Below are 227,175 nucleotides of genomic sequence, written 5' to 3'. Positions count from 1 at the left end.
GTCAAATATTCCAAATGATCATATGTAATGTAAAAATTTCATCAAATAAAGTTATTTTTTCAGTCATTTTGTGATCTTATGAAATCTTCGTTTCCTTTGTTTTCTATTTACCGATATATAAATTCAGTTTTGCGTGTTGTCTCTTACTAAGAAGCATTACTACTTAGCCAATAAAAAATTTGACATAGTTTTTTCTCTTTAGAATAGCTTTCATTCTGATACAAACTTATGTTAGGTTCAGTAAGAAGATTATTTGACTATTGAGTTAATGCAAAAGTTATTCTAGACATCTCTAGAATATTCAAAATTGTTCTCCAACGGATGGCATCTAGAAGTTTCTTGTGAGGTATGGAAATGCCATTCTATCTGGTAATACATTTTAAATATATCAAGTTTGCCAGCGCTTTCTCGGATCAAATTTGCAAATGTGCACTTTTACGATTATTAAAATAGCTGAATCTCATCGCCGTATGGTGGAATTGTTTGGCAAGAAGACCATCTCCAAGTCTATAATCTACGATTAGTTCAGTAAATTTAAAGGTGGATAATATGAAGTCGAAGATAAGCCATGATCAGGAAGGCTTTCAGTCTTATTGGATGACGAGCTGCAGCAGCAGCTGGTGGAAGCCAACCATACTTGACCACACGAAAAATGAACAAGACATTTGGTTGTGACCAGTCCACCGCAGTTGATCCACAGATGAACATTGTGTATTTTCTTCGTGACAACACGTGTCAATTCTAACATGGAAGAAGCTGTTGATTTCGGCTTGGAGGTTCTTCTTTACCCTCGTATTGTCCCAGACATTGCACCGTCCGACTATCATCTCCCGCTCCGTGCAATACTTGCAGCATTTTGCTGATGATGAGAAGAAAATCGCATTTACAGAGTTCTTTGAGTCAAAATAACCTGAGTTTTATTCAGCAGATGTATGACCTGCCCAATCAATGGAAAAAAGTGCTTGAATGTAATGGCAATTATTTTCATGAATAAACTATTTTTGTTTTTGAAATAAATGTTGTAGTATAAAAATCTAGAAAATTCCAGAAACTTTTACATCAACTCATATTTAATAAAACATATTTTTACATATGTTTTATTAAATTATTCTAGTCTAATATTAATTGAAATATATTAAACAACAAGACCTTAAATAAATTAAAATTTATACATAAACCTAACATAGCCCAATTATGAAATGAAATTAATAAATAAATAAATAATCATTAAGTTAACATTATAAGTCAAAATTATTAACATTAATAGTCAGTAAATAGTTTCATACATTCAATAATTTAATATGTATGCAATATTTTTACATTCGAATATAATACGTATGTATGTAATATCCTTTATTCGCGTGATGACTATCACCGGCATACACTTAGAAATCTGTTATATCTATATTTATATTCATATAACTAACGTGTATTCAAATAACATTGTCGAAAATTGGATAAAATTTGTTTTTCTTTCATAATAAAATCGGAAGTAACACTGTTCTTTTAAGCATATTTTTTTCTGAAAAACATGAAAATTTTATAGCATAGTTACGTGAGTATACTGTTAAGATCTTTGTGAGTGACTGTCACTGTGTCGCCACCCATCACGAACCTTTAACATTTGTTGATTCATCGTGAAACAGCCACAGAAAACGCAATACCTTATTTCCTATTGAAATTCCTATAATTACTTTCTATGTCAATGAAACGTATTCATTTCAAGAAACGAATTTTCAAGTAATAATAAGAGTGATAATTTCAGTTATTTAAAAATTCTTTGAATGTAAAAATATTTTAAATAACGTTTTGCATAAAATTTCTTTGTATCTAAATTCAGTTTGTTTTAAAATTTCTTAATAAATTATAATTTTCTGATTTATCATTAATAATTTTAAATAAAATTAACACATTTAGTGATGATGATTTCTCATAAGAATTTTTCATCTGCAAGAACGTAAATATTTATTTTAAAACATTCAAGGGCGGATGATCTTGTGTCTTACTAAATTACAGTAGTTTTAACATCCGGATTCAAATCCTGGCAATCGAAAAATCCCAGGAATTTTTTAGTGGTTTTTCAGGATCATGCTCCGTCTTTCACCACTCGGCTACTCCATTTGTGAGCATGGCCAAACTTACAATGGGTACAATTTTTTTTTAAACTTACTGCCCTGTGGGCACTAAGTGGACCTTTTTACCAAGCCTATTATAAGTTTGGCTAAACCCGCAATGAGGCGACCGGTGGTGAGAGATACTCGTAGTTCGACAGAGTTCAAAATTATAATTTTGAATTGCGTATTAAAATATAAAATGCAACAATAAACCTAATAGTGACAACAGTAACATATATATCTTCTTATATATTAGGAATATATATATTTTCCTGTACAAATATTCTTAATATTAATAAGTTTATACTTATCGGTATAAGGATATTCATATAAAGAAGTTATTTTCTGGTGTTTATTCGATTTATGTTTATCTTTCGGATCAGACCTTGCAAGTAAATTATGAGAACAGTCAATGATGATAACGATAATAATAGTCGTCATGAACCAATCCAGATTTAGGTCGAACATATCACTCAATTTTGAAGAGCTTTCAGATCACTCCATCTACTTCCTGGTCGTCTTCTATCCTGTTTAACTTAGTCTGTAAATAACAAATAATTATTGTTATTAGTTGTTGTTATTATTTGTTAAAGGTAAATAGGATAGAAGGTGACCAAGAATTGGATGGAGCCATCAGAAGCATCTTCAAAATTTAGTAATGCAAGACGAAACGTGAGGTACTAAATTTGGATTGGTTCATCATGATGATGATGATTAATGTAATTCACTAAATACAAAACGTAAGGCATTCTAACGTTAGAGGTAATTAAAATTAGGTATCATTTTAAATATCATTTTTAGTCAAATATATCCGTAGTTAACCGACTTGATAATGTTTAGTTTAAATATGAAATAATTTATTACGATCAAAATTTATGATCATAAAGAAGCATTTTGAATCTGAAATATATTCAATATTTGACATTTTCAGATAGAAAAGTCATTTTCAAAGTAATGTTGCCAGGAAATTGAAAGTCTTTCTTTTGCCATTGGTTATTCATTCTTTCATCATCACGATTTGAAGTATTCTTACAAAACCTTTTAAATTGTCAAAAATCAAAAGAACAACTCGAAGAATGGCATTGTAATGTCAATTGCTACAGAATATTTGTTTCTTGTATATTATTTATTTCCCTGACATGTAATTTACGATATCATTTGCACTGGCATCACTAAATAATTTACGTTTACAAAAACTTTATTTTATTTCTTGTAACTGAAAACTTCAAATGAAATAGAATAATAAACACGTATACAATAGCAAATTTCATCTTTCCATCATAACTTTTAGCCTATTTATTATTATTATTATTATTATTATTATTTCTTTTCACAGATTGAATACTAAATAATATTTTGTTTATTACGTTTTTAAGCTGCTATTATTAATTAATAAAGAATAATAAAAGGTTAAATTCGGTCAGTTCGACACCCTCCTTAATGAAATTCAATCTGAAAAGCTTATTCAATTTGATTTACGCTTCAAAAAACACTAACTAGAAATTGCATAAACAGATGTCGGCATTGGACCATTGGTTATCGAGAATAATATTTAATGTCGCCCTTGATGGGTTAATAAAAGGAGCAAGTTTCAATTGATCAATAGATGCGAACTTCTGATAAAATTAATCTTAAATGAAAATTTACTTTTAATCTATTCTAAAAGTTAAATAGATTTTTAACTTGTATTTGTAATGAAATGAAGCATTAAAATTTTAAAATTATCCTAAAACCTCAAGAAAAACTTTAAGAAGACAAATACTGTATTAATTGTTGTTTTTGTTTTTATTTATACGTAATTAATATAAAACTACATAATATCTTTAAAAAGTTCCAGGAATGAGTCAGGATATCAAAACGTTAGGATGTTTGTTTAATCTTTTTAAAAGTAATCACTCTCAGCTTCAATACACACTTTCTCCAATCCAAGAAACGATTAAAAAAATCAGCTTCTTTCAAGAATCGCAAATTTCCTTCCATTCGTCTTGTGAATTCTGTTTGTTCAAACAGTTTTCCTCTTAAAGTTACATCTGTTTTTCTTTCTCAACTATTCTATTCCCCGATTGTAAGTACATTTTAGTAAAAGTTGAAAAAAATATCTTTACATTGTAAACGATTTAACTTAATAGAATATTTGGCTCATACAGGATGAATGGAAGAAAATTTTACGATAAATATTAAATAAATCTTTATATGCGAACGTACAGTACTTTGATTTTTCGACCCATTCCTGAAAATTTTTAAACACACTTTGTATATTTCGATAAGTTTCGTATTATAAATTAAATAATAAATTTATATAATTGTCTATAAGATATTAATTTTATTGATAAAAAAATTAAAATTTTGACATTTTAGACTTATCGTTTAAAATTTTTAATAGGCATATATTAAAATTGAAATGTGTTAAAACAAGTTCCGAATGATTCTCGATTTTGTTTTCTGTGTCGCATTTTTGACAGATCTATAACAGAGAATGCCTGAAAAATATTTGGAAATATAAATGAAATCGAAAAATATTTTTACATATTAAAAATAGATACAAAATAAATGTCCACCACACATTCTCAAAATGACAAAAATGATAGCGAGAAAAAGCTCATACATTCCAGGATGCTTTTTTCATTTTTCTTTCAAAAAACTTGTCAATGTTTATAAATCCAAATCCTTCTCGCTCTTTTTTTTTTATCTATTTGTACTAGAGAAAAAGAAACTCCGCTTTTTCCGGAGCTTTCTATGTCACTTTGAATATTTAACTTCAAATTCTGTCAAGAAAAATCGCTTTTCTTACACCACTCTTTGCCTATTCTCTTCCTATTTACTTCAATTTTTTTTATTTATTTATTTAGACAATGTGAATGTGCAAATAAATTTTCAACACGGTGATTGTATTGAATTACACTTCATTGAAAATCTTAGATGAAGTTATTCATAACTTATTTCTATTTATTGTAAATATATTGATTCGATATTTCAATAATTCTCTCATTCACAAAACACACAAGTGCGTGTTATTCAATACAATTGACACAATATTTCAAATTTAAACATAATGTCAAAAAATTATTTTTTAAAATAATATATTTATTTACTTTAATTTCTTTATAACGTCTCTATCATAATATAAAAACAACGTTTTACGTGATTAGAAACGAAGAAAGGGAACGTAAAGATATAATAAATAATACAGAGAAATTATTTGAATATATAAAAAATAGTTTTTAAATAAACTTAGTAAAACAGAAATTTCATTAAATATAAGAACATTTTAATTTTCTCGTTATTTTAAAATTAGTAACATTTTAAACAAATTATTCTTTCACTTTTCAACTGATTCTCTGTAGAATTGATTGTGTTTCCGATTTCTCAACGACATCAGTTTATCAATCATTTACTATTCATTGCGTTACTAATTGAAGCTTTTAACTAATCCTTGTAAAGTGAAACAGTAAACGAGTTGTTCAATATTAACAGATATAATTAATATCACTATTAATGTGCCATTTGCTAAATTATCTACATTCAGTTTTGTAAAATTATTAAATAACAATTTTAAACTTGATTTTTCATAATTCCTAAATTGATCTTTAAATAGAATATTTTCAATAATGTACAATACATTAATATGTAGCGATTGTTGACATTAATTTGTGTTTAATTAAATTTTTAAGACGGTGACCTACGTAAAAAAACTAATAAATAGAGTGAATACACGCATACATAAAACATGAATACTTAAAAATTATCTTGATCAATTAACTTTCTTTTGATATATTCTATTTTAGAAATTTTAATCGGAAAATTACCAATAAATCGGTGAATTTGTTTGAGTGTAGAAGTATTTTTATTTACACAATTGTAATTTTTTTACATAATTATGATTTAGGTTACAAATAAGCTTATAATAGTTATTCATTCATCATCGATAGACAAATTTATGTTCATACATTTCGTTAAGTCCTCTAAAATATTGACACTACAAGGTGAATTAAAACTCTTCATCCATGGATAAAAGAAGAAATCACTTTATTATGAATAAGATAGAATATAAGTGAGTTCCATTAATCATTTATTAGGCATGTTAACACGTAAGATATGACGTGCACACTCACGACGTGTGTGTACTGTACATCACATACAGATCCGAATTCATCACGTCAGACTCACAATACCCGTTTTCTACAGAAACTTTTAAATCACTAAATAATACAAGTTGAGAATTTCAAAATAAAAAATATAATTTTTAATTGCTCGTAGCCATATTTTATAACAATAAAGTCTGTGTTTTTCGTAAAACTTCTGTGGCATCTATTATACAAGATTTGCTTTCAAAAGCAAACGGATGTATTAATTTGAAAAGTATACGAGTATATTGAAAAAGAATAATGTGGAAACAAAATGTTTTTAACTGAATTTCTTTACTTGAAAGAAACTTGAGTTATTACGAAAAAGATAATTGAATTTAAATAATACATAATTTACTTTAAAAATACATTTTTATATATTAGGTTTTTCTTTTTTTTATTAGAAAAAGTGCACCACTTCTATGGGAGTATAACACTAAGGATACATAAACCAAAATAAATGATACAAAGTAAACATAAAATTAGTATTCGACTTTTAGTGAAAACTAAAATGTAAAAAACTAGAAATTAGACATTATAAATAGTCTTTTCTTCCATATTTTTCGAACATAATTGTAGAAAGCATCAAATAGTGGCTTTCTGAACAAGCTTATCCAATGGACATGGCCACCTGAAACCAAGCGTAAAGATTTCTAATTTCAGAATAAGTCTATGTTGATCGTAAATTGGACAATGATAGATCATATGGTCGACGGTGTCAAGGTTTTCTGTAGAGCAAAAGCAAGAGGCAGTTTCTGCCCGGTTATACATGCTCAGTAAGTAGTTGAGCAGTAGCAAACGTTAGATCTCTAAGTGGTGATGAGAATCTGCTTTCAACACGAGGAAAATAAAGTCTTGTTATTCTTCCAGTTTTACTGTTCAACTATTGTTGATTTCACTTTTGCATAGCGTTGTCTTAAATATAATTTTTAAGGCTGCTGCGTGAGAGTTGAATGTGAGTGTAGTCCAAGTCAGTGTCCTTTGCAGCTGACATAGCCTCAAAGTCGGCTTTTTCATTTCCAAGTATGCCAGTATGGCCAGGAACAAAAATAAAAGTTATCTTATTAACAAGATTTTTAATATGATGCTGGATATATGTGATTTTGTTGCTAATGCGATTGGGTTTATTTAAATTAAACTAAATTATAATTAACTGAATGGAATTAAATCTTCATTAGATTAAATTAAATTAGATAAAAAAAATTTTGTTTTATTCGAGAATATTTTAATTTCTTGGAAAATACGAATAGACGTTATATGTTATAGGCCTATTAATTATAGGTAAAATTAATCAAAAATTAATTTTAAAATTAATTTTTGATTAATTTTAAGATTCGAAACGGTCAAGACTAATCGTTAAAAATTTATTATTATTATTATTATGTTGGGTTAAGCTAGATATACTCGGTTAACACCGGTGGCTAAGTACTATGCCGGACCAAAGTCAAGGCATAGTAACCAAAACAGAAATTAAAGAAGTGTATCAGTGTGTGTGTCTGTATTCAGGAATTTTCTCACAATATGACATGTATTCAATATAGTGGCCTTCTGTAGAGTGATATATGTGTTTCTATTCAATTCTAATGTGCCCAGGCTTTTGTGTAGTGTGTGTGGTATGACACCTGTAGAGGAGAGAACAACAGGTACAATAAGCACCCTATCCATCCTCCACAGATGCCTTATTTCCTGGGCGAGTTCTGTGTACTTGCTAATTTTTTCAGTGCATGCGTTTTGTATATTGTGAGTGTTTGGAATGGATATGTCTATAATGTATGTGATTTTATTGTGTTTGTCAATGAGTGTGATGTCTGGTCTGTTGTGGTAAATTGTTTTATCTGTGATTATGGCTCTGTCGTAGTACATTTTGTGCGTGTCGTTTTCCAATACTGTCTGTGGAATGTATTTGTAATATGGTTCTTGGATGTCTACTAATTTGTGTTTCCTTGCAAGCTCTTGGTGTATTATATTTGCTACTTGATTATGTCTGTGTAAATAATCTGTTTGTGCCAAGAGCTTGCAACCAGAGGTGATGTGTTGTATAGTTTCTGGCATGATGTGACATTTTCTGCATGTGTCATTTGTGAGTGTTGCATCTTTGAGTATGTGTTTTCTGTAGTTTTTAGTATTTATGACCTGATCCTGTATGGCAATCATGAATCCTTCCGTCTCCCCAAAGAGGCATCCCCGAGCTAACCAGCTGTTTGACGCAGTTTTGTCAACAAAATCCTGGGCCAGATCGTAAGGATGCCTGCCATGGAGTGCCTTTCGAGCCCACGATTGCTTAATGGTGTCTATGCTTTTTATATGTTGTGTTGTGTCCATATGATGTGAGTGTAAGTTTAATGGTGTGTTATTCGAGTCTGCTAGAGTTACTGCTTTATGTAATTGTGATGTTTCTTGTTTTTTGTAGAAAAACTCTCGCAGTGACTGTATTTGTTTGTAGTGAAGGTTAACTATGTCAATCAGGCCACGTCCGCCATCTTTACGTGGAAGGGTTAATCTTTCTGTGGCGGATTTAGGATGATGTTGTTTATGCTTAGTAAGTGTTGTTCTTGTTTTCCTTTGGAGTTGCTCAAGATCTGTGTGAGTCCAATGTATAACTCCAAAAGAATATGTGAAATTATTATTATTATTATTATTATGTTGGGTTAAGTTAGATATACTCGGTTAACACCGGTGGCTAAGTACTATGCCGGACCAAAGTCAAGGCATAGTAACCAAAACAGAAATTAAAGAAGTGTATCAGTGTGTGTGTCTGTATTCAGGAATTTTTTCACAATATGACATGTATTCAATACAGTGGCCTTCTGTAGAGTGATGTATGTGTTTCTATTCAATTCTAATGTGCCCAGGCTTTTGTGTAGTGTGTGTGGTATGACACCTGTAGAGGAGAGAACTACAGGTACAATAAGCACCCCATCCATCCTCCACAGATGCCTTATTTCCTGGGCGAGTTCTGTGTACTTGCTAATTTTTTCAGTGCATGCGTTTTGTATATTGTGAGTGTTTGGAATGGATATGTCTATAATGTATGTGATTTTATTGTGTTTGTCAATGAGTGTGATGTCTGGTCTGTTGTGGTAAATTGTTTTATCTGTGATTATGGCTCTGTCGTAGTACATTTTGTGCGTGTCGTTTTCCAATACTGTCTGTGGAATGTATTTGTAGTATGGTTCGTGGATGTCTGCTAATTTGTGTTTCTTTGCAAGCTCTTGGTGTATTATATTTGCTACTTGGTTATGTCTGTGTAAATAATCTGTCTGTGCCAAGAGCTTGCAACCAGAAGTGATGTGTTGTATAGTTTCTGGCATGATGTGACATTTTCTGCATGTGTCATTTGTGAGTGTTGCATCTTTGAGTATGTGTTTTCTGTAGTTTTTAGTATTTATGACCTGATCCTGTATGGCAATCATGAATCCTTCCGTCTCCCCAAAGAGGCATCCCCGAGCTAACCAGCTGTTTGACGCAGTTTTGTCAACAAAATCCTGGGCCAGATCGTAAGGATGCCTGCCATGGAGTGCCTTTCGAGCCCACGATTGCTTAATGGTGTCTATGCTTTTTATATGTTGTGTTGTGTCCATATGATGTGAGTGTAAGTTTAATGGTGTGTTATTCGAGTCTGCTAGAGTTACTGCTTTATGTAATTGTGATGTTTCTTGTTTTTTGTAGAAAAACTCTCGCAGTGACTGTATTTGTTTGTAGTGAAGGTTAACTATGTCAATCAGGCCACGTCCGCCATCTTTACGTGGAAGGGTTAATCTTTCTGTGGCGGATTTAGGATGACGTTGTTTATGCTTAGTAAGTGTTGTTCTTGTTTTCCTTTGGAGTTGCTCAAGATCTGTGTGAGTCCAATGTATAACTCCAAAATAATATGTGAGTACTGGGATGACATATGTGTTTATTGCTTTAACTGTGTGTTTTGCATTTAATTGTGTTCTGAGAATAGCATTTAACCTACTTTGGTATTCTTTAATTAATCTTTGCTTTATTTGTGTATGTTCTGTTAGTTTGGCCTGTTGGAATCCTAAATACTTGTAGAACTCGCCTTCTTCCATGGATTCAATAATGTCTCCATTTCCAAGTGCAAAATCTTCTTTCTTCAGGATTCCTTTTTCTATGTGAACTGTTTTGCATTTATCTAGGCCAAATTCCATTTGTATGTCCTTGGTGTATGAATGTGTGATTTGTAGGAGTTGATGAAGTTGTTTTTGTGTGGATGCATAAAGTTTTATGTCATCCATGTACATGAGATGTGACAGTGTAAACTGTGTTGTTTTTTTGTGTCTTATATTGTAACCATATTGCGTGTTGTTTAACATGTTGGATAATGGGTTCAGGGCTAAGCAGAACCAGAGAGGACTCAAGGAATCTCCTTGAAAAATTCCTCGCCTAATAAAAATTTGGTTTGTTTGTATGGAAGTGTTATTAACCCTGAGATGTAGTGTTGTTCTCCAGTGCTGCATAGTGTTTTGAAAGAATGCAATGAGTGATGGATGTATTTTGTACATGTGTAGAATATGTAGCAGCCAACTGTGTGGAACACTGTCGAATGCTTTTCTGTAGTCTATTTATTATTATTATGTTGGGTTAAGTTAGATATACTCGGTTAACACCGGTGGCTAAGTACTATGCCGGACCAAAGTCAAGGCATAGTAACCAATACAGAAATTAAAGAAGTGTATCAGTGTGTGTGTCTGTATTCAGGAATTTTCTCACAATATGACATGTATTCAATATAGTGGCCTTCTGTAGAGTGATATATGTGTTTCTATTCAATTCTAATGTGCCCAGGCTTTTGTGTAGTGTGTGTGAGTATGACACCTGTAGAGGAGAGAACAACAGGTACAATAAGCACCCTATCCATCCTCCACAGATGCCTTATTTCTTGGGCGAGTTCTGTGTACTTGCTAATTTTTTCAGTGCATGCGTTTTGTATATTGTGAGTGTTTGGAATGGATATGTCTATAACGTATGTGATTTTATTGTGTTTGTCAATGAGTGTGATGTCTGGTCTGTTGTGGTAAATTGTTTTATCTGTGATTATGGCTCTGTCATAGTACATTTTGTGCGTGTTGTTTTCCAATACTGTCTGTGGAATGTATTTGTAGTATGGTTCGTGGATGTCTACTAATTTGTGTTTCTTTGCAAGCTCTTGGTGTATTATATTTGCTACTTGGTTATGTCTGTGTAAATAATCTGTCTGTGCCAAGAGCTTGCAACCAGAGGTGATGTGTTGTATAGTTTCTGGCATGATGTGACATTTTCTGCATGTGTCATTTGTGAGTGTTGCATCTTTGAGTATGTGTTTTCTGTAGTTTTTAGTATTTATGACCTGATCCTGTATGGCAATCATGAATCCTTCCGTCTCCCCAAAGAGGCATCCCCGAGCTAACCAGCTGTTTGACGCAGTTTTGTCAACAAAATCCTGGGCCAGATCGTAAGGATGCCTGCCATGGAGTGCCTTTCGAGCCCACGATTGCTTAATGGTGTCTATGCTTTTTATGTGTTGTGTTGTGTCCATATGATGTGAGTGTAAGTTTAATGGTGTGTTATTCGAGTCTGCTAGAGTTACTGCTTTATGTAATTGTGATGTTTCTTGTTTTTTGTAGAAAAACTCTCGCAGTGACTGTATTTGTTTGTAGTGAAGGTTAACTATGTCAATCAGGCCACGTCCGCCATCTTTACGTGGAAGGGTTAATCTTTCTGTGGCGGATTTAGGATGACGTTGTTTATGCTTAGTAAGTGTTGTTCTTGTTTTCCTTTGGAGTTGCTCAAGATCTGTGTGAGTCCAATGTATAACTCCAAAAGAATATGTGAGTACTGGGATGACATATGTGTTTATTGCTTTAACTGTGTGTTTTGCATTTAATTGTGTTCTGAGAATAGCATTTAACCTACTTTGGTATTCTTTAATTAATCTTTGCTTTATTTGTGTATGTTCTGTTAGTTTGGCCTGTTGGAATCCTAAATACTTGTAGAACTCGCCCTCTTCCATGGATTCAATAATGTCTCCATTTCCAAGTGCAAAATCTTCTTTCTTCAGGATTCCTTTTTCTATGTGAACTGTTTTGCATTTATCTAGGCCAAATTCCATTTGTATGTCCTTGGTGTATGAATGTGTGATTTGTAGGAGTTGATGAAGTTGTTTTTGTGTGGATGCATAAAGTTTTATGTCATCCATGTACATGAGATGTGACAGTGTATACTGTGTTGTTTTTTTGTGTCTGATATTGTAACCATATTGCGTGTTGTTTAACATGTTGGATAATGGGTTCAGGGCTAAGCAGAACCAGAGAGGACTCAAGGAATCTCCTTGAAAAATTCCTCGCCTAATAAAAATTTGGTTTGTTTGTATGGAAGTGTTATGGGCCCTGAGATGTAGTGTTGTTCTCCAATGCTGCATAGTGTTTTGAAAGAATGCAATGAGTGATGGATGTATTTTGTACATGTGTAGGATATGTAGCAGCCAACTGTGTGGAACACTGTCGAATGCTTTTCTGTAGTCTATATATGCCATGTGTATGTTTCTGTGTTGTCTGTGTGCTTGCCGTAGAATGACTGAATCTATGAGTAACTGTTCTTTGCATCCCCTGTGGTTTCTACGACAACCTTTTTGTTGTTCTGTAAGAATGTCGTGTTCTTCAACATGTTTGTATATTTTGTTTGCAATACAGGATGTCAATAATTTGTAGAGTGTTGGAAGACATGTAATTGGTCTGTATTGTGTGGGGTCTGTGGTATTGTTGTTTTTAGGTTTCATGTAGGTGATGCCCTGGGTAAGAAAATTTGGCATGTCTTGTGGATTGATGATGATGTGTGTTAGATGTTTAGCTAGTTCCTGGTGCAGTGATGTAAACTTTTTGTACCAGAAATTGTGAATGTTGTCTACACCAGGTGTCTTCCAGTTGTGTGTTCTGTTAACAGTGTATTGGAAATCATGTATGTTTATTTCAACACAGGGCATAGTTGGTATGTTGTGCAAGTTTCTGTTCTCCTCCTCGATCCAGCCTGCATCAGCATTGTGCGTGACAGCACTGGACCAAAGAGAAGACCAATATGTTGTGAGTTCTTCTTCTGTTGGTGTGCCACTGTGCTGTGTATCAGTGTTTGCTTTGTTATTAATTTGTCTGTAAAAGAGTTTTTCATTGTTTGTAAATAATTTATTTTGTTGTTTTCGTAGTGTACATGTTTTGTATCGTTTGAGTCTACGTGCTTTGGCAGCAAGTTTTTGTTTTAGTGTATCAATGTATTCTGTAATGCATGTGTTGTGATGTTCGTGTTTTGTGTGTGTTTTTATTTTCTTGAAAATGTTTTTGAGCTGTTTCCTTAATTTGGGTGTTATGTTGTTTTTAGTGTATTGTGTCAGCCTGCCTAATTGCTGTCTAATGTCATTTATTTGTGTTTCTATTCTTCTCTGCCAGGCAGGCTTGTGATAGAATTGTGTTTTCTGTGTATCTGTCTGTGATTGTACTTTCAGACCATGGTGTGTCACTACTGTGACTGCCCCAGCATAAACTAATGTATGAATGTCTGCGAGTGTAGAAATTGAATGAATGTAGTGTGGTAGTAAGTGAGTGTTTACATAATTTAGTGTTTTTCCTACTTCCTTTGACGTGTTGATTTTTGGTATTCGTGGTCGTTGTGTGGGATCTGTACCTGTATATTTAGTGAGTGTTTCCTGAAATATAAGTGAGAGCGTATTAACTAAATTCATGTCTATGTTATCAGTGATGGATGAAGAAGTGTCTGTAGTATCATTAGTGGTAATTGTTGTATGTGTGTTATTATCAATGCTTGTTTCTGGATTATCCTGACAGGTTACATGATCTTCATTAATGTTAGATGTTTCTGTCTGTTGATGTATTTGATCAGCAACCTGTTGTTTGATAAGTTCAAGTGTTGTTTGTGGAATAAGGTTGTTGTGTATAATTGTTCTTTTTTGATCAACAACCCTTTGTTCGGTGACAATGAGATGAGGATACTGTTGTGTGAATCTATGGTGTAGTTGTTGTCTGTATGCTGTCATGTTTGTTTCGAGTTTTGTGATGGTGTAATAAGTACGGATGATAAACTCGTTCATTTCTACTGTCCATTTCATCCGTTGGCGTGGTTTTCCAGCCTTTGTGGTCTGTGGATGCATTGCCACAGAAACACCAAGGCTGGGTTGGTTCCTCACATCTGTTGAGGGCATTGCAGTAGCCATGCTTGGGCCGGTGCTGCTTTCGCCACCGGTAACCAAGGGAGACTGTGACCTATTTTTCGAACGTGAGCCTCTGCCTAACCCACGAACGCGGACCTTGTTAACCCGGGCGACGTCCGAGCCGGTATCACACTTTGATCTAGTTATTACCATGATGAATATCTCCACAGAATGTGGGCGTGGTCACTCTTAGCTTCATTTCTCCCCATAGACCTTACTGGCATGGGTGTCCCTACCAGGAGCTTGTGCTCCAGCCTGCATTGCCCTATGGATCAGTAAAATTACTGGGTTCTCCCACCACGACCAGGTGGAGACCACGAGAGAGTTATTATTATTATTATTATTATTATTATTATTGTTGTTGTTGTTGTTGTGTTAAGTTAGATATACTCGGTTAACACCGGTGGCTAAGTACTATGCCGGACCAAAGTCAAGGCATAGTAACCAAAACAGAAATTAAAGAAGTGTATCAGTGTGTGTGTCTGTATTCAGGAATTTTCTCACAATATGACATGTATTCAATATAGTGGCCTTCTGTAGTGTGATGTATGTGTTTCTATTCAATTGTAATGTGCCCAGGCTTTTGTGTAGTGTGTGTGGTATGACACCTGTAGAGGAGAGAACTACAGGTACAATAAGCACCTTATCCATCCTCCACAGATGCCTTATTTCCTGGGCGAGTTCTGTGTACTTGCTAATTTTTTCAGTGCATGCGTTTTGTATATTGTGAGTGTTTGGAATGGATATGTCTATAATGTATGTGATTTTATTGTGTTTGTCAATGAGTGTGATGTCTGGTCTGTTGTGGTAAATTGTTTTATCTGTGATTATGGCTCTGTCGTAGTACATTTTGTGCGTGTTGTTTTCCAATACTGTCTGTGGAATGTATTTGTAGTACGGTTCGTGAATGTCTACTAATTTGTGTTTCTTTGCAAGCTCTTGGTGTATTATATTTGCTACTTGATTATGTCTGTGTAAATAATCTGTCTGTGCCAAGAGCTTGCAACCAGAGGTGATGTGATGTATAGTTTCTGGCATAATGTGACATTTTCTGCATGTGTCATTTGTGAGTGTTGCATCTTTGAGTATGTGTTTTCTGTAGTTTTTAGTATTTATGACCTGATCCTGTATGGCAATCATGAATCCTTCCGTCTCCCCAAAGAGGCATCCCTGAGCTAACCAGCTGTTTGACGCAGTATTGTCAACAAAATCCTGGGCCAGATCGTAAGGATGCCTGCCATGGAGTGCCTTTCGAGCCCACGATTGCTTAATGGTGTCTATGCTTTTTATATGTTGTGTTGTGTCCATATGATGTGAGTGTAAGTTTAATGGTGTGTTATTCGAGTCTGCTAGAGTTACTGCTTTATGTAATTGTGATGTTTCTTGTTTTTTGTAGAAAAACTCTCGCAGTGACTGTATTTGTTTGTAGTGAAGGTTAACTATGTCAATCAGGCCACGTCCGCCATCTTTACGTGGAAGGGTTAATCTTTCTGTGGCGGATTTAGGATGATGTTGTTTATGCTTAGTAAGTGTTGTTCTTGTTTTCCTTTGGAGTTGCTCAAGATCAGTGTGAGTCCAATGTATAACTCCAAAAGAATATGTGAGTACTGGGATGACATATGTGTTTATTGCTTTAACTGTGTGTTTTGCATTTAATTGTGTTCTGAGAATAGCATTTAACCTACTTTGGTATTCTTTAATTAATCTTTGCTTTATTTGTGTATGTTCTGTTAGTTTGGCCTGTTGGAATCCTAAATACTTGTAGAACTCGCCCTCTTTCATGGATTCAATAACGTCTCCATTTCCAAGTGCAAAATCTTCTTTCTTCAGGATTCCTTTTTCTATGTGAAGTGTTTTGCATTTATCTAGGCCAAATTCCATTTGTATGTCCTTGGTGTATGAATGTGTGATTTGTAGGAGTTGATGAAGTTGTTTTTGTGTGGATGCATAAAGTTTTATGTCATCCATGTACATGAGATGTGACAGTGTAAACTGTGTTGTTTTTTCGTGTCTGATCTTGTAACCATATTGCGTGTTGTTTAACATGTTGGATAATGGGTTCAGGGCTAGGCAGAACCAGAGAGGACTCAAGGAATCTCCTTGAAAAATTCCTCGCCTAATAAAAATTTGGTTTGTTTGTATGGAAGTGTTACTAACCCTGAGATGTAGTGTTGTTCTCCAGTGCTGCATAGTGTTTTGAAAGAATGCAATGAGTGATGGATGTATTTTGTACATGTGTAGAATATGTAGCAGCCAACTGTGTGGAACACTGTCGAATGCTTTTCTGTAGTCTATATATGCCATGTGTATGTTTCTGTGTTGTCTGTGTGCTTGCCGTAGAATGACTGAATCTATGAGTAACTGTTCTTTGCATCCCCTGTGGTTTCTACGACAACCTTTTTGTATTATTATTATTATTATTATTATTATTATTTTATTTTATTTTTTCGAGAATAACAAGATTTGGATAAGAATCATAATATACAGTAATATTATACTTAATCCCTTTTCTCTAAACAAAATATCCAAACAAAAGCGTTTTATTTTCTGACATAATTTATTTAATAGATACAAAATAGTTTTAGATTTAAATATTTTCCTCAAAACTCTTGGAATTTTTTATGATTTCATGACATTTTACATGATTGTAAATAAAATATAAAAATAATATTTGAAAATTTTAGTTTTACGAAATACTCGATACTTTTATTATAATACTCGATAATTTAAAAATATAAAATAAATTTTACATAATCCAGTTAGTAAAGAAATAAAAGGAAACATATTCATATACTGTACGTGCATGCACGCACGCACGCACATACGCATATAGGTGTATATATATATATATATATATATATTATTTATATATATATATTTATTTATTATTTGAAAATAGATATATATTGCGACAGTTTGCTTTTAACGGATTGGAATAGAAATGTCTCCTTTAATACAATGAAAATCTGTTTACGGGAAGAGAAAATCCTATATTTATTTCACCTGTTTACAGGGGGAAAAAAGTATATTTAAACAATTTATTTTTTAAATATTTCTGAAAAATAAACTTTATTTAAAAGATATTTCTTCAGTTACTTTAGCATTATTATTAAAGAATTAACATATCAATGTGTTTCCATTGCTTGAATTAATATTCAGAAGAAAAATGTAACAAAATAACTTATTAACGCAATTTCACATAAAAGTTCAACCAAATCATTATTACGCAGTACTCATTGTTTTCGAGTTTTTAATTAAGATTGATACAGAAAAATTCCATTTGAAAAATTCAAATAAATTCCATATAAAGAGATTTTTAAAAAAATGAAAACTACCTTAATTGTATAATTATTTATTAAAAATAGCACAATATTTCTCATTATCTTATTCCTTACATAAACTAAATAATAACTGAATGTTAAGTTAATTATAGTATGACCAGCATCCGCTTTTTCCAGGGCTTTTCCTGCATTTTAGTCTCCTGTTCGATGTTTGCCCTAAATTTTCAAATTATCGCCTTCGTATATTTTAAGAATTTCTAAGTGTTTTAAGATAAACATTTAAATAATTACAAGGAATTTGTTGATCGACAGTGTAAATTACACCAGATTTACTAACAAGTTTTTAAAATTTAAAGAAAAACGTGTCCTAAATTTTCTCCTGTCTTGCATTTCGGAGAAAGTGTCCCGTGTTATTTGACAAATAGTCTATTCATGTTTTAATAAAATTGCGAAAAATTACAACACAATTTCCCACAATCATTGTATTTCTTCAAATTAAATTCAATCACTATAGGCTAAAATTTATTTATTTATTTTATTCAAATTTTTAATATGTCAATCTGAAATATCTTTAACACTAAGTTAATTTCATTTCTTTAAAATCCTTTATTTTTAAAATAAACATAAATGATAAACGATTAGAAAATCGTTAAAGATAATTAAAAATAAATAAATTTTTATGCCTAATTCGTATTATTAATGTATAGTTTAATTATAGAATTGTTTTTAACCCTCAGAAGTAGATTTAGTTGTAATAAATTAAAACTTCTTAAAGTACTGTAGTAGTAGAAAGAAACAAGTTTGTAATATTGTAATATAATTAAGTCTGTAATTTGATTATTTAGAAATAGATTTTTCTAAATGATGCAAATTTTACTAATTAAAAGTTGAATGGATAAATAATTTCATCGTCAATGAATAAATATGTCATTAACGAAAAAGCGTCATGTTTTTAATAGTTATGCAACGAATATTCGGTTACTATTCGGTATTCGGCCTATTCGGCCTATTTTTCGCCATTCGGCCGAATACCGAATACCTAAAAACAGGAGTAAGAAATAACAAAAACACAGTAAATTAATCATTTTGGTAACTTTTATTAATGCTGAACATACATTTCAAGTTCGAGAAAGCGCAATTTTTTGCTTATTTATCTAAAAGATCAAAGGAAAAGTAATATAACTAAGTTATCTTTTTAAGAGATCAGAAAAAGGGAACTACCTACTTATTATGTAGTTTAATCATCTATATCACTGGTTCTCAAACTTATTTCGACCACCGCCCACTTTGAGATTAAAAAAACTAGTGCCCCCAATAGTGTTACCACTCGTCCGGTTTTCACCCGGACAGTCTGAGAATTGACTCACTGTCCAGCTGAACTATTAATTTTGTCCGGGAATTTCCTAGACATTCTCGACCTTTTTTTTTTTGCTCGTACGTCCGTAAACGTCTTCTGTAGATCTAGATTATCTGTTCTCTCTTTCTTAATTTAGGTTACATACGTTACTCCTACGCATGTCCCTAGTCCTTAACTGTAACTGATTTAGAACCGGCATGATTTCAAGTTCATTCATGCTATAATAAGTGTATTCAGCTATAAGTCAACGTGTTAAAAATATTCAAGTTGTGACCTTCAATAAAAAATATATAAAATGTCAGCATTTTATATATAATCCATCAAATTTTTATAGATAAAATTTGTCTGCCATCGCTCCTCTAGATTTTCTTAACACCCCCTAATTTACTTTGAGCCTTCTATTGCCCCCCTGAAAGCCTCCAACGCCCATAAAGGGGCGTTATCGCCCACTTTGAGATACTCGTAGCCTATATAAAAGAACAAGTCCTGATAGGATAATTAACGCAGAGCTAAAAACTACTGGTGCTAGAAACTTAAAAATTTGAGGGTGTTTTCCTTTTGTGAAGTTTAGGCGTGCTAAGAAAAGATTTCCCATTTTACAATTACGTGACTCATAGCTGATAACGGAGAAAAGAGACAGATAGAACGTCGGTATAAGTCACAGTTATGATTTCACAGATTCGAGACAGCTTGATAGCCCGAACGGCCCCAGGCTTTCGCCCGTGCACGCTAAGTGACTTTCATTACAAGCATTTAGCTTTCCGAAATCTATGAGAACAATTATTTGGCATTGACGCCACGAATTTCGCGCCAATAAGCTACCTCGACTTGTTCAATTATGTCATCAACTCAATTTCATATTTATTTTCACATTTTTACTTTGCGGTCCTTCTCTGTTCTTTTTCCGTTATTTACAGGGTATTTTGTTTATTAACAATGAAATGACCAACACGGTCATTTCATTGTTATCCACTTTTGATATCATCACTTATCACATACTACCACGACGCTCATGTCTGTCCGCTACAACTGTCAAGAATTAACGCGATTGGCGAAGCGTAGTGACAGCGGGCCAATAGACAGCAGGGTCCTTGCCATAATGCGGTTTGCGCGTCAATTTTCGTACGTGCGTTAATCAAGCCGAATAGTTAGGCCGAACATACTATTCGTTGCAACATTAATTTTTAAATATTAAAACGCTGCTTTTCTGACGTGTTTCTTCTCGACTCACATCTCCGCATCTTCTAAATAAATAACTTTTGAGCGGACGATTTCATGAAAATATAACAATTGGGACGCTAATTTCCCTAAAATAAAAAGAATAAAATAACAACGTAATATCTGGAAGAAACGTCACACATTTCCATTTAGGCAGGGGCGAACTCTCTGGGCTTACTTAGCATGGCCGCATGCTTAAGAGAAAGTTTTGACTGTCAACATATTTTTTATATGAGAACAAATATGCCAATAATAATTTATTCTAACGTGTAAACTCTTTTATCATTTGTGTTTCCTTTTACATTGGCAGCTAGCAGCTAGCCGTTTTAAGTCAGTGCGGGAACTCGATCGCTTGCTCGTGTGGAGGTTTTTCACACGCGCAAGCGATCAGCAAACAAGTGCACTCGCATGACGTCATTCGAAGCATTTAATACGGCCAGATTGTATCGAAACCCAGTCAGCATACATGTTTTGTGTACAGGGGCGGATCTATATAGAGACTAATAGGGCTTAAGCCCTGGGTCTTCAGTGTCAAGGGCCCACATAAATTGAATTATCATAAATTTTTAATACTTTTTCAGTATAATATATTTCATGTGTAGATATAATGGGCTTTATAATAGTCCATACTTTTTTATTCACGTTTCTGCCTACTGTTTAGTGCGAGAGATATGCCTATTATTCTTATTATAAGTTTCAGCATGCCCAAAAATTTTGGTCAGGATTCGACCCTGCTTTAGATTAGTCAAATGATTGAAACGTCATTTTTTTGTGTTTTTTTTAGGTTTTTGGATTTGGACTCGTTCCGCCTGTGATTACTTAGAGGATTTTTCAAGGTCCATCGTAGATTCGGTTAAGGCCCACAGTGGAGGCAGTGAATAGGGAGAACGGGGCTCGATGTGTGCGGGACCATTCATGAAAATTTTCAAAATCTTCAATGTGGTTGCGATTCTCCAATTCCTTCGGTGACAGAATGACTTTACTGCCTCGGCCATCGCTCGTTAACGCAAAGCACCAGTATATTAAAGCCCTTGTGGTCGGCCACAGTCTCATCTATTATGAATGGCCCGACCTACAGTAGAGTCAGTCAGAATAGATGAAAAATGTGGAAAAAATTCTGACTCGTATATTCGTGATAGATTATGCAAATTTGGGCCCGGATCTTCCATAACGACAAGCTAAATCTGTATCGTATGTTACTTGTGCAGTATTTTCATCTTTCCATATCATCTCATCGCGAAATTAAGAACAAAGAAAAAATACTGTAAATTTTCATTGCAGAACAAATTGCAATACATTGCGGTTACTTTTTACTTTATACAACGTTATCATAATTTAATTTGTATAACAGTATAAGATACAGGTGATAATAATTAAATTATCTCCTACTCAACACTACAGCAGTGCAAACGCAACCATATTTTATACGCTGACGTTTCCGGACATGTGAAGGAGATTCCTGAGGGAAAAAAGTTTGTTTCAAAACTTATCTCTAAGGGACATACGGCGCTGCTAACGGCAGAAAAGTCGGTATAATTTCTTAAGGTATCGTAACTCTCGAAGAAACTCGCATTATTGTCATTGTTTTAATTAGAATAGTTCAAAATTACATTTTTATACATACTTGAACTATTTTAATCAGGGCCGTTCCGACCCGGGGGTGCAGAGGGTGCGGGGCACCCGGGCGGCAAGCCTAGGGGGCGGCGCGAGCCGCCTTAAAAAAAAGGGAAAAATTAATTTATCATTAAATTAATATAATACATAAATATTATTCTAAATATTATCATTAAAATACTACTATTCTAATATTATTTGAATATATGTACTATTCTAAATATTATTAATTATATTTCAAATTCAAATTTTATATACACAACTTATTCAGGCCACAACAAGTGGCAAGTATAACAGTTTCTTGTTTTAACTCGTCTTAAGCTATTTTTCACGTCGGTCGCGAGGAAGATTTTACAGGAAAATACTCGTCTGTGGTCAAAGCATAGAAATGCACGCACCGGGATAATTTCTTTTATTTTAATTTTAATCGTGTAATCGTGTAAATCGCAACAGCTTAAAAAGTTTTTGTTTGATATCGTGGTTAGAGAGACAGTAAAAATTAAAGGTGAGTACATACATTAATTTGATTATATTTTGCTTTTGCGCGGTTAAATAAAATTTAAATAATATTTTGTTAAATTAAATTTATATTGTGTAACAAATTTATAACTTAAATAATAATACCAACATAATAACAATAGTAAAACATTTTTCTTTTTTTTTTATTAGTAAAATATAGTTTAATTAAAGATTAGCATAATCTTAATATTTTTTTGTTTTGATTAAAAATGTTGAAATTTTCAGACAAAATAAAAAATTTAAAATTTAAATTTACTTTATCTTTTTTATTTGTAAATTTTTAACAACTTTGGGGGAAGGGGCGGCAAAATTATTCTCGCACCCGGGCGGCAGATACCCTAGGAACGGCCCTGATTTTAATCATATACCTAAATGTTTGTAACGAAAAACCCCTTGTATTTTTGTAGACGTCTGTAAATCCAACAAATTATAATAAATATGGCTGAAAAATAGGATCAATTTTGTCTCCAGTATAAAAGTTTTCTGTAACAAAAATGAGTAGCTAATTTAAAAATAAAATGAAACTTTAGAGCTCCTATGGGAATTAGGAAAAGGGCATCCCGGCGACAAAGGGTAACACATACTCCAAGTGCTCCTGCTACCCACCGATTTTGATCAGCTTGGACTTGGTAAAATTACCTGAAAAATGTGTTTCAATATGCACATGAAAATTAATAAAATACTTGGATAAATAATCGGACAGAAAATTCATATAAAGACATAATTTTATTCGACAATTATAAAAAAGTTGGGATAATTCGAACCCGGATAAGTCATGTTTTTTTTTATTTTTATTTTTTGCTTCCTTGAGTTTCGAAAGTTTTATTGTATCGAGAGGGGACGGACTTAATTAGTGAAGATTTTCTTCGTTAATAGCATTTACAAACTCATCCCTACCCTCGAAATTAGACTTTTTACTATTGTATAATAATTAAAAATATATAAAAATAAATTGTAATAAAATCTCATAACACAATTTAATTTATTATGATTAATGATATAAAAGTTATTTTTTAAATAAAATCTTTTAACGGGTGGGAATAATACGGAACGCGTTGCTGGATGAAAATTATCTTACAAAATATATATAAATACAGTATATATTTATTTATTGGTTAAAATTGATTCAGTATTTCATGACTTTTGTAGTAATGTGGTCCTCAAACTTATAGTCGTGTACCCAATACGAATCCCTGCGTACCCTTGTGTAGACCGTCGTCTTCTTTCTACACGTTCTGTGTGTCTTGTCGAATTATCAATGAACAGCAATGACAATGCGAAGCGATCGTGTTGAAAAGCCTTAAAAATTCATTTCCATAATTTATTGACACGTACTGTACATAAACCAAGTACAACACTATTACATCGTCATGGTTGTTAAATGTAGAGTACATTCGGTGGGAACAACGCGCTTAATGTGGTAAACAATTTTCCGATATTAATTTAATAAATCGACTGTTAAAATATTAATAATCTATCAAATATCTGCAGTAATTATAATTGTCTATACAACCACAACACTATAATTAGTTAGAAAGAATTCGTTCTACAAGTATTTATTTTATGCTGCAAATCTATACCCATACAAATAAATTATGTAGTAACTATCTATCTAACTATCTCCTTCTCAGCACTGTTTAAATCAATTAATAAATAAACACACCTGTTTTATATTCGCTGAGCTTATTGTTTTATTCCGAACGTTTTCAGCCTACTATAATAGGCCATCTTCAGGCTTAATATTAACAAGTTTTTTGTTGCCACAAAGCATAATGGAGTAGATTCCAAATCAATAATCGTGATTTAAATATACGTATAAATTCCCTCTGGCGTCCGTCTGTGTGTCCTTCTTTAACTTGTAGAATTAGATACATGAAAGTCGAAAGCAGATATGAAAAGCTTTGGGGGAGGAGGCCGCATTAACTATATACGAACTTTTGAAATCAGGTTATTTCGATTCAAATATTTTCCACTAAATGCCAGTCATTTATTTAGATAGATGACCGGCATTCAATTTTACAATTGTACAATTGTACAATTAATTCTATTGTTAACAGAAAAAACTACGATGTACAGGGACAAGATTGTGACGTTGTCACAATAAATGACTGCTTCTTACTTTTGTTATTTCTACGTGTATTGGTTTATTTTCATACCTTCTTATAATAATAAAATAAACAAAAACACGCAGCTCTTCGCTTGCCCTTCGTTATTTCCAAACGAATGGCAACCCAGAACTCACCATGGGGAGGTGGCTGCGTCAGAGTTCCACTGAGAGTTGGAAAAAATGCAACTCCACACTTGTGCAGTTCATTTGTCCTAACTCATGCTTGAATAACATCTTTCTAACGTTAACGATTCTTCGTCTTCTCTTTGCTGTTCCCTATTTTCTCCTCCAACAAAACGGCGCCAACAATGAAATCATCCAACAATGCATTCTAACAATTGATTACTTTCGACAAATACGTGACGCGTTACGTCATAACATTAATCGAGTTGAATTATTTCACTTTAAAAATTAAAATTCTTCTATTTTCTAATAAATAGAATTATAAAAATGAAATTTACAGATGTCGTGTGAATTCATTTATTCTATTACCTTGTGTTTTGGAAAGTTCAAACAGGAATTCGTATTACCCAACCACACATGGATTTTTTCCTTTTTTTGTGGAAATTCGCAAATAACTCAAAAAGTCAAATTTGACAAGATTCTAATACTTTGCCGTTTTATTTTCACTGTTGGTGAAAATAAAACGCATTTTCAATCCACGAGTATTTTCACCATTAGAAAAGAAACAACATGCAAAAATTAAAAATATAATCGTAGATTTTAATGCTATTCCGATCATTTCATTATTTTAAAATAAAATTTGGCCTCAGTAAGACACCACGTAACCCAATTCCTATGTTTTAGACACCCTCGGATGGTCAACATAGACATTGGCGCATCAAAGCTATGGTTGTCAAGTGAAATTTTGTTTTTTTCTTACATTTTTCTGTTAATTTTTCTACCGATTGTATAATAGTAGAGGCTTATACAAATTGCATTAGAACGAACCATTTGTATAAACGTAGTACTTAAGGACACCTACCGCTGCAGAAGATCCAAGAACGAGTCCAGATGGGTCGTAAACCCTAAGAATTTTCGAGTGGTTGTCCGTTTGAATTTGTTGGATCCTACGGGGACTAAGAGAGGCTAAAAAGCCCCTCTTATCCCCACAGGGCTGAAAGAGTTTAAAAAGAATTATATGTAGCTTTAATCATTATCATTATTCATAAGCAAAAGAATAATTAATATTAGTTTAAATATAATAGTAACTGATAGAATACAATAATCTGTATGTGATGCAATAATTAACGGAGTTTTAATGTTATCAATATTAATGGTTATCAAAGAGAGCACACACTAAGAAAACTATAAAATATTTTAATAGAAGACACAAAGAATTGTATGAGATACATCTCTTTTAAAATTCCCCTAAATTTCCCCAAAATCTACACAACTAAAATTCCCTAAATCTAGGGCAAATCTGTAGATTTTCATGTCAGATCTTGATTCCAGACATGGAAGTTGTAAGAGAAAGAGAACCAGATTAACTATATATAAACTTCCGATTTGTACCTCGAGTCATGTTATTTCAATACAAAAATTTTTTCCCGAACGGAGTTAGATACATAACCAGCACGACTCCATTGCTAACAGGAAAAGTGTGATGTACAGTACAGGGACAAAACACTACTACACCACGCAGGCAAGTGTTATATGCTACTTGTTACAGTAATAGCATAATGACGCATCTATTTCGCGCTATATCATTATCGCAGTAATTCAGTGTATATAATATATATTTTTTAAAATTATATTTTTTTTGTAAGAACTTTTTAGTTGTTTTGTTAACATTTATGCCAAGAGATGGCACTACTTTTAACTCAAAATATCGAATATAAATAGAAATTAATTGATTTATAGAAATGCAATGATATTTTGAGGTGGAACGTAAGACATGATCCAAGTTAGCAGTATTTAAACGTAATTATCGAGTTATATAGCAATTGGTCAAACGGCCTAGGAGTGTATAGCAAACAAACAAATCAAACAAACAACTACACAAACATCCTCATTTATATATATATCGATTATTACATAAATCTATTTGTAAATGTAGCTGGTCAATAATTTGCGTGCCTAATTTCCATTAAAAGTAGAGATATTCAAAAATGATCCTTTAATAGGACATACTACATACAGGCCATTTTTTCTTCTAGTATGGACAATACTAGACAATACATTTCACCATTTTTTTTCTAGTATGAACAATAGATACGTATTTCTCGTTGGATTTTACAGTTTAAAATGTGATTACAAAATTAAACATGTTGCTTAATAACAATCATTAGTTTTACAAGTGAAAACCTTATAATTTGAAAAATTTACTCACTATATCAATTATATTCAATTACCGTATTTTACGGACTATAAGACGCTACGGACTATAAGACGCACCTGAATTTTGGAGGCAATTTTTCGAAGAAAAAAGTGCGTCTTATAGTCCGTAAAATACGGTATATTCAATTATTTTATTTTTCCGATAGTTTTTTAATCATTAATGTGCAAATTATTCAACAAATTTTCAAATATGTAACACTTATTCGTCTGTAACTACGTAGTATGTCGTATTAAAGGATCATTTTTGAATATCTCTACTTTTAATGCAAATTAGGCACGCAAATTATTATTTATAGTCGTCTACGTGGACGTTATTTATTAATAGGACTTTATACTGGTGTTTAAAGATTGGCACAGTAATGAGAGTTAATTCAGGATCTTCAAAATTTCTTTATTATATCACTTGTAGCAATATCCGTTGTTGTATTCACAATCAGGTTTTTCTCCCATTCTTCTCTTTCTTTAAGTGAAGGGTAACCTATTTTTTTGATTAGTTTTTTATATTTATCTTCGAAAAACTTACCGGTGTACTTTATCTCTATTTTTTCTTTCTTCTTTTTTCTCAATAATTTCTTTAGTTTGTAATTCTTAAATTTAATATTAGATGACAAAATTATCTTATTTATCCTTATTACATCGTGCTTTTGTAGGTTCCTGCTTATACTTACAGGTAAACTCAGTGTTAGTAATCTGATTTGCTCCCTTTTACAAGTTCTTAAATACCAGATTTCCGTTTTTATCTTCTCTATTTCCTCTGATAACTTTTCATCCTGCATTTTCTCGAACACCAGAATTTCCTGTAAGTATAAGCAGGAACCTACAAAAGCACGATGTAATAAGGATAAATAAGATAATTTTGTCATCTAATATTAAATTTAAGAATTACAAACTAAAGAAATTATTGAGAAAAAAGAAGAAAGAAAAAATAGAGATAAAGTACACCGGTAAGTTTTTCGAAGATAAATACAAAAAACTAATCAAAAAAATAGGTTACCCTTCACTTAAAGAAAGAGAAGAATGGGAGAAAAACCTGATTGTGAATACAACAACGGATATTGCTACAAGTGATATAATAAAGAAATTTTGAAGATCCTGAATTAACTCTCATTACTGTGCCAATCTTTAAACACCAGTATAAAGTCCTATTAATAAATAACGTCCACGTAGACGACTATAAATAATAATAGAATTTTAAGGACAGTAAGGCTTTTCTAATTATTATTTAGAAACTTCAATCTAATTCTGTTGCCTGTTTATATGTTGCATTCATAAATAATATTTCTATAAATTTATCAATAACAACAATTTACGTAATTTCTTGAGGAAAATTTCGTCAACATCACTGAGTACCTGTCAATATGCAAATCGTTATGCTTTATAACTGAACTTCGAGCAGTATCCTTTATCACAGATTTCCTGTCACGACGTTGTAAGATTTAACAACCTTGAGAGATTAAGGTGAGCAGTTTTCGTGAAATAGTAGGATGTTTATACGAAATATACTCAAAATATATTTTATTTCAGAACATGGCTGAAGCGAGTAACGCTAAACATGTGCAAATTGGTGAAGGAAAGGATATATGGCAACGTCCAGAAAAGTTGATCTTAAATTTAGTAATGAAATAGAAGATGAACGAGCAATCAGAACTTCTGAAACATCAGTACATCTTTCACGAAGAGAGAGAAAATAAATTTCATCGAAATGATGATGATGCTGCTGAAACATCATCCTGCAGAGAATTTGTTAAGAGAGGAGTTCAGACTGCTGATTAATCAGGATCTTATAGAAGTCCTCGATGACTTTAAACTAGTGTATCTTTGTCTTTGGGGGAATTTTAATAGTAAAATTTTATTAACAGTTAAATTCAGCATTCATATATAAAATTTAATGTCTAGATGATTTTTTTTTTTTTTTACAAAATTGTTACACAAACACTTAAATTGTTGATGAAAACCATAAACCAAGAATTATGCAGTTTTACCCTCTGTTATTGAAGGAAAGTTCTTTAAAATGGTCTTGTTTTGCAATCCTTTTTTGAAAGGAAATATACTTTAAAAACAAGCTTTTGTTTATGGAATATCTATTTTAAAATGTACAGTTATTATTGTTTTTTTTTTTAATATTTCCACAGCATACACTCAAGCGTCCTATCTTTTATAGCGATGTGTGGAATATCTTCGCGGGCTTAACATGTACCGCCGGTCGTAGTTTGGGTTCTAAATATTATTATTAGGGTCTACATATTTTAATTTTAATGAAAAGATACACAAAATCCGTTTGTATGTTTGTTTGTTAGCAGAATATTTTGTTTAAATATTAATACGAGTTGTCCAGTGCTTTCAAACATTAAAGACCCATTTACAAGTAACGCTTTATTGTAAGTCTCGCTTGATAATGACAGAAGGATTCGAAACAGATTTGAAACGAAATTGGCTTGGCAGATTCTATCATACTGTAAGACACACACACCTTTATGCTGAGAACTATAAATTTAAATTTAATCATAAAAAACAAACGTTTTCGGCCACTCCACTGGCCATCATCAGGTTAACGATATTCGAATACTATTTCGAACAACCCGTTCAAAATTGAAATAGATTACAATAGAACTCACGCGCTCAACTACGTAAACCAAATGTAATGTAAATAACATAGAAAAATAAATAAAACAAAATAAATAAAATAAAACATGCCAATGGTACATGTAAACATAGCAATATCTATATATTTATAGGCAATCATTTGCGCCTAGTTAATGTGTTCTTGTGACTTTTTTAATTAGAAACTTCCAAGCTGATGGTAAAATGGTCGAAAACGTTTGTTTTTATGATTAAATTTAAATTTATAGTTCTCAGCATAAAGGTGTGTGTGTCTTACAGTTAAATAGAGTCTGAGTGAGAGTAGGAAAAGATTCTATCATATGCATTTGCTATCTCTCGATTGTAGAGATCGACTTGTGCTACGCACAAATTTTTTTTCCAATTTACACGCACTGAATGAAATAATTATTACGGTCGTTTTTCATTCATTGTATTGCCAGAAAAGACTAATCAAAACACCTAGCGAACAACTGAACTGTCGTCGTGTATTTTAAGTCAGACTTACTTGTCAATGCAAAACTGGCGATAAAATGTTACTCTTGAGTCAGACATTAATAGAAAATTTTGTTAATTTAATGAAGTGAAGTATAACAGAATTTTACGTAATGACTCTACAGTTTTATTGATTAATTGATTTTTAATTAATATACATAAAATTGTAGTCAGATAATTTTTAATACATATAAATATTTAAAAAGAACAATAGAAATAAACGAAACACATCGATTTAATTATGAATTAGTTTTTAACATTATCAAATCAAAATAAATTTTACAATTATCAGAATTTATCGACGTAATTCTAATTATTTTGATTACTTTCAATAGGAAGTTCCAGTAAATTTAATAAACTATAAACTGCGAATGGGATAAAGTACGTTTTTATATTAATTTCAACGATAACTTTCAGTACAACTGGTTCTTCTTAGCACAAAAACCCAAAAGTCCGTCGAATTCTCTATATACAGTATGGATGACAAAACTGAAGATTTTCGTAATCGTCACTTACAGAGTTACTACACAGAAATACGTGGTAAGTATTTGTGTATTTCGTATTCTTGTCACTTAATGTAGTAATATCTATCACGTGTTTAATTAACGGCACAGATGACGAAGTCAGCTCGAAGGCCTGCACAGATAACGTACAGATATAGAAAGATAAGATAGATATAGAAAGGTGTACAATATTTCACAGGGAAAAGGTAAATGCTATTTCTCTTTGCATCGGATACGAGAATTCCTATTATAAGATTGTGAAAGAGAAATTCCAGAAGTTGAAGCGTTTGAAACCCAGAATGATACAGAAGAAATGTTTTGTGTATATTTTCCATCGTATGTGCGATTACATGTTTTCATCCTTTAATTCGAGCTTTTAGAGAATCTTTTCCTGTTGTCAACTGTGTTACTTTCGAGCGATTGCTCATGCATTTATCAATTAACCCACCTGAAAACAAGACGTTTACGGAACACTCGTGTATAGCTTTATTTGTTTTTGTATGGTGGGATTGAATTCATTGTATTTAAATAAATATTTAATTTTGCTGGAATTGGAAGTAATAGTAATCACTGAGTCTCATTTGGATGGGGCCATGTCCTGCAATATTAGTACTATTGAAACAAGTAACCGATGATTTAAATCGAAGCGTAACTTTAAAGGAGTTATTCCGAGCTGAAGCATATATTTGCGCAATCTGTAAAATGTGATTTGGTGAATGGAGTTTTCTAATGCTAAATGCAAAAGTCGATTAATTGCATGTAAAACGTAAATTTATAATTACAAAGTTTTCCTTTTTTTTGAAACATTACAATTAGTCGATCTTTTCCAGAAGAAAAATTTTTATTACAAAATTAAAGATTAAAATAATGAACTTCAGATTGATATTATAAAAAGATATAACCTATAAGTATTATTTTGAAAAAGTTCATACTCTGAATATTCTGATGCGAAGACCTTCTTTTACACTCCGTTTCAGCATTTAGTGAAAAATTTCACGAAAGACGTGCAATAATGAACTGAAAGTTTACGAGGTATATTGAAACCTGTTGACAAAACACTCGACATAATGCAGAATACTTCAATTTCGCCTGTTTTCTGAGAGGCGATAGATTTTAAAAATTTAAGAAAAATTTTCGATAAATTGAATACGAACTATTATCTCGATTTCAATATTATTTCTAATTTTAGTTCGAGTGTTTCGTTCCTGTGACACCATTGGATTTCCTTGAGGTATGTTCTAACACTACGATGTATAAAATTACACAATACGAATTTGTAATTTATTATGCCGTACATACATACTATTTTATTTTCCCTCGTTGTGTTAGATATGACAGGGAAAATATGACAATCGGGTAAAATATGACTCCGAAGACTTTTACATTTTTGGACTCTGGACTGAAACATCCAGAAATGCCAAAAAATTCGAGAGTGTTTCTACACGTTTCTACACTGTTTGTGGGAGGGGCACGATTTGGTTCACCTACTTTGAAGCTTAATAATTCCTATTCTTTTTGTCGAAAATTTTTAAAATTTTGCAGGGAAGTTTGTGTATTAGGAGGATTGATTCTATTAAATTATGGTGGTTATAATTCTATGGGATGGGAAGTAAAAGAGGCCGTGTGTCATATCTTGAGTAGGGTCAGACTTAATGACGATTTTACTCGTCATTAGCATTTACAATTTTATTATTAAACCCATTCCTACTCTGAAAATTAAGCTTTTCCCACTTTATAACTAAAAATAAAAAAGTTTTTAAATAAAATATTATGAGAGATGGCGCCACAAAATTTTTATGTCGCCGGGAAGGTTAAGCAACGTATTGATGGATTTTTTTACATGATATGTAAGCAGAGTTTAAAATCTGCTACTCATTAGCACCCCTCCGCATTAACTCCACATCTGCGATTGTCGAGAATTCGGAGAACTGAACGGTTACGATGGGAAAGGAAGAGCTTGGTCAGGGGATAGATAAGAGAAAGGTCACCACCTTTCAGACTGGACATATCTGGAACGGACGTCGAATTCATCTGTGCTTGTGATCGCCTTTCTTTTTAGTTCAATTGTTGTATTATTAAAATTTGTAATATTACAAATTGGCGCAGCCGACAAGATTTCAGTACATAGTTGTATTTATATAGTCTTGAAGTAGTATCATGCTTTTCAAATTCTTGGTTCAGAAGATCGAAGACTCCTACCCGATATCAATTAGAAGAGGAAGACGAATGGACGGAAGTCGACCAAGAATTTCAAGGAATCGAAAATCATCCCGCAATTTCGACCTCGACGGTTTTTCAAACTGCTGTCCGGGCGATGACGAATTATCGAACACTATCTATTTCATTATCGGAGACAGAAGGTGAACTCTATCTTAATAAAACTTTAATACGACCGGTCGCCTCGGATAGTTCTCCCCCTACGGACAGTTCATCTGACCCGAAGTCGGATGTGTTGGCGCAAACGGTTCAGTTGCAAAAGCTGTACATGAACCAATAAGGCGAGACGTTGACGATTATGAACTCTTTTCGGCAAACCATCGAAAAAATGTCACTAAACTCATCACGCGATACGATCAACATAGAAAAATACGATGGAAAATCGGAGGAAGCGCGTGTTTGAATAATTTCATACGAACACGAGTGTGCATCTCATAATTGGATTACAGACGAACAAAAGATCTGTAACCTTCGAAATTATTTAGAAGGAATTGCCGTGAAATGGTACAATCCTCGAGTATTAGATAGGGTTGGTGATAATTGAGAGGAATGGAAAAACTCCTTTCTTGGTGCGTTCGGACAGAATCGGATCCAACTTTCCATATTAGCAGATATGTGGGAATATCGTGGTGGTTCACTATTAGAATACTATTTTGAAAAACAACGGCGTATCCAACTTGCATATCCGGATATTGGGGAACAAACCTTTATCACCATGCTAATGCGTGGACACCGGCGGATATGCAAGCTATTCTTCTACAACACAATTTAAATGACAAAGAAAACTTACGTGTCGGATTGAGCAAATTGGTACCTACCAAAAAATCGGTACCGAAGAAAATTGAAAAAGGAATAATAATATTCATGGTAACCGAAGTTTCACCTCCGTGAATGAAATTGATAATGGTCCCCCTTCCGGTAGTAACCATTTGGATGAGAATCTGGAAAATAGGGAAGATGCAAAAAACGAGTAAGGAAGGGCTTACCGATCCCTCTGACAAAATCGGATCATTGTTTAGGCACGGGTCATAATGATCCCCGAATTTTCTCAATGGAAGTGAATAACGTGCATTGCTCGGTTTTTCTAGATCCAGGATCCGCAGTCAACCTAATTAGTCCTAAACTGGTAGATAAATGCAAACTAGAATCCCATCCTATACATACATACAGCCTTAAAATCATTTAATGGAGCACTTACTGTATATAGGGAAGGTGTTTTGGCTACTATAAGGTTTAGAGACCGAACCCAACACAGAAGCAATTATCGGTTAAGGAAATGGACTACGATCTTTTGCTATGGATTCACACATTGGGAACACTTGATATCTGCTGGAAGTTTGGTAAGCGGGAAGTTTTATTAGTTAAAACAGATAGAATTATATTACAAAAAAAAGACGTTTCGCGGCATTTTCCGGGCATCGATCAACCCGATTATACCAGACCCCCTAAGTTCACTGTCGATTTTAATATAACAGATACGAAGGTGCTTAAATGTAAACCCTATCGGTTGTCTCGTGACAAATATCAGTGGTTAAAATATTATTCTTAAAAATAGAATTATAAAGTAGAAAAAATATGTATAACTTATATTCATAAACAAATTTACATAAAATTCAGTGGCGTGCCGTCATTGGAAGCGATGGAAGCGCCGATTCCACTTTCCAACGACCTTCCCTTGTATTTTATAAAATATAAATTTTCATATTTTAACGTACAGCATTAATTAAAATTAATTTTTTATTATAACTGCATTATGTATCTTTTACAAATTTCTATACTACATGTGAAAAAAACGATAAGATTGCTATTGTATATTCAAATAATTCAGTGGCGGAAGAAATGTCGAAACCGGGTCAGTTTCCAATCAGCCAGATTATATAGGCATTGGCACATGCGGTTTACAGAGCACCAACGTCACGGTTTAGCTGATAGAAGAACACACGCGTAAAGCGTCCAATTTTATATCCCGGACCGGTTGTGGGCTGTTAGCCGCCTGCCTGCTAGATATTCGGCCGCCCTCGCCCGATTATGTGAATCATGAGTATGCTAGATCAACGGTGGGCAACCCCCGGCCTGCGGGCCAGCTACGGCTCGCGAAAAGTTTCTATCCGGCCCGCGAGATCTTTAATAGATTATTAAATTGGAAAAATAACTAATTAATAGTTATTTTTCCAATTCTTTGTAATTTTCGAAAACGATAAGAGAAATAAATGTAGTAATTACCTTTTTATTTATTTATTTCGTATTTGCAGACTAAAAAAATTACAAGTCACAAAAAGGCGTCAATTAACTACTACGGCCCGCGGAAATAACGTAAAATTTATTCTCGCCCATGTTATAAAAAAGGTTGCCCACCCTAGACTAGATTTATAACTTAACCCAACCGATAGGAATTTACTGGCATATTTTTACGATAGTTCCGTATAGTTGACAGGAGTTTAAAAAAATCCATTAAAATATTTGATATATTTATTCCGCGTTTATTCCGCTCTCCCATCTTATATTATTGGAATAGATATCGATACAACTGAAACCGAACAATCGCCTACCCGAATTATATACAGGTTTCTAATTATCTCTATTATAATAGTCTGTGCAACATTCGTCCAACTATGTAGATTTTCCTCCGAACTGATTTGTTCGCCGAGTCCAATCAGAAAGTCTACTTCGTGGATACCAATACCGTCAGAATCGGCGAAAACAACTTTAATATCACAGAACACCCGAAAAGAAAGTATCTTAAGAAGTTTGTCGTCACTTCATTCACGGGATGGTTCGTCGTTCGTAAAAGTTCAACGAATGATCGAAGATTTAGACCAAGAAGAAATCGAACTGTTGACCACCTTCCTTACCTTGACCATAAACCGGAACCACGAATAATTTTTAATAATCGATAAGGATTCATCAAAAATTTGGAGACTCGTAAGAAAACTAATTTTGAAGACTTATTCCAAAATCCTTTGTGAGAATATTCTCCTCAACTCGATATTAAGGAAGACTAAATGACCCGCAATTGGTTGTTTGCCCTTCTTTCCATTCTGCAATAACGTCGTTAGTGGACCGAGTTTTTATTCAGTTGTATTGAATTTTTTCAATATATGTACCGTAACATATCTGTGAATATAATACACTGCAATTTATTCTAAATTAATATATCTGTATAAAATAATATAAAAATCATTTAAATTGGAATACAAACAATAATTTTAGCAATAAAATAATGATTAGAATAATACGGTATATAAAGATTTTATTCATAAATAACACAATTGTTTATTAAAATTTTTTAAAATTCATAAAAATTAGCCGTTTTGTATAATTTGAATAAAGGGCCGAGAAAAAAACAAACAAAATATTTACAAAAAGTCACTTCTGATAAACACGTAAATGTTCGAATGGAAGAAGTTTAACTGTTAATTTGTCTTACGCATTCGCAGCGATAAACTTTCAAAAATTTCACGTAAACAATTCATTTCTTGGTTTTGATAATTTCACACGCAAAACGACCGCAAGAAGAAGGAAGTCGAAATAAAATTTGCCTCCTATTAGCATCTTCAATTAACCCGTCCCAAAAATGGTACTTGCTCATAACACTAAGATATCCACACAAAATCAACGAAGACTTTGCTAGTGTCAGTAATGTATTTAGAATTTTATAATTCTCTTCTTCGTGCGGAGCAGAATACAAAACGATAGCAACATCAAATATCGGACAGTCGCGTAAGCCTTCGCAAGAACACAATGAAACGACGTGACTATATTTACATTTATCCATTAGGATATCGATGGCATCTCTCTGATATCTGTACTTCGTAATCACGCCTACAGTTTTGCCTTCGGGAATTATTTTTGAAAGACCATCCCATAATTCGGCAATAAATTTCGTCTCCGGAGTCGAACTCTCTTGGCTTTTGACGTCGATAAGATCCAAGACGCAATAAGGAAGAATCGCCAGTTCGTCGGAAACATTGGCAGATTTCAAATTATTACAGTAAAAATAGGAAGAAGGAAAACGAATTATATCTGGATGAATGCGGTATTGCAACCGTAACATTAACACCGGGCTTTTGTCGGTCGATGTCTCGAAATAATTAAAAAATCTTTCGAATAACGACACGTGAAAACCGTATTGGTACGCGGGTTTCGACAATAACGGAGCCGAAAATCTCCGAGGATCTCCTACCAGCAATAACTTTTCTACCCCAAATTGCAACGGAATTAAATTCTGTAGTTCGGTAAGTTGTGTCGAATCGTACGCAATACAATAAGTAAATTCCTTTTTGAAATTCATAAATTCGCAATTTAAATTATCGATTGTTGTCAATATTATGTTTGCATTAATTATAATTTCATTTTTCAGATTCTCCGCTAATCCCGAATAATTATCAATAGTAGGAAACATCTTTAAATTTCTTTCGATTGTTTCTTCCAAGAAAAACGGCTTTGAGTTAACCGAGTTTTTCTGGTGTCTGCCAATACAAACAAAGCGTATGTTTTCGTTATTCGAGTCGTATAACTTCTGTCCCATTTCTGCCATACTTCTTTCCGATAGACACGTAACCAAAATTTTGGATTCATCGTCGTGCTGCAATAAAATCTGCTGTATAATACTGACAACAGTATGACACTTGCCCGTACCCGGTGGTGTCTGTAGCATGAGAATGCAACGCTTATTTGATTCGACTAACGTGTGTGATATATTTATAACAGCATTTCTTTGACAGGAAGTGTATTGATTGCGTGCCGCGAGTGCATTTTCGGTGGCAGATTGAATTTTGCAACATTCGGAATCCGGTTTGAGTACCTGCTGGAGGAATGACGATTGTCTTAACCACACTAATGCTTCGCACTGCTGTATAAAGTGGGTTATGTTACAAACAAAAGATATTCTGATACCAACTCCCGGTGATAAAACCAGACCGTATGGTTTAAGGATTTTAATTAAATATCCGTTGTTGCTATTATTTTCGGTGTTATTGCACGGAAAATCTTCTCGAAAACGTTCGGCAATAATACCAAATTTATAGGTTTTTTCCATATTGTCCGAAACCAAAATCACTCGAAAGCCAATCAAATCGTTTACATTAAAATTCTGACTACGAGCATTTTGCATCTAACACACCAAAGTTCTGTTACCGAAGTTTCCAAAATAATTGCATCGAATCGATCATTGTTGTATTCATCGGGTGATTGATTTATAAATTCGAATAAATCGAGCACGAGTAATTGGAAATATGTATTGAAATATTGTTCGTACGAGTCGTAATGAAGAGAAACTTTCATCAAGTAATCGAGATTAACTTTTGAAGTTTCTTTCCTTCTCATCCATTCTAAGACAACTGCTATAATTCTGTCCACGATTATTTCAGTGAAATGTTTAGAACACTCCAAATTATTTACAATATTTGGGTAGCATCTAGGAGTTTCGAAACTTTTCAGAAATGGTATATAAAAGTTACTGGGCGTGATGTTTTCACATTTGCTATTGTTTGAAAACTTTTCCTTTGCTGTAGTTTGTGTTTTATTGTGGGGAGAAATAAATTTAGTACTTTCCGAATTAAGTGTTTTCGAGGACGAATGATTAATTTGCAATTTACCTAAATTTTGCAACGGAGTAATCGTTGTTTCCTTTTCACTTTTAACTAAATCAGTAGTACTTCCTCTTGTATCCATCCAATTTTCTTCCCTGTTACCGAGTAATGATACTTCTGTAACATTTCCCGAAGCATAAACGATCGGTAATGGCGATTCTCTTTTACTATCGTGTGAATTTTTAACATTGTTTCTTTCGTTGCTTGGCGTAATTATATGTAAATCTTCATCTATTATAAACTGTTTACAATCGTTAATCTCTTTTTGAACTGCTCGAATCGTTGCTTCGGGATGCATTTCTGACTTGTATAGATTGGACATAACTGTATTTTCGCCATTTTGAAATTTTGGATTCGCTGTTTGAGATATTCTTGACCTCTTTGATTGACTCGTCCACCTGGATTTAATTTTCGAAGATAGTTTTCGAATGTAGTTATGTTCTAATTCAATTATTTTCTTTTTTACCGTTAGACCTTCTTTGTGTCTTGTACCTCGATTCTCTTCCTTATTATTTTGGTAGACATTTTTTATATTTTCTTCCACATCGAGTTTAATTTTCGTTCGAAAAGTCATTTGTTTATTTTCTGTTTCCTTTCCGAATGTTGTCGATTCTTCTTTTGATTCGACCGAAAACGATACAGAGGAACCATTAATAGATTCGTCAGAATCGGAATTACATAATTTGATTCTCTTGTATTTAGGTTTGGCCACTTTGTGTTTTTTCGTTTGTAATGCCAATTTATAATACGGATCAGGAATCAAAATCGGTCTCGTTTTAACCCGTCTCGTGTTATAACGTTTCCTGCATAATATAAACTCGAAATCGGTTTCATTCTTTACACGTGGCACACCAAATCCGATAACGTCACCGTCGTTCACTTCAAAATATATACGCGGTTTTACTTTTTCTTTATTTAAGTAAAGTCCGTTGCTGCTGTTTAAATCTTTTATGTACCAGACACCATTTTTGGTTTTGCGAATTTCGGCGTGTCTTCTGGATACGTGAGGACTTAATTTTAAATGCAAATTGGTACATCTACCGATAACGACTTCGTCTCTCGTAAGTGGTATAACGACTGATAACTGCACATTACCTGTACGAAGAAGATACCATTCGGATGGAATAATTCCTTCATGTATATTTTGCATTCTGCCAAAGGAAATAAAAAAAAATCAAAAAAAACATTATTACGAAAATTTGTAATAATGAAAAGTTTCATTAAACACAATAGTAATTATGGAAGAGGAGGGTAAGGAAATCTTTTTGTGACTTATGGCATGTTGATAAAAATAGATGAGGTGCTTACACCACTTCAATGGCAATGGAAAATCGTTTCTTGTCTTCAATTGCATAACTATAGAAAGAAACTGTTTATCATTTTATTCAAGAAACTAGCAGATGAGCCCGGCGTTGCTCGGACAAAAAGTAACGATAGCAAAGATTAATTAAGATTATTAGATTATTGCCGATCTTACCCGTTTTCACCGGGTGTAAGAAGTAGGTTCACCCTCTTCCGATGCTAATTAGATAGGTCTAAGAATATGTTCGATTTTCCACAAAGACGCAAAAAAAAACTGCACTTAAGATAGTACAGTAAAAGCCGAGTTCTTCAGCGTAATCCTTAATTTTCTTCCTCTCTCGTGCGGGGGAGAGGAAGAAAAATCCCTTCTTAATGTACTGTACATTCTCGTGACGCAGTGGCGTAGCGAGGGGGTTGCAAGGGGGTCTATGATGCACCGAGCGCCACTCGCAGAGGGGCGCCCAAATGGTCTCCAAGACAAACTACGCATTTCTGGAGGAGGAGGGGGCGACAATAGTGTCGTGCCCCGGGCGCCAGTTATGTTCGCGGGTGTACTATAGATTACTCCCTATGGAATTTCAGGACTTTGATTATATATGTGAACTCAGGGGACCGAGACTAGTTCAACGGTACCCTACTTTTGGACCGGAGACGAAAAATAAAACAGTTATCATACTTTTTAAGTTACCATACTTTTTTAATGCTCTCATGCAGACGGCACCGTAGTTGCTAGTATTGCCATCTTGCGGTAAAGTCTGCAAACCGCGACGTCTGACTACGGTCATCTCCCGGAGCGTTAAACACGCGATACGAGAGCAGAGAGAGCGACGCGACTTCCGATCATCGCGCGATCGCCATTTCGGTTAATGTTACTTATGGCAGCGAACATGGCGGCCCGACTGACCTCTCGTATGGGCGCCACCACACGCCGCCATGTGCTAAACTAGTGATCGATTCACGGTAGTTCTTGAACAAAGTAAAAAAAGGGGGAAACGTCTACTAAAGGCAATTTTAACGGCAAGTGACGGGACTCCCGATCGCGATAGCGAGGCCGACTGAGCGGAGAGCGACGCGACTCCCTATCATCGCGCGATCGCCGGAAAAAAGTATGATAACTTTTTTATTTTTCGTCTCCGGTCCAAAAGTAGAGTATCGTTGAACTCGTCTCGGTCCCCTGAGTTCAGATATATACCCAAACTCACGAAATTCCATAGGGAGTAATCTATAGTATACCCATGTTCGCTACGCCACTGTCGTGACGTACAGTACCCTAACTGTGTACCAAATTTCAACTTTCAACTCCTAAACGTTTGGTCTCTGCGCTTATTACAGTAGAGAGTCGAAAATCGGAATCAATTGGGAACTGGGGTTGTTCAGATTAGTGATTTGTTCCGATTACCGATTATGTACGAAAAAATATATTAACCTGTCCGATGTTCAAATTTTTCTCCGTTGCGTGTCGCTTCGTGTTGAATTTTTCTCCGTTGCGTGTCGCTTCGTGTTGAATTTTCGTCGATTTTAAGCCTAACGAAAATTTTTATAATAATCATCGAGGCTATCGTATCGTTAAAAATTATTTCTTCATTTTGTACAAACAAAATAAATATATTGAAGAATATAAAAACATGAAAATTATACTTTAGAAGTAAATCTAGTATCAAAAACGTTCGATTCAGCACGACACAGTCTGACTGAAAATCGTTCCGATTACCGGCGATTCCGATTACTGGGGTTCCGATTAACGACTCTCTACTGTATTATTATTCTTATTAGGTTAATGTTATGTTAGGTAGCCAAGATGGCGGCTCATCTCCAATTCCAGCAAGGAAACAGCGGGACGCACGTTCTAACCTAACCTGTTCTAATAATTTGGTTGCTAATAATTATGGTAATTCATTAGAATAGGTTAGGTTAGGTTAGAACGTGCGTCCCGCTGTTTCCTTGCTGGAATTGGAGATGAGCCGCCATCTTGGCAACCTAAGGTAACATTAACCTATTATTATTATGAACACATCTCGATTATACATATAGATAACAGTTATTTATTTCAAGTGTTACTGCTTTCATTTAATGTAAGTATCGAATACATTTTATGTTAATATAATGTTTAAACTAAAAGAATAATGAATGAATAATACCAGATTTGCATATTTCCCAGAAATAAGAAGAACAAAATGCAATATTGTTCCTTTTGTTTTTGAGACTGCAGCAGAATGCAACGTACCTGAACAAAAAGAAAAAATGAGGATTTCTTATTTATAATTCACAGATGAAAAAAAAAAAAATACTATTCGTATCTCTGGAAGATTATGTAAATTTTTAAAGAGAATATAGAACAAAACCGTTCGGATTTTTAAGTGTGTTCGACTGAATTTTATTTTTAAATGCAAAAGATCATTTCCAAAATTAATCGTTGTAATTTTAAATTTAATTTAATGTTTTTTTTTTAAAGTTAAAATCAATTTATGATTAACTCCTTTTTGTCCTTTTTTTAAAAAATCATAATTAATAATTAAATTATAATTAAAAATAATCAAAACTAAAAAAAAACGAAAGAAATGTGAAGAAAAAGCTTCAAAGTACAATTTCCTTTTTCTCGCCTTAGCGCGAAACTTGACACAGGAATCATTGTTTACACAGCTGGATGACCTTGAGAACAGCTGGTGTCGTGTTTCGCGGGACATTCTCATGAAACTCTCGGGAGGAGAAGGGTAAAAAGTAGGGTGAATACTAGATGGCGGGATATTTCAAAATATTTTTTAAATTACGATTTTAATTGAAATTTCCGACCCCCCGACTTAATTAAACGTAATTATAAAAAATCTATTAATTAAAAAAATTAAAAAACTATTGGATGTTGTTTTTTACATCAGAAAATAGCTTTAAATAACTTTACCGAAGTAAAATCGGCGCGCTAGAACTTTAGAAGGATGAATAAAGTTCCATAAAAAAATCCCATAAAAAAACAATTAAGCGTTAATCGCGCATCATTAAGGGTTAATTAAAATCGCAGTAAAATTTTTTCGCGCGGGAAAAAATTTTTCAAAAAATTTGGGGAGTGAAAAAACATCCAAAAAAAAATTTTTTTGCCGATTTTTTTACTCCGAGGGTCTAAAACACCGTTTTCTGTGTAACGCTATGTAAACCGATCGAACTGAGTTCGATTGCGGGTACGAAAAAATATGAATTATTCTTAAGGAAAGCAAATTAAAACACTGAAATATATATACAGCAGAAGATCTTCTCTGTTTAAAGCCAAACCATAGAATCAAGGAGTGGAAACTGTATGAAATCTGCAATAAAAAGCACAACAGATCGATCTGCTTTCAGCTTGGAAATAAATGATCGTGTAGTTTCGTATTGCCGTAGTAATTCTATGAATAATAATAAACAAGGAATAGCTGCACATCAAGTATTTTGTTGCAAACATGCACCGCAATGATTTAATCATTCGTCGATGGTAAACTCGAGCCGGTGCGTGTTTTGCTGGGCAACTGGAGCATTAGGTCTTTTATTACGTGGGAGGTTTCTTGAAAATGCAAGTTGCTGGTTAAAAAAAAAAAAAAAAAAAAAAAAAAACTCTCGTTACCTCGACCCGAACCCACGGGAGCCGATTGGGTAATAAAATTTCGAAAGCTCTTCAATTTCCAATTACTCGAGTTTTAGGACCGATTTTTCCATTACATTTTATTGGATTACAGTACAGTTCGAACGTGCTCAGCAGAGAATGAATTACAAATTTACCACCACCTATGCATTTGCTGAAAGAAAAACGTTATTAACCTACTCCTATAACAGGAGGCCATGATGGGCGGGATTTTTGGGACGGGTTAATTGAAGATGCTAAAAGGTGGCAAATTTTATTTCGACTTCCTTCTTCTTGCGGTCGTTTTGCGTGTGAAATTATCAAAACCAAGAAATGAATTGTTTACGTGAAATTTTTGAAAGTTTATCGTTGCGAATGCGTAAGACAAATTAACAGTTAAACTTCTTCCATTCGAACATTTACGTGTTTATCAGAAATCAGTGTTTTGTAAATATTTTGTTTGTTTTTTCTCGGCCCTTTATTCAAATTATACAAAACGGCTAATTTTTATGAATTTTAAAAAATTTTAATAAACAATTGTGTTATTTATGAATAAAATCTTTATATACCGTATTATTCTAATCATTATTTTATTGCTAAAATTATTGTTTGTATTCCAATTTAAATGATTTTTATATTATTTTATACAGATATATTAATTTAGAATAAATTGCAGTGTATTATATTCACAGATATGTTACGGTACATATATTGAAAAAATTCAATACAACTGAATAAAAACTCGGTCCACTAACGACGTTATTGCAGAATGGAAAGAAGGGCAAACAACCAATTGCGGGTCATTTAGTCTTCCTTAATATCGAGTTGAGGAGAATATTCTCACAAAGGATTTTGGAATAAGTCTTCAAAATTAGTTTTCTTACGAGTCTCCAAATTTTTAATGAATCCTTATCGATTATTAAAAATTATTCGTGGTTCCGGTTTATGGTCAAGGTAAGGAAGGTGGTCAACAGTTCGATTTCTTCTTGGTCTAAATCTTCGATCATTCGTTGAACTTTTACGAACGACGAACCATCCCGTGAATGAAGTGACGACAAACTTCTTAAGATACTTTCTTTTCGGGTGTTCTGTGATATTAAATTTGTTTTCGCCGATTCTGACGGTATTGGTATCCACGAAGTAGACTTTCTGATTGGACTCGGCGAACAAATCAGTTCGGAGGAAAATCTACATAGTTGGACGAATGTTGCACAGACTATTACAATAGAGATAATTAGAAACCTGTATATAATTCGGGTAGGCAATTGTTCGGTTTCAGTTGTATCGATATCTATTCCAACATTAGATTTAGTTGACACCGACTCGTCTGTGCTTTATTTCTTGAGTTCTTGTAATTCTTTCCATTTTTTATCTCTCATTCTTTCCAGTTCAAGTTTCAGCCAATCTGTGTCTTTGATGGATGATTGGCTGCCGTCGTTATTTCCGTCACTCTTTCGGGTGTTACATTGCCGACATCGCGTTTGGTTGTTGGACGTGATAATAGTCGATACAAATACGTTAAGTAGTTGTAATATTTGGAAGACTTTTGAAATTCTTCGGGACTTCGTCTCGCACGGAACATACTAGCATAATTTTTGTCTTCTCTTCCGTGTTCCACTGGATCCAAGTGTCTATGCCGAATGGGCAAAACCTTTGACAAAGTTTGTCCAGAAGATAAGATGAAAGTAAAAATAAAAATGCCAAAGACAGCCATCGAAAGTTTTCTTCGTAAAGAATATATTTTAACAATGAATCTCTATTGTTATTTTTCGTTTATTATTGAATTTCATTCTTATGAATTTTAGAAAAATTTACATTCATAAACTTTTATTTTGCGTAATGTGAGACTGTTTTTAGTACTATGGAGCCCTCCATAAAGTACGTAAGGCCGATTTTGGCCATTCACCCACCCAGGGCCGGCCATCGGGGGGGTGCGGCGGATGCTATGCACCGGGGCCCCGCGATTGAGGGGGCCCCAACATTATCAAGAATGCAGTATTTTTAGTAATTTTTCTGAAGTAATTAATGTATTAGCAAGAACAAAATCACGCTTTAAATAAACATGCATTAATATATGTTCGTGTTTGTAAATTTTTTTATTTTAGAAAAACATTTGGGCCCAAATAGTTTCTTGCACCCGGGCCCCTTTATTGAGAAGGCCGGCCCTGCACCCACCCCTGTGTAAGAAACCGTAATATTTTCTTTGATTTCCCCTCCCCTTCCCTACCCTATCTTACGTAATATTTAGACATGATTTTATAGAAAGATTTTAACAAAAAACATTTTTTTACGAAACCTTAAAAACCTTAGGTCCAAAATATATAATTAAAATGTTTGTATTCACCTAGTTATTATTAGTATAATTTTATAGCAATTCTTGATAATAAAAAAAAACAAGAAAATTCATAATGGTAGTGTAATAAGATTCGGAATGATTTCAATCTATTAAGGTTCTCGTTAACTTGAATATATTATCATAGCATGCCAAGCCAGTGTTGTACAAAGTACAAAACAGCAGAGATCTGCTTAATTAAAGAGAGATAATTGAGAGGCTTTGATCGTAATTCACGTAAAGTAAAGGTATTGACCACACGTTCCAAGAAATAATTCTTGCTACACCTCAATTTTTCTGCCTTACTTTTTACTGTTTTTACCTATCTCCTGATCAGTGATATAATGATGAATAATTGATTCTTTCCTTAGAAAGGTTTCTAAGGAAAGAACAAATTATTCATGATTATATCAAAGTGTTTCTATTTACTAAAGCATTGCACTGCAGTTAAATAATTAATTGTATATAAATAACTAAAAAAAAAGAAAAAAAACCAATATTAATCTTAAATTATCTACTCAAAGATGTACAGTTTATCATAGGTTTTTAATTTACATGAATATGTTTGTATATATAGAAACTTTTCAAGTTTTCTCAACCTGATTAGATATTTTATTTGGTTTATGAAAGTCTCTTTGTTAAGCAAGCTCCTTTTTATTTTTTTAAATACTAAAACTTTACACTGTTGTGTTTTTTGCTAATGTTCATTGGTGTTTTTGCTCCACATTCAATGGCTGACCATAAAAAATCCTTTATGATGCAAAACAACTCTCAAACTTACAACATGTCCTGGATAAACTATACTTTTCTTAAGTATCTCTGCAACCAAAAATCAGATTAAGATCCAAAGCACCAAAACTACCACAATGATAAGTTTTGGTAAAAAAATTTTTGTTTGGAAATGTCTTCTTCCTATCTTGAAATGTCACTACACCAAATATTGCATTTGTACTACTAACTATCTCTAAACAGTATTGAAGAGGGGAACCTTAATTATGATCATTCAGTACTCAAAGATAAACCTCTGTTTAGTGCCACCATTTGCCTCTGCAATTAGTCAATGAAGATGAATGTGCCACTAAAACAACATCAAACAATAAGAATTATTATATACATCAAGTAAGGTGCTCTACTCACATGTTTGAGAGTTTAAGTCACATCATTCAGTGATGATAATGCTTGTAATACAAAACTGTGCATTTAATAATTTACAGATATCTGTATTCTCTAACCAATATTTATGGGGAAGGTATATTTTTCAATATTCATTGGCACTTTAAGGGGGGTGGCATTATAAAAGATGATGTTCTGTTGAGGTTAAATTAATATCTACAATAAATGAAACTAAATGAGAAATTATTAATTTTTAACAAAAGACTGATGAAGTCCAAACTTATTTCTTTATATCAATTTTTTTTACTGATGAATAACTTTTACTTTGATAAATACCAAGTTTTTTTGAACCTTATAAAATTTCTGAAATTAAACTCTATAAAAATAAGCAGATGCTGAATTACAATTTTCTTGTTGATATAAATTTTAGAGTATTCCACGAATGATAAACATTCAGTAACACTTCAAAAAAAGCATTTTTAAAATTTTATAAAATGAAATATGAATGGTATAAATACTGAGTATTGTTTTAATTAACTTACCTAGAAAATGACAACTTATTACACAGTAGTTTCCAATCTATACATCTAAATTTTTAAAAGAGTGAAAACTGATCCTTGTTGTCACATGCTTTTTGAAAATAATTTACAGATAATTTCTAAATATTGGAATATAAAAATATAACTATTATAAATTCATACTTGTAAAATTTTTGAACTGATGAAATATTATATTTAAAAAATAAATTTTGTTTAATAACAAATAACATATTAGAACATACTGTACATATTTATACTTTATTTCAATTTCCAATAAAAATTGAATAAATTTTATCTACTAATAAAAATTTTAAATTTTTTTTACAAAGACTAAATTTACTTTTCTATATCAGGTTTTAATTTTTCAGAATTTGTCATTTTATAAGGCATGTTATCTTCCAATTCAATTTCTTCTCTCATCTTCATTTCTGAAAATCAAAAATAAATTATAAATAACATAAAAAATTATGTAGTTGAATTATTGTTTATTATTATGCCTGTAAATTATTACAGAATATAATTAATACAGCTCATTTCAAAAAGATTTTTACTTAGAAATTATTAATCCATTTTCACATTAGTATTCTATGCTATATATTAATTTTATTGAATAACTAATTATTTGGAATATCTACATTTTACTTCATTCAATCAATACTTCAAGAAGAGTAAGTTCTTTTAAGGTTTTAGAAAGATTTTAATGCAAGCTAAAAATCTTTCTAAATCTGAAATGATTTCTTTATCTTCAGACATATTTAAGCAAAACTAATAATATCCTTTTTGAATTTGCATGTGATGAAGAAATAATTCAAAAATATTATTGTGAAATGTGTTAATGTTTATTGTTGTTTATCATTAAGAAATTGAAATACAGATATCCCCCATACAACACAATTTCACTTTAATTTAGTTCAAGAATTGGAGATATCCCCATACAAAATGACACAATTTTTAAGTGCAAATACTATCATTCAATATTTTTTTTATTCAAGCAGCATGCATGTTCTCTCATATTTGCCTATGGATTTTAGAATATTGAAATTTTCAGTATTGTTTTGTGCATTTGGCCTAGTTTCCTTAAATGAGAACTGATTGTACAATTTTTTCCCCCCTTCCTTGACCTTTGCTTTCTATTAACCAGGTGTTGCACTGTCATGGTGAGAGTGCTCTAAATGAACCCAAAAGACTGTCACCGTGTTTTGTTTTTATAGATTAAATTAAAAGTTACTACATAAAAAGATTTAATTTTTTAAAGATCTGAAATAATATTAATATATTGCTTTTAGCCCTTAATACTATTTAACAATTACTCTAAATCAACAAGACACATGTATACACATACAGGCTTACCACATTATCACACCAGTGAATGAGATTAATTAATAAATTCTTTAATAATTATTAACACATTAATAATCATTAAAGAATTTGTTAATTAATCTCATTCACAGGTGTGACAAACTTGTATGTATTTGTATGTATGTATGTGTATATATATATGTCTTGTTGACCTAGACCAGTGGTGGCAAACCTATGACCCACACATTGATTTTTATAAACTTAATTTTTATATTATAAAAGAGAGAACAGACAATCAAAAATACTAAAAAGATAAAGTATATATATATGTAATGTCGAATTTATAAAAAAAAAAAAATATATTTCCAAGTGGACATTGGCTAGCTGATTTTCTATTGTATCACTGCACCTGTGTATGACTCATGACAGTTAGTCATAAACTTGACGTGCATACACATTCATTGCATTGTAGAACAGGGAGACGTACGGTACCAGTGCTGAACTAAATGGCAGCCTTGTCATAAGCATCTAGAAGTGTTTAATAATTCAACATTATTATTATTTTTTATGATTAAATTTTCTCATCTACATATGCATGTATATCAAGTACATTAATAAGAAATTTCTTTTCAAATTATTGTATTCTAAATATAAATATTTTTAGTTGTAGCCCTGTACTATGTTGGCAGTTAGAAAAATAAAAACAAACAATACAAGTTCCAGACCATATCAAACAGAATGGTTTGATAAATATGATGTGATTGAAAAGAATAAAACAACTGTGTGTGTAATTTGTAACAAAAAGTCACTTCACATATATACAATGTAAAAAGACATTTTGAAAAGTTGCATTCTAATCTCAGCCTTTCAACAGATGAAGAAAGAAGAACATATTTTTTACAAAAGAAAAAAGAATCATTCACAAACCAGTGTTTTAAAAACTTTCTTGATTCCAAAAAACAACATTACAGCTGCTAGTTTTCAAGTTGCCCATTGCATTGCTCACCACGGAAAACCTCTTTCAGAAGGAGAGTTTGTAAAACAAGCGTTTTTAGAATGTAGTGCTACTTTGTTTGCAGATTTTAAAGAAAAAGTCAAAGTTGGCTCTGCGCCTGGGGTTGATGGTATACCTCCTGAATTTTGGAGGATGGATTCTGTTTTTCTGATATTGCTTAAAGGTTTTGATAGAATCTTGAGATCTGGGGTAGTCCCAAAGGATTGGGGTAGTGCTAATCTATGTCCGGTATATAAAAATGGCTCTAAATCAATTCCTAGTAATTATAGAGGAATCTCTCTGCTGAACTGTGTTTCAAAGATTTTTTGTAGTATATTGTATTGTAGGTTGGTTACTTGGTTAAATTTAAACGATATTTTAGAATCAGGCTGATTTTTGTGAAAAATATTCCACGCTAGACAATGTTTTTATTTTACATACTCTTATTACTAAGACGTTAATAAGAAAAAGGCGAAAGGTATATGCATTCTTTGCTGATTTGTCCTCAGCTTTTGATACTATACATAGGAATTTAATGTGGAAAAAAACTCTTGAAATATGGTATTAGTTTTAAATTTGTTTCTTTGCTTACAGAATTATATAAAGAGTCTAATGTTAAGATTAAATGGGGCCGTCTTTGTTCTAGGTCTTTTTTTCACTGCTACTGGGGTTAGACAGGACTGTGTTTTAAGTCCTGTGTTGTTTAGTGTATATTTAAATGATTTAATTGAACAAATAACTAATTCTGACTATGAAGGTATTGAAGTGAATGGCATTAGTATTAAAATTTTGGCTTATGCAGATGATATAGTTTTGACTGCCGACTCTGTTAGAGGTTTACAAGGATTTATTAACATTTTGGATAAATATTTATTAGAAAATAATATGAACTTGAATCTTATGAAATCTAAAGTCATTAATCTTGTCTTCCGTAATGGTGGTAAACTTGCAAAGTTGGATAAAAGTGTGTTCATGGCTAAGAATCTTCGGGAGACTATCCATTGTTTGACATGATAACTTAATCCTTTTTTGTCTTATATAAAGAAATTAATTAAACCCACCTATAATGTTGCTTTTTATTGTTTGGATAGTTCTCCCCACAATTTTTTATTTTTTGTTTTATATATGGATATTTGATTTAAATATTTCTTAGTATTGCTTTGTATAATTTGTTTGTTTTTATTTATGTATATTTTATTCTTTTCTCTGTAATAACTTATGAATTGTAATATTACATTAGTTTGCAATGTATATGTAATGATTTTGTTGTATGTATTCCCCACATCATAGGTTCTTCCCGGTATGTCTAAATAAATAAATAAATTAATTAATTAATTAAATATTTACAATCACAATTTTTAATTCATCATTATGAAAATATTCACAGAGAAAATTAAAAAAAAGCTCCTGAAGATAAACTGGATAAGGTCAAAAGTACTTACGAGTTAAGAATCAAAGTTTTATGAATATAATTAAAATTTCTTTAATCTTTTTTAAATATGTATTGTTTTAAAGAGTCACCTCAGTAAATTCTTTTTAAACCTTTCAGAATTCTTTTCAAAGTACTAATCTTCACCTAAATCAAGATTCATAAAATTTATTGTACTGGTACCATTCTCATCTTTGTTGACAAAGTATTCTTTCACAATTCACATTGAATAATGTGGAACTTTGGTTAAATGGGTAGCTTTATATATATATATATGGTATACAGTAATTATGGTATATATACCATAATTACTGTATTTATTTATTTATTCAAAATATCATTTCTAACTATAAATTTAATACTAAATAACTGGTGATTTTTTGACTTTCATTTAATTGAAAAATAATAAATTTTGGTTTTTCATTACATGTAAAACTAATATAAGCACAACCTTAATAGATTTTTTAATTTTATACACAAATGTTTAAAAAATACTGTTATGTAATTTTGTAAACTTAAAGATAATTCATGGTTTATATTTTTTCTTTTTTTATTTGCTGTCTTTGTTTGCCAAAATTAAATCTGTTTCAAAATGTTCTGACATTCAATCAAATGTGAGAAAAGAATACACAAAATGTAAATGAACTTTTATGTTACTTTATAACTTATATTGTTCTCAGTTTCACTTATAACCAAGATATTTTAATTGTAGAGAATAGTAATTTAGAAATATAAATTACCATGATAAAAATGAATATTAAACTTATAAATCTGATAAATTATGCAATATTAATTAAGCAGAACAACAAGCAATTATAAATTTAAAAAATTATATGACCAAATAAATTAAAAGTATAATTATCTGTTATTCATTTTATATATAAAACAATATATACAACAGAAAAATTATATATTTAGAGCATTTTTCTTACCATAATTTCCTTTATCATTCAAACGTAATTGCACAACATGCTTTTTCAACAAACTTTCAACATTCTGCCCAACCTCAAGCAACTAAGAAATAAATAAATTAATAAAGTAATAATTAAAATAATTAGATAATATATCATTCAATAGCATAAAATATTATTGAATAATACTGAGCTTTAAAATACAAAAGCATTCTGAAATATCAGAAATAAAAAAAATATAAAAAACACTAAGCCATTTTACATATATTATGTGTAAAATTAACAAATACATTAAAATACATTGTCTTGAATAACATTGATACAAATAAACCAAACCTGAAACAAAGAATTTCTGTAAAAAAATATATCTCAATATTCCAGAAAATTGACTTTATTTCATAGAACATATGTTTTTGACCATCATTTAATAATCCTCAGGTCACATATTCACATATCCAAGATATAGAATAGAATAAAATTTCAAAACAAATTTAAAAATATAACTGTCTTTAGAACATATTTTATTATTTTATTCTCATGTCATGATAATAAAATAATAAAATATCACATTATAATTCTAACACACACATATTAAAAGTATTTGTTTTATACATATGTACAGTACTTTACATTAAGAAATTTTAAAAAGATTAATGCACCAAGAATTTAAAATAAATAAGCAATTTTTGAAATCTTGACTTAATGGATATGTTAAATACATATTGGATAAATAATTTATATTTGAATAATCAAGGTTCTACTGTATGTTAGTGTTACCACTCATCCGGTTTTCACCCAGACAGTCCGGGAATTGACTCACTATCCAGGTGAACTATTAATTTTGTCCGGGAATTTCGTAGAAATTGTAAAATTACGATGAAACAAAGTTCTTGCAAATATTGTTATAAATTTACACCATTTAAATAATGAAAGACCTCACACTCACTGAAACTCATCTGCCATTCCGCCATGTTACTCTATGCTGATGTGTAAAGCGCAACCTGCCTCTCAACCTTTTTTTTTTCCTAGTCCCTAACTGTAACTGATTAGAACCAGCATGCATGTTATTCTTTGCATTGTAAAATGGCATTGGCATGCATCAGGAACTTCTGTTCAAACAAACCTGACCTGCTGTACAGGTCAGCGATTTTGTAAAGGTGGCAACACTAGCCGTAATAATAACACATTGTAATGTTAACAAAGATGAATTAATAGCAAAATACAAATACAATAGAACCTGGTTAACTCAAACTAGAATAACTCAAAGTCATTTTCTTATCCCAATCATCTAGAATAACATGTTAAATCAAACTGGTTAACTTGAATTCCTTGAAACTTTCTAACTCAAAGTTCGAATTTTTTCCCTCAACCAATTTGAATTAACCAGGTTCCACTGTATAGTAGTTGTTATATTGTGAAAATATAAAAAGAAATATTTGTCTTTGTTATACATGTATATGCCAAATAAAATTAAAGTTTATGTGAAACATTATATTTTCAATAATAATATATATAAATGAATGTTTAACATTGAAAAAAGAGTTGAAGAAAAGTTATTGGCAACTGTGATGAATTTTGCTTAGTAAAATTTTGCATATCACAAAAATACAAGAAAAAAAAATGTGAAACATGGATATTAGAAAAAAATTAACACTAGAAAATATAGTTGTAAAGAGAATACAGAAAATGATAATGTGCTGATGTGAACATCAGTGGCATGCCGTGACATTTGATGATAGGGAAGCTATGTTTCTGTAAGAAGCCGACTTCTAGGGGCAATTGGTTAATTGAGCATCAGTGATGGTTTAGAGTCCATTCGTATTGGTTTGTTCAATAAGCCAGTAAAAACCATAGACTTCTCTAAATGTATTTTTAATAGATTATCTGACATACTTAATAAATAAACACGTTCAATATAATTACCTGTTATTAGATTCAATAGATTCCCTATGAGATTCCCTATGCCTTCTAAATGTCAATTCTTGCTTTGATAAAAAACATATATTATATCTATATTAATAGATGTTATATCTATTAGCCATAACTATATTATTATAATTTTCAATATTTATTTTATATTATTTACTAATATTAAATTCTATTCTGCTTTGATTTCCAAATTGCTTCAATTTTACAAAAGAATCGATGTGACATTTACGATTTTTGTGTCTTTTGCCAACTTTACTCAAATTATTTAAATCATCAATGCCATTCTTATTCCACACACTAATTTCATTTGAAAGTAGTAGGCAAGGCCAGGTAAACAATTTTTGCATTTTTATGCATCCACAAAGCCATTTTCTGTCTTCATAAATTTAATTGTGAAAATGTCAAACAAATTTTTTTGTTGAAGTATTTATATTTAATTTAGGCATTGGTCTTTCTCTTTTAATAATGTTTTCTTTTTCATTATATGTTGCCAAAACTTTTTTAAAAAAATTTTCAATATTGCAATTATATTCTGAATTGCTATCCATGATGATATAAGGGCTAAAATTAAAAATAAAATTATAAAAACTTACTTGGTGAAATAAAAAAATGTGTGGTGGATATACATACATGGTACAAAATATTCTTTAATTGTATGAATATACTTTTAAAGAAAATTATAATTAAATATTGCTTTGTAAAGAAATGTACATAAAATCTTCTTTACTTTTTAAATTGTAAAACAATCCACTTAGTCAAATAGCTCCCTACCAGTGGCTAATGGTCCTGGTAGGTGTGCAGTGCGTGCATGCATGCAGGCTGTCAAATCCCTAGGATGCCAATACAGAACTTATGAACTATATATATATAACTAAAATATGGCTGACAGCATGATTTACACTGTGGCTGTCAGCCATATTTTAGTTATATATATATAGTTCATAAGTTCTGTATTTCGTTTCTATGGTCATGGTCAATGTCAAATGCTTCTTTTGTTGCATCACTGGTATACCTCAAAGGACGCCTCTGGGATGCCACAGGGTTGTTGTAAACCCTGTGGCATCCCAGAGGCGGCATAAGACGTGGGCGACGTGGGCCACCACCTATGGCCTCGCAGTCCGAGGGGCCTCGCGCCTCGAAGGTTTATGCATTACTTAAAAGCTGTGAACGCAACAAAAAATGTTTACTCGTCATAAAATGATAAATATATTGACATATCAAATTTGTTTTTATTTAGATTAGCAACATTTGCTGGCGTTGCATTGCTATCGTGGGGAATCCCCGCCAGCCGGAGCTGGGGATTTCCCATTCTGTTTGTTTACGTTACTTTCACACTGGATTCAAAAAATGCTTGTCTGACGCTCGTCAATTTATTGAGAATAGAAGTTATGAACTGCCAAAAGACTATAAAAATGAAGGGTAGCCTAAAAGAAAAGGATGTTCAATTATGAAGGCAGCGATCAACCTATACAGTCTCCCAAAAGCCGGTATGAAACAGATTTTTTAACACCGTGATTGATTCTATAATAAGCAATATGGATTCGAGATTTATGTCTTTAAATCAACATTTTGAAAATTTTGGTTTGTTATTATGATCTAAGCAAGTTAAAAAATATTCCAAGAGAGCAAATATTAAAAAACTGTCAAGATTTACACTGTGGCTGTCAGCCATATTTTAGTTATATATATATATAGTTCATAAGTTCTGTATTTCGTTTCTATTTTCTTCTCTCATTCCTACTTTTGTACGTCCTTCCCATTGTCTCAAAGCAACTCATACGTGAACCGTTACCGCTCGAGGGGAAGGGTTGCCCTTTCCAAGAACCAAGTGTCGAACAAAGGAGGAGATTAAGACTTCCCCGAAATTGGGGATATGGACAAAGAAAGTGTAGGCCCAAGGCAGCATAGGAAAAAGAAAGGAGACACTTTTCTGGCTGGACATCGGAGGATACAGACATAGTAAGTAGTGCTCCAGTCTGAGAAAGAAAGGAGACTACGAATTGAGAGAGAACCTACCGAGACCAGAGAGGAAAGGAGGCTACGAAGATCTCTAAGGCATCGAGAGAGCCGAAGAATCTAGGCATAGAGCTACTGGAGGAGTAAAAGCGAGACTACTATGATTTGTGTGAGCGTGAAAATCATCAAGGACGTTAACTACACGACTTGGGCCCAGGTACTTCCTATCCGCCTTTTCTCTACTTTTCTTAGTCTATCCATTCCTTTTCCTTGTTAGTTCTAAGATAGTTATAAGATATAAGATATAAGATAGCTATAAGATAGTATAAGGTTAGTTGTAAATTAGTTATTAAGTCCCCCTTTTTAGCTTCATGTTCGTTTGTGTTATGCACGCGTTGTATATATGTGAAGTAACAGGAAGTGACCTGCCTTCTCCCCTGTAAAGTTATAGAAGTAACTATATCAAGTTGGGATTCGTGTATTAAAAGAACCGCGTTCGGAAGAAATAAAAGGAGTATTCATTGTGTAATTTTTCTCTCCGTGTCGTTAATTGAAACTGTTACTCGCGGACTTGCAAATATTTCCTTCCGAACCACCACAACACAGTCCTGCAAGTGGGTGAGAGCAGTGGCTTCCAACCTTATGAATCATATGAAGAATTACAAACAATGATCCCAAATATACCCAACTTCATTAAAGATGTGAAACATCTGCTCCAATACACAACAGAAAATAACTTGAAAGAAATTTACCCAAATATTTACATTGTCGTTTGAATTTTGTTAATAATACCGGTAAGTACTGCCTACGCTGAAAGGATCTTTTCAAAATTAAAACTAATAAAAAATTATTTAAGAAATACAATGGGTCAGGAAAGACTTTCAGCTTTGGCAGTTTTATCTATTTAAACATATATAGCATCTAAGCTGAATTACGATACAATTATTAAGGAGTTCAGTAAAGCCAAAAGCAGGAAATTTCTGTTTCTTTAATTCTTTTTTTTTTTAAACTTTTCTTTAATGTTAGTCAAAGAATATAGTTTGCATTTTTATGAATAAATATTTGACAGTTTCAACTGCTTTTTATTATATAAAATCCGTCTTCTCGCGCCACCAGAGGGCCTCACAAAATGTACCTTGCCCACATCAAATTTAGGTCTTGCCCTGCCACTGGTTGTAAATTTTAAATGTTTCTCATCATAGCTGTAAAAATCTAAATATGTTAAACTTAATAGATTTCCATCATTTCTTTACTAACTAATTCGTTTTAGGGTGGGATGTCCTGGGAAAATTCCAAAATTTACAACTTTTCAGTAACTCTCATTGAATTGGAAAAATTTCTGTCTTTATTACATCTAATATTACGAAGAAATCAGTACCCACTGTACTCAGCTAGAGATTAGTTCAGTTAAGCTATTAAGTGAAATTCCAGCTCTTTCAGCAGGGTTTTATTTATGTCCCTAATTCCCTAATCTCTTAATTATTTAACTACTTCTTAAGTAGAATAAGTTGAAACTAGTTACTTTGTACTTGAATATTTGTAATCTCGGGTAAAAGTGGAAAGACAAATTTTTATGACAACAGATACATAAATTGATAAATTTAAGGAATATAAATTTCTAGAGCATTTTTTGTGTGTCTCATTCATTAAATTTAGTTGTAAATGATGCTACCAAAGTAACAGTTAATTTTTTAACATTACACAAGAATTTTACACGTTTTTTTCCTGCATCCCCTTATAGATGGGACATACTAAATAGTAATATCACTGGTTTAACATTGAAATCTGTAAGTAATACAAGATGGGAGAGCAGAATAAAAGCAGAATAAATATATCAAATATTTTAATGAATTTTTTTAAAACTCCTATCAACTATACAGAACTATCATAAAAACATACCAGTAAACTCCTATCGGTTGGGTTAAGTTATAAATCTACTCGTGATTTACATAATGGGGGAGGGCAGCCAAATATCTAGCATGCAGGTGGCTAACAGCCCAAAACCAGTCCTGGATAGAGTCATTGGAAACGTTATACAATATTTTGGTGTGTAGCTCCCCCCAGTTAAACTGTGTGAGGTTGGTGCTCTGTAAAGCACATGCACAAATGCCTATAATCTGGCTGTTTTACACCATTTGCTGTGGAAGCTGTTCTGTATTTGACAATACAGTGCTTCCATTGGGAATATCCATATACAAATTTATATTCAAATATACAATAGCAATCTTATCGTTTTTTTCACATTTAGTATAGAAATTTGTAATAAGATACATAATGTGCTTATAATAAAGTATAAATTTTAATTAATTCAAAGTATGTTCAAATATGAAAATAATCATGCAATATATACAGTCAAACCTGTTTTTATGCGCTCTTTTTATGTGCGATTTTTATCTGTGCGATTTTTTTATGCGAATTTTTAATTTGTGCGGTATAGTTGGCGACTAGTCTCGTACGATTCGTCATGTCTTACGTTGACTTATTATAGCTAAATAAACTTATTATAGCATAAATGCACTTATTATAGTAATATTATTGCATGAATATGCGAAAAATGAAATAATTTACTTTTTAAGTCTACAAAACACCACCTGGACAAAAATATGTAAAACAGACGATAGACCAGACGATGCAGTCAAGTGCTGACATCTGTTGTCAATAAATTCTATTTCGTATGGTTTTGAGTTATTTTCTATGTGAGACTTTTTTTATGCGGTCCCTGTTGACCGCATAAAAAAATATTTTTTAATTGTGTTGCGAAAACTATTATTTACAGCCATTCGTGAAGTTTCGTGAGATTTTTTTTATGCGTTTTTTTTAATGCGGTCCCTATCCCCCGCATAAAAACAGGTTTGACTGTATTTCTATTTTAGAAAATACAAGGGAAGTGGCTTCCAAGGACGGCACACCACTAGTGGACATGTCATGTGAACAAACCAGTAGCTTGGAGGGGATCCTGGACCTCTGTAAGGCTCCAGAAATGGCCAGGATCATTCATACAGAAAAATTAAATTTTGTTTTCTTGTGTAAAAGAAAAAAAATTATAATAATAATATATTGTAAAAACTGACAAAAAAAATAAATAAATAAAGGATATAAACTTCATTCCCATATAAGGACATGTTTGATGGAATTGTTAGAAAAGAGAGAGAGTCTCAGGTTAAAACAATAGATGAATGTAAGTCCTAAGATCGAACATCTTCAATAGGGATCAAATTGTCAGTCAGTGTGGACTCATCCCATGATCTGGGTTCTGATCTCATTATGTTTTGAAACGAGTGAAGACCAATTAGAAAGCAGAGGTGAGTCAGAAACAACCTATTGGAATGTTCGGTCTGGGACCCAAAGAAACATAAAACGGGCATTTTCAAGGATATGGAGAGCTTCTTCCTGTCTTTCTATTGTGGGGCACCATACGCTGGAAAAGAAATCACCTCTGCAACTCGGCATTGACCTCAACCTCACGACAAACTTTCTCCTTCTAATGCCCCAGGACCTGTGACCTGTGAAAGGGATCCGAAAAAATAGTTTCAGTGGCATTAAATCTTTGAGGGAAGAAACAAATTAGAAGACTTGACTTCACCTACTGTTGACTGTTATAGCTGTAAGCTTATTCTTTTGGTTATAATAAACCAGGTAACTATTTGTAACTGTGGAGTTTGTCTGTGCAAAATGCTTCCACTCACACTTCGGAGTGACTCAGACATTCTGATGTCACATGCGGTTTGGCGACCTCACACCTCCCTTACCTCGGTAAACAAATAAATTTAAAAAAGTCCAAATTAGCACAGAAAAAAGATTCAAATGTGACAAATGTACTTATACACTTATATATAAAATATCTAAGAGCTTATTCATTATCCATAGCACTAGTGGTTACATCCACGTTGGTACAGGGCTGAATATAGGTTTTCAAGTTCTAAGTCAGATCCCTAATATTGCTTATACTGTATGTGAATGTTGGAAAAAACAAATATCAGATAAAGCTTAATAAAAGAGCAGATTGTCCAAAATTATGTTGAGAATAAAAGTTATATTCACAATTTGTAAGTTGGCTAATATGAATTAATCAGACAAGGAACAAGGTTTATTTACTGTTTTAAAAATACTTTATTGCTGATTTTATTTCAAAGATGCATTTCAGTCAATGTTCCTCATCACTTGACCTATTGATACATTACAATATAGGTATTATAATTATTACATAATAACATTAAAAACCTGTTTTTAATAATATCAATGATAAAGCACTTCCAAAACAGTAAATAAACCTTGTGCCTTATGTGATTAGTTCATATAGCTAACTCACAAATTGTGAATATAGCTTTTATTCTCATCAAAAAAAGCATTACATATGATTGTATGGGAAAGAGATTGTAATTAGACTTTAAAAATATTGGGTAAATAAGAATAAAAAGAATATAATACAAAAGTTTCAAGTCACCTTCTTGAGTTTTGATGCTACACATCAAAACTCAAGAAGGTGACTTGGAACATGCTATCCATGGAAGCTGTGGAAGCACAACTTCCCTTGTATTTTCTAAAATATAAATACATATTGTGCAATTATTTTCATATTTTAACATACTTTGAATTAATTTAAAATTAATATTTTATTATAACCACATTATGTATCTTATTACAAATTTATATGCTACACGCAGTGCCGGATTAAGCCTCTAGCGGGCCCTAGACAAAATTTAAATTGGGGCCCCATTTAAATAAGTTGCTTCTAAACAAATCTTATATAATGTGACATTAGCGTAGCTAGCATGGGTGACACCCAGTGCGGATATCGTGGTGTCACCCCAAGTCACACCGTAGTGTCACCCTTTATAACTCTTTTATAAAACACTATTGAATTGTAATATATTTGCACTCGAGCAACTTGAACGCTACATCGAATATGCGATGTCGCAACATATAAGTTTAGATTTAAAAAATAAATCATAACCACACATCAGTACCACGAGAGGCGGCCCTAGGAATATTTCTAGATGGTGCGAGAGATCTCGTGGCGCGCACTGCTTCTGACACACAGGTGGCTGTTGACCTTTTTTTTTTTTCTTTTAGATAATGGCTAGTCGAGTGAAGCTTAGTAGGAATTGTTAAATACAGCCCTTTCTGTCCTATCTAATTTCTTAAATAATTTTTAACTCGTTTTGAAACAGAGAAATCTTCTGCACTGAGGCCGGGCCCTAGACATTTGTCTACTTTGCCTATTCGATAATCCGGCACTGGCTACACGTGAAAAAAATGATAAGAGTGCTATTGTATATTCAAATATAAATTTGTATATTCCCAATGGAAGAGCTGTATTGTTGAATACAGAACAGCTTCCATGGCAAAAATATTTGAATTATGTAAAAGCAGACAGATTACAGGCATTTGTGCATGCACTTTATAGAGTACCAACTTCTCGTGGTTTAGCTCGTGGATGCTACACATCAAAATATTGTATAATGCTTCCAATGATTCTATCCAGGGCCGGCACAGCTTCCCTATCATCAAATGTCACTGCATGTCACTGCTTGGAACTGAAAAAAATGCAATAAATAAAACATGGAATAAGATAGAATAAAATAAGTTTATTTGGTCCTACTGTCAAAAATAAGTAACAAAGGAAAAAAGATCTTTATTATATTAGCAATTTTCAGAAAAACAGATGGCTTATGGGTTAAAACTGTTAAATATATATTTCAATTGCATCATGAGATTATTACATGCAATTTTTATGTATGCTTATTCCTTTTTATTTGTTCTGTTATAATAAAGAAATACTGTACTTTTTAAGAACTGAATAAAAATTTTATAAATTTGACAAGTAATTAGTTCTACAGAGCATTAATTAATAATTAATTAAAACAAATTTGAAATTTCCTGGTATCTATATATACTGAATGATATCTGTGATATATGTAAATTAGTATATCCCAACTCCCCATCTCTCTAGGCTTTATCTGGAAGCCAAAAGAAAAGTTCTGTTAAATAAAATTGACCCAGCTTTAAAAAGTAGAATTTTACAACTTTTAATATGAAATGGCCAACTTCTACAAAAATATGAGAATTAAAGTAATCTAACCAAGTCATAAGTGCTAGATGATCCAAAAGAGAGTAAAGACATGGAGAGGGATATCAAAAATAGGATGTCTAAGAAAGGTAATCTATGTGGCCTTACAAAAATTCTTGAAAATACTGAAAAACCCTTCAAGTCAGCATGCTATGGCCTATATGTAGATCAACAATATTATGTATCATATTCAAAATACATTTAAAACGATTCTTCAAAAGGACCATAAAATCTACTCGGTCATAGCAACAAATATTGAAAAGAAGAATCAGAGATCTTGGTTCTTTTTTGTTTTTTTTTTTTCTAAAATGCTGGCTGAAAATTAATACTTCTAATGGCTGCAGATAAGCTTATTATGACAGCAGGACCAAGATAAACACAGAAACTTTGCTAAAGGAAGCAAATACATTCCAAAGATATCATGGCCTAGGCAGGAATAACAGCAATGAAAAACATCTCTTCATTCCATATGGCCAGGTGACAAAATAGACTTGAAATACTGTATATGAGAGGTCATTTACCCATTTTTAAAACACAAGTTCAAGAAAAAGCATCCAAAAGGAGACTTCGTATTCCATCAGGACTCAGTACTTTTTCATGTAACAAAAACATCATCCAATTTCTGGAAAAACATCATAAGAATGGATGTCACCTATGGACTTGACATCTATGGGTTATTTCACTATTACTTTAAGCAGCAACTATGGAAACAAAGAATAAGAACAGTAAATAGACTTAAAAAGATTTTGAAAGAGAACTAATAAACAAAACACTCACTCTATGGCAAAATAAATGTAAACTAATCTACAAAAACAAGATAAACAAATAAAAGCTTACTGGAATTATTTATCTGATAAAACAACATGATGGCTGCTTAAAGCAGTTGAAAATGTTTTTACGTGATTAAAAATAGTGCTGGAACATAAAAAAAGGTTGTTGTTTTATCGTACAAAAACAAGAAATATCAAATTGAAAATGATTTCTGTAGAATTATTTTCTTGACATAAAATATGAAATTTGTTTAAATTAATTATTGCCCACCCTGTACGTTTATAAGATAAACAAAACATTAATAACTTTTATAATTTAAAATAAGATAAGCTTAACAAAAATATAATAAATGGTATGGCTATCATAATATGCATGAAATGATATGATGTATACAAAAAGTATATTAAAAAGATAATGGTAGTTGTCATTATTATTATGATCATAAAATATATTTTGATACATATCAAATTCTTCGATAAGTATATAATATAATGCACAACATAAACAGTAATTAATATTCTGAGTTTAGTATAAAAATATCTAACACTACACTAAGTTTTGAGTTGTATAATACCATGTTTATGTTAAACTAAAATTTGGACTGTATAAATTGAAGGAGAGAATATTTTAAATTACAATCTAAATTAATGATACAATAAAAAATAATTCAGTTTTCAATTGATTAGATATTAACCTACTATTAGTCAAATTGGCAAAAGTTGATAATATTTAAAATTTGGCAGGAAGTTTCTCAGACTGTTTTGCCACAAAAAACAATTATCTATTTCTCAAGGATTAAACATTCCAGCATTCAGAGCTGGCTCAGAGATTGAGGCGACAAAGCAATTGCTTCAAGTGGCATAGTAGGAGGGAGTAGTCAAAATAAAAAGTCAAAAACTTTCAAAAAGTGAAAAAAATAAAAATAATAAGCTGAATACAGTAAATGTACATCAAAGTTATTTATAAATAGTTCATATAAGACTGCAAGTACTATTGGCAATGGTTCTGGAAGCAGAAGCAGTAAAAATCAGTTTTGCCTCAGATGCAAGTTACTGTTGAGCCATTGCTGCCAGTATTGTAACTTTGTAGCACTCTCATTTTCCTATAGTTCCAATTTGGCAACAAAATAATAATCCATGCCAATTCAATATGCAATATTCAATATTGTCATTGCTCAACAGAGATGTCAGTTATGATATAATTATAAATTTTAACATAATTTCAAATGACATCTAATGGAATAAATATATTTTCTATAATGCATAATTTTAGCAGAAATTGGCATAATTTAGTTTTTAATATAAATTTTGCACATAAAATTAAGTAATGTATGCATGTTTTCAGTGGTAGTGACAATCTAATAATGAGATTATTTAGATGTTAATTTATTTTAAGCTGAAAGTTGTACTACAAAGATTTCCTAACATTTGTTCCATCCTCAATAATTTTTCAATATTTTCATTTTTTGAACTGAAATCCCTATTATTCTCCTGACTATGTGATGTACTTCTGATGTCAAAACTGCAGGGGAAAAGTGTTTTCAGCAAACTGATCTTACAAGGAATTCCCATCAACAACTCTTTGTAGAAATTAAATTAGGTGAAATTAGGTGCTGGTGATTCATGCAAGTAGTAGTCATGCAGGATAAAGTAACTTTCTTAATTTGGCTAGAATTCTTTTATCTGAATTAGCCAAAAGTCTAGAAATTCTAAGCTTCTAGATTATACACTAATGATGATATAAGCTCCCTGCCCATAAGTTTGCACTACTGATGGAGACCTCTTGTGGTAAAATAGTGAACTTTGTAGTTACAAACAACAGAGTTACAACTGAGCTAATATGGCAAATTTGGCAAATTTTTCCTCTGAAATAAAGAAATGAGATATTTGTAGTGTGGTAGGATGTAATAATTCATACAGTAATACCACAAGGGTAGTATTTTTTTCAAAATGAAAAATGAGCCAGTTAGAAGAAAGGCATGGATTAATGCTGTACAGAGGCTTTACTTTTATTTGTTCATCTTCATTAATTATAAAAACATTCCTAAGTTTTGATGAACATTTTATTTCCAATAAACAATAACTGTCATAGTCTCTGATAATTCCATCTGGAGAACAGCATAGCCATGGCATTTCTGGTAATACACTCTTCATTGAGCAGATAATATCTGAAGAGTTTTTTATCAATATACTCTATTTGGATCACCTGGGGATATGTGTTGGTTTGTTTTCTTATACGTGTGAGGACCCGAACGGGGTTCGACTAAAAAGGGACGAAATTGGAGCTTTCCATTGTTTAATGGAAGTTTTTTCTGTGTATTTAAAACAAAGGAAAAGAACGAATTCGAGAAACACGCGACGAGAGAGGAATCAAGTTCTGTCGCGACGATGACCTCTCCCGCGCCCTCCATCGGGTTTCGAATTGGCACCAGGTGACAATGAGAGACCAATGAAGAGGCGATTTGGGGGAGAAAGATTATAAAATCGTCGTTTCAAGGACATTCGGAGTTCTTGGTCTTCGGTGCAGGATGCTCCGCTACTGGGTTCCGGTTAAAGTTTAACAACGAAGTCTGGATCGTCGCTTCGACCTGATCTCCGACCTCCGCTCCCGACGAGTTGCGACCAGGTACATCCCGCCGCCGAAAGCGTCACAACAAGTCGTGCAGTGTGCCCCGGGGCCGACACCACCCTCCTCACCTTCATCGGAAGTTTAAACGATCGACGGGACTATTGAACTGTTACACGGACTGATCCGCCCGTTGGATTGGTGTTACGCCGAATAAAAAGCATTTTTGTAAGCTCCATTTTTATGTTTATTAAACGGTTTTAGATGGTAACCTGTCTCAGTGAAGTCAGTCCATTCCCACAAGTCAGTCTGACCGCTCGACCGCCGTAACTTTCTTTCTCTCCCATCGGCTGGCCTTTACATACGTTTTTCTTGTTCCAAAAATGTGGCTAAGCCTTGTTGCTTGTTTGTATTTCCTTTTTTTTTAAAGTTGCTGGTTTATTCTAAGCTTGTAGTAAACTTGTTCTTGATTCTATTTTTCTTCTTCGCTAATAAAAAGTAAAACATTGCAGCATGCTTGCATCTACCTAGAAGTCCTGCCCTGTTTGAGCAAAAGGCATTAATTATTTTCCATTAAGCTGAAAAAATAACATACTGCCATTAAGTTAATATGTTTATGTTGATTCTTTTATCAGTTCTCTTACATCCTATGTTGATGACAACAAATCTTGCATGTATTTTGTTTTTGTTTTCTTTAATGTTTTTGCTTTTGTAATAAACATTAAAGAGATTTTAAAAATTTTTGCATTAATATTTTTATTTTTGAAAATAAACATACATTTTTATAAAAATGTATCAGTACAAATACATTTTTATAAAAATTAAATTTTAATTATATTTTTAAAAAATGATCAAAAGAGATGTAATATAAATGATTAATTTTCCTTTGGGCAACTTACTTGTAATTGAATTTGTTAGCTAGATTTATATACAGTAATACCCCGAACTTACGCGATAGGTGGGACCGAGCGATAACTGCGTAAGTCGAATTCGCGTAAGACGGGGTATAATTTCACATATAAATACATACAAATTATTTTTAATTGGAGCTGGAGACTAAAGAAAATAATTTAGAAAAAAATGTTTAATAAAATCTTAGATAATACATATGTATAACAAATTATATTATTAAAATCGTAAACTGAAGTTATTTTGATGTAGAAGGCTTCATAAAATCTAACAAATTCGTCTGATGGCTCAAAGATTTTTTTTCTCCCGCAAAATTTTCCTTGTAGCATGCTAATAATTTTTTATTTCTCGTTTTGTAGAAGAAATGCGCTCTTCATTGGAGTCTATTTTCTAAAATTTGTAACCCCTTTTCAATTGAACTGAGGCCTTCTTTCAAGTTTTCACAACTTCGAGAATTTTTTCTTTATCTTTTATAATTGTTCTGTCCATCGATTCCGGTAGATCAAACTTCTTTGCCAATCCACAAATTTTCATTTTTGTATTGAACTCTTTAACAATGTTAACTTTACATTCCAAAGATAAAGTTTTTCTTTTCTTGTTTGATGCAGAAGAATCAGTTCTACTTCATCTGGATGACATAGTAGAGTCTCTCATGTCTCCATAGATATAACAAACACAGAAATAAATAACACAAAATAAATTGTAGCTATGCGTTGATTTTGCACGACACGTCCGAACATGTAAGCTGAACAATAGTGTGGGGGGAGTGAGTAATCAAGAGTTGTGTGGCGCTCAAACAAAAGATGAATCAATGAGATTTGAAAATCACATAACTCCGGGTTCGCATAAGTCGGGGTATTACTGTATATGCATTTGTGGAATACATTTACCAAAAGCTGCATATTTTTGAATATTTTGAGTAACATTATGAAAATAGCTTGTTTATTTATTTTCCTTCTCTAATGGATTTTCTACAAAAAACATCCTCAAAAGTGACAGGAAATAAAATTATTTCTTAAAACTATGTTCATTGCACCTGTTAAGTACACAAGCTTGTAATACATATGTTTTTCAAATTTCCACAAAAGAACATTTCACCATAGCACATCTGATTTTGGCAGGAAGCAAATTACTTTATATTAATTGTATCAATATAAATTAACTAATCCTTCATAATGCAAATATTTCAAATCATATATAAAAATAGCTTTTATCTTATTACAAAATATATCTTGAATATTGAATAAAATTATACCTCTTCAATTCTTTTAGGATCATTTACTGAAATATTTTTTCTAAATTCATCTCGTAATTTCTTTGCTGATACTATAAAATTAAACAATAATATTAGAAAATTGACTTATTAATACAGTTATTGACATTAATATTAAATCATATATATAATAAATATTAATATTGACATTTTAAAATATTTTAATAATATTTTAAAAATAAACAAGAGACTTTTTTGGACATCATCACTAAAAATAGATTTTTATATACAAATTGATGGCAACTATTTGTTATCTCAAAATGTAAAAGATGTAAGTGAATGATATATTTATATTAATCTTTTTTATATTGCAAGCAATTTGACATTTATAGTTAAACCTTATACACTCATAAAGGTAACTGATGAAGATGCTATAAACTTCTGTCCTGTAAACAGTTTAAACTATCTTATCACTGTGACTGAATGATAAGAAAGAGCATTTGTATCTTCAGCTTTTACCAATTCTTTGTAACATTGATATGCTCCTATTCCACACTTAGAAGCAATTTTCACATAACACCTTTGCTCCAAACATGATAACAGGTTATGGAGGATATGTCAGATGGCTCTGCACTGTTGCTGACGTCATTGCACCAGATGAGTTACATGTACAATTATGGAAATAGCATCAAATTGTTTATAATTTAATTAGGATTAAAAAGGCCATTAACTATTCCAGACACATCTTGTAGTTTGAGGTAAACAAACTTTTACCATCATATATCAATCAACCCTCAGATTAATAATAAATTTCGTAAAATATTTTTATAAAGATCATTTTTATTGATTAATTTAAGGAATTCTTATTTATTTATAAAATAATTCAACTATTATAATTATTCTTTGAGCACAAACAAAAATTATAAACAGAAAAATCAAAATAGAAACATAATTTTATAATAAAATTTTTCCCTAAATTAAAAGATGAATATAAAAATAAAATATGAATTTTTAATGCATATTATTAATAAAATAAATATTTTTAATTTATGGTGATTAATATTTAAATTATCATTTAATAAATAATAAATAAATGGAGTATTAAATTTTAAAATTTACTCATTTACTTGCTCATTAAGATTTCTTTTTAAATTTTTGAATGGAAACTAAAAATAATTATTTAAAATTATACTTTATTTTTTCTGAAATAGTATATTGCAAAACAAAAGACCAATGAAATACGAATACAGATGGTTATTGGTTTCTATTAAATTTTTGAAGTTATTCAAGTATTATTGCCCAACTGCCAATATAATTTTATCAAGAACTAACAAAATTCAAATGATTATACCTAATAAGCATTTTCAATCAAAATAATATGAAACAAATGTATTAAAAATACTTAATTTGTAAACCATTTCTTAAAATTGTGACATTTTCTAATTTAGATTAAATGAAGAAGTTAGTGGGTAATCTACATGATTTTAATCTGCAAAGGATGATTTTAAATCTATGCTATGCTGATATTTGGATATCTTCATCTTATCATCTGCTACATCCCCAAGTATCACTAGAGCTACACTAGTTACATTGAAAACTGAGGTATTAGAGGAAATAAAACTTTTCATTGTAATTTGGTAAGACATAATACAAAGATAAACATAAACTTGATTAAAATTGGACTAATGTTTACCATTACTGCATTAAACAAAATTACTTAATTTTTTATTTTTGTTTGATATTTAAAGAAAACATAGCAATTACTTTTTATTATTCAAAATATTTTTTAAGTTATTTGCAATTTTTCAAATATGATGATGAAAATTATGCACCAATTAGAAAATCTTTTGTTAACAAGTATCTTAAAAATTAGGCTAAAGAAATTATAATGGGTGCTTCTACTTGAATGTCAAACACACTATAAAAAGATGATTACATTTACTCTTTTTATGACAACTGATTATTATTGAACACTATAAACACCTAAGATACCAGAAAGAAAATTAAACACGAAATGCGAACGTTTTTGCCCATGTTAAATGGACATAGTCAGGCAAGCAAACTGCTGTGAAAAGCACCAGGGATAGCTGAACACTTGTGAAGGGGTGGGGATGTGTGTGACATAAGGAGAGGGGAGGGAGGTTTACAGTTCATAGAACGATTCCCATGCAGAGGGGAAGGAGTCAACATCTCAAAAATTTATAGCTGCCTTATGGCAGGTTGTCTTGTAAATTTCCACTTGTTCTAGATGTTTCAGCACATGTGGTTTAGATTCATAGTGTAGGAGGTGTGTTTCTTGAAAGTTTACTTGGATGCCAGGAATGGATGCATATGTGGCCAAAGTCATATTGTTTTATTCTTTTTTGACAGATGCTTGATGTTCCTTGAGACGAACATGTAATGAGTGAGATTAGCACCTATGTATTGCAGGTAGCAGTTGTATCAATGGTCAATGATGGGAATGCAGTAGATGTCTGGGAGATGGTCCTTGTTGGGATGGTCTTTGGTATTACAGAGTAGAGAGGAGATAGCTGGACTTCTGCAGAAAACCAAATAATAACATCATTCCTCTAGACATATAAAACAAGCCACTAAATTTGGTCCATCCTTCGCTCCTCCATCTTGTAAGACAATACCTGAGAGCATCATTTCAGAAATTGAACATCTCCTAGGAAGCATAGATGATCTATAGAAAGAATTGTAAGATTTGGACTGGTGTAGACTGGGCTTAAATATCTCACTTCACTGACACCAGTGTAAGGTAGCCGACCCAGTGGAGATAGGGGACTTGGAAACCCCTCCTTGGCACCCGTGTTAGGTTGCCATCTTTTAGATGGGATCAGTTAATCCCGCGTCAGGATGAACCTTGGGGAGGTCGTATGTGAGTTGTGACAGAAGAGGCAAATGATGACAAGTGTTTTTCACACGAAAACCGTTTATTTGTTAACATTAGTGCTTACATCGTCAATCGACAGTCCTTCACTAATCCAGATGAGAACTTTGGCATCGGTCGCAGCCCTGGGGCGGACGAGAAGGATCGCTGGGTGTTAGGGATGATCGGAGAGACACAGAGACATCTCGGCAATGGCACAATCCACTATGAAGCACACGGTGAGCTTAATCCAGAGGAGACTGTCTTTTGACCTTGATAGTCCCAGTTTTTATATGTTTTCTCGTCCACCGTCCATTTTCAGATTGGTCCCTCATCCCTTTTCTCGCTTCCCGATTGGTCTCCCCTTTGTTTCCAAGTGAAAAACGAGACCATCTTGGGTCGCGGGAAAGGTCCGATTCGAGGTGTACATCTGATACCTCTTTGTTGACTCTGCTCGGGATTGTTTATAATACTATAACACCTGCACTCATAATTCAGTCCATTGTTTGTAATTTCTTTGATGTCTAAAACTTTAATGATCTTTTTCATCTGTCAAAAATTTCCCCTTTTTTGAGAAAGTTTATCCCGTCAAAAATTTATAAATACTTGAGTCAAAGATCTACCTGTTTATGAGCGCCCATGCTAGAGTTTACAGATTATTTGACACGTGTTTGACTAGTTCCGAGTCTCGTTGTTTACATTTTTGTGTCGCATTGTTTAGATCAAAGGTTTTTTCTCTTTCGCAACACAATTTATCGCTATCATTTTTTTAACACAAGAATTTTGCGATTTATTTGCTTTCAAACTCGTCTGGAGACTCACAGAATTTTACTGTTGGAAAATGGTCTCCACCCTCAGGAATAAATGGGTTTATAGGCACAAGACAACTTTGTGGAAATCCATTCAGGATACCAAAGCATGGATGAAAATGCATGGTATTGTCACCCTGAAGGCCAACAAATCCAAAAGCATTGTTCTTATGCACTGATCGATGTACCGCAAGGGAATACAGGACTAGATGTTCGGTGGCCCCCGACAACTATCTATGTAAATTACAGACTAGAGTCATTTGACTCAACACCTTCCTAGCAGGTATACTTCCCACCGTACTTCCTGCCTTCACCAGCCAGATATATTGACAATATCCTCATAATTTGGTGGAATAAATCCGTCATTCTGGATTTCCTACAAACGATAAATCACAACTCATTCAGACTATTACTACATCTTGAACAGGATAATGCCCACTCCATTCATTTCCTGGACCTCCAGATCACCTACAAATCGGGACGCCTCTCTACTCAGGTACACAGGAAACCCACCCACCACCCCACCTTCATCCCAGCCGCATCCCACGATCCATTCATGTTCAAATTGGCAGTGTTTGGGTCATTAATATGGAAAGCCTTTTCCCATTCTTCGAGCAAACAGGCAAGAGAGAAGGAGTTATGCACTATCATCCAGTATGCTGACCCAGCATGGCTACCCCCCACACATTATTAAAAGTCTGATCTGCAATCTTTCCAGCACCACTTCCATCCAGCTGAATAAACCCTCGCAAAAAGAAACCAACTTCAAGACCATCACCTACAATAAGTCACTAGCCACACTTTACAAAGAAATAGCACGAGGAAACAATTATCATTTGGTTTACCGCAGAAGTCCGACTATCTCTTCTCTACTCTGTAATGCCAAAGACTGTCCCAACAAGGACCATCTCCCAGACATCTACCGCATTCCCATCATCAACCGTCAATACAACTGCCACCTGCAATACATAGTTGGTACATCTCGCTCATTACATGTCTGTCTCAAGGAACATCAAGCATCTTTCAAAAAAGGATTAAACAATACTGCTTTGGCCACAGACACATCTGTTCCCAGCATTCAAGTGAACTTCCAAGAGACACACCTCCTACACTATGAATCTGAACCACATGTACTGAAACATCTAGAACAGGTGGAAATTTACAAGGCCACCTGCCATAAGGCAGCTGGCCTTGTAAATTTTCGAGATGTTGATAGCTGCCAGAAATTTTCAAAATTTTCAAAATGTTGACTCCTTCCCCTCTGCATGGAAGTCATTCTACAAACTGTAAACCCCTCTCTCCTCTCCTTACGTCTCACTCTCCCACCCCTTCACATGTGTTTGGCAACCTCTGGTGCTTTTCGCAACAGTTTGTTGCCTGATGATGTCCGTTTAGCACAGGCAAAAACATTTGCACTTTGTGTTTAATTTTCTCACTGGTATCTTAGGTGTTTGTAGTGTTCGTTTTTATTCTTTTTCCTTTATTTTGGTTTAAGTAAAATATTAAAATTAACAAAAGTTTACTCCTATCAAACTTTTACTGAAAACTGAAAAAATATATTCACAGTTAAAATATGATGAGATAAAATCATCATAATTTAATATTATGATACAGTTTTTAAAATAAATCACATAAATTAAAATTACAAATCTAAAAGCAATATTTTAAATCAGTTAAAATAAGTATAAATTAACTGATTACTTTGAAGTGCATGTACATCTCCTTCAAAAACTGTTCTTCTTGTTCTATATAGAGAGCGATAACATGCAAGAACCTGTTTTAAAAATATTTAAGAATTATTATTATTATAATTATAATTATAATTATAATTATAATATTATATTCAAACTATATATATAATACATTAAATTACAAATTTTAATTTTTCTTTATTTTAATAATTTTGATTACTTAAAACTCTATCCTAATAAAAATATCAATTGATACTATTAATTTATTATTTGATGTCTACAAATATTGATTAAAACCAACTGAACTAATCTGAGATCAATTAAAAACAATTAATACACATAATAATTCAAAATAATTATATTTTTGATAGCACTTTTATCTCCATACAAAAAAGTTACATTTTATGTTAGAATGATTGCCTAGTCTAAAATACTGCATTTATTTAAAATAATTCACATTATATGATATCATAAAGTCAAACTAACCATTGTAATTGGCTTAATAAATTAACCCATAGTAGTGGGAAAGGTTGAGAAATACTAACATTTTTGACTCAATTAACAGGCTGTTTTCAGATATAAACAACTTAAAATGAGTAATATCATCTTACAATATTTCAAATGGTAATGACCAATTTCATTTAACATCAATCAATACAATTTCAATTCAATTTGAATAATTTCAATTTAAATGATTTTAATTGCTCTATTTCATAATTATCAATTGATAATTTTATTAGATTATTAGTATCTCAGAAAATAGATAAACAGACTTAAAATAACAGTTCCAGAATAATTGATATAGCAAGGCTAATGAAGATTTTAAAGAAAACTTGAAAAACATTTATTATTCATTAATTTTGCTTCTTGTTAAGAAAAAGAAAATTCTTGTATTTATTTTACATAAATCAATAATTTTATTCGATTTTCTACTGAATTTCTATATGAAATCCAAATAAGTCACTTTTCTTCAAGGAATCCATGCTAAAATCACAAAGCAGATACAGTGACTCACAAGTCATCAGACACTTTTCTTATTAAACTAATTTATACTAGTAATTTTGAAATAATAGTTGTACTGTATCAAATAAAACTTTCTTGATACTTTCTTTATTGCAATTAAATTATCTGTATATCATTATATTGTATCAATTTTCTGATTATGCAATCAATAAAAGCAAAAAGTACAGTCAAACCTGTTTTTATGCGGGGGATAGGGACCGCATTAAAAAAGACGCATTAAAAAAAATCGCACGAAACTTCACGAATGGCTGTAAAAAATAGTTTTCGCAACACAATTAAAAAATATTTTTTTTTGTGCGGTCAACAGGGACCGCATAAAAAAAGTCTCACATAGAAAATAACTCAAAACCGTACGAAATAGAATTTATTGACAACAGATGTCAGCACTTGACTGCATTGTCTGGTCTATCGTCTGTTTTACATATTTTTGTCTAGGTGGTGTTTTGTTGACTTAAAAAGTAAATTATTTCATTTTTTGCATATTCATGCAATAATATTACTATAATAAGTGCATTTATGCTATAATAAGTTTATTTAGCTATAATAAGTCAACGTGAGACATGACGAATCGCACGAAACTAGTCGCCAACTATACCGCACAAATAAAAAATCGCACAAAAAAAACCGCATAAATTAAAAATTCACATTAAAAAAATCGCACAAATAAAAATCGCACATAAAAAGAGCGCATAAAAACAGGTTTGACTGTATTTATCTTATAAAATTCATGTCATAAAATACATTGACAATTTAAATAAAGCATTACTACCGAATTTACTCATAATTCTATAGAAATCTTTAACAGTAATAAATATTTATAACAGCTTTGAATTTTATTTCTCACATTCTGCTTGCATTTAGCAAAAATCAAGAAAGTTTGTGGGAAAACTGCATTAGATATTAGAAAATTATCAATAGACCACTGGAAGTGGAATATATCACAGATATTAGTAATATTGTAAGTAGAAGCAGCTCAACAAGACATGATATTATAAAAAGATACAGGGATAAACATAGAATTGTAAATAAACAAAGACCTGGATGCCCTGCATTGTTAACAGTACAAAATAGGCTCAGTATAATCCAAAAAATAAAAAATAATCCTAAAACAAGCATATGGAAACTTGCAGTAGCTTTGGTAAATTACAGTAGAGTTCAAGTTCACCCAGAAACAGTAAGGAGAGTCCTTTAGGAAAGTGGATATAATGGTAGAGTGGCTGGAAGAAAATTTTTTTGATGAAAGAAACAGAAAAACTCACTACCAGTTTGAAAAAATATGGTGGATAAAGATTATGAATACTGAAAGCATGTAATTGCAAATAAATGTAAATTTATCATCTTTGATTCCAACAGTTGAGCCATAATTTAGAAGGATCCAAACTGTGAACAGAATAAGGAAAACCTTGTGTCAACGTAAAACATTAATATTTATTTTTATTTTTAATGTTAATATTAATACACAGTTGTGACTTTTATGTGTTAGAATATTTAACCCTTAATGCATAGATGGGAATTTTTGTATTTGTTTGAATATTTAACCATTAGCAATTTTTAAAATTTGAAATTGCTCTTTAAGCATTCAAAATTTTTGTATAGAACATTTTGCCCGAAACAGATCCCAATTAGGATCGAAAGCACTTGTCAAGGTATGTTAAAAACTTTATTTGCTGACTTGATTATGAAGGTTTATTGGTGTTATGTTATAAAACATGAAAGATGGTTTTAGCCTGTATGACAGCCTCTGGAGTTGGATGACTTGTGTTTGTTGATGGAAATATGAATGGAGAAGGATATTTAAATATTTTAAAACAAAATCTAAAGACTTCCTCAAAAAAACTAGAAAAACTGGTTTTTCAGTAGACTTTAGATTTTGAATACCTTTAGATTTCTTTTAGTCTGTAGATTTCAGATACCTTCCATTTTTATCAGGATAATGATCCGAAACACTAGCCTTATAAAGTTTGACAGTGGCTGCTATACAGTTGCCAAAAAGTGATTGAGACGCCAATTCAGCTTCTCATCTAAATGTAATCAAACATTTATGGAATAAATTAGATAAAAACGTTTAGAAACATAATATCAGTAACAGAAATGAACTGAAAAGCATTCTCAGACATGAATAGTCAAAAATTGAGGTAAACATCACAGAAAATCTAGTAAAATCAATGCCCAAACAGATTGAAAGCTGCATTGAAAAGAAAAGGCAATCCTATATAGAACACTTCACATCAGGTGTTAAATAGTTCTCACCCAAAACTTAAAGTCCAGTGTTGGAAAAAATTCACTTCACTAATGTTTTCAGCAACCCAACAAGTTATTGAAATATTTACTGCTACGTAAAACTAATTTTTAATTTTCAATGAAAATTATCTATCCAATAACTTTTGTTAGCAAGGTTTTGTTTCTCATTTTGTTTCTCTATTTTTTTCTAAATTGGAATCCTTAACTGAAATATATATATGATATGATATAATTTTTCTTGTTCTTATAAACCAAATAATAAGCAGATTTTTATAAATATAACCTTAAGTTAAAAGTTATAATTCTTCACTATGTTAGACTGACCATAACATTTACAATCCAACCAGGGACACATTTCAGAATCAATGAAATTGGGTCTAAAACCAATTGAACTTTGGTTATATTTTTAAATTTATTTATTTATTGATCTATAAATTGGTGATAAAATTAACGTAGTAATAAAATTGCTATATTCAAAGATTGATTCTACAATCAAATATTAAAAACCAGGGACAGTTTCTAGAAATTGGGACATCTAGTTACTGTACTATGTTCATCTGTCTGATAGCTTTTGTAAATCTCTTTTTATGGAGCGTTTCAATTCTAAATACTATATTTATTTATACATGTATATAGGATTCACATTCATGGAATTTTAAATCAGTATCTTTCTGTCTACTAGTAATTACTGATCAAATAATATTTAATAATAAATATACTAATTTAGTCACTAAAACTTTCTATTCACAACTTTACGTGTATCTACATCGTATCAAACTTTTACTTGTAACTTGCACCATTTCTATAACAATTGCATATTATTATTTGCTTGAAAATAAATGATGCTTTACAGAAGTTAAATAAGCTTAAATAATCAGTAAGTATTAATCATGATAAAATAATGTTAAAAAATATTTTAAAATAATTTATTTTTGTTCTTATAATACATTTTCAAATATATAATGAATAAACTCCAATTTTTCTAATAAACTCTATATTCTGCTTTATTAGAATACACATTTAAATCAATCATCCCTTCCCTAGTCCATTATCAGGAGAACATCTACAATAGAACTATCAATGATTTTGACAAAAAGTTTTATCATAAATAAATTCTTTTAATGGGTTTGTTTGACCAAAAAGTTTGAGTAAGTGATGATTACTCCAATAGTGTAAAATTTATATTTATTTTCAAATTATCATTTTGAAGTTACAACCGTTCATATATTTCTAGAATTTAATCTTTGTATCCAATTAAATGCATATTAGCTCTCCATAAATTAACATGTATGGAGAGAATATTTATTGGAACAGCATTACTAAATATGTGTAAAAAAGACATTCATAGCCATTGAATTTTCACCAGTAACAGCTTTGCAATAGAATGTCTATAGAATTATATTACAGGATAAAATCTATAGATTTTTAACTGTTTTTTAGAAAGAATTGTTTATTTTACATAGATCTTTACAATGGCATAATATTGCAATTTTAAAATAAAATTTAAACAAAACTTTTGCTTGTTTGAATATTTTGTATTTTTTTTTTTTTTATAATAGTTTATCTTTTCCTCTAAAAATAGATTTAGAGAATGCTGTATTTGTTTGAAAATATTTACTTTTCAGTTACTTTTTGTTTATTATTTTTAATGTACAGATTAATTATTGATTATTGAAATTATATATGAATGAGATGTAAATTTAAAATTGTAAATTATTATAAATTGAAAATAATAAAATGTTTTTAATAAAAAATTATTTGAATATATTTAAATTTTCATCAACCAATCATCATCATCATCAACTGTGGGCGATGATGATGATGAAATTTTAAAAAGTGTACAATTAACTATAAAATTAATTTTAACATTTGTTTATTTCCATAATTTATTATTATAGAAAGAAAAAAGTTTTTATTTTATTTTATTTTACGAAAATTTATAATCTTAAACTTTGGACTGAATGATTAACATCCACTTAGAAATCATTACGTAATAATAAAATAAATATAACGTCTTTTCGATATTTTTCTCTTTAAGTTTAATACGTAATATGACTTTAAATTATTAAATTTCGATAAAATTTTGGAAGTTAATCTTACCTTCTCTCTCAAAACGCCATTCATAATTAGAAACGGTAGATGGCGTCCTTCTGCTCGTATGTAAAGCACGACGGGAAGACACGTTTCTTGGAGGTGTTTGTAAGAGAAAGATTAGGATTTGTTTGAATTTTTGAAAAAATGATGACTACAATGATTGGACGTCGTTCTGTGCTTTCGTGTTATAAATACGGATCATCCGCAAACGTACAAAAAACTTTATTTTTGCGGACTAAACGACGCTTATCAGACTTGAAAAGGACTACTACTGTAAGCGATTTACTTGTCCCATCTGGACCTTGGAAGGAAGGATATTCTCAATTACAGAAAAAATTTAATCGTCATCTTATTGCAGGAATTGCCTTTTTTGCAGGAACAGTGGCCTATGCATATTCTTATGGATTTTTAGAATTCCACCTAACGCCTCCTCTGAAAGATGCATTTCCAGATTTAGCTGCAACCAGTGAGGATAAAGAGAAATCGTCGACGTCTAAAGAAGGCCCGTTGCAAGCCGTGCCCGTGAAAGCTGGATCCACGCCCGCTAGTGTTCCGTACTTGCTCGTCGGCGCCGGCACTGCTGCCTTTGCCGCCTTCAGGGCTATAAGAGCTAAAGATCCGAAAGCAAAAATATTAGTTATTGGCGAAGAAAATTATTATCCTTATATGCGTCCGCCACTGTCAAAAGAGCTGTGGTTCACTGAAGAACGCGAAAAGGCTAAAAAGCTAATCTTTAAACAGTGGAATGGAAAGGAAAGAAGCATATATTATGAACATGAAGACTTTTATTGTCCATCTGATGAATTATTAACAAGAGAAAATGGTGGAGTAGCAGTTGTTACAGGTGTTAAAGTAACAAAAATAGATCCAGATAATCATAGGGTTTATTTAGATAATGGAGATGAAGTTACATATGAAAAATGTCTTATAGCAACGGAGGAAAGCCAAAAAGTCTTCCTGTATTTGAAAAATGCAGCAGAAAACATAAAATCAAAAGTTTCATTATTTAGAGATGTTTGTGACTTTCATGCATTAGAGGAAATAATAAATAAGGTGAAATCAATTACAATTGTTGGTGGTGGTTTTCTTGGAAGTGAATTAGCGTGTGCACTTGGTAAAAAAAGTGCACTCAAGAAAACTTTAACAGTAAATCAAGTGTTCCCAGAAACAGGAAATATGGGAAAAGTGCTACCAGAGTATCTGAGTCAGTGGACAACAGAAAAAATTCGTGCAGAGGGAGTAAATGTTATTCCTAAAAGTTCAATTCAGAAAGTATCTTCTGAAGGTAATTCTGTTGTTTTAGGTTTAAATAATGGAGAAAAAATTGTTACAGATCATGTTGTTGTTGCTGTTGGTATTGAACCTAATGTTGAATTAGCTAAAACATCAGATTTAGAAATAGACGATAAACATGGTGGGTTTAGAGTGAATACTGAATTAGAAGCAAGAAATAATTTGTGGGTAGCAGGAGATGCAAGTTGCTTTTACGATACTAAATTGGGAAGACGTCGAGTAGAACATCATGATCATGCTGTTGTGAGTGGAAGATTAGCAGGAGAAAATATGACAGGTGCAGGAAAACGTTATTGGCATCAGTCCATGTTTTGGTCAGATTTAGGACCAGATGTAGGTTATGAAGCCATAGGAATTGTAGACTCTTCTTTACCAACAGTAGGTGTATTTGCTAAAGCAACTGAAAGAGATACTCCTAAAGCTGTAGTGGAGGGAACTGGTGAAGGACTTCGATCAGAGACTGAAAAACATGCTATTCCACCAATTCCAGCAACAGACAGTCAAATACCAAGACCTCCAGAAGCAGGAGATGATTATGGAAAAGGTGTTGTATTCTATCTAAGAGATAACATAGTAGTTGGAATCATTTTATGGAATGTTTTTAATCGTATGCCTATTGCAAGGAAGGTAATTAATGAAGGAAAAGCATTTGAAGATCTTAGTGAACTTGCTAAACTATTCAATATACATTCAGAAGAGTAAATATTGCAACTGGTGTAAGTATAGTATATATAAAAACAGAATATAATGACATCAGAATTTCTTACATCTGTATATTAGAATTTCTAAGGCAAAAATACATTGGCTATGGTTATATATTTGAGTATTAATACAAATGCACTTTGAAACTTTAATCATTCAAATATTTAGTTTTCATAATGAAAGTTTCAAAAAACTGTTTTAAATACATTGTTAGATGAATTTGTTAAATTTTTTAAACAGTAATTTAATAAATACTAATTGAATACTTTGGTTAATCCAGTTTAATTTTATTGTAAAAATTTATACAAAATTTATTTGGAAATGAATAAACTGGAATTTAATACTAATGCAATAAGCTTATGTATTTCTTTAACATTGTTTCCTATTTTAAGAATTATTAAATTAAATTTAAAAAATTATTCAACAGGATATCATTTTATTTTTAGAACACACAAGTTCAAAAACAAGATAATTCATAAGTATTTTTGATATATATATATGTATGTATATATATAATACTATTCTGCTCAAATATATATGAATAAAGAATAATCCATTTTAAATTGTTCTACATAGAACAATTTATAACCTATAAATTATTTCTTAATGAATAAATAACCCATGGATACTAAGTCGCACATTAGAAATGAATGAATAATTCATTTTTGTTCTCTTCTAGAAATAAATGGCAATGTTAGCTTTAGCTATGCATTGTTATGTACAGAAACTTGTATATATCATTACAGTATTCTGTTGTTTTTCTACAGCATTTTTATTAAGACACTAATTCTGTTTCTAGTGTTTCAATAAAATACATTGAAAAAGACAAATGGTCAATGCTAATGTATATAAATATATCTTTATAATAATTTACTTATGTCATGTATAATTTATATATATATAGTTTGCATTATTCTTATCAGATGGTGTTAGTATCCAAAGTACAAATATATATTTTATGCATATACATCAATAAGTAGGTACAAGAAAAATATTACTTGATTTACTCTAAATTAATACAACAATATTGATATAATCATCTGCAAGGTATTCTAGATAAAATTAATTTAATTTGTAATGTCAATGTCAATAAAAAGGTTATATTAGATTTTTCAAATGTAAAAGGACTACAAATTCAAGTCACAACTGATAAATGGTTTGCATAAACTAAGCAAAATTTAACTATCAATTATAAAATAAAAGTAATATACAATGAATATTAAGGTCAATATAACTTTCATTTATAATATAAATTTTTTTTTTATTAGTTTATCATATTTCAACACTGCTATTTGATGATTAGTTTTTTTTCATAATAATTATCAAATCATTGTTGTATTTATGAATTAAGTAATTCTGTTCAAACAATAATTTCTTAAAATTGCCTAATGTTAGTCACATGCAAACTTATAAATTGTTAAATTATATTCAAAATAAATGTGAAAAGCTAAAAGGATGTAAATATCCTGTTTGTTTAAAAAAATATATTAAAAAAACTGAATGAAATGAGGTATCAAAGATCACTTCTGACTCTATAATGATGATGTAATTTTAATTCAATGTTTAAATAATTTGTTACACTTGTTTTTCTAATTATCAAATATCTGAAAAATTTTAACAGTAATTAATCTGTAAAGTTTGGTCCTTATGTGAAAACCAGATCTGATATAAAGTTTGGCCAGGGATCTTCTTTTTGCTTGAAGACAACTTTACAAATTTTAAACATGAATTTATGTATTCTAAAAATATTTTAGTAAGTATTTAAATAAAAATGCTAACAATTAAAGTATATTCAATGTTAATTTTTTAGAATGATCAAATCAATAGATTTGAAATTGTAAAAAAATTTGTAAATTTTAAAACTTTTTTAAACCAATCTTAGTACTGTATTAATTAATATAAAGCTAATTTGGTTTTTAAATAAACGTTTCAAAGTCGCAAAAAATATTCCAGGGGGAAAAAAAAGCTTGGAGACAACTACATCAAAAAATTTTTATTTAATCCTTTTGTGTTCTTTTCACAAGTATATTATAGAATACAATATTGTTTCAATACAAAAAGACAAACAAAGCGCCCCATTGTCAAGAGTGTATGTTCTCAGCCACTTTTACGATTATAATTTGTAGAATTTTTTATTCGATCCCGGGGAAGCAAGTGCCCTGTTTGCCCTCCTGCGGACACCATGCAGGGGTTGTTCACTGTCGACCCCTTCAAGAATCTGGTGAGCCAGTATCAATCCATACATCGTTTTCATAGAAAATATCTTAGTTCAAAATTTAAATTTTGAACACTCGTGTAATTAATCCATTGGTTTAGTGGCTGAGACTCTTATTATACGTGACTCCCGTATAATAAGAGAGGCTTGGTCTACAGTAATAATGATAGAGCTTGGTTACATAACGGGACCGTTTCGTATTTTGATTCCCAGTCTCATTGTCCCGATGGCTTTTGTCGGAACGAGGAAATGTTCCGTGTATTCCAGGATTTTCCGAAAAAATGTCCTGTATTTCGAAGAATTTCAGGGAATTTTCTGTTTAGAATTTTTTAAAATCATACATATCTGTAAACAAAATTCGACTTCCAGCTATTTTTCGCTTTCCATTATCGTGATACCATGAAGCGAGGTATCATGTAAAAATTGATCTGCTTCGACAGGGCCATTTTAACCATTCGGCACAGTAGGCATATGCCTAGGACCCGGAAAGATGTATAAAAAGTTGTCTAGTACTGTACCTATCGCGCCAATCAGACTGCCTTCTGTGATGGGGTGAAATTTTTAAGTATCGGAGGGGACCCGAAATATCTGAAAGCCTATGGGCCCGGCATGGGTTAATATGACCCTGCACCTCAAACTGTTTCTATTAGCTTCTATGTTCAAGTTTGACAGATGTCACAGGATTTTATTCTAGTTTCTGAATGTTTAGAGGATGTGTAATTTGCAAACACCTTGCAGGCAAGGCATTTTTAATATATGGATTTTTTTCAATTGGCATACTTATGTAAATTTTAATCAGCTACAATATTGAAAAAGTATTTTCGCAATGGTCATTAACACATCATTAATACCCTAGAGCAGGTCGTCCAACCTTTTTTCCTAATGGGTCAAATTAGCAATTTAGGTATATTCAGCGGACCACAAAGGTACTTTATATAAATTTATACTTTAAAACCACGAAAACATCATAACTAAAAAAAGTAACAAACATATTATTTACGAATTATTAAATACAATTTTTGTGAAGCTTATTCAGTCGCAGGACAAGTTCTCCATTACCGTTGGACATACTATGTTAATTAAGAAGCTAAAGTCCTAAATCTGCAATGTTTAAAATTTTTTCGCATAAGTTTTCAGAAAGTAAAACTTCTTTAATAATGAGTTGACATATCAACGAAGAAATACTTCGATCTTGTTACTCATCTCGATCTAATACATTAAAATTTTCTCAGATTATTTTAAAGTTCTATTTTTCATCTAGTCAACAATATATTGTTGACTAGATGTCGCTGCTTGTTCATATACTTCCAGCGGTACTTACGAGATAAGAGAGGCTATCGCATTTCGAGAATGCGCAGGGGACAAAACAGTTTCTCGTGGTGGTCGGCAGGGGCGCTGTTACACCCCTAAAGCCTGAGCGTTGCAACGGGTAGAAAAAGCTTCTTAGTCCCTCGTATATGTTGTTGCTTACGAATAACTCTCGCATATGTTTATTCTGATTTATGCGAGAGAAAATGTGCAACGGGATTACGTACTAAATGCATTTGCAACCCACTCGTTTATGGATAACACAAGTGAAAGGAAATATTACTCCCTTGAGAAAGTTACTTTATGAAACAATATTGTACCTGTCATCTGGTGCTCCCGTTTTTTATACTTAATCTCTGTAAAGTGAAATGTCTTGTCTACAAGGACTATATTAATTATGTAGTATATAGTCCTTGGTCGCTAGGAGCGTGTTCTGAATCACGTGACGGAACGCAATCGGTGTAAATATACCACGGTTGGAAAGTGAATAGGGGCGTGGTACTTTGTCTTCTTTTTGTTTTATTATTGCCGAATTACAAAAATATAAGTGAAACAGAAGACACAGAGTTAATTTATTTCAAACAAATGGATGATATCACGTATATAGACTTATCCTTGACATTCTTTCTTCTTTAATAAGTTCAGGATATAAATTTTAGAGATTATTCCTTCATTCCTTCCCACATAAATCAGCTTATTTAAATCATTTTGTTAAAGAAGCGATTTCTCATACTCAGAATAACTTAAAAGGATACGGATAAGCGGGATATATCCTCCTTTCGCCTGGTTTATTTGTTCTGTATAATATTTATTTAATTTTTAAAATATTATTCTAAGAATCATATGATATATTATCATAATATTGTGACATGATTAAATTGAAAAAGCAGAAGGCATAGCACTAATTAGTTTTAAATCACAAATGCTTTCTTATAAATGATTGATTGATAAAATCATATTTTTTTTTTTTTTTTTTTTTTTTTTTTAAATATTGCTGACATAAAGATAGAAAAGAGGAGTATTATAAACATGTTTTTGTGTATTGATTTGAAAGACGCATTGCCTATGATTTTATAATCTAATCTTTCTAAAAACAAAATTTATAAATTTCTGTAACTGTATTTGTCATATTTTTGTTTTATATTTTTTTTTTTAAATTTATAAAAATTTTCAAGTGTCTTACATTTGATTTTAAATAGAAAAAAAATCTTATTACATGATGTAATACTTGGTTTCAATCAGCGCCGGATTAAGCCTTTAGCGGGCCCTAGACAAAATTTAAATTGGGGCCCCATTTAAATAAGTTGCTTCTAAACAAATCTTATATAATGTGACATTAGCGTAGCTAGCATGGGTGACACCCGGTGCGGATATCGTGGTGTCACCCAAAGTCACACCGTAGTGTCACCCTTTTTAACTCTTTTATAAAACACTATTGAATTGTAATATCTTCGCACTCGAGCAACTTGAACGCTACATCGAATATGCGATGTCGCGACGTATAAGTTTAGAAAATAAATCATAACCATACATCAGTACTACCACGAGAGGCGGCCATAGGAATATTTCTAGATGGTGCGAGAGATCTCGTGGCGCACATTACTTCTGACGCACGGATGGCTGTTGATCCTTTTTTTTTTGTTTTTTTTTTGTTTAGATAATGGCTAGTCGAGCGGACCTTAGTAGGAATTGTTAAATGCAGCCTTTTCTGACCTATCTAATTTCTTAAATAATTTTTCACTCCTTTTGAAACAGAGAAATCTTAATCTTCTGCACTGAAGCCGGGCCCCTCCAAATTACGGGCCCTAGACATTTGTCTACTTTGCCTATTCGATAATCCGGCCCTGGTTTCAATTACATGTCATATCACATAAAAGCTTATGATTTGTAGAATAATAAGAGTAACTATGAATTTCTTCAGTAATGAAATAATTTTAAAAATTTATCTCAATTAAAAATCAATAATTAAGAAATCATATCTCAGGATTTAGAATGCATGAAAAAAGAATAACTACTAATAAACAATAATTTTATAAATATTTATGGAAAGAGATTTTCACACAAATTATTATTATTTTTTTAATAGACTTTTACTAAATTCTCATAACATCCCATGTAAGTGCATAAAAGATAAACATATAGACTATATCATATATATATATATTCATTAGATTCAGTCTGCGTTAATAAATATAATGTGATTAAAAAGTTTACATAAAGTTTTAAAGCCAATAAAACAACTGGGTATGCGTTCGTCTCTCTGAATAGGGGTGTAAAGACGCCATCTAGCGACAAAATTTAGCAACACTAAACGACCCCCTTATCGAAGCGAAAAGTTTGGAATGCGATAGCCTTTCTTATCTCGTAAGCAACGCTTCCGGAAAACGTTTACTTTCCATATGTTTTAAGGAATATTTTAAATGTATGGAAAAGTTATGAAAATTGAGTGGAATAAGAAGCAAGAATGGAATGTTGACAAATATTTTAAACAGTTAATTAAATTTCTCTAGCAGTCTTAAACGAGCATTCATGTCTCAAACCGAAGGAAAAAGCAAACTTCGTCGTGGTAGCCGCAAAGGTTTCGTCTTGTTACGTCAAAATCGACGAGAGTTAACGATTGTAATGTGAATTTTGGTTTCATTTTCTATATCCGCTTACATATTTATAATTTTCGATTAATATTGAAGTCTGAAGACAAGGACATTCTATAGAACTATGCGAAAAATATGGAAAACTGACATTTGCAACAGTACAGAACAATGTGGTACTATGAAATAAATTACAATAAAACTTAAGTTTCGACTTCGAGTTACGCGTTTAATGCTCAATTTTTTCAAAAATTTTTGTGGGCGTAAATTTCCCGTTATCAAGCCGTTTCTTAAGAATCGGTTCATAGAATGATTACAAAATTGTTTACAATTTATGGTCTTTTAAGTGCGTTTTCAAGGTACCGGTACCTCCTTGTATCCCAATCAGAATACCGGTAACATGCCGTATCAATAAAGGATATTGATATGAATTTGTAATTGCATGGTTTGTAGACTATTTGTTGGCATATGTATATTATTGTTACGTTTCATGTCGTAATGACAAAGTTTTGAGGTTTATTTTATTTATTGGTTTAATTTATCCGCCGATTGACAACACAAAGGAAAAAAAGGGTGAAAAGATTAATCCTTCTACCCTTTTTTTCCGTTTTTTAACGAAGCGGTACGTTGTAACGGTTGTTATCATAATAAAAGTTCTATCTCAATATCTTTTTTGTGTTTGCTTCACGAGTGCGAGCTTCTTATCACTTATCTAATAGTGTTCGGCATGAAATCATGATGTTTGTTTATCTTAATTGTCTGTATTCATACACAAAATATAAGAGAAAACGAAGATCACAGTCCTCAAAATGTGGAGGGTACACAGGAGAATAGGTTCGAGTTAAAAATACTGGCAATTTCGACTTACAAGTTAGAAACCATATTATACTGCAACTCCGTGCCCACCGTGCACACCGTGCCCAGAACTGTAGATAGCTTCGAGTTAACGCATTTCGACATAGATTTTACTGTTTAACTTCATTTTTCAATTCGTAACATTTGATTTTGAAGAATATTACGAACTCGAATGAAGTTAAACAGTAACATACTGTTTTTAGTATATTTCCGCTGTTATTTTTTCTTCTTCCTAATCTTCCATCGTCCTATTCCTCTCGGTTTTATACGATTAAAGCATTCATCTTAATTTCAAAAATCTGCGGATGATTCTTTGATTGAGCGGAGCTTTGCATAAGTCAGAAAGTGTTTTGTTTGTGATCGAAGTTTAAAGCACGACCATTAAACATGATTTTTGTAAATACAGTACCTACAACTCGGCAAGGTCGATGTCGTGACAAAGCCGGAATTTTGAAATTCGATTGATGAGCTGAGGTCAAAGTTCGCCATATAAAATCTATGGGCTGACTGCCGGTTGTAAACTGGTTGCACTTTACATGTCAATCGATAATTTATAGTGTAAGGAATTCGTTTAAAGTTCCTTAATAATAATAATAATAATAATAATAACTCTCCCGTGGTCACCACATGGGCGTGGTGGGAGAGCCCAGTAATTTTACTGATCCATAGGGCAATGCAGGCTGGAGCACAAGCTCCTGGTAGGGACACCCATGCCAGTAAGGCCTATGGGGAGAAATGAAGCTAAGAGTGACCACACCCACATTCTGTGGAGATATTTATTATGGTGATAACTAGATCAAAGTGTGATACCGGCTCGGACGTCGCCCGGGTTAACAAGGTCCGCGTTCGTGAGTTAGGCAGAGGCTCACGTTCGAAAAATAGGCCACAGTCTCCCCTGGTTACCGGTGGCGAAAGCAGCACCGGCCCAAGCATGGCTACTGCAATGCCCTCAACAGATGTGAGGAACCAACCCAGCCTTGGTGTTTCTGTGGCAATGCATCCACAGACCACAAAGGCTGGAAAACCACGCCAACGGATGAAATGGACAGTAGAAATGAACGAGTTTATCATCCGTACTTATTACACGATCACAAAACTTGAAACAAACATGACAGCATACAGACAACAACTACACCATAAATTCACACAACAATATCCTCACCTCACTGTCACTGAACAAAGGGTTGTTGATCAAAAAAGAACAATTATACACAACAACCTTATTCCACAAACAACACTTGAACTTATCAAACAACAGGTTGCTGATCAAATACATCAACAGACAGAAACATCTAACATTAATGAAGATCATGTAACCTGTCAGGATAATCCAGGAACAAGCATTGATAATAACACACATACAACAATTACCACTAATGATACTACAGACACTTCCTCGTCCATCACTGATAACATAGACATGGATTTAGTTAATACGCTCTCACTTATATTTCAGGAAACACTCACTAAATATACAGGCACAGATCCCACACAACGACCACGAATACCAAAAACCAACACGTCAAAGGAAGTAGGAAAAACACTAAATTATGTAAACACTCACTTACTACCACACTACATTCATTCAATTTCTACACTCGCAGACATTCATACATTAGTTTATGCTGGGGCAGTCACAGTAGTGACACACCATGGACTGAAAATACAGTCACAGACAAATACACAGAAAACACAATTCTATCACAAGCCTGCCTGGCAGAGAAGAATAGAAATACAAATAAATGACATTAGACAGCAATTAGGCAGGCTGACACAATACACTAAAAGCAACATAACACCCAAATTAAGGAAACAGCTCAAAAACATTTTCAAGAAAATAAAAACACATACAAAACATGAACATCACAACACACACATTACAGAATACATTGATACACTAAAACAAAAACTTGCTGCCAAAGCACATAGACTCAAACGATACAAAACATGTACACTACGAAAACAACAAAATAAATTATTTACAAACAATGAAAAACTCTTTTACAGACAAATTAATAACAAAGCAAACACTGATACACAGCACAGTGGCACACCAACAGAAGAAGAACTCACAACATATTGGTCTTCTCTTTGGTCCAGTGCTGTCACGCATAATGCTGATGCAGGCTGGATCGAGGAGGAGAACAGAAACTTGCACAACATACCAACTATGCCCTGTGTTGAAATAAACATACATGATTTCCAATACACTGTTAACAGAACACACAACTGGAAGACACCTGGTGTAGACAACATTCACAATTTCTGGTACAAAAAGTTTACATCACTGCACCAGGAACTAGCTAAACATCTAACACACATCATCATCAATCCACAAGACATGCCAAATTTTCTTACTCAGGGCATCACCTACATGAAACCTAAAAACAACAATACCACAGACCCCACACAATACAGACCAATTACATGTCTTCCAACACTCTACAAATTATTGACATCCTGTATTGCAAACAAAATATACAAACATGTTGAAGAACACGACATTCTAACAGAACAACAAAAAGGTTGCCGTAGAAACCACAGGGGATGCAAAGAACAGTTACTCATAGATTCAGTCATTCTACGGCAAGCACACAAACAACACAGAAACATACACATGGCATATATAGACTACAGAAAAGCATTCGACAGTGTTCCACACAGTTGGCTGCTACATATTCTACACATGTACAAAATACATCCATCACTCATTGCATTCTTTCAAAACACTATGCAGCACTGGAGAACAACACTACATCTCAGGGTTAGTAACACTTCCATACAAACAAACCAAATTTTTATTAGGCGAGGAATTTTTCAAGGAGATTCCTTGAGTTCTCTCTGGTTCTGCCTAGCCTTGAATCCATTATCCAACATGTTAAACAACACGCAATATGGCTACAATATCAGACATGAAAAAACAACACAGTATACACTGTCACATCTCATGTACATGGATGACATAAAACTTTATGCATCCACACAAAAACAACTTCATCAACTCCTACAAATCACACATTCATACACCAAGGACATACAAATGGAATTTGGCCTAGATAAATGCAAAACAGTTCACATAGAAAAAGGAATCCTGAAGAAAGAAGATTTTGCACTTGGAAATGGAGACATTATTGAATCCATGGAAGAGGGCGAGTTCTACAAGTATTTAGGATTCCAACAGGCCAAACTAACAGAACATACACAAATAAAGCAAAGATTAATTAAAGAATACCAAAGTAGACTAAATGCTATTCTCAGAACACAGTTAAATGCAAAACACACAGTTAAAGCAATAAACACATATGTCATCCCAGTACTCACATATTCTTTTGGAGTTATACATTGGACTCACACAGATCTTGAGCAACTCCAAAGGAAAACAAGAACAACACTTACTAAGCATAAACAACATCATCCTAAATCCGCCACAGAAAGATTAACCCTTCCACGTAAAGATGGCGGACGTGGCCTGATTGACATAGTTAACCTTCACTACAAACAAATACAGTCACTGCGAGAGTTTTTCTACGAAAAACAAGAAACATCACAATTACATAAAGCAGTAACTCTAGCAGACTCGAATAACAGACCATTAAACTTACACTCACATCATATGGACACAACAACAACATATAAAAAGCATAGACACCATTAAGCAATCGTGGGCTCGAAAGGCACTCCATGGCAGGCATCCTTATGATCTGGCCCATGATTTTGTTGACAAAACTGCGTCAAACAGCTGGTTAGCTCGGGGATGCCTCTTTGGGGAGACGGAAGGATTCATGATTGTCATACAGGATCAGGTCATAAATACTAAAAACTACAGAAAACACATACTCAAAGATGCAACACTCACAAATGACACATGCAGAAAATGTCACATCATGCCAGAAACTATACAACACATCACCTCTGGTTGCAAGCTCTTGGCACAAACAGATTATTTACACAGACATAATCAAGTAGCAAATATAATACACCAAGAGCTTGCAAGGAAACACAAATTAGTAGACATCCACGAACCATATTACAAATACATTCCACAGACAGTATTGGAAAACAACACGCACAAAATGTACTACGACAGAGCCATAATCACAGATAAAACAATTTACCACAACAGACCAGACATCACACTCATTGACAAACACAATAAAATCACATACATTATAGACATATCCATTCCAAACACTCACAATATACAAAACGCATGCACTGAAAAAATTAGCAAGTACACAGAACTCGCCCAGGAAATAAGGCATCTGTGGAGGATGGATAGGGTGCTTATTGTACCTGTTGTTCTCTCCTCTACAGGTGTCATACCACACACACTACACAAAAGCCTGGGCACATTAGAATTGAATAGAAACACATACATCACACTACAGAAGGCCACTATATTGAATACATGTCATATTGTGAGAAAATTCCTGAATACAGACACACACACTGATACACTTCTTTAATTTCTGTTTTGGTTACTATGCCTTGACTTTGGTCCGGCATAGTACTTAGCCACCGGTGTTAACCGAGTATATCTAACTTAACCCAACATAATAATAATAACTCTCCATGGTCACCACCTGGTCGTGGTGGGAGAGCCCAGTAATTTTACTGATCCATAGGGCAATGCAGGCTGGAGCACAAGCTCCTGGTAGGGACACCCATGCCAGTAAGGTCTATGGGGAGAAATGAAGCTAAGAGTGACCACACACCCACATTCTGTGGAGATACGTATTATGGTAGTAACCAGATCCAAATGTGATACCGGCTCGGACGTCGCCCGGGTTAACAAGGTCCGCGTTCGTGAGTTAGGCAGAGGCTCACGTTCGAAAAATAGGCCACAGTCTCCCCTGGTTACCGGTGGCGAAAGCAGCACCGGCCCAAGCATGGCTACTGCAATGCCCTCAACAGATGTGAGTAACCAACCCAGCCTTCGTGTTTCTGTGGCAATGCATCCACAGACCACAAAGGCTGGAAAACCACGCCAACGGATGAAATGGACGGTAGAAATAAATGAGTTTATCATCCGTACTTACTACACGATCACAAAACTCGAAACAAACATGACAGCATACAGACAACAAATATACCATAGATTCACACAACAGTATCCTCATCTCACTGTCACCGAACAAAGGGTTGTTGATCAAAAAAGAACAATTATACACAACAACCTTATTCCACAAACAACACTTGAACTTATCAAACAACAGGTTGCTGATCAAATACATCAACAGACAGAAACATATAACATTAATGAAGATCATGTAACCTGTCAGGATAATCCAGTAACAAGCGTTGATAATAACACACATACAACAATTAGCACTAATGATACTACAGACACTTCCTCATCCATCACTGATAACATAGACATGGATTTAGTTAATACGCTCTCACTTATATTTCAGGAAACACTCACTAAATATACAGGCACAGATCCCACACAAAGACCACGAATACCAAAAATCAACACGTCGAAGGAAGTAGGAAAAACACTAAATTATGTAAACACTCACTTACTACCACACTACATTCATTCAATTTCTACACTCGCAGACATTCATACATTAGTTTATGCTGGGGCAGTCACAGTAGTGACACACCATGGACTGAAAGTACAATCACAGACAAATACACAGAAAACACAATTCTATCACAAGCCTGCCTGGCAGAGAAGAATAGAAACACAAATAAATGACATTAGACAGCAATTAGGCAGGCTGACACAATACACTAAAAACAACATAACACCCAAATTAAGGAAACAGCTCAAAAACATTTTCAAGAAAATAAAAACACACACAAAACATGAACATCACAACACACGCATTACAGAATACATTGATACACTAAAACAAAAACTTGCTGCCAAAGCACATAGACTCAAACGATACAAAACATGTACACTACGAAAACAACAAAATAAATTATTTACAAACAATGAAAAACTCTTTTACAGACAAATTAATAACAAAGCAAACACTGATACACAGCACAGTGGCACACCAACAGAAGAAGAACTCACAACATATTGGTCTTCTCTTTGGTCCAGTGCTGTCACGCACAATGCTGAAGCAGGCTGGATCGAGGAGGAGAACAAAAACTTACACAACATACCAACTATGCCCTGTGTTGAAATAAGCATACGTGATTTCCAATACACTGTTAACAGAACACACAACTGGAAGACACCTGGTGTAGACAACATTCACAATTTCTGGTACAAAAAGTTTACATCACTGCACCAGGAACTAGCTAAACACCTAACACACATCATCATCAATCCACAAGACATGCCAAATTTTCTTACCCAGGGCATCACCTACATGAAACCTAAAAACAACAATACCACAGACCCCACACAATACAGACCAATTACATGTCTTCCAACACTGTACAAATTATTGACATCCTGTATTGCAAACAAAATATACAAACATGTTGAAGAACACGACATTCTAACAGAACAACAAAAAGGTTGCCGTAGAAACCACAGGGGATGCAAAGAACAGTTACTCATAGATTCAGTCATTCTACGGCAAGCACACAAACAACACAGAAACATACACATGGCATATATAGACTACAGAAAAGCATTCGACAGTGTTCCACACAGTTGGCTGCTACATATTCTACACATGTACAAAATACATCCATCACTCATTGCATTCTTTCAAAACACTTTGCAGCACTGGAGAACAACACTACATCTCAGGGTTAGTAACACTTCCATACAAACAAACCAAATTTTTATTAGGCGAGGAATTTTTCAAGGAGATTCCTTGAGTTTTCTCTGGTTCTGCCTAGCCTTGAATCCATTATCCAACATGTTAAACAACACGCAATATGGCTACAATATCAGGCATGAAAAAACAACACAGTATACACTGTCACATCTTATGTACATGGATGACATAAAACTTTATGCATCCACACAAAAACAACTTCATCAACTCCTACAAATCACACATTCATACACCAAGGACATACAAATGGAATTTGGCCTAGATAAATGCAAAACATTTCACATAGAAAAAGGAATCCTGAAGAAAGAAGATTTTGCGCTTGGAAATGGAGACATTATTGAATCCATGGAAGAGGGCGAGTTCTACAAGTATTTAGGATTCCAACAGGCCAAACTAACAGAACATACACAAATAAAGCAAAGATTAATTAAAGAATACCAAAGTAGACTAAATGCTATTCTCAGAACACAGTTAAATGCAAAACACACAGTTAAAGCAATAAACACATATGTCATCCCAGTACTCACATATTCTTTTGGAGTTATACATTGGACTCACACAGATCTTGAGCAACTCCAAAGGAAAACAAGAACAACACTTACTAAGCATAAACAACATCATCCTAAATCCGCCACAGAAAGATTAATCCTTCCACGTAAAGATGGCGGGCGTGGCCTGATTGACATAGTTAACCTTCACTACAAACAAATACAGTCACTGCGAGAGTTTTTTTATGAAAAACAAGAAATATCACAATTACATAAAGCAGTAACTCTAGCAGACTCGAATAACAGACCATTAAACTTACACTCACATAATATGGACACAACAAAACATATAAAAAGCATAGACACCATTAAGCAATCGTGGGCTCGAAAGGCACTCCATGGCAGGCATCCTTATGATCTGGCCCATGATTTTGTTGACAAAACTGCGTCAAACAGCTGGTTAGCTCGGGGATGCCTCTTTGGGGAGACGGAAGAATTCATGATTGTCATACAGGATCAGGTCATAAATACTAAAAACTACAGAAAACACATACTCAAAGATGCAACACTCACAAATGACACATGCAGAAAATGTCACATCATGCCAGAAACTATACAACACATCACCTCTGGTTGCAAGCTCTTGGCACAAACAGATTATTTACACAGACATAATCAAGTAGCAAATATAATACACCAAGAGCTTGCAAGGAAACACAAATTAGTAGACATCCACGAACCATATTACAAATACATTCCACAGACAGTATTGGAAAACAACACGCACAAAATGTACTACGACAGAGCCATAATCACAGATAAAACAATTTACCACAACAGACCAGACATCACACTCATTGACAAACACAATAAAATCACATACATTATAGACATATCCATTCCAAACACTCACAATATACAAAACGCATGCACTGAAAAAATTAGCAAGTACACAGAACTCGCCCAGGAAATAAGGCATCTGTGGAGGATGGATAGGGTGCTTATTGTACCTGTTGTTCTCTCTTCTACAGGCGTCATACCACACACACTACACAAAAGCCTGGGCACATTACAATTGAATAGAAACACATACATCACACTACAGAAGGCCACTATATTGAATACATGTCATATTGTGAGAAAATTCCTGAATACAGACACACACTGATACACTTCTTTAATTTCTGTTTTGGTTACTTGCCTTGACTTTGGTCCGGCATAGTACACAGCCACCGGTGTTAACCGAGTATCTCTCACTTAACCCAACATAATAATAATAATAGCTTTTTTAAAATGATAAATAAAACTAAAAGTAATGAAATATTTTTGCTTTGTAAAATTAAATTGTAATTTTTAATTGAAAAGCTGAAGATTGATAAAAATTGATAATTGATTAGTCATTTGAATTTACTACAATAATGAAATAAATTAATATATAAAATAAAAATTAACTTGCGATTAATTTTTATTTATTCATTTTTTACAAGTGGGTTTGTGAATGTAAAATGCTAAAAAATATGTTATCTGCCAAGCGAATTCCAACAATTTCGTGACGCAAACTCCTGCATTTCCCAGGGCGACTCTGAACCATGTCACCATGCCAAAATGGAGAATAAAGTATAATGTATCTTTTCTCTACAGTTTGAATGAAATGCGCTTAAATTGTCACATAAGTTGTTATTTAGACTCTTTTAAAAAATGCTTACAAGACGCTCAGTTGACCAGGTGACAGTCTTGATTTCAGCCTTTTATGAACTGCTGGCATATTATAGTCACGAAAATTGCAGAAAAGTCTGAAAATAAACATCCACTGCAGGAGTCTATTAAAACAATTTGATATTACGAGCTAGCTATAAAATACTTGAAGAAACTCATATAATTGTATTCCAAGCCGAAGCGCTGCAGAGGCTCGAGGAAGCCCTACAAAGTATTAGGATCCTATTCAACGATAAATATTCGTGTTACGCCAATTCAGTCTTACGTACGCTGTGAACAGAACCAGCGTTATAGTTTAATAAATAAAAATATAAAATATATACGCCTGATAATTTTGTTTAAATTTATGAAAATTTGCCGCCCTGGACAAATGCCGTTTGCCAATACCGTAGCGCCGGTCCTGGCTGTGAATCCTCTTTTGCTTCCGTAAGTTTTTGTCATTTTTGACTGGTTCCGGCCCTGTTCTCACTGGCCGGACGACCGACTCAGAAACGAATCCTTACGGGTTGAAAAACACTATGAATTTTACGGGGTAATCCATTCCTGATACAGTAAAACCTTGTTATTTCAAAACTCAAGAGAAAAAAAAAAAAAAAAAAAAAATGACTTCGAATTATACGGGTTTAAATTATCCGAACTTTTTTCGAATCGAATTTTCTTTTAATTCTCGGATAAAATTATTACATTATCTCATATACTTTCACCCGTTTGGTTATAAATGCCGTAACATGGACGCCGTAATATTACGAGTTATTACTCTGTAATTTAGCCTTTTACGGAAAAATTGTCAGTCCGCATGCACTTAATGAAAGCGTGTTGTATTGAATTTATATGGGAGAACTTCGAATATCATGCTTTTATGCACTAATAATAATAAATTAAAATTTCATTTTAAAAGAGAATTAACGATGCAACTTAAATTAAAGTGATTTATTGCGTTCGAGATTGCTTAAGTGATTCGATAAGAATTACCCGCAAATTTCGATCCATTTTAATTAAATTTAATAAGATTTCTGTGACAGACCATAATTTTTAAAATAAAAATGTTTAAAATTTAAAATTAATTACGGTTCATTAAAAAAACTGATAACAGAGTTTTTAAACTTATCAAGACAAAACTCAGTTTTATAAATATAGGTAAAAAAGTAGTAAAAAGCTGGTAAACTGTAAACTTTTATACTGCAGATTATACTGCAGAGTTAGTACGCCGGCATACGCATAGATGTTCACAACTTTTATGAGGAGAATATGCCGATACAGCAAATTTTTCAACAATCGACATTTTGGTGAATAACTCTTTCTCCCTTTGGTAGGCAGTCCAAAAAGATAAATAAAATTTAAAAAAAAGAGCTTATTCAAAATTCTAAAAAACATTTAATATTTCTGCAACATACCTGAGGCACTCTCAGGATACACGGATTGATTTGGTTTGATGGAATAAGGCATCAAACTTATCCCATCAAACCAAACCAATTAGATAAACATAATTTTTAATCTTTATTTCTTTACTAGAATGATAATTATTAACTTAAAAGTTTATTTATTATTTTACTTTCATTTATATTATATGAATAAAATCGTGCAAAATAAGAACACATAATCACAATCGCACCGTATCGAGCTTTGTACTTAGTCTGCTGAAGGTCGAACATATGTCATCAGTATTAGGCCAGGAACACGCATGTGTAAAATTGTGTGGCTGATTCTGAATCAGAAATCAACTTTCAGTTCAGTTTCTGTTTTACGCTTTTATGCCAGAACACACATACGTAAAAATTCTGGCAGAATAGAAAACACCACTGCCACTAACAGTGCTAATTTTATTAATTTTTTCCTCTCATATATCTATCCCTTTGTACCTTCCATTTTTTCTCCGCTTCTTCTGCTGTAATATAAAAAATTTAAATTAATAGACTTGTATTCCGAATTCAAATAAAAAACGTGTGATCTAAATACTAGGCCTATATATAGATTCTACTAGACCTACCTGTTGTTTGAAATTTTGCACCAGTAGCCATCCATAAACGTTGTTTAAACACAGACCACATTTCTTTACGCAGCGAGTGTAACGAAAATGACGTCACAAGCAGCTATCGCTACACGTCGCTGCATCATAGTTTAGAAACGCTTTCCGCTCGAGCGAAACATGGACGCCGTAATCTATCTTTTAATTGCAGTTACAGCCAAAAGTAGTGCTTTAGTTAAAGAACTACAATATTTAAATAAAGAGATATAAAGAATCGAGCATTTCTCTTTCCGAAAATGTGAACGAGGTAGAGAGATAGGAGATGTATAATTATATTTAAAATATAGTATTTTCTTATTCTTTAGATAACTTTCAGAGTCATTTTATAAAATTTAATTCTTCTTAATCTTTACATAATATTTTTATTAACAGTCACTTCGACTTTTTTATTTTTACAGCATAAGATCGTATTATACACACAAGCGTCCATTTTGCTTTACACGTGTAGCGGACGTAAAAACTGCTATATCTTTGCTGCAGCGATCTCTTGCAGCAAACATTTAGAAACAGTTCGTTACATTGCAGCACTGCATTTAGAAACGGGTTTCAGTGTTCGCTGTAAAGCTCTTCTCTAGCGCTGCATAAAGAAACGCGGCCACAGTGTCTTTATACATGACACTGATGTGGTGGAACGAATTCGATAAACTCCTCTATTTCATTTATTTTTCGTTTTTTCGAGACCGTCACAATTGTAGGGTTAACCATCATTGCTACCATTGTTAGAATAAAAACCACGCGTCTACTTTGACGTCACAGAAAAGACTTCTCTTTATTGGAGGAATTTTGGTGTAAAAAGTAGAGACATGCTCTACTCATTTTTCAGTTCTGTTTCAGCCAAAATTTCAGAAAAATTTTTACGTTTTCTGTTTTATGCTAGATTTTACGCCGAATTTTACACATGTGTGTTCCTGGCCTTAGAGTATTTCTTTGTGATGAGATTAAAGTGTTTTAAGATATTAAAAAAGTTGAAAAATAATCGATTTTTTATTCGGATATTTCCATTATGCGTGTGTATGCATGCTTAAATGTGCTATCAAAGTAAAAATTATTCAATTTGCATATTCAAAATTCTTTTTTACACTATTGATTCGGAACGAAGAAAAGTATCAGAAAAAACTATTATTTTGACATTTTTAACTATCAATTTTGTTATTATTAGATACAATATAAAAGATTTACATTGCAGTCATAATTTCACAGATTTTAATCTTATCTTTTAAGAACATGAATTGTTAATTTTAGGAAAAAATTCGATTGATTTCAAGAAAAATTATTTTATTCGAGATAATTTGATTCAAAAAAGATATTAATACATACTAGGCTAGATAGACTTTGTGATAATAATTACTTAGTTTAGTTTGGACGATAAATATTATATTTAATTTTTTATGTGCTTGAAAATTTGAAATTGCATTGAAACGCATTGAAAATTGTTTTAATGCAATTTTCAAAGAAAAATATTTCAAAAATATGTACTTGTGCTTCTCTTTAAAGCATGAAAGGCTGATTGACAAATTTTAAATTCTTCGGATTTGTTTACAGGATGAAAATTATAATTTCTGTAACTTAATATTCCGACGTCATCCTCGATAAACGAATGGGATTTGGCAATATGACATTGTAGAAATCTGTTCTCTTCTTCAATTTCAGAATCTTCACTACATATAAAATCAAAATTATTTATTGTATTAGAAAAATGTTTATTTTCTTTGCTTAATTCTGTGAAAGATATTTCTTCTTTCGTTTCTTCAGATGATATATTTGTAGACGACGATTCCTCGTTAAATACTGGTTCAACTATTTTTGATTGTAAATCTCGTAGAATTGAATATGCTGTTGATATTCTATTTTTTGAAATATTTGGATCAATTTTGATCGAACTTATTTCGTTTGGCAATGTAAATTTTGGTCTAATTTTAGACACGGGACTGCATTTTAGTCTTACATCAAAATTCATTGAATACAGCAAATTCTTCAATTCAACACGTTGTTTTGGATTACTAATTAAAGCAGTTCTGTCAACGTTATTTTTCTGTCGTGCATTTTCAGAAACTTCAAATTTTTCCAGCTTAAAAGGCAAAGTTGTAATTTTAAACTTGGAAACACCAAAATTTTCACTTTCCTCGATTTCGTTATTTGTCCTGCCTATCGATTCAATTTGTGATCTATATATCGATGGAGAAAAAATATTTTCATCTGAATCAGACTGATCGTCTATTGTTTCATTTTGCTGTACTAATTTGGTACGAAGATAAATTTCGTCTTCGCTATCTTCGGAGAGTAATGAGTAAAAACAAGAATTGTCAACTTTTTTAACACTTTTTTCTTTTCTATCTTTTTTTATCTGTTTTCTTTTCCAATAATACATAATTATTGGAATTAATACTAAAATTCCAGTTAAAATTATTAAAAATATTGTTATTACAAAACTGTATAACGGTGCGCTAATAATAAGTAACTTCATGTTGCGATTTAAGTCGTTCCATTTTGAAGAATCCGCATCTCTTTTCTTTTTTTCATTTTCAAGTATATAGCCAACAGATGGATCTTGATAAATTATTGAATTTTCGGTAGAAATTTGTTGTGTATGCCGAGAAATTGAAGTTCGTGATAATTTTTTAAGTTTTCGATATACTATCCAATTTTTATTCTTGAATATATTAGTTTTAACATTAGAAACAGCCAAATATGCTTCTTTATCATTCGATAAATCAAGTGTGTTTTTGTTCACGTCTTTGTTAGAAACAAATAAATTATTATAATAATTTACCTTGTTATCGGAATTTTCATTCAGTCTAAACTGATGAAATTTATTAGCTAGCGACGCTTTTGCTACAAAATAAAATATAATTAAAATCTTCATTCTTTTTTTGAAGATAGTTCAAATGAATAAGAATTATATTTGAAAATACAACTAATGAAAAAACATTTTATAATTTATAATTGTACTACTGTAAGTCAACATAATAAAAGAATGCTTCAAAACACTGTTCGATTTAAAATATTCTAGACTTTTGAATTTTGAACGATTAGAATTCTAAAATTTAAAAATTATTTATTTTGTGAAATGTATAATAAAATATACGTATACTGTATATAGATATTTCTTGTATATATGAATATAATTAATAGTAATTTGCGAATTAGCTGAGAAAGTTAACTTAAGACGTCAGCCTACTACTCTGGAAGACAGGATCAAATCCAAAAATTTTTCATAAGCGATCTATCCCGGATATGTCGGTCCCGCCCATCGTCACCCGGCGACCCTGTTGTGGGTCTAGTTTTAAAGTCAAATCAAACAGTTTAGTTTAACGTTAAAAGATAAAGATTTTTACTTACCTTTTCTTCTATAAGAGGCGCCAGATGTTGTATATTTTCAGTTATTAATCAATATATCTCAGCATCTTCACTCATCTCCCCGAAAAGTTTAAGCTTAGTTTCTGTGTAATCAACAGGCCTTCAACACTCGACAACGAGCCTTAAGACTCAACATCACGCTTATATATAACATGAGGCACTAAAATTAATAAAAATATTTCTAGAATAATTGAATTTTAACTTTCAAATGTATAATTGGAAAAATCGTTTATTACAAAATTTATATTTGCATATAAATTAATACATACTGTATTCTATTTACAGTTTATTAGTATTAAAGTAATACACAGTATAGGCTACTTGAATTTCAAGAGGCATTTATATTTACAAAATAAGTGTTAATATTGCTATTGTAATATTTAAATCAGATCCAATTGCATTATATTCGAATAATGTGATTAATATTACTAAATAATAATATATTCATGCTATTTTTAATGGTGCTTGTTTAGTAGGAATGTCATTAAATATTAGGGGACTTCTTCCTCCGCTCACTTTACCTTCTTGTTCAAAAATTTTGTGAGACGATTTATCTATTTCCAATGCTGCCGCTCTATTATTTTTTTCGTGTTTTAAACTGTTATATATATATATATATAAGCACATGCAGACAATGCAATACAAAGGCGTAAAGTCCTTACATAATGGCGCACATCAGTGGCTTTATCCACCAGCAAAATGAATCAAGGCCGCCGGCAACAAGGCGATATCAAAACAAATTTGTTCGATCATCGCCCGCTTGGTGGCCATCGATTGCTCGCCATTGACTCAACGTCACTCTACGTCATACCTTCGATGGAAAGTAGGCATGGCGGGATGGTCGAGCGGTCAAGATGGTAGCCTACCGTCTGGGGACCCGGGATTGGATCCAGACGAGTCGAAAATCCCCAGGAATTTTTCGGAGAGGTGATCTGTCCGGATATGTTGGGCCCCGTTCCTCACCCCATTGTGTGCCTGGCTGAACCCATAATGAGCTTGCTAAAAAAGACCCTCTTAATGCCCACAGGGCGAAAAGAGTTACAAAAAAAAAAAAAAAAAAAAAAAAGAGAGAGAGAGAGAGAGAGAGAGAGAATGGTATGCTGAGTTAGCAAGTTAGCCTGATCGTGTGTAAAATGGCGACTGACGTAATAAATAATTATAATAATTTTGACCATTATAAAAAAATACTGTATATTTAGTCCTGCACGATCTTGTAAATCCTACAAGACAAAAACAATGACATCACTAGTAGAAGTTAGCAAAGATAAAACTAGGGAGTTCCTGGACAAAACAAGCTCACTGAACTAGTTAAAATTCTAGTAGTATGTGAGGAGTCAAGTAGTTAGAAACACGTTCAGCATCGCAACGTAACTAGACTTAGCAAAAATTCTCCGATAGTGAACACGGCTGAAATGTGACCTACCGACTGGGTTAAAACTTCGCAATCTAATAGGGGATAGTTATGCGATAACCATAGTAACTGCTTTTACCTGAAAATGTTGGAATATATAAAATATTTATATTTAAAAGTTAGTATAGTCAAACCTCGATTTTCGAACATAATTCATTCTTAAAATTTGTTCTAAAACCGAAAAAAATTTTTCCATAAGAAACAATATAAAATAGGCCGCGTTTCTTTATGCAGCGAGAGTGTAGCGAAATGACGTCACAAGCAGTGTTGGCCAATTAGAAACCAGTTCCAGTGTGTTTGCTGTAAAGCGCTTCTCGAGCGCTGCATAAAGAAACGCGGCCATAGATTAATCGTTTTTGACCTCTAAGATAAAGCCCCTTTTTTACCTTTTTAGCTGTATTTCATGCATAAAAATGCCTACAAATGCAATGTAATTTTATATATAATACATTATATTAAATAATATTGTACTAATAAATGTTAAATGTGATATTATAATATATAATATCATATTTATAAAATTTTGTTATTTAATTTGACTTAAGCACCTTTAAACACGAATTCTTGGAAGCCATTTATATTACGTGAGTGTCAATTAATGCGGTTTTTATTGATTAATTTGATTTAAATTTAACTGTGGTGCGTACCGAAATACGAAAGTAGTATCTTCCACGCATGCGCTTGAAAACTAAATAACAACCTGATCGATGATTCGTGTCGTGATGTCTAATGACGCCAGGCAAGCTCGGCGCCACTAATTTTTGACTTAGTAGTCCTGTCGTTGGTTGGTCGACCGACGACTTTCTTTAACCCTTTGTTGACCGATTTTCACTCCAGCTAGACGGTTGTTTTAAAATATCCCTGGCGTAAGGAAACGTCCGGTAGCTTAAATCGAATTTTTGTTGAAACTATACATCATAGACATAAGCAGTTTTCGCGATCGTACACTTTCGTACTTATTTTACATAGTTATTTTTGATTTGGATTTTATTTTTAAATAAATTCGTCATTATCGTTTTTTTAAATGAACATACTGCTTAGATAGAAGTGGGTCATGTTTAGTATTGAAGTAAGTGTTTCATTTTCTGTCTGTTTCTCTAATTTTTCTCGCTTGTTTTGTGATATCACTTGTTTATTTAGTTAATTACATGTTTGTGTTATACTTTTCGTAATTTCTGATTATTATTATAATTTTTTTTAATCGTAAATGCAACGTATAGAAGTCATTTCTGTCATTTTGTATTATAATAATTGAAAAATATTGTTGTATTTTAAACTAATGATTATCATATGTTTATAAAGGTCTGGATTATTAGCAATTGCAGCTGGAGGTTACGTAGAGTTATTTTGATAACCAATATTAACATAGGAAGTTGACCATCTGTCTTTGTAATCTGTAGCCGGCCCTTGCCGAATAGCTTGTTCGGCAACCAAATTATGGTACGGAAACCGGTGCAATTTTGAGTTCGAAATTCTGTTCGTGAACCGATTTGTTCGAAAAGCGTTTATTTTTCTGGTATCGGCTAGAAATACTCGCATGTGCCAAAAATGAGAAAAGGTATTATTATATTCTAATAAATGTTGTTGTATCAAATACATCTTACTTTATCATACAGAAGAACCTGATATCGACAACGACAAACAGAAGTTGACGTTATTATATCTAATTTTAACATTATAAAATATGTATTGTATACTTTTAATATTTGTTGATTAATAAATCTGCATTCTGATACATTTAATTTCATATGATTTGTCAAGTTTTGATTTTAAGGCAAAAAAAAAAAAAAAAAAAAAAAAAAAAAGAAAAAGAAATGGTATTGACCAGATTTTGCACCGATGCCTTCAATTATTTCTATTGGTCTCAAGCTAACTTTAGCAGTTCAAACCATTTTTAGGATCTCACTTAAATCTCTTAGCATTTTATAAAAGCTATCATTATTGCAAACTTAGTTTTCCAATTAACGTTTAACTATTTTTACATAAGTTACATTATCGTTCAATTAATGTTACCATTCGTAACAGCCAGTGGCGTAGCGAACATAACTGGCGCCCGATACTTTATTGGCACCCTCTTCCCCCCAGAAACACATATAGTTTGTCTTGGAGACCATTTGGGCGCCCCTCTGAGAGTGGCGCCCGGTGCATGATATACCCCCTTGCACCCCCCTCGCTACGCTACTGGTAACAGCTGTATCATCATCGGTAGGCTGACACTTTAAACGATGACTAATCGATGGTCGTAGGCTTATAAATTACAGTATTCTTAGAGAGTATGACAAAGCGGTTTAGGAGTCTGTCTATTGTTCTGAAGGACTTTGGGATCGAATCCGGGCTTGCACTGCCAGGAAATTTTGTGATCTGTTCAGGATACATTGAGTCCCCACATACCTCCTAGATAATGTATTGTTGATCTAGCCTCATAAACGCATATCTCTTCAGCGATAAATGAGAAAATGCATTATAAACGCTCCTAAAATGTTTTGTTAATAGTAAAATGTATATGACTCGTTTAATTTCGTCCACGTTAACGGAACTAGGTATATTAAACAAAATTTCGCTTTCCTGAATGTATGAAAATAAACTATTCTTTTCGCCGTATTCTTCCCGATTCTCCGATAATCAGATCTTTCGTATTTACCTTCAAAATTCAAAAAGGAACTGTATTGTATTATAAAATTTTTAATAATTGTGTATACAATTATATTCACTGCGAAAAATATGATATAAAGTTCATAGAGTGTGAGAAGATTTTAAGCATATAAATTAAGACAGTACGATTTTCTAGAAGGATGGAAAATAACGTTTTCCAGAAACGGAAGTAAACTTTTTAAATTTTGTACCTGTTCCTTCTAAGAAAAGATTCGCATGAAGTTTATTTCTGGTATAATGCTATTAATCCTTGCATTTTAAATGATTCCAAATGATTTGCAACATTATTAATTAAGCCACTAAGGATTTGTAATGTTATTCAATATTATGTAAAGTATCAAATAATGTAGATCCGAAAATAATTACTGAGTTTCTCAAATTTTAAGCTAGAAATTCCTAAAACATTTCAAGGAAATAAAATAATAACCAACAAGCGTTCACCTTGGAGATTAAAAATTACAAGAAAAATTTATTTACTTCTGAATGGAAATTTAATTTATTCGTCATGTATTTCAGATTCATGCCGAATACCTACATAACTAATTTTAATGGCGATCTGACTTTCTTTTTACTCTAGAATTTATATTTTTGATTAAAAGATTGGCTACTCAGTTATTTTAAAAAATAATTATAAAAAATTTAATTAAACATTAGCATGAACAAAAAGTATAGAAAGATCATTTTTTTCCTGTAGATTTTATTAGAATTAGAATACAGTACGAATCATTATCAAATGAGGCTGTCGAATTTAACCAACATGAATTTGCATCTTGATCTAATTTGTTACATGTGAGGATTTCATTTTAATTTTCTAAAATTTTCCATTTTAGGACATTCGATTTTAAGACGTCTGGGTTGCAGCCCACTTAGTTCCTTTTATGAATTCTTTCTTTGTTTTACAGTGGCGTGCCGTGACATTTGATGACAGGGAAGCTGTGTTTCTGTAAGAAGCCGACTTCCAGGGGCAATCAGTTAATTGCGCGTCAGTGATGGTCTAGGGCAGTGGTTCTTAACCTTTTTATACTCGCCGCCCACCAAATATTTCATAATTTTTTTGTGACCCCCATTTTTTAATAATAATTTATATTTGATAATTTGATAATTTATCTATAATAAATTGATTTTTTTATTATTGCTTTATTTTTTATATAATAAATGTAAATCATAACTTTATTATTTCATTATCTATTTAAATAACATTCAAACTTCACAATTAAACATGAAAATTCATTAATTTTTAACAGAAAATAAAATAAGAAACATGTCGATAAATCGATCCAATGTCGATGCTAAAACTAAACTAAAACTAAAACGCCCACTTGTCGTAAGGATTTTGCATATCTTTTGCAAAAATATTTAAATTTTCAAAGCCTACTATTTTTCCTAATTATTTTTAAAATTCCAAGCATTAATAGTTTCTTAAAATTGCTTTGGAATAAAAGAAGTAAATACTGCGGTGTAAGTAGCATATTTACATTTATTTCTTCTGTACTAACAAAGTTGTATGTAGGAAGAAATACAAAATAAATAAATAAAAACTAAATAGGAAAACTTTATCTTTCTTATTTCACTTTTCAATACGATATTCGGATTATACATCAATTTTCTTTTTATTATATTCTGAAGGAAATTTTGCATAATTTGGCGGCCCCGGCAAACTTCTTATGGACCCCCAGGGGCCGCGGCCCCCTGTTAAGAATCACTGGTCTAGGGTCCATTCGTATTCATTTGTTCGATAAGCCAGTAAAAACTGTAGACTTCTCTAAATGTATTTTTAATATCACAATTACATTCTGAATCGCTAGCCACGATATAAGGGCTAAAATTAAAAATAAATTATAAAAACTTACTCGGTGAAATAAAATGTGCGGTGGATATACATACCTGGTACAATGTATTGTTCGATTGTATTAATATACTTTTAAAGAAAATTATAATTAAAATATAGCTTTGTAAAGAAACGTACATAAAAATAACATAAAATAGTCTTTACTTTTTAAATCTTAAAACAATCCACTTAGTCAAATATCTTGATACGAGTAGCTAATGGATGGAACTAGTGCCGGTCCAGGTAGGTGTGTAGTGAGTGTGTGCGTGCCAAATCCCGAGGGTGCCGATACCGGTCAATGTCAAATGCCTCTTTTGTCGCATCACTAGTATATCTCAAAGGACGCCACAGGGCTGTTGTAAATTTTAAACGTTTCTCACCGTAGCTGTAAAAATCTAACTATGTTAAACTTAATAGTCATTCGTTTTCTAACTAATTCGTTTTAATACCAGGTGTACACGGAAATCAGTTTCCCACTGTACTGAGCGAGTGATTGGTTCTGTTAAGCTTTTGTTGAAGTAAAATTCTGGCTCTTTCAACAGGGTTTTATTTATGTCCCCATTCCCTAATCTCTTAATTATTTAGTCACTTCTTAAGTAGAAATAAGTCGAAACCAGTTACTTTGTACCTGAATATCTGTAGTCTTGGGAAAACAGTGGAAAGAAAATTTTTATGACAACGGATATATAAATCGTAAATTTAAGGAAAATAAATTCTAGAGCTTTTTTTTTGTACCATTGTATGTACTGTACGTCTCATTCATTGAATTTGGTTGTAAATGATGCTGCCAAAGTAACAGTTAATTTTTAACACTGTACTAGAATTGTACACGTTTTTTCTGCATCCCCTTACAGATGGGACATACTAAATCGTAATATCACCGGTTTAACATCGAAATCCGTAAGTAATATAAGATGGGAGAGCGGAATAAACGCAGAATAAATATATCAAATATTTTAATGGAGTTTTTTTAAACTCCTGTCAACTATACAGAACTATCATAAAAACGTGCCAGTAAACTCCTATCGGTTGGGTTGTTATAAATCTAGTCTAGGGTGGGCAACCCTTTTTATAACATGGGCCAGAATAAATTTTACGTTTTTTTCCGCGCCGTAGTAGTTAATTGACGCCTTCTTGTGACTCGTAATTTTTTTAGTCTGCAAATATGAAATAAATATATAAAAAGTTAATTACTACATTTATTTCTCTTATCGTTTTCGAAAATTACAAAGAATTGGAAAAATAACTATTAATTAGTTATTTTTCCAATTTAATAATCTATTAAAGATCTCGCGGGCCGGATAGAAACTTTTCGCCAGCCGTAGCTGGCCCGCGGGTTGCCCGCCGTTGATCTAGTCTGCTCGTGATTCACATAATCGAGCGAGGGTGGCCGAATATCTAGCAGGCGGCTAACAGCCCACAACCGCTCCGGGATATAAAGCCGCGTACTCTTTACGCGTGTGTCGCTTCTACCAGCTAAACCGTGACGTTTGTGCTATGTAAAGCGCATGCGCCAATGCCTATAATCTGGCTGCTTGGAAGTTGACAGGCAGGCGGATAACAGCCCACAACCGCTCCGGGATATAAAGCTGTACTCTTTACGAGTGTGTCGCTTCTACCAGCTAAACCGGGTGAGGTTGGTGCACTGTAAACCGCATGTGCTAATGCCTATATAATCTGGCTGATTGGAGACTGGCCCGGTTTCGACATTCCTTCCGCCACCGAATTATTCGAATATACAATAGCAATCTTATCGTTTTTTTTTCACATGTAGTATAGAAATTTGTAAAAGATACATAATGCAGTTATAATAAAATATTAATTTTAATTAATTCAAAGTACGTTAAAATATGAAAATTTATATTTTATAAAATTCAAGGGAAGGTCATTGGAAGGTGGAATCGGCGCTTCCATCGCTTCCAATGACGGCACTCCACTGTTGTTTTATATTACACTGTTTATAAATTTAGTTTATTTTTTAGAGCAAAATTTTGTTTGTAAAATAAACTTTAATATAATGGTAACCAGCTTTTAGAATAACAGAACATTTATATTAATACAAATAATTTTTAACGAAATAATTTCATATTTTATCATTATCTGAGTAAGAAAATTATCATCTATTAATGATAATTTTCTTACTCAATATCATTTTTTATCGTTGAGAGTACGATAATGACCTATTTTAACTAAACCACAAAGAGAAATGTTTAATAATTATGTAGCTTTTAATATTATTATAATTATTTTTACTATTGTGAATAAATATGAATAAATACATTCATCTTTCTTTTAACACGGTAATGAATTATGTTTATAAATAAAAATAACCTACTTTTCTAGGATAAAATCATCACAGAATTGTAAAAAAATGAGTAATCCACGCATTATAAAAACACTAAATATTTAATATTAGCATCGTTTTTGACAAAATAACTTACTTTTGCAATTAGAATTAAACACGGAAAGTGCATAAATATTGCATGTCTCCACAATGACTTTTATAATTTATTATGTAATAATACTATCCACGCTATACATTTGATGAAGATTGCGTGATCGTTGGGAAAATTTGAAACATTTAAATTATTGGAATGAAATTATTAATTCGTAAAACTTTAAAATATAATTTTACATTGTAATGCTTTTTAAAGAAGAAAATCAAAAAAGGAACTTATTTCACATATTTAACATGTTCTTTTATTGATTATACATAATTTATAATTTTTTTTATATGAAATTTTTATTCTTTTAAGATATAAATATTCAAATATAAAAATATAGAACTATAACTAAAGGCGTATCTAAGTACTGTATCTTTTCTAGGGTGTTGCAAGGAAACGTTACAAAATGACAGGCTCGACCTGATAATAGCTTTAATTTAATTTTTTTAAAGCACAAATAAATTTTTATATTTTACAAAAAAATCAATAATTACAACAAAGTTCATTATATAAAGAGAATTAATTAATTTGTGCACATTCTATTTTAATTGTTTTTCTTGTATTCTAAACTGAATTATTGGTTTTATTTTATAAATTAAAAAATCAATCACCAGGTAATAATTTATTTTTTTAATTCATTAATAAATTATGCATAAGCTTATTGTATTTTATGGAAATTTTGATAGGAAAAAATCATTTAAATACATAAATTTGTGCTGCATAAGGGATAGTAACATATAATAGAAATATTTATATGAATAATATAGACATATATCTAAAATACTTTTAAAATGTAAGGTGCTATGATGAAGTTATTAATATTTGAGAATTCTTTATAGCTTATAGCATCATTTTAATTAACAATATAAGTATTTTATACGAATAAACCAGCGGCACACATTTTAAAAATAATTAATCGGTTTCAAAGTTTTAAATTTAAAAAAAAGTAATCAAATTTCACCAAAATGCTTTTAAAATTTAATTTATTATTAATAATTAATCATAAAAAGTAAAATAAATTCGATTGATTTCCGATTTCCTAAATACGAATTTATCAATAAATTTCGAATTTTATGTGGAAAACAATAAATTTCATTAAAGAAAAGCGATTTATTAGTTTCGTCCGCCCTTTTATAATATATTCAGTAGGTTAAAAATTCATTAGATGATTAATAATTAGATGGAAGGTATGCCATAATACCGTTTATAATATTTACATACATGTGCTTTATACAAATAGTAAAATATGTTAATTTCTAAAAGATTCTATTTTCAGTACCACGCCCACTGTGTAGTTGTACTTAGGCGTTGAAGCAAAATTGTACAAAATTGAAAACAAAAAAAAATTTTAGAAAACATTATCACTCCCGTTATCACTTGGAAACTGCTGCCATCTAGTAGTTAAGATTGCCGTTTCTGCAAGTCTTATTTATAAGAAAATTTTCTATCTGCCATTTAAAATATAAAATCGATCAATTTATATATTTAAATTTATATTTTAAAGATTGTATATTATTCAAATACATTCCAACGATACTATAATTATTAATTTGGTTTTTAAATACGAAAAGTTTTTAGAATCGGTTACGAAAGAGGAAATAATGTTATTAAAAGTTTAAAAGAATTATTTGCAATAAAATTTATGTTTAAAATTGCGCATAATTTAATATAATTACACGGGAATTGCAATGATATTTTCTAAAATTGATAGAAACTAAAAAAAAAAAACGTTAACATTGGAGTATTTGTTATGATTCTTTTAAAAGTAAAAAAGCCGTGAAGTAGTTAAGTATTTATAAAATTACAACGGAAAATTCACTTATTCTTTAGAACAAGTGAATTTTCCGTTGTAATTATATAATTTTAGTAATTGCAGTGCGATATTGGATTGGAATAATATAAGGGTGGATATATATATTTGAATATGGCATGTATATTTTTTGTGGTGTTAATGCGATTTACTACACAGAAAGCGATTAATGGTAAGTGTGGAGAGAGGTTCATTCAGCATCGTGTTACGTCACGATTATGGTCAGCGATGATTTCAATGAAAGCGAATTTGGCGTCCGTCAATGAATCCATCCCATAATAGGTGCAGGATCCGGCTGTTCTAAGGTGCGCCGTCCCTCCCACCACATCGACCGACCGATTCGATTGATGGTCGTTCGTTTTGTGCGAAATCGTCTTCGTTGCGGTCGTTAGAAATCGTGTTAATAGCGAACAGAAGCGGTTCGATTTCTTCGCAGCCTTCCAGCCAATATCATTCGACGACTGTCGGACTATTTAGGCAAATTTCGCCTCGGAGGATGCGAAGTAAGTGGTCGCTTCATCACCACCACACCCAGCCCAAAAGGTTCTGATCGTCCGTTTTTGGGGGGAGGAGATTCCGCAAAAGGGTTTTTTTTCGTTAATTATGGACGACGGAATCGGCTTCTGTCGCTACTGAACGAGCAGATTGTGGTTCTGTTGTGTTCTGTCCGGTGTTTCTGTGGGAAGTAGGCGTCCATCATGGCTTGTTGTTTGAGCGAAGAGGCCAAAGAACAGAAGAGAATCAACCAGGAGATCGAGAGGCAATTGAGGAAGGACAAGAGAGACGCCAGAAGAGAACTCAAACTACTGCTTTTGGGTGAGTTCGGCTCTTCTCCAAAACCATTTCGATACGGCCATCTTTGATTCGGACTTGGTACATACTCGCTTTTTTTCCCCTTTCCTAATATCCTTTCCCGTCATTTCTTGTCAACTTTCGAACGTTAAATCCTTATAGTCGATTATAATATAATCGCCGGCCATTATAATACTTAAATAACAAATATTCGATTGATTAATTACGTTATAGATCTACTTGCATAAAAATTATTACTATAAAATTTTCATTTTGCATTAAATAAGCTTAACTTTCATATTATAATATATAGGTATTATGCACCATGTCTGATTCTATTTCTGTTCATAGATTTTCCTCTCCCATCTATGCTTATATCTATATTATTAAATTGTTTTTATTCAATGAGAAACATTAAAAGTAATTAATATAAACATTTGCAATTTGCTTAAAATGATTGCCTTGCATCTAATGATCTACATATACATCATATCCTAATTAAAATAAGATAATTTGCAAAGTGATAAACTATTTATTATAGTAATTATCATAAATATACCATATATCATTGTACTTACAATGTAAAGAAATCACAATTGTTTATTTTAAAATGACTTTTTAAGACAGAAATATTTTTCATCTTGTAGTTTGAAAATGTAAATTAATTATAATTCTATATTTAAAATGTTTTTTAAACCTATTTTTTATATAATAATATAGCCTGAATTTATTCAGAAATTATAGTCAAATAATATATATTTAAATTATAGATATAACTTAAATAATATACTAGTGTAATATATAATGCATTATTTAATTTAAAATAGATTCGTAATGCAAATATATTTTAAATTGCATCAAAATATAATGGTAAATAAAATAAATTATAACTTTTCAGTTTTGTGAATTTGTTATATTGAATAATTTTTTAATGAATTTTCTGTTATTGTTATATAGATTGTACAGTTTAATGGTTTTGCTTGAAATAATACAAAAACATCAGAAACCATATAAAAAAATTATCAAAACTTAATTTTGGATTCGTAGATATTTATGAAACTCATTTACATGTTCATTTATATGTAATTTCAAAATCATCAGATCATTTCATTATGCTTAAATTATATTGGATTTACTTATTTATGAATTAATACTTTAGTCAGGTAAAACAGTTGTGGTTTAATTATAGATGTTATAAAACACAAACAGTTTAACAATTTATGGATTTTGCTTTATTTGTTGTTCAATAATTGTTTATAAAAGGAACAGTTATTGCGGAATATTAAGTGATATGTACTTTCATGATTTTGATGAAATTCAAAGTTTTATGCTCTGAAGCATATTTATTAGTATATATTGATACACACACACACACACACACACACACACACACACACACACACACACACACACACACATCCCCCAAAAATTCCTGCAATCCGTGTGCAAAATAGACACAATAGTCTAAATGAAATTAATAACGTTAGAAATAATATGCATGATAAAGCAAAAAAATTAATCATTGTTATATACATCCATTAATATTAAAAAAAAAAATTATGTTGAAAAATCAATTTAAATTATATCCATTTATTCCAATGTTCCAAATGTAAACGCCTTTTAATCTTAAATAAAAATATTACATTTAAATATATAATATTTTCCTATATATTTGGTACATTAAAATTTTAAATACCAGTACAGTTAAATGTGTTAAATATTTTAAATCAGAATTAAAATACAATATATTTTTCAAATTTTTTAAGTAGAATATAGTTTTTTTTCTTAACAATTGTGAAAATATATTAATTTCATTTATATAATGATCAAGCTCATAATTAAGTCTTATAGAATTTAATCTTGTTTATATTAATTGTATGAGTAGGTTTAATTCATGGTTAGTTATCAATAAATTTAAATAAAAAAATATAAAGTAGTAAAATATTTTATAATGTTTTAAAATGAAATTAATATTATTTACTCATTAATTATAAAATAAAGAAAACAAATATTTTTCTAGTTATTTATTTCTGGCATTTTGGCTATTTTTACTTTAATAATTAAAATTATATTTAAATTAAAAATGAAAAAATAAAATTTAAAGCTATTATCAGATTGTAGAATAAGTAATATACACTAAATAAAAATATTTAAAAATTTAATGAAAGATTTATTAGTAGATGTTTCTGATTTTTATCAATTACAAAATATAGAATGGTTTAAAACTCAAAAACTAAATCTCAGAAAAATATGAAACTAATGAGTAGTCAATATAAAAGACAACATAATGTCACTTCTATTTGTTTTGAAACTATGCTTACAAATATTGCAATTATATAAACTATAATTACAGAAAAATACCAAATTTGGATGCATTTCTTTAGCTTGTTTTTTCTACTGAAGCAATTTCATCTAGAAATCTTGTAAGATTTCTATATAACATGTTCTTAATAACTAAACTAAAAGAGTGATTTTTGTAGCTTTATTAAAGTATTTCTTAATTGATACAAGTATAAGCTACTGTTGAAAGTTTTGTACATTAGGTTAATTTCAGAACTTTGCTTAATATCAGTTCTGATTTGATGGTAATTTGCACTTGAGGTGAAACCGATTTTTGCTGCCCGTTTCCAGAATGGTTGTCACTAGAGAGCACTTTAGCACTGGTATTCTTATAAGAGCTATTTATAAACAACTTTAAAGTACAAAATATATGGAACTTTAATGTGTTTGGCTTATTTATATTTGTTTTTCCTTTTGAACATTTTGTCCACACCTCTCATTTTCTCACTTGAAGCAATCATGTTGTCACTTCACCCATTGAGCTGGCTCTGTTTAATATAGATTACATGATATACTGTGTTCACTCACATATAAGACAAGGTTTTTATTCATTTATCATAGTTTCAAATTCCTAGGTTGTCCTATAAGCGTAAGCGACAGATTCTTTGTGCTTTTTCAAATAATTTTTGTGAACCATGTATTTGCATTTCTTACTGGATGTTTACCCTTCTGTATTTAAAAACATAAGTATTTTATCTGGATCATTTGAATCATTCTTAAATATTGTCAGTAGTAAAGATGAATAACAATATATTGAATATATTTTGAATAGAATTCCAGATTGAGATTCCAGAATCACATGGGAGCCCAAAATCAGTTTTAATCCATTCTCACATGAAAACAGATGATTATTCAGAAATCAGAATTTGGAGAAACTCATGAATGTAATCAACGGAGAGTGGATTCAACTGTTAAGGATTGGCAAAACGTTCCCGATTGTCCAGCTTTACATGAACAAATTATGTTTTGATTTTACAAGATTGTTCCTTAAAGTTTAAAATGCCAGTGATTTTTGCAGGACAATGTATGCATTTACATTCATTTGATATTTTATTTGTGATTAAACGAAATAAAATTAGAACTGTATTCATAACTCTAATTTTCTTTATTTTGATCTTTAAAGTCACACCTCATCCTATATGCGAGGTCAGTCTTATATGCGAGTAAATATGGCAAATCTTTTTATATGCTCTGTATTATATTTGTGATAATTGTTATAACAACTATTGATTTAATTTAAAATCTGAAAATTTTCAATTAAATCAACAATTATCAGCATCCATTTAATTTTTTAAATCAAGTTTTTAGAATTTCTATTTCATTTTCAGCTATCTTAACTTGTGATCAAATTACTTTTTATAGGTAAAAAATGATTCAAACTCTGTAAATGTTTTTATTTTTTGTTAAAATTTTTTTTTTAAGAGTAATTGCTAGATATTTCTTCTATGGTAAAACATATTTAAGTGCAAAATCATATTGATCTATAATCTAATTCATCTTTTGAAATTTTAAAGTTGTATTTGACATTGATTTCTTCAGTCTCAGTAAATATAATCTGCAAATTAAGTATGGTTAAAAGGAAATTATTTTCATTTCCTTGATCACTATACATTTAAAAGCAAATTATATTAAATATGATTTTTTGTTTATAATAATTTGCATTGTATCATTGAAGACTGTTGTGATGATTCTAAAATAAAATTTTGTTTAATTTTTATATCTTGTGACTTGTTTTAATATTCAAATTAAATTTTCATCAAAAAGTTTATTACTACTTTACTAGACTACTTAACTAATAGTAATGCATGCCATAAATGCTTAGTAATATTTACCATATCTTAAAGTTTGGAAATATTTTTTATCAGTTTGAATCTGGAATATATGACAATGAAAAGTTAAATTTATATTGATTCTTTTATACCTTGAAAATTATAAAAACAGGTAATTTTTAGAAGTAAAAAATTTTATTATACATTAAATTTTTTCAAGAATTGTTATTCCTATATCTAAGAATATCCTTAAGATCCAAAGATAAATAGAAGCATAAACTGTTTTCAAACAATGAATTTTATTCTTTATGCATCAATGATGAAGATAATTTCTAAAGAACATACTTACTTAACTTTATTTTGAATATAATTTATAATATAAAGTTAATTGGTTGAAATACTTAATGTATTACTGTATAAACATTAAAAATTTGTATAGTTTTTAAATTCTAGAATTATGTTTTAGGTATTTGAAAATGTTATAAGAAAAAATTTAGCAGTTTGATTCATAGGTAATTTGTTTTTCTACAATAATGATTAATATTTTACCAATAATAAAGATTGTTATCAGCTTTTGCAGTCATATTAAATCATTCATTCTTATATTTCTTATTTTAAATATATGCAACCTATTTTTTTTTTTTAATGGGACACAGTCTTATTGTTCAGTTCTAATTTCATTTCACTTCTTTTGTAAATAAAGTCTTATTGGCTGGATATTAATTTGAAATATATCAACTTAATCAATTGTCCCTGTCAAAAGTTAATAATAATCGCACGATGCTGCTGTTTTATCTCAATTTATATTGAATAAAGTTAAATGATTATTGCAGAAGAAACAAGGTGTGATTTAATTCAAATGATTACAACAGAAATTGATGGCAGAAAGCTTTCATTACAATTATTAAAATTTTTATGAGTTATTCATAACTTCAAATTATATACATGATTTTCCAAAATATTTGTTTTATAAAATTATATGTAACACTATAGTTTAAAAACAAGCAATGTTTCTCATTCTTAGTTATAAATTAATATTATTATTTTAATTTAAAAACACTTGTGTGTAATTGATTTTGGTATAGAATATTTGTTGTAATTTTTGTTAGTATTATTTCAAACTATTTATAAAACATTTTTTTAAATATAATCAAAAATTTAATATTTTTATTATACAGATTATGGAATTTGTTTGTGTTATATAATGATTGTATTTATAATTTTGTAGATTTTATAAATTTTTAATATTCATAATATATGATTTTATATTTTTCTTGTATAATAATATGAATACACATTTTGAATCTTTTTTTAAAAACAATGCTACATCTATTGAATCTGTCTTGAAATCAATGATTTTTTTAAATAGAAAAAAACACAAAAACATGAAATTGGAATAAGATGCACTACATAATTAACTTTTGTAGCAACAGGTGACAGCATCTATAAAAATTTGTATTTTTCATATATTGCAACCATCAGATAGTTATCTGAAGAATCTATTTGATTAATTTTAAAAATATACTATTTATATTTTTATTGAAATCCTGAGAATCTTGATTTTATTTAGCATATTTTAATAAATTTAATTCTGAATAACAACAAAAAATTTAAATGTAGCTTTAGTGTAATTAATTAATTTAAATAATAATATTGTGAATTAAGACTTTAAAATGTTAGATTGCTCTTAAGCTTGAATTTTATGTAGACAATATCTTCATTCTTGGAAATACAGTACCTCAAAAACTCTAATCGTCTAACTACTTTTACATTGTATTTTTGTTTTCTGTTAAACCTGACTTTGATCTTTTAATTTATTAAACTTGGCTTTATTTTGCAATTTATCTTTAAATTGTTATGCTAATTTTATGTTAATGTTATTAAAGAAAATTATATTTAAAAAATTTTACAAATAAAACATATTTATTTTTAGAAATTTACATAAATTTTTGTGAGAAACGTATATTTATTATAATTTTAAAACAGTAATGTACTGAGTTTTTAATTGTATTTGATTAATAATATATTAATATGATTTGATTATCATCAAATTATTTAAATCTATTACTTGAGTCAATAATATTAAAAATTTTTTTTGTTCAAGTAATAGATTTAAAATTCAATCATGTATATCTAAATCTATAATGTTATAGGCTCTCAGGAGTTAATTAAGCTATGGTATATCAAATGAAGTGAAATTTAACTTCACAGTAAGATAGATTTTTTTTTATTAAGACTAGGAAATGAAGCTTTTTAACCCAATATGTAACTAAGTTCATAGATGTAAAAAATATTCTTATAGTACATTACAATTTTCTGTTTTTTTTTTTTTTAAAGTAAAATGATTATTAATTTTAGTTTTTGAACACTTCCTTTTCCTGTTTAAAAATATTGATAAGATACTTGCTTCAGTTTTGAGCATATTTAAAACAAAAATATTTTGCAGATAATAAAACTTAAATAATGTAGAAATTAATTATTTTCAATTTGAAATTTTTATAATTTTGAAATTAGTTTAAAACAGTAGTTCTTAATTTGGATTTTAAGATGAGACATTAAACATTTTTTTGGGAGAAACAATCTATTGTAAAAATGGGCTTCTTAAAATGAATAGTGTTTATTTTATTTATCTTATATGTACCAGCAGGAGTAACTCTCATAAGCCTAATATTGCATTCTACTTGAATTTAAATTATCCAAGATGTTTTGGAACTATCCTTACATAAATAAAGAAGTTATGTATATTCTTAAGGTATATACAATAAGTAAAATACCAGTCAGTAACTCTGATCTAGTTTATAATCTTTGCAAATTTTCAGGAAAAGCCATTGATTAGATTCATTGAACTATCAGGTCAGTCCATAAGTTCATGCGTATTTTTATCTACAAAAAAAGCAGCAAAAAATTTTAATTAAATTTTATTTCAATCTATAATGTATTCACCATTATTTTGTACAATTTCTTGTCATCTTGATGGTAGCTTTTTAATCCCATCTTCGTAAAATGATTTCGGTTTCGAATCAAAATATTCAGAAATAGCCTTTTTTACATTGTTCCCACCCTCAAAAGTTTTCCCTTTTAAAAAATTCTGCAAATTGCGAAAAAGATGATAATCACTGGGAGCAATATCTGGCGAATATGGTGGATGAGGTAAAATTTTCCAGTTGTAGCTTTCAAGTTTCTGTACAGTTACTTTTGCAGTGTGTGGTCTGGCATTGTCATGCTGCAAGAGAACCTGCTTTCTGTTCACTAACAATGGTCGATTTTTTTTCAATTTTTCATTTAAGCGTTTTAATTGCTCACAATACATTTGAGCTGTAATTGTTTGATTAGGTTCTAACAGCTCAAAGTGAATTACACCTGACATATCCCACCAAACAGAAAAAAGAATTTTTTTTGGATGCAACCCCCACCTTTTGCAGTCGGTTTTGGCTGCTTGTCGCGATCCATCCATTGTCTTTTTCTCATCACATTATTATAGAGGATCCATTTTTCGTCTTCAGTAACCAGCCTATCAAGAAAAGGTTCTAAAGCAATATGGGATAAAAGAGACATGCAAATGTTTACGCATTGTTGTCGATTAGCTATTGACAGTTCATGTGGTAGCCATTTTCCTAGCTTTGAAACTTTTCCGATTTGTTGTAGGTGTCTATGAACTGTTCCGTGGGATGAATTTAAACATTCTGCAATTTCACCAACTGTTATAGATGGTTCTGCTTCAACTAGTACAGAGAGATCATCATCAAAGTCAATGGGTGTAAAGTACTATTTTTAGTATCTTAGGAAACCGACACTAATTGCGGTCGGTAAAACTTCCGTTAACCTAACGGGTACTTTACGCGGATTCGAGATTAGTTTGCCAGGCCTGGGCTTTTAAGCGTGCACCGAAAAATTAGTAATAATAACGATAAATATCAAGTCAGATCAAAAGTTCAAATATATTTAATTAGTAACTAGAATGTACTATGTACAAATGTCAATAATCCAAACAAAATTTATTAACGAAAATCAACAAGTCAACCCGACAATAAACTCAGCTACTTAGCTTAACTTAATATTAATTCCCCTTTGAAAATTTGACAAATCAAATACTTAGAAACTATGAACAAAATCTCTTACTAATTAAACGTCTATCTGTCACCTCACTATACGAAGAAACTATTTCCTCAATCCTTTCGATATCGTCAAATCGTCAATCGAATTCCTCTTTAACACCTTGGATTGTCCAATTATCAATCTGGACTTCTATCAGAAAATACTTCGCTTTTGAATTCACCTCGCTCTCAAAGTCGCCTCGATTTGGAATTCACCTCTCTCTCCTTCGGTTAACGTACGGGTTTTATACTGTGAGGTGACGTCACACTTGAGCTGAGTTACTCCCCTTATTTACATACTTAGTTGCTAACATTAATTTTCTTTTCTTGCAGCTTTAAGTTTCCGACAAAGCTTATAAATCGTTTACAAAGTATTTATCATAATTTTCTGGGATGTTAAGACGGTTTATCAAGTATTTCTTTACTAGTGAATGTGGGGACTCCCCCCTCCATTTTTTTTTCTGCGGGCTGTTACTTCCGCCGGGCAGCGCAAGTGCGCAAGATTTTCCTACGGCGCTTATTTTTTCCGTGAGTTGTTTTATCTTCATTTTTCATTACTAACAAGAGAGTGGTGGGGAACCTTCGTCCTAAATAAACATAAACCCCAAACAAAAGATAATAAAACAGAAAAATAATAATAAAATAAAAATAACGCTCGGACTCAGTTCCTTACATGGGTTTTCCAGCACGATTCTTATCCTCCACACTAAAATCATTGTTTCTAAATCTTTCAAACCACTTTTGTGCTGTCCTTGCACTAATTACAATTTGATTATGTACAGTATTTATTTTTTTGGCTACATTTGTAGCATTCTCACTACTTAAAAATAAAAAGTATAAAACATGTCTTTTATATTCATCGGCTACTTTCATTTTAACGAAAATAAACAACTGAAATGTTCACAATTCTGAACAGTATTATATGAATGAGATCCAATTTAACACTTCAGTGTAAAAATTATCACATTAGACTGACATTTTTAACAGCAAAACAAGATTTTTCTCAAAGTCATAAAAATGCCCATGGACTTATGGACTGACCTGATATAATTAGAGCTAGAAAAATTTTAAACCATGTTAAATATTCAAAGTTTCATGATATATATAACATAAATACAGGAGAAAGTATACAAAAAAGTAACATTTTGTTATTTTTTATTATATGAAAATTATTATGTTACCAGTATAGTTCAAAAACTTAAGAATGTTCTCTGAGAAGAGAACATTCTTAAGTTTATATCAGTAAGTTATCATCATTAGAATGAATAACATTTTTCAACTATATTTATGCTCCAGTCTGAGCATTTGTGAATGGAACATTATCTATAAATTAATTTTACTGTGACATAATCTTTTTATTTTTATTAGTAAGAGTATTGTAGTTGTATTTTGATGTTATTTTTGAAAACTTAAATACTTATTGAAATTCAAATAATCAATTTCTTTTTGTATTACTTTTAAAAATCTACAAACTTTTCGAAATAAGTATCAACACACCCAATAGCCGTACAATAAGTATGTTTGCAAGAATGCTAAATGCTGTTCTTAATTTGTATACAAATCTAGTTAGGACAAATTCATTCATATTTAAAATGTATTTTATTCTTAATTTAACAACAGAAATGATTACTTGTCTGTTATGATGATCATTAAAAGTCCTATATCTGACGATGGGTTAGCATGACATTGGAATCACTGATTTTGTTCAACCTCAGTGAAGTTATATTGCATTCCCAACAACTGACATGTGCCAAAAAGTAAGATGTACTATTCAAAATTAAAGTTGAAAATTGTATAATCACTTAAAAGCTTCAGCATTTTTATAAGTTACAGAGCAGCTGGTGGCTCCGTGGTGGCATGCCAGTTTTGTAATCAGGAGATTGTTGTTTTGAATGGTGTCTGTATCAATGGATTATTTTTTCCCAAAACTATAATTTCACTTTATTCTTGATATTTTTAAATTTATTATATTGTCAGAGAGAGAGATTGATTTTATTTTTAGGAAACTATAAATCTGCAATAAACAGAATAATAAAACAATAAAATCAATCGGTAACAAGTCAATGTCAAAAGCAATTAAGAAATGATCCCCAACAATATTTATTTTAAAACAAAACATTTTCTGTATATTCATGTTCTGTACATACTTAATCTGGCAATAAAGTCATTATTTAAACTAAATGTGTCTATAATTGCATCTTCGTTCACCAAACAACAAAAAGATAGCTTTGACATCTCATGCTAACATTGATAGCATCGAAATATATTCTGCAGGTGAATCACTGCATAACAATATGGCAAAATTATGTTTAAAGGATGCTTTTATGTATTGTGTAAGCATCTTTCAAAATTAAGATCTAATTGCAACTAAGGATTCTTTATCAATTTTGGAACTTGCAAAGTTGGTAGGAGAAAACATTGCTTAGCAAATAATCAATATGTTGGAAAAAAATTAATTAATAGTTTATTGTGAACTGATTCATATTGGTGAAGAAAGAGTCTTTTGTAACATCATTGCCAGAGAGTATGGTATCAGTATCTATGTCGGATGATGAGTGGGAGGAACTGAAGAAAATGAAATATGATTTGATATTTTCAAATGTGATATGGTATGCATGGTTTTTTTTCCCCATTTAGTTGATGACAGAAAAGTGTTTTTAAACTTTAATCAAGTTTGTTTTTCCAGTGACATATGTAAAATTTGTTGTAAGAATGCTGCATTTATTCAATGTGCACACTACAGAAAATGTTAATTGTTACAGAAGCATATGAAACAATAATCATCCACAAAGTTGTGATCCTGAAGAGCAAACAAATTGAATAATGTTAATAAAAATGTCTTTTTTTTTAGCAAAATTGGTCTTGAATAATTATAATTTGGTTTATATCTTACAACTTCCCAAATAAATTGTAAATAAATATTATGTATAAGTCATGTATATACTATACATGAATATTTGAAAATAATTTTTAAATAAATATAGCAAATTTAAAAATATTTTATGAAGAATAAAGTGAAAATTATAGTTTTAGGGGAAAAAAGAATCTCATTGGTGTTTTGAATCTCATCAGTATCAATCTCCCCATTACAAAACTGGTGTGCTCCTGTGGAGCTACTTGCTGCTCTGGAAATAGTAGAAATGCTGGAGCTTTTAAATTGTTATGCAATTTTTAATCTCTATTTTCTGTTTAACTATAAGTAGTGCACCTTACTGTTTAGCACATGTCAGTCATTGGGGATGCACCATATCCTCACCAAGTTTGGTCCGAATCAGTGATCCCAATGTCATGCTGTCCTCTCATGAATATATTTGATCCATGATTTAAATTTTATCACAAGATTCATATTATGAATGTCATTTCTGATTATATCATACTATCTAATTTGCAACTTACGACTTTCATACATTTCTGAAGCTATTCTCTATTTTAATTTAGTAGAACTGAATAAAATAGTTTGAAGTTTAAATCTTCAATTGTTTTACTCATTTCTGTTTCAAATTAGAATTAGTTTTGAAGAGTTTGTTGTTTTAAAGTTTTTGAAATAACTATAATAATTATTTTTATATTGCTACAATTTATTTATTCAGTTCAAATGTAAAAAATTTTATATATGATGTATACAGTGAGACCCTGCTTAACACTGTCTCGATTAATTCTGATTCAATATTACGCAGTCTGCTTGAAGCCTAAAAAACGCTCAAAATTTACACCAATTCAAATTAACATGGCATTTCATTGATTTGTATATAATAAAATTATTCCAAAACACAAACCAATCGGCAAAAGGTGGCAATTCGTCATAGCACTGTACTTTCCTTAAATCTATGTTTGTTTTGTGCAATTTTGGAAAAAATATAACATCAGGTTGCCATAGAAAATATCGACTTCACTTGGCAAGAATTAACTGATAAATGCATGAATGGAGTGTGGAAGAAGTTATGGCTGGAAGTATCCAAGAATTCTCAATGAAAAGAGCCTATTGCTGTATCGTTAAATTGACCAAATTATCAACCTAATTGATACAGCAGGACTAGGAGATGTAGACGAACAGGATATTGGGGAGTTACTGCAAGTTTCTGGTGAGAGCCTTACCAACGACGACCTTCAAGAACTGGCAGAACAAGAAATTCGTGTAGAGCTGGAAAATTGTAACTCTGAAAACAAAGAACCCAAAAAATTTCTCAGTAATTTCCTTAGTAAAAGTTTGGTAACGATAACCGAAATTGTTGATCAAACTGTAATGAATGATCCAGATTTTGAAAGGAGTGCAAAAGCAAAATGAGGCGTTTTGGATGCAATCTTCTTCTACCGACATTTGCTTAAGAAAACAAAAAAACCGATAAATGAAACTACACAACTTTATTACAAAAAACAAGAATTTCAGAAAAGCAAGGACCTTCATCACAAAATATGAATTTTACATTTCTGTGTGCATATGTTTGTTATTTAGCATATATTATTATGCAAATTAATATAAAAATAGTTTAAAATTACAGTAAAATTTGTTTATTTGTGGTTGCATGTTTCCCTTTCCCCATATTCTCTGTTAAAATGACCTCATTTAATGCTGTTTCGCTTAGCGCTTTGTCGTCTAGGAACGCATCCCCCGTGTTTGGTGGGGTCTTACTGTATTTTGTTATGAATCATATATTACATATAATTTTTTTGAAATTGACATTTGTAAAATAGGAACGCAGTTCAACTTCTATCTAGAATTTCAGTAATGATGGTAAAACTGTCACACAGTTACAATTTTTTTTCTCTAGGTACTCCTCTCCACATGCTGACACTTCTTCCTCATTTTGGCAACAATGCTATGAATCTAGAATAGAAGTCTTTTGGCTGATGACAGAGCTACTAAACTCTGCAACTTCAGAGAGTCTGTCATACATTGGCATCTGGCATCCAAGGCTTTCTTAAGAGGATCAAACAGGTGATAATCACAGTGACAGATCTGATAGTCCAGAATTTTGTAATAAAGTAGTGTTTGCCTCCACTATGTGTAAAGCCGGAATGTGGCTTTACACATAGTGGAGGCACAGCTCCAAAAGGCTTCTATTCCATCCACAAGTTTCCAGAGAAGATTCATGTATTTTCCTGTACTGTGGTGCCATTGTTGTGTCACCATTAATATACTGCTAGAACTATGGAACTGCAGAACTATAGAATCGAGAATATAATTGATTTTGAAATTACTAATAGAAATTCATTCATAATATCCCATCCCATTTTGTTAGTAATTGTAAGGGTTTTTATATTTTAAATTATAAAGAGCGTATTTTTAATCAGTTTTACACAAGTTTAAATTTTTTATGACAGAAAGAAAGCATGCTACATGCATTGTGAGAAAATATCTTAAAACTGATAAAAATTTAAAGTAAAATTAAGAAAATCTAAATCATATTTTTTTTATTTTTTTGTTTCTAGAAAATAACTGGCAAAATTGACTTTTGTTATTTTACTAATATTCTACTGTTATTATCTATCAAGAAATATTTATATTCATGTTTAATTCATAAAATAATCCAAAACATTCACAGAATATCATAGAATTAAGTCTAATGCAAAATTTTCAGATTTTGTGTAGTTTTTTCTACAAACTTGTATTTTCTAATTTATTTTCAGATGGACAGTTGTTTATATCAATTAGTATTATAAAATCATGGAATAATAACATAAGAGAATGGCCACCTTTTGGAATATCCAGCTGTATTTGAATATCTTATTAAAAGTAAAGCCTATGATTACCAAAAAATGTTTAATTATATGAGTCTTGACTCTCATAATTATTTTTCAAGTAGTAAAGTAGGTAAAATTTTAATTAATAAATTGTCACAAAACATTTGTGTCCATAAGATGAATATAGAACCATCACAAACCCTATCTGCAAGTAATCATTCTGTATTATGGATTTGTGTGTCTAATGATAACAAAGTTATTTGTCAAGCTGGATATACATGTGTGGCTGGTTGCTCATTTTCTTAAATTTTCATCACATGGAAATGAATACATGGACAATCTTAATGCATCCCGTTTTCATGTCTATCACATACAGTTTCAAACCACTTATAAAAAAATCATCTGGCTATTAAGGCAGCCAACTACTGCACAATATCTACCTGAACTGGTTTTATATGGCAAATGAAAAACTAAAAATTGCAGACCTACACTAACAACTAGCATTATCTTAACGGCTGCCAAGACACACATCCTTGTGTGGCAGAATTTGAAAATACATTCTGGAAACTTGTGGCTAAGCATAGCATTATTACAGACACTTTTTCCATTGTTTTTAAATGTGGAAGGGAAGTATTTAGAGAAATAAACCCAAATTGGGACTATGTGGTATAAAGAGTTCCATTACTGAAATTTCAGGCAGAAGTTGTTGAACTTTCCAAATTTAATTTTAATGAACATGTAGCCAAATTCTAATTTTTTAATCAAATTTGATTGTGTATATCTAAAAATCAATACTATTTCTAAAACTTTTAAACTATGATGTGTGTATCATTGGTATTGCTTGAATACAAAATATTACACTAAACCTTAATTATCAATTTGGAAAAGCTAAGCTCCTTTACACTACCAAAAATCTAAGGGAGAAAAGAAGAATTATTGAAAAAAATAACCATCTACAAGCAGACTATTAAATATCAATGCATCAATTAAAAGGATTGAAATTGCCCCTTGATGGCATGGAAGTATCCAACATGATGTTCAAGCCAAAGCGAAGAACAGTTTTAATTAGGAATATGTGAAGGCATATGGTGCAAAGAAGGGATTAAGTCATACAAGCCTGAAAGTATATTCTGTATTTATTGATATTTACATATTGGTTATGTATTTTTATTTATTTATTTTTTATTTACTACTATATTTTTGTTTTATTTAATCATTTTATTAATACAGCAAATTAAATGGAAGATACAATGAATAATACGTTACATTCGTAATACAGTAGCCCCTTGTTATATCACGCTCGTAGGGAGAGAAAGAAAAAGAGCAGTTTATCCAGCAGCATGGTATAACCAAGTACTAAAAATTCCGGGTTTTTACTAAACAGATTATACATGCTATGGAATCTCTATCCCTGTTCTTTCATCAGCAAGTGTTTCTGATATAAAATAAGCTTAGTTTTTTTCAATACTGAATTTTATTTGAGGTTATATCATATTAATTGACATTTATGTAAACATTGATGCCATCAACTCCCATTTAGCATTATTGTTTCTTTATCAATGACATTTAAAGCCAAATACTGTCAATATATAAACAAAATATCAGTTGCAATTTTATTATACAGTACTATATTTTCCAATAAATTGCTTATTAAAAATTTGTGTAATTTATATGTTTGAATAAAAACTATAAATACAGTAATTGAATATTTCAAAAATAAATATTGAACATATAATAGAACATCAAAACTTATAGAGAATTTTTACTCTGTAATTTTATAAAGCAAAATAAAGTTATTACTGTATAAAAATTTTAGAGCTTTTTGTTCAGAAATAATGAAATATTTTCCTTTCACATTAACAGTGAATTCCAAATTTCATACCTTTATGTAAATTGATGGTATTGCATCAATTCACTTAAAGGTGTGAAATTTCAAATTCATAGAAACTTATAAATGAGGAGATAGTACTTAAAACCAATAAATAAACAACTTTTAATATCAAAAGGAAATCTAAATGATATTTGATCTGTTCACCTGTTTTGCTTATTTAGATCTTGACAAATTTATTGTTTCATCTGCAGTGGTAGTTTCATGGGCATACAGTATTTTGTTGCAAAAAGAAATACAATGGCAATTGATATCTTAAAATCTATTGACAAGTGCTTTTAAAATTTGGGGACAAAAAAAAGCATGATATCTCCAAATCCACAATATAATGAGGGGCTACTGTATAATGTATTATTCATTGTATCTTACAATTTACAAATTTGAAAGTTCAAAATTACAACTGGAATGGATAACTAGTAAGAAACTCAACACGTTACATAATTTTCCAGCACAAAGAGTTTGTATAACAAACTGTTTTTGGTTTATTTTATAAACCCGCAGTGAAGTTTAAACTATACAAATACATACTCGATTGGCGACCAACTCAGTGTGCCAATAACATTAATAAAGTTCAGATAGTTCAATTTCCCGTTCTGGTCCATTGAGAAGGCACCTTACGATGATTTGGTTTCTGGATGACTTAACATCCCTGGACGAACTCGGATGAGCTTGTTGGCCTACTTGAAGATTTCCGACGAACTCTCCGAAGTTCCTGTGTTGAAGTGAACTTGATGAGTAATCTGAAGTTCCTGGACGAACTCTACGTAGACTTGAAGTTCCTAACCAAACTTGAATCTCCTGCTTCAACATTAATCTTATATAGCCATCGACAGAGGGCTAGGCGACCAGTCAGTGATTACCAGGCCATAGCCCTATCGGAGATATGCTGTGTGGTGTGATTTCTCTGCCGACCAATCAGTGGTTAAGTTGGTCGCTTGCTCTGTCAGAGGTCCGCGGCATGACGCAATTCCTGGCTAACTGTCTCTGACCTGAAACACATGTGCCGCTAATTCAAACACAATGGTCACCTCCTTGATGGTCTTTCTTGGCTGTTATCAGTTTGAAAAAAAGGCGGGAATCATGTTCTTACCCGATTCTACCCCAACACTCGCTTTAGGTTTGAAATTATAAAATTTAAAATTCCCAAATTTGGATGTTTTCAAATATTCAATGATGATATTTATAAAATTCTTTTAAATTATTGTAAATATATATATATATTAATATAAATTTTTGAACAATTACATATTAATGAAATACTGAGTATATAAATAATAAAATTAAAAAATAAAACAAAAATACAAATAAAGTAAAGCACAGGAATTCTTTATGCCTATGCATTTTTATGTATAAACTAGCAGTACCTGCCACGTGTTGCTGTGACTTAAAACATATCTACTGTATTATAAATGTATAACACTTCCCCTGCAGGGGGGATTTCGAAAAATTCCTTCTTAGTGTACATTCTCTTGATGTATTCTATTAAAATGCAAAAAACCACATCTAAAATAGTATAATAGAAGCCCAGCTTTTCACGGTAAGCCTTAATTTTGTCCCTTTCCCCCACAGGGGGAATTTCAATATCTATATTATATAAAAATGCATATATTTGAATGCAATGTTGTGTCAAAATTTCAAATCAATCGGTGAAGAACTTTCAGAGACTAGCTATTAGGAACAAACGAACATGTACATTTTTATTTATATAGATAATTAATCTGTAGAATTATTAAAGATCAGTCGTCATGCATTAGATAGGGATTCTGAGTCTTTATGGTTAATACAATTATTTTTTAATGTGGACTTGAATATTTCCAATGTTTCTAGTGTTTTTAAGAGATGTTCATTGTAGACTTATTATCATTCTTGCTTCATTTAGAGTTCATTTTGTGTGTTTTCAAATTATGTTACATATTTTATATTTATATTTTAACGTAACATGCACTTATGGTGCTCTTCCAATTGGTTTTACCTTTATATATGTTAAGGTGCATGCATGTCAGTTTTACAAAAAAAAAAAAAAGTTTATTTTTGTTCTTAAAACATTGTTCCAAAACCATTAATGTTGTTAAGGTTTTTTAAATTTTTAAATATTTTGTTTGAATTCTCTCTGTTATTCTAACTGCCTAAGGACGACATGCATAAATTACGTCGAAAGCGCTTGCAGAAATAAAATATTTATTTTAATTTTGTTTAACACCTTATCTGAAGTTTTTAATTGTGTTAATAGAACTGTTGGTGTGACAGCCAAGCTAAGTATTTAGTATACCTAACAGGATGAATACCAGCAATCAGATGTTCTTCTTTTCTACGTTAAATCTGCAAAAACTATGGCATAGACTAGTTGGGCATGCAGTTTTTCTGCTCAAGTGTAGCGTGCACAATATACTGCCTAAGTGCATCACCATCAACTACAAGGCTTTTCCTTTGTGTCTACGAAGTTCTCTGAAATGAATGGAAAAATCTCTCCTCTTGAAACTAATTAAAGTGAAATGCAAATATTTGGCCGATGTTGAACTTAAATTATTTGTTGCCCGTCTGCAATTTGCCAAAACCTGTGACCCAACCTCACAGTATTGCGTCAAGATTTGTCTGAGATAAAAGACCTAGACTAAACAAGAAATTCCAGTATCTCATCTTTACTGTTGTGTAGCAATTTGTGGATTATGGCATTTCTATAGAAGCATAAGCTGGCATTTAAATGTTTAGCAATTTGTTTCCTATTAGACTCATAAATCTATTTATAAAGTTTATAGTTACTGTATTTGTTTAGTTGTAGGCATGTCTGGTTGTTCATTGGTGATCTCCAGTTGTGGATGCTTCATATATTTGTTTTCTATATTTTGTGACAGGTTTTGTATAAACTTTTTATCAGATCTGTGTATTTTGCCTATTTCTTCTATATATTAACAGTTCTTGGTGTTTGTGATGTCAGAACAGTGTATATAGACTCTTTCAACTAGAGCTCTGAATTTGGCAATTTTGTATGTAAAAGGGTCATGTGAATGGGTAGATGATAATTTGGTTTGTTAAACACCCATATTTTAATATATTGATTTTGAAGAGTCATATTTATATCAAGGAAGTGGACCTCCATATTGCTGCATTGCTCTAATTTTAAACATAGACCACAGGGGTTATTGTTAAAAGCATTTAATAGTCTGTTGATGCCTGGTTTTGATTTTCATATTATAAGAATATCATCTACATATCTGTTGTAGAGTATAGTTTCTGGTGAGAAATCTCTTAAAACTTTGTTTTCAAGTTGTCTCACGACCAATTTGCATAAGTCCCCTGAAAGTACCCACCAGTACACTCCATTTTGGACGCAAGTGTTGTTATATTTGAAAAAAGATGTATAACACAATGAGTGGGCTGGTTTTAGTACGTAGATGTGGCAATTGAATACATTTGAAAAGAAAATCACGTAGTGCACAAAAGCATGGTTCCAAATGTATCAATGGATATAGTAAAACGAGATCTAGTATCGTGACATATTTGTCATCTGTTAATGTAATTTCATTTAATTCGGCAATTAATTTTTGAGCATCTTGTACCAAGAATTTGTAATTTTTCAGGTGTTCTGCTAAATACCTATGAATATGTTTTTCTAGCATAATAGTTGGAGACCTGACTTTATCAACAATGGGACAAAGTTGCAAGCTTGGTTTATGTATTTTAGCGAATGCAGAGAGTCATGAAGTATCTAGGGGTGCTACAATAGCTCTGTGAAATTATAACATTTTAGTGAATTTGCTGTGAATCTGGTGCTCTAATTTTGTAGGTGCTGTAAATATTCACTGGTTCACATTCCATAGCTATGACACAGTCATTGAGCCAAGAAAGGTATGATGCTCTTTTCATTAAAATGAGGGCTCTACTTTTGTTGGCTTTCAATAATGTAATTTGGTTATCATGGAGCCATCTTATGCTGTCCTTGATAATGATCCAAATTGTTCTACCGTTTCAGTACTTTTTTCTTTCTGTAGTTTGAAAAAGACTTTCCATCTAAACAATTCTTTGTTTTTGTTTTACTGATATTAATAATTTCTCAATGTTAGAAATTATATTGTCCAGATATATATTAGGTAATCATGGGATCGTACTTGAGTGTGTCTTTTAATACCTCCAGTGGTGTTATATGGTCCCAGCATATCAATGGGAGTTCAATAAATGTAGGGCATTTCTTCAGTTTATTTTATAGTATCCATTTTAGTTTTCTCACATACTTGTACTGCAAAGCCTTGAATACTTGTTCCAGTCTGAGAACCCTTTCCTTCCTACATGTATAAATTGAATGACAAATCAATGTTATGTAGTCAGTTTAAGTTAATATCAATATGTCAAGAGAATTTGAATCTAGGATAAGTAAAAGAAAAGGAGAACTTGAAGAACAAATCAACAAATCCACTATTGCCTACATCCACAACAGCAATTAGTGTATCCAGTGCTGTAACTAGTTTTTCATGTGCCTTGTACACTTTCATGTTTTCTTGTAAGATTATATTTTTCTATCATGTTTGTTTTTTATTTTTTGGAAAAGATAAAAAAACAAACATGATAGAAATGCAGGGGTTGCACTGGAAAATTTTAAAAATATCACCAACCATTCTGCTAGTTTTTAATTAAAAAATCTGGTGGTTTAATTAAAAAACTGGTGGCAATAAAAAATCTGGTCACAAAAGTGACCAGATTTTTTATTGCCACCAGTTTTATTTATCTCGTACGAATTAATGCAGATGCTGGTAGCCTTATCAAACTAGTATCTGAAAAGCAAAAGTAACATGTTAAGATGTCTCTGCACACAAAGCTAGAACTAATTTAAAATCGTAGGCACAAAAAACCTTTCACACACTATTTCTAGCAGACAAATTAATGAGCACAAACGTTTTCGGCCGTTTTAAAAGGCCTTCTTCAGGTGCACTGAGGACGGTTGGAAAGTCGGATAGCCAATGTTTACGTGATGTCATTGTAACCCCCTTAATTAAATAGGCCGGTCCACCCTCTCCTTGTCCGTTTCGTTCTCTTGTGCAGTTTCTAAATTTATCAGGTTTCTTTTTCCTTTTTCTTTCTATTTCCTTTTTTCCGCCTTTCAGGATTCGCTTATCTTCGACAATAGTTCACGCATCTTGGCTAATCTTAAAATATTTTACAAGGTCAATTTCGTTTAAACCTTCTCTGCTAAGATGTCACTTGTAAGAGGAAACCCCTCATAAACAATGACGTCACGTAAACATTGGCTATCCAACTTTCCAACCGTCCTCAGTGCACCTGAAGAAGGCCTTTTAAAACGGCCGAAAACGTTTGTGCTCATTAATTTGTCTGCTAGAAATAGTGTGTGAAAGGTTTTTTGTGCCTACGATGTTAAGATGTCACTTAGAAGTTAGCAATAGGAATCATTTTTGAATAATTTTTTAATGAATAATTCCAAATAACACACTTACGTGATCACAATATTTAAACAGTATTTCACAGATTCTGTCATGTCAAAATTTTTGTTTTAGTCTACTGAAAGAAGATCAAAGTAAAACAAGTCACCTCAAAAATTCACCAAATTATCTGCCAGTCGATAAAAAATCCTTAATCTGAAAATGCTGGGTGGCATTGCATAAAACTGCCTGTGGTCTCAATGTCACTTCCTACTTTTCTGCCTGAACTTGCCAAGTAATGTCATGAAACCACTAGGTGTGTGGTCTATGGGACTTCCATCACATAGGAGCTTGACATTCTGCTGTTTTTCCTGAAGTGGTCTTTGTGATTCAATTTCATGCTGAATGTTGAAATAAGCAGGCTAGAGATTTATTGCCAGTATTATGTTTTATATCCACTTTAATAAAAATATCACCAGGTGGCGATTTGGCACTGTGTAGCATGACTCCTGAAAATCATTGGTACTATAAACATTATAGAGTAGGTGTCCCTGGTAGAAAAATTTAAAATTTGAAAATGAAAATACAGTATAATACTGATTTTGAACTTATTTGTAATACAAATAAATTTGACATAAAAAACGATGGAGTTGGTATTTTTATCTCTTTTTCTGATAATCTCTTTTATGATATCCCCATTTCAAGGCCTTCTTTTGCCTTGGGTTTTGTGCCTGTGTACCTGTTGCACTTGCCTAGTTATGGCACTGGGTGCATTATGTGACTTTCCAAAGTTGCCATCACAAGTAGAAACTTCATGCCCTGCTTTACAGTCTAAATCAGTGACATTAGTAAGGCAGAATGATTACCGTATTTTTACAGACTATAAGATGATACGGACTATAAAACGCACCTTAATTTTTAAGCAATTTTTTAAAAAAAAATACCTATAACACGCTACGGACTATAAGATGCACCTGAATTTTGGAGGCAATTTTACGAAGAAAAAAGTGCGTCTTATAGTCCGTAAAATACGGTAAGTGTCATGAGCTGTGATGAGTGAAACTATGATGCTTTTACTACTACATATGATATTCTTAAAGAACTTGAATTAATGGCTTTCTATATTATCACCTGAGCAGATAGAAATATTTTAAAACTGATCCATTGAGAATGAAAACTTTTCAAAGTTTTATTACATCAGGAAGCTTCCAAATGGTAGACACATATGATAGGCAATGGCTAATTTATTCACAAAATAACTTACAGGCAAAGCAAAACAGTGTATTTTCTAGCCAGAAAAATACAAGACTTTCAGAAAATGGATAAGAATCTAGATGCTGATCTGCAAGAGCACGAATGCTCAGTAATATGTGCATTTTTTTTATTCTTTCTGCCCTGTGGGCACTAAGAGAATTTTTTTTAATCAAGTCCATTGTGAGTTTGGCCAGGGCTATAATGGGGTGGTCAATTGATAAAGGGCAAGACCTGATATATCTACAACAGATTACTTCCTGAAAAATTCTCATGGTTTTTTTTTTTGGAATCAGTTTCATTCCCAGATCCCCCAGAGAAGTAGGCTGATACCTTAATTGCTTGCCCATTTAACTGTATAAAACTACATATCTAATTGTATAGAACTTTGGTTGAGATTGAACATCACTGACAGTGAGATCCAGAAGCAAATTAATCTTCATATTGAGTACTGGAGAATATTTTTGTTTTTGTGCTTTTCTTTGGTATGTTATGGCACTGGGTGCCATAACATACCTTTTGAAGCATATGGAAAAATCATACTCAGACCACTGTATGAAATGTGCTGGGAATGCCAAATTGAAAACCTAAAATGCTTAAAATATGAATTTGTTAATATTTTTAATGCATTTGTTAAAATTACAATAGACTCTCCCACTTCTGGCCCTCCTATATCCAAACTCTCCCTTATCTGGACTGATAAAAGGCAATCAAAAATTTTTGAAAATTTTGTGCACTACTCCAAACCTTACCTTTCTATACTGCAGTGTGTACATTTTTTAATTTTTTTTATTATTAATGTTGTCTTGAAGCTCATTGAAAAACATAATGCATCAATCACCACTGACCTGATAATGATGAGGCATAGGTGTAATGTAGCAGCTTGTCAGCAAAATCAAGAACCAGACAAACAACTTTAACATAATTCTTCAAAAATTAATTGTAATTGCAATTGTCAAAAATAAGCATAAAAGTCAAAATAAACATATATTATACATAAAGTAAGCATGTGTTAGTCTTATTTAAAAATTCTCACACTATCTTATCTGAATTTTTCTAATATCTGGATCACACCTACCCACATTAGTTTGGATTAGGGAGAGTCTACTGTATTAACATCAGGGCTGTGGAGTTGGAGTCTGGAGGAATTTCTGTCCAGAGGAGTCGGAGTTTGAAAAAACGTGTTGACTCCGACTCCAGCATTTTAAATTTAATTTCGTTTTTTTTATTTAAGTGAAAGAAAATTTATTTTATATTTATTAATTTTTTAAAATGTTTTTGTATTTTGTTATAGTTCACCACATCTACTTGACTTAAATACCGGTTAACTTAATACACACTCACTTCGTTTAACCTTAATATCCGGTATTTCTTGATCGTCCAAACAAACGTTTGTTTGGACGATCAAGAAATACCGGATATTAAGGTTAAACGAAGTGAGTGTGTGTTATAGTTCATTTATTTTAAATACAAAATGCAACAATTTAATTTATTAAATATGTAGTTTTCTTTGTAGTATTTGTGTTTAGTGGTTAAATTATTTTGACTTAATTGAATTTGAATATTTTTGAATCATTCCTTTATTATCTCTGCTCTAAATAAATACTCTATTTTTCTGAATGAGCCAGACTAATTGATCAGAGTATGTATTTTTCTTTTCTGAACAAGGGGCTGAGGTAGCTAGATCGCCAGTGGCATAGTGAACATAACTGGCACTCGAGGCACGACACTTTATTGGTGCTTCCCTCCCTTCTCCAGAAACACACATAGTTTGTCTTGGAAACCATTTGGGTGCCCCTCTGCGAGTGGTGCCTGGTGCATGATAGACCCCCTTGCACCCCTCTCTCTATGCCACCGTAGATCGCACACTTTTTAGTTGAACTAACTTTTCTGGAAGAGTGAAATTGAAGTGCAAATGCTTTAGAATAAAGATATGTAGATGTAGAATTTTATCACTTTCCTTTCTCCTCTTATTAAATATTTGTTAAAAATCAATTTTTTTTATACAAATAAATATTAACATAAAGTTAAATATTAAAAATACTAACTATAAAAGTATTTGGGTAAATGCGTTGGGCTCCTTCAGAGTAGGGTACCCCTATAAGTGTCTCTGCCCCCATAAAATTATTTGGTATTTAATTTTGCCAGAGTCAGAGTCAACCTACTAAAATTACCAGGAGTCTGAGTCGAGTGTTTTTTTACCAACTCCGCAACCCTGATTAACATTGTGACATTTGCTGCTAATTCTTGTCACAAATGCTGAGCTTTACTTTCTCTGTTCATGTAGCAAGTCTGGTGTAAAATTGTTTTATATGAATACAATCAGCAAAGATCTTCATTCTGAAAATTATGATTTGGGAAAAGTAATCAATAACTTCAAAAAATTAATCCAAAAAAATTGATGGTTCATGCAAAAGTGGCTCAGGAATAGACTTGGAAGGTTTGAATATGAAAAACTCATTTGCTTTAGGAGGAAAACAAAAATATGTTTCAAAAATATAATTCCCCTGACAAAACAATTGAGAATCAAGAACAGATATTTTGTGATAAGTTCTTTAAATGTTGTTGTGGTTAGGTTACTTTCATCATGCAAAACTCGTTTTGAAACATTGCAATCTCACTATCACACATTTGGATTTTTATACAGCAGCTCTGATTATTCTGATACTAATATGTAGGCCTATCAAGAGCTTATATGTAGGGCTTACAATACCGAACTAAAATCTGAATACCGGCATTTGATATTTGAAATTTGAAATATCGGGATACCGGTATTAAAACCGGTATTATTAATAAAAAATTTACTAGTTATATTTTTACTTACCTCAGTTGTTATATTGACTTGTTAACAAATAATATATGAAATCCAATAAATATTGTTCTGAAATGAGTAGATATTATTTATTTTATTACATAGAGAGTAGGAGTAGATAGATACAAAAGAACGTGCAAGTAAAAAAAAGTACATATTAAATTCTATGTTACATTTTACATATAATAGGCTCGTATGGCATTATATAATTAAAGAAGCAAAAAATATAATTAAATTGAAAGTATTTATGAAATAATATTAATAACTTGCGTTTTGTTTATTAAAGTATGCTCTTAAAAAACATAAACAATCAATCGTTTCATCATCAAGCGAGGACCGAATTTTCGTACAAATATAACCAGCCGCCGAAAAAGCTCTTTCTGATTCTACACTTGTCGGCACTATTGTCATTAAGAAATCATACACATTTTGTAAATACATTCCTTTTGTTCCTGTTTTTTCAAAAAAAGTAATTTCATCTTTTATTTTTTGTTCCAGACCTGGAATTTTTTTAAACGCAGGCACAGGTGAAGTATTTAGTGTTTCGTCTATTGCTGCCTGTAGTTTTTTCTTTAATGCGTTTACGTTTCTAATTCGCAGATTCTAATACTGTTTCATTACTAATTTGGGAAGATATTGGAAGGGATGTTTCTTGCACAACTTCAATATCTTCTGTATCTTCTAGATTTTCATGTGTGAGCCGTTTAGTTAAGCTTACAATTTTTTTAATGATTGTAAATTTGGATATGCGTTTAAATACTTCTCCAACATCTTGTGAGCCCTTTTGCAGATACTGAAGTATTTGTGATAATTCAGTTCGTCGCAGTAAAATTCGAGATTTTAATGCTTCCAATAATTCTAATGCAATTGCAGATTTTTGCTGGGAAAGAGTATCTAACATAAATGTTAAAGAAGCGTCAGCCGTCAAAAGATTTGCATCTTTTCGGCATAATGCATCTACTGTTAATTTTACAGGAGTAAGAGCAGCAATAATTGAAGATAATAAATTAAATTCTTCGTCAGAAAAATGAATATCGGAACTAATGTCAATAAGCGCTTTTTGAATACAAAATTTAATTTCTTCAAATTTTTCTAACATAAATAACATACTGTTTCATCTTGTTTGACAATCTAATTTTAGCGCTGTTTCTTTACCTAATTGTTCTCTCATGTACTTTTGTAAATATTTATCATTTTTAGAAGGTGAATTTTTAAATGTTTTCACTACTTTCCGAATTTTTGAAACTAGAGATGATATACCAGTATGTCTAATATTTATATTACTTGTAGTAATACTAGCATCTAACTCTATAATAATTCCATAACCATCTTCTTCGTCGATATCGTCGTCATTGTTAGTCATCGTCAACATCATTAACATCGTCATCATTATAATTTTGCTCCACAACATCAATATCCACACTCGGGTTCAAAGTTGACTTATACAAAACATCAGTAATTGCTAAATTTATGCAATGTGCCATACATTGTTGATGTTCAGCCTCTATAATTTTTCCTAATTTTACCATAACCGACGCACCGTCAGTAGTTACTCCAACTATGTCTTTAGATATATCTAAATTAAAATCTTTCAATTTTTCTTCTACAAGGGATAAGCATTTTTCTGCTGGAACGGATCCGTAAGCGCGCACTAATCCGATATTCCACATTGTTCCTCCAACAGAATGTACATTAATGTTTATGTAGCGCCGATTACGAATAGATGTCCATTCGTCAAATGTGATACTGAAACGTTTACCTTCAGATTTCAGTCTAGAAATTTCATGCACTGTAGACTGTTTAATAATTTTACTATATTCAAGTACCATATTTCTAATAGTGACTGCAGATTTTGGTATGTCTTTGAATCCTCTTGCCTTTAAGCCTTCTCTTATGTCATACGATTTTATAAAAATATTAAAAGACAAACCATCGCGAGCTGTCATTCGGGCAAGCACTTCTGAAAGTTTTTCGTTTTTATTATTTTTAAAATACTTTGTTATTAACAATTTAGGCTGTTTAGAAACACTTGATTCGACATCATGGGGGGATTCACATTTCTTTTTAAGATTTAGTCCATGTATCGTTTTTAAGTGAGTATGAAGGCCACTTGTGGGTCCTCCTGTACACTTTATTTCTTTCGCGCACTTTTTACATTTAGCAACCTGTCCGTTTTTTTCAATCAAAAAATGATTCCAAACTGAAGTTTCGTCCTGTCCTTTTCGGTGCTTCATAAATGTATTCATCTTTCAGGGGGTATAGCAGTTTATGCCTATTAATTTTAATATTTGTAAATTAATTACACTCTAACTTACATTAATACAAATATAAACTTACCGTATCATATAATTCATATGGATTAATCAGTATTTAAATACCGTTATATAATTTTCAATTATTAGAAATAAAACCAGAAAACAAGTGCACATAATCCACACACCACAAGACACAATGGAATGTAAAATAAAATTGAAAATATAAAATATAATTTTTACTTGAATACCGGAATCCCGGTATCGTAAGCCCTACTTATATGGGACTGGGGGTAAGCAGGCATCTTTTTCCTTTAGTGAATCATTTTTACCATTTATTTTTAAACATGAAATACATTGATTTTTTTACCAAGAAAGAATGTGTCTAAATATATTATTATTTGTTAGTAAAACTAACATTAATTTATAGGGATAGGTACACCATAGGCCCCTTAAGTTTTTTCTAGACCCAAGGAAAAATTTTCAGCTCTCCTACCTTCTCAACTATCCTGCTAATAAGATCCAGAAATTGGCCTAGAAATGCTACAATTTGGAAAATGCTTTGACAAATGGAATCTGTTGATCAAAAAAATATCAAATCTTTTGAATTATAAGATCAGGGTAGTAGCAGATATGTTTTTGCTTCTGCCAAGCCTATTTATGTTGCTTTCTTTCATTTTCTGAAACAAATATATTGTTAAACCCAAATGATTTCTGGATTATACTATATTACTACTACTATTACTAATTAAATGCTAAGAAATTTGTTACTAGAGGCAGGCCTTAGGTGCCATCTCTTATTAAATTTAATAATTTTAATAATTAATTTAGAAGGGTCTGGAAGAAAAGAATTGACCAAAGTGGGACTCAAACTCATAACTCCTGCTTATTGTGTGGTTGCATTGCCAGTTACACTACCTGAACTGTTGTCTGATCCTCACTTACAGAACCTGTTAGTTTAGATATAACAACAATTTTTTACTTATGCCTAATGCTTTCTTCTAGTGCCAAATTACTTAGAATTTAATTAATAATAGTAATAGTAATGTAGCCTGATATAATCTGGCAATTGTTTTGCTTAGATACATAGCTATCAGGTTTTTGATATTTATATTTGTAAATATGTGGATGTTTTTTCCAACTTACAGCCATAAGAATTTTGCTAATGCTACCTATTTCCATTGGGTTGGTTGAATAAAAAGTAGTAAATACTTAAAAGTATTTAGTAAAAGTAAAAGTACTTACTTTTTTGTGTGTGAATAAAAGTTTACTTTTACTTATTAGTAAATGATTACACTTTTAAGTAAATACTGGCAACATTACTACTATCAACACTATCAAAATGGTGTCGCCATGTGAAGAAGTAAGCCAACTGATCTTTGCGAATGTTTTAAAAAATATAGAATATTATTAAACAAGTCACAGGTTCCTGCTATTAAAAGAAGAAAAGAAATCACCCTTCAACAAATGATTGAAGAACTGAAGATAAATCATGCAAGTGAGATGAATAAGAAACAACTCATGAAGAAGCTGAACAACATGAAAACCGACTAAAAAAAGAAGACAGATCTGAAACAGACTGGGAATAACCTGATTGTACTAAATTGGCCTTAATCAAAACTCAGGTTATTAGAATGTTTATACATAAAATTTATGTATAATTTGAAATAGGTATTTATTAGAATTAAAATTATTCTTATTTAAATATCAAAAATGTCAATTGTCATTACCAATAAATTTATAGCAAATGTGGGATTTATTTATTTGTGCATTTAGTCTTACTACAGCCTCATTCTTTGGTCAACTTCAAAATCAAAAACATTCAATTGTGATATAAAAATATGCATAAAACTACATATATATGTGAAGAATATAAATAACAAATATTTCAAGAAAAATATATAAACTTTATTTTAAAAATCAATAATATATATATATTCCACAATTTTAATACAAGGAAATATCATCATTTTAGTTTTTGAGGAAAGGGCACCTTTCCTTGTCTCATTTTTACAACCAAGAAAGTGGTTGGCGATTCACTCCACATTCTCTTCATCAAATTGACATAATTTCCAGAAATAGGCAGTTATCGTATTGTTTCTGGGTCTATACTGCTTAGTTTTTCTTGACAACATTGTTGGATACAACAAAGCCATTTTCTCTATGTTAAAAATCGAAAATATACGAATATGAAACCTTTTACTTGTGTTTTAAAGATAGCTGTAGAGCTAACTTCAATGTTTTGAAGTATTTACTTAAAAAAGGCAGCTTTTACTTATTTTTATTCACAGATTTATAAGCATTTACTAGTCTTATAATCGAAGTGAATAAAACCAAGCTTTTACTGTTTGCTTTTACTACCTTTTACTGTTAGTAAAAGCATTTACTAACTTTTATTCATCAAACTTCTAGTAAATGCTAGAAAAATTGTAATAAAAGTATTGACTACTTTTTATTCAACCGGCCCATTGTATCAGTGGAACAGAGCTTTTCTTGCCTGAAGGTCGTAAAGAATTATCTGCAAGTAAACATGACAAAGGTATGCTTAAAGATATGACAATTTGTTCTATAGAAAGTGAAATTACAGAAAAGATTATTGTTAGTCCTTGTGCTTTATTTTTTTAATATTAATATGATATTGTTTTTATGTCTAATTATCATAATGTGTTTGACTTTAAATTTGTGATAAAAACAATAAGGAATGTATATAATTTAAACTTATAAGATTTCATTTTTTTTTTTAAACATTTATTCTAATGTACTTTAAAAAGATTATTGTTAATTGTCTACTTGGACTTTACTTGTTAATAGGACTTTATACTGGTGTTTAAAGATTGGCACAGTAATGAGAACACCAGTATAAAGTATAAACACCAGTATAAAGTCCTATTAATAAGTAAAGTCCAAGTAGACAATTAACAATAATATTACAATTTAAGGACAGTAAGGCTTTTACAATTACTTCAAAAAGAGTTTGAATTCAAGAAAAAAGTAAATGAAAAAGGGTTGAGTGTTCCAAATGGTTAAATTTGGTTTGAGTTTCAAAACTTCATTAGCATTCCTTTTGAGTGAGTTAATAGCAAAGAAACTCAATTTAAGTGTTTTTTTATTTTTTTATTTTGTGATTTCCTAAGATTTAAGGTAATGAACAATTGATGTAAATGATTGGTTCAAAAACCTTTGCAGCCATAAAAGCCAGAAAAGTTTTAAATTTGTATAATTTAGTCATAGAAAATAAATCACTATTATGTACAGTGATTTATTTTCAATAATAGGCTAGAAAATAAAATGCTAAATGTTTTAAATGTTCAGAATTCTTTTTCACAGAAAGGATTTAGATTAATTTTTATGGCCTCATTTTAAAAACTGTCCTGGCCAAATTTTGACTAAAGTTGCCCTTTACTATTACTGTTTCTAATCCTTTAACTCTCTTCTTATGTTTTAATTTTGTTGGGCAGTTTTTAAATTGACAATTATTGAAAGCAGTTTCAGCATTTAACTCACAATATTTGAAATTATACATTTTTCTAAACATTCAAATGCTCATATCTCAAAAGTAACTGTATGGCTTAGAGCCTTATTGCACTGACTCCTGTAATTAATAAATGTTTTTTAAATGGTCGTAATGATATTATTTAAAAAAAAAATACCTCTTTGTAAGCTGAAACTACTTTAGCCCAAAAAAATGTGAAATATTATTTTCATAAATATCCACGTGTGTGTGTGTGCGTGTGCATGTGCATATGCACTGATATGAGTATGATGTATCATACATACACACATTACACATGCACAAATATATATATAAAAGAGAAAGTATAGGAGCACCTAACTCTTCTATGCTGAGACGCATTAGATATTCTTTCAGCAGCTCTGAATAAAATAAAATATATAAACATTTTTATTTCTCAGTTTTATTATGTTATAATGTTTTATTATTGACTTTCCTTTAAATTTACTAGTTCTCAGTGGCAGATTCGAGGGGAGGTCTACAGGAGCTTAAGCTTTCCCCAGCAACACAAAAAAGTTAAAATTTATTTGTTAGAACTTCAAAACATTGTTTTTAAGAACATTTATGATAGAAAATATGGTTTATTAGACTATCCACAATACAAATGTCATACACATGTTAATATCAATAAAAGGTATTTTTACTTTTTTGTCTGTTATATATAACAGATGGAAAGTATTGGTGATTGGTCAAAAAATGGAAAAATCTTTCCATTTTTTGACTTAGGACATCTTGAAACGTTGAGAAGTACAAAACAATTGGGGGTAATTTCTGTATGTATGGATGTTAGTGTGTTTGGGGGCACAATTTTGTTTACCCTCTTTGAAGCTTAATAACCCTTGTGCTTTTTGTCAAAATTTTCTGAAGTTTTGCAGGGAGATTTGTGTATTAGGGGATTGATGCTATTAAATTAGTGGTTAAAGGTCAAGGAGGTGGGGAGATAAAGGGAGTCATTTGTATCTCCACTAGGGTCAGACTAAATGATGATTATACTCATTATTAGCATTTACAATTTTTTATATCTCATCTCTACCCTCAAATTAAGTTCTTTGCCATTTTATGATAATTAAAAATATTAAAAGTTTTTAAATAAAATACTGTAACATGTGGCACCACTAAGTGTTGTTAGGAAAGTTAAGTAACTTGTTGCTAACATTTTTTAATTATTCAAATATTAATATCCAACAAAAAGTTCTAAAGTTTATTCAAATATTTTTAATTTTTAAGTACTTTTGGGTACTTTTGGATTTGCTACTGCTGTTTTAAATATAATTCTTTTTGATAAAGTTTGATTAAGCTGACTGACATTTCTGTTATTTATCTAACCACCTAAAAGGTGGTTTTTGGACTGTTAAACAAATTGCTATGTCCTTCTAATCCAACTGTTTACTGGAGTTCAATAAATAATTCTTTTTTAAATGGCAATAAATTTTATTGTTATTGAAGAAAAATAATTTAAGATGAGTTCAGTAAATGAACTAACTACATCAGTGCATTTAGTAAAAGAACTGGTTTCAGAGTGTAGTTTTCAGAAAAAGAACTGGTTGCTTCCAGTGTTAACACTAAGTGCACTGTGTTTAGATTTAGTTTTCTCTTGGTGCAACAATATGGCTACTCCCATGTATTACCAATTTTGTTACAGAGAGTATGAATTTTTTTACTTTTGGATGAACAGATCATAAATTTTATGTATGGTCAAAACATGCAATTTGAATTTTAGAACATCAGTCTGAGGATGTCCTTTTTAAAAGTGGATGAAAATGTTTGCTTCTCAAAGTGAGTAGTTCTTTTATGCTGGTTCATTGGTTTTGTGATGTAGTGGATCTTGTATTAATATTAACCAGTATTGGGGTGTTATTTTTATAACATTCGAATTAGAAGTTTTTAAAATGTACGTAATATTCAACCTGAAGATGACATTTTGAACAAACATACCACTGAGCTTGTTAGTGGTGTGCATCTTCTAAAAAACAGACTGTTACGAACGTTTTCAAACTCTCAGGTTCTTCTTCATGTAACTAATAACTCCTGAACGAATACAATTCAAATTAAATTCAATTGGAACACCAGTCAATCCACGTGATAGAGTTCTGACTGGTGTTCCAATTGAATTTAATTTGAAATGTATTCCTTCAGGAGTTATTAGTTACATGAAGAAGAACCTGAGAGTTTGAAAACGTTTGTAACAGTCTGTTTATTAGAAGATGCACAGTGCTAACAGGCTCAGTGGTATGTTTGTTTACTTTACTCTGGTGCTGTGTTCCACAACCTTTTTCTACTTGCGGCACACCAAAATGTTATTCCCCTCAAAAACGTGATATGATACTATTCATAGAATTGCGTAATGCCACTAACGTATTATTATTATTAAACAGACATCAACACTTGTGAGCAAATTTATTTTATATTTAATTTCTTAGAATACCTAAAAATGTGTGGCTTGTAATAAAGAATAAACAAACATCATCTTATTTCATCAGTGCTGCAGCAGAGAATGAAATACAAGCATAAGAAACACAACTATGATAAAAACATAAATAAAACTTGACAATTAATAGAATATGTAAAAGTTCACGTCACCCCTTTTACCTTGTGACGGCACACCAGTGTGTCGCGGCACACCGGTTGCAGAACACTGCTCTGGTGTAGTATCACTGTTGTTTGACATTTTGAAATTTCGAAAGTGTTGAAAGTACTTGTTTGTAGTTAGCATTTTATGTAATATATATTACATATAAATACACTCCTCAAAAGTGAAATTGCAATACTATGAAGAAATGCACTTAACCACGTTCAAATTGCAGGACTGGTAGAGGTGACAGAAATATGCAAACGATTAAAAGAACAAAGATATGCAAAGACACCTGTCTATTCAGTAACGAATATGGCCCCTGTGGGTAGGTGTACAGACTGCTATATGATGAGACATACTATTAATGAGGTGATTAATGGTTGTCTGAAGTATCCCTTGCCAAGCTGCATCCACTGCAGTGTGCATGTCATCTATGGTATGTGGAGATGGTCCCTAGTGCACAGGTGTTTAATGGGAGTGAGGTCTGGGAGAAGCTTTTGGCCAGGAAAGGATGTGAATTCCATTCAAGCCAGTGAAAGTTTGTTGTGTGATGTGCAGTCAGGCATTCTTGCTGGAATACCATGTCGGGTGTGGCCTTCACCAGTGGTTGAACCACAGGTTCCACAATTTGTGTGACATACTGGTCTGCTGTCAGAGTACTGGAAATGTGCACCAGGGCTGTCTGCTGAACCAACATTATTATTCCCCAAACAATGATGCCCAGTTGGGACCAGTGTGATATGCAGTGAAAAGGGCTGGCACATAGTATTCCCCAGGATATGGCCACACCCATTCGTGGCCATCATTTCTCCACAGACAGAAGCAGGATTCATCCATAAACAATACCTGATGCCATTCAGTGGTCCAGTTGCAGTGACGATGACACCACATTAGGCATGCAGCCCTGTGTCAAGTGGTTAATAGCATTCTGTTGCTGGTTGTTGTGTGTGCAGTTTGACTTCGTGCACCCTGTTGCAGATGGTTTGGGTGGACACAGAGGCACCTGTTGACGGCAACAGGTGGCTTTGGTCCTGATGAGCTATTCGAAGAATCTGCCAGTCTGCATGCTCTGTTATGCACCAGTGCAATCCACTCCCTTTTCAGTGTGTTTGCAAATGTTCCTGCATCCATTGTGTCACACATTGCTGGATGGTACTCATGTAGTGTCCAATATGAGTGACAACTGTGTGCATTGACAAACTGAGGTCATGCAGCCATAGGATACAGTCTCATAGATGATAGCAAGCTGCATACCACCCAGCCATTAGCTGGTTGGTATTCAGCTCAGTGTCATCTTCAAGGCATTTTCTGTGCTTATTTGAAAGTTTGGCTGCTGTGAACTGTTGCTGATAGAATTTATGGCCTGAGCAGGCTGCTGGTCTTTATAGTCCAAAACTGGGTACAAATTACCTGATGTGTATGCAAACTTAATCATTTACATATTTCTGTTACCTCTACCAGTCCTGCAACAAGCATGTGGCTAGTGCATTCCTCCATAGATTCGCAATTTCACTTTTTATATGTATATGTTACAGTAAAAACCTGTTTTTAATTAAAATGCATTTTAACTAGTTGAAACTAGTTTTTACTGGATGTCAGTGTTATAACTAGAATTTACTGCTAGTCAAAAATGAATTTGAGTTAAAACTAGTTTTAACAAAATGGCTTAGTAAAAACTGTTTCGACCAAGGTCATTCAGCTAACACGTTCCTATACTGTATGATGAATTTCGTATCGCTTTAACCCTTTTTCCCCCAACATCTTGTTTACGTTTATTTTGCGATCCCTCCTAAGGCAATATAGGTCAGTCAGGCGATATTATTTTAAAAGTTCACCAAAAATCAAATTATCATTATATCTATATGAAAAAAATCACTTACATTTATTAATATCTTTAGTTTTAAATACGATATTTTTCAATACATTTTATTAGAAAAATTTATAAGAAAAAAAATAATATATATCAGAACTGACACACAAACTTGATAATTTGTAACATTTTGTGAAAATTAACATTGTCTAGTTACGTAGTTGTTTGCTGGCACTGAGCCAGAAAGAGGTAGAATATTGTTTTGTACAATTCGATATAACACTTATGCATGTATGTTTATTCGTTGTGAAATTATCGCACATTATATCAAACATTTGTTTGAAATCAAAATTTTATACTGCTATCAACTAATATAATGAATTATTATACTTTATTCACTTCATATTGAACGAGATTATATCTGTTGTTAATAGATTTTACAAAAATCGATATTTACCAAAGTAACAATGAATCGGTACCCTCGGAGTTTTGCTTAAAAAGCCAGGGTACCGATCGATCGGTGCCTTCAGGGACAAAGGGTTAATTAATGTTAATAACACAGATGTGTGACCAATATTTTCAATAAATATCGTATTAAATAATACAAATGTTTTAATCCCAATCATCACTTTATTTATTTCTCCCAAACATATTTATGTAGCTAAAATTAGTTTTAACTAATGTTAAAAGTTAAAACTAGTTTTATCTAAAATCAAAACATGTACAGCAGTAAATTCTAGTTATAACTAGACAAAACAGGTTTTAACAATGACATCCAGTAAAAACTAGTTTCAACTAGTTAAAACGCGTTTTAACTAAAAACGGGTTTTTACTGTAACATATATACATATAATCAGTTTTTTATAAAATTAATTCTGTAGATTGATTTATGTGAGTCTTGATTAAATATATATGTGCAAAATTTATTTCATTATCTAAGCCTAATTAAGAACCAATTTTCAAGCTGTAAGAAGTGATTAAGCTAATAAATGTTTAAAAGTAGGAAACTGGACTGGTTATTCTGTCTACTTTTTTAGATTAAATTTGTACCGTCAATAATAATAATTAATAAAAGGAAGAAAACATTAAAAAAACAGTTTCAGTATTCAGCCTTCTTAATAGGTCTAAAGCAGGCTATTAAGAAGCCTGAAAACAGGAACTGCTTTACTGTTTCTTTTTGTTATATATTGATTTTTGATCCAGTTTCTGAAAAGTTTTTACATAAAAGATAACTGCTTGACTTCTTATTTTTAGCCGGATTTATGATTTCTTAGGATCTTCTTTAGCAAGACTAAAATAATGATATATAGCCTGGTAAGAGTACCAATGTGCCATACATTTTTTTAATTGATAATCAAAGATTGGAAATTGCTGACAGAATTCAGGATTTATGTATAATATTTTATTCAAAATGCTTTCAAACTGTATATAGAAAATTTAATTAAACAGGTCTCAATTCATAGGAAAATGCTTTGGCAAAACTTTTGAACAATTTTTAGTAAAACATTCTTAGCATATTATTTTTCATCAGCATACAGTCTATAATAGACTATGACCTATCTATTTGGGCTTCTGCTCCTCCATCTACCTTAAAAAACTTTATTCAGAATTGGCTAAAATTTATATTTTACTTAACAAACTTTCTATTAGAACCTTCCATTTACAGAGTGCCCTAAAGTTGCACATGTTTGCTTTGGTTTGCCTAATTTCTATAAATTCATTGAATATTTTAATTGGATATATACAGTCAATTCTGCTTAATTGGGAGATGTTGAGACTAATCTATTTTGGCCCAATTTAGTGGCTGCCCCAATCAAACAAACTAATTATAAATTCTAAATAAAATATGTAATACATAGGTAAATAAATAAGTAGGTAAAAAAATAAAAATTAGGTAACTATTTTAATACTTTATTAAATCAAAATACAGAAAATATTTATACTATAAATTTGCCAAACTTGTGATGATAACTGATTCACATCACACTAGTGTTGCCAAATATTAGTAGTGACATACACAAGGGTTGACTGTTCAATTTGTTCCTTATTGAACAATCTTTCCTTTCTCCCTTTTTAGTTAGAATGTCTCCAGGTTCATCCAAAAGTCACCTTATGGCCTTTGAGCACAGTTTCCTTTACTTGGAGATGGGCCACTTTGGCAGGAGCATCTGTAGAATCTGCCAGCTCTGGATGCTGGTACCAATGATTGGATGGCTGCTGTCCAAGTCTAGACGTAATTATGCACACAACTAACACCTTCCAAGTGAACTCTTTCAACTTGGTCAAGAGATTTCAAAAAATTGTCCAGAGGGTCTTTTAATGGGATTGTCCAGTCCAATCTGGAGCTGAGTCAGTAGCTCACATTCAGGTCTGCCTCAGATGAGATCCTGATGTGATACCATCCCACTATGCTGACCCCTTCTGGAAAAACTGAACCGCCCAAGCGAAAGACAAAATTGCTTTGTCTCCACCAACTATTAGGTCTACACAACATTAGTGTACATAGTGTTATCATATTTTCAGAAGATCCCTAAAATATATCAAAAATTGCTAAATTGCTAAATTCCTTTCTGCTACTGTCCCAATTAAGCATTTAAATTATGTATTAGTTTATTAGTTTGATTTTTGTTCTTTGAGATTTGGCCCAAAAAACTGGCTATTCCAATTAACCAATGGCTCAATTAAGCGGAATTGATTGTATTTTAATGGTCTACTCCTATCCCAATATATTTGCTTTCACATTCCCTTTGTTAATACTAGTCTTAATGTCACCAATAAATTTTTTTTTACCAATACCCATAAAGCTGCTATAAAAATCAAAAATAAACTTTATGTTGAATTCACTAAATTTAAGACTGTTTGAAAAAATTGCTTTTATTTAATTGTTTTATTTATTTTTATGCTTTATTCCTTTTATTTCTGTTTTATCACATTTTTTTTTATTCATTTTACTGGATCTGTTTTTTTTTTTTTTTTTGATTGGGTTGACAAGTTGACAATCATTGTCTTAATGACATTATCAGTAATACTATCGTCCAACCAAAGCTGAATATTATCAGGCTAGAAATGGCTATAATATTAATAATTTATAAGACAATTTGGCACTAGAGTTATAAATTATTAATATTATAGCCATTTCTAACTCGATAATATTTGGCTTTGGTTGGACGACAGCTTTAAAATATATCAGGTCTGATGATGATGTTTATTTATTTATCAGTAATATTGTAAATAAATAAATAAAGATCTTGTTTTATTCAGAGAGCACTTGTTTGCTACCTACTACAGTAAGAAAAGATCAGATTTATTAGTTTAATCATTTTTATTATAGCCCAAAAAATAACTCAGTTAATTAGACCTAATTGATCTTGATTAAATAATATAGTTTGTGACCTAGATAGTCTTATATTTTTAGATACGTTTTTAGTATGACAATATTTCTGATACATAATTATTTGAAATTAAAAAATAATATAAGTATGCAGTATATATTTTTAAGATTAAATTATTTTAATATATATATATATTTTATGAAATGTAGTTGACAATTTATATATTTTTACAGAAAGTATTAAACTCGTTAAGATTTTTCTTATACAGTTATCAAAATTACTAACTGAATATGTTAAATTCTGTTAATAATTTACAAATACTAAATAATAATAAAATAATTTTTAAAAGTTATTATTATTATATTTTATTTAATGATATTAATAAATCTTTTAAAAAGATCTTGTTAATAAAAAAGGACAGACAATTGATATTTACATGGAGTGATTCTGGTAGCTAAAAAAATTTTTTTTAATATAAATTGAATAATAATGAAACTAAAAAATTCTAAGCAAAACAGTCCAGTATGGATTGATGAAATGTATTATTGATAGAAAACGTAAAAATGTAGTCCATTCATTTAGAAAAATTCAAATTTTGAGATGAATAATTTTACTTCTGGGATTTATTACATTTTATTAAATGAAATAAATAAATTTAACTTACTGCTATGTAAATATTGTAGTAGTGTAATTAAATGATTCTGTTCAAATCTGATATGAATAGTTTGTTCAAAAAGCAAACTGCTAAATTATTATTTTAATTGTTTAGTTAAAATCATGTTTTTAACTATTTTAAATGCAGTGCAATTTTTTTCTAATGCAATTTTACTGATATTTTATTTCTACCAAATTAGACAGAATCAAGAATGGAACAAAACCAAAATTTTGAAATTTACTAAAAAAAAAAAAAAAATAGAAAACTTATGTATTTTAAGATGACATTTAATTAATTCTCGTGTTAAAAAATCAATAGAATTTAGGATGTGTTGCTATTTTCTTTGAACTAGAAAGGGAAGAAAGACAGAAATTTAATAAAATCTGTAAGGATTTTACTTATGGACCTTATAACATTCTAAGAATAAAAAAATTTTTAGTTTCGAATACAGTGGGTGATCGGTTAATGAACGTAATCTGTTCCAAAGTTCGGAGGAATACTATCCGATGAGTATATACCAGGTTAAGCGTCGATGTTGATGTCTCCCATGCTCCGAAAAATTTCGAATTGTTTCCTGAAGACAAGGAAAGACCAATCGGTATTCGTTATTTTATGTCACTTCTTGTGTTTGTTCTGTGAAGCATTCGTTATCCAAACATAAAAATCTTTTGTGAAAGTGTTCATTAACCGATCACCCACTGTATATATTATAACTATAGAAGTCTTTAAATGTCTAGTGTAGAATTTTAAATTTACATTTACTATAGCAATAGTTCTTGAGATTGGAATTCTATAAACTTTAGAAAATATATAATATGCAGTAAAATATAAATAGGCATTGCAATAGCAGTTAGCAATATTTTACTAGCATTTGATTGTTTTATGTGCAACAGTTGAAAACTTAACATGTAATAACATGGAGAAGCATTGCCTGGTAAAGTGGCTTTAATATCTAAATAAGCAAACTAATGACAGTTTGTTTCATTTAAAATGTACTACATTATTGGTTTTTCTACCCAGCTATATTAAAGCTGCTTTACTAAGCTATGTGCCTATGCTTTGACAAGCTATGTAGAGCAGGTTTACTGAAATATGAGATGTAGCCTCGTAGAGTTTAGGAACACTGTGTTTTGAAACTCTGAGGCCAAGTTGAATGCTAAATACAATGGTACTTTGGTACTTGAACTGCTCCAAACTTGAACAGTTCAGTGTTTGAACATATTTTTGGTAAAAAAAATTGTTCAGTTAATAACAAATACTTTTATTTTAACTTTAATTTTGTCATCTATAAAAAGTTTTCCATAATAAAAACGAGTAACTAATTTAAAAATAAAATGAAACCTTTGTCATACAAAATTTCACTTAATCCAGCTGTTTTTTCATTTAATGCATGTGGAACACAATCATCTTGTTTTGCAACTGTTCTAAGTCAATGAAGTGTTTCATTAATATACAATATGTCAGTGACGCATTAAGATTTGTTGCAAGTTCACAAGTTATTTGTTATTCAGATTTTTAACAATTTCTTCCTGCACTTTTCCTTTATCAACAGCTTTTAGGAGCTTTTCTATTGTATCCTTTAGTTCAAAATTTCCCAAACAATTTTTAAAATCACATTTAATGTGTGTGAATTATAAATAAAACTCATGAACCTTATTGTACTTTGTACTTAATTGTGAAAACTTCATGTCATTATTTTTAGTCCACATCTAGTACCTGAGGAAGGTACTAGAAAGAAGGTTCCTAAAAAACCTGAATCTTTTATTTATAGTAATTAACACTTTGTTATTAGAAAATTACTTTTTGTGAAGTTTAGGAGCCTCTTCCCCATACAAATTAAGAGTATTTTTCACTGTTTGTATAACATTATATCCTCTATGAAACTTAAAAAGCAAAATGCCTGATTAAATGTCTGCATATCAGGCATTTTGCCTGATATGCATACAAGCAAACTTGATTTTACACAAACAAAATGTGAAGTTAAAAGTTTTAAAGTAGGCTTCTAAACAAAGAATATAATCTCACTTTAGCAATAACATATAAAATTTCACAATTGTTATGATTAAATCACATATCTTTGTTAAGTAATGACAGCTGTTAAAAATATGAAAAACTTTTGTTCAACCCTATAAAGTCAATAGGTATACAGTAGAGAGTCGTTAATCCGAATCGCCAGTTATCTGAACGATTTTCAGTCAGACTGTGTTGTACTGAATCAAACATTTTTGATACTAGATTTACTTCTAAAGTATAATTTTCATGTTTTTATATTCTTCAATATATTTATTTTGTTTGTACAAAATAAAGAAATAATTTTTAACAATACAATAGCCTCGATTATTATTGGCAAGTGCCAAATCCGACAGAGGGCGCTCAAGATGGCTGCCGAAACAGGTAAGGAACCGACCATGTGTTTGTTCAATGCTTGAGCCGATTCAGTTTCCATAGGTGATGACTACTGCGATGATCAAATGAAGAACAAATCATTGAATTTATGTCAAATTCTAGACTGTATCGGCGACAGGAAACATTGTCCTGTAGAAGGTGAAGCCGTTTTGGATGCTGGACACATTGTATTTTGTGGATTAAACTCTAACAACAACACTGAAAGTTCATGTTGTTGCTTTAGTGTTGCAATCTCAGATATTGTCGTTTTAATACGTCTCAATTACGGGGAGAATGCACGTGCAAAGCGGGGCTGTATGGTTTTCGTAAACATGCGATAGCCGAGCATAATACTAAAATGAAAACAAAAAACGTAAATTAACTTATATTTTCAATTAAGAATATTTTTAGAAATTTGACTGGAAAGTTATCTTGACATATGTATATGAAGATAGAAAATTTACCTATTTTTTTTCCGATCTGCGTGCAAAAACAATTTTTCGACGGGCATGTCCATTTACAAAAAAATTAGAAATTTTTTTTTCTTTTTATGTGGACGGCTTCAGATTTTCAAAAAAATAATTTTCAAACTTGAATTGGAATATTACCGCTACGTCATGACTACATAAGAATTATTATTTAATTAAAAATAAAATAAATGACTATCGTGTGTAGAATTAAAACACTTCTCACCTTATATTATTGTTAATTGTTTACTTGGACTTTACTTATTAATAGGACTTTATACTGGTGTTTAAAGATTGGCACAGTAACAAGAGTTAGTTCAGGAAAGAACAAAATTTCTTTATTATATCACCTGTAGTAATAAAAACAGAAATTATTACTACAGGTGATATAATAAAGAAATTTTGTTCTTTCCTGAACTAACTGTTGTTACTGTGCCAATCTTTAGACACCAGTATAAAGTCCTATTAATAAGTAAAGTCCAAGTAGACAATTAACAATAATAATAGAATTTAAGGACAGTAAGGCTTTTACAATCACTTCTCACTTGTTACACGTTAACAGGTGAGAAGTGTTTAAATATTTTAAGCAGTATACACCATGTTCCAATATAAAAACACAGTTTTATTTATCATAATAGTTATGTTCAGTGTTGTTGTTAGAGTTTAATCCACAAAATATGATGTGTCCAGCATCCAAAATGGATTCGCCTTCTACAAGACAATGTTTCCTGTCAGTTCCTTACCTGTTTCGGCAGCCATTTTGAGTGCCCTCTGTTGGATTTGGTGCTTGCCAATTATAAAAATTTTCGTTAGGCTTAAAATCAACGAAAATTCAACACGAAGCGACATGCAACGGAGAAAAATTTGAACATCGGACAGGTTAATATATTTTTTCGTACATAAATGGTTATCCAAACAAATCACTAATCCGAATAACCCCAGTCCCCAATTGATTCGGATGAACGACTCTCTACTGTATTTTGCTACTCTGTGTTATGTATGAGTATTTTTTGGTTTCTGTTTATGATTTATGCGTGCCAGGCCTGTAAACTTTGTGTTAAATTTTAGTTGAACTGTTTTTATAAGTGTAATCTTGATGGTCTGGAATGGATTAATCTAATTTACATTATTTCATGTGGGAAAAATTTGTTTCATAAGTTTGAAAAAGTCTGTCTGAGGACTTCTGGAGTGAACCAAGTTTGAGTACTAAGGTAACACTGTACTGAATCTAATTCTAAATCATTTGCCAAAATTATTGTATTTGATAAACTAAACAATTTTTATAACCTAATTTGTAAATAAATTTTAATTAGTGAAAATTTAATTCATACCTTGTTATATCAGTACAATCTTTACTTAATCATACTTCATTTAAAGTGATTAAATCAAAATACATGTAAATAATAATATTTTTACTTTAATGATGAAAAAATTTAGGTAGAAAGCCCTAGTTATCCTTAGCTAAAATAGACAGAGTTAATGATTTTATGAAAAAGTTAAAGGAGTTATATTGAGAAATTTAAAACTGTTGCATCAAATTTTCTCCATTCAAAACAACTGCTCAGAACAAATAACAAAACAATTACGTTGTGATAGACAAAAATAAAACAATGTAATTTTGAAATTTTATTTGAATATTTTTAATACAGTATGCATAAGGCCTTAAAAGTATTTAATTTCTGTTGTCTGATTTCTTAAAAACTTATTTTCTCTTACAATGAATTGTTTTCAAAGAAAAAAGTCTAGTTTTTATGTATAATGTTGAATGTAGAGATCAAGTCAATAGCTAAATAGAAAATGAGAATGATGTCATGATGACATCACAACTGTATGGCATTTTTGGACCATTTCATTTTCTATTTGATAAAGCATTGCTGGATTAATATTAGAATACAAGATGTCAGCATTTGCTCTAGAGATCTGGGTTGAGTTAAGACTAGAAACTTCAAGAATTTTTCATTGTTGGTCTTTGTCCTTTATTGTCTAGCTGAACTTATTATAGGCTTGGAAAAAAAGACCCTCTTAGTGCCCACAGGATAGAAGTTGCTCAAAACTGAACAACTAGATCTCTCTATAGACACCATTAGTCACCATCTTTCATCTATCTAACACTCTTCTTGAGACTAAGGAAGGACAGATGGATGACAGTGGGAATTTATAGGTCTACAAGTTTTTCAAATTTCAGCTCAACAATTTCAATGTTAAGGAAGTAAAAGATGAAACAAAAGTCCAAAATTTCTCAAATTTGAATCATTTTATTTTCCAGTAAAGCACTTTTTATATTTTACTTTTACTCTTGTGGAATCTTTTATTCATTATTTACTACAATTTTTTATCTTCTTTTTATGTTTACATTAGTTTTATTATTGTTTCTAAATCTTGTTCTCACATGATGATAATTTTTAATGAAAGATGAAGGAAAAAAGAAGTGAAACTCCAATAAAATGAAATTTTAATAAAGTTTTAAAGGAGTTAGCCACTTAAATCATTGAGGCTTAGCATTTTTTCATACAATTAGTTTTCGTTTTTCACTATGTGACATATTTGCATAGCATAACACAGTAATGTGGTTCATTGCCCTTTTATAGTGACTACAATGTGCTTATAACACAGGGAGCCATCTGGTGTAGCATGATAATAGATGCCGGTTTCATCAGCATTGTGACATCGTCTGAACAGAAATTCTCTGAAAAAAAAAGTAGGGATTTTAGTTTTGCCATTGTTCAGCACTTAATTATCCGCACTGCTCTTTTCACCATGTGCTTTTTTATATTTGATATTGTGTCTTGCTTTCCATCAATACAACCAACTATCAGTTGCTTTAAAATTATTGTGGCTCAGCTTTTTAGCAATCTCCTCTGACTTCACCTTCAACACTGGGCCGCTGATATTCACATCTCGCAGCTAACTATAGAAAACCATTGATCTAATGTTTTTTCGACTTCTGGATCCTTTCCATCATGCTCTCTTTTGGATGTTCCTGGAATTTTTTTTGTTATGCCCACTCCTCATGCAGTTGATTTTCTTGTTGTAGGAGATGTGGAGTGGTAGATTTGGTACACCAGTTATACCATCAAGTCTACAATGGCTTGTATTCAATGGCTGGCTTTTAATTTTATCCAGCAAAGCAATTTTACTTGAAAGTGTAAAATCATTTCTTGATATCTTGGCAAATATTTAGAAGTTTTAAATAAAATTGACACAGTAAATGAATATCGCTAGATACAAAACGTTTGTGCTCATTAATTTGTTTGCTAGAAACAGTGTGTGAAAGGTTTTTTGTGCCTACGATACAAAATTATAGTAACTTTAGACCTGTACTTGCCAGACTCACGACAATAGATAACTGATTCATATCACACTAGGGTTGCCAAATATTAGTGTACTGTACATAGTGTTGACATATTTTCAAAAAATTCCTAAAATATTAATATATCTAAAATTGCTAAATTTCTTTTCTGCTACTGTTCCAATTAAGCATTTAAATTATATATTAGTTTATTAGTTTGGTTTCTGTTCTTTGAGATTTTTCCAAAAAAAGTGGCTGCCCCAATTAACCAATGGCCTAATTAAATGGAATCAACTGTAATTGTTTACTTAAAGAATTCTGCTTAACTTAACTTAAATCAGAATAATTTTAAATTTGCAAAAGTTGACTTGAAGAATGTATTTTTCTAGTTAATGTAAATATATAATATCAACATATGGTAAGTGAATAATGCATAAAAAGTTAAAGAATTGTTATATAAACACTGTGAAAATAGTTTCTCAGGCTTAGAAATGAGAACATTGATACACTGTAATAATCTAAACATAAAATAAATACACAAATAGATTGAAAAATTAATTGAAAAAGAAAATTCCCCAATTTTTTTCTTTTTGTTTTTCAAAAATAACAAAGAAAAGTCATATATTGGGTTGTTCAGAAAGTAATTTTTGTGTTTTAACACCATAGGGATTAGTTGTAGGGCCAGTTTCATTCTAAATTTTTTTGTCATTATATATTTTGACATATATTTCACAGCTTATTTGTAAAATTTTTTTTGATTCTTTGCAATTGTTTTTTTTTTGTTCACTTGATCAACAGAAAAAGTGTAGTATTTCATCATGATAATGCCAGACCTCACACAAGTTTGATACTCATCAGAAGCTGTTACAGCTTGGATGGGATGTGCTACCATACCCACCATATTCACCAGATCTGGCACCTTTGGATTATTACTTGTTCTGGTCTTTATAAAATTTTTTAAATAGTAATAAGTTTACTTCAAATGAGAATGTCAAAAATCACTTGGATCAGTTTTTTGTAAGCAAAGATAAAGAAATTTTATGAGTATGGAATCATGCCACTACCAGAAAGATGGCAAAAGGTATTGGACTAAAATGGTCAATATACAATTCAATAAAATATTTATATATTATAAGAAAATTGTTTTTTTTTTAATGAGAAAAATGAAATTATTTTTTGAAAAACCCAATGTATTAAAGAAAAATGGCATGTACAGGTTGTCCATAAAGTCTGTTTGCAATTTAAAAAATTTATAACTTTATTAGTATTTGTGATAGAAAAAATCTGTAAAAAGTATTAAAAGCTTAATGTATCTAGTTTTAAGTAAAATTATTTAATAACTTTTAACACAATAATTTAACAATGTTTTGAAACTTTTAAAAATACTACTTTTTCAGAATTGACTTCATTAGATTTTTTTTTATGGAGACACGTGAAAACAGTAGTGAATGCAACCAAACCTTAATCATTAAAATACTTGAAAGCCAACTAATGTGATTTCAGGCATTACTGTAAATCAATTGGCAAATGTTTTCAGAGAACTACAAAATCATATTACCCTTTGTATTGCTAATGATGGTGGACATGTGAAAACTTAATAAAATACAATAAAACTAAAAAAATATAGGTTTTTCTTATTTTTAATACATTCTACGTAATTTTTCTATCACAAATACTAATGAAGTTATAAACTTTTTAAATTACACACGGACTTTATGGACACCCTGTATATGGTTCAAATAAAGAACAATAATGAAAGAATGGGAGCAAGATACTTAAGAGTGACAGTCATATCAGTTTGGAAATGAATATTAAAATATTGAACAGGTGATAAGAAAGAAAACATCATTAAAATTAGAAATAGACATTTAATGAAGAATATCAAATTGTTAAAATAAGAACTAAGAGAGAAGCAAAACAGCTAAAGGTATATGATTATATAATTTAAAAATTTACTAGAAACAACATTTAACAGAAGAAATGCTGTTATTGAGGAAGTGGTTTGGAAAATAAATCTAAATATTAATAATAGAAAATTTGAAAACTTTGGAAGAGAAGGTGGTTTCTATAAATATTGTTACAATGATTATCTTTACAATAGAATTGTATAGTTATTGTTTTTAATTTTGGAAATTAATTAACATTAATATTTTTTATACTTTTTAATAGTAACATAATTTATTTTGAATATATATTAACATCCTAAAGCTCTAAGTATTGATACTAAGCCAAACGATCAATATAATTAATTTGATTATTATTATGCTGTAATTAATAATTAGAAACTAAAAGCAATTTGGTAGTGGAGGTAGATGTTAGGTGCCATCTCTTATCTAACTTAATAATTATAATAATTTAATAATTTATTAAATAATTTAGAACATTCTGAAAAAAAGAACAAGCCTGGAGCAGGACTTGAACCCGCAATCTCTGCTTACTAGGCAGTGAGTGTGCTTGCCAGTTATGTGATCTGGACCTTGAGCAAGTCTTCACTTCCAGATGTATTTAAATTTAGAGTGGGAGTGGCAGTTGTGGGTTCAAATCTCACTCTGCACTTGTTCTTTTTTTCCAGAATGTTATAAATTATTAAATTATTATAATTATTAAGTTAGATAGGAGATGACACGTAACATCTACCTCTAGTACCAAATTACTTATGCTATAATTAATAATTAGAAACTATTAGCCCAATTAATTACAGTGATTGTTTGAATTAATTTATTTTGAATATTTGGTATTACAGACATGATTTGAGAAATCTTGTCGTCATATTAAAAAACTTCTTTACTATAACATCTTTTGATGGTAAAGCTATTAAAAGCTTTGAAAACATTTATATTAAATATTTGATTTCTTAATTGCCAAACTTTTGTTCTGTTTGATTATTTAATTTGAATTTAAATTCTTTAAGAATTGTTTTTATCCACATGATTCTTTAAGCATTAACTGAATTAATTTTTTTGATGACATATGTAGTTTTATGTATGTCATAAAAAAAAACAAAATGCTCAAGGTCATTCTGTTCCATCCCTATCCAGTTTGATAAGTCCATCTATGGGGAAAAGTGTGTTTGCATGAAATATAAGAAATAAGACAATGGACAAAAGGTAATCTGAATAATAATACAGTGGAACCTCTACATTTGTCATTAATCTGTTCTAAGGACCTAACAAATACAGAGTATGACAAATATAAAAACAATTTTTCTCATAATAAATAATTGATATTCAATTAATTAATTCCCATCTTGAAAAAAAGGTACAAGAATAAAAATTATGCTGTTTGTAAAACTTTACTGTATTTATTTCGTACAATAAAGATATAATGGTAGAAGGGGAAGAACAGTATTATTAATATAGTACAGGGGTGGCGAACCTATGGCACACATGCCCAAAGTGGCATGTAAGAGAAATCATCTGGCATGTAATGTATCATATGATTTCTGTTTTTTCAATCATCCTTTCTGTTTATCACCTGATCATCCTTTTTTAGATCAGATTTTTAACATTTATTCGAATTAAAGGGCATTCGTTTAGTTTCTTTACATATCGTTATTAGAAATCTAAGACTTTGGCATGCATTAATATCTTTAAAGCTAAGTATGCTTACAATATGGCACATATACTCAAAAAGGTTTGCCATCCCTGATATAGTATATTAATAATATAGTATTATTGTTTAGAAGCAGACATATGAATTAAAACGTATTCCAATTATGATCATGGGATCTATTTTGCCAATGATTCAGTAGCACTCAATTTAATAAAGAACTTGTCCAGTGTTGTGTGTTTTTTGTCTGCTTTTTAAAATTTTTCTGAGGTAGGCAATTACATTATCATTGAATGTATTTGTATTTTGGTTGAATATAGCAACGTTTGGGTGCCACTTTGGAGCAATTGGAACTTGGTTTCTCACATTGATTATTTTTCAATAACTCAACATCATACATGACAACTGAACAAAGCAAACTGATTAACTACAGCTAGCTAACACGGCTAGCTGAGTGGCTCAGGCATGCAATTGTAGTGTCACTTTCAGTGCTGGGAATGACTTCTAATACAGAAAATACTGACAAATATGGGAAAATAAAAAAGTCATCAAAACGTGATGAATATTGAAAATTACGAATATAGAGATTTCACTGTACAGTAGAGCATCGATTATCCGACTCAATTGGGAACTGGGGTTGGTCGGATAACTGAAAAGTATGAAAGAATACATTATTAGCAGTGGTGATATTCGAAATATTTAACAAGGGGTTCGCTAGCAGAAAATTTTTTCTTGACAATCACGGACAAACGAAATGGAAGTTTTAGCTATAAATAAATACAATACCTTTTCTTGCAATATATCTAACAATCAGTGGCGTATTTGGAACATAACGAGCCCTGGGTGAAGACCAGGTAACAATAGTATTTTAGTGCTGTCGACCTTTTTTTTCTTTCTTTCTTTCTTTTTTTTTTTTTTTTTTTTTTTTTTAGGCAGAGAAATTCTTCACCGCGAAATGGCACTCTTCATAATAGACAGATGTCATCATCTCTCGAGATACATTATCCTTTTTCTTCCGCTGTCCATAGCCCGACACGTGTTCCACAGCCATCTTGTATTATCTCGCGCGCGTGACATTCTGGGATCTCTCATATGACTGGATCTACTTTCAAGAACTCTCTTGAATTGATTGCGATTAAACCTCGTTTCAGTTGAGATTGAAATGGTCCAGAGAGATCGCACCAAGACATAGTCCCCGACATAGTCCCGACCTTGCTCACAATCTAGATTGAAATGCTCGGTGCAAACGGGGTATAAGGCCCTAGTTTAGTAGTATTACAGAGTATAATATGCATATTTTAATATATTTAAAAAAAAAACAAACCTACTGAGAAATGTTCCGTCTGTTTAACAAGGTTCGGGAAACTGAAAATTTTAACAACGGGTTCGGCCGAACCTGTGCAAACCCGCTGAATATCGCCACTGATTATTAGTATAGTATATTAGTATATCCCATGTAATTACTATATTAGTAGTTGTTATTAACCTACTTTGTGTTGAATTTTCATTGATGTTAAGCCTAACAAAATTTTTTAAAAAATAATAATCATCACTATTGTATTGTTAAAAATTATTTCTTTATTTTGCACAAAATAAATACAGTACTGTACTGTAAAAATATAAAAAAATGTATATATTCGGGTTACATATTTTACATAAAATAGGCCTATACATTAGAAAAAGAAGTCCAAACTTTTTTTTTGCTTTACAGCTAACACTTGTTTTTTTGCAGCTAAATCTCACACACGTTTTAAAAACAGCAATTGGATAGCGTCGTTAAATAAAATTAAACCTCATTTAAATACTGGCCTCCCTTTCATGGTCGAGCCAGTGTTGTCAGCTAAAACACAGAAAAATTTAACAAAACTAATATTAAAGTAGCCAAGACATAGCCAAATATTGTCGCGTCACATCACTAGCGGACATTTGAATTTGCCGACTAGAACGTGGTTGGTTAACTGATATGACGGTTGATTGGGGGTTGGATAATCGATGGTCTACTGTACTTCAGTTTTATTCAGGATTATCTTTAGTAATAATCTTGAATAAAAATTACAGTGGACAAAATTGGACAGTTTACTATCTCTATCTAAACTTGTAAAAATAGTTATGGTTGATATTGTTTATATTATAATTAAGGTATGTGTAAGTACATGACAACATTTACACTTTAATTTCTATTCTAGTATATACACTGTAGTATCATTTTTACATAGTGCCTAGTCCTATGTCTCTAGACTAATTATGCAATGTCCTGCAACAAGTGTCAATATTGCACAAACTGTGTGGATAGATTGCCATCTGGTGTTCTGTGCATTTTAGCCAATTTCCATCCTAAGCAGATCTTTTTGTATTTGTAACTTCACAATATTGAAGTTGTGAAGTTGGCTAGCTGATCAAGATGGTTATAGAGCCACCGCAAACTACAGGAAGCAGAAGCTAGCATATGCTCGGTTACGCTCCAAAACCCTGCCTTCTTTCTCCCGAGGCTATGAGCCATTTTTCCCACTCACACTTGCTAGCACGACTGCTCTATCTGTTGAATTCTGTCAACAACAAGCGCATGCTTGCATCACTGTGTTAGCAAAGGGATAACCACTCAGACATGAAGAAAGGGTGGGGCCTTTGATGTCATCAGGTATGCTAGCACCAGTTTGCTACGTTTTGCTCTCGCAAAGCTATAGTTTGTGGTGGCTCATAGGCATCAGCTTAGGCTCTGAGGAACCCAAATTAAATCTGAAAAAACCCAAGAACTTTTTTACAGTCAGTCCATCCCAGATATGTCAGGTCTTGCATTTCTCATCATTCAATTACTCCATTGTGGATATTGTCAAATCTGTGATGGGCTTAATAAAAAAGCTTTCTTAATGTTCATGGCCCACTAGTGGCTGAATGGATGAAGCTACTGAAAACTGGTAGTTGGTCATGAGTATTTGACTGACAGGCTCGACATGTGAAGAAAATCTAGAAAAATTCCAAATGTCTAACACCAAAATACAGATCAGTTTTCCAAAGAAAGTTGTTTTTCTGGGTGGTTTGTTTTGATTTGATAGGATATAACCTTCCAAAAGGACATTTTGAGGAAAACTGGTCTCAATTTAGATCAGTGGTTCCTAAAGGAAGTGCTACCATCCCTGTGGGTGGTGAGTAAATCCAGAGAGGCAAAAAGAAGCAATTGGGCAACAAGGGGATGCTGGAGGCAAGATATTCAATGGTGACCATTGGCAAAGGTTGGGATCACTGACAACCTTTCCCTTTCCTTTCTTAAAATGGATAAGAAGAAACATTGTGTTTTAATCATTTCGGATGTGGAGAACAATATATGGTAAGGACACACAGTGTGAGACTCATAGAAAAGTTTTTGTAAGAATATTTCCAAGCCTTTCTCACACAAGGGAAAATGGGTTAGGGGTGTTGGGTATAACTTTATGGAACCAAAGTGGTGGTGGCTTGAAAAAGTTCAGGAATAACTGATTTAGGTGTTAGACACCTGAAAAAATCCAGAAAACTCCACATGATCAGCTCATTGGTTAGGCACAAATGCATGACCAATTATTAATGTTCAGTGGTTTTTATCCACTTGGACACTGGTGGGCCCCTCCTAGGAGTAGTTTTTATTCATTTCCTCTTGACAGATTGTCCATGTGTTTTGTTGCTATATCCCATCAAACAAAACAATTTCTCCAAAAATTCCTAGAAGAAAAATATCTGAAGTCAACACTGAACATAGAGCTACTTAATTTAAATGTGCCTGGGTTTGATGAAACTATTACATGCCACTGCAAATTATGGGTTACATAATCTAGAGTGAGTTACTGCTCACTCTAGATTATGTAGAGTGAGACATTATGTATAGATAGCCTATATAGTGGCACTTGAAACAACCTAGTGTATAAAATATATTCACTTATGACAGTCTAGTTCGACACTAGTCTTAGCTTTAAAAAAATGAAGTACATGTGGAACAGTGGAGATGCTACTCTAGGATCTGTAGGCTGAATTTTAACATATGCACTTGTATCAGTAAGAATGCACACTTGAGTAAGCAAGATGGTTACTCATCTTGCTTACTCAAGCATCAGCATGTTTAGCATCATTATGGTGCCAAAATTCGGACTTACTTTATTAGTTTATTAGGCATTTACAATGCATTACACATTACAACCCATTATAATGCATTTAGCAAGTGAACAAGTGTCTCACTCTGAAAGCCTAAAAACTTGGTTACCATACAAAGTAATTATAACGTGTAACTTATTTCATAAATAAGAATTAGATTAATAAAAATTGCCATAAAAGTTTTTATTTTAGCTCTAAATTCGTAAGTTTGGCAAATTGCTAAATTTTCTGGACAATATTTGATTTATTTAAAGACTAGCGGATGAGCCTGGCATTGCTCAGACAAAAAGTAACCATAGCCAAGATTAAGATTATTACATTATAGCTGATTTTACCCATTTTTACTGAGTGCAAGAATTAGGTTACCCCTTTTTCTAAATGTATTGGAGAATTTTTAGATGGGTCTAAAAATATGTTTCATTTCTCGCAAAAATCAGCATCTAAAATAGTACAGTAGAAGCCAAGTTCTTTAGGGTAATTCTTAAGCATCTCCCTCTCCCCTGCGGGGGGATTTCCAAAAATCTCTTCTTAGTGTACATTCTTGTACATACCCTAACTGCGTACCAAATTTTAACTTTCAACTTTTAACTGTTTGGGCTTTGCGCTTATTATTATTATCATCAACTCATCTCAATTATAAAATTATATCCCGGGCCGTCCAAGCCCAGATATATCACATCTGGTCAAATATGCTACATTCTTACAGGAAGGCGTACACCAGTCATAGTGATTACACTGGTTAATTTCCACTCATGCAGACTCTGGCATCCAGTCGGTTACGGCGTAAATAATACTCCGTATAAACGAATCTCTCGCTTACGTAAAGAACGAGTTTCCGTACCTTTCCAGCCATTAGCTTGGACATAGAGTCGACATTTGAAAATTCAATGTTTGTTTCTAAATAAAAACATTTCTCATGGGTTTTCGTAAGCGATAATAAAGTTTATCTTTGTAATGATACATAAAATCGAAACATTCTTTTCAGATTCTCGAAGAAGAAATGAACAAAATGGAAATATGATACATAAAACTAATCATCTATAAAGAAAAAATCTTACAACGGCTGAAATATTAACCCAGATGTAGAGACTGGCTTCTCATCGATTTAATGCGTGGCATTTATACTGGATTATATTGTCACTGTATCACTTTGACTACTCACACTTCACTGTTTGTTTTCATTCACTCACTGCACTACTTTGGAATTTTCTCTTCTTTTTCGGTTCTTCCCTTCGGCACTGATAAGAAATTGACGTTTGAACCCACAATGGATCTTGCTTTATATACACCCCCCAATGGGTAGTCCCGCCCATACAAAAAAGGCTTCGAATGGTCCACATTGTTTCAGAACATTCCACAACATTCGAGTGTTCTGGGATGTTCCCGAATGTTCCGGAACATTCTGGAATGTTGTGGAATGCTCTTGAATACTCTCAAATGTTCTGGACTGTTCTAGCAATTTCTAGAGGGCGAAATTTCCAGCCCTTATATCTTCAACAGCACGCCCTTCAGGTAAAAATGGGAACCTTCTTCATGGATGGAGGATAGAGGGCTACCATACCATATAACTCCCTTGATCGTACCGGGACTCGTTTTTGAGTTTTAGGGCACGCACATTATACACTTACTTTTATAATATATATTGATTATAAATTAAATATTTTTATTACAATTTTCAATATTGTCTGGTGATTTTACTTAAAAATTGTTGTTAATTTATAAAAATTGATTATTTTTAAGCCAAAAAATAATTTCCATTATCTAACTAAAGTATTTTTTGTTCTTAGAATTTTGGTTTTATATGCTTTGTTAATAGCTTATTGAAGAAGTTTACTTTTAATAATTTTTCATGTTATTTACTAAACTTATGATGTTTTAAATTAAAAAGTTAATTTGAAATATTTTTTTATGATAGGAACTGGAGAATCTGGTAAAAGTACATTTATTAAACAGATGAGGATTATCCATGGATCTGGATATACTGATGAAGATAAAAAGGGATTTATTAAGCTTGTGTATCAAAATATATTCATGGCAATGCAGAGTATGATTAAAGCTATGGATATGTTAAAAATCCCATATAAAGATCCTAGGAACCATGTAAGTTGTTTTTAAAAATTTAAATAAGATTTATCTTAAGCATTATTTTAAATATTAATTTAAACTGTTTTAAAGAAATGCAGTAAAATAATTTTAATTTGCAAATTTAAAAAAAAAGTAGTACTGAAATGATATTCATAATGATATATCAAAGCCAATTTGTAATTGAAATGATAGATAAAAATATTGTTTGTTTTATATTAAAAACTTTAGCATTTAATGTTAAAATTGAATATTGATGGGGCATTACTTTTATTTTTTTTATTACTAAACACTCTTAATATAAATTATATGAGCTGTTGATTTTGAAAGTGGGCAAGCCCATTTTATGTTGTTGCTAGATATTTAATGGTTTGCATTTGAATGAGTTTTAAAATATTCGTAAATAGTAATAGACTTATTTTATATTTTTTTAGTTTTATTTCGTGTAAATTTAATATGTAATAATGGTTATCTGCATTAGGTGAAAAAAATCATGGTTTTAGTATGTGCCAATGGACTTGACTCACTTTTAAAAGCAATGATTTGTTGAAAACGTTGCGTTTCTTTGAATGGAATATAGTTATAATAACAAAAAATTGAATATTTTATTTATTTATTTATTCTATTTCAGTATTTCATACTTTTTCGAAAAGCTACAATGAAATAAAAAATAAATTTAATTTTATAGGAAAAAGTGGAGAAAATAATAAAAGATATTTAGTAATAAGTTGCATGCATATAATTATATTTCTTAGTTAGATGGTGCAGATTTTTAAAGTATTTATGATAAATGGGTGGTACAGTACATAGGGTAATAAATCCATCATATCCTCATATTTTTCTTTAGAGTGGATTTGTCTCACTTTCAAAATCAACTCACTGTAAATATCATTGACAATATAAATTACTAGTAACAAATTTATACTGATATTAAAGAAATTGATTGATTAAAAACAAATTTTATGTTAATTTGTAAATAAGAATTAGCTTTAACTATTTTTTTCACAAAATGGACTTGCCCGCTTTTAAAATCAACAGCTCATATAATGAATATATCTTGCATATAATTAGAAATATATATGTTGATGTTGATACATAATCAAGATTGTTACAGTAAATATATTTTAATTGGAAATTGTGCTTTTCTCTTCCCTCAGTATAACAAGTCCTAGTTCACAATAACATTCAAAGTGGACAAAAATATAATATATATTTTGATGAAAATAATGTGACCAAAGAGTCGGCACCTTCTTGATGCCCTGTCAGGACTGACACCATTGTGTTTTACAGACACACAAATTGCAATGGCGATTCGTTCACACGCGAGCAGTTGCGTTTGTAGGTGGTCAGATTCGGGATAGAGATGGTCTGAGAAACAGAGTATCCGGAGACAAAAAGTGCACTCAACCACCACAATTTTGAATATTTTACCTGTTTTATTGTATTGACTTATTTACACCTATATACATATTCAAACTTTCAGTATAGCATTCTTAATTATATCGGATCCCTAACTGAGAGAGAGAGAGTTTACAATCGAATGTGACGTAGATAGATACCTTATTGATGGTGGATGCTTCAGTTCTGTAGATTTGGTAGATTGTCCTTTCCTGGGAATTTCAGGGATGTTTTCTAGAGTAAGATAATATCCATCTGATAATCTGATCAATATCCAAAATTGGTGGGAGAACTGTCCGAGAAGGTCAGGCTGGACTCTGGTGAGATAGCAACTCTTCCTTCTGATGATATAGTGAACCTCAATCCCGATGCCCGATGGGATAGCAAACCTTTACTGTCCAACTCGAGGTGATCAACAAACAACCCCTGTCGTCATCAATCCCGTTTTTTAATGGGGAGGGGTCTCCCCTTCACTGCTCTTGTCCTATTTTGGAAATTTTAAAGTCTGTGTCCAATAGCAATTTTTTTCATTAAGTTCCTGATGACGCACGTTCAAAAGATGTGTCATCTCTGGACAAGGAAGCAAGTTCATGGGAAAAATATAATCACATCCTCCAACAATAAAGTTTTTGCTGGGAAGAATTTTAAAAGATTTACTTTAAAAAAAAATCAATTTTTTCCCATCCAAAAATTTTTGTCAAGTTAAGTTCTCACAATAAAATAGTTTTTCATCAAAATATAAGCATGAAAATTTAAGAAGTGCATACATGTAGTTTAATTCCCTGTTAAAAAAATTATGATGTCATACCGATGTTACTGTTACTGATATTAATATAAAGTAATAGGAACAATTATTCATTTAATATGAACAAAACTTGAATTGTAATCAGTTTAAATGTATTAAATATTTCTTAAAAATTCTGTAATCTGTGTCTGCAGATGTATAGAAACTCTATCAGTAACTCAATGATCCAAAATTTCAAGAACTATTTAATATAAATATAGTCAATATAGTCATTGATCCTAACAATAAAGGAAAGTTTAAATATAGTTTACTGAGTTATTTTCCGGCTTTACGAGTTAGTTAGTGCTTGCAAAAGCTGGAAATTCTTGAAATTGGTTTAGGTAAAAATTGTTTTTAAATATTAGATGCCAAATTAGTTTCAAAGTTGCTTTGAATTCAATAAAATTAGTTTTATTATTAGTTCTTATTTAACATTAGTAATTATTAATAATAATAAATTACTATAGTAAACATTATTAACCAAGATTCACAAATATACCTTTATCACATTTTATTCCTGCTGAAAAGAAGTCACTGTGTTTGTAAAAGTTGGAGTGTAAGTCTTTAACAAATAGCATTTGTAAATTTGGTCATTTTAAGGATTAATGCCAACTGGTTTAATTAAATGATAGAACTTAGGAACGAGGATAAAGGAACATGAAGATATATATAGAGGTAGGAGAATACAGCACTGAATACTATAATATACAGTACAATAAAGAGGTGTAAGTAAGATTTCATAGACCAAAAGTATCATCATCAGTTAATGAAGATGTAAATATTGTGAACTCCGCAAGCATGTGGTCTGCGGGTTTGAAAGAAAGGGAATAACACCCAAAAAAGTGGAAATGAATAGTCAGTGGAAGCATGTAATTGAACAAACAAAGGTTTATTGGAGACGAAAAACACAATTAATTATCGATATACGACTCAGTCCTGGAATCTGATCGCGTTACAATCTTAATACTGTCCGATTATCACCCTCCTAAGTTTCCTTCTCTCTACGCGAAGCCCTATTTTACCCGACAATTATTACGACTAAATATACAAACTTTCTCTTGTAATACAAAAATCGTTGACAACGGTGATACTACAGTTAGTCCTCCTCGTTGTTAGCCGGTAATCCCTTATTCATTTCGTGTAATTCCTTTGATGGAAGTCGATTCCCTTTCAGTGCCGTAATTCACCTATCCTGCGTTCATCCTCTTACCTCCGCTTTCTTCTTCTAACGGCCCGCCACGTCTTCAGGTTGCCAACCAACAAAAGTCCTCAAGAGGCAGTCAAAGGACAAAAAGAAAAAACTCCCGTACATGGGTTACATGTGTTTTTATAACTTCCCGCTAGCCGACGTCACTCCGCCCCACATGACCCCACGACGGGCCAATCATCACAACGAAAGCCCAGCCAGCATGTAATTGGTGGTATCACGGAAGGAAACAAAAAGGACTCGTACAAAAACATACACGCGACACGACATAAACAAAAAACAAAAATATAAAATAAAACAAACAAACAAAAAATATATATATAATAGCTGCAAAGTGCTACAATATGCAGATGGCAGAAGAGGTAGATATGTATAGGAAGGTTTGAATAGTTAAGTGATTTATTGTAAAAGATGTAGATGCATTATTGTCTGCAGGAAAATAGATAATGAAAAATAAAAAGAAACAGGAAAGAAGTTGGAAATGAAAAAACAGAGTTAGATGACAAGCTGTTATAGAATGACTGCACAAATAATTAGGTTTGAATTTTGAAGAAGTATTCTACACACAATAAAACATTCAAATTGGAATTTGGTTTATTTTTGAACTCTAAAGACAGAGAAAATCAGAAAAACACTTACTTTATAGTAAGGAAAGTTTTTATGACACCTGTAAGCAGAAGGGCAACATTTTGTTTGTTACGAAGTTAGTTCATTATTGTATTTAAGTATTATAAGAGAATGACAGTTTATTTCCTTTTTTTGTTCAATTTTTTTTTTTTTTAAATCTTTTATTTAGAAAAATGGTGAATTAGTAAGAACTGTAGACTATGAAACAGTTACAACATTTGATAAGCCATATGTGGATGCAATTAAATCCCTTTGGGCAGATTCAGGAATACAAGAATGTTATGACAGAAGGAGAGAATATCAACTCACAGATTCAGCAAAATAGTAAGTTTTCCTTATTGTTTGATAATTTTTCAAAAACTTTAGAATGAAATTTAGATTTAATTATAAATATTTGATATTTATGTTTGATGAATATTGTCAGTTTTGCTGCTTTTGATATTTTATATAAATTTTATAATGAGGATTTTCAACTTTACAGTACAAGCTGAGGATTATCATTATGAGAAATTTCAACATAGTGTCTTGTAACTGATTTGAAGTAGAATCAAAATAGTCATAAAATATAAAAATATAAATAATTTAGTTAAAGGTGTTTAAGAACTTTTTTAAATGTAAAACTAATTTTGTATTTTCGTCAGATGAATAAATTATTTTTGTACAAATTGAAGACAAAGTCGCTCTAAAAATATTTCAGACAATCACCATTTTTATTTAGTGTTCTAGAACAAAATCGTAGACAGCTGGACCTTCCTTTTTAGGCTATACAACTGCCCACTTTTAAAATAGTTTCTTAAAACACAGAAAAACCAATAATGCTATTTCAGTCTTTTAGAAAAATAATGTTTAAAGTTACTAGACAATAAAAATGTTGATAATATTAAATCAAATATCTTATATATAATGTTTTATTTATTAAAATTTGATCATACTGTATTTTACTGGTCTTTGTAATATCTTATACTTTGATTTTTTGTACTTCAAAATGAGATTTATTTAGATCATTTGTATCCTCCTACTTCTATTGCCAGTGTTATCCATTATATCCTGTCTCCCACAAGAGAAAAGTCCTGATGTGGGTAGCCTGTTCATGGAGATACAAACAGCATTTCCCAACAGGTGCTGAAGTAATGTGACAAAAATCAAATGTCATCAAGGTAGCCATCTGTCAGAAACAATATTTGGAATGCAAAATGAACAATCATTTTGCATTCCAAGTATTGGAACATTAATTGACTTGAAAAAGATCTTCATATTAAATCAAAAACATCAATCAGTTTTATTATTGTTTTGTACTGGAGATCTAAGGTATTAAAGGTGTTATTTTATGTTAAATATGTATCCAGTTTTCAGTAGTAGAGAGAAACTTATTAAGAGAAAAACTACATAAAATAGTGCAAATGCACTAAATAATAGCTAGCAATTCTGCATGCCCCTGATTATTCTCCAAAAATGCCAGTTCCTGTGCCACTATTAGTAAACCAGACCAATAGGAAAGAAGACCATAGCATATGTCAAACATAAACCAAGGCAATATTTTGTTAAATTATAAACTAGAATTTATCAAAAAGATGTCTTCATCATTGTGTCCCAATAAAGCCAAATGACCAAAAAAGATCATGGTCTAAAAATAAGTTGGCCATTGCTCTTGAGCCTGTAGAGGATCTTCCTTGCCTCAGCCTGAATAAACAAATGAAGAAGGCCTAGAAGGATCTCAAGTGAACTACCCAGGATCATAAACATAGCCCCAGTAATAGCTAGGCATATTGGGTAAACTGCAAACTTTCCAACTTTTTCTGACAGTTTTTGCAAAGCACCTTAGACCACCAAATTAAAGCAGCATAGTATTATGGGCTAAAGTATTATATTAAAAATCTAAAGTAACACATGAAATTGTAGACCCAAGATTTGTCAAAAGTAACCTTCATAACTAGATATGTTTGGCCTTGTCTACACCTTTTCAAAGTATAAAATCCATAGAAGGTTAGAGTCAAGTAATAACTCAAGGTACTTGACTGAAGAGGAAAACAGAGAAGGGGCTTGGAAAAATTCTCAGAGTAAAGGAACAATAACAGTTTTATCAGGACTGATGCTTAAGCTGTTACATCTGCACCAGCTTCTCATAAGTCAAGCCACTTTGAAGGAAACCTGACAGAGTGCCAGAAAATTTTCCAGTACAAAGTAGAAAGATATTGTCTGCATATTTCTGGGCATACAATGAAGAACTGTTAAGTTCCTCAAGAGATATCCATAACAAGACACTACAGCAAGGATAAAAGAACACCACTTTGACAGCAGTCTTGCACAATAGATGCTCTTAGAGAAGTTCCAAAACAGAATACTGTACTGTGATGGCAAAACATAAAATTAATCCAGCAAATGAGAGCAAGGTTTAAAACCAAGCTCAAGTTTAGCATATTTGACGGTGTTGAGGGGGTCTTACCAAAAACATCCTCAATATTAAGAAAGGCAGTTAATGCAATTTCCTTGACATCCAGGGTTTTCTCAATTTGGAAAACTAAGTTGCAAAAAGCAGACTTACAAGACTTGCCATGTTGATAAGCAAACTGAAAGGAATAGAGAGGAATCCTATTTAACAACTTATTGTATTTAACAACTGTGGCTCAAATTAGAGATGTGATGGTGCTATTTGACCATTGTGGCATTGGTGAGAATTTTGTACTCTATTGTGATTTGACTTATTTTTGTTCTCTTCTTGAAAAATGTCAGTTTCTGTCTCAGAAAAGGAAAACTTTTACACCACTATCTCAAGACTTATCACCATAAAATGTAAGAAAAATAATTGGAAGCAAGGAGAATTATAAAAAAATTAATGAGATTAGAAGATAAAGAAAGAAGAAATAATGTAATCTAGAGACTTAGAGGATAATGACAAAATGGATGATTGTTTATTTAAGGTTAAAATCTAATGATAATTTAAAGGTTACAGTAAAAGTATATAAAAATATTAGTAATTTAAAAGGTTTAAATATATTCATTAATGATAATTATTCAATGATTACTAGAACTATCAAAAACAAATTAAGGTTCTATGGTAAAGAAATGCATTTCAAAGGGGCTAAAAATGTTAAATTGCAATACAACAGATTAACTGTAGATGATAATATATTTGTACATAATTATAAAAGTAAAATTTTCCATACAATTGTCAAATCAATTGAAAATTAAAACATTTTTAAAAAAATTTTAAAAGTTGTTTAAGTTAGTTTTCAAATTGTAAATCAAATTTATTTTTAAATTTACATTATTTTGGCAGTGGTGACAGAACATTTTGTTTTTAATACATATATACATACATACATACATATACAAATTTAATGATTGTATTTTTATTTACATGTTGAATCCTTTTTAAGATTATGATTTATTGAATAATGTTTTGTTAGTTTGTTACAACAAATACTAACCAAGAAATTGACTAATAATATCCAGTCAATTATATATGAATGTCAAAATTTTTTTTCTATTTAAATAAGAATAATCAATCTATGTTCCACAATATGTTCAGTGAATAGACATTTTCACCTTTAGTGATGTGAAGTTTTTGTATCCACTCTTGCAATTTTTTGTAGGATATAGGCTGCCATGTATTCACACAAAATTACAGTCATTAGATTTTGAGTGAGTGTGTCTGTTTACATACATAAAAACATAAATGTTGTATAAACATACAAAATATTGTAAATTTTGAATATTTGAAATTCTTTAGTTTACTCACAAGTTTCCAGTGTTTTTGAATGCTGCCATATGAAGGCATATGACTTGGCAGTCAGTAAGATACTCAAGTTTTCAGTGTAGGTTTGCAATTTTTAGTTTTTTATTGGCGACATGCCTTATAAAACTAGTTCAGATGAATATTGTGCAGTGGTAGGCTGCCATAATAGCCAGAGGGTTCTTTATAAATGGTTTGAAACTGTATGTGATATACATGAAAACATGATGCATTGAAATTGTCCATGTGTTCAACCATTCCAGTTTCATTCATTTCCACATAATGAAAATTTAAGAAGAGAGTGGGTAACCAACTATGCTCGTACATCCAGCAAGATAAATAACTTTGTCATCATTAGACATAAAAGTCTGTACAGGATGATTACTTGCAGATAGGGTTTGTGATGGCTCTACATTTTTTTTTTTTTAAGGAAACAAATGTTTTGTGACAGTTTATTAATTAAAATTTCATCTACTTTACCAGTTGAAAAATAATTATAAGAGTCAAGACTTGTATAATTAAGCATTTCTTGGTAATCATAGTTCCAGCTTTAGAATTAACAAGTTATCTTCTAAATGCTAAAATTTACACCTTTCTCTCACTTTCCAGCAATTTAATGATTAAAAACGAACATTTTTTACTACTTTCTGTGGCCTGTGTCAGGTTAAGCAGAATTCTATATTGAACATCTACTGTATAGCAGATTCAAAGTTTGGAATAACATTGTTTTTGTTTGATGTAATTGTCTTTGAATTAAAATATACTATATTTATATAGAGATTAGTATAGTTTTAACAGATTAAATGAATAATTATGAATAAATAATATAACTGAAAAATTAATAAATTAAATTATTTGGTCAGATGTAAATTGCTATTATTTCGTGTATTGTTGGTTGCTTTTATTTTTTTAAGGGGTTATTCAATAAACCCATATAAATTGCCATGTTTTGGATATGGATAAAGATTCTTTACTGTTAATGCAGCTTCCTTTAAGTGTTGCAGCAAATATTTCAAATGCCTCCATGATTCTTAGTTTATGATTATCAAATATGCATTTTAAAAGCTGAGCTTCTGCTCATTATGGAGATACCCTTTGATCACTTGCAATATTGTGCTAGAATAGTAAATAGAGCTGTAATGTATTTGTTTTTATTAATATCACATTGATACTCTATGAGTCTTTGTTGCTGTTTTTTCAGCCTATATATGTTAGAATTTATCGAATCTGTTGTCATACAGTAGTATGGAATATACCCCAGGAGTTTTGCTATTTTCAATCTTATTCTTACAGTTGTTGAGTAGTTTGTATGCAGTTGGGTTGCATTTATAGGTTAAACTGGTATTTAATTGTTTTGCTATGATATTTAAGTTTTATTCAATCTGAGGTCATAGTCTACTACTGTGTGTTTGCAATAGGTCACAGTAGGGATAGTTTAATGAGAGCTGCTATTCTTGAAGGGTACAACTGGCCTTGAAACCTGCACCAACTCATTCATGTGCATACAATGTTCCATCATTTACTTGCATTCATATCCCTTAGTGGGGCTCTTGAGAGCACTGTAGCCTTATGTATGTCATTCAGAGGGATCATACCTTTCTCTATTGTCTATCTCCTTTCCCTCCTTCTTCCCCCTTTCCCTTACCCTCTTTTTTGCCGGCTAAACACTTTGTGTTCGGCTGATGTCTTTCTTGTATGTATGTGTGTTTACAATTTTGAATTTTCGTTTGTGGTTGCGCTCCTAAGTTTCTAGCTGATATTTTTTTAATGTTCTCTTCTTCGTAACATGCTAATAATGTAGGTATTAGTTTACCACTAACTATTCTCTGTTGCTGTACATTTTAGATGTTCTAATTCTTGCTTAGTGTCTTTGATATTAGAGCAATGTATTTATAATCTCTTTTTATTAGCACCCTAAATGCTGCTACCTTATAAATAAAGGGATCATTAGATTTTGAAGTTATAAAAAGAGGGTGTTGATTAGGTTTATGGTGTATTGGTGAACATTTTGCCATTTTTGAATTGAATATGGAGGTCTATGAAGCTTACCTCAGTTTCACTTTCTTGCTTTAGCTTTAATGTAATGCCATAGGGATTATTATTGAATTCTTGTAATATATTCTGTATGTTAGGTTTAGATCTCCATATGATTAAGATGTCATCAACATAGTGTATGTATAATAGAATATTTTGCTCAATTTTGTTTAAAATTTTGTTTTCTAATGTCTTCACTACCATTTCACATAAGTTGCCTGAAAGGGGGCTATCCATTGGAACATCTCTGTTTTGCAGGCAACTTTGGTTGTTAAAGGTGAAGAATGACATGTAACACATTAGATATGCTAATTCTAAGAGTTGTCAGTGGTAAACAGGTGAGGGTGGTACTTTCTGAAAGAAGAAGTCTCATAGAGCACAAAAGCATGATTCTAATTTAACAGAGGGATTTATTGATCGAAAGTCTAAAACCTTTATATATTCACAATCAGTTAATGTGATCTCTTCTAACTTAGCTATGAGCTCATTGAAATTGAAAATGGTATGTTTATATTCTTTGAGGTGATCTGTTAAAAATTCATGTATATGTTTTTCTAAGGTTATTGTGGCTGACCTAGCTTGGTCCACAGTAGGGTATATTTGCCAGCTTTATGGATTTTGACACATGCAAGAGCCTGCATGTTTGTGCTGACATAACTGTTGTATGATTTAAATGCAAATATTTAACTAGGTGTATGCAGGTAAATGTGGCCACTCTGTTTTGGAGCTTGTTAATGTATTACTTTGTTTGGAAAGTTCATAGCGATTTTTAAGAGAAATAAAAGAAATTGTTTTAAAACTAAAAATATACTTTTATTCTATTATGTATGCACCATTGTTTTTAATGATGTGTTGCCATCTATAGGGCAGGTTCATCATTCCCTCTTCATAGAACTTTTCAGTTTTTCTCACGAAAAAACTAATTCACATGGTTTTTGCAAGCTTCCAAAGTATCAAAGTTTTATCATGCAGGGAATTCTGCAGAGAATGGAACAAATGGTAGTCTGATGGGGGAACGTCGAATGAGTATGGGGGTGGGGTTAAACATCCCAGCCTAGTTCCATTAATTTTTGGCATGTTTGTGAAGATGTGTGCAGTCTTGTATTATCCTGATGAAAAACAATGCCTTTTCTAACATAAAGAAAAAAAAAATTATAAAAACAATTGAAAATATTTTCTTTATAATTTAATATATGAAAACCCTAACAATTACTAAATAAGTGGGCATTATGAATGAATTTCTATTAGTCATTTCAAAGTCAGTTGTATTCTCAATTCTATTGTTCTGCAGTTCCATAATTCTTACAGTATCTTAATGGTGGCATGGTGGGTGCACTACAGTATGGAAAAGTATTAATATATGAACCTTCTCTGGAAACTTGTGGATAAATATTCAAAGTGAAAAATTGCATAGTATAAATTGTGTTTATATAAACAATTTAAGTCCAAATTTTAACAAGCAGTCTTCTTCCAGAATATTATAAATTATTAAATTTAATTCTAAAATATGATCTTCATATCATCAATAGTTCAATTTGAATGAAGAATAACCTTCAGTCTTTGGGAATTGTTACTAGTGATGGTCTTAGTATGAGATGTATCAAAAAACATTTGGGTAGACAGAATTATTTGTGATTTAAATATTTTAACATTATTTGCTTTTGTTAATTTCTTTGTTTTGATAGTAAATGATTTTTATTTTATAATTTTAATGTATTCTAAAAATATCTGGAAAGTATAAAATAACTAATTCTACATGTTTACAAATTTGATTTTTATATACAATTATTAGAGGAATTTTTAAAATAAAATAAATAATTTATAAAACGTTTCAATGTATTTATTAAAATTTATGTAATTAAAAAAATTTTTTTAAAGCTACTTGAGTGATATTGATAGAATAGCAGCTCAAGATTACCTTCCCACTCAACAAGATATTCTCAGAGTAAGAGTGCCCACAACTGGTATTATTGAATATCCATTTGATCTTGATTCAATTATTTTCAGGTAAAATTACAAAATATTTTTTTTTCATAGTTTAAAAACTTATCTGAGATCCATTACTTCACAAACCAAAGAACCAGCAATAGAAAAGAAGTGAATGTTTCTGTTCATTTTTAAAACAGAAAAAATGTTATGAAATAGTGGATCTCAGATTAATATTTACCAGTATTGGGGTGTTATTTTTATTTAAAAAATTTAACTTTTCTGGTCCTTTTTGATTCCTTTGAAATCATCAAAAAGAATCAGAGCATCACACTAAAGCTCACACTTAAAAGAAGTGCTAATGTGTTGATCAAAGTTACTTGCTTATTACATAAATACTCATTTAATGCTTTAAACTATTTTTATCATTGGTTTTCACTTTTGGCAATTTTTTTAAATTTCTGATTTGTAAATTTTTAAATGTTTTTACAAATTATATGTAATAATGCATGAAATTAATTTATATTTTGATTCTTTCAGTAATATGATTACAAAAAGAATCAAAATATACAGTGGAACCGTGCTTAACGAGCATAATTCATTCCATAACCTTACTCATAATGCAAAACACTCGTTAAGTGAAACAATTTTTCCCATAGAAATTAATGTAAAATATGATAATGCATTCCATGCCAAAAAAAATACCCAAATACCATATTTACTTGCGTATAAGACGTTTTTATTCATTTTTCACTGCTTCAAAAACCTAGGTTGTCCTATACGTGCGAGCGAAGGATCCTTTGCGTTTTTGCAAAAATTTTTGTGAACTGTGTATAGTTCATGCTACCATTATAGCAGAGTGCTATTGAGGTCAAGATGAATGTCACTTTTAAAGAGATGATCCGAAAATAGCTGGTCACTTAGCAATGATTATAAATGTAGTTATTTCATATTTGTTAAATTGGTATTTTTAATGAATATTTTTACATTGTGAATCATTAAAAATAAACTTTTTCCTGTCATGTGCATTATAGTCTTTTCGTTTGTGACATGGGTATCAGGTGCATGGAAAAGCAATCTTCAAAAGCTGATAGCAGTTATTCAGGAAATACTACATTTTAAATTCACTCGATGGATCAGAGGACGATGCTTTGTGGAGTAAAAGTGAAAAAAAGGAGAATTGTAACGAAGCTTCGAGGATGAGTCTGAGTAGACAAAAGGTGATAGTGTCAAGAAAACATGGTTGTTTGCCTTAATATGTGCATCTGATGATAATTTATTTGTGATTAAACGAAATAAAATTATAATTATATTAATAAATCTAATTTTATTTATTTTGATCTTGTCCTATATGTCAGATCATCTTATATGCGAGTAAATATGGCATTTTACATATAATGTTTATTCAAAGAAAATTATACAATATACATTGTTAAGGAGCATGAATCATCATCATCATTTCTTCTAGCATGAAATGAACCAACCTAGAATGCAAATTTGATTTGCAGAAAACAATCACAGATAATAGCATGATGGCGCTTGTGCACAATCTGGGAATTCCCCTCTCCTCGTCACTCATTATGGAAACCTTCACTCGTTAAGCGAGTCATGTTTTTAAAAATTTGATTTGCTTGTTAAGCGAGGTTCCACTGTACTTGATTGCTTACTGTTCTCTCAATTGGAGTATGTTCCTGGGAACCTAGCATAAAATTGCTATTGAGAACATATCACAGGAACACACTTCTTGATGAAAAAGTGGATTTTTATTTTCTATAATTTACAAAGGATATGCATTTCAGGCCTTATGCACTTCTTCAGTTCTTATTATGATAATGGTAAAACTAAAAATATAATTACAGTGACTACTGGAATAACTAATTTTTAAAAATGTGGGGGTAGGAAAGTAAAACTGTAAAAATAAAAATTTCCTACCCCCACATTTTTAAAAATTAGTTATTCCAGTAGTCACTGTAATTATATTTTTAGTTTTACCATTATCATAATAAGAACTGAAGAGGTGCATAAGACCTGAAATGGCTCTTGCACCAAAAAACAAAAATCAACCAACCAACTGCATATCCTTTGTAAATTATAGAAAATAAAAATCCACTTTTTCATCAAGAAGTGTGTTCCTGTGATAGCATAAAATTACCATTGAGAACATAAGTTTCAAGGAACATACAATCAAAATATACTTTATCATATATTCGATGATGATAAAATTATAATTTTGTTTAAACTAAGTGCTAATTTGGTATTTAAAATGTCGTGGCATTATCAAATATTAAATTATATAATTAAATGATTTTTTTATGATATAGTAATCTTTTAATTTATGAATTAATTAATTCAAAAAGCAAGAAATATATTTATATAATATAAACTAACTAGAAAATAAAACAATCTAAATGACTGAAGAGTTATAAATAAAAATATGAATGTTTAATTTGGGATCAACACTATAGAGAGTGAAGGAAAGATATATGTGTGTATTTCTTTCAAGGATGATGCATTTATTCAAAAGAAAGTTTTAGTTATTGGAGATTTTTGAATATAATCTATTTATTCCTATTGTGTAAATTTTATAGCATTTTGTAATGAAAATGAAATTTTTCAAGCTTTCTCTAGTTTATTGTGGTGTTATTACTAAATTTTTTTCTGAGTGACAAAATTATTTTATTTTTTAAAGTTTGTATGTATATTTTTTAATTGTGATACAGTTGATAACTATTACAGTGATAAAGTGAGTGATTTTATGTTATGAAATTTGAGAAATATTAATACAGTAAACCTTCAGTTTAACAGATTAATTGGGGAAGGGATGTCTGCTATTTCCAAGAATCCATTAAATTGTATATTAAAAACATGTATTAATAACAAACTTAAAATGCACAAGATGTATAATATTGTTATAATGTATAAGTATGAATAAAATAATGTTATAATATAATATACATTGAATACTTTATACTTAATTACTCATCTATTCACACTTTTAGTATGACCTATTTGCAAATAAAAAAGGTTTAAATTTTTCCTGTTAAATCCAAAGTTCATTAAATTGGGGTTTGTTAAATTGAGGATTTACTGTACTTTAATTTTCATCTGTTTTATTTTTTTATTTTTTTTATTTTGCTTTTCATGAAATTACTAATTTGATTCATCTTTTGGAATTCTCAAATGATTTTAGAAGATGAATCCAATATTTCCAGCTTTTAGGTTTCATTGTGCAAATAAATCAGAGTTAATTTTCATTTGTGAATACAAATGAAACTTTAAACTCTCACTGGCATTCTATTGCACTTTCTTGAAATCAATTAGTTAGCTGCTTTGATTTTATACTATGTTGATAAAAGTATGAGACACCCACTGATCCTATGTTGTCAGGTGAATGGGATATGCAGATGGGTCAGGGAACTGTGGGCATCAAATATAAAGAAGAGTATCATATAGATATAGTAGACAGTACCCATTACAGATACCATCAGGATTGTGTGTGATGCAGGGTTGACAGACTTCCTACAGCAGGTAATGGTGGAAATATATCTGAACAAGCAATCAGTATGGGCCACCTCAGTAATTTTGGATCTGCCAAAGTTTAATGTTAACAATGTACTTTCAGAAATGGAAAGCAACTAGTGCCTATGCAGTGCAGCATGTTTGGGGAAACCTCATGAACTGACTAAATGGGGAAACAAGGTCTGTGGCAGATGTCAGGTGAATGAGTGTAAAGATGTCACACTCATCCATCTGTCAAACATCCATGAAAAATGTCATTCAGAATGTCTCACAAGCCATTGGAACATCCAATAATGTTAGAATATTCATCTACAGTGGAACCTCGGTATACGACCTTAATCCGTTCCTGATGTTTGGACTTATACCGAATAGGACGTATACCAAACCAACCTTTCCCATAAGAAGTAATGTAAAAATGATTAATCCGTTCTCATGTAAAAAAAACCCTCTTGATATGATATATTAATGGGGTTGTAAAATAATTTAAACACTGTTTGAGCACATTAATAAAAAAATAAATTTTATTATAGATTTTTAAAGTTATTACAGTATATTGTATTATATTATTTAAATCATTAAATCAAAATCAAATCAAATCAAACTCTCCTTAATACTAATAATCTGTTTAGAAATTGATTAAACCCCTTTCGCAACGTTAGCAGATTTAATAATGTCTTTATTTTTCACGATTGTCGATATCGTCGTTCTCGGAATACGGTATGCAACAGTTAAATCTCGAACACCCATGCCACCTTCATATTTCTCAACAATCTCTTTTTTCAGTTCCATTGTGATTCTAGTCATTTTTTTTAGTTTTCTGTTGCTTTTCATTTGCCTTTTTGCAATTCATGATTAATAAAAATAATAAAATTTTACTTACAAATTAAAATCAGAAGAAATTTAACAAAGTTATAAACCGTGGGACCGCGAACGTCTAGTCTGGTCTAGTACACCGATAGTGCTACTTGTTCGTAGATGGCGCATATAATTGAATTAAGTCATATACCGAGCAAAATTTGTTTTGTCGAAACAGGACATATTCTGAATTGGACATATTCTAAAGCGAACGTATACCGAGGTTCCACTGTATAGAGAATTGCATGTGAAAGATTATCATGGACAAGCAGCTGCATACAAGCTGAACATTACAGCACTGAATGAACAGTAGTACCTGCAATAGTGCTTTGTGCTTCATTCTTAAACTGCCAGTGAACAGAAGAAAGTGTTGAGACTGCTGAATCACAGTACACCATCTTCCAGTCAGATGGCCATATTTTGATGTGATAATTGCCTGAAAAACAATTTATATGCAGCTACACTGGATTAAAATGTTATTCATTAAAGAAAAAAACAAAATGTTTTAAACACATTTGAAATGTTTTTCAGTTAATGAGTTCACACTGCACAATGTGGTGTGAACTCATTTTTTTCAGGAGGGAATCGACTTATCAGACATCTAAACGTGTGTGGGACAGCAAAAGTATGTCGATTTATCCAGTGGTGATGAGTTAAACAGTGTTGAGTAAACCAGAGTTTTTTAACATTAATGCCTATGTAAGTTGGCCAGGACCACAGAAAACTGTCTACTTTAACTGATGGTGTTGAGTTATACCTATGACGACTTATGCGGACTTGATTATTGTATGTGTATATGTGTATATATATATATATATATATATATATTTATTTATTTATTTATTTATTTAAAATGAATATTTTTTGAATATTTGTAAAAAATGTTGTTTGATTATTGATGTTCTTCTCTGTTAATTTTTTTGTGGATATATATATATATACACACACATACACATACATTTAAATACATAAATATATTTAATTCTATTTATTATTATAGAATGGTAGATGTTGGAGGACAAAGGTCTGAAAGAAGAAAATGGATTCATTGCTTTGAAAATGTTACTTCTATAATATTTTTAGTAGCCTTAAGTGAATATGACCAGATTCTTTTTGAATCAGATAATGAGGTAAGTACTTATTTTCAGTTTCTTTTTATCATTTAAGCTCAAAAGCAAGTATCTATAACATAATTATTAAAATATTTTAAGATAAGCAATTTATTTTAAGTAACTTCATTATTATGGAAATTAAAAAGAGAACAATGTACCTTGAACGTGTTACCAGTGTGTGTTAAACGTACGATAAAGTCGATCACAAACGTTTTTGAACAGTCAAAAGTTCTTTTTCAGGCGATACACAGAATAACTGATAGAACACAGAACAAAAAGAACATGAATATTTAAAATTAGATCGAATCCATGCCTCCTGTGGACACTGATCTTTAATTGCATACGAAATGCACATGTCCAGCATGATTTTCACAAAGCAGGGATTCGATTTAATTTTGAATATTCATGTTCTTTTTGTACTGTGTTCTATCAGTTATTCTGTGTATTGCCTGAAGAACTTTTGACTGTTCGAAAATGTTTGTGATAGATTTTATCATATGTTTAATGTACACCGATAACAGGTTCAAGGTATGTTGTTGTTTCACCCGAGTGTTGATTGGATGCAGATAATTAAAAACAGAATACTTTATCTGTATTAATTGAAATTAGGGAAGAGGTTTATCTCTTCTAATAGCAATGTGGGATGCTGAATAACAGCATGTGTCATTTTGATATCAAGAAGTTGAATGGAATATAGTAACAGATGCTCTGGGTAGCATTCCTGGGTCAGTGTTTCTCAACTGCTGGTCCACAGAGAATTTTTACCGCACTGCGTTAAAAAATTTTCTTATTTAAAAAAGTAACGATGATAATAAAATTTTCATTTATTAAATTATGAAAAAAGGTTGAGAAACGTTGGGTTAAAGTAATTTCAAGAGACTAATAGCATTAAGCACCAAAACAGAGACTATGCATTTTGCAGAAAGATGTTGATCAAATCCAGGAAGTGTTTTTTGAAGCCCACAAAAGTCAACTGGATGAGTTTCTTTTCAGTTTGGTATATCACAAACAATTGCTAGGAGGATTGTTTATTACTGCTTTTGTCTCAGTGCCAATAAACTGCAGATTATATAGGCTTTACCATTGGACAATAAACCCTATCATTTTCAATTTGCACAAGACTTTTTGTCAAAGTCAAAGCTGATGAAGAACCCCCTAGTGGCATAGACAAAAATCACTAAACATGTAGTTGATCATGGGTTTGTACCTCATTAGTGGGCTGGCCACATGGAGTTTTTCAGATTTTCTTTATGTCTGTAACATCTAAATAGGGCTATTTTTCCACAAAGTTTTTCTGGGAAGCATTCCCCCTTTTCCAGATTGCCCATGTGTTACATTACTGTATAAAAACAATTTAATCCAATCAAAGCTGATGAAAATTATCTTTGGAGATAGAGTTTAGTGGTTAAGTAAATTTTTGTTTCAGGGAGGATAAATTGTTAACTGCAGATTATGAGGTGCAGAAAACTTTCTTGCCATTTGAGAAGTTGAAAGAGATTGTTTAAAGATGACTCTCTGGTTTATTTTATGATGTTCAGAAGTTTTTGGATCCTTTTATCTTTGCAGAAAAAACAGTGATGGTTAGTTCTGTTCATTTGACTGTTTTTTCTGAACTTTACTACAGCAGTATCTGTTACCCCAGTTGGAAAATCATATGCCAAATGGGTGTTCCAGCAAGAGAGTGGCACATTGCCAAATTGGGCTCATATTGTCCAAGAATTTCTCAACAAGCATTTTCCTGTGCTTTAGGTTTTTGGTGGACTGATTGTATGGCCTCTATGCTCACCTCATACTGCACCATTTGACTTCTTATAGGGATACATGAAGCACATCATTTACAAAACCTTTGTAACTTCCCTTAATGAACCAAAGCTCAAAATTATTGTCATGATAATGCTGGAGAACATTTGGAGGAAAATTGGCAATTGTATATGCCATGTGCTATATATAATAAAACTTTTTGAGTTACACTTTCATCCCTCACCATCCAGACACCCATTATGGACCTGGCCAAACCCAAGATAGGCCTGAAAAAAGGCTTTCTTAAATACCAGGGCTGTGGAGTCGGAGTTTTGGTGTCCTAGTCGGAGTTGGAGTCGTCAAAAATCCTCTGACTCTGACTCCTTTTTACTTTCCCAACTTGTTATGTATATAAAATGGAAAAGTATTGGAATCGTGTCAAATTTAACCCTCTGAGTCTTTCTGCATAACTGCACATTTGGAGACTCCGGAACCCAAAAAATGTCAAATGAAGGGGAAAAATTTGCAAGCGTGTGTGTGTGTGTGTTGGCATCTAGTTTTTTATTTTCTTTATTCTCTGTTCTGAGATATTAAACAATACCTCAGAATGGGTAAAGTTTAAGAAACGAAATTTGGCACAGTAGCTTCTTTAAAATGGCATTAATGCTATTAAATTTTTGTTCTTAATTAAAGGTCGACAGGGTAACGACATAGAAGGGGTCATGTGTCATATCTCCAGTGTGGTTGGACTTGATGAATATTTTACTTGTTATTAGCATTCAAAATTTTTTTTATAAAACTTGTCTCTACCCTCAAAATTGAGCTTTTTGTCATTTTATAATAATACAGTAAAGCCTGGTTAATTAAGATGTCTCGTCTCAGATGTTTTTTCTCTTAAGTCATTCAAATTCTAAAACTAAAAGTTCCTTGAGGATTAATTCAAATAATTTGGAAGCCAGTTCTCGTTTGTCCGTTTGTTCGATTAACCTGAAGCAGACCTCGAGTGAGGCCGAAAACGTTTGTTTTTTGGACAGTAAAGAAATTACCAGATACAAAGGTTAGAAAAGAGTTTATGGATCAAATTCTGCAGTATCATCATTTTGTGTTAAGCAGTGGTATCGAAAAATGTCACTGGCCCTGGGGAAAAATTTACATGGGCCTTGGGAATCATTAAAAAAAGTTGTGGAATGAAGTTCGAATGCCTGTGAATTTCGGGCCCAGGAAATTTTACCCCATCATTCCACTCTCTCATTGGTCCTGCCTATAAGACACTTGTTAAAAATTTCTGCATGAGATGTTACAAAGTATCAATTCCATAAAGCAATTTTTACCTGATTAAAATGATTACATCAGTGACTAAGTGGTTTCCTCAGAAAATGCATGCACAGAAATCTTGTAGTCTCAATAGAAGGGCAGCCTGCCCTTCTATGAAGACTACAGGCTTTCAAACAGGCTTATCAAAATTGTGTTCCCCACACACATTCTAACATCCATACATACAGGGAAAAAAAAACCCAAATCTTTTGCATATCTCGACATTTCAAGGTATCTTGAGTCCTTAAATGTAAAAATTTGGGCAGTGCCTTTTTTTGACCAATCACTACATTTTCCCTCTGTTATATATAACAGCCAGGAAAGTAAAAGTTATCAAATACACATTTATATATTGACTATGTCATTACTTAGAGGAGTTTTTTAGCTTTGGAATAATAAAGTTTCTATGTTCTATCTTTATTTGAACTCTATATACTGAAGCTTTTATTCTGAGGTCATGTGATGACATCAGCATTCTCGGATCTATTTTCTTAACAAGTCCGCCTCTGGTCAGAGTCGATAGCTTTTTACACGACTTCACAGCCCTGCTTAATACCCACATGATGGAAAGAGTCCAAAAAGAACTCTGACAATATTATAGAATTATGCTGTATATTTTTCATATTCTTACTAGAATATATAAATTTTAACCAAGACCAAACTTATTCATAATGACAATATAATAATATTGGGTTGTCAGATAAATTTGTTGTTTTTCCATTTATTTTAATCTTTATTTTTCATCAACAGTTTTAACAAATATCTATTTTCACACACTTCTTCATACAGAATAAATTTTCTTTCAATGCTACATAACTATCTTCAAAAAGATTTGTAATATTTATTTATCCCAGATAGTGTAGTATAGTATCCTCAAATAAAGGTTTGATAAGCTCAGTGACAGGTTTATTGTGATCACTAGATACTGTGTGTTCTTTTGAGTGAATTTCAAGCTTTCTAATTGTGGCCTTTACATAAAGAATTGTTTAATCTTTTATTTCCTTTTATCAATGTCAGTCTTGCATATCATGCCAAAAAATCTTATACAAAGGTATCCATACTTTTTATTAGGAATATCTGTTTAAAAATTACTGAATTGTTTATATCATTACAAGTATTTGTAGTAATCAGTTTTACATTGGATATTCTAAAGTTATTTAAATTTATTTAAAAATATAATCTTCATTTTTACAGAATTATTTTGTAATAAAATTATTAAGAAATCACAAATTAATATTAATTGTGCTAATTCTGCATTGTGAATAAAAAGATTTAGATATAAAATAATTAGTTTAATGAAATTTATAACATAACTATAATGCTCTGAAAAATGTTAAATTTAAAATATCAATCTTAAAATTTGTTTTTTCTAGAACCGAATGGAAGAAAGTAAAGCTTTATTTAAAACAATAATTACATATCCCTGGTTCCAAAATTCTTCAGTTATTCTCTTCCTTAATAAAAAGGATCTTCTAGAAGAAAAAATAATGTATTCTCATCTTGTAGATTATTTCCCAGAATATGATGGTAAGTCTTATATCATCAAATTTTTATTATTTTTTATTTTTAAGTATTTTATGTTTCTTTATCTATAATAAATACAACGATTTTTTAATATAAAGAAATTTTAAATGTAAATTAGTAGTTTTTCAAATATGTGGAATGACAGATAAAATCCACAAATTATATTTATACAGTATTACTAATTACTTCTGATAATTGCATTTCTTAAATAAGATATCATCATTTTGATTTTTAACATAAAATATTGAAATAAAGTAGTATCTTTAAATTAATAAACTAAAATATTTAATATATTATAATAATCAAACGATCATTTTACATAGAAAATCAAATTGGTAATATTTATAGTAGATGCTTGATAAATTCATCATTTGAATCTCACCATTTTTCTTCTATTTTAAATTTGGAAGTTCTTCATAAAAATAGCAAAATGATTTTATTAAAATGTTAGAACTATTAATAAGAAAAGAAAAAATAATGAATTATCTATTTTCAAAACTATTAAATATTTAAAATATTCAGCTACATAAAGGCCAGCCACTATGAATTTTCTATGATTACTGTGGAAGTTACATAAATTATGGACTTACAGATAAACCTTTGAAACTAGAGAATGATCTTTTATACACTTGAAAAAAACATTCTAATACAACACATAGGTGTTAATTAGTGCTTTGTCCGCACAGAATTGCCAGTATGTTAAATCTCAAAACCGATTAGCATGTTTATACCAATAATATGAATATACAGACAGTTAGTGTTTACAATTTGCTAATAAAGGAACTGTCTAAAATTATTCCTGTGACCGGGTTTCACAAAAAATGACTTGCACTTGCATCTAAAAATTACACATGCTCTTCTGACTTTATGATCAGGCATACTGAAAAGGCCAAGCAAAGTTGTGTAGTGTGTTTGATGTGAATAATGAATTATATTTAATAATTTAAGAAATTTTTATTAAAATATTTTTAGAAACATAAACACAATATTAATTTGCAGAATGGAAAATTCACATTATTCTTTCAGAAAACTGAAGCTTTTATCATATATTTTTTTAACATATACTTAAGTTGAATTTATAATGTACATTTTTATTCTGCATGTTGGATTCGCCTTCAATAAAAAGAAGTTTAGATTTATGAATATCTTGTGATTTATTGATAGGTACAGCACGCCAGGTGTAAATATAATATGTGAATCAGTCTTTATACTATTTTACTATATTGGTTTTAGTTTCGTTTACAATTACTTAGCCAAGACCAGAAAAAATAATTGTACGTAGGTGGTTTTTTCAACCTACAATGGTCCATAGAACAAAGACAAGTGTAAATAACAAAATGAATTTATTACCGAAAGTTAGGTACAAACATGGTTACTTTTTGACGTAATCGCCATGAAGATTGGGACATTTGTCATATCTGTGGACAAGCTTTGAAATCCCCTCTTCATAAATTAATATGCCTTAATGTCCTTAATTTATTATAATATTATTTTTGTCTACTAGTACGTATTTTCTATTAACAGGACTTATTAGACTGGTTTTAAGGATTCTGCAACACAGTTTCACAGATCAGAAATTTATTTTATTTGATATACCTGTTCCCCTCTTCTCCTCTTCCCCTCTTCATAGAACGTTGCCGCCAGTTACTTGAGGTGGACCTTAATGTTGTTTTTAAAGATCGTCATTAGTCTCAAACATCTGCTCTCCTAGTCACATTTTTAGTTCAGGAGAGAGATGGAAGTTGCTCAGTGCTAAAACAGGGCTATACACTGGGTATTTAAAAAGTTCCAAGCTGGGTGGAAGTCTTCACACATTAAAGGTGTGAAGACTTCCATCTTTTTTCTGAACTGAAAATTTGGCTAGGAGGGCAGAAGTTTGAGACTAATGACGATCTTCAAAACAATGTTAAGGCTTATCTCAAGTCACTGGTGGCAACATTCTATGAAGAGGGGATTGCAAAGCTTGTCCACAGATATGACAAATGTCCCAATCTTCTTGGTGATTACATCGAAAAATAATCGTGTTTGTACCTAACTTTTGGTAATAAATTCATTTTGTTACTTAACACTTGTCTTTGTTTTATGGACCATTGTAGGTTGGGGAAAAAACCACCCTCGTGTATATTGTTTGATGAATGACGTGATGGATGAGTTATCAGGCATCTGCTATAATTGCATTCCATATAAGAATTTTATATAATATGTAGTAATTTTTATTGTAGTAATAATACATCACTTTAGTTTGTCTATTAATCAATTTTAAAGCTAAACTTAAATTCAACATTTTATATGAAATTAATTGAAATGATTGTGTAAAATTGCATTTGTGAACATATAGGTTATATGTTTAATTTTTCATACAGATTTTAATAAATTAAAAAATTTGTGGGTCTAATAAGTTTAAATTTCTTGTTAAGATTAACAAATAATGTTAAAACATTTCACCATAAAATCAATGATAAATTGCTAAAATAAACTTTTCCATTAATTTGTATCATTTCTATTTGAACTATACATAGTTTTCTTTTCAGGCTACCAGCATTGTTTCTCTTTTTCAGACTGTTTATTACAATGGATGATAAGTTTTAATACAGTGTTTATCCTAAAAATGTAATTATTTTATCTTTTATTAGAAAAGATATAAACTATTTTGGCCCATTTATTGGGGATCATTAAAACATTTACATTGGCTTGACTAATACATCATTAATAACCAGAATAAGGGAACATGAATTCATAGATAATTAATTTCTATGACATCTCAGAAATGAATTATAACACTGTTCTGGCCCAATTTGCAAGCAAGACCAGGGTGTCTGCATGTTGGGATGAAACTAAGCTTCTACACATCTGCTTCGATATACAACAGCTAAGAATAACAGAAGCTATTAAAATTTGTAAAGCAGTACTCAAGGGATGTTGTATTTATAGTAAAGATAATTTAACCTATTGCAAGGGTGACAAGCAATGATATGTTATCACTGACTGTAGTGAACTTTAACACAACATTGTAAATTTTGTCACCTCAATCAGTAGTTATTAAGACATATGTTACAATATTTAAAATTTTTCTCATCTTTCTCCAATTGTATTATGGAAAGTTGTGTGCATATTTAAAAACATTTTTTTATTATGGGACTATGTAAGGATTTCATCATTAAGTATATCACATTTATGTTTTGAATTTGAATATTGTCACATGGCATATAGAATGTTCCATTTTAAAAAAATAGTTGTTTGAATAATACTATTCAGTTTATGGAAACACATAATAACCTGATGAAGATCTCTGAAAGTGATCAAAAACATTTGTTTTTTCAATTAATTTAGCTGCTGGAACCAATACGGAAGGTGTCTGTTAGTATTTGCAGATTGATACGTAAATATTTTAAGCATCTAAGTACTTGTGCGATAGTTGGACAGGTGAAAAGGTATATTGGTGAAAAAAAAATTATTCGTGGAAGTATAATGAAACTAAAGACTATTTAAAATTATACCGGTATGTAGGTTTATTAATATTAGCAGATGTATTTCAAAATTTTAGACTGTTAAGCTTAAAATATTACAATCTTGATTCAGTATGTTTTATAAGTAATTTGGACTTAACATGGAATTATGGGTTAAAAATTACTAAAATTGAATTAAAATTGTTTACTGATATTGATAAATGCTTATTTACAAAAAACAGAATTAGAGGAGGAATAAGTTTAATAGAAAAAAGAGTTGCAAAAGCAAATAATCCTTATATTCTTTAAACCTATGACAAATTGAAACATTTGGTTTCAATTTTGGGTTTAATAATTATATTAATATCTATTGATGCAAATAATTTATATAGTTTTAATTGACCAAAAATGCTTTTGACTTACTACTATGGTTCTTCTTCAGTTTTGTGTGGTTTTCTGAGTTCTTTTTTTACCTGTAAATAATGTTAGATGGTTAATCGTAGATGAAATAAATAACTTATAATAACTATATATATATATATACCAGTGGCATGCCGTCATTGGAAGCGATGGAAGCGCCGATTCCACCTTCCAATGACCTTCCCTTGAATTTTATAAGATATAAATTTTCATATTTTAACGTATTTTGAATTAATTAAAATTAATATTTTATTATAACTGCATTATGTATCTTTTACAAATTTCTATACTACATGTGAAAAAAACGATAAGATTGCTATTGTATATTCGAATAATTCGGTGGCAGAAGGAATGTTGAAACAGGGTTAGTCTCCAATCAGCCAGATTATATAGGCATTAGCACATGCGGTTTAAAGTGCACCAACCTCACCCGGTTTAGCTGGTAGAAGCGACACACTCGTAAAGAGTACAGCTTTATATCCCGGAGCGGTTGTGGGCTGTTAGCCACCTGCCTGTCAACTTCCAAGCAGCCAGATTATAGGCATTGGCGCATGCGCTTTACAGAGCACCAACGTCACGGTTTAGCTGGTAGAAGCAACACACGCGTAAAGAGTACGCGACTTTATATCCCGGAGCGGTTGTGGGCTGTTAGCCGCCTGCTAGATATTCGGCCACCCTCGCCCGATTATGTGAATCACGAGCAGACTAGATCAACGGCGGGCAACCTGCGGGCCAGCTACGGCTGGCAAAAAGTTTCTATCCGGCCCGCGAGATCTTTAATAGATTATTAAATTGGAAAAATAACTAATTAATAGTTATTTTTCCAATTCTTTGTAATTTTCGAAAACGATAAGAGAAATAAATGTAGTAATTAACTTTTTATTTATTTATTTCATATTTGCAGACTAAAAAAATTACGAGTTGCAAGAAGGCGTCAATTAACTACTACGGCGCGGAAAAAACGTAAAATTTATTCTGGCCCATGTTATAAAAAGGGTTGCCCACCCTAGACTAGATTTATAACAACCCAACCGATAGGAGTTTACTGGCACGTTTTTATGATAGTTCTGTAGAGTTGACAGGAGTTTAAAAAAACTCCATTAAAATATTTGATATATTTATTCTGCGTTTATTCAGCTCTCCCATCTTATATTACTTACGGATTTCAATGTTAAACCGGTGATATTACGATTTAGTATGTCCCATCTGTAAGGGGATGCAGAAAAAACGTGTACAATTCTAGTACAGTGATAAAAAAATTAACTGTTACTTTGGCAGCATCATTTACAACCAAATTCAATGAATGAGACGTACAGTACATACAATGGTACAAAAAAAAAGCTCTAGAATTTATTTTCCTTAAATTTACGATTTATATATCCGTTGTCATAAAAATTTGTCTTTCCACTGTTTTCCCAAGACTACAGATATTCAGGTACAAAGTAACTGGTTTCGACTTATTTCTACTTAAGAAGTGACTAAATAATTAAGAGATTAGGGAATGGGGACATAAATAAAACCCTGTTGAAAGAGCCAGAATTTTACTTCAACAAAAGCTTAACAGAACCAATCACTCGCTCAGTACAGTGGGAAACTGATTTCCGTGTACACCTGGTATTAAAACGAATTAGTTAGAAAACGAATGACTATTAAGTTTAACATAGTTAGATTTTTACAGCTACGGTGAGAAACGTTTAAAATTTACAACAGCCCTGTGGCGTCCTTTGAGATATACTAGTGATGCGACAAAAGAGGCATTTGACATTGACCGGTATCGGCACCCTCGGGATTTGGCACGCACACACTCACTACACACCTACCTGGACCGGCACTAGTTCCATCCATTAGCTACTCGTATCAAGATATTTGACTAAGTGGATTGTTTTAAGATTTAAAAAGTAAAGACTATTTTATGTTATTTTTATGTACGTTTCTTTACAAAGCTATATTTTAATTATAATTTTCTTTAAAAGTATATTAATACAATCGAACAATACATTGTACCAGGTATGTATATCCACCGCACATTTTATTTCACCGAGTAAGTTTTTATAATTTATTTTTAATTTTAGCCCTTATATCGTGGCTAGCGATTCAGAATGTAATTGTGATATTAAAAATACATTTAGAGAAGTCTACAGTTTTTACTGGGTTATCGAACAAATGAATACGAATGGACCCTAGACCAGTGATTCTTAACAGGGGGGTCGCGGCCCCTGGAGGTCCATAAGAAGTTTGCCGGGGGCCGCCAAATTATGCAAAATTTCCTTCAGAATATAATAAAAAAAAAATTGATGTATAATCCGAATATCGTATTGAAAAGTGAAATAAGAAAGATAAAGTTTTCCTATTTAGTTTTTATTTATTTATTTTGTATTTCTTCCTACATACAACTTTGTTAGTACAGAAGAAATAAATGTAAATATGCTACTTACACCGCAGTATTTACTTCTTTTATTCCAAAGCAATTTTAAGAAACTATTAATGCTTGGAATTTTAAAAATAATTAGGAAAAATAGTAGGCTTTGAAAATTTAAATATTTTTGCAAAAGATATGCAAAATCCTTACGACAAGTGGGCGTTTTAGTTTTAGTTTAGTTTTAGCATCGACATTGGATCGATTTATCGACATGTTTCTTATTTTATTTTCTGTTAAAAATTAATGAATTTTCATGTTTAATTGTGAAGTTTGAATGTTATTTAAATAGATAATGAAATAATAAAGTTATGATTTACATTTATTATATAAAAAATAAAGCAATAATAAAAAATCAATTTATTATAGATAAATTATCAAATTATCAAATATAAATTATTATTAAAAAATGGGGGTCACAAAAAAATTATGAAATATTTGGTGGGCGGCGAGTATAAAAAGGTTAAGAACCACTGCCCTAGACCATCACTGACGCGCAATTAACTGATTGCCCCTGGAAGTCGGCTTCTTACAGAAACACAGCTTCCCTGTCATCAAATGTCACGGCACGCCACTGATATATATATATATATATATTGGTCATAGCAAGTGGTCAAATGGCTAGGAGTGTATGTATAGCAAATGAAAATGTTTGTTCAAACAAACATTTTCATTTGCTATACATACACTCCTAGCCATTTGACCAATTGCTATGAAACTTGGCTGTTACGTTCAACTACTTCTAACTTAGATAATGTCATAAATCCCACCCCAAATTATCGTTTGGATTTCTATATCAATTAATTTCTATATACATTTGACTGCTGGATTTACATGTAGCACCATCTGTTGGAAAAAATTTAACAAAATAATTAACTAAATATCCTTTTTTTTAATAATTATTATATCATTTTAAAACATATATTATATTCACTGAATTACTGTGACAATGATGTAGTGCAAAATAGATACACCATTACTGTGACAGGTAGCATAACACTTGTTTGCATGGAGTGTAGTAGTGTTTTGTACATCACTGTACATCATATTTTTTCTGTTAACAATACAGTTGTTCTGGTTATATATCTAACTCTGTTTAGGGGAACTTTTGAATTGAAATAATGTGACTTGTGGTACAAATCTGAAGTTCATATACCGTTAATCTGGTCCACTTTCTATTATAATTTCCACATTTGGTCTCGACTTTCATCTTTCTAACTCTGTTCTTGAGATTAAGGAAGGACAAACAGCAGATGGATGACAGCGAGAATTTATAGGTCTAAAATTTTTCAAATTGCAGCCCAATAAGTATCCTCCAGTAACTGAGGGGATAAACCTCTGAACACCGGCAGTCAGTTGTGGGTTTGCACATGGCCAATGGACTGGCCATGTGGAGTTTTTTGGGTTTTCTTCGTGTTAGTAACAAGTAAATTGTGGCCAGTTTTAAGTAAAAGTCTTTCCAGGATGCATTTCCCTTGGTAGATCACTTATGTCAGGTTGTCTTAACCAAATAAACCAAACCAATTCTAATAATTTTTCTATAAATGCAATATTTACAAGGACATTTTTAACTACCAGGAAACCTGAACATCTTGCAACCTCCCCTGGTTTAATCTCTCCTTAGTTAACTCATAAATCCATTGACTCAAACTTCTTTCACTGATACTGCTTAAGAGATGGTCTAACATTCAGCCAAATTAATGTGCAGTACATGCAACAATTTTAAGGCCACAAAGTAGAGCTGGAAGTCTTTTTCTGTGCAGATGTTTATTTTTTCTATTTTATTATCATGGCAACATTGCTTCATTCAAAATTTCTTGTACTTGTAGTCTGTGTAATGGGTGCTTTATTCACATGTTGACTCTTACTATCAAATCTGCTTTCAGTATGATTATGCCACAACTTTCAAAAGTTCCTTTTACTTAGATGTTTTTGCTAAGTTATATGTTTTCAACCTGGTTTCATCAGTTTTTTTAAAGATCTCATAAAAGCAATTATTCTCACATTTTTTTACAAGATATGTTTAAAGAAGTCTTATATCAAGTCTTTCAGACGTTAAGGTTAGCATCTTTGATCACATGCAGGGCCATCACAACCTATCCAACACAGATCACTTTTCAAATATTAATAGTAGACCAGTATTAAGTAGTAGTCATTGTCCCAGGACTACTACTACTACTACTACTTTTGCTTGAATTAACTTCACTCTCCATCTGCAACAGTTTCTTCTTCCTATCGGACCCACCAGTATGATGGCATTCGAATAGAAAAATTACATAATACGAGGTTGCCAGCGAGCACAAAATATGATTTAAAAGGTTTTCGAAGGTGCCAAGTTTAAATATTTGGTTCATTTTTTGCAAAATTTGATCTGTTGGCAGATCACCATTTGATATTCAGCTGTGAATGAAACAGAATTAGTGCTGACATTAGAAAAAAACTTAAACTTCAAGTTCTTTAAGATATCGTATTTTCAATTGGTGTCTACTTGGCCGATGAAATTGTGCCATTTTATACCATCCAAGTATTGCAATAAACATGACAATGGTAGGCTGAAATAATTAAACTCTTTATATGGTTTTTGTTTTAATGTTTGTTATATTATAGTGTTTGATTTATACGTGGTACGATCCAAAAGTTTGGGGACTGCAGTAATCTATGACAACAAAAGCATGTATTTGAAGTTACAGCATATGAAATGGATTCTACCAAACCACCTCTATGTGTTCAGGTTAATTTCACCCTGTCATGTGATTAAACTGCGAGTGCTGCTGAGATAGTTATCTTTGTTCTGCGACGTAATAAAAGTGGAGTTTCAAGAACAACCTCCAACATTTTGACTTCACCATGGTAGAATCACCGTACACCTTTCTTAGCAATTTTAAGGTCTCCATAGGTGTTTTACTTAAACGCTGACAAAATTTAATGTTGGAGGTTGTTCTTGAAACTCCACTTTTATTACGCCGCATAACAAAGGTAACTATCTCCGAAAAAAAACAGCAGTGCTCGCAGTTTAATCACATGACATGGGTGAAATTAACCTGAACACGCAGAGGTGGTAGAATCCATTTCATACACTGTAACTTCAAATACATGCTTTTTTTGTCATAGATTACCGAAGTCCCTGAACTTTTGGATCATACCACGTATAACTACAAAGATTATCTTACGTAAAGGTTTATCACATCAAATGACCAATCTAATACAGTTTACAAATACTTTATTTGTCTACTGTACACAATTTAAAGAATTTTTAAAATGTGTTAGATTGGTTGCTTGGTGTGATAAACCCTTAGGTAAGATAAGCTTTGTAGTTATATAAATCAATTACTATAATATACTGTATTTACTCGCATGTAAGATGAGGTTTTTATTCATTTTTCACTGCTTAAAAAACCTAGGTTGTCCTATATGCGCGAGCAAAGGATTTTTTGAATTTTTGCAATAATTTTTGTAAACCATGTATTTGCATTTTTACCAGATGCTCACCCTCTGGTGTTTAAAAACAAAAGTATTTTATCTAGGTTGTTTCAATCATTCTTGTGTATTGTCAGGAGTAAAGATGAATAGCAATCAGAAAAGCAAAGCTTTGAAATTGAATTCCAACTTGAAATTCCAAAATCACGTGGGAGCCCGGTATAAGTTTTAATCCATTCCCATGTGAAAACAAATTTGGAGAAACTCATAAGTGTAATCCACAGAGAGAGGATTCGACTGTTAAGAACTGGCAAAAAAGGTTTCCGATTGTCCAGCTTTACATGAACAAATTATGTTGATTTTAAAGATTTTTCTTTAACGTTTAAAATGCCAGTAATTTTTGTGGAACATTTTGTGCATTTACGTGCATTTGATATTTTATTTGTGATTAAATGAAATAAAATTCAAATTGTATTAATAAATCTAATTTTCTTTATTTTGATCTTTAAAGTCACACCTCATCCTATATGCAAGTAAATGCGGTAATATAATAGAGGGGTTAAGAGCACGAAATAATCTAATAATCTTAATGTTTGTACTTATTTTTTGCTCGGCAATGCTTAACTTATCTGCTCGTTGATTATATTTTAAAGTAAATACAGAAAATATTTATGACAAATATAATGATTTACCACTTCCCTAGAACGTTTTAATATTTCATATGATTTATTATCAAATTATTTAAAGTCTTAACCAAATTATATTTAAAAAGATCAAAATAATAAAAAACTTTTCCAATTTTTGATAAGGAAAATTAAGTTAGGCATTATAGAAATTTTATTTAAAAGAAGGATTAATTTTAAGAAAGTACACAAAGTATTAGCTTTTAACCAAGATGCATGGTTATGAGAATATATATATATATATATATATATATATTTTAATAATTTAAAATGTTAGGAATCAACTAATGATTTGTCAAAATCATTATTTAAATTAATGAATAATAGTTTCTTTGACCAAAATATTTCAAATTGTAAGAAAGCATTTAAATTTGAAATAAAATACTTTCATACAAAAACAGTGTAACATAAATATCTCAATTGTCATGAGAAGTCTTCAACATATGATAAAATGGATGTAATAAAATAAAATAAATTGCTAAATGTGACGTAAGATTATTGCATCTGTACATGTTGCATAAGAGAATTCCATAAAAATTGTCAAAACACCATATTTCAATTAAAATTTTGGTTGTTAGCTTTCCTTGGCCATGATACCAGCTTTTTCACAAAGTTAAAAAATAAACTGGAACTTTCAACACTTATATGTACACAATAACACCTTACTGCTTATTCCAGCAATATTTATTCTGAATTAAACTTTTGCAGCCATTTTTAAAAGGCCTCCTTCAAGTAAATACGCCCTTCCATTTATTATACATTCAAAAACCAGAGAAATGCTCTACAAAATTATGGATTTAATTTTTAAAATTTATATTTTAAGCTAACCGACATGGATTAATTAAAAAAAAGTGTCTTTCTTTTTAATTAATTCATGTCAATCATTAAAATTTTAAAAATCAAATCCATAATCTTGTAGAGCATTTCTCTGGTTTTTGAATTTACAAGAAATAGAATAGCTTGTTTACTTGAAGAAGGCCTCTAAATGTTGCTGAAATAAGCAAGTAAGGTGTTTTTTTACAATTACAGATTGAAAGCTTACTGTACCAGTAATTAAATTGGTTTACTAATCACAATTTTTTTTATTAAACAGTTTTTTTAATTATTCTTTTAATTTAATTAATCCAGCCAAGAATATCTTTGCAGTTTAGCATTTTCAAGAAATGGAGACACTTTTAATAGTTATCATTAACATATAACTGTATCAGTCTGATTCAATTATTAATGTCAAACAAACTGCTGGAATATAAATCAGGTTATATCTAAAATTTGTTAAGTAGTTAATAGCTCTAAACAAAGATTGGATGGAAGGTCTGAGTAGCATAATAGGCATTGTTTAAAATATTTCTAATTATTATATTTAAGCAGTTAAGCTGCCATCTCATGTTATCTTTAAGCAAATTACTTTAATTTCTTATTATTAGTTATAATATAGCAGGATAAAAATTTAGAAATTTGTTTGAGTAATTAAATTATTAGGTTGTTTGTACAGTATATCTGACATTGTTGAAAATAAAAATAGCAAAATTGCTATATGTAAGATTTTTTTTTTAACTTAACATACGTGCATACATGCAAACAAGGGGAATCCAATATTAAAGGTACAGGCCAAAATTACACTAACATTTATAATTTAAAAAATATTTAATAGATTCCACAAAAACTACATACCTACTATAAGATTTGAAAATGTTAGTTCAATTACTACATTTGAACAGAACTGGAAATCCAAAGGCTTAGAGGTGATTTTTTTATTAGTACCAGTACCGGTAATTTCTCTAGAAAGTTATATACTTTTGTTTATTTCTCAACATACTTGCCATAAACATTGAGACATTTATCCCAGCATGACACTACTTTAAACATCCCTTCATAGTACTGTTGTTTGTCAAGTTGGTTGCTTTAAGTAGTCCTGAACGGTATCTTCCAATTCTTTCTGATCTGCAAAGTGTTTCCCTGCCAAAAATTTCTTTAAAGGTCTGAATAAATGAAAATCCAAGGGGGCTAAATCTGGAATATACTCCATACATCAAATCAAACCAAACTGTGTTGGCACAACGGAATTGGGAGGTCCTGCAACATCCTCCGTATAGTCCATGTATATATACAGTGGTGCCTCATATAATGTACTTAACCCATTCCAGGTGCACATCCGTTAAGTGAAACGTCCGTTATACGAAACGCATTTTCCCATAGAAATACATGTTAAAACATCTAATTTGTTCCGCAGCATAAAATAACCGTACTATATCATTAAAAAAATGAACATGGGGTGCGTTCTTTTATTCCTCCGCGTAACTCTTCACGAGCAACATCCGTTTAAAAATTCCTGCGGAACACGTTTCTAAATTCTGGTGGGAGGAGTGTGTGCCGTCGAATAGCAAAAACGGTCGCTTGTAGCAGTAGTTTGTTGTGGAAAGCAACATGGCGTCCTCCATGGCTCAGATAGTTTCGTTTCTGGGTCCATTATGTGGTTTTATGAATGAAAATTTAGAAATTGTTAAAGCCCAAGTTAGTGCATGCAGTGATGTAAGTGTCTTTATGAATTTTTTCGAATGGTAGCCGGCATTCTAATTTTTTCGTGGCTATTTTGAATGCACTTTCAACAAATAATCCATTTTATGGTTAAATTTTACAATTGGGACCCTTCTTTTGCCTTTAAAAGCTCATATTTTAGAATTATAGATTCCTCCATCATGATACTATCGATAGTGCGAGCGCTGCCATCTTTCTTTCTTTCACTGTCGTTCCTAAATGCCTACAAACAGCAGCGCAGTCTCGTAGTAGCGGAGACGCAGAGCGACCACTATTAAAGAACGCACCCCTGGTGCAGTCATCAATTATGCCAAAAAGTCTGTTGTTCGCAGCCAGTCCATTGCTCGAGTCACATAATGGCCAAATAGAAAGTCCGTTGTTTGCAGCATCTGTTATTCGAGGCGTACGTTATACGAGGCACCACTGTAGATTTATATATACAGTGGTGTATATATAAATTATTGCACTTTTTATTAACTGAAAATGTCTTCAGTGTTTGAAAGGTAAAAACACTTTAATCAAGTTTATTTTAGCAATGAAAGTTTTCTGGTAAAATATCTAACATTTATGGTTCTGATAATTTCAAGAAATTTTGTTTAAATATAAAAATATATTTAATAATCTGTTTCATTTTTAATGTTGTTTGCTTTATTTTTAAAAATGTTTTCATTTCACATTGCAGTTAGAAAATTTATTATATTTTTTGAATATCATATATATATATATTTTCTTAAATTTAAATTTATATATAAAAACTTTACAGATTATAATGAATTACCAATGATCACCTTAAAGATCAGGCTATAATTTGGCTAATTAAATGATTATTATAAAGTAATTTGTCACTAAAGGTAGATGTTAGGCACCCTCTCTTAACTACATCAATAATTATAAATTTTAATAAATTAATAATTTAGAAGCTGGAATAAAAACTGGCCTAGGGCGGGGCTTGAACCCGCAACCTCCGTTTGCCATGCATGCGGTGCGCTTGCCAATTATGCTACCCGGACCCCGAGCAAGTGTTTGCTTCCAGAAGTATATTAATTTAGATATAATGATAAATTACTTTATATTAATCGTTTAATTAGCCGAGTTATAGCCCGATATTTAAGGTGATCATTTGTAATTCATTATATACTCATCAGGCTTTGTGATATTGATTAATTATATAACTTTACAAATTACTTTAATCATAGAGTCGGTTGAGTATTACCTGCATAATAACAAATTTTGATTTTTCTTAATATATAATTATTATTTTGTTTATTTATATAAGAACATTTTGTATCATTTGTGAAATTAGCAGAATTTTCAGTAAGTACTATATCTTTGTATAAAAACAAGTCTTTTATTTAAAAAACTTTCACTCATATTGCATTATTCCTCACAGAAAGTTCAGTGTCTGATATGAACAGACACATTTTAAACACATTTCATGGTGATTATTATAGGCCCAAAGTTTGACCATATTCATGCCCGTGATTTCATCAAAAAGATGTATTTGAGAGAGTTTCCTGATCCAAAAAGGATATATATTCACTTCACTTGTGCTACAGGTCAGTTTACACTCAACAAGAATTTGGAATGCTGTGTTGTCAAATTTATCTTGCAGTGCCAGCTTTATCTTCATTCTTGTTGCTGAAGCCTCTCCTTAATCTGGATCCTGGAATATTATCATGCTATTCTTTTTCTCATCTTACTGAAAATCCTGTTTAAAAGGAAGAAAAAATCTGGGTTAGGAAGCTGAAAAATTGGCATTTACTGACAGCTTATATTAAGGTTGTGGGAATCATTGCTTATAAGCATGTGTTTATATGAATCAAATATAAATACTAACTTTAAATTTGGATAAGGATAGACAACTATTTTATTTTTTATGAACAACTGTGGTTATTTCAGTTGTCAGTGTGTGCCATTCACTTCCAAACCTCCACAGACAATGATGTAAGAAGCTTTTTTGATTGAATCTTTCCACTCTGCTTCTTTAGGACCAAAGAAAGATGCCATTCATGCTAGGGAGTTCATCCTCAAAATGTTTGTGGACCTCAACCCAGACAGTGAAAAAATCATCTATTCACATTTCACATGTGCAACAGGTAGGAGCAATCTACCTGGCCTTGATCCATATTATGTGGAGGTTTGGCAGTTATAACTTGCTCCTATGCTAGCCTGTTGAATTGCATGTATGTTATTTGCACTTTAATTGCATGCTTAATTTTAACATGCTTAACTTTAATGTCTATCACTTACTGTAAAATATCTTAATCTGCACAATTTCTTTTATAATCAATTTATTTAAATCATAAGTTATTTAACTGAAAATTTTTTAATAAAATAATTTATTTCTGCTTTTAAAAATTTTTAATGTTTCTTAAAAATTTAATTGCTTAAACTGCACATATTTAATAATTTTTTTCACTTTTTTGCTTAATAAAACTTTTATGCATGGCATTGTAGTTATAATAGCAAATTTACCAGTTTTAAATTATTTTTCCTGCACTATATTTAAAATCTTTATACTTGTTAGTTTTTGTTTTTTCTTGTATCTTTCTATTGTTCTTTTGTTATATGCTTATTTTTATTTCAGAATTTTATGTTTATTTCAGTGTACAATTTTTGCATTATATGAATTGCTTTAATACTGTCTTTTCAGAATGACTTTTATTTTCCATGTATTATTTTTTAATTAAAATATTATATACTTTAATAAAATGTTTGCTAGAATTATAACTTTCAGAATAATTTGAAATATCAATTGCATATTGAGGGTATAAAAAATATAAATCTTAGATTATAGTTGTTTATGGTATTTTATAATATTTTTCAGTTAGAAAAGTCACCTCATGAGAAGTACTGAACTCACCTCAATGAAACCAGTACTGGATGGGACAGGAACTCACTTGGGTGATATAGCATCCATTGATACAATAATCCAGTTCTTGCTACACACCACAGCTTTCTCAGCATGAGCCCATTGATAGTGGAAACTTCTGTGACAATATGCTCTTTTAGCTCAGTGATATCACATGGCAATGGTGGGATAAACACTTTATCTTTTTTGTAACCCTACAAAATACACACTCGCTTCTTTTAACCTTAATATCCGGTACTTCTTGATCGTCCAAACGAACATTTTCGTCCTCTCCGAGGACTGCCTCAGGTTATTCGAACAAAAGAATACATTAGAGCAGGATTCCAATTTTTTGAATTAATTTCTCGAGGAACTTTCAAGATATTCGAATATAATTTGACTATACGCGTGCGCTATGACGCGTTGCCTTTTTCGTATTCGTCGCACACGTAACGCCACGCGTGCGACAGAGTGTTGCCGTCTTTGGTGTTTATGCATTTTCCAGTGCGTCCGGCCCTGTATATTTTTAGGGCCCTGATGTCATTTGTTTGCAATGCTGAGTTTATCAATCTGGCGTTGTTCAGGTCAGCGTGTATTTCCGGATCTGTGGCGTAGGTTGATAAGGCGGTGGTACACCGTTGATGGCTTATATCATACCTATGTTCTTTGACCCTTTGTTGTATTGATCTTTTCGTGGAGCCGATGTATACCAGTTCTCGCCCTACTCTGTCATCTCTTACTGGGATACTGTATACCCCCGGTGCTCTAAGAGGGTTCAATTTGTCTTTGGCGTTGCGTAACAATTTGTAAACATCTTGTGACCTTTTGTATGCCACCTTGGTACCCGTTTTGGTTGCGATTTCTTTGTATAAGGTCTTTAATCGCTGGTTGTACTCGACTACTGCGTATCGGCTGGTCTGTTCCTGCAACCGATTACCGTGTGTATTTTGCGTATCTCTTGGTTTGGCATAGGTTCCTGCTAGCTTTCGTATTAGATTTTTCTCGTATCCATGTGCTATCGCGATGCGCTCTATCCTCCGTAGCTCCCTCTTAGTATCTCTCATCTTGGAAGGGTGTGTATATGCCCTTCTAACCAAAGCCCGGAAGGCTGCAATTTTATACGTGTATGGGTCGGCTGATTTTGCTGGAATAAACCATGGGATGTAGCCAGGTTTATAGTATATACCAGTTTAAATTTCTCTTCCATTTAGTTTGAACCGGGGACCCCGAATACAAGCCAAATACAAGCATGGGATGTAGCCAGGTTTATAGTATATACCAGTTTCAATTTCTCTTCCATTTAGTTTTACACCGGGGACCCCGAATACAAGCCTTGATAATGTCATGCCGAATATTGAAAGGCTGATCAGAGGCATGAATGATGTCCAAAAGGATTATTACAGATGGAGAGCCGCATTAGAAATCTGTTCGGACGAAAGAAACAAAACGCAAGAGAAATGTTTTTGGCATCTTCTACAAAAGACCAAGAACTGGCTGAGGAGGGAACGAATCACGGTATTGAAAGCCGACAAGAGCAGATCATTAGTACTGCTGAAGGAATCCACATACAGAGATCTTATGCAACAATACATCACCGACACGGAATGTGAACCGATTGACGAAGATTTTGTATACAAACTACAGGCACGGTGCACACTCTTTACAAGAACATCTCTTGCCGGGGAGCTGAAATTGAGAAGGATGGTAGTGGCCTCACCAGATACGCCTAAGTTATTCGCTTTTGCGAAAACACATAAGCTCACACAGTCTCTTAGACCCATTCTAGACAAGGCCAGGTCTCCAACGAGACTCCTTGAGAGAGCGGTCCACAAAATGGCAACGAACCATCTAATGGACTACAATCTAATTGTCAAGGACCCCACAGAACTAATAGACATATTAAGGCAAACGCAGCTTACAGATGGGGCACTCTTCACTGTGTTAGATTTTGTCTCATTATACCCATCGATAAAGTTGGAACCATGTTTCTGCGCTCTGAGAGATCTCCTGTTGGCCAAATGCAGAACATCAACACATCGTAAGCAAGCCCTCGAGCTAGCCCATCTCATGTGTTATAATTCCATATTCCAGTTCAACAACAGAGCCTATATACAGAAACGTGGGGTACCCATGGGCAGCCCGCTATCAGGCGATCTGTGTGAATTAGTTCTACGTAAACTAGAAGAAACCATCATTCCGCAATATAGTGCTAACATAGTTTTATATAAAAGATATGTGGACGATGTATTCATAGTATGGAAAAAGAACACGAACATCATCGATTTTGTAAATCACATGAACAACAATCCGTACGGGTTAACCCTAAAAATTGACCAAACCTCTAGCAACAATGTCCACTTCTTGGATATAGATATCAAATTAAATGGAAGAGAAATTGAAACTGGTATATACTATAAACCTGGCTACATCCCATGGTTTATTCCAGCAAAATCAGCCGACCCATACACGTATAAAATTGCAGCCTTCCGGGCTTTGGTTAGAAGGGCATATACACACCCTTCCAAGATGAGAGATACTAAGAGGGAGCTACGGAGGATAGAGCGCATCGCGATAGCACATGGATACGAGAAAAATCTAATACGAAAGCTAGCAGGAACCTATGCCAAACCAAGAGATACGCAAAATACACACGGTAATCGGTTGCAGGAACAGACCAGCCGATACGCAGTAGTCGAGTACAACCAGCGATTAAAGACCTTAAACAAAGAAATCGCAACCAAAACGGGTACCAAGGTGGCATACAAAAGGTCACAAGATGTTTACAAATTGTTACGCAACGCCAAAGACAAATTGAACCCTCTTAGAGCACCGGGGGTATACAGTATCCCAGTAAGAGATGACAGAGTAGGGCGAGAACTGGTATACATCGGCTCCACGAAAAGATCAATACAACAAAGGGTCAAAGAACATAGGTATGATATAAGCCATCAACGGTGTACCACCGCCTTATCAACCTACGCCACAGATCCGGAAATACACGCTGACCTGAACAACGCCAGATTGATAAACTCAGCATTGCAAACGGATGACATCAGGGCCCTAGAGGCCCTAGAAATATACAGGGCCGGACGCACTGGAAAATGCATAAACACCAAAGACGGCAACACTCTGTCGCACGCGTGGCGTTACGTGTGTGACGAATATGAAAAAGGCAACGCGTCATAGCGCACGCGTATAGTCAAATTATATTCGAATATTTTGAAAGTTCCTCGAGAAATTAATTCAAAAAATTGGAATCCTGCTCTAATGTATTCTTTTGTTCGAATAACCTGAGGCAGTCCTCGGAGAGGACGAAAACGTTCGTTTGGACGATCAAGAAGTACCGGATATTAAGGTTAAACGAAGTGAGTGTGTATTAAGTTAACCGGTATTTAAATCAAGTAGATGTGGTAACCCTACAAAAAGAAATCACACAGTGTGAGGTCTGGAAGCTGTGGCCTCGAAGATCAATGGACTTCACATTGTGTGATTTCTTTTTATGGGGTTACATAAAAGTTAGTGTTTGTACCGTCATTGCCATGTGATATCACCAAGTGAAAAGAGCATATCATCACTGCAGAGTCCACTATCAATGAGCCCATGGTGCACATATTGAACATGTTAATGTTAAAAAATCTGTTTGAGTTCTTGCCCCATCTAGAGTTAGTTTCATCAAGGTGAGTTCAATATTTCTCTTGCAATGACTTCTTGTAGCTCCAAAAAAATATTATGAAATACCCTGTATAATTAATATGCTTATATTTTTTTAAGAGTACAGTAAAACCATGCTAATTTGGAATTTGCAGTAATTTAAATTGTTTTTTGCTTTGTGTATTTTTTAAAATAATGAATTTGTATACTCTAATGCAAACTTTAACAACTACATTACTTTACTTTTTAGGCAAGTGTGTCAGTTAGAAGGTAGAAAAGGAATCACAAAATTAGTTTCTTTTTTAAGCACAAACTAGTAAAGGTTGGCAATGACAAGAACAACGTTACCATTACTTTTGCATTGTAAAAGTCTAAAGAATACAATAGTTTGATAAAGTATACAATAAAATTTGACTTTATTAAAAATAACGTATACTTTTTGCACCATACAATATGCATTTGAATAAAAACTGTACTAATTTGGAATATGCTTTCCCCAATTAGTCTGAATTAGTGAGGTTCTACTGTAAATATTTTGATTATTATTTTCAATAATTAAATAAACTTATGAATTTAATTTTAATATAAATGGTTTTTAAACATTACATTTTAATTATCAAATGTGTTTTCTTCACATTTGATAATTATGAATTTCTAATTATTAATTTAATTATTAATGAATTAATTGATTATTAATAATTAGATCCATAGCATTTAATAGTTTAGTTAGAAATTTATTATGATTAAAGTATTAAATGCTTAAATATATTCTATTAATTAATTGATTTTCTAAGAGATTGGTTCTACAGTTTTTTTTTTTGTGTGTGTGTGTGTTTGCAACATACGACTTATCATCTTATGTTATGATAAAGTATGTTTTTGCTAAATTTTAAAATTATTATATCAGTTTTTGCTATGTATATGTAATTTAGGAATTTTCTGATTATCTAATTTATATCACTTCTACATAACAAATTTCATACCCTTACATTTTATGTACTTTGCTCTCACTTTTAGAATAATACATTTTAATTAGAGTAGATATAATACACAGTGATACCACTGTATCATTGGGATCAGCAACTGCAGTTTCAGTTATTTGTGGTTTACAAGTGCAGTGTAGATGCCAATTGTAAACTTGTCAAAACTCCATTTGATTGAGAAATTCATGAGCTTTTTAATATAGAGTGTAATTTTATTTAGTTTTGCTTCATCTGTTGAATCAAATGATGATTTTCTTCATTTGACCAAATTTAAAATATTTTTATTTAAGTTTTTTTAAATAAATTCTAAAATGGATTCTAAACCTAAAAGAAGACACGAAGTATTAACTATAAGTGAAAAAGTGAAAATTCTCAGTCTGGTTGAACAGGACTGGATTAAAAAGTCCCACACAATGTTGCATCAAGCCCTGCTTTTTCTTAGACCAGTCCTGTGGTTGAAATAGAAAAAACTCATTTGTGAACAAACCTGCTGGTATTGTTTATCAAGCAAAGAATCCTTGTGCTCTTGAAAACAAAAATAAAAAATGTCTTTCCATCTTCTGGCAGTACAATTCCAAGGCATGGAATATGGCTATATTCATTGAATGGTTTCATCAATGTTTCATTCCTGAAGTGAAGAAATATTTGGAGAAAGAGGGTTACCATTTAAGATTTTATTGATAATAGATAATGTGCATAATCATCTTTAGTTGCTTAGCATCAAAGATGAAAATGTTCAAAGGTGATGTATTCTTACCATCAAATACAACTTCATTACATTAGCCACTCAATCAGGGTGTCATTATATTTGTCAAAGCCTCATATACTCAACAGATATACAATATGATTTGAGGAATGATTAAGGCCACTCCTGATGTTGAAATTCTGGACTGTTAATTACATCAGCAACAGTGAACGATTTCTGTCTTCATCGAAGAAACAATAAATGAATTAAAACCAAAGATGGTAACATTATGCTGGAAGAATTTTTGGGTTGGTCTGTTAATGATTTCCAAGCCTTCCCTGGAGTTGATACAGAAGTAAGAGAGAGAATTCAAACAACAAGACAAATTGGTGGCAAGGTATTTGTTGATATGATACAGGAAGAAGTGATAGATCATATTGAAGGCTGTCACGAGGTATTGACAAACTAAGAATTAGAAAACCTCATCAAGTTGTCTACAGAGGAAAAAGACACTAAACCAGAACCAGCAGTGTGTACACAGCATTAACATCAGTTGTTTAATTAATTAATAAGGGAAGCCTTAGAACATCTTCATAATATGTTCCATGAAATGAAAAGGCTGAAGTGATAACTGTTTTTCACAATGTTTTTTCATAAGACCAAAAAAGTGTGTACTGTTGACATTCTCCAGTTGTCAATGTTGTCTACTCACATCATCCAGCCATTGACATCATGTATTCTTCCCTCTCCAGCTTCTTCGGATATTGTCAGAAGTTGAATAGTCTAACACATGCGATAATGATAACTATAGCTAAACATGATAACACAACTTAATGATAACGCTAATTCATCATCCCCATTCATTCTTTATTGTAGTAATGAGATAATCTAATAGCAAGCAAAATATACAAATTTTTTATATATATTTTTAATTAATAATCATTTTTTTTATTACTGTGGTCATTCCCTGTCAAGTGATCAAGGTCTCCAACTCAGTCTCTTCTGATTTCAATGAATTTTGGCACAAAGGTAGTAAGGACTTTAAACTAAATCATGCAAAATATTAGCTTTGTTACTTGATCCTGAGATATAAGCCCGAATGTGAATGTATATCATGCCACATCTTCATGTGCAGTTTTTAAATAGCCAACTTTGTTGTCCAATGATTCCTTGACTAAGAGCAATTACAGCATAAAACTTGGTAACATAGACAGTTTCAAGTGGACAATTCAGATATGCTAATCTTTATCACAGTGTGAGTAAAATTCAAATGTGAATAATTCAAATATGTTATCAAAAACATCTAATGGAATGTACTCTATTTACAAATCTTCACCAAAGTTTGAGTAAAATTCATTCTCATGAAACCGAAGCCATATTTCAATTGCCTGTGACTCTGGTAGAAACATTCTTTTATAGTCAAACTTTGGATTTTAAGACTATATAAGAAGAAAATTATTTGTGTAAAATTTCAAGCTTAAAGCTGTTATAGTTTTAGAAATATGCCAACTAAAAAATGCAAAAAAATTTGAGACTCAATTTTTTCCTGATGTACAGGCAATTGAAATATGACTTTGGTTTCATGAGAATGAATTCCACTCAAACTTTGGTGAAGATTTGTGAATAGAGTACATTTCATTAGAATTTTTTGTTAACATATTTGAATTATTCACTTGAAACTGTCTTATGCTACCAAGTTTTATGCTGTAATTGCTTTTAGTTAAGGAATCATTGGACAACAAAGTTGGCTATTTAATCACTGCACATGAAGAGGTGGCATGAAGTACCTTCACATTTGAGCTAATATTCTGCATGGTTTAGTTTAAGATCCTCAGCTACCTTTGTGCCAAATTTAATTGAAATCTGAGGGGGTTGAGCTGGAAACTTTGATCACTTTACATGGAATGGCCCATAAGTTAAGAATAGATACAGTGGAACCTCGCTTAACGAGTATAATTTGTTCCAGAGTCTTACTTGTAATGCGAAACATTCATTAACATGTTAACTGCCATCCGACCCATTGGCCGACATACTAATTAGGGCTGTACAGAGCCATCTGACATGCTGACCGATGTACTATCAATAATTAGGGCTACACAGAGCCATCCGACGGCCTGTCGTCATATAACCAATGTAGTTTCACTCAAGGTTAAATTATCCTGACTTCATAAGACGTTGTTTTAAATCCTAGTGGTGGCCTCTTGCAGACATCTATGAAGTTGGTTTCTGACTGTCAACCATCAAACCACCCCATGAGGCTCATGAAGTGGTTTGACGGTCAGCGGTTGAACCACTTCATCTGATAATGTTTCTTTTAAATAGTGAATAGTTAAAACAAGGGAAAAAATATTGAAAACTAGTTTAATTATTCTCTTTTGTTACATATAAAGTAATTAATATTAAATATCCTGTGGTCTTAGAGTCTCTGGTTTTAGGCCATACAATGGTTGGTCATCGTTGATTTTTTTTTTATCTTCACTCTACCGACTGTTATATAATGATCCTTCTATTTATATCATAATAAAATATTAAATATCAAATTTTCTCATTGTGGCCTGAAAAAAGCGGAAAATATCATATTACAGTTAGCCTGATAAAACACAAAATATCATATTACAGGTGGCAGTTAACGTTTTAAGTGAAACAATTTTTCCCATAGAAATTAATGTAAAATACGATAATGCGTTCCACGCCGAAAAATGCTCAAATGTTTTATGTATAACATTTATTCAAAAAAAAATTGTACAATATACATTGTTAAGGAACATGAATCATCATCAAGATTTTCTTCTAGCATGGAATGAACCATCCTGGAATGAGAATTCGATTTGCAGAAACAAAAAAAAATCACAGCTAATATGTTTGATAAATGCTCCAAACTCCAAACAATATGCCAAATTCTTGGGTTATGTAAAGGCTATAATTAAATATTAGAAATTAATTAATTTGACTAGAGGTAGGCAGTTATGTTTCCATCTCGTATTAAATTTAATAATTATAAATAGTTAATTTTTAATTCAGACATTTCTAAAATTTAATTTGGAATCAGTCATTAAATTTAATGACCCAAGAATCTGGCATATCGTTTGGCGTGTTTATTATATAACAGGCTTTGGTTGTTGATGTTTATAAGTAATATGTGTGAACACAAGTTTGGAAAAATGTGATCACAAGCGATGACACTAAGATGCTAGCGGAAGGAGTGCTAAACACAGACTGATGGAGCATGCTGCATGCGCACAATTCGGGACTTTCCCTCTCTTCATCACTTGCTTAATGAGCGATGAAGAGAGGGGAAGCAAACAAGCAAAACAAATTTTTACAATTTGTTTTGCTCATTATGTGAAATACTCGTTGTGTGAGGTATTTGTTAAGCAAGGTTCCACTGTATATGAAACAATGCAAAATACATAATAATATGTAACAGTACCTATGCTTTTTATTTTACCTCAATCTATCACATTAAATGCATGCATGAATATGGGTTTCATAGCTAGATAGCCGTGGCAGGCTTTGGAATGTGTCATCTGTTGATACATTGGTCTCACTGTACTGAATTCTGCCAATACAATTCTGAATTTTTTACCTTATAAATGAAGGTAATAATAAAATTCATTGGTTTAGAGAATATTCACTTTGTTCACTAACCATTTAAATTCAAATATATAGAAATAAAAGTTTACAAATAAATTTATGGGTGTCTTTCAGATCCAGGTCCTAGGCAGTTGTAATTATCTAGTTTGCCTACATTTGATTCCAGCCTTGTTTTAGGAAAAAATTTGAACATATCTTGAATAAATTTAGTAGTATAGAAAAATCAAATAGATTAAAAAAATTATTATTAAATCACCAACTGGCTTGATGAAATATTGCCAGACCTAGCAACAGTGCTCACACATTGTTCATCCATCACTATGCAGCTGTCCTGTTCCTACCAAGCACTGTTTCCATCTTGTAAAACCTTATTTTCAAATATGGAACAAATTATCTTCAAAAATGATAGAAATATTTTTAAAAAGCCTACAGATTACAAGTTTAAAAAAAAACTGTGTAAACTTATTACCAATTTAAATAATAGCAGTTATTACAATTACTGTATAATTTAAATCATTAAACATTTCGTATTCTATTTAAAAATAATTAACATGTCATTTTCTATTTATATATTAATGTTGAAGTTGTCAGTTTTGCATTCTTCCCCCCCCTTTTTTTTCTTTCTTTCTTTTTGGCCAATTTGGTTATTTGTTTTGAATAAACAAAATTTTAGTATGTTTGTATAATTTCAGCCCATATTTTCAAAATAGATTTTCTTCTTCCCTAATTTATATCTAAATTCTTGGGAAAATTTCTAAATCTGGAAACCTTTATTACAGTCTCCTGCATACTGTTTTGTTTTTAAATCAGTTGCTATTGGTTAAAATGAAGTTTTACTTTCGGTTTTGAAGTTTATTGATTTACAATGAAAGTGGTGTTATTATTTTTTTATAACATACATAAATAATTAGGCTTAGGGAAAAAACTTCTAAAAATACCTCCAAATTCATCTCTAGAGAATAAAAATCCCTATAAACTTCAAAAATGGCAACTTACTACCAAGTTGGAGCCCTCCAAAAGCAACAATGACCATATGTCACATGGTTCTCAGTGATGAATCACATGCACAGAGAATGCTCTGTTTAACTATGAAGAGGGACCCAACTTTGTTTTGTTATAATTTATTTATTTTGTTTAGATAAGAGTGGCTGTTTTACTCCTAACTAGAAAAACAAAACAGAAAAAACAACAATCTTAATTTGTAAATTTTTGTCCAATGAAGATTATACTTTTTTAATAAAACTGAAGACAAAATCTGCCCAAAAGGGACTACCATTTATTTTTTCTGTGTTCCAGACAATACACGTTCTTGGTGACTGACCTTTCTTTGTAGGCTACTTGTCCCCAGAAGTTAAAGTCCTTAAAAAACAAAATATATCCAATTAAAATTAAAGTAATTTCTAAAAAAGGAACTGGTGACATATGGATGTTTTGCTTGCATCCATCCATACCTTCATTGGGGATGTTACTGCTTTTGTCTACTAGAAACAAGTGCTGAAAAATGTAGATTTTAAGAAAAATGAAAATTCTACATATATCATCACCAGGGGGCAACTTTCTTAAAATCTACATTTTCCAGCATTTGTTTTTAGTAGATAAAAGCAGTAACACCCCCAATAAAGGTATGGATGGATGCAAGCAAAGACGTCTGTATGTCACCAGTTTCTTTTTTAGAAATTACTAATACAGTAGAGCATCGATTATCTGACTCAATTGGGGACTGGGGTTGGTCGGATAACTGAAAAAACGGATAACCGAAAAGTATGATAAAATACATTATTAGTATAGTATGTTAGTATATCCCATGTAATTAGTATATTAGTATATCGCTATTAACCTACTTTGCATTGAATTTTCATCGATGTTAAGCCTAACAAAATTTTTTTGAAATAATAATCGTTGTTATTATATCGTTAAAAATTATTTCTTTATTTTGCACAAAATAAATACAGTACTGTACTGTAAAAATATAAAAAAATGTATATATTAGAGTTATATATTTTACATAAAATAGGCCTATACATTAGAAAAAGAAGTCCAAAATTTTCTTTTGCTTTACAGCTGACACTCGTTTTTTTGCAGCTAAATCTCTCACACGTTTTAAAAACAGCAATTGGATAGCGTCGTTAAATAAAATTAAACCTTATTTAAATACTGGCCTCCCTCTCATGGTCGAGCCAGTGTTGCCAGCTAAAACAAGCAAAAATTTAACAAAAATAATATTAAAGTAGCCAAGACATAGCCAAATATTGTAACGCCACATGACTAGCGGACACTTGAATTTGCAGACTAGAACGCAGTCGGTTAACTGATGTGACGGTTGATCGGGGGTCGGATAATCGATGCTCTACTGTAATTTTAATTGGATATATTTTGTTTTTTAAGGACTTTTTTAACTTCTGACGACAAGTAGCCTACAAAAAGAAGTAGGTCGCCAAGAACGTGTATTGTCTGGAACACAAAATAAATGGTGGTTCCTTTTGGGCAGACTTTGTCTTCAATTTTGTTAAAAAACAATTTTGATGTTAGCAGTTTGCCATACTTTGATGCCATAGGTCACATCAACTTCTAGAATGAAGAAGGAAATAAAAATAGTAACAACTTAGAGACAAGTTAAAATAGTCTTAATGTCCTTTTTATGTACTGATGAAATATTGCTAATTATCAGGACTAGAATTGATGCCAACATGTAAATCGCAGAACTGCCAGAACATGTCACAGTTGCTGCATATCTCATTTACATTATTATATCAATAGATATAAATGACTGATTGCATCTTCTCTCCAGATCTTTTTCACATTGTATTTTATCAGTCATCTTAAATAAATATAATGAGTTCTACTATATTATGTTTATCTTAGTCCCAATTATACAGAACTGAGTTTGCCTTGGATAATGCCTTGGAAATTATTCAAGGCAAACATATCCATTAAGTATAATACTCTTTCTCTTATAATTCATAAAAGCTTTGCAGTGAATGTAAATACTTTAGTATTTTTAACTTATTGCTCAGCAGTACTGAGCAAGCCAATTGAAGATCTGATGATTGATGGAATTTAAGCATGAGTCACTCACCCCTCTCCAATTGCATACGTCCTTACTATTGTCAGTGTGCTATTAACTGTACATTAATAATATAAAAGCCATTATCTGTATGTGTGTGATTTTCTTATAACTGCTGCAATTTTTGTCCAGTTTGAAATGAAATTTTGGTTATATTCATTTTATGTTCTGGCAGAAAGTATAGGTTACTTATTTTGCAGAAATCTTTGCTGTAGAATAAACATTTTATTGATTTCAGATCGGTAATCACACTTAAATTGCAGTGACATCAATGACCTCATTTAGTTTGTGCTTGATGGCGGAATTTCCCTTAAGTTGCATTTTTAAATGCTTTGGCAAATGGCATATTTTAAACCTACTTCGTTAGATTTAAAATTTAAACTTTAAAAACAAAAGATAGCTGCATCGTGCAACCTTTAAAACAAATTTTTTAAAAAATCTTTCTATAGTGACCACTTGATGTTCTATGAGGGTTGTTCAAAAAGTTCCCAAACTTTATTTATTACAAAAAAAATACTTCACTTATAATTTATTTGTCAGGGTCCCCTTCAAAGTAGTCTTGTCCCCAACATATACACTTATCTCAACAGTTGTGGAATGCTTTTTCCAGAATGATCATAAGCTCCTCCATTGTTTTTTTTTCTACCTCTGGAATGGTGGCAAATCTTTTTCCTTTGAGCATGTTTTTTTAGTTTAGGGAATAGGAAAAAGTCACATGAGGCCAGGTCAGGTGAGTAGGGTGGGTGGGGAAGCACAGCAGTCTTGTTTTTTGGCCAAAAACTCACGAGTTTTGCGGAATGAATGAGCTGGTGCATTGTTGTGGTGAAAAAACTACTTGCTGCTCCTCCAAAGTTTGGGCCATTTTTGCCTGATTCTGTTTCTTAGGCATTTCAATAATCCCCAGATAGTACTTTGTGTTGACTGTCTGGCCTGTAAGTAGGTATTCGTGATGCACAACCCCTTAGCATGAAAAAAAAACAGTCAACGTCACCTTAACATTTGAGTGAACTTGTCGAGTTTTTTTGGGCAGGGATGTTTCACCCACCCTCACCATCAGCCTTGGTAATCAACTCAAAACTTTCTGTGAAGGATTTCCCAAGTTTCACACAGAATTTCACAGAACAATGCTGCTCCTTCAAAGAGCTCATTTCAGCAGATCTGATTTTTTGCCAAACCCCACTTCACATTAACAGCCATAACTAATCATTAAAACAAGATATCAACAAACGGGTTGAAACATGTTAGTTGGAAGGTTTCCACGGACACAATGCCTCCAAGCGGATTAAAAAAATAACTAACTGGAGGCACGCTATTCAAAAAGTTTGGGAACTTTTTGAACAACCCATGTATTATCCAATAGGAAGTAATGATCTAACAAACCCATTATTTAGAAAGTGTTATCTAACTAACATACATACAATTTATGTATGGTTTATCAATGTGGAATTAAAAATTGTTTAAGAAACCAAAATAATACTAAGGTGTATTACTAAATGAAGATGGCAAGGAAACCTTTTAAAAGACAGTAGTGTTTACTCAGAGTGTAGTGTATAAAGAAAGATTTTAATAATTTTTTAATATAAAGGCCATCATCTGTTTGTGAGTGTAAGTGAATTCTCTATAATTCCTAGAAATTTTATTCTGTTATTCTTTATGTTACAACAGATAGCTACTTAATTTGTAGAAATATTAGCAACTCTTGAATTTTTTGAATCTCTACTTTCTCATAAAAAGTATTTCATCATGCATTAAGGGGAAATTTCTAGTCTTTAATAAACTTTTACAAGTCTTCATCCTGAATATCAAACTGAGTGGGTAAAGGAAGCTTGTTGTGGTATCCCTTTAATCTGAAATGGTTGTGACTGTCTGTTTTATCCAAGTTTTCATTATCTGAGGTTGCATCAGTCTCTTGTATCTTGGATAATTGAGGTTATGCCATAATTATTTATATCCTATTCTATTTAAATGCACAATTGCCTGAAAATTCAATGAACACAGCTTTGAAGCAAGCAGAAAACTTACCCTTATAGCTATTAAAATAACTACTAATAGGAAGTTGTTGACCTTCAGAACATAATAGCACAGTTTATTTTGATTAATGATGGGTAGAATCAATGTATAATTGGCACTAGTCTGAACTTGTGAAAATAAACCTTTCAACTGATTTATCTTTGTAATAATTCATTTGCCTAGTAAAAACTGTAAATACTCCAAAAACATAGTTTTACTCAGTAATTATTCACTTTCATAATAATAATAGTAATGATTATGATTTTATTTTTTGTTTCTATATATAAAATCTTATAAGAAGTTTGTTTTGAACAATAATTAAAATATTTTAAAATAAAAATTATATATTTTTTTTATACTATTTCCAGTTTCTTTTAATATGTTATGTAAAATTAGAGGACCATTTTTTAAAGAGATGATTTGAATATTATTGATCCAAAATATTTAATGTATAATGATATCGCAGGAAATCTCAATTTATTTTTATTAAATATTATATCCTAAAAATTTTACAAAGTTAAATAATTAGATATAATTTCATATTATATGTAAAAAGCAAAACATTATATTTAGTGTATACAAACAATAATTTGATTGTAATGTCAATAAAGTTTTATTTTAAATCATATCAGATATTAGGTTTACATGAAAACCTAAATAAATATTTTTGTAGTTACTGCTGCTCTCTTATTATTGTAAGTATAATTTGATGTAAAACATATAATTGTTTTTGAATACCTTAATATATTATTATTATTCCAACTTTTAAGTTCATGATTTGTTTGTGTTTTTATTGTTGAACTAAGCATTATTCTTAAATTCTTACATTTTATAATCAGAAAATGAGTTCTAAATAAGCATATGGAAAAAGTTTTGAATTAATGATGTTTTTTTTTCTTTTTGTTTTCTTACAGACACAGAAAATATCAGATTTGTATTTGCTGCAGTAAAGGATACTATACTTCAACTAAATTTGAAGGAATACAATCTTGTGTAGGAAGAAATTTTCATGCATTTTTTGCAGACCTTGTCAACAATTACATTATTCATCACAGATTTCTATGTTGTCAATAAAAGACTATTTACTACAAATTAGGAGAGTGAAAACTATGACAAAATTGCTTGTACCACATCTTTATCAGATGAAGCACAAGTATATCATCTGCTCTCCAATGCATCACTTTTTTCATGGTGAAGGTGACTTTTGCTAAACAAACAGAGATGGCAATCTATTTCTTCCTCTTTTTCTCTTTTCCCTTTTTTTCTTTTTTATACATGCATATCATTGTATATATGTATGTTTTACATGTAAATCTGGCATATAGTTTCAACATGACAGTGTGTTGGAGTTGCATTATTTTGTTATATATAACAATTTTGTAAAATTGAGAAGCATTTCTAAGAAATGATAATGCTAAAATCTTTTGTGCCAAATAGCTTTTTCATTTCATTCATTTCATGATGGATATTTTCCTATTTTACTTTCAACAGAATTAATTACAATTTTGCCAAAGAAGAATTGTTCAAGAAACTAACGGGTTTGACAAATGCCCTAAAGGAATATACTAATAATCCACCCATTGAAACATAAGTCAAAGATGCTGGATATTAGTGTGAATATTTCCATGGGCAGTGAAATGGATGTGATTGACACCTCAGCATATCAGCATCTCAATTTGAAAGTTGCAGAAAATGTAGCTGCAATCTTCAGTTCTCTACCTAGTCATTACATGTAAATGTGGTTAATATATTAATGATCATCATTTTTACTTTTTTTTATTAACATCAATCAAACTATACTTTTAAGAATTTACAAAAGAAGAAAACAATTCCAATTTAAATGCATTTTCAGTGTGAGGACTGTTAAAGATGATGATAAACTATTATATTTAGTATAATATGTATTTTGTGTCAATGATATGTTTTATTTCACCAATAAAGTTATATTTAAAATATTTAAAGGAGAATATTATATTTAAGAAAGTTTAATTATTATGATATAAAGATGATAAAATTGTTCATATTATTTTATAGGATTTGTTACTATCTCTTCTCCAACTTACAGTCATGTTGAGAATTTAATTTTTGCCTGTTTTATCTCTGCTTAGGAAGAAAATAAAGTGAGAAAACTGTACTTAATTATTTCTTTAAGATATAATTTATCCTGAATTTAGTTGAAATATAACTAGTATATAATAAAGTACAGTTTGTTGTTGTTATATAATTTTATTATTATTAAAATTTATTATATTATTATCATCGTCATCTAACACTACTGTTGTTGATTATTATTACAAATAATTAATTGACATAATAAATGACATTGCTTTTTAGCAAGTTAGAAAAAAATGCTAAGTTGCACAATTTATGTATTTTGACACTGTTATTTGTTTCAAAACAGTTAAATTGTTAAAAATATTTTTCTTATAAAACAGAGAGCAGCTGTAATTTGTGAAATGTAATTTTTTTTAATGTAAAAAATGTTATCTTAAAACCTCACATGATGGAAGAGCAGCATTTGACTTTGGGCCAAGACAGCTGAGTTGTTAGCTATGCCCACAAATTGTATAAATTGTGTATGCATGAATGTATGTTTGTGCATGTATGTGAATATATGTGTATGTAAGTGTGTGAATGAGAGAGCATGATAATTTCATGCAAAGTGAAGATTCTCCTTTGAAGAAATTGGATGTATTATACACTAAGGAATTTGAAAATTATTGAGTAATGCAATGCATCAAATAAAATTAAGCAAAAACATAAGAGATTATTATTATTCAGAAGTATGTGCTAGTTGAATAAAGAAAGCATTCAAAACAGAAGAGATGCTCCTTTCTGATAACTGACATTGTGTTGAATATAACTTGCAAAACGTGAGATTGTTCTTCAAAATAAATTATGTACTGGTTTACCATGTTGCACAGAATTGTAACAATTGACAGAACTGGGAAATAAGACTTATGTTCTTGCTTGTTTGTGTACAAGCATACTTTTGCATATTTCCCTTTAAAATTTGTGCATTTCTAGTTGTCAAAAGCTGGACAGTTAAATCTGTCACTGTGAAACAGTGCTGAATAGTAATCCTGTAATCTGCTATACCAATAACAGATCTCTTCATTCTGTTTTATTATAGTGCTTTTTTTTTACAAACTATGTAAAATAGTTATGCAAACCACTGAATCATGTTTTCTTTATACCTCAATCTGTGTTGGAAGGGAAATAATAAGGGAAAAAGCACCTACCATTTGAGAACAGTATTGACATTTTCCCTCATTCCATAAAACTGGATTTCATTGTTTTTCAACAGTGTTTTATATAATATGCCATACGTTTTAGCTTGGATCATTCAATTTAAAAGCTAACAAATAAAAAATTATTAATAAAAAAGTGAGTGGTGAGTGAAATTTTATTTACTCTTATTAAGTGAAAAGAAAATTTTAATCACAAACAATAGACAAAGGAAAGATATTATTTATTTTTCTGTATGTTTACAACCTACAGAAAAATTTTAGTATTAAATATTTGTTTTGATAAGACAAACTTTTCAATATTATTGGAAATTGTACTTGATTAATAACTAATAATGAAATCTATTAAAAACTAATGATATATCAGTGGTGGTTTAGCTGCAGCTCTTCCCGAAACTTTCAGAAAAATTCAATCTGAACTAAAAGTTTTATTTAGATAATACAGTTTATTCAGTTTTTTGAAGAATGCACATGCTTTAAATCCAAATCTCTGTGGCAGACTTTTAGCATTAGATAAAGGCAAATTATACATAGTCTTGTTTATGCAGATAGAACAAGTAGTGAAGATAGGTTGCTGGCCAGGCTGAAGTTAGTGTAACACCAGAGAATGTTTCATGAAGACTTTACAATATATCTGTTTACATTTTAAATATTGTATTTTGATAACTACTAGTACCAGCTTGATGGTAATTTAGGCAAAACTGATTTTTTGCCAACCCTGTTTCCATAACAATTGCCAATAGAGAGCACTTTTTAGTGCTGCTACTCTTGTATGAACTATTTATAAACAACTTTAAAGTGCATTTACAAATATTCACTTTATTACTTTTATTTATTTTTTCTCCTTTTGAACATTTTTGACTGTTCATTTTACTGCTTCAGAAAGTTGCCTATTGCCTCATCCATTGAATCATGGTAGCCACTTTCTTACCTAGCTTTTTCAGTTATTTATGCAAATATTTTAATTTTAATAAATAAATTAATTAATTTTTATGATTTGTTTTATTAAAGTAAAATAAACTCTTGCAAATTTTTAATGCTGGTTAAAACTATTCATAAAAATATGTAATGTTTTATCATACAATGCTTAACTGAGAAATTCTTTCTGATTAATTTATTTAATATTATTAGCCCCGGGTCTTCTATAAAAAGTCTCATGAGCCACTACTGATGATACATATAAGTGACATACTTTATATGTACAATTTACATATATAATCAATTTCATTATTTGTCATTAATCAAGGAGCATAGTTTATACACACAAATACCTTCAAAAATCATTATTATATATATTATAAAGTTTGAAAATAAATTGCATATAGATGTATATTCAGTCATTTAATTTAAAAAAAGAAAAAATGTACTGTTTATTTAATATATAACATTATTAAAAGAATAATATTTTAATAAAATGATAATCTTTTTTCAGTTTTGAACTAAGAATAAATATCTAAAGACTTTAGTAGAATATACATTACTTTATTATTCCTTTATAAGGAATATTATATATTTTATTATTATTCCTTGTATAATTATTTGATTTCTTTTAAAATAAAAATAATAAATATCATGTAAAATAAAAATATTACAATAATAATATAATGTAAAACAAAAATTATTTTTTTGCACAGGAAGGAAGGAACTTTGTTATGCATTTCATAAATTTACCTTGATATTTCAGTTATAAGAAAATCTTGTATAGAAAAATGTTCTTCAGAATCAAGTAATCATAAACAGCAATTTTATTAAACTTCAAATATTAAATATTTCAAAAATTCATTAAATTAAAATTTACACAATAATTAAAGTTTTTAATAATTACTTTGATTACATTTTTATTATATTTTTGATTAACTAATTACAGATACATTGATATAATTTTAATAAATTTAAAATAGTTTGTTAAGAACCTAATAATATTAATAAACAAACTTTTCTGCATGTTTTTGGCAATTTCGCTATATACATACAGCAAATGTTTTTCTACTTCATTCAGGGTTCAGTGTCAGGCTTTTTATTGAAGATTTTATAGCTGAACCTCTCAATTTAGAACACTTTCTTGAAAGAAAAATGTTTGGCTATAAAATCTTTGATAAAAAGCCTGATGGTGGTCCCTTAACGAGGGAATTGGCCGAAAATGTTTGCTGTATGCAGTGCCATAACTAGGACGGTGTCCAGGCACAGAGCGTAGACCCTGGGGGCGCAGAAATGACCTGGATTAAGTTTTGGGGCATAGTTACAGGTTACAGATGCTCACACCGGGTGCATAAAAGGCTAGATACGGCGCTGGCTGTATGTATATAGCAAAATTTTTTAGAAATGTACAAAAACGTCTATTTATTATCTATTTAGTTAATCTCAATTAATCAATGAAAATAATCATTACCATTTGATTTTCAGAAAAATAATTTCGAATTACTAATTCAATATATTGGACAATATTTATAATTCATTTTCCAGTATTAAACCAGATAATAGATTTTACTATTAATATAATTACAATCTATGACATTATATTTGTATGCTTGTTTTTAGAAGCAAAATTATATATTTTCTTTATTATATTATATTTTAATATAATCGTTGTTTATTATTATGGTTAATTGTTTGATACTTTGTTCAATAAATTTATCTCATTTTGATCAAAATAAAATTGTTTATTTAAAAAAATTCTTTCAAAAAATTGATAAAACAATTAAAAAAATATATATATATATATATATATATTTAAATTGTTTTATCAATTTTTATATTTTTTAAATTTATATATATATATATATATATATATATATATATATAATTTAAGTTAAAATTCAGTTATAAAACATAAGACTAGTGAAAAATCTCACGTCTTTTTTCTTCCAATATCCATATTAAATCAGAGACCAAGACTTTAAAAACACAGCTATTTTTATTCAATGCAATGCATTTTGGATTAAATTCTCTTAATTCCTCTTAAAGCTATAAATTCACAAAATTGCATTAACAAAGTTATTTGATATATAAATTACAAATAATATAAAGTACAAAACACTAACCTTCTGACTTAATAGTCATTTAACTTGTTTTACCCTCATTTCATGTTTACAATTCCTTTTATAGTTGAGTATTATGTCATATTATACAGGAGTAATCTCTATTCCATGATTTAAATTTGCATTTTTGCTTTAAAGCTGATTTTTGCATTAAACAGCATATCGTAATAATATAATGTAAAAATAAGGTCTTAAGGGGTTAAGTCAGAAGGTTAGTGTTTTGTACTTTATATATCAAATAACTTTGTTAATGCAATTTTGTGAATTTATAGCCTTAAGAGGATTAAGAGAATTTAATCTAAAATGCATTGCTTATAAAGAAAGAATAAAAATAGCTGTGTTTTTAAAGTCTTGGTCTCTGATTTAATATAGATATTGGAAGAAAAATGACATGGGGTTTTTCACTAGTCTTATGTTTTATAACTGAATTTTTTAACTCAAAATAAAATTTGTTGAATCTGTGTTAAACCACATATGGAATATATAAATTGAAAATATTAAATTTAATCAAAAAGTATTTGCAACAACCTTATTGCTTTATAAATTAGTCACAATGATTCAGGCCAAGAATTCATTTAAGTGTGTCTAACAATTGAAGATGTTTATTGACCTTAAGTATATTTATAGATATATATATGTCTCCTCTCATACAACATGGCATTATTACAACATGGTTTGAGAATTGGTGTAATCCCCTGTACAACATGGTGTTCTTACACATAGTTTCACTCTAACACATTTTGAGAATTAAAGACATCTTCATATAAAAAGTAAAGATTTATAAGTGCAAATACTGTCATATTATATTGTTTTATTCAAGCAAGCTTGCTTGTTGACTCATATTTATCTATGGATTTTAGAATATTGAAATTTTCAATTTTGTTGCACCTTTTAATGTTCTTTAATTAATGTTGTTTTCTGTAATGACAATTACTTGTACAAGTATTATTCTTCCTTATTTTAGCTTTCCTGTAGACCAAATCTGGCTGATCTTGGTGATAGTGTTTAACTGAACCCGAACAATTGCTGCGTTTTGTTTTATGGATTAAATTAAAAGTTACTACATTAATACATTAAATTTTTAAAGATTTCTTATTCAAATGCAAGCAAATGAAAATGTCAATTTTATTTTTTTTTTTTAAAGTAGAGAGAAATCAATATATTGCTAATACTTCAGATTAAGGTCAACAGGAAAGCTCAGAAGATGATGATATTTTGCTCAAAAGAAAACATCATTTAACAGTTTAGCAGTGAAGAAAAGAAATCAATATTAACATGCAGTACTTTTGATTATGATTATAAGTTATTATTGATTGCTTTAATACACATATTCTCTTAATTATGAAAAAGAATGGTATACTTTTGCTAACTTTTGGAACCTAACCCTATGTTTTGTGCTAGTCCTTTGTTTCATACAGCACAATTTGCATAACACAACACATTTTTGGAACCTAACTACTATGTTATACAGAGAATATCTGTATATTCATTGATAAAAAAATATATATATATATTTTATGCACCAAGGTGTTGGAATTAAACGAAACTCTATTTGTAGTAACATACTGAAATCACTTAACATTATCATAACAAAGGAACAATATTTAGTGAAACAATCATACAGTTTAACAAATAATATATGTAGAAACTGGATGAGGATAACTAAAAATAACAGAAAACATGCTTTCTCTTTTTATCAAGCAAAGAAATTTAATCACTTGAAAATTTTTTGACCCCGTTTTTTAGGTCTTCCTCTGTTACAAATTAGAATAACTTAAGTAATTGTCCAAGTTCTTAAGTCATTCTAATTTAAGTGAACCAATATTGAAAACAACATATACAGATTTTAAAAGTCAACGTAAACCAATGAGAAAATATTTTAAAATAACAATAAATTAAAACAAGGTAACGTAACTAAAAATACATAAAATGTATCAAACACTATACTTGTGTTTGTGTGTGTATGAGCA

The 227,175-nt window shown here is 31.3% G+C and overlaps 4 protein-coding genes across 6 annotated transcripts; 2 read left to right on the top strand and 2 right to left on the bottom strand.

Annotated features, from left to right (window-relative positions):
- Nucleotides 1–36,156: 36,156 nt before the first annotated feature.
- Nucleotides 36,157–37,725, bottom strand: LOC136978671 (probable helicase senataxin). Its single transcript, XM_067274411.1, has one exon. The coding sequence runs from the start codon at nt 37,723–37,725 to the stop codon at nt 36,157–36,159; it is 1,569 nt and encodes a 522-aa protein (XP_067130512.1).
- Nucleotides 37,726–47,389: 9,664 nt separating this feature from the next.
- Nucleotides 47,390–78,012, bottom strand: LOC136979427 (complex III assembly factor LYRM7). The gene is made up of 5 exons (XM_067275410.1): nt 77,933–78,012; nt 72,579–72,651; nt 67,239–67,309; nt 51,805–51,886; nt 47,390–47,578 (listed from the first exon to the last, which is right to left on the bottom strand). Exons 1-5 carry the CDS (start codon nt 77,954–77,956, stop codon nt 47,487–47,489), a joined length of 342 nt encoding a protein of 113 aa, XP_067131511.1. The 5' UTR covers nt 77,957–78,012; the 3' UTR covers nt 47,390–47,486.
- On the top strand, nt 77,845–80,254 carry AIF (Apoptosis inducing factor). Its single transcript, XM_067275195.1, has one exon. The coding sequence runs from the start codon at nt 78,071–78,073 to the stop codon at nt 79,919–79,921; it is 1,851 nt and encodes a 616-aa protein (XP_067131296.1). The 5' UTR covers nt 77,845–78,070; the 3' UTR covers nt 79,922–80,254.
- Nucleotides 80,255–111,544: 31,290 nt separating this feature from the next.
- LOC136979337 (guanine nucleotide-binding protein G(q) subunit alpha) lies at nt 111,545–222,310 on the top strand. 3 transcript variants are annotated; one of them, XM_067275293.1, is made up of 8 exons: nt 111,545–112,187; nt 167,225–167,409; nt 171,577–171,731; nt 179,053–179,181; nt 184,475–184,604; nt 189,014–189,167; nt 203,533–203,637; nt 219,834–222,310. In XM_067275293.1, the coding sequence occupies exons 1-8, from the start codon at nt 112,070–112,072 to the stop codon at nt 219,914–219,916; spliced, it is 1,059 nt and encodes a 352-aa protein (XP_067131394.1). In that variant the 5' UTR covers nt 111,545–112,069; the 3' UTR covers nt 219,917–222,310. The 3 variants fall into 3 exon arrangements, with proteins under 3 accessions (XP_067131394.1, XP_067131399.1, XP_067131387.1); XM_067275298.1 differs by lacking the exon at nt 203,533–203,637 and adding an exon at nt 204,070–204,264 and having other exon boundaries at nt 111,554–112,187; XM_067275286.1 differs by lacking the exon at nt 203,533–203,637 and adding an exon at nt 204,070–204,177 and having other exon boundaries at nt 111,560–112,187.
- Nucleotides 222,311–227,175: the final 4,865 nt, after the last annotated feature.

Source organism: Centruroides vittatus, unplaced genomic scaffold (assembly GCF_030686945.1).
Source record: "Centruroides vittatus isolate TY-2023 unplaced genomic scaffold, ASM3068694v2 contig_1154, whole genome shotgun sequence".
NCBI classification, from domain to species: domain Eukaryota; kingdom Metazoa; phylum Arthropoda; class Arachnida; order Scorpiones; family Buthidae; genus Centruroides; species Centruroides vittatus.
This window is presented reverse-complemented; position numbering and strand designations above follow the sequence as displayed.

Coding starts and splice junctions, on each gene's coding strand:
- LOC136978671 (XM_067274411.1), bottom strand. CDS start 37,725: ATGGAAAAAACCTATAAATTTGGTATTATTGCCGAACGTTTTCGAGAA.
- LOC136979427 (XM_067275410.1), bottom strand. CDS start 77,956: ATGAATGGCGTTTTGAGAGAGAAG. Junction 67,310..72,578: donor AGATGTACATGCACTTCAAA/GTAATCAGTTAA, acceptor TTAATTTTATAG/TATCAGCAAAGAAATTACGA. Junction 51,887..67,238: donor ATCCTAAAAGAATTGAAGAG/GTATAATTTTAT, acceptor TTTATTTCTTAG/TTGCTTGAGGTTGGGCAGAA.
- AIF (XM_067275195.1), top strand. CDS start 78,071: ATGATGACTACAATGATTGGACGTCGTTCTGTGCTTTCGTGTTATAAA.
- LOC136979337 (XM_067275286.1), top strand. CDS start 112,070: ATGGCTTGTTGTTTGAGCGAAGAGGCCAAAGAACAGAAGAGAATCAAC. Junction 171,732..179,052: donor CTCACAGATTCAGCAAAATA/GTAAGTTTTCCT, acceptor ATTTTTTTAAAG/CTACTTGAGTGATATTGATA. Junction 189,168..204,069: donor TTATTTCCCAGAATATGATG/GTAAGTCTTATA, acceptor CTGCTTCTTTAG/GACCAAAGAAAGATGCCATT.